This window comes from Aplidium turbinatum, chromosome 7 (genome assembly GCF_918807975.1).
Source record: "Aplidium turbinatum chromosome 7, kaAplTurb1.1, whole genome shotgun sequence".
NCBI lineage: Eukaryota > Metazoa > Chordata > Ascidiacea > Aplousobranchia > Polyclinidae > Aplidium > Aplidium turbinatum.
The window spans coordinates 18,791,358-19,065,430 of NC_137478.1; the positions used below are offsets into that span (position 1 = coordinate 18,791,358).

Genomic DNA, 274,073 nt, shown 5'->3' on the forward strand with positions numbered 1-274,073 from the left:
CATGCTTACACGCTTTTACTTGTTGAGAAGCGAAGTCGATCAGTTCATGGATAATCACGGAAACCATGTCGTCGAACTCACTGATAGCCAATGGTTGTGTGACCTAGCGTTTATGGTTGACATTAACAAGCACCTCTCCGAGATCAACGCCAAGTTGCAGGGAGCGAGTCCACTTTTGAACTCCTTGTTTGCAAAAGTGAAATCATTTGAAGCTAAACTACAACTTGAAAACAGTACAACTTGAAAACAGTACAACTGGAAAGTACAACTTGAAAACAATAACACCGCACATTTCCCTACCTTGCAAGAGCAAACGCCTTCTGCAACAGCCAAATGTAGCCTACCCATGTAGGCTACCGCATGTGTCAATTTTATGGAGACATTTAATGCAAGATTTTTGGACATAAAGAGTAAAGAAATGGAGTTAGATATTTTTGCCTCTCCTTTCAATGTAGTTGCAAGTTGCAACTGATGTTCCTAGTAACTTCCAACATGAAATAGTAGAGCTCCAGAGTGACGGTACGTTGAAAGTGATGTAGGTACCAAATCATTCCACTGCTCAACTTTTATCAACGCTACATAAATGCTGATGATTTTCCAGTCATGCGGAAACATGCTTTGAAATATGTGTCTCTGTTTGGAAGCAACTACCGTTGCGAGCAGTTTTTTTCCAAATTGAATCTAACAAAAATTCGGCTTCGCTCCAGACTGAATGATAAAAACGTCGAGATGCAGTTAAGAGTTGCAACATCTTCCGTGTCAGCAGACATCACACGACTCACCAAAAATAAAAACTTTCAGCCATCCCACTAGCTGTGAAAGTGAAATAAATCATTGTCTACTTCGCTGCATTTTTTATCTGTAAACAAAATTTCGAAAATTTTAGTGACCCGCCTGTGATATTTCTCATTTTATGTGGCCCGCAATACTACAAAGGTTCCCCACCCCTGTCCTAGATCAATATTGACTGTGAGTAAATAACTTCTTGAACTACGAAATGGGACAACTCTTAAGATTTTCGAAAAAAGTTTTTGAAATTTTGTTCTAGTTAGTTGAGCACCACTTATTTGTAAAAACAAAGTGTTTCATGTTAGTTATGGACGTAAAGCTATAAGCGGTCTTGCTAAGAAAAAGTTGATGCAGAAATTTCGAAAGTTGTAATAAATTTGTGGCAGAATACGGTGCGATACTGATGAGCCCAGCCTCATGGGCGAAACACGTGTCTGTCGCTGTCAATTCTTGCTACAAATCGGCTGCCGAGAAACATATTGTAAGAAGTATGTTGAGTCAAAGGCACATCGGTTGGTGACTTTCCAACCATTGTACTAAAACCACTTAAAGGTTGAGCAAAATGGTTGGAAAGTCATAAGAAAATGTTTTAGGTCTAGGCTACATTTGTTTGTTTTGTGTAAAGTTTTTAGTCCATGAGTGACGCCAAATCGGAGATATCTAAAGAAGGATATAAGAAGGTTTTCATTACGTCTGACAATAGAAGGGCTTCTGTTTACCATAAAATGACAATTGGCACCGATAGGGTAGTTTAATTAATCTTGCTATGATAACCTGTAGCCTATAGCGCTATTAGCATCACGCCTAGATATTCACTGCATGCTCATGGTTACGCCTACTTGTTAATTCAACTACCGTAGGCTACTCGTATACTTGCTTCAGACCGACTGGTAACTTTTCAACTGTCTTCATAAAAAAGTATTCGTTACGTAACATTTGCTAACTGTCTTCTGTAGCTAACCATACCAGCTGCACTACAAAACTTTCTGCAATTTAAAAAAGAACCGCATGTTTAAGACGCTACAAACTACCGCCCTGGTAGTGTTGTGAGAATAAGGCAATCGCTGCGAGCCTTCGTATCTCCTTCTTTAGATATCCCTGCGCCCGATTTTTACCTTTTTTTAAGTGTGTGACTGAACGGAAACGTAGCCACTTAAACATGTTAATTCCCAGTAAAATTCCAATTGCAACAATAACACTGCAAAACAATCAGAAGCTACGCCGTTCGTGACGTCATCAAGGTTGCGTTTCCGGGAAGAATAAATAAAAAACGCAAACATGTTTAAAAGTGGCTTCTTATTCCAAGAATGATAAAAAGTCAACAAGAATGTTAACAAGCAAAACATTGTCTTCAGTATGTTCTCAACCGTCACAATTGTTTCTTATCTCTTACACCTGAAGAGACTTTGGAAAGATTGATGACGTAGACCTACTCATTTTTTTAAATTAAAAATCTATAGCCTATAATAGGCTATTTCAAAATAAATTGACTTCCCCGTTAGCTATGGACTTGATTTTTCCTTTTTCCCTTGATGTTGGCTCATAAAAAGCCTGTGGGATATACAGTAGTTAAATAGGTTAAAAGTTAAACGGCAAACTTGTATGTGGTTTTTCGTCACAGCGTTTTACTAGCAAAGAAGTTACAGTAAAATAATATCACGCTGCAAAAAAATAGGTTAAGCCTTGAACGATATAAAAGATAAAAGCCGTGTGCTGCAGTAGCCTACAGTAAGCACATAAAAAGTCAAAAAATGGCACAGCGCCGTCAATTGGTAAAAATAAATCAATAAGCTAAAACCTTTTAAGCTTGTTTTAAAATAAATTAAATGAATAAGTTTGGAGATATTTCATCAAGATGAATCAAAATTATGAAAAAATACATTCATAAAAAAATTGGCGAAATAGTATAAGTAACCTATCATAGTTGCGATACCGCATATTTTGTTACAAACACAACAAAACAATAAAATGATGACAACAATATCAGTCATTGACTGGTTTCATAGGTCAACAAAAAACTAAGAACTGATTTAGCGAAATTTTGGGGTGTTGAATCTGAGCTCAGATTTTTTCTATCATATGATTTGAAGTGGGGTAATCAAGAGTGACTATTTTTGCTAAAAGTTACATAATATAGCCCATGACGTCGTATCCACCGACCTCTACATAAAGCCAGAGCAAAAGGAATATACTAAAAAGGCAAAAATAATTAAAATAAATTTAGATCTGGGAACAAGCCATGAAGTTGCTTGAAAATTTGCAATTTGATGCAAAACATTAGCAAACCTGGTGCTCAATTAGCCTAATCCTTTTAGATTATTACTATTGACATCGAAATTGTAGTCCGTGGGCACACTTTACCTATGTTTCCCCTTGGCACAGATTTCTCGATATATCACTGTTTGTAAACTCTATGTAAATGCAACACAAATTAAACCCATCTAGGAACTCTTCACGGCTACCGCAGTGTTTTTCCTATGAAAGAGCTTTAAAAATACACTGAAAAAAAAATCACTTGGTGTGAGCAAATTAAACACTAAACATTGGACGACTTTGTGTCGGCGATCGGAATCGTGGAGGCTCACGGTACCTGAAACCATCTCAGAGTTTGAAAAAACACGTGTCACAAAGCAAGAAGATAGACAGGTTTATATAAATACGTCAACGAAATTGTTTAGATACGTTGACATGCGCCACGACCACCATTGGTGGCAGGTTTTACTTATTACCGTTGCAGCTGCGTTTACCATTCACGTATTGATTGTATTGTCACGGACGAGCTTACAAATCACGTGATGCTAAATTATTCTTCGTAACGAAGGAATACCATAGACTACATATAAATCATGTAATTTTTGGAAAAATAACACTTTTAGTTGTCATACTTCAAAATCTTGACGTGGTAAAATTAATCTGATCTAAATTTATGATTAAGAAGGCTCCCACAAAATTATCCTAAATCAGTTTTCAAAATTAGTGCAGCAAAATAGTTTTGACCAGTGTTAACGTTAAAATCATGCAAATAATCTTGAACACTTCATTGATAAAATCCCCAAAACCACATCCTCACGGTTCCGTCTTTGCTGCAAGTGACGAGGTAGTCGTCTGTACACTAAAAACGTAAAGTCTGTAAATGATTGAAGCAATATTTTTTGAACACTTCTTAGGTTACCTAAGCCTTCGTTAAACTTATACATTCTCAATTTTTCCAATATACTGCAATGCAAAGTTTGTGGTTGAACTAGCCTACTATTAGCTCACTATGTAACACACACCATGGAACACAGTAGATATATATTTAGCTATGATTTGTGCGGTACAGTGATAGAAGAGCCTGATGGATGATCTTGGTTTAATATTACCTTACAGTATGTCGATACCTCACTGCCGTGTCTAGACGAGGCACAAACTGACAAGTGTTGATATGAGATAACAACATGATTTGGCAAGCCACTCAAGCCAAACAAATATGTTTCAAGATTGACACGCAAAAAGAATGTGTATGGTGTAGCATGCACTTATTCGGGTGGGCCGATTTTAAAATCAAGCGTACGCTGGTGTGAGAGCAGTTGCAGAAGAGTAAGTGAATTCCGAAAAAAAATTCTGTTACTGGCACTCGCTGGCAAGTTTTATTTAACAGCCACATTTAGAATATTATCGCTAAAAAAACCTTAGCCTCTGCAGAGCGACAGTCAATAAATTATTTCATTATTAAAAACGAACTGATTTACTGAACAACTGAAGAGTAAGAACAGACAACTTTTATCTATTTCATCGTTCTTCAGAAGTTTAGGCTTTGACATTAGGTAAACCATAGAGAAATAAAACAAAGTAACTTTAGCGGGTTGAACATGATGTATTACATACACAAATATAACATAATTAAAAATAAACTCTAACGTTTTCGACACGTACGTGTGTCCTCATCAGGAATTACATATCTGCAATATACATAAAATGAAATTAGTAAGGTAAATTTCACTTTGCACTATAACTGTAACTGTATACTAACGACACTCCAGACTGACAAGCACAAACAGAACAAGTGATACACGAATGATTACAAGTAAATTATATGGTGGGAAACAGATCACATGAGGTGTAAACTACAGGCATTTGACAAACAATTAAAACACACAAAAAAGGAACGATAAACCACAGGCGAATGACTGCCGGTTGAGAGACGGATTATTACGTTTGATTCTTAAGGCTTCCATGATCTTAGTCTGAAGTTCAGATCTGTCTCGAGAGATGATTTTAAATTGGTCGATCGAGACATTGTCAGTGCAAGTTTCACAAGAGGTGGTGTGCTCTTTAATTGCACTTTTGGTTGTTAAGTTTGGGTTTAAGTGCTCCCCGGCCCTTGTCAACAAATGTCTGGTTGACATTCCAATGTATGCCTGGTTTGCGTCATGCAAACAACTAAATTTATACACAACATTTGAAGAAAGAGCAAAGGGGGTAGGCGACTTCAGTTGAAAATATTGGTGCACTTTAAATATTTTATATACAGGATGAATGTCACATGAAAATTTCTTTTTTTATAAGTTTAGCTAGGTTTTTTGCAAAGCTTGTTGAATCTTTTCCTAAACAGGATATACTAATAAAATAACTCAAATCTACTTCTTCAGGCGTGTCTTTTGGTTCATCAGCCATGATTTGTATACAGTTACTGTTATAGTGCATAGTCAAATTTACCTTACAATTTTCATTTTATGTATATTGCAGATATGTAATTCCTGATGAGAACACACGTAAGCGTCGAAAACGTTAGAGTTTATATGTTATATTTGTGTATGTAATACATCATGTTAAACCCGCTAAAGTTACTTTGTTTTATTTCTCTATGGTTCAACAAAGCAAACTCTCTACCAAAGCTTTGACATTAGGTAAGAAAATAAATGTTTTTGACGAAAGAAAAAAAGGAGTACTGCTGCTAAGCCTATACAGTACACCAAATTTACTCTGGTTTTAAACGCATAACGCTTCCTTTGCAAACAAACAAAAATAAACCTGAATGTATTTGCCACCAGTGAAGAACTACAATCAGGTCCATGTATAGAAACTAAACTAATCACTGCAATTCAACGTTGGATTACCTTCAGCCCAGTCACAGCCATAGTGTGGCCTTGCAATATTCTGACGCATTGCCTCGACTTGATGTCCCATTCCTTCACAAGCTTATCGCTGAAAAAACAAAACAAAACCGAAACATCCAGTAAAGCTTTCAAACAGCAGTCGGCATTATTTTGTTTTGTGGCATATTTTGTCAACTTTGAGACCAGAAAATGTGGCGATTTAGAGATACAGATTGTTTATTCGCTTTTCAACATTGCAAGAGAAATACATAGGGAGAAAAAAACATATAGGCCTACTGTTGGCAAGAAGCACCAACAAACCATGCAGTTTTCTAGTCAACGTGCTTCTTTTATAAAAAAAAAAAAAACACACGAGATAACAGTGAAAAAAAAATAAACATATAATGCAGATACACACTAAAGTAATGGTTCTCAGCTGGAGGAGGGGGGGGGGGGGGGGGTGGGGCACGTCCCTCCTTGGGGGGCGTCAACCATTTTTTTATGGAAGCGCGAGCTTTCCAACAATGTATAATCTTTTTACAGTAGTTTTAATGTCCTGAAGTATTTTCTTGCCATTTAAATTTTTTAAGAACTAGAAATCACAGGCCGAGCAATAAGTTATGCAGACGGAGCTGTTGTTGCCCTTCTTCTGCAATCTGGTTTCGTCATACGCGAAAACAAAAAGAGTGAAATCGTTTAAGTGTTCACCCATTGCGTTATTTATCGAAGAGTCTTAGCATTCAAACCTCTGCCTCCAGTAAAGCAATGAAAGGTGTCCTGAACGTATGTATCAAGGCAGTCAACTTTGTAAGAGCAGAGTGCTTTATAAAAACTAGAATTCTTGTAGTCGTTTTTCAACACGAGTAAGGAGATACAACCTGATTGTTATCATCATCCGTTCAGTCAGATACAACTCTCAGTCACTCTATCGACCTTCTCCTCCACAACTCTCGAATCCTCACAACTCCCTTCAGCTCTTCTATGCCCATCCCGCTGTCATTCGTCACAGTATCGAGCCATCTTGTTTTTCGGGACGACCCTTCCCTCTTCCTCCTCTGACTAAACCAAGCATGACGTCTTTTTCCAGTGATGTGGTTCTCATTGTTGTAAATATATTTTTCTCAGTCCCTCAAAACTTTCTCAGTACAGTTGTTGACGAAATTATTGCCCAGTTATCTGTCCTTGTATTGTAACATAGATTGTGACGAAATCGTGACGTCATCATTGCGATGCACTGTCACGCTTAAACGACAATCTCTCATTATTCTGTATTTACTAACTCGTGTTTTCGCTACTTGGCGAAAACCTGTTTCGGCTTTATTGACGATGTGGGAATCCATCGGACGGACGTATTAAAGTGTGCAGTGACTATTCCACATCACAATTGAATCCGTCTCTTGTTGACAATATATAATCACTCATGTGGAACTTGATTAATTTGGGGTCGCTGATCACGAATATCAACTTGAAATTCGTTGATTAGCTCTAGTTTTTGAGATAATGATTTTGAGATGCCAAACTGTGCTTTACTTGCTGACGTGGAAAGCAGTGTGAGTTTTTCCGTTGTAGCTTGCATCGGTCAGATAGAGTTGGGCACTTAATATATTTGTTGGAAGATAGATGACGTGTCCATTCATACTATTTTTATTTTGACATATGTTTGAGTTGGGTTGTTTGCTTGCTTCTTTTGTAAAAACTTCATGTGTTTAGCCTTAACTGCTCTTTCTGCAGATGCCTCGAAAATGCATCAACAAAGCAGACAATTTCTCCTACATTTGTGGTGAAATAACTTTTTCTTCACAAAAACGAAGTATAACGGCTTTTACGGCTGTGGTCAGGAAAGCATATCACTTGCATTTTGGATGCAAAGTTGGTGATCAGGGCAAGAGTTGGGCCCCTCACACATGCTGTAACTCATGTGGTGCAAATCTTCGGCAATGGCTAAACGGAAACTGACAACATAAAGCAACTTCTAAGATGCATAAAGTATGACCAACATCAATGGCAGCTGTGTGGTGACTTCAAGGTAGTAGCTCTAGCTATGGGTCTGCAGCTAGGTTATACTAAGTACTGCTGTTTTCATTGTGAATGGGATAGTCGAGCTAAAGATTCCTACTACATCAAGAAAGACTGGCCTCTCCGTCAATCATTCACTCCAGGGGAGAAAAACGTTCTACATCCACCACTTGTTGAATCAAATAAGATTTTGTTGCCACCGTTGCACAGAAATCTGGGTTTAGTGAAGAGCTTCGTCAAGGCAATGGACAAAGCAGGAGCTGGTTTCATGCATCTCGACAAAAAATTTCCCCGAATGAGCGAAGCGAAAATAAAGGAAGGTGTGTTTATAGGTCCCCACATAAAGCACCTTCTCGAAGACGGTGAATTTGATCAAGTGTCATTTGGCAAAGAGAAACTTGCATGGGAAGTGTTTAAGTTGCTGGCCACAAAATTCCTGGGGAACAAAAGAGCTGACAACTACACGGAATTGGTGTCCAATCTCATTAAAGCAAACAGATATATACATGGGGTGCAATATGTCACTGAAGATACATCTTTTCGACTCGCACCTGGATTTTTTTTGCACCAAATTGTGGAAAAGTTAGTGATGAGCATGGCAATGGGAAAAAGGTACCAGGGAAAACAGAATCAATCAATGCTTGCTGACTTTTGCTGGATGATATCTAGAGATGCTCAATTAACCGTATACAAGCGACAGGAGAACAGATAAAATAGATTAGAAATTTATATTTGAAAAGTGACAGTTATTTGTTGCATGTGCTATGCTGAAATATAAACGCATGCAATTATTACACCGTTTGTAGATTGTTACTGTTGTGTTCAATAAAGTGCACCAAGGCTTGCCATATGTAAATCAACATACAAAAATGAAACAAGTTTTTATTTTTTAAAAATACATAAGAATAAATTGTTTTCTTATCAGAAGCAAAAAACTTTTGAAAAATTGTTGAACAGTGTAATGTACAATCTGAGGTATTTTATACACAAATGATTGATGATTATCCAAAAAAAATACATTCTAATTACAGTAGAAGTTTCATAGCCAAACTATACATCTTAAAAAGTCGAGGTGACAAGGAAATCCAGTGAGCTTAGGATGTTTAAGTAGGACGCTGCACTCGTAGATGGTAACTTTAAGTGGACTAATCAAGCAACAGCTCATTTAGATGCCTTGAAAACAAACAGCATAAAATAAGTTTCAGATACAAATGAAAACATGGACCAATCAATTTTTTTTGAAGAAGACTTATTTTCTACATAAGACTTTAACTATTTGTCTTCCTATTTGCTCGCTTGTCTGAACTCAAGATATTCAAAGACTATTAACAGTGCTCGAATCTATATCTTTGCACCTTTTTTTACTGCAGTTGTCAAGACCTAGGACAGGCTGAGAGTTGAAGGCTAAAGCAACGTTGCGTAATTTCTGAAATCAAGTTGCTTATAAAGTACGATACCTCACTATTATGTACCGTAATTAACGAAAACAAAAATACTTTTGGTGTTACCATAGTTCGCAACTGGAAAAGGGGGAGGGCGCAAAACATGCAATCATTGTTAAAGGGAGATGTGCCAAAAAAAGGTTCAGAACCACTGCACTGAAGCAACGTATAAGATACAAACAGTGAAGTATGACGTTCGTACGAGCAGTTTATTAACTTGTGTATCATTAAAAGCGGCATTGTTTAACAGATGTGCGTGTGCACATGATTTAATATGAACGTAACAACAAAATGTTCTGCAATGAGGTTATCTTAAGGTTATTTAAACAGGTAAATTAGCTTTATTCGAAATTTATCAGCATATTTTTGTAAAGCTTTTTGAACGCATTGGTTTGTTTTTGTTGATTGTTCTACAGTATTTCACTCCAGAGTTTCGTTTCTGTGTGTGTTGTTTGACTGTTTGCTACAGATATAGTGACTTGTGAAAGAAATAAAGCAATTTATCTACTTGCCGAGTGTCATGTAAGTGAATATTCTCTAGCTTAACGAAATAATCCTGAAATATGATGGGTAAATTACGAAGGGTTTATGCATAAATTTAGCAATTGCGTAGATAACGTTGATTAATTATTAAGTTGATGGAGCATGGCCTTTAGAGCTTGATAATACCACAAAAAATGGTAAAACTTCATACACAGCCAGCACCAACAGAGCACTGCACGCAGCCGGTACTCGGCAAACTAAAACAAATCTAGACACCTTTATGCAAAGCAGTAAATCTACCGTGCGTAATTAAACGTAAATTTCAAAACTTTTGGACATAAATTTCAATTTGTTTTGCCAGAGGTCTTAGAATATTCTGTTGTATCCTAAAACCAGTGCTGAAGTTGGATTTAAAAAAAGGCCGATTACTCCCCTACTGTAGTGCAGGTTCACTAAAAATTGATGTGGTTTCCAATTCATCATACTGATGTGGTATAGTCAGTTAAGTGATATATAACAAAACTAAAACGACTAAAGTTTCTCAAACAGTTAGTAACCTCAATAAACAGTACTGGTATACAGTTCTTTACTTCTGAAAAGATCAAAAAAAACAAAAGTAGGCCTTTTAGGAATTGATCACAAAACATGACATAGCAAGCTGTAACTCTACAGGCCACGGATAGATTAAGTTGATCATACTATGATCATACTCTCTTTGGTCATACTATGATGTGCCAATCGAGGTTGTCATGATGCATGAGATGCTAGATTTATAAAACATTCAAACTAAAAGTTTTTTTGTTAGAACCATCTACAGTAGCAGTCATTCGTATAAGATAGAAGTGAGGTTTTGTAGGCAACAATTCCATTGTGCGAAAGCAGTTGAATGAGAGGCTTGCATTGTTCTCTCACAATACGCCAAGATAACCAAAACAAAATTGAGAACTTACTCTGCAGCAGTGAAAAAACGAGACCGGTAAAAGGCGATTTCGTTGATTTGCGCATGATGTCCTTCCACTTCTGCTAAAGGGGTATCAGCGCCATCTACTTCCCACAACAGCACATTTCCTTCGAAATCTCCACTGATTATCAAATTTCCTTTTCGCTGTAACAAAATACGTCACGTCACAGTAAAAAGTTTAAAATCAGCGATTTTTCTTGAAGAAACCTAACGATACCCAGCTTCCAGTGTATGATACGCCAAGAGCTTGCCAAAGGAAAGAGAAACATGCTGGATAAAATGAACGATTTAAATCCCTTTTAAAAGTGATTAAGTCTTCAGGACAAACGTCTCGCATTATATTGATATGCGATAATATGCTGCCGTTGTGAAGTCCAAACCTATCCGAGCATTGACTAGCCTTTAAGATAGGTGTTAATATCGAATGTGACTTTGGAAGCCAAGTTTGTGGTGAAATGTACGTGAGCAAAAGTCACATTGTATAGAAGGTGTGTAACGTGGTTTAATTAAGTTTTTCTTTCTGGTCTTGCGTTTCTCCTGAGCCTTTCGCTTCCTGTTTTCTTTTATTTTAAACCCGGTGCCGTCCTTAATTTTTATGCTTCAGAATAATGTGCCACTAATAAGTTATTTCCATAATCCTAGGTCCATGTTGGCTTGTATAAGGAAACTTTAAATTGGTGTTATACCCCATTTTTTCGGGTCTTTTCTCTGTCTTCAGTTTCCCATAGAGCATTATTCGAGGAAGCTTTATTTGGTCCATCCGCAAAACATGTCCGGTCCAGCAAACACGATATTGTCAGATGGTGGCTTTTATACTGGGCAACATAGCACGATCGAATGTTACATCGTTGTTAAGACGATCGTCTAAACAAGTTGGCAGTATTTTCCTTAGTTTCTTTTGCTGGAAAAAGTCAATTTGTTTGATGTCACAACGGTATGATGTCCAGGTTTCACAAACATAGAGGAAGGTGAAGAGAACGACTGCAAAGAAGACAATAATTTTCGTGAGGATATAGTTTTCTATGAGCACAATGTGTTGCTTTTATGCAGTGTTATCTTTGAGCATGATGGTGTTGTATGCTACCGAGGTAGGAGAAACGGTCACTTCAGCCAGAGTCCTTTCGTTGATATTTATTTACGGAGAGGTAACCAGATGGTACTTGGTTAACCATCCTGGTTGTATCAATGATAACTCAAAATGCTCAGAAGAGTCGTTGAGAGTGATGGCTATCATTTGAAGATCTTCAGAAGGCAGAGCTGGCGTGGCATTTTCATCGGAAAATTGCAGCTCGTGGATTGTAGGCTATGGCAAAGGTTATCGACTTTACTTGAACGCAGGAAAAATGAAGAGTCCTCCACCCGTGGGGCAGCGCATGTTGATATCAGAAGATGTGCATTGTGCAATGTGCATGGGATCTCATTTAGCAGAGCAGTCACAAAAATGTAGATACAAGTACACATTTTTAAGATCATCTGTAACAGGGAATGAATCGAATAGAGGGTATTTGTCTGACAGACTCAAGCAGGGTTTTTTTTTAAGGTTTGGTTTGGGTGACCGCTAAGTAGTTTTAAGAGACCGCAAGTGTTTCATTTAAATACCAAAAAATAGCCATATTTGCTTAAGACATAGCGAGAAACAACCATTACTTTTCTACTGTAGTTGCAAGTCCAAATTTTGGGAAACCGCTTGAAAAATTTGGGGGACCGTTTCGGTCCCCCAAAACACCTTAAAAAAAACACTGGACTCAAGCATACCGGCATAGAGAGCACAAATCAGGTAATGTAGTCATCAGGGCATCCAAATCAAGCAAGAACAGTACGCATAGCAGGTCGGGAAACCATTAATTCGTCTCTTGAGGTACCAAAAGATTACTGAAAGAGGTTGTAGTTGTTTATGACACTTTTCTTGGGATTATTGAGCACAAAAGATCATGTTTGCAGTACCATGTCAACAACCAAAACCACATTGAGACTTTGGAAGTACATTCTCGTATAGCGTGATGAGACTGAATTAAAAAGAATGTGAGCTAATCTTGCTGATGATGCTAAGGAATGAGAAGCTACGATAGTCATTACAGTGTTTTCTTTCTCCATTCTTGAAAACTGTGCTTATATTTGCATCTCTGAAAAGTCGCTTGAGAGTGTTCTTGTTTCACATTTTGCTTTGATTTTTCTTGTGTTTATAACCGATTGTTTTCTTAACTGCAGCGGACATTGCATCTCTGAGTGTACTCCGGCGTTGTCTGGAAGGTTCAAATCATACAGGTTTCTACTCATTTCTTCTTGAGACAATAACAAGTTGTTTGGATCATAAAATTTGCTGCAGTGAAATCGGCGATAAAGAATGTTTGTTAAGATGCGTCTGGTTCGTTGGTCTATAAATTTTAATGTTAAGACGGCATATCAGAAGGCGGTGAATCGTCCAATTCTTACGTCTCCTCGGTCCGTTGTTCTTGTGAAGACATAATCGAGGGTGTTCCATTGTTTGGACAAAGGGCGTTTCCAGGTCATCTCAAAAAATTTCACAGTTTACGTTACCGTTTCCAATACCATGATGATCTACTGTATGACACCTTTCCACACATGATGGTTTTTGCCAACTCTAGCAAGATAGGATGCGTGAGCTGATAGTAAAATTAACTTTGTTTTATTTCCAAATGCGAGTGTTGGACCGTAGTCTGAAATCAGAGTGAGATAGCGTTTTCTGGTGAGTGGAATTCTTATCGTCATCATTCATTCATTGAATCATACGCGCCGACTTCCGGGGGGGCCGGGGGGCGGCGCCCCCCGTAAACTTATGGTTGAGGGGCAACAAAAATGGTTATTACAAGTGGTGTTTCAAAGATAAAACACTTCGCGAAAAAGATTTAGATAATTTAAACGGACTTAAAGAATGCCGAAAACGAAAATTGCCTACGTTGCTATTGCCCGCAAAACAGCAGCTGATCGCATGGCTTTCTCATACGGTATGGAAATTTCAAAGTAGATGGTAGAGTAACTTATGCTGCTGGAATACTCACGTAACTATTCACTGCAACATGAAGTAAAGTCAGCTAAATTAGACGCGCTATTTTCAACGAGGTCCTCTTTCTGTGAGATCAATTATGATTCAACAGAACGCATTGTTTTGTTCGCAATGTGTGAGAATTAATTCGAAAACCGTTAAAAGAAAAGGTGTTTAATGGTCTTGGTCGCAGATATTGTCTGCATCAACGACGTCTCTTACCGCTATTATCACCTAGCTAACCTGACATCATTGTTTTATGCGCCGCTAAGGTTTGACATCGACTTCAACGATCATGCAATGTTACGTAATAAGAACGATTATATCCTACACGCAAAAATAAAAAAATCGATCTCTTAAAAACAGCTCTCCGCTGTTTTGTCTCGTGAGCTTTGCATATTGCTCAACAAGTGCATAAAGTTGAGAATTGACAAGAAATCATTAAATTTGAAAATTAAGTTCGAATCACTGCAAATAAACGTATTCAAAACTTTTAATTCGGCCGACACCATTTCAAACTTCGTAATCTACGTCGGCAATAATTTTGCGGCAGTAAAAATGCGTTCATTTTGAAAACTGCCGAGCTGGAGACAACAGCTTGTCCCGTGTATAAGTTGAACCTGTCTTTTTGAGATGAAAATCACTTGCGAACATCGCGACCTATACTCGAGCATGTGGGGTATTCGATAAAAGACTATATAAACTGATAGCGGGTTTCCACTCTGTTTAAAATCATGATTTTTAGCGTTTTATTTCGATAACTTCGCTGTCTTGATCGTTGTTATTCACTCGCACGAAAAGGAAATGAATCGGCTTGTATTCCAACTGTTCCAATTATGAGCTAACAATATCAACATTTTTACGACTAGGGGCAGTGGCGTACGCAGGATTTTCTCAAGGGGGGGCCATTGAGAGAAGCGTAGCCAGGAATTTTGAAAGGAGGGGTTTTGACGACCGGCGGGCGAAGCCCGACGCGTTTTTGCTGAAAAAGACACCCAGCGGCGGGGGGTCTGGGGGCCTCCCCCAGAAAATTTTGAAAAATTACTTTCAGTTTGGTGCATTCTGAGAGCATTTTCAACAAAAATGTGGGTATGAATATTCCTGTAAAACGGTGCTGTCAGGTGGCATAGCAAAAGGATAAGATCATGTTTTCTTCGGCATTTTTCGGAAACAAAGCCAAGTCTCTATGTTTTCTTGTTGTTAATTTCTGGCTGAGATGTTTGAATGTTTGGTATTGGCAAAACTCGCTCTTTTAATGCAATTTTGTTTAAAATTAGGCAAGTTTTTTTTAGACTGAAAGCATCATTCCTAAGCATAAAGAGACTGAAAGCATCATTCTCAATATCGTGACGTCACACGCGTGCCAAAGTGGGGTTGTAACCCCCAACCAACCCCTTGGCTACGCCATGTATTTCGTGTTGGCTTAGTCTATAAAACAACATTGTTACAGTAATTGCTTTGACAGAGCAATGCAAAACATATTAAATGCCTTAATCTACGTCGTTAACTACTAAAACATTTTTAAGGGGGGGGGGGGGGGGGGGGGCATGGCCCAATGGCCCCCCCCCCCTGCGTACGCCACTGACTAGGGGTGATGCATGCGTAAATCTAATCGTTTCAAGCAGCGGTTCCAATAAATTCGGTTTGCGACCTAGGTGTCATTATAAACAAGACAGTAAGCTTAATCAAAGACCATTTTAATTGAGGAAAATGGCGTTATGGTTATGACGTCATCATCTTTCTCGCCCCCCAAGGTTTTTTGAAAAGTCGGCGCCTATGCATTGAATGATTATACTTGAGATAATGTTGTTTTAGTCAACAAGCTGGGAAAGGACGGCAAACCCTACACCGTGGATGCACGACCCGTTGGTGCTCTTTTCTTTCCAGACTGTGTACTTTGATCTATTTTCTTAGATCCTACCCTTTTCAGTAAATCTGATCTCGCTTGAAGCTGCTCCGTCGATGTTGAAGCGTAAAGTTGTTAACACAGAAGCTGTACGACGTTCTGGGCGGTTACTGTTTGCAATTTGTTTGTTTATCAAGACCGCCAGCCCATCAGGCACTGCCCTCTTCTTCCGAAACTAAAGATCGCTGTTAAACACTTTTTACGTGCCCATTCTCTACACCACGTTGAGGCATCTCCATAGAGATGGCTGAACAAAAACCAGCTTCCCGGAGACTCCAATTTTCGAAGAATATTATTTAATAAAGAAATGTTGAGTAACACATCACCAGCAACAACCATACCAAAAAACAATTTGATCTGACGGATATGTCTTTCAAAAGCATGTAAGCTATATCGTTGTAACACAAGCAACTTTAATACCTTAATAGCTGATACATAAGTTGAATGGCCTCGAAATGTCTTCATCAGTAAGCCTGTGTCCACGTTAGTCATGCGAATCAGCCTAAAAATTGAACAACATAATACGACAACAAAAGTTTTAGCAATTCCGAAAGTAAAAACTAAAATACACCGTACATTCTAATGATTAGGCTTAATTATCAACAGTTTCAATTACTTATGGTATCGTATTATCATTGGCCGGAGCCGGACTAAATCGACAATGATAAAATGGATTACATGATCGGACTCATTGCTTGCTCTTGCGATACTGAGCTTTAACCAATAACACTGGGGAACACAATTTTTGTTGGCTTTGATCTGACAGTTGTTTTTGGCTAATTTTAGGGAGTTGAACCCAAAAATGACATCAATTTTTTTGTATCACGTCAAATTTTTGAGTTTGCCACCCATCACTTTTTTCAGAACTCTCAGAGCACTTCATTCGAAGACAGCTGCGTTTATAATAGTAAAAACACTTCAAGAGTTGCAAGTCACCAAACTCTTTCCATGGTTTTTAAAATTTTAAACCATTTGTAGAAATAAACGGATTTCGCTTCTGTAGGCGAAAATGAGTGCGAAATTTAGGAATAAAATTTATCCTTGTAGCTTTTTTAGGCATGCTCAAGCTGTGAACAGTCTCGCTTAATACTCCAACAAAATTTCAGCCTCTATATTTAAATCCCACCCTTCCTGATATCTTTCCTTTATCAAGTGAGAAGTGGAAGGAGTCGCTTCAATGTAAAGGTATGCGTGTCAACATCAAAAAGGCAAAGGTTGTAATAAGTGGAACGAAAGGGGAAATCCCAATGAGCAAAATTGACCCATGTGGCGTATGTGGAAGATGAGTGATGGCAAATTCTGTTATGTGTACGAAATACAGGAAGTGGGTGCATAGAAGATGTGCAAAGATGAAAAGAGTGACATGCAGATCCGAAAATGGTTTTGAATGTGAAAGATGCAAGAAGATTGAAGGAGTGGCTGGTCCTGTTGAAAAGCTGAATGACGAAGTTGAATCAGTGAAAGCCTTTTGCTATCTAGGAGATAGATTGAATGCCAGTGGTGGTTGTGAAGCGGCAGTGGCTGCAAAAGTAAGGTTTGGTTGGGTGCAATTTAGAAGATTTCCGTTGAAAATGAGAGGGAGAATTTATACTAGTTGTGTGAGATCTACAATGCTGTACGGAAGTGAGACATAGTGCTTAAGGGAAAACGAATTGGCAATTTTAAGAAGAACTGAAAGAGCGATGAAGAAAGCAATGTGTGGTGTGAAGCTGATGGACAAATCGAATACCGAAGAACTTATAACTTGCTTGGGTTGAATGAGAATGTTGATAAGCTAGCTAAAGCGAATGGAATGAGGTGGTATACTGGTATGTGCATGTTTTGAGAAGGGATGAAGATGATGTTTTGAGAAGAGCGCTGGAGTTTCAAGTGGAGCATCGTAGAAAAAAAAGATCAAAGAAAACGTGGAAAGGGCAAGTAGAGAAGAAAAGCAGCAAGGTGGGCTTGACAAGTGAGGACGCGTTAGACAGATCGATGTGGAGGCAGGGTGTGAAGCCGATTGCGGCACTTGAAGGTGAATCCGTCTACCCTTGGTAACGGGTACATCACCGGATTAAAACTGGACTACTACTACATCACCAAAGCTTGATGGAATTGCTGACTGCACCAAGGTTTTTCGGATAACCAGCAAGATGGCTATGCAAAAATTAATTTTGACACTTATACAGTATTTTAGCGCAGAGCTAAACGTGACGTGATAAAAGAATAATGGAGGCAGTTTTGAAATGTTTTGTTTTGAAAAGCACACCGGATTAGCCTGAATCAGATCAAAAATCAAAGTCAACAATTATTTTTTTCAAAATTGTTACCCTGTGTAGTGTGCCGTCTATCGATGTGCTCACAAAGTACCAGCACCACATGCACAAAGTGAAACCTATTCGATGCAGCGTAACGGTGAACTCTCAACAAAAATTGTATGATTAAAAAAATACAACAATTTTAAAATGTATTTTATCAAAGATATGACTTTTCAAAAGACTTCTTCGTTACATTTTGGGTCAGCGTCATTTATTTTACCGAAAAAATTCCTACTGTAGCAAATTTGTCAAATTTACAACTTCCTACGTTCAGGCACATTGTAAAATCCTACTTGATGTTTGAGCAATGCCACCTAGCTGTATCAGTATCGGTTCGCCAACAAACTAATGAAGAATTTATTTTAAAAATCCATTAATTAATTAATAAATAGTAATCGGGGTGTTAAATATAAATAAAGCATAAACTCATGGTTATTCAAGAGTAGCAGTTTTCAAATTGATCTTTTATTCTACAAACTTAACTTGATTTCTGTTTATTTTTGGGAAATTTATTATCGCATAAGACTGCTTTACGATCGTATATTAAAAGTTGAGGACATGGCACATGTTGTAAGCTTAAGTTGCAAGAACACCTACTTGTCTGCGCCGCCAGTAATGATGGTTCGATTATCATAAGACATGCAGTGGATGGCCTTCATGCTGTTTTGGACTTGGAGGATTCGCAAGCACTGATGTGTGTGAATACACCATATACGTACGCTTCCGTCCAATGAGCAAGAAACACTAAAATAAGTTGAAGATTGAAATCAAAAGTTTAAGCACAAGAATTCAAGCAGTAGGTTATATACTGTATTACGAAATAAATAAACTAATAAAACTAAATAAATAAATATAAAAAACCGTTTCGAACTTCGACTACAACAGCAATGATCGTTTTGTGGTCTTACTAACATTTTATTTTCTTAAGTAAGAGTGGGATAATTTTAATTTCAACTTTAGCTGGTATAATTTTTTTGAAATTCTTGTTCAAAAACACCCCTCTACCCTGAAAATTACTTTTTGCATAAAATTACTTTGTATTAACGTCATTTTTTATTATTATTATTTATGTTGTCCGCTCACTATCTCGTCTCATGACCACACTCCCGCATAATTATGACAGATTGCTACCACCTTTTGTGTTTGTTCGTCAGTTGTTGCTTGTACGCAGGTCAGTGCAGTTTTATTGAATTTCAGTCATTTATTATTAACATTTCACGAATAACTGTTTTGTTTAGATGAATTAAGATATTTTCCTGAAGAGGGCAGAAAGTTTTGCCGAAAACGTTCGAAATTATGTATCTATTTCATTTCTGTATTAATTTTGAATTATGCAATTCAATGTTATTAAGTTGTTATCGATTGTCTGTCTATGGTTTTTAAAAAGTACCTCTCTACCAAAGCTATACTTTTTATTTATGGCATTTAAAGTTCAAATATACCGTAGTTTGCTACTGCACTAAAACATGTCAAAAATGTGGCAAGACAGACGTAAACAGTTTTTTGGTCTTGGTTTTATTGTGAAACACTGTACAGTGGTCAATTTAATTTGTGCGCATGACAATGCGCATGCGCAAAAGCGTACCAAAATACCGATATTCTGTACTCAGAAAATAGAGAGTAGGCTACCACATTAAATTGATCCAAGGGCATTACACAGCTTTTGCTACACAGCAATGACTTCGTCAGTACGTATCATTCTTACAAACCCATAACTTTAAACCTTCTTCTCTGATAAGATTGATGTATAGGCTTAGTTACTAACGAATAAGTTAAAATACATGGAAATATATCCACTAATGATACCCCTTTTAGGATGAAACAGGCTGTCAAGGGTTTAGAAAGCAATAACTATATTTGATTTAAATATAATCATATCCACTTAAAATCTATTTCAAAACTTTAACAGTTTTTTTGCTCTTTTGTGCAGTAAAGTGCAAGAATATTTCTGTATTATTTGCAATTTGCATGCGAATATATGTAAAACATACTCTAGGTCTAAGTCCCTGAAGGTAACATGTTATTGTTTGTAATATCTGTAGATCAAGCCACACTATTGACTCAGGACACTGAGGATAATTTTTCGGCAAAAAAAAGCGGGGACTGTAATAATTTTGTTGACGTAACAGCAGCCTATGACACCGTCTGGCACCGTGGCCTAGTCTATAAGCTACTCCGCGTACTCCCTGATAAACACATGGTCAAAATGATCATGGAGTTCATCATCCACAACAGGAGTTTTATCCTTACTGCTGAAAACAGAAAACCTAATACACTGCGACGTCTCAACAACGGTGTCCCATAGGGATCAGTCTTGGCACCCCTTCTTTTCAACGGGAATATGCATGACCTATCATCTACAATATCGGACAAATATGCATACGCTGATGACTTGGCAATCTTGCACTATGTGAAAGACTGAGATTCATTAAAAACGACGTTGAGCCAAGACATGACCATATAAGGATACCTCCATCTATGAAAACTAAAGCTCCGCGAAAGTAAAACGGTAACGGCAGCCTTCCATCTCAACAACAGGGAGGCTCAACGGGACGTGAAAGTGACTATCAATGGCAAGATCTTGCTGTCTTGCCCAGAACCAACATACCGTGAGGTTACGCTTGACAAGTTACTCATTTATCTTCACCATTTACAGTCACTACGCAACAAGCTAACGTCTCGCATCGCCTTTCTAAAACGCTTGACAGGCACAACGTGGGGTGCAGGCGCTGACCCTTGAGCACTGCAACTTTGGCTGTGGTTCACTCCACTGCTGAATACTGTGTCCCTGCTTGGTGCCGCAGTGCCCACTGCCCACACCCGCCTTATAGACCGGCCAATCAACGACGCATTGCGAACTGTAACTGGATGAAGGCGCCCAACTCCAACAGAGTACCTACCAATCCTTACAAGCATCCAACCTGCTGAGCTTCGCCGAAAGGGAGCCATTATACATCTGGCTCGCCGGGCACAAGACCCCAACTACTGTACCTGCTCCACTCAAAACTCAAGGTCCCACTTCAGGAACCTTCCCGGCGGCTAAAGTCAATACACCCCTCTGTACGAGCTGCCGCTGAATTATTACAACCATTCAGCGATCATACCATCAGTGAAGCACATTATATGGAAGGCACTTGGAATGCAGCTTATTTGTGTTAGTGAGCACCATTTAGTGTCACTGCGCAAGAAACTGACATCCCGCGCTGCGCTACTCAAGCGCCTGGCAGGCTCCAGCTGGGGGGCGAGGGCTGTCACTTTGCGTATAGCAGCCTTAGCCCTTGTCCACTCTTCAGCAGAGTACTGTGTTCCTGTTTGGTGCCGCAGTGCTCACTGCCATAACATCGACACTGCCATAAACAGCGCCCTCGCACTGTGACCGGATGCCTGCGACCCACACCATTGGACAATCTATCCATTGTCGCTGGCATCGAACCTGCTGGGCTTCGTCGCCTAGAAGCCACTCTGTCTCTCAGTCGACGGGCACTGAAGCCTAACTATCTTCACCACCGCAAGATTTCTGCTCTTCCAAACGAGCACGCCCGTCGACTGAAATCAAGACACCCATTCGTGCCAGCCACTCAACTTCTGATCAACGAAGCTAATGAACCTCAGCGGCTACTTGGGCCGACCATAAATGAAATTCTGAATGGAAGTCAAGTACCACCAGACTCCGTTCGTTCATCTCTGACGCCGTCACACGCCCCATCGGCCTGACACTATACAATTGCAGGCATGGGTGCGCCTCAACCGTCTTCGTACGGGCGTCGAGCGTTTCCGCTTAACCATGCACCAATGGGGAATAGTCTCTTTCTCCTCCTGTGAATGTGGTGTCGAGAACAGACCGCAGACCACATCATCAATTACTGTACCACCTAACTGAGTGGTGGTACAGTTCAAGCCACCTAACTGAGTGGAAGGCCTGCGGGTCATGGATAATGAAACCAAAGACTGGCTGCTCTCCAGTAGTTTTCCAGTGTAGTCCGGGAACATCGTGAATCTGGCATAGTAAAAGGATAGACCCTCGGCCCTAGAAGCTTACACGACGACGACGATTTGTATTAATAACAATATTTAGCGAAATTGTTCTTGAACTACACAAAACGGTAATTCTAGCTTTTATATCATGTAGTATTCTGTCGCAATCAAGTCCTACTCTCAATGAAAACAGTTCCCAGCGGAAATTTTTTGTAAATCATATCAACGACATTTAAGGGTGAAACAGATCTCCAAACGGTCAACTTTATCCCTTGCTTTGTGGCTGCAAAGCAACTGACCTTTGTCTTTTACTGGCAAACTTTAAACAAATCCTTATAAAATAGTAAAAAGAATACCACTTACATGTAGTGTCCATCTACTTCCAGCCCTGAGACAGAGTTCGTGTGTCCAGTAAGCATATCCACACGTTTGGAACTCAATGAATCGAACACAGACACACTGTAGTCCCAGGAACCAGCGTATAAGGTCTTACATTTGCTGTCGGCACCGATGGCAAGAGAGATAACACCGCCTGCAATTGATATCAGCATGTGAATAAAACATTACGATTTATCACTGATATGTTTTCCATTCTGTTTTATTAAAAACCCGCCATTAAAACATTCTACTGCCATCGTTTATTTCTAGTGAGTTGTGACATTTGAAAACAGACGTGATTTTTAAAGGGAAAAGTTAAACTCAACATAAGGGTAAGAATTAAAACAACAGGCAGCGTTAAATGGTTCAACTCGAGTTCTCTGTAGAGATCCAGCAAAGTATTATGTAGCATTGCAATCTTGTTTGTTTTGTCCCTTTAAAGCAGAGGTTCTTAACCTTTTTATGTTAAGTACCCTCTGGGGTCTTAACAATCAACCCGAACCCCCAATAAGCTAAAACCCAATCAATGGTTCTTTGTTTGAATTAAGACTTCATTATTAAGTGGTAAGAATATTAACTAACAGTAACTAACAAATTTTAATGGTATTGCAAAGCATATTGATAGAAACATTTACTTCAAGCACTTTATTTTGAATTGCGTAGAGTAAAGAGTAAACTGCTTGGACCTCCTGGACAATGCTAGAGCCTTGACAAGCGTCTGTGACATAACAATACCAGAAGGATTGCACCGCGAAGAGAAATTAGTGGGCAAATCGTTGCACACGTATCGTCGCACACTTACATATAAGCTTTCTGGCAAAGCCGTGGATATAACATTGTTGCATCACAATAACGCGAATTCAGACAAAATGTACGCACTATTTTCAATCAACACACATTTTTCTGTAATATAGAATGTAAAACAATAGCAACACATGAAAAATTAACTGCCATCCAAGTACCACTAGAAATTTCTTTGTGAACCCCTGGACGTTCGTGGACTCCAGGTTAAGAACCTTTGCTTTTAAGAGTCTAAAATATTAAAGTGTTCGTTAGGGTGTTGTACCCGACTTTGCAAATGCAAAAGCAAGAAAGGCCACCATCTTGAATTTTTGTAGGCTATAATGTAAGTGACTTGTAATTTGAAGTAGCATATTAATGTTACACTCTTTGTAATACTTTAATGGCTTATTTCGATGCAACATCTCTAGTACTAATGTTGTGTAAAAACTAACTGCTTGTCCGAATTCGCTAAACAGAGATAACTGTTAGTTTCATGAAGGCTACTGTGTGTTCAAGAGAGCAGTAGCCTACTTTGCCTTGGGTAAGAATTGAACTGAGTTTGGAATCACGAACGGAATTTGAACCAATTGCTAAACCTACGGCCATTCACATAATGGCGGCCGAATAGCTTGCTAGAGGTGTAGTTGAAGTACATTTAATACTCCCACCGAGAGTCAAAATAGGTCTTAGAAGTTTATATGCAAATAAAAATAGGCCCAAAGTAAGTGATTTAAACTTTAGGCTTATAGTACCCATAATCCGGTAACGCCTGCTACTGAGGAGTTGACGGTACAACTACAAAAATCTCAAAATCAAAGCAATTTTCCCTCCTCCTATTAGCCAGAGAATGCTTTACGAAAAAGGTCAGAGAAATGACACGAAATAGTTTTCTTCTGTCTCTTTCTTCATCATCATCCATTCGTGGATACCTTGACACCATCAACATAGTTTCCTCAGACATCCCAGTAATCATCAACTTTGATAGTTTATGCTTCTGCACTCCAGTGTCCTGTTCTAACTTACGAAGAAACGTTTTTGCCTGTCGACCCATTTTCCTAATACCATAGTTTGGTTCCCAAAGAAGAATATTACTAATTTCCTTTTGACTTCTCAAACAGTGACCTGCCATCTGTAGTGATCGTCTTCTAATTGTCTCAGTGAGAAATGGAAGGTCACCGTAAAGGTTTTTCTTTGGCTATAAACTGTTATCCCAGCATCGAGCGGCATTCATTGAGGTTTTATAGAACAATAACACACACTTTGAAACATATATGGCCAAATTCGATTGGCTAAACATCAGATGGAAATTAGTGTGTTGTGAATACCTGCAATAATTAAATAGTAATCAGAAGTGGGCAGTAGCGCGCTAATTTTGTAGTGCCGCTACTAGCGTGCTACATTTATTCTCCAGGTAGCAGAGACATTTCTTTCAGTTGTACTTTCGCTACTTTCCCATTGAAAGAATACATTTTTAGAGATTTTCAAAGTAGCAGATGCCCACCTTTGAAAGTAATATTAAGAAACTAATTATGAAGTATAATTTATTTATAAGCACAAACTCGCCTTTTATTTTATGGTCCATAGTGGCAAAACAATCACCGTTCAAACGCCACAATCTGATATTCTTATCAAGACCTCCACTGATCACTTTTTCGCCATGGCTCAGAACACTTAGTACCGCTCCCTTGTGGCCCTATCATTTAGCAATATTATTTAGCAACTGCATATCGCGCGATGTAAAAGTATGGTTTCCTATTAAGTATATACAGAAAAAATCCAAAGAGAAAAAATATACAGTGGCTAAGCGACAATTATTTAAAACACTCAGAAAGCTTTTCATAAGTCAGCACTGTTGACTTATACCAATGTCGGAGTCGCCCTTTTAACGACTCTAACATTACGCATATCAAGATCCTTCCTATGCCATTCTAAATTACAAAACTGTTTTTCGTACCTGCATCGCTATCACCCTCGATACAGGGAACACAGGAAAATCCAAATTCCTGCAAAACAATAAACAACTCTAGAAGGACACAGCCAATGGATGCCTTTGTTGGCAATGACTCAAGCGCTCTGTAATTAAGTAGCCTACTTAGCCATCAGACGTTATTGCCCAAATGAGTAGTTAAATGTATAGTGTAACTTTCAATCTACGGTTGGTGACGGAATCAGAAGCCGTGTGAGCTGCAACAGGAATCTTGGAAGTAGGTTCTTGTGTTGAATATTAGAAACTTCTAATTAAAGTACATCAGATAATAATCTACTTGGTTGGATAAATTAAATCAGGGCTTTAAAAGACATACAAACAGAATAGGCTACCTGTCATACACGCCTATTGATGCACATTATGATGTAACAAGTACGAACATCCAAGTGTAAAAAATGGTACTGGGCTGAATACAGGTACCGTAACTTTCCAGTTTGGTTGCTGCTTGGTTTAAAAGAAGAGGGTAGTTATTTTAGATGTGTTGATAGGTGCACTTATTCAGCCTAACCCTAGCCTAATCTATACTACTAAATTATTGTAATTGAAACATGAATACTGCTCAGTGCCGGCGATGTGTAAATGTGTGATGAATGTAAATCTAATTACGGTGTCACAGAAAAAAAGTTGCTTAGTGACTTCGTCACCGACCGGTCGATCACCAGTAATTAAGAAATTTTCAGGTCGATCACAATTGATGAGAAGTTGGCCACCAGCAAAGCAATGCTTTAACTCTTTCAGGCAACTTAGTGTAATAGGAGAGGTATAAAAAGATCAAATATAAGCAAAGGGAGAGATCGATAAAAAAAAAGATTGTGGACCACTGTACTTGGAATTAGTACAAATATAAAAAAGCTCACAAACAACATAGGAGACTAACTACAACAATTAAACTCCTGATTGTGTTTCATGTGTCCGAACACATATTAAAGAATACTTTAGAAAAGCCAAAGAAATCAACAAGACAAAGTATTAAACACATACAACTGACGCAGAGGAAAGCCTGTGTAGCCTACGTCGAGCTAAAACGGAAAATAGTATGAAAGAGACACACTACCAGCAAATTGCGGTAATTCATACTGGAAATCCAGTACGAATTCTTATCTACGAGATATTAATATAAATCAGGGTACTTGACAAACTAACACGTCAATCTCGTCATCCATGTGGTGATCCACAGCAAAGTAATCCTCCTTCCTCTTTGCCATGCTTTCAATTTGGCCATCCGAAAGAAGTTGCGTTAATATAATGTCGATTTCGAACTTGCGTGTAGCTGATCGGGGAGCAGATTGTTGAGGGGCTTCCATGACAACTGCATCACAGGAGAAAAAATATTAGATTAGTTTTGAATCACGATAGAAGACTTTCCATAGCGTATATATACATACCTATATAAAAGCTTGCCATACTATTATATGCGAAACTAGCCATTTCAAACAAGGCTGAAATGAAAAAAGGATATAAAAAAATGGAGGCTGCCAAAGGGTCTAGTTCGAAAATAGACCACTGATGCCGTATTCCAAGAGTTCTTGCCGAAAACGTTTGAGTTTATTCTGTTGTTATTTTATTAGTGTAGGTACATATTGTATTTTTTTGAATAATGCTAATCAATCCCATTAAGTTACTGTCAGTCATCTGTTTATGGTATTCCAACTTAACAGACAAACCAATTACAATAATACAGTGTGCTTAACACCATTGTATTGCTTCCTAGCGTGGCTAAGAATTAACATTCATGATAACTTTAAATTGTTTGCCAAAGCAACAACCACATTTAGAAATACAGTGCAGTGTACATAAAAGAGATGAACAGAACGTTACAGTTCGTTGTTTAACAACTTAATTTGATAGCCCATTAGCGGAAAACTTTGAATAAGCACACCTCTTCCATGCATTAAGACTGTATAAAGCGTTTTTCATTAAGTTCCACGGGCACCAGTGGTGTGAATAGGTAATGATAAGTTGTCACTTAACATCAAACGTGCATAACTTATGTTAAAAACAGGTTTCACGCAAATTCGCATGTTAAAAAGAATTTCGTGCAAATATAGTCCAACTCGTAACATCGTGATGCAAAGTTACATAGTGGAAAGAATGGTAAAAAAAACAAGGTGTCTTTTTGTCCATCCTTAGATAGTGAGTTTTTCGCAATAAAGTTTTATTTTTTTCATAAATCGTTATCAAGTAACAACTAATTGGAAGCAAACACTTTTTTTCTGTATTACTACTTTTGTTAGTAAAATGTAATATTTATTGTACAAAGCAAAGCATAGAATATATCGACAAACTGAAACCAGTTTACAAGGTAACTGTGTTACAGCATGGCCTACCAGAGCTTCTTCACAACGGCCAGATTCTCGCGCCCGGCAGCCAAAGTGAAAAATATTCTAAAAACTTGTGTTTTCAAAAATCCGCTAATTAATATCGTGTTTTTGCGTTCACTCAAGTTAGAACAACGCAAACAAGAGCCTTACAATTACATATTTGCAGCTGTATTCAAAAGCATTGCATCTCAAGTAGGTTTAGAGTTGGTCTTCAATTTTTTATAGGTCACCACTCTGACTTATTGTAAAATCTTTATCACCGATATTTCTCGTCGGCATTTCAGAGATTTTGGCTTTGTCTAGTTTGTGAAAAAAAGGTTGCGAATACGGGTAAAGAGAAAAAAGCTTCAAGAACAAACGCGAGTGGAAAAAAGTTTCAAATACCAACGGAGTGGAGGAATGTTGACTTGGGGAAGCCGGTGACCGAACATGGCCTACCGGCACGGTAGTTTCGGAGGCCATTCAACTTCTCGACGGCAATGGCAACCGGGAGCTTAGAGGCCTGGTGTTAGTATATATTGTAGTACAGTAGAGCAGTTGTTGCTTACAATTAATATAAACATACGTAGCGTTCTCCCATGCACGCATTTCATTGTTTATTTTCATTGCAAACTTTGAGTACTCTGGTAAATTAAATGCACAAACGCTACTAATACTCTATTGTGCTCACTTACAAAAATGGAAATTTTTTTCTTGCGAGTAAAAGGTTAAGGATAGCAACACTGAAGCAATAACAAGTGAATGTTAAGTATGAAACATCATCACTGCACTCCAACCGGTAAACCTTCAGTGATCGTTTTCCATATCTGTAAAAAGCCACTGCTTTTGCTTTTGAGGGGATTTTGACTGATTCCAGGCAGAATTTCAGCCTGGCTGGCTCTTTTGAAGTCTTTTAATGAATCTGTACGCGTTTTGCTTCTAATATCTTTAAAAATACAAACCACGAAAAAAAACTGATGGAACAAAATAATTGGTAATGATTAAAATATAGTAGTGCTGCTTTTAATGGTACTGGCACATTTGTAAGACTAAAACAAAATTTAGTGCAATGCCGGTATAAGGCAAAATATACACCATTTCATACATACAACGTAACAACAAAGCAGTGAAGTTACACGGTGAAAAATAAGCAGAAAAATATTAAACATTCCAGTTCTAATCTTTCTAAATCATACTTCTTATAAACAAGAGTAAATCATTGTGTCTTCTGACTTTTCGTTATATGTTCTTTCAAGACACAGCTGTGTAATATTGCTAAACCTGTGTGTCACACTGGCAATCATCAATCACCATAGTGTTGGTGAGACGTTTTCACGACCAATAGGAAAAATGAGAGAATCACCACAGAAGATCAATGTAGTTATTGCCCCACAAATATCTGCTCTGTGCAATATATTTCAACCTTACCTTTTACTAAACTTCTTGGATAAAGAGTATTCATTCACATGCTAATTTGATTTTTAAAGGATATTTAACCTCAAAACCTTAAAGATAACTGCTTCACACAAACTCTACCTATACGACATTCTACAATCTACATACACAGTGCTAGCTGGTAATGTTTCACAAACAGAGAAAGTGACGTTTCCTGAATATGTGCCACGATCGATAACAAAATTCGAACGAGGTAGACCTACCCTACATATAAACATTGCTTTCAACTGTAACAAAATGCAACTGATTTATAAAGTTATGATATAGTATTGTACATATAAGTTTATTTGCAGTAAATTAAGTATATAATTACGTGTCCAATATATATATATCACTAGGAAAAAAAATAAAGCTTTTCCTTAAGGAATATCAAAAACAATCAATTTAAACAGCTTGGTGAATACAAATAGGCCCTTGCCTTATAGAATTCAGCTAAAAATATTAGCCGGAAGTATACAGCATTAAGTTGAGTACCTGGGGTGACCTTTTTTTCTCTCACGGGTTTCGAAGGTTCAGGGTGAACTTTCTTGTGGCCTGGAAATTAGTTTGGTGATAAAAATGTACTTTAATGCAAATCATTCATATTAATTTACTTATCACAAACACTAAATTATTCCTCACTGGAATGGAAAAAATTTAAGACCTAATGCCACTGAGGGAGGTTTTGATAGGCTTGTCGCAACAACTAACAAACAGAAGATAGCCACATTCATATTCAAACGTGCTGCGCAATGACGAAAGTGGAAAAGCAAGGCTTGTTTCATTTAAAATCCATGCAAAAAACATAAATATGGTTAGCCTATTCAATTAGTTCATGGCGACAAATCTCTTGCACACACATTGTTATTCTGAGTACAACCGATTTGGTGTACACTGTACAGTATAATGCGATTATAATAAGTAAAAATAACGGGTATGGTAGACCTATAACAGATAATTGTACGGAATATATGCTTGGTGTTACTATTACTAAGCTACATAAAAAAAAATTCAAAAAGTAGCAGCTGCTCCTTTCTTTGATTCGAGTTATATTTTGTTTTGCCAATTGTGTGCGACTTGATTGCATACCCGGACAAGTGCTCTCCAGATTTTTAAACGTGAAACATGATGACATTAGTGAAATAAAGACTTTTCGAATAATATTAGCATTACAATAAATTATCAACTCTACATGGTCAATAAAACTAGAATTGATGAGATATATTGATCTAACATCAAAAGCAGCCTGCCTTAAAATCAAATTTCATTGATGAGAAATTGGGAAAAATGTAACATGCGGAGACTATCAGATGTGAATTGGTTCAGCTTTGTATCCATGAGTGGCCTGCGGATCCAGTAAAACCCACTCGATGAGACCAATGTCTCACTTTGTAGTTACCTCACTCTGAGTGGTTAGAGATTGTAGAAAGAATTGGGTGGTAGAATCAATTCCAAAAACCGAGAAACATCTCGAAAAAGCTGCAAAAACCTGGTAGACCCTGCTAGCAGCGGGAACAAACGCTAAGTAAGTGGAGTAAACAGAGTAGACTAAATGGTAAAATTAAAAAAAATGAGTAGCCTCGTCTCTGTTATTTTTTCTGTTGCTTGCAATGATGAAGAGCCGTTACAGAAATTAATATTTTTCTTACCTGTTTACAAAATCTTTTTGTGCAATATTAAAAGTAAGAACCTATTTTCTTGTCGGCTCAGCAATCAATCGTTCTACGTCCCAAAACAAATCATAGTTAAAGCTAATTTACAGAATAAGCGTCATCATACTCTTCACAAAACAAAGTAAGAGGAACAAGACATAAACTTGACATGAACAGGAGATTTCTCAAAAAAACATCACGCCAGGTGAGCATCGAAATGATTAGTTTCATGATTGATGCAAAAGAAATCAAGTGTGTGTCTCCAGAATCAAAACTAAGAGAGCCTAACTGCAAAAAAAGTATAGATTTCCCACTTACTCTTCACTGCAAGTTTAAAAGCCTTGCCATCTGTTTTGTCAGAAAATTCTTCGCCTTCTGAAGTATCGGACATCATCCCAGGCGCTGTGTATTTCCTTAAGGATTTATGCTTCTTTTTCACAGCAACAGTTTCCTCAGATTTGTTTACCTTCCAAAAAGGAACATATTGCTTAACAGCAGTTTGTTCTTCAATCAAAAACTCAAAGCTCCCTGAAAACGCTGCCAGTTCATGCGAAGCACTGTCAGTGCTGCTGAGGTTGTTTTTGAGTGCTCGACGTTTGGAAACCTGAGCTCTACCCTTCTTTCGCTTTTTACGATGCAATTTTTCAGATTCAGAAAGATCACTGCTATCGGTCATCACGTTTTCGTCTGGGCTCTCTGCAAATTCATAAAAACATGGCCATCAAAAACGCTCTCTAAACTAGAGTAATTGTGAAACACTTTTATTTAAATACAGAAACAATGCAGTTGCTTCATAAAACCAAAAATGCCTTTCGCTCTTGCCAGGTAAATGAATTAAAAGCATAGAGATTGCACACAATCATTACAGTCGTTTACATCAGACAGAGGGGGTTATTGATTGTAGATTTTGAGAGTATTTGCAATCATTAGCAAACAATGATATAATTCTACAAAATTACATTACAAAATATTTTAAAGCTTTACTTGGTAGAAGTTTTATTAACATAGTTATGGCCTAAAAAATTGAAATTCTTTAATAATCTTAAGAGTTGGTTGTTGAAGAATGTTGTGCATCATGCAAATTCAGGTCAACTCGCAATTTTTGGTCTTTTTGTTTCGATTTTCTTGTTTTTACACTTCCTTAAGACAGGGATTTATATTTTAAGATAATTCAGTTTAGAGTTATTGAGGCAGAAATGCTTTTGAGAATACCTACAATATTGTATTATTGTAATTTATTAGAAAATCTGTATATAACCTAGGGCACCAGTTCTCTTTTTCTTCTTTGATTTGGTCATATTTTCCTTGCGCAACTGCAGCCTCCTCCTCAACTCAAAGTAAACTTCCCTCCAATCGATCGCTTCATTCTCTGCTGCATTTTCTTCCATCTTCTCCACAAAGTCGTCCATACCAACCCGCAGCGCTTAAATTATATGACAAAAAGAGGTGAAGTGATAGCGGCACGAGTAACCCACCCTACAGTTGGAATAGCCCGTTTTGGAAAGTCCAATTCGGAAAAATCCCGATTCGGAGACAGTCTTTTTCGGGGAAGGCCCTTTTCGGAGATTTTTTGAAAATCCAACGACGCCTTCTGTAAATCCAACGACGCCTTCTGTTTCTAAACAATTCGCATTTTCAACTGCCACTTAGGTTTTAACTTAGTTGATTATGTCAAACGCTATTTGGCAACAGTCTTTCTTTCGTTGACACTTTTTCGCTGAGACTTTATCTCAACCTCTATTGTTAATCATGAAACGCTGTTGGAGCAAATCGGTGTAGCAATTGATCGGCGAAATTACCATTAGATTTACAAGCGCGCAGCGCCAGTCAGCAAAACAGTTTTTTTTTTTACATTGAATCAACCTGTTCAGACGTGAAATCAATGTAAAGAAAAACGATAGGCCAACTGAGTGATTTAGCTTATTCAGACATTGAATCAATGTAAATACGAACTGTTAGGCTAATCGGTTCTTTGAACAAATCGAATGGCTTTTGCAAAGCAAAAAAGCCATCACAATGAACATCTACCGAAGTATACTAATTTACAGTACTTTAGATAAGCACTAAAAATTAATAGACGGTATTGTTATTAATATCAATTCAATATGATTTCAGTGATTATAATACAATGTAATACAGTAGCACATCCAATTAATTAGCGACGACCTTCTAAAGTACACGTTAATTCGAACAGAAATAAGAATTTATCAAAAGTCTCAGTCATTTTAGAAGATTTCACCACCGGTTACAGGACCATCTTTGCTTGTTTTCTTGACAGAGTCAACTCTGATTGATCATATACGCCTTGGAGAGTAGCTAGTTGAGAAAATTCAGATAATATGAAACCAAGGAACTTTCAAAATAATTATTTAAACCACCATTCAACGTTTCCATCACGCATTGAAGCGGTGATCTGATAATTACATTTTCTACGGTTCGAGAAAAAGTTTTCACTGCCTATAAAACGTTGAATCATTAAAACGAACATCTAAAGTACTGTAAATTAGTATACTTCGGTAGATGTTCATTGTGATGGCTTTTTTGCTTTGAACATTAAGTTTGTTTTAACAAAAAAAAAACCTTAAGCGAGTAATGTCGGTCTGGAATTGCATGCGGGAAGTGATTTTCTGATGTCTCTGGATTTATTAATATTCAATTGAACACTGAGAATATGTCCTTATAATGTTTGTAATGTACTGTATTGAGTTTAAATTTAACCGTTGTTATTGCGTTCATAAACGTAGTTGCACTGATGAGAATTCAATATTCGAAAACGCGTTCTGCAACACTGTTTTTGCACTCTGCAATGCCTGATGCAGATTTATCTGTAGATTTCCATCACGCATTGAAGCGGTGATCTGATAATTACATTTTCTACGGTTCGAGAAAAAGTTTTCACTGCCTATAAAACGTTGAATGGTAGTTTAAATAATTATTTTGAAAGTTCCTTGGTTTCATATTATCTGAATTTTCTCAACTAGCTACTCTCCAAGGCGTATATGATCAATCAGAGTTGACTCTGTCAAGAAAACAAGCAAAGATGGTCCTGTAACCGGTGGTGAAATCTTCTAAAATGACTGAGACTTTTGATAAATTCTTATTTCTGTTCGAATTAACGTGTACTTTAGAAGGTCGTCGCTAATTAATTGGATGTGCTACTGTATTACATTGTATTATAATCACTGAAATCATATTGAATTGATATTAATAACAATACCGTCTATTAATTTTTAGTGCTTATCTAAAGTACTGTAAATTAGTATACTTCGGTAGATGTTCATTGTGATGGCTTTTTTGCTTTGAACATTAAGTTTGTTTTGCTCTTTGCTATGAGCTAAACGCATCAAGACGTGTTACCCTTACGACCATCAGCACTCTTGATAACGCACCATGGCCGATCTTCATAGCAACTGTCCATACAAATCTTCAATATATCAGCTAAAGTTATGTAGGCTAATAAAGTTATAGCCTATATATGTTTATTTGTTTTGTAACATTTTTTATTTTTTTTATTTTCCCTTTATATCTTAAATTTTTCTGAAGGTGTTGCGACCGTGCCAAATTTTTTTCAACTCAATAACTTACTTCGATCACAAGCACGTTTTAACGTTCGCGTTTTGTCGCTTCTACCTTTTTCTTGACCTTTGCTATGTTGATGTGTATTGTTTTGATATGATGGTCAGAAATAAAAAAACAACTGAACTGAACTGAAATGTTTTTCTCAGTTACAACCTATAACTAGTCAGCAAAAGTTCCTTTTGTAGCCAACACGATTTCAACGTCTGGCGACGTTGAAACGATGTAAAAAAGGCAATTTTTGAAGTTGAATTTGACCAATTAGGCGGTTGCAAACATAACATAACAACAATCCAATACATCAATGCATTACAAACATCAACAATCCAATCATTCATTTCATTTATTATCATTCATTTCTCTATTGCAAGCTAATTCCTTTCAATATAGATATGCCGCAGTGATTTTACAATTCTCCGATAAAAGCTGTCTCCGATATGGAATTCTCCGAATAGTAGCAGACCCCCCTACAACATAGTTCAGTAAGCAGTTATATTTCGTTGTGCAATATTAGTTTTGAAGAAAGGAATCCTTTGAACAAACATCTGTTTTTTTTCCGTACCCCCACAGTGTACTTTACTTACGGTACCGTATTTGAAGTTACACCGAAAGTCAACATCACTGAAAAAGCCTTTGTTAGCATGACGAAAGAAATGGATGAAGCCTTCAGTTCATTATCTTAATGTACAGCGATAGTGTTGCGGAAAACAAACAACGAAATTTTATTAACCAAAACGTTCCTGTAAGCAAGAAAACGAAGCAACAACATTTATCCTGTTAAAAGCCGTGGTGTTCCTTGATTTCGTTTGGTTATGGTTAAAAAAAATAGTCTCTCACCTAATTCTAAATGAAATGTTCTTGTGGCCCTCTAACCAGCACAACCCTCATAATGTAGCCTAGTCCTGAAATAGTACATGTACATGTCCTAGTACATGTCCTGTAGTACTAGTACATGTCCTGAATTAAAAGTTTAGAAAAAACAAGAAGTTAATTACCTCGAAGACTACTTTTAGTATGCATTCTATAGCGCATATACAAACGAGCGTTTGTTAAAGACTACTACAAAGAAAATTTAATTTTTTACCTAATTCATGGCATTTCTTTTTCCAGATGTTTTTTGATTCCGCAATGTCATGCCATGACTTACAGACTTGCCCCACAACCGTGATGTCATCACTATCAAGGTGTTCAAAAATTTCCATCCAGCAATTTTCTGGAAGAACCTGACCCAAATGCTCTTGTGCTGTGTCTAATAATCAACACAAACTTGAGTTTTTCAAAATATCTCGTAAATTGTTGACTAACCTTCATAGAACACGGTAACTTTTTCACTTGCTCGAAGGCTTCACGTGTCCGTCTTTGAATCGGTAGGCATATACTCAATCAATCACGTAGGCTATTACAATCCAATTCTGGGTTATAATTTAAGATTGAAGTCGTTTTTTTATCAGCACAAAAACAAAAAATAACAAAATATATAATATATATATACAAATACTAGTGATGCACCGGAGGCAACATTTTAGCAGGAGGCCGGATGTTCCGGCTATAGGATAGCAACTCCAGTCGTTACCCCTTTGAAAGGATCCATTCAAGAATAAGATTTTGGGTAGATTTCAACTTTGGCAATGTTTTCTATCGACCCGAGTAGAATTGCATTTAAGATTTTTGATTGATTTCCTTGATCAGTTTTCAATCTTACAGGCCTCGAAATTCGTTTTTGTTGACGGCAGACAAACGTGTCCGGTCTGAGCAGCTATCTCGGCGGACAAATTAAGTCTCACGGCGGACACCAGTTTTAACGTCGATCGTCATACTTAATTTTAATGACTTTATCTTGATAATTCTTCGCCATTTGAGAACTATAGCTACGGTTAAGGCTTTTTAAAATTTCAGCGAAGTCACTCTGAAGGCTTTCATAAGACCAATGACGTGCGCTTGCGCTTAAAGAGTGAAAGCGCCCTGTAGCTGCTTCGCCGCATAACTGATTAACTTCACCGAACGAGGTCGTGTGGCTTCTTGCGTCACAATGCTCTGGGCACGAGTCGGAAAACTTCTGTCACGCTTTCTATCTCTTACCAGGAAAAAGACTTGGAAAGGTTTAATGACGTAGTTTAATGGGTATAACCGAAAAGCAGTCAATTAAATGTCGAATAGTTCTACTAGTGAAATGATAATCTAACTTCTTGAAGGACTTTAACGAACGGCTTCTCAAATAACTCTCATTTCGAACACAATTTATATCAGCACCAATTCTCATCTATTTGTATTCGATTACTTCAACTCTCAATCAACAATGATTTCTGCACCAACTACCAATCCACAACTCATAACACAACTCTCATAATCAACTCATAATAATAATCATTACGCAAATTACACCACTATTTATAGAAGGTTTTTCGGTATAGTAACTTCGAGAAGATTACGTAATGTTACATCATAGGACTCATGGTTCTGTCAAGTTGCACTAAATCGTAAACAAGCCGAAGTTTTTAGATTGTTACGTAGGGAAAATGATTCTAGAAAATACATTGCATAATAATGATTTCGCAATCAGAGATCCATTGGTAAACATCCTTGTGACATCATGACAAACGATATTCGGCAATTGTGAAAAACAACAGAACATTCCAGATTTGTTCTGAATGAATGTCCCGAATTCTCTGGAAACACATTACATTATAGAGATCTCGCAATCAAAGGTTACTTAAGGTCAATAACCGATGATAATCTATAGCATAAGAAGTTTACGAGCAAAACAGCACGCTCGATCAAGATACAAAGCAGCCCGTCGCGAGACCTCGCACATTGATTGTGACATACACTAACGCTACTATTTTCTGCTGTGTAAAGTTTCACTAGGCTTTTATCTTTAGGTTTATTTTTGCGTGTAAAGTGAGCGAAAGTGACAAAAAGAATGAACAAAACATTAGAAAAAGCACACTTATTTTCCCCCTCTCCGTGATGCGGTGTGGTCTCCAAAATAGTACCAGTATTCCACGAGATCACGGCAGGCTTGGCGTTCAGCTTGGCTTGGGATCAGCGCAGTCAGGGCCATCCAGACATATGCGATAAGCCTGCGGATGAGAGCTTCAACAGTATCGATCTTTAAAGACGTGTGCCAAACTCCATGAGATCACTGCTTGTCGTTAAGATACGTAATACCGAGATCTACCACATGTCATTTCTCCAGACTGGCTAATTGAGGGAAAAGCGTAAATGCGAGCTCTTCTTTAACGATAAAATTCAAACAACCTCTTAATTTTGATTTTTTCGTTGTCACTCATATTGTCGAGGGCCTTGACGGTCGGAAATTGCTGGCTTGGAGTATTTCTCGGCAGTCGAGTGTAGCAAGAACTCAGCGGTAGACACGTGTTTCGCCCATGAGGCTGGGCGCATCAGTACCGTACTACCATGTATGTTCAACTGTTTTATTCGCATCAACAGCGCATGGGTACAAAGGATTGCACGGCGAGAGAGCATAGCCAGGTCGAAGACTTTAAGAAACCGGCCTGCCACACCCCGCGGCGGCGGGGAGCGGCATGATTTAGGGGTGACGATGCACCCGGAGGGGTAAGTCCACCAGCTTAGGTCGCGGGGGCCAGGCTGGGGAGTCGAGGTACCTGTGGAGGGAGAGTGTGGATCGAAAACGTTACATGACTCGTCCACAAATTTACAATGGCGAATCGAGCCAGGGAGACAGGCTCTTTCTGCATAGCCCAGAAAGATGACCTGCGACGGGCCGGGCGACCCGTCGCGTGTGGATGCTGGAGCCGGCAGTAATTGACCGCCGGGCGGCGCCCACGTCTCCTTCACGCGTCCTCGGCGCAGGTACTTTGACTCTTATATCCGGTCTTTTTTTTTTTTTTTTTTACTTAATTCATGGCATTTCTTTTTCCAGATGTTTTTTGATTCCGCAATGTCATGCCATGACTTACAGACTTGCCCCACAACCGTGATGTCATCACTATCAAGGTGTTCAAAAATTTCCAGTAGTCTGCCAGTAGGCAGAGCGGATAAAATTGCCACATAGTCCTCAACTGCTGCTTTTGCCAGTCAATTGAATTCTAACCTTTGTGGAAAGAAAACAACTAAACTAACTGTCGGTAACGATGCGTTGCGATCTTTGACAGAGCTCATGCTTACATTCGTTGTTCCTTTAACAAGTTTTGCTGCATCTTGCTGTAGTAGCCTACTCGTATAATCTAACTTTGTAACCAACCGTGCCTTATCAATATTACTCGGAGATCAAAGCCAAACATTGTGACGTAAGACTTGAACTAAGTTGCGTGTGATTAGTGTAGAAGTACCAGTACTCCCATCCACTCTTAGCGAAGAATTCACCTTTTTTACGCTGATTCAATGTCACCAGCAGTGCCGGATTAACCATTAGGCAAAGTAGGCACGTGCCTACAGGCCACTTTCTTGGATGAGTGTAGAGGGAATTTGACTGTTATGAGCAGCAGGCACGTGATCGCTGTGGCAGCAGCATCCTATAAATCTGAAAGTCGGCGAGCACCAAAGCGGCAGAAGCATGTCAGTGATGGAGCTGCTACAGATGATGTGGAAGGGATGTCGGGCCAGAAAAAATTTAAAATCAACACGTTTTATGTGATCATCGACCAACTGAAGAGTGCACTTCAGAAACGTATCGATGCATATTCCATGGTGCTGCAGAGGTTTGGGGTTTTGACTGAGTACGACTCCATGTCTGTTAAAGACATCTGATGTTGCTGTTGCAGGTCTGGTTAGTGTGTATTCAAAGGACCTGTCTTTCGACTTCCCATCAGAATTTCGTCAGTTTATGTGCTGGTATAAAGACTCTAAAGAGCAAAGACGCGATGAAACAACAGCAACAGGAAGTGCCCAGAAGGTGTTTAAAATGCTGCACACTACTGGTGTTTAAAATTCATTTCCGAACACTGAAGTAGCACTTAGAATATACTTGTCTGTAATGGCTACGAATTGCTCGGGGGAACGCTCGTTTTCACAGCTGAAACAAATTAAAGACGTCAAACGATCAACAATGTGTCAACAACGTCTTGGTACACTGGCACTTTTGTGTATTGAAAGCCATCTACTCCGTAAGATTGACCTCGAAAAACTAGTTAGCGAGTTTTCAATCGCAAAAACGCGCAAACTTGTTATTTAGTTAGGCATAAGAACAAGTTTTTGCACGGTACCCTGTGTTATAGTTGCAACAACGATCTTTGTGACAATGATTTGGCAACATTGATAATTCTAATTTTTTAGTTGGCGACCCTGATTTTCGGGCCACTTATAAAATGTGCCTACAGGCCAGCAGACCTTTAATCCGGCACTGGTCACCAGTCGTTGAAACAACGTAAAAATCGAAAGTTTTCCTGCTTGAACGGAAGCTAAGGAATACAGTATTAAGTTTTTCTAGAGGCGCGCTAGAATGCGCTGGAAATTATATTCTCGCAACAATTGTTCGTGCTATGCAATGACGAATTGACGATTTGTATCGCTAGTTCCTGCGTTATTTCTCGGCGGACAAATATGACCGTTATTGACCGATCTAGATGGTAGGCTACTTCCCGCGGACATCACATGCTGTGACGGCCGACGTAAATTTCGAGGCCTGATCTTATATTCCCCTTAGCGTCCTATGTTGCATAATGGAATAAAGATTTTTGGGAAAGTAGAATGATTATACATATTTGTAAAGAAAATGAACAAAAAAAAAACTTTCAATTGACCCTTTATCGTTTAATGTTGAAAATTTACAACACGTTGTACGGTTGTGTTGCATGTACTAACACGTTTTTTTGAATAGAAAATATGAAAATTTGACTTTGTTTCTTGGGCGCTACAAGGTTGACCAATGTTACAGGCAATATGTGAAACCTATTCTTGCATTGCTGCTGTACCACAATGATACAAAAAAAACTATATTTATCCAAGGCCATGAACCTGACCACAGCCACACACACACACAGCTTGTTGACTTGTTGATATTTATCTCTAAACCGGAAAGTTCTTCCCAAGAGTTCTTGACATGGCCTGTTTCACTTTCGATGGTTTGCTTAACTAAACCAAAAAAAGCTTCTAACATAGCTATTGGACTTGAGCAAGAGCATTCCACATTACGGGATGGGGCATCACGTATTGGTCTATCCAGGAAAACACAATTCAGACTTGAAATTATTTGAAAACTTTTATAGGCTAAATCATACTTTCATCTATTTTTCTCTTGATACAACTGGCAACAAAGTCCACCTCAGGTGTGGTTGAGAAGGATAATAAGTGAATTAGCAATCGAACTCTTTTGTATTCTTCCCAGTCTGAGAGCCACTGTAAACAAAACTTACATTATAAATGAAGTTTCATCAAATTAATCATAATTTGACGTAAAAGTATTACACTACGTTTTGCAAAAGTTTATAACTCAATGCCATCAACAACAAAAAATACCTAATTGTGCATTAAGCAGAACATGTTGGAGAACAATTGCTGGTCAAAACCCAGACAGTTAGAAATACGTAGGCTACAATTAGCCTTTCTACCCTGATGTGACACATTACTCACAGTAAGACTATAGTTGTCGGGATTTGCTGGTAAGGTTTGACCACCCTAATAACTCAATTGGTTAAGCACCCAACTTGGTCCATGAAGAAATAAGAATACGGAAGATCAAGCAGCGCTGGTTTGACATTGGGTTGTGTGCTTGAGCAATGCATTTTAAGGAGTGCTCTCAATTTAGCGGCACCTAGTCAGGGCTGCGATTTTTTCTTTTTTGTCGAAGGACTAAAAACTCTGCTTTTGTTTGTCGAATAGTAATATGACGTCACAAGAGTCAAATAAGAGTTTGGCTGCGAATTACCGCACAAGTTGTGTGGATGTACGTCAGAGTCACTTACTTGAGTTTTTAATCGCACGCTGGTTAAGTGATTACAAAGGAGTATCAAGCGCTTAGTTGTGTACCTACCGGACGTGTATATTATTTGTTTTGCTCCAGGAAGAGAACTGTTGTAAATGCGAAACTGAGGATCGCAAAAGAAAAAAGCGCTAAGGCTATACCACTAGCGTAATCTACTGCAAGATTTTTTTTCCTTTGGCATCTCTTTAGTTTCACGCACGCAAACACAGTTAGGAGCGAAATATGCAAGTTACCAAATGTTTGATGCCAGGTGTTAAAACTTCGATCAAAGCATTTTCCGCTGTGTTTAAAATGTTCTTCTGTTGGAGAACTTCTTTCCAAAAAAATAACGAGATTTTTCATCTGAACATCTGATTGGAAACTAGGCTGTTTTCTAGATGTGAAAAACTTTCGTAACAAGTATCCAACAGAGTCATTTTAACAGTGCAATATTGTTAATTGGCTCAAACGGCGAAATACAAACTAGAATAGACGACAGACGTTGACAACTAAACGTAGCCTAGGTTATTTCATCTACAAAAGACACCCGTTGTGTCGAAAAGCACGAAACGTACGTGGCGAAATGTTTGATGCCAGGCGTTAGAACTTCGATCAAAGTATTTTTCAGCAGTTTTCAAAATGGCGGCGGGGACGCCTTGGGAATTTCTCGCGTGAAGTGTCACGTTTAGGCCTTGCCTTGAAGTACCTGGCGCAAGAAAATTTACGTAAGTCGGCACTCTTATGATTTTCGGCACTCCAGCCGAGTCACGATTGTTCCTCGACCTGACTTGACGTCTTCTTTCAACTTTTTTTAATTTTTTTTTCGTACGGCACGGCGTTTGTCGAATAGTGACGACGCGTGGCGAGCGGCATTGCCGCCGAAAAAGGCAAAAATCGCAGCCGTGCACCTAGTAAATAAAATAATTTAAATACAAAAACAGTCAACAAGAGGAAGCTTCACTCTGTCGATCTCGGTGACCAGGCCTGTTAGTGATTCAAAACCTTCATATAAGTATCCAGGATTAAACTCTCGAAGAGGCTTTCTCAATCCAAAGATAAAGATTCCCTTAATCAATCTGTTTGGGTAGCACACAAATGGACTATCTCAAATGTGGTTGGAAAGATTGTAGATACAAAATTGCTTTTTATTCTAGAATAATTGAGGGAAAAATTAGCAAAAAGAGTAAAGGTGATAAATGATTCAAGCAGATGTCATGATCTAGCAGCATTATGGCGCAAGCAGTGAAGTATTAGAACGCTTATGTTGAAAAGTATGATATACTTGGAGGGAAACGAATTAAAAATATACATTTCAGCTTACTTCCCATATCTTAAAGATCTGGTGACGAAAAAGTTCTTTCAAGCGTATAGTTTTTGTCTTGACAATACGGTGTTGATCAGACCAAAACTTTTGATTCTTGTATAGTTGCTTGGAAGTCGGGCAAGGTACCTTATTTCTTTTAGCATCAAATCTACAACACAAAATAGTAGTAAACAATGATGATTTCTTATACATCACTACATAGGCAGAAAAGTCTCCTCATTCTTTTGTAACTTCACATTGTAAAAATCTTTCACAATGAACCTTACCATAAAAATAGGCTACTTTGGAAAATATTTTTTAGCACACTCGCACATTTTCAAAGAAAGATTTATGTTTGGAAGGAGGGGAATGCAACCAATTTTTCTCAAGAGTGATACAACATATAACTACGTAACACAAATTATAGATATAGACGAAACCAGTTAATGGCATAGCCCAAAAAATTTTCAAAGCTTTTTAAGCAATGCAAATGCCTGCTGGGCCAAACATGATTGTTATCAAACAATTATATATAACTTTCGCTGCAATAATTAAAACTCAGAAGTCTAAAAACAGCATTTGAGCAAAATAACGACACAAATAATCCAACCTCAGCAGTCTGATATTAATGCGGTGAAGATAAAGCATTGGCATTGCAATAAGGAAATAAACCTCCTAAAATATATTTTGCAAACCAACCTAAAAAAAATCAATAAAAACTATTATCAAAAGTGAAACATCAGAGCAATACAGGTTAGTAGAGCACATGCAACGCCTCAGTCGCCTCATGTTTTATCGACTGAAAGAATAACAATTAAAACTTAGCATAGTAATATGGTGACAAAAATAGAGCATTTTCAAACAATCAACCCGGTTGCACCAAATGAATTACATGAACAGTTTGAATAGCATACTTCACACCTTCTGTTTATGTGATTTATTTGATTAAATGTTTTCCCACCAAGTTTGTAGTAATGTGTTAACTATTGATGCTCAGATATTGAGAAAAAAATGTACATATATATGTATAGAATGTTTTGTTATGGTACGTTGCTCAGACTCTGAAAAGACCCTATATTAATATTATGCTAAAAGCTCATGTTTATTGAAAAACAAAATTTTATGATGTTGCTTGCTTGCAAACTGTTGTACAAAGATTGAAATGAACTCATAATACTAGAGTAGTAGCAGAGTAAGTAGGATAAGTGCTCTTGCACTGCCTAAAATGTTTGTGCAGTTTTTTCCCTGTTTGTGTGCTTTTCGTATTTTTTATATAACCCCTACGGTCTACATGGATGTGTTGTGTATTGTGTAACATGTAGGGCTGTAGGCATATCTGAAACAAACAAATAAATTAATGCTGATGGTAAGGGATTGAAACATCTTATGTCGTAAAATGATTTATAGGTATATCTGGATTGTGGAACAGTACATTCTGTCATGAGACGCTTGACAGCAGCTGACCTATTGCACAGACAAAGACATATTTAGCTTCAATTTTTTTTTGTTTCATGTAGGCTACATGTTGGATAACTTTTGCGTTGTAACAAGAGCATAGTGAAACAAACTGTGATAAAAAGTAAACAAAAGTATCTGTGAAAGGCAAGATATGCTCAATGGATAAAGTAGAATTCATGCTAGGTAGACTTGAGACAAAATGCCCCTGTGGCAGGTCAGCTGAGATCAGTTGTCTGGGGACAGGTCGGTCATGACAGAATGTCCTGATCCCTTTAAAATTCGATTTGAAAACCGATTTCCTCTAGACTTGAACAATCAAATGAACAGAAAAGTATATAACAATTCTTTCAAAATCTGAATTTAACCATACTGTACTGTAGCAGGCATATCGGTAATCGGTATCAATCAATAATGTGTTGAAAGCTAAAATTTAAAAATAGAGCAAGCACAAAACCATATATATATAAGAATTTAAATAGCCTAGAAAAGTACATTATACAGTAATATATAATACATAAGTTATTTTGACAGAAGCAAATAATTTATCTACCTTGTCATGAATTTGCTCAAAGCTGTTTTGCTTTTAGTTGTGCAAACTCTCCCTAAAAGCTTGGTTGTTTCTTTTGGTGGAAAAAAATCTTCCACTTCTACATCCACTTGTGAAATTCTACTCATAAATTCTGATTCTGCATCATCATTCACTGAAGCACAGTTTGCAAACGCGTACAAAGATGGTAGGGATGGGAATGAACTCACTTTCTTTATTTCAGCTTTGCTTCTGTGTTCTGGAGTTTCCAGTGAAGGATGCTGTTCTTCAAAAGTAGTAGGTCCATGTGGGCTGGAGTCTTTTGGGATAGTTGTTATTTCTTCATCCGATGAAGAGCTGTTTGACATTGTAATGGACTTGGAAGGTCGTGGTACTTCGTTTACTTCAATTGGAGGAAAAATGCCTTTATAAACAAATTCTTCAGAGTCATCTATATTGCCTTGTTCTGCAAGAGGTTTTTTCTTTCTAAATTTATTGATTTCTTTTCTTTGATGAGCAACATATTTACTCATCTGCTTATATACTTCTTGCTGTTCTGAGAGTTTGTCAAGTTTTCTCATTGGATATTCATTGTTAAGCCCAGTGATAAAATCACGATGAAACACTGATTCCACAGCTACACTTAAGCTCTTTAACTGTGATTTGCTGAAGCGATGAATTAAACCAGCATAAAACATTCTTTTCTGCCAGGACTCCCAACTGTCAAACAAGTTTCTTATAGACTGAACAACCTTTATGTGTGACTGTGACAACTTTATCTTTCCAAAACCAAAACAAATGTTTGGTTGAGATAAATTGCTTTCGTTTTTCACATTGTCATCAATCAGTGATACATAAGAAGTGAAGCTCCCAGATAAGTTTTGACTGACATAGTCCATTGAAACTGGCTCTGGTTCCAGCATATTGCCAGTATCAGCAAACACAAAAAAGCTTCACATATACAATACTTACTTTAAAAGCAGTAAGATTCTAAAACAATAATAGTGATCAGTACTACAGAAGGATTCTGCTAATTTTTTGTTCATTTGTAACATTATCAAAACACTTGATCCATCATCTAATTTATTAATGATACACTTGTTCATTTGAATTGAGTGTTTTAAAAGCAAATGGCATATATTCATTAACTCATAATTTACACTAGACAAAAACAAACCCTTTTTGGGAGCCAAACAATTTTTAATGGTTTTTTGGTAATTTTGAGCTGCTGAATCCTAAAATGACATTTTTTTTCAAATTGAGTAGCCTATATAGTTTTTGAGATACCATCGATATATATTTTTATTTATCACAAAAGAAACGGTACGTCAGGCCTCGAAATTCGTTCTTGCTGACGGCGGACAAACGTGTCCGATCTGAGCAGCTATCTCGGCAGACAAATTTAAGTCTCACGGCGGACACACCAGTTTTAGCATCGATCGTCATGCTTAACACTTTATCTTGATAATTCTTTGCCATTTGAGAACTATAGCTGCGGTTTAGAAGGCTTTTTTAAATTTCAGCAAAGTCACTTAAACAGCAAAGTCACTCAAACTTGTTGAGCTGTGGGATTGAAGATGCTACATGCAGTAGTGAAGATGAACCAGCAAATATGGCTTCCTCGCCTATAAGAAATAGAGATACCTAGGGATACTTCTCACGTTGTTGAAAGCATCCACTACATCTATTGAAAACGCCCTTGTTTGGTGGAAAGCAAACAAGAACCAATTGTCTTGTTTATATCAGTTAGTTTCAAAATATTTTTGTGTACCTGCCACATCTGTTTCTTTATAAAGGTGTTTTTAAAGTGCAGGTTTAATTGCCACCAAGTTGAGATCCCGTTTGACTAGTGAACATTTAGAAAGTCTAAATTTGTTGCACTGCAATAAGCAATTTTTGTGATGTTCCTTGTTTTTGTAAACGCGTAAAAATCATTAAAATATGTCGATAGTAAAAACTGTCAATTATTCTAGAATAGATATCTGTATTGTATATTCTGTTTCAGTATTCTAGAATATTCTAGAATAGCTAAATATTCTATTTTTCCCATCCCTACCGGTACCTTTGTTTGGTTTACTTAATGATGTTGTCACAATGCTTGGAATTACATATCTGCTATTCAGTGTATAGTATACTGCGAGAAAGTTACCAACCTGTGCCAGGGTTTGATGTTTATCTAACACATCTACTGATTTGATATATAATATCTCATAAACAGAGGTGGGCACTGGGCAGTACCGTAGCGTGCTACTTTTTTGGTAGTTGCAGTGACACTACAATTATGTTGGAGTAGCGGCGCTACTTTTTTTTCAACTTAGCAATAACAAAGAAGTGCTACATTTTGATTTATTCCAATCCTGCTACTTTCCAATTTAAAGTGTTTTCTATAACAACTTGTAAATGACAGTGTAAAAAGACAATATCAGTCGTTTTCAAGGTCATTTTGACATCACAAAGTGCTGCGTCTGCTTAATTCAATTCAATTTTACTTTTCATTGCTGGCGCGAACATGGACAGAACGATAAAGTAAACACACAAATTTTACACCAACAAATGGAAAAGATGACAAACCAAAAGGTTTAAAATATACAATTATACATCTATAAAATAGTGTTTGAAAAACATAATCTTAAAAATACACGGCCACCAAACCTAGAAAAGAAAGCAAAAAAAGAAAACTTTTATTTTGTCGATTGTAAAATAGACTAACAATTAACACTTGCAAGAGCAACAAGGGAGATTTAACAAAAAAAAATTCAAAAAGTGACAAGTTTCCCGAAGTTTTTACTTTGAGAGTCTCGCATTCAAAAACTTGGTTGTGATGTCAGGGTCTGCCACTATTCGGTGAGTTCGATTCGGTGAGTTCCTAACCTCTAACCCCCAACCCTAAAACAGCAATGATAATTAGGCTACGGTACCCGATAGTTTTAAAAAAAAATTGAAAAAAATCACCGAATAGGGATCGGACTTACCGAATCGGACTCACCGAAACGGGCCATTCCGTGATGTCATAAAAGACTCAGAAAAATAAAAATTGCAGGAAACCAGCTTAGTGTGACCATGTGGATTCAGAAAAAAGTAAATAAAACTAGAGATATTATTAAATATAATAAAATACAAACATACTACTTCAGTCCAAATAAACTTTGTTCAATCAATTTCACTTTCCAAAAGTTTTATAAAGTTACAAGTGAAATAATTTTATGGCGATATAAATGTAAGAATATTTTCATCAAAAAAGGTAGTGATAAAAATGCAAAAAAAATTGTAGTCAAATGCAAATTAAGGAGAAAGATTATAATTGGAACAATTTGTATAAAACATTAAAAATACAGAAGTAAAGTAGTTTTAATGATACAAATTTTAGTACAAAAAATAAAAAACGGTCTGGCAGCACTACTTCTAAAAATATAGTTAGGTTACCATTAGCGGACTATAGTTAGGCTACCAATAGTCCGCCCCGATAGCTCAATTGGTTAGCGCGTCACTTCTGGAACAAAAAAGCTTCAATCAATCAATCATTTTATTTTTTGTCATTAATGCGTCCGGGACTAAATGAAAAATTATATAGTACGCTATAGCCTATATCAGTAGTTAGCACGGCCACAAAACCCAAAAAAAAACAAATAGCAAAAAATAAAACAAAAACAGAGAGAAGCACACATGTAGTAATGAATGACAGCCTAATGAAAAGTGTCATGGATTGAATTTGCCAGTTCCAATATTGATGTGGATGAGCAGTCATAATAATAGGATGGAGAAAGAAAACCGGACAGAAAAGAAACCCATCCTCAGGCAAAAGCCCGTTTCGATGTGGCCCAGAAGAGCAGGTGTTGAGCTCTTTCTATGGTTAGACTGCACATCACACAGTAACCTAAGACGATTGAGGTTTGATATCAAGTTTAAGTTATTGTTTCTTGTCCTGGTGAGTGATGGAATGGATGAGCTTCAAGATCAAGCTGCGCTGTTTCGACTCTCAGGGTGTGCGCTTGAGCAACGCACGTTAAGAACTGCTCTCCATTCAGCAGCATCTAATCAGTGGAATAATTCCCCGGCAACAAGACTTCAACAATCAAAAACTTTACTCTGCCAATCTCGGTGACCGGGCCTACGTCAGTGATTCAAAGCCTCTACAAATATGCGCAACTGTCAGGATTAAGCTCTGCAAGAAGCTTTCCCAGTCCAAGGATAAAGATTCAATCAATCAATCAATTCAACATATAATTTAACGAGCAATTTGATGACAAATACAGTACAATATAACAAATTTGCACAATTTAAAGTTGTATTTTAAAGATAAATAATCACATAACAGGCAGCTTTTTTTGATATGACCTAATTTCCATTGAAAAGCCTACTTCTTGTCTTCTCTTTTTTTCACATTTTTCTGACATTCCACTTTGTAATTCCCTTGCAAACCTTTGAGAGAAAGCTTAAGCTTATGACCTTAAGTTCAAGAGAAAAGTAGCGTGCGCTACTTTTGCCAGAGTAGCGCACGCTACTTTTATCAATTGGTAGTAGTGGTAGAAAGTAATGGGAACATGTGGTACTTTAGCCCAAGTAGTAGTACTAGCACAATATGTTTAACGTAGCGGTAGGTGTAGCGTGTTACTTTTAAAGTAGAGGATGATCACTTCTGCTTATATAGAGATAAAAAGTCTTCCCGAGGTTAACAGAAGAAGTGTATTCAAAAGTGTCATAATTTAATTATACTAAATCGATTAAAGCAAAAATACCTTAGTAGTATTAGCAACTTTCCTAAATAAGCTGCAGATATATCTGCAGAAAAAAACTAGGCTGCGGCTATATTTACACTATATAGTGTAATAATAGCCTCAATAGTGTTGCCAGATAAGGAATTCTTTCCTAATTTGAGAAAAGTTTAAAGTTGTTGAAAATAAAAACTGGTATTTTGGAAATTTTTTGTAGTCCTGGGTAAAGATCAAAACCCTAATCTTATTCCTAACTTAACCTTTACCTTAACCCTTCCTAACTTTAATCCTAACTCTGGCAACACCTGATTGTAACCGTGGCATTAAGTGTGGAAAAATAGCCACTTCCAAAAAATATTGATACCTTTAAGCAACAGATACCAAGCAACAACAATAGACAATTTGTATAGATACCCATACAAATTGTCTATCATAAATCATTGCCACTACTGTACCGATACGTTCGCGCTTTGTTGACGCTTCTACCTTTTTCTAGACTCCTGTCATGTTTAAATTGTCTATCATAAATCATTGCCACTACTGTACCGATACGTTCGCGCTTTGTTGACGCTTCTACCTTTTTCTAGACTCCTGTCATGTTTAGCCTATATTGTTCTTCGTTGTGAAGACCAGAAAAAAACCTGAAACATCACGACTGGGGAATGTAAAAGATATAGAATTATATCATTTGTACAGAAAACAAGAAAACGCATAGCATGTTACCCTTGGACACCTGCAATAAGCTGTAGTTGTAGTTCCAACTTGGCGTCGACATAATTTAAGGCCACTTCATTTTTGTGTACCATGCCTGTTCCAGGCTTAGTCAAGTCAAGTCAATTTATTTTGTTTTAACTGCGCCATGTATTAATAAACAATCAAAGTAAATGTAATTGGCAAAAGAATACATTGTACAACTGTTGGTTAAATTATGGCGCAAGGTGTACATGCATGTTTCTTACCAGTTATTTCGGTATTTAACAGTATGTAGGGACCCGAATGAATTTCCATTGTTTTTAGCTCTCTACAAAATGTAATTCTCACATAACATTTACGTTTCTTAAAAACTCACTGAACCCAAAAGTGAGAATAAATCTAGGCTAGTTGCGTTTCTTAAGAAAACTCAGTTGTTGTGCACCGAGATAATATTGATGGATCATTTTTACTCAAATAACCTTTCCACGGCAGCTTTCCTCAAGTGATTCTGTTTAATGGCAAGTCATCGCTTTCAATCTTCTCTGCTTTAACAAAACGTTATACCCGCAGTTCACCTATGTAATGGAATCTCACCAGGAGTTCAACCGAGTTCGTAAACATTGTTGGAATTTGCCAATTTTAAATTATGTAACGCTTTGCTTTTCCCTTTTTCTGAAAGTGGTTTATATATGGATATACCTCTGCACAAAACAATTTTTAACTCAGATTCAAACAGAGACTCATAATATAAGACTCAGACTCATAAGATAACTTTTCAAAATCTAAATTCAATTCGAACTCACGAATAAAAGTACTTGAGAGTCATTTGCGTTACGTCTGTTGCCATTGAAGCTTTGTTACGCCAGCAGCGGTTCTGCTGTCATCAGGGGTCATAAACATTTTATAATCAACAAATAAAAACTTCGAACCCCTGCAAGTATTAAAAATTGTTGAGGTTGGAACGTGAAGATTATCCTTGAGATTATTTAGAAAAGTGAGGCGCTGTTTTGCACGAGCTCGTTTTCCCTTGATCTTCCACAAAAGCAGTGTATTCTAAATGTTCCTTGCTCATGACATGGACAAAAAACTTGTTTGTCGCAATGACGTTGGTTTGGTTTAAGTTAGTACGTCTTTATTCCTTTTTCGGATTGATTTATGATATTTGCTGCATTTTTTGAAGGAACCACATTTCACCGGCGTTTGAATATTTCGGTCTTTCTTTGCTTAACAAACACTTCTGCACAAGCAACATTCAAAAAGTACAGAAATGTACTTACTCATACCAAAGAGCAAACAAAAAAATGCTAAATGCATTAGGCTACAGGTTTCTTATTACGCAAAGCAAGCACAATAGGCTACTGGAAAAATATGGAAAACCATAAATGACATCATTAAGTACAAACATAAGCACACAGCTCACATACCAGAAGAAATAATTATCACTGACAATGAAAAAATATCTGACCCTGCACAAATAAGTAGGCCTAATTGTTTTAATGATTATTTCACAGAAATTGGTCCTTCCATGGCATCTAAAATCCCTCTACCGTCTCCTGGCTCATTACTGAAATTGCAAAGTGTCTCATTCTCCTTTTTCCTAAAACCTGTCAATCAAGAAGAAGTATTAAAACATCTCAATAATCTTTCTGTCTCTAAAAGTGCAGGACATGATAGAATTCCTATAAAATTTGTCAAACTATCCTCACCAATAATCGCCCCTTTCCTCACCAACTTATTCAATGAGTGCATCGATAAAGGTATATACCCTGACGTACTAAAGGCCCCTCAAGTTACCCCAATCTTCAAAACTGGCTCCAGGAAAATTTTTTCCAACTACAGGCCCATTTCACTATTGCCCCCTTTCACCAAAATATTCGAAAAATGCCTGTACGAACAAATGTACAATTATCTAACAAGAAAAGATTTGAACACACCACAACAGTAGCCTATGGATTTAGACCACAATATTCCACTTCTCGTTAGCTGTGTCAAACGTTTGTGATAACATTTTAACTAACCTAGATAATAAAAATACAACTTGCTCTGTATTAATTTCTTGATTTAGTTAAAGCCTTCGACAAAGTTGATCACACTATTCTCATACAGAAACTGCAAACATATGGTTTTCGGGGCCTTCCATTACAATTGTTAAAAAGCTATATCAGCAATCGTCTACAGCATATCAGCAATCGTCTACAGCACACGGCCGTCAATGGAATCTCTTCAAACTCAAGACAGGTTACCTGCGGTGTGCCCCAGGATCGACATTGGGACCCCTTCTTTTCTTACTTTATATAAATGACTTACCAAATTCAACAAACATGAATGTTAAACTATTTGCAGACGACACCAATCTTACGATGAGCGACAAATGTGAAATAAATTTGCAGAACAATGTGAATGCCGAAATGCAAAAAGTTTACAACTGGTTGAAGCTTTAATAGATTATCGTTAAATTTCTCAAAAATTGAATACATGCTAATAACAAATAAAAAACAAATAAAAAATTTTAACATTAACAATTGGTAACACAAGCATTCAACAAAAAGATAAAATAAAATACCTTGGCGTTTACATAGATAACAAATTAACATGGAAATATCACATAGACAAAATTTGCGGAAAAGTAGCAAAACGTTCATGGGCGTTGCTAAAACTTAGAAATTATGTCAACACAGACACTTTAAAAGATGTGTATCACGCTTTGATTTACTGCCATTTGCAATATTGTATATCAAGTTGGGGAAAGGCCTGTGACAGTGTACTGGATCCATCAATAAAATTACAAAAAAAGGTTATAAGAATAATTACGAAACAAAATTACTATGCTCACACTAATTCTTTATTTTTCAAAATGAACATCTTGAAACTAAAAGACATACATAACATTGAAATAAAAAAAACATATGTACAAAGTTCATATGAATCAGTATCCGTCTACGTATTGTGATTTACTTACAAATGCTTCATCCATTCATCAGCATGACCTCTGAGAGAAATTTTCACTAGGGGTACGAAGAGTCATTTCGGGCCCCCCTCTCACTCCGGGCCCCCTTTGTCTTTGGCAAAACGCCTGATATTTACTTAGGCGTGTTGCACACCCTACAAAATTTTACTGCGGAATTGGACATCTGTGCGCAATAATAGCATTAGGCTGCAATAAAACTATTATTTAGTGTTTTGTCTTGTGCATTTATCATGTGATCTGTCCCTCGCCAATTTGTGTAGGCTATCCTGCATTGAATTCGTGTGTCAGTTGTTGATGGTGCTGTTGAGACGTGTCGCTTGCAGGGATGGAGGAACCACGTGGGCCTCGTGGGCCTGGGCCTCGTGGGCCTGGGCCCACCTACTTTATTTTCTGGGTGGGCCTGGCCCACCCACTTTCAAACGCCAAATTTCTTTGAAAAGGTAGTGAAAACGGCACATCAGAGAGGGAGTTCCAAAAAAGGTCTTCACTCATTTGATACACAGTAGTTTGATTATTATCTTTGATAGCTCAATGATGAAATCCAATCTTTAAACTTTTCTGTTGAGTCCATTATTGATGTGCAGCACGTGTGGGTGTGGTTGCGTGTGACTGGTGGTCTGGAGCAATCTATCAATCAATTTAATTATTTTCTATGCTCTCTATGGTTAGAACAGTGATATCATTACATATGCACGTAGCCTGCTGTATAATGCTGCATATTATTACTCCCAGGTGGCATTATAACTGTGTGTATATTGTTGCCTTTTTATTTGTATGTACATCGCCATATTTTGTAAAGCGCTATAGAACAATTTAACAATTTTGTAATTTATTTGACCAAACCTGGTCCAAAATAGAAAGTTTTGCCTGCTGGCACGAAAGGCAATTATGAAAACGCAATGTATAAACCAGGGGTTATCAACGTTTTTCTAACAGCGGGCCAAAGCCAAACTTTACCTGGTCTTGGCGGACCGTAGCCTATTAATACCAGTTTTGATAAATTCAGAGGTATGATTTCAAGGCGTTGACGTAGCCTAATGCCTTCAGAATATCGGCTGGTAATATCTTTGACGGGAATCAGCTGAACAAATTCTTAAACGTCAAAATCTTTGTTTACTGCACGCACAAATACTGCCAGCTCAGCTGTAGGCTTATCTGTCGTGTCTGTGCTCTCATCTGTTGTCATCGCGAAGAACTGTAGATATACAATAACTTTTTGCTAGATGTTAAGCTACGTTTTCCGATATCTCTTCTTTTCGCTGAGTTCCGATTCTTGTTGAAAGACTTAGGCCTATATCTGAAAAGTAGGCTAGTTTTGTTTTTTTTTCTCTGGAAATATGTTTTCAATAACATCCATTTTACACCTTTTCCCAAATTCTCCGTCACCATACGATTTCTTGTCTTTTGCTATTGATTGTGCTACTTTGTAGCTAGCAGAAGAATTTTCTGATTCATTGGTTTTCCTTTCCTTTTGTAACAGTGAAATTTGCTGTTTTAAAGCTTTTTTTGAGTAGATTAACCTTGCCGTTCCTTGTTTGACACATTAACTTGAAAAAAATAATATGTTTTGCATCATAATGGCGCTTTATGTTGAGTTATTTGTTTGTTCAAACAGAAATGCTGCAAACCAAAGACGTGGGCCTACTAAAATGATTAATGAAAAGTACTTGTTCTTTCATTCGATTATAGCCTACTGTAATAAACCACTGGCCTGGCCACATATTATTATAATTTGGGAGCGGCGGGCCGGATGATTTTTCTTGGCGGGCCGTAGGTTGCCGACTCCTGGTGTAAACGATTTCAAATATTAATAATGCAACAACGTTATGGGGGGTCTGGGGGGCAAAGCCCACCAAAAGTAGGATTGACTTAGACTGCTTTTCTGGGCCCACCTACTTTTAAATGGTTCCTCCATCCCTGGTCGCTTGTACAGCTTTAATATAAAATTTCCAAATTCATTTATTTATTTCTCTTAGTAGCCTATAATTATTCCTAATGAGGACACTATGTTGTGTCGAAAACGTTGGATTTAGTAGTTTTTTCTTGTTTTTTTTTGTGTGTGTTTAATAAAAAATATTAAATCCGCTAGCGTTACTGAGTGGTATAGGCATAGCCTATGTATCTGGAACAACAAGTTAAGCTCTCTATACCAAAGCTGAACCCTGCTTTTACTACCTTATGCCCCCCCCCCCCGAATAGGAAAATAATCAAGTTTTAGGCTATCATTTAAGGTGTTTTCAACAGAACATTTTTGCACGTATAGCATTAGATAATCACTTGGGCCCCTAATTTGCGTGCAATGCACTCAATTATTTTTCCGGGCCCTTTTGCTACATTACGGGCCCCCCAGGGCTAAAGAATAACAATTTTTATGCTTGAATTTATTCGTTTAGGATGGTTTTAAATCAACATTTTTGCGCGTAAAGTGTAGAATCACAATTTCGGGCCCCCAACATTCACAGGCTTTGGCCCTCAAAGGTACGCCGTACCCTCCGTAACCCCCTCTCGTAGGCCCTGTTCATCAGCATAACACAAGATATCAAACAAGCAACAACTATTTTATAAATAGATCAAACACAGAATTTGGCAAAAAGTCTATGCAGGTATTGGGACCAATGGTCTGGTCAGAGGTTCCAAGTAGGCTAAAAAACTTATCATTTCATTGTTTCAAAAAAGAGATCAAAACGTTAATTTTACAAAGCTATAGTGCATCGTAAGTGATATATTATGGAAACCAACTTGCCAGTTTCATAATTATGCAATAGGCCTACAACATGTGTTCCAGACAATTGTTCACCTAATCAAACGTCATATAAAAACCGTTCAAGTCTACTGAATATTACGTCATGGAAGTTGCTAGAAAATGTGCCAAAATTGCACCATCGTTCATAAGACTTGTGTCAAACCTGTTTAAACCTGTTTAAACCTGTTTCAGTTTGAAACCTGTTTAAACATGAAACATTGGATCACCAGCTTTGAACACCTGTTTTGAATTGCGTGACAATGTCTTTCACTATTGCGTCACAGTACTGCATATGTGAGTTTGAGATATTGATATCTATCTGGTCATTTGTAAAATGGTTGCTTGAGAGTTAGTCGCACATTTAACTGTTTGCTTAGTGCTTGCTAGCTGGACAAAAATTCCGTCTTTATCTAAGTAGTTTGTATTGTAGTGACAGTTTTTAGAGGTGTACGGCGTTGCATCCCGATTTCGATAGCCGCGGGCTAATTTTACAGGAATACACTTTTTGAATAGACGTTTCAAAGAGATTTTCTTTTTCGGTCATTACATACAGACAAACGGATTCAGGAATCTTAAGTTACAATTTTCCCACGAAGAGATTATGGTTTACCGCTGTGACCATAAAAAATAAAGACGATTCTCTGGCTAGTGTTTGTACGGAAGCACAGGCAAGACATAAAAAAATAAAGACGATTTTCTGGCTAGTGTTTGTACGGAAGCACAGGCAAGACATAAAAAATAAAGACGAGGCTTGTTAGCTGGTAGGTCAAGAAGCACTTGAAGCACATAAAAAAATAAAGACGTTGTTGTCAGTCGGAACTTAGAAGCACAAAGAATAATAAAGAAGATCTTGTTGGTTGGTAGTCTGTAGAAGCAAAGAAAATTGGAGACATTTCTTCTCGGTTGGTAGGCTACTGAAGAACTTTAAGCTAAAAAGTAAAGACATTTCTTCTCAGTTTGGTACTGAAGAAAAATAACTTTGATACTCATTGGCAAGAAAGAAGATCAAAGACAATCCATCTGTGCTTGAAGATTCAAGTGGACGAATCCAAGCAAGTTTTGTGGACTTTTGGACTTCATATACTCGTACAGCTACGGTATCGTGCATTTAAATTCTTTTTTGTATTTTACGGTCTTTGCAGTTAAGTTTTTTATAACTTAATTTTGTGTGTTTGTGTAACTTAATTTTTTAATTGTTAAATTTAGCCCCAACATTTAATATGTCTACACTCGGTGGCGACAGGGACTCGGCCGCCGTCGACTCGACTGAGTTTAAGCCTGATGATGTTCTTTGCGGTCGGGCAGGCCATTCTGGGGAGGGACCCAGTAACGATGAGGCTAAGTCAGTTCGAGAGGCCCGGCATCTTAGAAGGGATATTTTGACTCAAATTGGGGAACTTTCTGTAGCGCTAGGTTCTTTGAGTGATAAGCAGGAACTGTTAATTTTTAGATCTAACTTATCTACTTTAGAAGAGGAATTACGGCATTTCCATGCTCTTTTGAGTAAAAATTTTAACTCTGCAATCTTGGCAGAACTTCGTGATAGGGTAGAATTTAACTCGTTAAAAAATAACTTTGAACAAAAGGTAAGTGAGTTCTCAGATATGTTGGATGCTGACATACATCCTGAGGATAGCGCCTCAAATGTAAACACTAGGATGTCTACGAGTTCGTCTCGGACAATTGCACAAATTAACCTACAGCTAAGACGAGAGGAGCTCCAGATCCAAGCTGAGGCCGAAGCGAGAGCTGCTGAGTTTGCACTCAAAGACGCTCAGTTGAGGGCTGAACAACGTAAAGAGGTAGTTTTAGCTGAATATCGTTCAGAGTTGGGCTCCCGGCGTAGTTCTAAGAAGGGCTCTTCTAGGCATTCCAGAAGTGAACATCAATCACAGTTTAATTTAGATAACCTTTTCCAGACACCTGTTCAATCCGTAAGTGGTCCAGTCCAATCCACACGGTTTCCAGCTGTTTCAGGAGGTCTCGGGGCCGCGGCTAAGGGTCTTCCGAAGGCTGTAGAGCCAAGGCCTGCGAATTACAACAGAACTCCTCCCCCAGAGCGTACAGGTCACGGGGCCGCCATTAGCAGTAATGCTTTGCTCCCTTCACAGTTTTCTGCGCCGCTAGTTTTTGATCGCCCAGCTACACGTAATTTGGGTGGTTGTGAGAGGCGTGTCGCGTCTGCTGATTTTAACGTTTGTGAGGATCTTGATCGTGCTGTGCACGTGACTGAGCCCCCTCAGCCCCTTAAGGGATATAGCTTGTCTTCTCCCGCTAAATCGAGTTCTCAACAGCAGGATTGCTTTTTTTAATACCAAAATAGTAGGACGTTTTTCGATAAGGCGGCCTTGATTGGTTACGATGGTAATTTTATGCCATTTGTCTTCTTTAAAAATCGTATTACGGCCTTGATGGCAGCTTCGCCCTTTAAAGGAACTCGTTTGACTTTGTTACAAGCAGCTTGTGTTAGAACAGCTGCGCAAACGATTGCTAATTTGGTTTCCGACACTCCTGGCTTGTCAGAGGAAGACAGGATAGAATTGTCATTAGCTCGCTTGTCTCAGCGTTTTGGAGTTCGTGGAGGTCTTTTCGCCGAACCGGAAATTAGAAAGTACCGCTATGGTAGCAAATTGACTTCGATCTTTTCCAGTGATTTGAAAGAGTTTAAAGATGAATTGTCGCAGTGTCTGCTTTACGCGCAAGCTTATGGTCAGCGTGACAAATTGGAAGGACGTTTTGTTTTGGATTTAGCTAAGCGACTTGCGTTTGACGCTAAGCAGCGTTATCTTGACTTTTTAGGTGATCAGTATGGTGGCACTGATGAGCCTACTTTTCAAAGTTTGTTTGATTTTGTAGTACGGGAGGAAACGCGCAAGTCGACTGATTTTAGCATTATGCTAATGGGCGATTCTGGTGAGTCGCAGCATTTTAAAAAGTTTGGCAAAGGAAAATTGCCTTCTTGTCCGGTTAGGCAGACGTCGGTAAAACCCCATGATGATGTGATGTCAGGGCGTTCGCAGTACTCGACTGCTGTTGGCGCACCGCGCGGTGGTGAAGCCAGACGTAAAAACCTACCGGCATGCATTTGTTGTTCGTCACGTGGTCAAGTTGAATATCATTTTTTGTCTAATTGTAAAGAATTTTTGCGCTTGACACCTAAAGATCGGAGAGATGTTATTGTGAAAGCTGGAAAATGCTTGAATTGTTTGCGCCAGCATATGGTTAGGGACTGTAATCATGCAAACAACTGTCGTAAGTGTGGCCCTAACAACGATAGAAAACACTATTTTCTTCTGCATGATTTTTATGTGACGTCACGTGATTCTCTGGATTCGGTCGGTAAAGATGATGCTGGTGCCAGAGTTCCTGTGCGTAATGTTAAGATTGGAAATGTTAAAGCAGCCTTTAACCGCGTTACTGCTGCTCGTGTTTTGAATCCAATGACGGGCAAATCGAAGTTGGTGTATTGTCAGCATGATCCTGGTTCGCAGTTGACGTTTGTTTCGAGTGATTTGGTCTGCGAACTTAACGTTAAACCTTATGACAAAGCGTCATTTAAAATGGATACTCTGGCTGGTCAGAAACCTACTTGTGCTAACCTTGTTAAACTCAAGATCCAGTCGTTAGAGACGAATGAACTGTTTTGTGATATAACTTCGGTGGTTAACCCAGCTTGGGCTGACGATGTTAAAATTTTACCACATAGGCCTAAGCAGGATTTAAGTAGTTTTCGTCATTTTCATGACGTGAATATGTTTCATTTGAATGATTGTAGTACTGTAGATGTACTGATTGGAAACGACAACGCTTATTTGATGTGTGCTAAAGAAGAGCGTGTTGGTGAGAATCGCAGTGAACCACATGCTTTGCTCACTCCTCTCGGTTGGTTGGCTTGTGGTGGTAAGTCACCCTTAGATGAAAGCGTTGCTAACGTGTGCAGAGTGCAAACGTCTTCAGAGTCGGATGTCATCTCTAGCTTTCAGCGTAAAATTGAGTCTCGTGATATGGAAATAGCAGACCTGAATAAAGTCATTCAGGATTTGACTTTGCAAAATGAAACCTGTGAATTGTCTCGCAATGATATTTTGGCTAGAGAACTTGTCGAACCGAATATTGAGTTGAAAGATGGTCGATTTGAGATACCTGTTCCGTTGAAGGAAGATATTAATCTACCTAACAAATTTGTGTTGGCGTCAGATAGAGCTGCTGCTTTAAGAAAGAAAGCTTTAAAACAACCTGAACTTCGTGATTTCCTTACTGACACCATGAAGGATCTTAAATCTAATGGCGATATCGAGCGTGCTGGTAAAGCAGGAAATGTCAAGGGATTTGAATGGTATTATCCATACTTTGTGACGTCACAATTAAAAAAGCGCATTGTTTACGATGGCAAGTCTGAATTTCGAGGAACTTGTGTTAATGATGTTATGTTTTCGTGTCCTGATTTGTTAAACCCTCTGGCAGATCTCTTGGCCAGATTTCGGCTGAGTAGATTTGGTTTCGTGGCCGATATGACCAAGTACTTTTTTCACATTTTGGACTCTTCAATACGTAAGCCCAATTTTATTGAATTGCTTACGTACACAGGCAGTGCCGTTCGGATCGTGAACGAACGCCCTTTGGTACCTTTGAGTGACGACCCTAGGGATTTTACTGTCATCACCCCTGCCTCACTTTTGACCCCATACTTAGACCCATACTGTGCTGTTGGGCAACCACATGATCGTGACCAATTAAGAAGGGATTATCGGTTCAACTTGTCACTTTCTCAGCAGTTTTGGAGCAAATGGATAGATTTTTACTTGCCAGGTCTTCAGGGCCGGAAAAAATGGCAAAAAATGGCCGAGAATTTGGAGCCTGGTCAACTTGTAGTGGTAGGTTCTCTCCAAGACATTGGTAAACGTGGGAAGTATCAACTTGGGAGGGTGCATGAGGTAGTTCCACAAATTAGGAAAGGGAAGCCTGTGGTTCGTAGAGCTAAAGTTGCCGTCTGCAACTATGATGAGAGTACGGGGAAAGTGAAAGTAGACTACGTGTTGAAAGATATTTCGTGCCTCGCCCCCGTAAAGAACACCTAAGTGTTAGGGTTTGAGCCTGGTTTTGTCTGCGGTGGCCGACACTTGTCTGAGCCCGGAACAGTCGGTTATTATCGCAACCATTGTATATAGCGTCATTTTAGCGTGTACCTATGGTACCAATTTCATGTATCGTCGTGTTTATTCTTAATGCTGTTCCTTCTTTGCATGCCCTTTGTATTTGCGTATTAACTTAAACGTGAGTGATTCAAACAATTTGTGTATCATGTGTTTTTATTCATTGGCTCACAATTGTCGTCAATTCTTTTTTAGTTATGCCATGTCAGACGGTCATAACTAGGTGCCGCAATGTTCCAGACAATTGTTCACCTAATCAAACGTCATATAAAAACCGTTCAAGTCTACTGAATATTACGTCATGGAAGTTGCTAGAAAATGTGCCAAAATTGCACCATCGTTCATAAGACTTGTGTCAAACCTGTTTAAACCTGTTTAAACCTGTTTCAGTTTGAAACCTGTTTAAACATGAAACATTGGATCACCAGCTTTGAACACCTGTTTTGAATTGCGTGACAATGTCTTTCACTATTGCGTCACAGTACTGCATATGTGAGTTTGAGATATTGATATCTATTCTGGTCATTCGTGAAATGGTTGCTTGAGAGTTAGTCGCACATTTAACTGTTTGCTTAGTGCTTGCTAGCTGGACAAAAATTCCGTCTTTATCTAAGTAGTTTGTATTGTAGTGACAGTTTTTAGAGGTGTACGGCGTTGCATCCCGATTTCGATAGCCGCGGGCTAATTTTACAGGAATACATTTTTGAATAGACGTTTCAAAGAGATTTTCTTTTTCGGTCATTACATACAGACAAACGGATTCAGGAATCTTACGTTGCAATTTTCCCACGAAGAGATTATGGTTTACCGCTGTGACCAACATGTTCAATCGGAAACTTGATTAATCTCTGTTTGCTTCTTTGAATTTTGTGTTTAGGCCTGCGTTATATTTTTTTTTTGTTTTTTTTTTTGGTGCGTAGGCCTATGTTGAAGCGCGGGAACGTTTTAACCAGGGAGTCGAACCGTTTGATTTTTCCGGTTCGGGTCCGGTTCTGGTTCAAAGATTGTTTCAAAATTTGGTTCAGTTCCGGTTCAGGTTCGAAGAAACTTAAAACCGGTTTTATAAGTTCCGGTTCGGGTCCGATAAAATTAGGCCTAGGCCTACTATTGCCCAACTACTAACTAGCCCAATTGGGCGTGAAAACCGCAAGGTTGGCAACACTGATCTCAACACTGCTTAGCTCAATTAACTTGCCTTTGTTGTTTGTTGCACAAGTTACAATCAAACTATATTGTCTATGATGTCACAGAACAGAAGTTGTTCACCCACCTCAAAAAATTCCTCTCCAAAGCATCGATGATAGTGGATCGTGTGTTACGGAATAGGCTATAATTCATCGGTACAATGTGGCCTCCAAGATAACAACATGCTACGTACAACTTCACTTACCACAATGCGAACAATGACGTAATGCTGGAGTGAACCGCTTTTTTCAACCGGTTCGGGTTCGGTTAGGGTTTAAGCTAACTCAAATGTTCGGTTCAGTTCCGGTTAAGGTTCAGACAAAATCGCACCAAAACCGGTTTACAAAAATCCGGTTCGGGTTCGGTTCGACTCCCTGGTTTAACGTTTTATTCTTTTTTTCTCTTGTAGCCTAAGCTTATTTTAAATGGCAAAATCGTCATTTCCGTAGGGTGGCAATTGACTAGTAGACCGTATGGTCGTCTCGTTGTCTCCCTGTCGGTATGGGAACTTGTGCATTGGTTTTATTAATTGCATATTTCAAACATGTACCTATGTTCCTGTTACTGACAAATAAAACATTGATTGATTGATTGATTAACGTCCAGGTTTCATATCCACACAGCAAAATAGGAAAGATATACCACGGCAACACACGCTTCCTTGTCGTAAATTGTAAATTTTTGTTTTGAAAAAAATATGCAGTGTTTTGGAAACCCTGTTTCGCTTTAAGCATAAACAATTCATGTTTTATTCTCTTTTATGCATTAACCCAATCTGTAGCGACACGGGGCTTCATGAGGACGCCCCACTTTAGTAGTGAAATATTTCACAGAAGTAAATATGCTAGAAATGTGAAATTTCTTGACTTTTCGTTTTTATTCTTTGCGAATTTTCTAAACCTAAATTGGTCATTTTTCTACCTTCCTGTCCTCAACAATAAGCATTTTGTCTCAGGAAGCTAGACATGTTCGTGCAATGCTACTGTAGTTAATGTTAGTGCAATATAAATGATAGTGCAATTACTTTGAAATGTAAAAAGCCCAAAAATGCCTTATATTTATAAGCAAAAGTAATTTTTTGTTTAGTTTAGCATTACTCTATGTTATAATTCAAAAATTTCAATTTTGAAGTTATTTTAGAGATTAGAGATTAGAATAAAAACCGACTTTCTGATGTTTTTTCATCTCAAACACTTTATTTCAATAAATTTGTTGGGTAAAAATTTAATTTCTATACGTACAATACACTTGGCTATTATCTTGTAAAATATTTTGGTTCTGTGATTTTCATAGCTCCCGTTATTAGCGATTAGGCTAATTAGCACGGGGCTAAGATATCCCGTGACGTAGCCTACTTTCCGCGTGCGAAAACAGCTCGTAGCCTAGGGTTACCGTATTTGAAAAAGCAAAATTTCGGACAGTGCATGACTATTTTCATGAGACCATATATGCGCTACCGAACTATTAGCCATTACTATTAGCCATTAGAGTTAGTCAAGGATTCGATACCAAAAATTCACTAGGCTTCCTCTTCTATGACATTTCAAGTAAATCTCTGATTATATGTGCGAAATCGCCTGCTTTTATAGACTGTTGGAATGTTCTAGTAATTTTCGCAGCATGTGATCTATATCTAACCAATTCTGATTCAGTACAACGGTCAATAAGTTCAAGAAAGTTCTAAGTGGTAAACATCATTGATAAGGAAAACGCTCTGTTACACCATAATTCTGTACAGCCTCGTAGTAAAAAAATGGCAGTGTTGCACAGTACGATTGCAGATGCAGTAAAATGAGCTGGCTGAGCGAATTTTCTAGAAAAAAATTCTAATTCCCCCAAAACGTTCATCATAAAATTCCGGACATTTGAGCATTTTTTTAAATTCCTCCCAGACGCAAAATTTAACACTAAATTCCGGACATGTCCGGAATTTTCCGGACGGTATGGCAACCCTATCGTAGCCTACTAAGATAGGGTAAAATTACTTTACAGTACAGTAGTAAATAGCATTTGAAAATAAACTATAGTTAAATTTTACACAACGCTAGTAGCCTACACTGACAGCTTAGGCTACGTTTTTATTTGCAAGTTTCGTACCAACTTCGCCATGTTGACCAGAAAAGTCAAGCTTGAATTGACATGGGTGGTCCAGTGAGTAGCCACTTTTAGACCTGGCACGGGATCATTTTAGATAGGCCTACCCAGAAACTTGTTGAAAATTTCAAGATGTCTTTATAACAGTCCTCGTTTATGCACTCTTTAGCCTATAGTTGAGGTGTCTTTCATACAGTACAACAAACACCTAATTTTTTTGGAAAAAATTCATTAGAGGCCTTAGTTTTTTTCAGAGGAGGTCCGGAATTAGGCTTGGTACCAGGCCTGACCTTTTCATTCGGCGCATCTCATCGTAGACTACCTACCGTAACCATCATCCAAACGTGGGTCGGGCTTAACCGCCTGCGAACTGGCGTCGGCCGCTTTCGTTCGGACATGCACAAGTGCGGCCTGGCTCCTTCATCAGAATGCGAGTGTGGTGCCACGGAACAGACCGCAGACCATGTCATCCACCACTGCCTAACCCACCGGCCTCCACACGGTGCGCATGGTCTGAGAATCCTGGACGACGAGACTGCTGAGTGGCTGAGGATTTCCTGCCCTCCAATCTAGCCTGGAAAGATCGCTCATACGCCATCATCATCATCCAAACAGCAAATCAATTCTTTTTTTTCACATCTACAGACGTTGAATCAGTTCAAAAAAGAATTGACTTGCTAACTAGGCAAGCCTATCCTATTAGGGACGGTACTATCCTATAGGTAAGTAAATCATTGTAGAGCGTAGCCTACAGCCATTTTGATGAGTTTCAGCTTTGATAAGTTTCACTTAGCGCTTGGCCGCTTGCCACATATATTGGAAGGGTCAGGGGATTATGCAAATCTATAAAGTATTTGGTAGGCCTATGTTATAAACTTATAAGTAAACCAATATAGGCTAGTTAAATCAATCAGGCTCGGAAACTAGTAGCCTATACCTTAATGCTTTCGCCATAGCATCTTTTCACAAATTGGGACTAAGTGGGCAAATTTTCAAAGAAGGGCACTTTTAGAGCAGGAGTTATGTTAAAAAGGGCTCTTTTCGCGCGTAAATGATGTTGAAAAGGGCATTTTTTTCCGGGCGTAACACATGTAAGCTTAAAAATGTAGATTTCTAAGGCAAATTGTGGGTAAAAAGGCATGTTATAGGCTACCTAGACTAAACTTTTGAGACCCATAATTAATTTCTATATTCATCCTTGCCCACAATATTTTATAAATAATAATGTAATAAAATTTAATCTAGCAACATTTAGTTACAGAGGTCTCTTGTAGGCTACTAAAGTAAAAAGAAACAACTATGATAATAGGGTAAACTCATTGCAATAGCGTCTCTTTCAACAAACTAACAGTCTCATAACTCGTAAACTTAATTCAAATCAGACAATATGTCTGGTATATTTTTTCATTGCAATTTTGTAGATCTCAAGTCTCAACACACGAGCCATAAAGAAATCTCATCGTCTCAAATAGTAGTAACAGTGTCCTATGGTTGGCACATCTCAAGTATTGTCTGTAGTTTGGTCCAGCCAGTTGTATGCAGTACCACACTCATGTAGCCTACAGTTTCGAAGCCACTTGGGATTTTGGTTGATGGGAATGTCAGGACCAGGTGGTCAGTGTTCTGTTTCTCTGCTTCACAAAGGCACTTTTGATCAGCACTCCACACCATTTCCAGAACAACGTTAAAGAGGTTGTTCCAGTTGATGTGCATTTGGTTCAAACTTGATGAAAATCACACAAGCGGTTGTCGGGTTATAAGTGAAATAACCTTAGCCACTAGGTAGCTTCATAGATAAGGAGCAATAGAAAAACAGCAATATCTCAGGAACCGCTAAACATATTCGGATAATGTTTAACTCTACTTTGGAGTGGGCTATTTGTTTATGAATATTAAAACAAGTTTTGGCTGCTACTTTTTGAGATAAAAAGAAATTAACCTCTTGTCGTTACGCACCGACAAACCATGATGCGTAACTTTAAAAACAAATTTTTTTTAATTGGGTAGAGGAAAGATTGGTGAAAAGTTTGGCAAAAGCAGTGTAGTGCTAAAGTCCCAACTTTTAGCCCCAATCACATTTAAATATAGTGAAAGATGGAAACATTTTAATGTTTTTTTTTATTTTCCCTGAAAAGGTTCAATACTCCTTTGTGATGTCATAGTCATGTTTGTTTTCCCTTAATCACGCCATTGTGCTGTCATAGACATGTTTAAAAGAAGTATGGTTGCACTTAATCCATCCAATTTGAACTAGTTTGCAGGACTTTGAGACTTTAGCACTTTCATGTTTTTGCCAAACGTTTCGTCAATCTTTCCTCTACCCAATAAGAAATATACATATATTTAAAGTTACGCATCATGGTTTTACCGGTGCGTAACGACAAGAGGTCAATTTCTTTTTATCTCAAAAAGTAGTAGGCCTAGTTCCCAAATAAAATAAGTTTTCATCTTTGATGTTTGTTTTGTATTTTTATCTTGCATTGCGGGGATTTTGCTTCTAACACCGCCGCCACCAGACTACTTGAGCGGCTGGACACAAAGAAGCTTGAGCGGTGGAACGAAGCTGTCCAAACCATCGACTTCTCACACTCAAGCCGCAAAGCATGGAGCATCATCAACAACCTCACTGGGCGCTCAGCAAACTCCCCTCGTCAGTGCCCCGTTTCTGCTAATGCCATCGCTTCCCAGCTAGTGCAGAACGGGGTGTACAAGACAAAGGACCGCAAGGCATCCCGCCTTGTTGCCAAGGAAGTATCTGCCCTATGGCAAGTGGAAACACCACCAGAAGAAACAATCTCTGGAGACTTCACTCCAGAGGAATTCTCCACCGCCCTCCGCCTAGTGAAACCACACAAGTCTCCAGGGCCCGATAAGATCTGCCCTGAGCTTGTGCTCCATGCTGGCCATGCCCTAAAGTCCTGGTTACGTAGATTCCTCTCTTCCTGCCTGCACCACCACACAATCCCAAAAATCTGGAGAAGAGCTTTAGTAGTTGCGATCCCTAAGCCTCACAAGCCACCAGAGGACCCAAGGAGTTATCGTCCGATATCCCTCCTCTGTGTTCCTTTCAAGATCCTCGAAAGACTGATCTATGCCCGCGTCAACCCAATCATCGACCCGCTCCTTCCAAAAGAGCAAGCTGGGTTTCGGCGCGGAAAATTCACTGTAGATCAGGTCACACTGTTGACCCAAGACATCGAGGACTGCTTTGAGGCAAAAAAGAAGGCCGGCGCTGTCTTTCTAGATCTCACAGCTGCCTATGATACTGTATGGCATCGCGGCCTTACTTACAAGCTGCTTCGCCTGCTTCCTGACCGACATATGGTCCATATGATTATGGAACTTGTCAGGAATCGAAGCTTCACCCTCACCACCGGCAACCCACGGCGAAGCAGACTGAGACGCCTGAAAAACGGCGTCCCACAGGGATCGGTCCTGGCTCCCCTTCTTTTCAACATCTACACCCACGACCTGCCAACCACGGTCTCCGCAAAATACGCTTATGCGGACGATCTGGCAATTCTCCACTCCACAAAGTCGTGGGAAAATCTAGAAGACACCTTGAGCCAGGACATGCAAACCATCTCAGCTTATCTCCAGAACTGGCGACTGAAACTCAGCGAAACCAAAACTGTGGCGGCAGCTTTCCACCTACACAATCGGGAAGCTGATCGTGAGCTACATGTCCACAACAACGGAAAACCTCTGTCCTTCTGCCCCGAGCCAAGGTATCTTGGGGTGACACTAGACAGATCGCTCACATACCGCCACCATTTGGTGTCACTGCGCAAGAAACTGACATCCCGCGCTGCATTACTGAAGCGCCTGGCAGGCTCTAGCTGGGGGGCGAGGGCTGACACTTTGCGAATAGCAGCCTTAGCCCTTGTCTACTCTTCAGCAGAGTACTGTGCACCTGTCTGGTGCCGCAGTGCTCACTGCCACAACATCGACACTGCCATAAACAGCGCCCTGCGTACAGTGACCGGATGCCTGCGTCCCACACCATTGGACAATCTCCCCATTCTCGCTGGCATCCAACCTGCTGAGCTTCGTCGCGAAGAAGCCACTCTGTCCCTCAGTCGACGGGCACTGGAGCCTAACCATCTTCTCCACCACAAGATCTCTGCCTTCCCAAACGGGCACCCCCGCCGACTGAAATCAAGACACCCATTCGTGCCAGCCGCTCGGCTTCTGATCAACGAAGCTGATGAACAAGACATCTCTGCGGCTACTTGGGCGGACCATAAATGGAATTCTGAATGGAAGTCAAGCACCACCAGACTCCATTCATTCATCCCCGACGCCGACACACGCCCCATCGGCCTGACACTACAGAGACAGGCATGGGTGCGCCTCAACCGTCTCCGTACGGGCGTCGGGCTTTTCCGCTCAACCATGCACCAATGGGAAATGGCTTCTTCCTCCTCCTGTGAATGTGGTGCCGAGGAACAGACCGCAGACCACATCATCAATGACTGTACCATCTTCAAACCACCTAACGGAGTGGAAGGTCTGCGCGTCATGGATGATGAAACTAAAGACTGGCTGCTCTCTAGCAGCCTTCCAGTGTAGTCCGGGAACATCGTGAATCTGGGGTGGTAAAAGGATAGACCCTCGGCCCCAGAAGCTCAGACGACGACGACGACGATTGCGGGGATATGGGTAAAACTTTATACTTGTCAGGAAAAGTATTATGAAGCATTTATTCACTATGTGAACACTGAGCAGTGCTGAAAAACTCCACTATAAAGGGAAAATTTCTTCATTCACGGTTGGTAGTTAGGCTACTAGCAATAGTCAACATGGGTGGTGGGCATTTGAATGGAACATTAACCTAAACCTTTTCTGACAAATGCACTTACTTTTGACAGCTAAAAATATCAGTGATAAGATTTCTTGCATTATGTCACAAATGATCTGTAAGAAGAATCAATGACAAAGTGTCTAAGACTTTACAACGCACGAAAGAAATACTTCTGTTTCAACATTTATAAAGCATAAACATCGTTGTTAAGCTATCAGTTAAAAAGCATGTTTGAACAAGCGATTGGCAATAGCTTGCATTAGTAAATTACTACAAACAAGGTAATGTGTGTTCTGAATACTGCCATCTTGGAGCAACGCATTCTGCGTTGGATACAGCGCTATATAAAAACTAACATTATTATTATTATCATGTTTTTGCCAAAATTTCGTCAACCCATTGAGTGTGTACAAGAATAACCAGTCCCGGTATACTAACATGGTTGTTCCCGACAATTTTCACCAAATCAAACGTCATATAAAAACCGTTATGGTCTACTTAACCTAGCTGGCATCTTACGTCATGAAAATTGCTAGAAAATGTCCAAATATTGCACCATCGTTCGTAATACCTGATGAAACATTGCATCACCACCTTTTACACCTGTTGAGAATTGCTTCACAATGTTTCACTATGACGTCACAGTTACTGTATACGTGAGTTTGAGATATCGCAAATTATTCTAGTCATTCGTAAAATGGTTGCTTGAAAGTTGGAGGCATATTTAACTGTTTGCTTAGTGCTTGCCAGCTGGACGAAAATTCCGTCTTTTATCTAAGTAATCTGTTCTGTAGTGACAAGTTTTAGTGGTGTACCGTGTTGCATTCCATTTTCGACAGCCAGGTGGCTAATTTTACAGAAATACAATTTTGAATAGACGTTTCAAAGGAGTGTTTCTTTTTCGGTCATTACATACAGACGAACGGATCTGGGAATCTTATGTTACAATTTTCCCACGAAGAGATTATGGTTTACCGCTGTGACCAATGGTAGGCTAACTTTCATAAAAGGGAAAAGAAACTAACTCATCTACATTATGTCATGTATCAAATTGCATCAATTCAATGTTTGTCGGGTCTACTGCCACAAACATGCCTGAGAATGAAGAAGAAAGCGAAACAACGTAGGACTATGCAAAAAGCATTTGCTGCCAAGCACAAACACTTAGGAATTTCAGCACACCAATAAAACCATTTTTACTAGTTTAATGTTGTTCAAGAGCACTATAATGAAACTAAGCTGCAAATTGTATAAAATTTGCAACTTTTCCAGAAAAGTATATAAAAAAAAAACTAGCGTGTTTTTTTGGGCCAAGCACAAAAATTGTTTGTGCTGTTTGCTTCCAGCTTAACTGAAGATGATCTAGCTTCTAGCTGATCGAAATCGATATTTAGCTATATGATTGAACTGACTCGTGTGAGAATAAATTTCTTTGCATTACAAGACATGTAACCGAGTCGTTCATATCAAGCATTGTTGTGGGTTTGACACCTGTCAGAAGATACTTCATTTTCTTGACACACAAACATAAGATTAATAGGTAGCCTATGGTAGCTTTTTATTCTTCACCTTGCTTAAGTGTCTGCCATAAACTTGTACTTAAGAGATCTACGAGAGTGAACTACAAAAGCATCATCGCGGTAATAGACCAGCAATAATGAGTTAGCATGGTAGCATCCCATCTCCCTTGATATTTGACTTCCATCTCACTAATGTCTTGATGAAATCGCTCCCCTTACTCGTCACACAAATCGCCAAGATTATCAGGAAAGTACAGTACGGTAGTCTAGATGATTGTGCAGAAAATGAAGTTTGATGCTCATGTTAACATAAAAATCCTGTAGTCTTCTGAGTAAGTTAGACACGACCTCTTTGTAATTGAATGCCTTTTTATTTAACAAAAAAATCTTAACAACTTTCACAACAACATCCAAGGCACTCAGTTCTTTTTCATTCATAGAAGATGGGAAGTTTGAATCATTGATTAATTTTTTGATTTGAGGCCCATCAAATATGCCGGCTTTTAACTTTTCGATTGTTAATCGTGGAAATTTTGTGCAAATATATCTGAAACAATTTCCATCTTTATCGAGTGCTTTTACAAATTGCTTCATTATACCCAATTTTGCTACGTAGTAAGTTATCATGAAGATGAAAAAGCATTACTGTGCTTGCAACACCACCATTATTATTATATTAATGTGAAGAGAAGGTAACACAATTTTTGATCGTTCCACCAGAGAATGAGCTTGAACATTTTTCTTTCCAGGAATCATTTTACTTCTCATAGGCCAATGTTTCCTTTTCCAATGCTGATCTCTTGCCCGGCTGTCCCACAAACAGAGAAAACAAAGAGACTTTACGTAGCCTATCCACCTTGCATTTCAAGCAGAAATCCAATCATTTTCAAATCAACGCAAAAGTCCAATTGTGTTCATAATATGAAATTTTTTTCCAAAACATATTTGACTTCGTTATACTTTTCTTTGAGAGTTGTTGAATTTCCAAGTGGTACAGATTCATAAACATTTCCATAATGCAGTAAAACACATTTTACACTTCGTGTACAGCTGTCAATAAAAAGTCGCCAATCTTGAAGATTGTATGCTGCTACACCAAATTTTTTAAGAAGACCTTCCACATCGGTAGGCTACAGCATACAATATCATTTTCCTGAGAAAATTAGGGCAAAAATTCGACATGGTGTTTCCGAAAGAAAGTGATTACATTACCTGGTTCAAAAATATTTTTTCTTTGAGTCTTGAAGCCAGTAACTCAGAAGATTGCTTTGGTAAATTTAAGTCCCTCGCAAAGTCATTGAGTTCTCCGTGAGAAAAAAGTTAACAAGGTAAAATAGCGGGAGGAAATTCAATTTCAGCAAGGGTGGAATCGCTGTCAGTGGAATCTTGCTCGTCTTCTCTGTCAGGAAGTAAATTTAACTGTGGCAACCCTTCAAAATCAGGAACAGGAAGTTTTTTTTTTCTGTGTAGCACTGGCCTGATTGCTGAAGCTAGGCTTGGATATTGCAAGGACGTTATATTTTTTATGTTTACTGCACAAAAATAGCAGTCGCTATTATAACGTTTTGATTCACGTCATACCATTGGAATAGCAAACCTTAATCCTTTTGTTCGTCCATTGACGTAAACGTTCTTTGCAAGTTTTGCAAACAATGTGGAGAGCCCAAGACTTATTTTGATCCCCTAACTTCACTTTAAAGTAAGCAAGATAAGCACGCTTTACAAAATCATCGATTGGTTTTCTGTTAGGCTCTAGTATGTAATCATCACAGATGTAGCAGAAAATATTTGTGTTATTGAGACAACGTCTTCTAGATGTTGTAGCCATAAGCGCGCTAGATCCCCCCCCCCAAAGCACCACTATGCTGTCTTGATTTGCACCTACAAGCATTTACCACAGAAAACAATTGTCTTGGCATTGTTTGTTTTCATTGTTTGTTTTAGAATGTTATGCAAAAGGTTATAATCCAACAATGACAGCATTAAAACTATTGTAGCCTATTTGTGGTACTTTGTAGGCTACGGCAATTGTAAAAAAGTCAAAATCACTGTAACTTAAGAAGTTGACCTGATGGAGGAAAACTGATTGCATTTTCGGAATCAGCGCCCCAAAGTTATTCTACATCAATTTAAAAACTGCCGGCACCAAAAATTGTGTCGGCCAGTGTAATCATTAAAGCATTGCAGAATGTATATATAGTGGAACTTTGCATTTACTGCACCAATAAGAAGTTGTTTTTTTTCTTTAGTTTTCTAGAAAGAGGCATACCAATTCTCTGCCACTAGAATATCAATAAAATAAGCATTTTTCAAGGGACCAGTAAATTTATATATATTCTGCTACAAAAACAAAGTTTCATATCGCGCATCAAATAGCATCATTTTAAAATGATGTTGGGCGCAAAAGAGAGTCCAAATATTTGATCCCTTCATAGTTTTGAGATGGCTACGCTACTGATTAGGTATTAAAAGCAATGTTATGATTTTAATTATTATCGCTCTGCAACTGCTATGATCTATTGGCGACAGGGCTCATTTTAAATATTGTATTAGGTTTACAATGTCATCACATTATTACCCGACTTATTCATACTACGTTGTGGAAGAAAACATACAATCGGTACCGTTTTTAAAGTTTTCGATTTGACCCAACCTGGAATTGATCTCAGATCTATCAGCACCAGAGCCGAAGGCGCTAACACTCGGCCACGGAGCTGGTTGGCTACTTCATAGCTTTGGCCAGTGGTTCCCAACCGGTGTGCCGCGGCACCATGGGTGCCATTTGCAATACTCTGGGGTGCTACGAGCTATTTCTCATATTCATCTTTAATCTGTCTTCTACACATTAACTAAGATCATCGTTGCTGATAAAAATTTTCATGCACAGTTTTGTTGCCTGTATTTTCGTACACTGGACCACCTACCGAAACCATATTAAAACTCTTGTAAGATTCCAACAACGCTGCCTGCGCAAAATTCTGAATATCAGCTGGAAAGAGAAAAGAACAAATTTGAGCGTGCTAGAAGAGGCTGAAACAACAAGCATTGAGTCCCGCATTATTCGAAATCAACTCAGATGGTGCGGGCATGTAGTGCGAATGCCAGATCAGCGTCTCCCTAAACAAATGTTCTACTCGGAATTGGCTAAGGGTAAGCGTTCGGTAGGTGGACAAAAGAAGCGGTATAAAGACTCACTGAAGAGTAATCTTAAAGTGTGTAACATCAATTATACAAACTGGGAGGAAACCGCAGAGGATAGGCTGCTCTGGAGATCTGCCACTCAGAAAGGTGTCGCCACGTTTGAGAAGAGCAGATCTAAAAGGTTAAAAGAAAAAAGAATGCAAAGAAAAGAACGGCAATCACACCCACAACCAACTCTCCCAAACGATCTTAAATGTACCAAATGTAACCAAACTTTTAAAGCCAAGATTGGACTAATTAGCCATTTAAGAACTCACCGTTAGCTTTTATTTTATTGCGAAAGCCATCATCCTCGAAGACGAGGGATAGCCATCACACTGTCAAGTTGATGACTGTGGAGTTATTGGATTAAGGGTCGAGAACCTATGGCTCGCAAGCTATATACGGCTTTTCGGGATGGCATTTCGCTCACAAAAAGTTTTATTTTTTATTAGGCCTACAATTTAAGCTAAAAAACGCTCAGAATGCACCAAAGTAAATGCGTTTTTCCCAAATTTTCTGAGGAAGGTCTCCCAGACCCCCGCTGTTTTTCTCATCTTCAGAAATCACATGGCCCCATTTCTACAACTCATCACCTGCCACTACATATTAGTTGTATTACAGTAAGTGTTAAAACATTATATAGTTTCCACGAAAAGACATTTCCAAAAATGTAGCTTTCATGGCTTTTTACCTAAAAAGGTTCCCGACTCTTGTATTAGACCAGGGGTTCTTAACCGGGGGTAAATTTACCCCCTGGGGGTAAATTTTACCTACCGAGGGGGTAAATTTACTGAATCATAAATTAAGGCTTCCAGACAAAATTAGATATGTGGAGTAGAAGAGTTCAAAAAGGAGTTTAGACAAATTTTCCAACATTTGATGATTGGAAAGTCAGTAGAAGTCGCAACGAGATTTCTGACCTCGAAGTCGAAATATGCCAGCACCTTGCCGCCTTAAAAAAGAACTTTGACGGTTACTTCGAAGGTGAAAGTTTTAACAGTAGCCTACGGCTCTTTGGATAACTCATCCCTTCGAAGCCAAGTTAGAAAGTATTGCTGACGATGATCTTTGCAAAGATGAATTGACTGATCTTCAATCAGTGCCGGTCTTTGGGGTGTGCAAACCGTGCGATCGCACAGGGCCGCAAATTAGGGGGCCCTTAATTTACTCAGAAAATGCTGTAATTTTTGTCATTTCCAATGGAAAAAATTCAATTCGATTCACAAGCAAGTACCGGTATCCTTGAAGTCAGTTGCGGCTTTAGGGTGAGGCAAGTGGCAAATTTTTGTAGAACATGCTCTCAGAATGCACCAAATTCAAAGTAATTTTTCAAAATTTTTTGGGGGAGCCCCCCAGACCCCACGCTACTTGGTGTCGCCTTCGGCGAACACGCCGTCAGGCTTCGCTTGCCTCCCTTTCAAAATACCTAGCTACACTACTAAATTTGATCATTGTCATTGGGGCCCGCAAAGCATATTCCGCACAGTGCCTGACATACCCTAAGACCGGCACTGCTTGAATGTTCAACAACGCTTTGTTCTAAATTCTTATCGTGCCATGTGTAGAAACGATTTATGAGACCCCTTTTTTATTTTTAATGTTCTTGTTCAATGTGAAGAAAGGCGTTCTTCCCGGAGCGTCACTGCAGCTCGCTGTGCTAGTGAGTAATCAGCCTTGTGCTGATAGCCGGGAAGAACGCCTTTCTTCACATTGACCTACCCCTGGCACCTGCTGGTTTTGTTGGCTCTTTCTTTCCACAAAGATAAGAGTTAAACTGACTGGTAAAGCGGCGGTCGATTACTCAAGTGGCAAGAATACGGTGCGATACTGATGAGCCCAGCCTCATGGGCGAAACACGTGTCTATCGCTGTCTATTCGATGCTACAATCGGCTGCCAAAATAACTTAAACGTTCTCTTCATTGTTGACTATTAAAACAAAACATCGATCTCGCTTAGTTCCCAAAGACGACATGCGAGTAGCTCTTTCAACGACTGTTCCAAGACATTATTGTTCACAATCACAGGACCCCGTCAAAAACAATCGTGTCTTCGGCAAATAAACAGCTTGTTTTCGATATTTGCCAAGGTAAATCCAGACAAAAAAGGATGTTTTGCATGTCTTCACATGGTTGACTGGACACGATCACATCACAAGGGGCCACTAAAACTGTGGGGGTAAATTTTACTTTTTTCATTCGGCAAGAGGTAAACGAGACAAAAAGTTTAGACTATACACCACCTCAGAGATTGTGTGTAATGTTAGGTTCTTGAAAGTATTTTTGCACAGACAAAATTTGCAAAAATTTTGTTTGCTCCCCCCTCCAAAAAAAACAACAACATATTACTCTCCTATGGCTATGCCTACATTCACTTCAGGACAGAAGAAAGAAGTACGCTTATGTCAGGTCACAAAACGTAGCTCTGCAATTCTGCTAATTGTATGGTCGAGTAAGCATTACTGACACTGACAGTACATTTTTCAATAAAAAATTATTAATTAAGTGGGCAATGCGATATAAATTACGAATGCAATGCACTGTGCAGAAGTAATGCACGCATTACGCAATACTTGGCCGTTCTTTGCTATGAAATAGACTACAGTACAAAGACGTTTTTTATGTAATTGCATTTCGTAGCAAAATGCTATTTGAATTAATCGTAGTGGTTTTCTTTTATCTTTCAGGAGAAAAAAAGGAGGTCAGAGATGATAAAAGTCCCTACAAATCCTGTGATTATGAAATGGAGCAATACACATAGTCTTGATTGAAATACTCATCAGTGAAAGTAGTCTGCTATAGGCTACCTTCAATAAGCGATTTTTTGAGATAAAAGAAGATAAAAAAAGTTTTCCGTTAAGATGAAACAAAATTTTGTTTTAAAAACGTTTCATCATAAAGCTAAAGTTGCTTATGTTAGCCAGTTGTCCCAACAAACCGTGGACGTATTTGTAAACTGTAGGTCGCTGCAGCAGATGGGGTACTTTTAACATCGGACAAATTTTTATGTAAACAAGTTGACTGCAGAGGTGTGAGTGTTCTAGCATTCAAACAGAGAGTTGTTTCTTGCTTTGAACTTTGTTTGGTTGGCTAATCACAGAAAAAACGAGTAGCCTAATGGCAAGGGTGGGAATCGAACCTACGTCATAGAAATAACTATTTCCTAGCCTTAACTTTTTAAGCCACGCTGGCGACGGTGAAACGTCCAATTAATTTATTTTGTAAAGTGCATGAGTTGCATGACTGCAATCAGCTGATTTAAATCTTTTCTTCTGATTGGTTAATAAACCTTATCTGCTGCGCGACCTATAGATTACAAATACGCAAACCGTGGTTACTGTTACCCACTAAAATATAGGATAGACATAAGCAAAAAATTCAAGCAGGCTGTTAGCCTGGGTCCACAATAACCTAAGCTTGATTCAACTAGCCTCATCAGGCTTACAAACAACAAAAGCATACCGCAAATAAACTAAAAGTTTAGAAAATTTGATGCCAGCTAATCAATTTTTTACTTTTTGTAAAAACTTTGAGCAAATCACAATAATATTTATACAATAAGACTTGCAAAACACATATATGATATTGACATTGAATTGTTCATACTCTCAAGAGAAGTTGAAAGCTACTAAAAGCAGGATATGTGTTAAAGGTAAATCAGTAGACCAACAGTAGGCTACTCTTGGCCAAATATTGACTATTCATGAACATGTAAATCAAACTGATGTATGTGTAATAACAACAGTTTGAAAGATGATGCTATTAAGCAATTAATTGATAAAAAAAATAACTAATAATTATATGCAGACAAAAGGTTATCTAATGTTTGTTCATGTTTCACTTGACTTCGATATTGCAGCCTAAGGGCAAGGCGCAAACATCGTGCCAGCCACTACCCTTTGAACGTGGTAACAAATGTCATGACAATCTCCAAATCATTGAGCCTGTCTCAAGATTATGCCGTAACAATTTTCAACAACCTTTACTAAATAATTTTAAAAGCAATCTTCTTGTTGGTCTGTTTGCTTTAACACTTTTGTATCGCAATTCAGATTATATAACAATGAAAATTTCTTCGAGTGCGTATTTAAGTGCTGTAAGTATAAGTTTGCCACGTGTTTTAAAACGGTTTAGAATACTCATTTAAAAAGCAAAATAATTTAAAACTTGTTTAATATTTGGACACTGTTCAGGAATAAAAAGTTATGTTAATTAAAATGCTGTAATAAAACCACAACATGTAAAATCCCACTGCAACAGCAATAGCCATCAGGAAAAAGCCACGCTTATACTGTAGCATGAAAATGTCAAATTTACTGTAGAAGACAATTGTAAAAAATATAGTTGTGAGAAAGTTCTCAGCAGTAATAATTTTTGTAAAATTTATATTTTTAAAATTTGTAAATTTTGTAAAATTTATATTTTTAAAATTGGTAATTTGCAAAATTTCCAAATATTTATACCAGTCTTGCCGCGTTTGCAATATTCCAATGCTCATTATCTAGTTAACACTTTAGTTTATATTGTTATTGTGCAGCAGGTATGACTATTGGGGACGTTATTGCATATTTACTACGTATAAAAAACGAAGAAAATACATAAGTACGTTACACAAGGCAAGAAGAAGCTTGCAGTTCATCTGCAATTAAAACACAATGGGTTTGTTCCCTAGTGTTATACTTGGGACAAGATTGTCTTTGTTTGCAAGCTGGGAACCGATTGCAAATCCTACACCATGAATGCGCGGCTCGTCAGTGCTCTTTCTATTCCAATAGATGGTATAGCCAGATCCATTTTCTCTTGTCCTGCCCTCTCCAGAAATTCTGGTCTCGCTGAAAGCTGCCACACCGATGTTGAAGCGTGTAAGTTTTTTACATACCAAAGCTGTGCGACGTTCTGGTCGTTCATTGTTGCTTTTGTCTTGTAGTGTGCGGACGTTCCAAGCACCCAATGTGAAGGGTAGCTTAGAATTCAGAGATATATGTGTAAGTCGACCGCTAAGTGGGTAATCCGACAGCCGCGGCAAGCTGGCCAAATGGAAATTGCGGTGTCCGAACCATCCCAAGGTAATACTGGCGCAACAACAAAGCGAGTATGCCAGCCGTAGTTTAAGATATTTTTTGAAAAGAAAAGCAACCCTTACACCAGTGGTTTTTAAACTGAGGGGCGCGCCCTCCATATGGGGCCTGAAAATTTTCCATGGGAGGGGAGAGGCGCAAAAGTTGTATGCTGTTGACCTGTTGTACCAGTATGCTACTGTGCTGTAGGCTATCGTCGTATACAAAAATGTTTGAAACGTCTTGTTTCACGATTATTGACTAGTAATGTGACGTAGTTTTAACTTTAGTTCCTATTGGTTATTCTTGTGGTTGTTGTACAGTCTATTCTTCAGTAATAATGCCTGTTTGTTATTCTGGGTGAAGGCGGCTTTTCTGCACTTTTAAATAGGAAAACACAAACTCGGAACAAATTTAACTGTAAATTTTTCATGCGATGTACATTGTCTTAACCTACCCGGTCTTAACACACCTGACTCAAAATCACGCGGCACTGGTTCGATTCTCGGAGTGTGCACTTGAACAACGCATTTCAGGACTGCTCTCCATTCAGCGCACCTAGTGAATGAAATAATTCCCAGGCAACAACACTTCAAGCGGAAAGCTTCACTCTGCCGATCTCGGTAACCGGCCCTGCGTCAAGAGCCTTTACAAGTATGCGAAACTACCAGGAATTACCTATCAAGACTTTGTCAGTCTGAGGATAAAGATAAAGAACCAAACCAACCTTAATACTAGGCCACGAATTCAACTTGGCGTCGAAAAGGCAAAAATATCTGTAATCCTCTTTGATGTGAGGAAAAGTAGATTGTGATTCACTTATTCTTTTTATTTGAACAAACAATAAAAGCTATTAATACTGCAAAAAGTGCTCAATGCCAAACAAAAACCCAAGCAGAGCAAATTACATCAAATTTACTTACTATTGTTAACCTCAGAGGTTACAATAACTAAGAGGCTATTAGAGAATAGTAACTAAATTTGATGTAAAATGTAAAGGTGGGTCCCATACTTGATTCAAGCTTTGGGGATGAGAAGATAAGATTCGCATTGTACTAAGCCTTCGGAACTAACGAGAGTAGGGTGGTCAGTTCCGTTCTCTCTGTCGCCTTTCCTTCAGCAAGTACGCCCACCCAATTTATTACACCCTGGTAGAGGTGAGCGTGTTTGTCAACAACCAGCATAAGCCGGGAGTCGAACCAGGTTTGTATAATTGGAAAGCCAACGCCTTATCCGTTTCGCCATCCCACCGCCACAAATTTGATGTAATCTTTTGATTTTATATTGGATCCAAAACATGTAAATTTGAGGTGGTTTGGCTTTGATTTAAAACTTAAACAAGAAAAAGTCACACAAAGTTTTGCAAATAACGTCAAGAGCCCAAAAAGTTTACAAACCTCTGAGGCCTATAGCCTATATTCATCCGCCACTGGCCGCAGTTCACGTTGTGATACTATATCGCTCAAACTAGTTTTTTGATTGGGTTTATTCTCTTTGTCAGAATAATCACAAAAAACAATTGTGAGCGTGTATTTTTTTATACGACTTGTCATCTTAACCACTTGAGCTGCTTTCCAATGTTTAGTATTTTCAAAAATACTTTAGAAATTTTTTAAACATCTAAATCTTGTTGAATTATGTCGTTTCTTTTGAAAACACAGCGTTTAGAGTTCAGACCTAAAAATATTTGTCCTCATTTTGTTTTAGAGTAGCCTATACATATTTGAAAATGATTGATTTTTGTTACAAAAAAGCTGTTTTGAACATTCCTTCAAGCAGCTGACTCCAAGTTTGTTCTCGCTACTTTCTGTCTACACTGCATAATAAAGTTTGTTTTTTCACATTGTTATGATCTTCACATTTAAATTCTGAGTAGATTAAAAAAGGATTTGATATCTTATCGGGTATAGGTTTAAACGAGCAGTGTGATTGACTTTGATTTCATACTGTTGCTGATACGTTTTGACGTGTAAAGCCGTGAGAACAGCTTATAACTACAATGGATTGAGCCACTTATGAAATATACACCATTTTCATGATTACAGTAGGCTATATTGTTGTTTTTGCACCATTTTCGCAACAATCTGAATAAAACATTTTTTTATGTTGTGGTGGACTACTTTTTATGAATTTTGTGGTCACGTATAAGCATTATGTTTGAGAAATCTGAATTAAACCGATTTTGTTCAGCTTAATCGCCTAAGGGCATTTGGAAAATCAAATCTTCCTTATGGATAAATTCCTGAAAAAGGAATTCAAAAAAAAACAACAAAGTAAAAATCAACAAAAAAAAAGTAAAAAAAAGAAGGCATTTTGAATATGAAATTGCAAGGTTTTAACCAGCAGTGAGATAAGGATAACTTACAAAAAGTTCAATTGTAAGTAGCAGATTTTTCAAATATTGATCTTGATGCTTACCTTAATATTGGATATCCATGTTTAATTACAACTCTGCATTCTAAGAATTAATTCTCCTTTACACAAAGCGTGATCTTGACCTTTGCTTTTCAACCATTACGCTTCAATACAAAACTTTTAAATACATGAATAGACAATTTTCATGCAAAAGGCTAAGCTATAAAAGAGTTTGTTATGAAAACAAGCAATTATATTTACTGATTTTATTCGCCTAGTTGTATCATAGAATGCATTGATCAGGGTAACACTTATGACCTGCAATTCTCTAACATTGAGAAGTCAAATTTATGTTTATTAGATTTATGCTTATTCTGATCATTTTTTTTTTTTGTTACGGCAATTAAAAATTTGGATGGTTAACTAATGATTTATACTAAATTGCTAAATAAATAGCTAAAATTTGCAGAAAAACTATATGTTAATATTTCGTACTATCATATCTCAGAGAACATTTGTGTAGCCATCGCATCAAATTGTGATAAAACGTGTAATTTGAGTTTAGCATTGTGACATCGCTGTTTGTGGGTTTGAAATTGGTCAACTCGAAATTGGTAAAATATCACAATTTCAAAGATATAAGACTGAAGCAGTGGATCGAAACACTGCAGCGTACCATTTTGTTACGAGTACGAATGCCTCAGGCCAAACAAAGAAAAAATATAGTTCATAAAAAATGATTTATCAATTTGTTGCCCCGCATTGATCAACAGTAGTGCTCATCAGAGTATTAAAACAGCGATGACAAATTTTTTAATTGTTTCATCAGTGTTTACTTTGCTGAGTGCCTTGTGCGTTGAAGCTCAAATTGGACTACTTGGCCAAGAAGGCATATGCGGTTTTCAACCATTCAATCCAACAGCCCAATTTTGTCGGTTTGGTAGAGGACTTCGTAGAAGAGATTGTATAAACAGGTAAGATATATTATTTTGATATAGCCGTCAATGTATTAAACTAAACACAAAAAGTTCGTACACGAAAGCTCTAGTCTATAGAATATTTGACTTTGTACATTAGCCTACTCTTTTGTATCATAAATCTGAATTTTGAAGCATGGTCAAACTTCAAAAAACTACTAGTTTTGCAACAACGAACGATTGACTATGGCAGGGCTTCCCAAACTGGGGGTCGCGACCCCGCAAGGGGTCGCGTAACAAACTTCAGGGGTCGCAGAGAGTGTGCCAATTTTACTCAAAGTACTTCATATTAACACTTCTGTGCAAGTTATTAATTGTAACCAAACACGCTGAGAGTAACTCAACCAGTAGCGTAAGCGTATTTTCGCAAATTGGTGTAGTAAAACGGAATCGGAATTCAAAACCCTTTTATTGCAATTTGAAGTAAAATGACTTTCAAAAGTTGAAGCTAAAAAGGTTATTAGTGTTGAAAATTGAAGTCGTAATTTTTCTAACGTAAAAATATGCAGACTTTCCCCACCATTTTCGCAATGACATCTGGTTCTTAAAATTAAGCTATTTATCAGATTTTCTTAAAAAACTGAACGAACTTAACTTGTCCCTCCATAGAGAAAACATCTATGTTTTTACATTTGTTTTACATTGAAATCTAAAACTAAAGCGTTCATCAACACATTAAACGTCTGGAATCAAGAAGTTGAAAATGATTCATTTCAAATGTTCTCATTTACTGAAAAGTTTTGGTTAACAAAATGATGTGAAATCAAATGTTAGTAAGCCTTTGGTTATTAAACGTTTGTCAAATCTGTTGACAATTTTAAAAGTATTTTTTTTCTAGAATTGGACAATACCAAGTTGTGTTGAAGCCAAAACCTATTTGCAACGCAAAAACAAAGTAGCTAGCCTACCGAGCGCTTCTCTCAGACGGAAATTGCTGATCTATCTTCTGACTGAAAAGTTTAATTATTGTAAAAATTTATAAATTTTATGCAAAAAACCTTCACACATTTTGGCTTAACGTTAGAGCGGAATATCTAATATGACATGATTCAGCAGTAGGCCTAACCGCACTCCTGTCGTTTGTTTTGACGTATTTGTCTAGAAAATCTCCAGCAGAGGAAACTGAGACAAATGCTGGGCATTCGTTGAGAGGATCGTCTCACCAATGACGCAATTACAAAGATCAGTTAAAGTCTCCCTCAACCCAGCAAACATTGATCTAGAATAGTGGAAAACAACTTGCTTATGATAAGTCAATCTGGAAGAAGAGAACATGGGAAGGCACGAAATTTAAAAAAAAGCAGGATACAAACGGTTCAGAAAAATATTAGAAAAAAGCTAACACAACCACGTTCCCAACTCTCCATACAATGTGACTTTTCCTACGTCTTTTCCGCTGTAGACTTGGCCTCCAAAGCCACATTCGACTAGAAAATAAAACCAATGCTCGGACACGAGCTGGAGTCTACGACGACAATTTGTGCGAGTCAGCGTTTTTAACGTTGTTGAACAAACACTGTCAAAACTAAGAAACATTGAAACCGCCTTGGGACCAGCATTAGCCAATTGAGCTACAGTTGGACTCGCTCTGTAGCAGAAAACGGTTGCATCCATCACATTCACATCCATCTAAATAAATAGGTTTGGTTCTTTGTTTTGTTTCCAGCCCTGCAAACATTGTACCTCGGTCCAACGTAGTGTGACAGTTGGTAAAATAGTGCTTCTCTGTTGACCCAACGTATCTTGGACCATTCGTGGCAGTTGGGCCAACTTATTTTAAAATCTTTGGGCCAACGAAAAAAAATTGAGGGGTTACCGTAGTTCGCCCGCAAATAATGACATTGGCCCAACGTTCTGTACAACTGCACACCAACATTGGCAAGAACGACTTCCTAATTCTAAGTTTTTTTGCATTTTCATTGTCCCATTACAATTGTAAAAGGAATATTATGAAGCAAACTTAAACAATTCTTGGAAGGTATCTTCAATTAAAATATTTCAAAAGTTGGCAAAATTGGCAAAACTACACTACCTTCAGCCAACTCGAACAACCGTCAGCCAACGTTGGGCCAAGAAAAAATGTTTACTAGGTAAGTTCGTTCAGTTTTTTAAGAAAATCTGATAAATAGCTTAATTTTAAGAACCAGATGTCATTGCGAAAATGGTGGGGAAAGTTTGCATATTTTTACGTTAGAAAAATTACGACTTCAATTTTCAACACTAATAACCTTTTTAGCTTCAACTTTTGAAAGCCATTTTACTTCACATTGCAATAAAAGGGTTTTGAATTCCGATTCCGTTTTACCACACCAATTTGCGAAAATACGCTTACGCTACTGGTTGAGTTACTCTCAGCGTGTTTGGTTACAATTAATAACTTGCACAGAAGTGTTAATATGAAGTACTTTGAGTAAAATTGGCACACTCTCTGCGACCCCTGAAGTTTGTTACGCGACCCCTTGCGGGGTCGCGACCCCCAGTTTGGGAAGCCCTGCGTTAACCAACTGAGCTATCGGAGACATCGGAGACATATTAGTAACGTATGATGTTTGAGGTGTATGAGTCACAATTTCTGTTTGTAGGTGTGTGACGTCACGACAATTGACTCTGCCCTAGGTTGAATGCAAAATTTAAGGTCAATTTGAGCAACTTCCATTTCTGTGCTCTACATTGACCACCATAATGTATAAAAATGCTTTCATTTTAATTCGAAATTAAATTTTGTATGATTTGATAAAGCTGGGCTTTGAGGTAACGGTTTATGATGGAGCAGCAACATTGCAACAATAAGTGAAGAATTCAAGAAAGCGCAAAGTCATGGCTGTACAAAAACAATAATATTAAATCTATCATGCCGCTTTTTGATTTAAGCCCAATTCAACTTTAAAATGTTTCAAATATTCAGATGCTTTAAAATTGTAGGCTACTATTTTTTTTTTGTGAAAATACATACTCCTTTTCCTATCTAATACCATGGCCACCTAAAGATACGGCCTGATTTGTTACATTTTGCAGAAATTTCCAGGTTTTTCTAACTTTGGGCGAACGTCTAAATAAATTTGTCTAAAAATTCTATTTTTACGCTATCTTTATTCTTTTCCCAGGTGACACAATAGGCTTTAACATCCTCACATGTTGAAAAACAAAGAAAATTTGATTTCGAAGATTTTAGTCAGACTGTTAATTTTCAATAACAGTCTGATTTTGCGTTTTTCAACTTACTTTTTCTCATTTACTACTGCTTCCCCAAGGCAACAAAAAAGTTTTTTGTCATTAGGAAACCGCAAAAAGCAAAAACATCTCAAAAAATGTCGGTCAAGCACTAGCAGTAGCTGTAATCAAAATCTGCAAAATGTGACAAATCAGGCCGCATCTCCAGGTGGCCATGCTAATACCTTCACAATAACAGCTTGTTGCCAAAACCATTCCTCGATAGAACAGAATGTAACACGAGGTGAAGTTTAATTTACTCTATCAAAAAAAGGTTTTAAAAACTCGAGGGGGTGTTGTAATTGTTTTATAAACTAAAATTCAGCAATTCACCCAATAAAGCTATTTCACGTAACTTATCGAAGATGTTGACGTTTTCAATTGAGATTATTAAACTAAAAAGTAACCGTATTTGATGAGTTTCCAACACCCTTTTAAAGATTTAAGATCGTTAAAAGAACAATTCGGGTTGCTAATGGGATGTCTTGCTAAAACAAGACACCTAAAACTGGCACTTTTTTAAGAGGATAATTGCAGCAAAGCTATTGAAAAAAGACGTAGTTTTCCCTCAAATAACAATTGTGTCAAAAAATATTACTGCTTTTTTGTTTCGTTAGTTTGCAATTTGAAAATGACATAGACTATAGCCTACAGTACTTTTACACGAAATGAGTTGTTTTTTTAAGATACATATCTTGCCGTTAGATCAGTGTGATTGGTCATTTGTTAGTGGTGAAAAATTATATTATTTTTTAAAAGTACGGTAGTCTATGTCATCGTAAACTTCTGACTTTGTCGAGTAAGTAATAAAACAAAATTGATATAAACACACAAGATGTTGATATCCCTTTTTGTGTTTGTCTGCCTTTTTGCTCAATAACACAAATTAAATACAAATCCAATACATTATTAGTCAAACTCAAATTTTTCTCTTTCTTTGATGACATTCGTTTAGTTTCATATAAAAGCATCTTTTCAGCTATTTATGCAAACCAAGTAGTCCATCTATATTTCGTTAGTAACTTACATTATTTTTAGTTTGCTTCTTGGTTTTCCTTAAAACAGATTCAAAATGTTTTATCTGCAGTAAAAAGATAGTAAAAACCTTGAGAAATGTCAAAATTTCTTTATCTTACAAGCATTGCAGTTAAAATACTTGAGAAAAGAGTTATGGTTAAATTGGTTTTATTCATTTTAGAGTGTTTCGTGTGAAAAAATGGTATTGCATTAAAAAAGAAAACATACAGTATTTTCATTTTAGGGGATGCTGTATTTCTCTCTATGGCAGGAGAGGTTGTTATGAAAGAGGAGGTAAGTATTGTGCACGCAGGGTTATTAATGTAGGTACAGTACGCCTGAAGATAAACACGTGGATGTGTTTTTTGCCTTCCCGTCCACTTAATTTAAATCTACAACCACCAGGTGTAAACGGGATAAAACAAAAAAGAATCCTGAAGATAAAGTCTTATGTAAAATAGATCATCATTTTGAGTAAATGTAGCCTAACCATTTTTTTTTTTCTTAACCTGATTTATGATTGGTAGTCCCAGCAGAATTAGATGAAATAGACAAGAAGGAAAGGACAACCATCCTTATGCTATGAGTAATGTATTTCAATGTATTTTATCCATTACCACCTGTGATGGTATTATTATTTTTACACTAAATAAAATAATGCAGCTTGACGTATGTGTTTAGATCGCAGACCTACACTGTCATTCAGGCCATCTCAAACCCCCCAAGTTGGCACGGGACAGGGTGGTGGAGGTCTCACTTCATGTATGCCAAATAATAATGGATTTTTGGGAGTTGTAAAAAATAGTTTTTTGTAGATAGTACCATTATGATAGCAAACTGACAAATTGTTGAATGGATTTGTTTTAATTTTATCTATGAACTTGTTCACAAGTGAAGTAATTTTCGACTGCGTGGTGTTGAAGTGTTGGGTTTTCTTCTATATCTTATTAAAGAACTGAGAATTATCAAAGTTTTTGCTGCTAATCTGCAAAACACTGCTTAGTTAAAAACTACGGTATATTGTATTTGTATGAGGTACGTTGTTGATATTGTATTGTATTAAATTGACGCCTTTGAGCTTGACGTCTTTTGTAGTTGGTCTAACGTTTGGTGGTCAACCTGGCTACCGGGGATCATCTATTCAAAAGTTTTGTGGTACTATTGGCCTTCCGTGTGGCCTCCTCCCTGCAATCCCATTTAGAGGATCTCGAAGGAATTTAATGTAAGCAATATGCGATATTTATTTTTAAGTCATTTAAAAAATGAGTTATTAATTTAGACGATATTGTTGTTTGTATAAGGTAGAAAAATTTAGCATAAAATTTTAAGCATTGTTTGATATATTTTAGTGCATTACGATCTGTGTGCTGGAGACATGGCTGCTGCTGGAATAGTGCACGAAAACAATGCTTCCGTTCAAGATATCATGGTACGATTATTCAACGTAGGCTTAAATACGTTGTAGAAATGTATGATTTGTGAATTTTTTGTTTTTTTGTTTTTGCGGTATGTCATTAATGATAGATTTTTTAAAGTTTAAAATAACAAAATTGTAATATCAGTTGGGATTATTCCTGCAATTGCAAACCGATTTCAGTTTTTACAAAAACCAAACTTCAACCAAATGAAAACTTGTTTTTTTTGCCATAACTTTATAATTGTTTGTTTTGAAGGATGATAACACGTTTCCGTCATAGCCTACATATCACCACTGTGACCACTTATTGCAAAACATACAACACGTGTTCTTTTTAGAGTCGTATGATCAAACTGTAATGTAGTGACGAATCTGCCCAATCGCAAAGCAAAACGCTTTCTCAAACTTGTTTATGCATTTAACCAAAGTATGTGAATAATACGATCAATTGTATAACCAACAAATGACTAGCAATGGTTTGAAATTTAACATTCAAGTGCAATGACAAGATAACTTTGATAAAGTGGTACACCAATAGCCAAATACGTTTGTTGAGCCATAACGCGCCACGTACTTCAATCTAAACATTGTTTGTAGTGACCTCCCTTCGAAGCGAATGCCCGCCAGGTTTTGAAAATCCTCCTGCATGTACAGGTAAGCCAGCAACGTTTTGCAAAAAATGTGTAACGCTAAACAATAATATTTGGTATCAATGTCTTAACTTTATGGATTAACTTTATTATAAAAGCATGTAGGGGAGGCTGGAGTAAGATGAGCATCTTTTCGCTCAAGTTGCTTTGTAATAAAATGATTTGCTTTAGAATTTTTTTAAAAGGGTGGAAGTGAATCACCAGTGCATTAGTTACATTTTAGATTGAGTTTGATCATTGTGTGATAAATATTTTTTTTATATTGTTCTGGTGGCTTGATTGCCCTCTTGATTTGCAATGCAATAATGTGCTGACGTTGAGTTTGCGTTGTTCTTCTCTGTCTACCATGACGTGGCTTTCCTGCGGACTCAGGCGTTTCATTTTTAATTGTCGCTTCTGCCCCGTGCCGGGAGCCGTTGTGTGTGGACAGACCACTTGACTTTTTGTGTTGAATTTTTCTTATGCTGAAATCAGTATTAGCGAAAAACAAGCGAGAGCGGATGCCAAGATCAGCTCAGTGACCAATTGGTTTTGCGTTTGGCTCTTGCGCTGGTAGATCTGAGATCGATTCCAGGTCAAGTCATACCGCAGACTTAGACAGTGAAAACGGTACCGATTGTGGTCTTTCCTGCATAAAGCAGAGAGGATAAGTCGGGCAATAGTGTGATAACATCTTAAACTCTGATACAAAAATTGAAAGAAAAAATAGATACAAAAATTAAAAGAAAAAATATGAGCCCTATCGTTAAAAAACCTTAGTTGTTGCAGAGCGACAATAAATAAAACAATAACATTAGGACGCCAGGAGGCCCTTACAATACGTGTGTACTTTAAATTTGAGTGTAACCGTTTTGAAGTTTAAAGTGTGTACAAAAATCAGATTTTTATCTCAATTACAGACTCAATAAATCAAAATAAATAAAAGGTTACAAGTTACGGCTGTAACAAGAAGAAAGAGGGATTTTGACCATACAAAGTAATGTTTGCTCTTGGTAGTTCGCCAATTGAGCAATTTGCTAGAAGACATCCTGTTGTTGCATTGTGCATAGCTCAACGCTCCGGTAGTTTGACCACTTCGGCAAGATGGGTGAAAATACCAAAATGTGGTTCCTTGCGTACCACAAATGGAAAAATCACCACCCTGCATCACCTATAGTAACAAGGCATTCCTATCTGGTAGGCTATACGATTTACTCAACTTACCCCGACAAAATTGTATGGGTGAGTTGAACAACTCTCCATTAAGTTGAAGAATTCTCTTGCCAGTCCATTTCATTATTGCTAGGCGTTGCTTTATAACATAACACTACATTTTTATTGCATCCAATGATGCTAAAAAACATAAATTCAACGGTTCAAAAATTAACGCTATTTCATTTGGTAGAAGTGGAGCAACTACTCCAACGTACCTACCTCAATTGCACACTTTACCCCATCCTAAGTTTCGTGACAAAATTGTAATATTTTAAAAAGTACAAAACCAACTAATCTAAAATTTTATTCAATATCCTTACCCATTATACTTAACAAAAAAACAAAAATTAATTTATATAGTGTAACAATAAAAATATTCATTTTTTGCAATAGAAAAAAAAGTTTGATTTTTCGACATGAACACAATAATTGCATGGCGTTGCAAAATAGAATTCTTTCTAGACATTATTATTAAATTGACTGAAGTAGCATTATGGGCTATATTCAGGACAAAAAAAAAAGGTTGCTGATCTTACGCCATTGCATACTTTACCTCAGTCTCCCCTAATATCAAAAGTTAATAACCTTCTAAACTGTTTTACGAACGTTAACTACTATACTAATGAACTAATATTAAAAATAAACGGAACTTCCGCACGTACAGTACAATAAGTTTTGTCTTCATTAGGCTAATTATTACAAAGACTCCTTCTACTAGCAAAACTCAGTAGCCTACAACGTGTTCATGTGGTCAATTAAGATTCTGTTAAATTAAACAGCTTTAGCCAAGCAGCAAAACACACTGCGTCATCCTTTTCTTTAATTTTTAGTTTTTGTAATAATCGACCCTCATACCTCCCGGGGGAGATGGTTGTTTAGGGGCCCACTCGTTCAAAGTTGTTTAATGTTTTTTTTTGGCTATTTGAAAAGAAAAAAATGTAAATGTTGCTACAGAAGCTCGATTTATAGCTTAAAATAAGCAAAGGCCTATTTCACCGCTTCCAAAACCCCAGTTAAGTGGACCACTTCTCTGTTTAGGGGCCCATCCTTATTCATATTTAGTTGGTGCAACGTTTTTCCGCATTTTAACGTAAACGATGTTACTATATCTACTGCTATAACAACTCGACATTTTATAGCTTAGGTTGCATTCGTTGTTGATCATTTGAAATGACTGTTATCAGCGAAACCAGTAAATATATGCTATTTTGTTGAATTTATAAAAGAAATAATAGACTACGGTAGGCTACTACGCTCTCGCTTTTTTGGAAAATATGCTTCAACGGTTGATAGCATAAGACTCGTGCAAAATTAAATGCTACCGAAACGACGAAGATGGCCAATAATGACATACGGAATCGTTGACAGGGTTATCCAGTGCATACTTGTGTATTCGAGATGATTTTTTTAAATATAAAAACATTTTAGAAGGAGGAGGGAAGGCATGCATACGGAAGGAAACTCCATCTCGCCAGATTTTTTTATAACTACCTTGTTTAAGTGGACTGTTTTGCATTCAACTAAGTCTTTTTTTTAAATAAACACTGTGTCATCTGTTTCTTTAGTTTTTGTATTTCAAGAGTGATACAATTACGTGTTTTGGACACGGCCTTTTTCACTGCCAAATTATCCTCTGAAAACGGTCCTGTAAAATCTTTTATTTATTTTAGTTAAACTCCATAGCCCTTTGCATTGTTATGTAGTCAAACAGGGAGTCCCACCAGATTGTGGAGTTAGTCTGGTGTTTTTGATCTGAATTCACAACCTATGGTTTGAAAAATGTTTCAGGCACCTCTACTAAAAAGTAAAGGCCTTCATTTGGAGGGAAGGGGAAAGGGTGAGATGCAGCTCACACGGCTTGTAGGATAGGCCTATATGCCTTCTTTTTTGTCATATATATTCAAAGTGCAATAATTCTTTGTTGAAAGTACTGTAATATTGCATTCAATATTTAAACTTTCACAGAGAAGTTCGATTTATACTTTAATCATTTGCTGTTAATCGAACTATTATAGTTTTTACTTCCCGATACCCGTTTAGGCTTTTACTATCATGCTTTTCATATTTACATGTCTAAACATTCAATCCAAAAGTACAGTTACATAATTATGCAAAGACCGTGAGAGTTTATATTTTCCCAACAAATAGTCTGGGCAATATTATGTCTTGGTCAGACTATGAAGTAAGTTATAGCATTTGACTACTCTTGATAAAAAATGGCACGTTGTAGGCTACCATACGCTCTACTTCCCCAGTAACCACTGAACATACCATCAACACGCGTGATTCGTTGGGTTGAGTAAGCTATCTACGTCGTCTACGAAAAACATTATAGGCTATGCAACGTCAAGAGTGTGATGTCACATTTTTTGTTTTCAATACAAAACTTAAAAAACTAGTTGCTGCAAACAAACAAAAAAATATTGTCAATGCAAGCTGAGAATGGTAGATTAATCTTACACAATATAACTTACTGGTCAATATGAGAAAATGGGTGTTTTCGTTTTCGTTTCGATTTGAAAAAAATTCGAATGCATTCACCCCTTTGAGAATATCCTGCGTATACGCCACTGGTAGGGCAAAACGGGATACTTAAGCCTAAACAGTCATAAAATTCTAGGGACTTAAGAAAAACGAACAATTTTTGTTTTATCAGAAAGGTCGGGCATCATGCTACACAAATCAAACAAAAACAATATCAAAAATGATAATGCTCATTTAATTATCAAATGAATCCCAGAGGTGCCTTTTTTCCCATTTTGCCCCATGGGTGGGGCAAAATGCAAAATACATGCAAAACAGCAGAAATAACATGCAAAATACACATGCAACATGCAAAATAGAAGAAATAACATTTGAACCACAATTAAGATCAGTTTTGTTCGTTTTTGATATTGTCATTTCCATTCTTATTCAATGCATAGACTCAATCACAAGTGTAAACAATAAGACTATTGTCATCCTGACCTCCTGCACAAGAACAATGTGCCCAATGCCCATTGCTCACAAGAACAACAACAAATCCACCCTTCATCAGATGTCGAATAGCTGTGCAGCTTTCTTGTATCCACATTCTTTATTCACAATGCACTCAGGGGCGCCGGAACGATTTTTGACTGGGGGGGGGGGGCAAAATTACAAAAAAAGGGAACTTTTGTTTGCTAAAAGGCTAATTTTTTTTCAAGTTTTAAGACATCGCCATAATGCTAATCTATTAGCTTACTATGTATTCAGAAATTTTAGCCTACATGTGTCCGGTATACAAAGAAGGGCATCATGCTATGTTATCATGATGTAACCGACTGTCAAGCCTTAAAGCAGCCTGCGGCCATGGCCGCTAAGTAGTGCTTGAATGACCGCCGGTGCTACCTCCTCAATCGGCCAAGTTTGGCCGCCGGTCTCTTTTAGCCAATTATTTAATTTCGCAATAGAATGATCGTGGATTAACTGTGGAAAATATGTAGTATCAAAGAGTGACGCAAAATTAGGTCAGCGCGTCATAATCGCCACTGTTGCATTGTGCGGGAATATTTGTTATTGATGGAATATATCCATCTGCGATCATCAGTCTTATTTGTAATTCCCGACGTTTATTTTAACAAAGTCTTAATACAAAGTGCTAATTTACATCGGCTGGCAATATTGTCGTTTTTATGTCGATTCGATGTTGTCGGACATTGAATCGTTGTTAAAAAGGAGAACTAGGTTTGTTGACATCCCAGGGGAAAACATTTTTGGATCATATTTTGCAAAAAGCATGCTTCTTTTAGTAATGTTCTTCACATCATTGAAATACTTATTTTATTACCTTGGCGTCATCGTCAACACATTTCGAACGTTGTTTTTCGTTGCTAAAAAGAATTCTAGGGGAGTGACGAACTTCTTTAAAATCAGCCACATTGGAGACACTCGTGCGAGTGTCGTTAGATAGTCCCGCAGTACTGGATTACAATCCCGATTAAGCAGTTATTGCGTGGTGCAACGATTCTATTTTCAGGACGTCGCCCAGGCCCAGACTTCAACATCGCTAAGTGATCATTTTAGCATTGTTGCAAGTTTAATTCTATTTACATGTGCTATCGTTATTTTTATTTTGTATTTCGGTCTCCAAGCACGCAGATTTGGCCGCCGAGAAGAAGCTCCCGGTAGGCCACGATGGCTGCCGGAAAAAAACGAGTTTTAAGGCCTGTACTGTGTTGCAAAATTTTGTGCCGTAAATATTATTTTGAGGCAAAAATGAAAGATTATAATTAGGCTAAAAGCGAATAGCAGAAATTGTTATGTTGCAAAATGTGCAGTAGCTTACATGACTTTAAAAAGGCACCATTGCCCCCCTGCCCCTCCATCTACAGAAAAATTGAGGGCAGGGGGCATCCGCCCCCCGCGCCCCCCCGCTTCCGACGCCCCTGAATGCACTTTATAGCGGCTTTCCTTGTGCCTTCATCCCAATTTTGCCGCGTTGTTTTTCGAATATAAGTTCTTACCATTTTACTTTTGTACCAAAAATATTAGCTAGGATATTCCTGAATGATAAGCTATAATTTAAGATCTATTAATAAACAAACAGTTTAATTCTGCTATGTCCTGTAGCATATAGCTTCCAGAAGTAAGCTTACAAAAACGAAGAAACCGTTTCACATGTAGTTTCATGCAATGATGTAACTATCCCATTATGCCCCATTGCACTACACAGAAAAAACTGGTTGTAAAACACTTGCAGTGAAAGGAAATTCAAATACTTTCCTTCTTATGCTATCACTACTTTCTAAAGTATTATGAAAAAAAGCAGCAACTGCAACAAATAATTATTTAGTATAAAAAAATCACGTGAACATTTGGCCGTTTTTTTGAACGAATTACCTGTCTTTTAAATTCTGCTGCACAAAACACCTCTGTACACTGAAATTACAGAATTGAACTAAAAACTGATTCAATTCCAAGCTGGCTACTTCCTACCAAAATTTCCGCTATGTGGCGTAAGTAGTATTTTTTTAAAAACGAGAACCTCGTTTTGCCCTACCACCTCATTTTTCCCTACTTTCCCATAAAAACACTGTGCGTTTTAATTTGTTGCTATGAAACGTTTTTGTTTGCATTGCAAAAAAGCGTTGTGTTTTGTTTTTCATCTGAGGGTTATTAAGAGTTTGCATTTACCAATAAAGTAAATCTTGTGCTGCTGCATTTTGTTGCTAATCTAAACTTAAAGTTTAACAACAAAGCACTTTATAAGTTGTCATGGTTGTCATCTCTTTATCTACACACGTTTATTAATTTTTATGTTATTTTGTGAACTAACTTCGGCTGACAGTCATCCTAGACTCCAAAGAGAAGAAACAACAATTATTTCAAGTTAATTCTAAGTTTTTAAAAATTGCAGATATAAATGATTGCGCTTCTACTCCGTGTGCCAATCAAGGAACTTGTCGAGATGGGATTGATTCATTTCAGTGCGAATGTGCTTCAGGAGTCAGCGGAACGACTTGCACAGAAGGTACGTACTGGTATTTTAGCTGAACAAATTGATTGAAAAATACAAATTACCTTTTATCTCCTATCAATAGATTTAAATCTCAACACGTGTTGGAAATAGCTTGCCACGTTTGTAGTGCAACAAGACGAACTCTCTACAAAATATCTTTTGCAGTATGATCTAAAATGTTCCTCTCTAACGCAGTGAAATCTCATTATCATGCGACAATATCTTTTTCTACTACATGCCTGAAACAGGGTTATTAGGCTTGCCGGCATGAAACATAGATTAAGTTTCAATTACTCTCTATTTGATGACAAGAAACTTTGTTTCAATATCTACGTGACTTCTGGACTTCTGGAACAAAGAATCTTCAAAATCAAACCATGCTGATTCGACTCTCAGGGTGTGCGCTTGAACAACGCACGTTGAAGACTGCTCTCCATTCAGCGGCATCTAATGGATGCAATAATTCCCCGGCAAGAACACTTCAACAATCGGAAGCTTCACTCTGTCAATCTCGGTGACCAAGCCGCGAATTTTTTTTCCCACGAACTTTTTGTTACTTTGCATCAGAGTTGGATCAATTACATTAATTTAGTACAATTACAATTACTCCTTTGAATGTTTCAATTACATTACAATTACAATTATTCAGTGCTAAAAATGTCAAATTACAATTACAATTTCAATGAAGGGATGCCTTTCGGCATGGCATAGACTACACATGCACACTACAGTCAAGCCAACGGCCACTTGTTTAAAAATCATTTAATAATTACAATTACTCGTAAACAATTGTGGGTAGAAAAATCAATAAATGAAAAAGGGGCGCCTTTCACCAGGTAAAATAATGCACAATAAACTAATTGGCGTTTCTTACAATAGAAGGGGTTTTGGAAAAAAAGGACTGGATAAGGTGGTAGCTGAGGCGCAACAATACTAAATGTAATTGAAAGTGTAATTGAGCCAAAATTTTAGCAAATTACAATTACAATTACACAGAATGAAAATGTCTCAATTACATTACAATTACATGAAAAACTGTAATTAATTACATCAGTTACAATTACCAATTACAATTGATCCAACTCTGCTTCGCATAGAGTTTGTAGTAATACCGTGTGAATGCATACAATTTTTCTTTGGCGTGTTTAGTTCAGTGGTTTCATCTTGTGCCTCATGTTCGTGAGAACAACGGTTCGACGCCCATTGAAGACTTTTTTTTTTAAATTAATTTTTGCGGTGTACAAAAGCTTTTCAAAAAAAGTAGGGTTTATGGGTTAGGGTTAATTCTTAATCAATGCGGAAAATCTTACTTTTAGAGTGACCAGAGTCAATTTTTTTTTTATCAACTTTTTTATACTTGACTAGACTAGATGTGTCTCCAAGCTACGTTTTTTTTCAAGTTCAATGTTTAGATTTGGACCTGGAGGACACAAAACTGACTTTGAAAACCGCGCGAAAAAAAATAATTTATAAAAACAGTTACGCGCGCCGCGCGGTAACCAGTAATGGCTACACTTACAGAAATATGGAAATGAGACAGAAAGTTCGTGGAAAAAAAATTCGTGACCGGGCCTGCGTCAGTGATTCAAGCCTCTACAAGTATGCGAAACTGCCAGGATTAAGCTCTGCAAGAAGCTTTCCCAGTCCGAGGATAAAGATTCAATCAACCAATCTCATTTATTTTTAATTTTTAGTTTGCTTTACTATTCCTTCTGGTTCTGGAGGGGCTACACCTAACCCAAGCTCAGGTCCTCTAAATACAAACGATAGGGTAACGTTTACATGTCCAAACAATTATCAGCTCATTGGAAGTGGCACTATAACCTGTCAAAGAGATGGAACGTTTTCACCCCAACCCCCAACTTGTGTTCAACGTAAGATTCAAATAATTTGGTTTTTCAATTTATTGTTAAGTGGTGTTAAAGTAATGTAATGCATTTTTAAGTTTGCTAGTCTCATACGTTATCAAACTACTTTTGTTAATATTGACGCCAGTTTGTGTTTGTAGCTGTTTGTTTGAAATAAAACAAAGAATCGAGATAAAGTTGTCATTTTTTAGGTTCTAATTTATTGAAATGGTACTAACCATTTATTTTCAGTAACAATGGCCGACTTTGTTTTGATTAGTACCTATAGCCAGGCGCGGATTTATGGGGGGGCCCAGGGGGCCCGGGCCCCCCCTGAAAAATTTTGTGAGGAATTGTTGAAATTGTATGTTTCCGCATCAAATGGTTTGATATGCTTCTATACAGCTGATGTTAGTCCCACGGCGGACTTAACTTATCCCGGGGGGGGGGGGGGGGGGGGAATAGATTTTTGTTGTTATGGTTGAAATTACCCATCGATCAGACTCCGTTATTTTCTTTCATACAACTTCAAATACACTTTAATAGCAACATTTGTTGGGGCTGAAACCAACGCTGATCCAAATGGCGTCAGTTGAAACAATCTGAAACATTGAATGGCTCAGTGGCGTAGCCAGGGGGGTTTGGGGGTTACAACCCTCCCCCTTGGCACGCATGTGACGTCACGATATTGAGAATGATGCTTTCAGTCTCTTTATGTCTCTAAAACAAAGTTTACTTAACTTTAAACGAAACTGCATTAAAAGAGCGAGTTTTGCCAATACCAAATATTCAAATATCTCAGCCAGGAATTAGCAACAAGAAAACATAGAGACTTAGCTTTATTTCCGAAAAATGCTGAAGAAAACATGATCTCATCTTTTTGCTATGCCACCTGACAGCACCATTTTATAGGAATTTTCATACCCACATTTTTGTTGAATATGCTCTCAGAATGCACCAAATTCAAAGTAAATTTTCAAAATTTTCTGGGGGAGGCCCCCAGACCCCCCGCTGCTGGGTGTCGTCTTAAGCGAACACTCCGGTGGCTTCGCCAGCCTGACGTCAAAAAAAAAACCCTTTCAAAATTTCTGGCTACGCCACTGGAATGGCTGTTTTCTAGTTTTTAGTCTTCATTATAATTTCAATCAATTACCGTATATGCCTGCAAACATAAAATAACTTATATCCAATTGGTCATGGATAGGCATGCAGGGTTTTAAACCAGATTTCAAGTTTACTTTGCATGCTTAGCAATTTTTATTGAAGCAAAATTTATTTTTTAAACATTCACAATTGATGAAAATGGCTGTTTTAATGTCTATTTTATATCATATCTAGGCTATATGTCGTAGTATCATTGTTCATATGTGTTCTATCTTTTTCTTTCTTTTTAATTGATTTTCAAATTTTCTGGCCCCCCCCGAAAAAAACTCCTAAATCCGCGCCTGCCTATAGCCTATTCTATTCATCGAAATTGGTATCTGTAATAAACCAATCACGCTGACAATGTCGAAATTCGGCGAAAGAAGTAGACTCGAATGTCGGTTATTGCACTTAGGCTACTGCATTATCTTGACAATATTTGTGATTAGCCAATAAGGCACTGCACTAAACAGCGTTAGACAGATCACATGAGGTACTATACACAGATAGGCAAAGTACGAAAAATAAATCAAATAAAAAATACGCAGAGCAAGAAATATGAGCCGCAAGCATATATTTGATGAGTCCTGTTAACGCCGTTTAATGCAGTTACCTTTTTTGCATTCTTGTATGTGATGTTGAATGTTGAGCTCGTCAGAAGTATTGATCACTACGCTTTTTTTTCTCTTTGATATATTTAATCTTAAACTGCTGTGTTTTGTTCATCAAATCTACTCGTGGATAAAATTACTGCATAATTGTTATTCCTGTCGAGAACATCATGTCATATCGAAAATGTTCGATATGAAATTTGTTTTAACCCAGTGCTTCCCAACTTTTTTCAGTTCGCGACCCACTTTTAATGCAAGTTTTATTGTGCGACCCGCAATGACATATGACATCTTTATTATGGCATCTTTACTACTTTCGTACATACTGAAATAGTTAATGCGACACAACACATCTAATTGTTACATGTTTGATACATTGTTGCATAATCGTTACGTAATCATAATGCAATAATTTCCCCATTTAATAGAAAACAGGGTGCACAATTCATGAAAATAGTAAGTCAACAAATGAAGTGAAGATAAGAGCAGCGATGGCCAAGGCGCAGTAATGTTCAAGACTAAACTGCGGCTTGTGAGATCCATAGTAATGCCTGTAATTTTTAGAAAATTTCAACATTCAATAACGTATAGAAATGCTTCGCGACCCACCGGTTGGGAAGCACTATTTTAACCCATACCCATCTGTGTCCGAGATCTTTGTTTACTTCTTTAAGGTAGCTTTAGATAGGTGTAACTTGAAAGAAAATGAATGTTTTTTTCAAGAGAATTATTTTTTGTGAATAAGTTTGGTGATTTTACTTTTGTCAGTTTAAACTGAGGAGCAGGAGAGTACAGGTAAAACAGTTGCCTAATAAAACTTTTCTGTTTTTTGTGAACCACCCAGCAAACTGTCCACTTGAAGCGGTTGACTGTCTCATAGCATTAGTCTCGTCCTGTTGCTCAACACAACAAACAGTGTACCAGCCTCATTACCAGCCTTATACAAAAATGAGGCTGGTACACTGTTTGTTGTGTTGAGCAACAGGACGAGACTACAGGTAAAACAATGCACAATTGCGTTACTTTAAGTGTGCTATATTTGAATACAAACTCTTTTTTGCCACTAATAAGCCTCAAAACAAAAATATCAATAGTTTAAATTCATATAAAAGCTAATAAAAAACTATCCTAAACAAAAATGTAACGTTAGTATATTTTCAGCAAAATTCTAGCCCAGTCTATGACTAAAAAAATCTCATGTCAAACTAAGTAACTTTATCGATTGCAAGTGGTAATTGACGATGAGTGTTGTATCTGCACCAGCTTTCAATATTACAAATAAACTACTGAAATGTTTGCGCATAATCAAAATTTACAGCTACTTTATGACGTCCTAATGCAAAAATGCAAGCATGCTCATGAAAGAAATCGTGTTTTAACCTAACTGTGCCCTCCTACTAATAGGTTTAGCTTACTGTAGTAAAATAATTACAAAATGTTGTAATTTATCTTTAATTTATTTTTCGCATAAAATTGTATCGACATAATATTTTGTAGTTGCGTGCAAGAATTTTTCAATTTTATTCTTATTCATAGTCGTTTGGTAGCAATTAATTTTTAAAACAATGCAAAAATTTATTCTACTGTAGTTATCGCGATTGCTGTTAACTCACAATTTAAAGGGATCAAATAATAAGCTGGATTCTCCATTACTAGATTTATCCTAATACAGGATTCCAATTGGCATCAGTATGCTTGGAACTATTTTTTAGGCCGTCATTTTAAACTGACGCTAGAACGATATGGATTAATATACAGAATTTTCTTTTCTGTGATTGTGATAAATAAACATAAGTAGGCTATGTTAAATCTGGTTGCTTTAGTCGGCTTTGTGTGTTTATGGAACAACAATACAAGCTACCGAAGCTCTATTATCATCATATGTATAACAACTAGCGTTCAAATGTTGTCTGCTTTCTTCATGTTTTCAATGATTTTTTCTTCTGTGTCTGCATAGTCTGTTCTCTCAGTTCTCGATCATTTTGTTCGGCTGATGATCTAGTCTATCATATAAATGTACAAGATTATCTATATTTTGCTTGTCTTTTGGATATCTTGCATAATAGAATAGTTGCGTCAGAAACTGAGCTTATTAAATGTCATACTCTAGGTGTCAACCATTTTCTTAAGAAAGCGAAAATTACAATATACCGAAAGAAATAAACACCTTTCGAAGCAACTCACTTTCTTCGTTCTTTTGACTATAGTTTGAAATACAAATTAATTACGTGTTGAAATGTCATTAAACCTTTGATTTTGATGTTTTTTTTCAGTTTGTGGAGATCCACCAGCAACTGATGCAGACTTGTCATGGGTAATAACGAACACTAACTCTAGCTACTTGGATGACATGTCTATAGTGTATTCTTGCCCTACAGGCCAAACACTTACTCCGACCATGGCCATTAATCAATGTGTTGACGGAAATTGGCTTAACCCTTCACCTAGTTGCTATAGTAAGTTGGGATTGTTTAAAATCTTATTGATCATATTTGATGTTTTGTCACCAAAGCAAGAAATAATTAAAACGTTTTTTTTAGTATTATTTAATGCAAAAGGGAACCATTTTTGTTTCATGTCATCAATTTGCGAATAAAAATAATTATGTGATAGGGCTGATAGTCATTAGGTTTAGCGCTTGTTTCATCAATCAATACATTTCGCAGTATTTCTAATATTAAAACTGTCTTGTTTATCATGTGATTGTTCATTGAAATTTGAAAAATAAAATATAGGGGAAATGTGGGACCAATGGAACATCGGATTATTTAGCTCCCTGTGAGGTGTAAAGATTTTTTTTCGATTGGGAAGCACTAATTCTATAACTATTTCAAATAAAAGCCAGAATAGTGATTTCTTTCGTTTTTGATAGTGAATAGCATTTGTGTGACTTCATAGGTGAATACAAGTTTGTTTTGCTTCCAATACTGTATGTAAGAAATTTTCTTTAGTCCGAGCAACACCCATAAGTTGTGGCGCATTGACAAGTAAAAGCGTTAGCCTAGGTTTAAAGGTGAAGAAAGGTTTAGCCTTCCCAAGCTGTGCTTACACAAGTTAAAATATCGTTTTTTTCATTTATTGACTACGTGGGACCAATCGAACCGACTATAATAAAGCGTTTTATCGGACCCTTGTCTTTTAGGTTAGGCCTATTTTTAAGCCAAACAAATCAAAATGATTTATTTTTTGAACAATAACTTCAGAAAATTAACTGATGTTTTTTAAATACAATGAGCTTAAGTCTGTGTTGTGCGTTTGTTTATTTCTTTTTGTATTTTATTTATTTATCTATTTTGCATTTTTTGCATTCTTATTTTAAAAGAGTCAAAAATAAGACTTGTTATGTGATTCTTCTGTTGTGTTTTGTTTGCTAAACATGTTTTGCGAATGATACAATAATTTAAAATGCCAGATTGCATGTTTTAAAGGAGTATTTAAATACTGTTCCAAACGTCTCTTTGGGTGTTCCATTTGTGACACATGGATGGGACCTTTGGAACAATTGACAGCTTTTTTAATTTTCTTGTCATACACTATTAAACTAAAGAAATTGAAACTTGATTAGTTATGAAGGTAGGTTAGTCCCACAACAATGTAGATAAAAAAAAGGAAAATTTAATTTAATTTGTAGACATGGTAGCCAATTATTAAACAAAAACTGTTTACTGGGTCCCAGACTTCTTCTATTAAGCCTACTGATCATTATTGGAGTTTTAAATAATGTGTTCATGGTTGGCAGTAGCAGAACATAAAAACAAAAGTAAGTTAGGCAACTTACAACACTTTTGCAGACAGCATTATTTGATCAATGCATTTACTTTTAGTTTTATTGCGATTATAACGAAAAACTAACATAAACCGTCCCTGTGGAATTTATTCAATGACTTGTAACTCATGATAACGATAAAGTGCTGTACGACTACTACGAAGAGAGTTTTTTTGTGCCAACAATTATATGGTTTCGTCGAACATATTTTTGCTGGCCGTGTATTTATTGATTTGTTGGTAACAATAACGCGGCTTGGATGTAGGTTTGAGTGATTTTAAGAAAAAATGGAAATTTTAGTGTATATTTATAACGCTTGTAGTTGTCTGAAAACGTTTAAAGTTTTTCTCAATTTTGACAGTAATAGCCTACCTATTGGCTATAGCCATAAAACATTAAAACAAAAATCTTAAAGATGCGTAGTAATGTTGAGTATGAACCATGATTTTATTTACTGCTTTGTAGCATTGATTACTACAGTATTTAGCATTGATTACTACACTACTCCATATTACGCAAAAGAAGTTGTAAATTACAAATTGAGCGAGCGTGGATGTAAAGTGCTTGGTCAAGATCTGTGAACTATTGAACTGTAGTTTCGCGTGAGATCGTTTCATGCAAACACGGTGTATTTCAAAAATTTGCTTTTTTTTTGTTGCTTAGTTCCTTGACATCGGTTTTCTTTTCGAGTTAAACTTCTCAAACGAAATAGTCCTTTGCGCGATTTTCTTCACACACCTCGTTTATAACAATTTAACGCGTTTCAGCTAAAGCAATCAAAATTTGTTTTCAACAATCTAGATTCTAGACCTATCATAAAGTTGTAGATCAGTGTAAATCTTAATCTGTGTAAATCCAATATCCAAATTAATTTTGTTCGTGGTTTTTGTTGATTTGTGTGCGAGCCAATGACGACGTTGGTTAAATTACTGACGTTAGATTTGTAATTGTTGGAAAGATTATCACAATGCTGGTTAATTATATGAAATGAACAATCAAAACGATCTATCAACAAGGGCATGAGACTGTAAGATATTTGCAAAAGTTAATATCACTACAGTATTGAACTACTTTGTTCTCGCCCACGGTAAAAATAGGCTAAATCACTACAACAAGTATTGTGATGTAGCTTACGGTAATCTTATCGTAATTCCCAGGAAAATTCTTTTTGTGGGCTACACTGTGTAAAAAAAACAGACAAAACAGCGCTTGCGTTGGTTCATTTGTGGACAGCGATTTGTATTCACAGCTCACAGCCAACATTTCTCATGAAACCAAAAAAGTTTACAAACATCTTAAGCAAAAAACGTATTGTAGCTTCGATTAGATTTACTAAACGATCTTGCAGCTCTAATGATGAGTAGACCATAGTTACCAGCCTACATGGAGCAAGCTAGGTTTCAGCGCGGAAAATCAACCGTAGATCAGGTCACACTTTTGACCAAAGACATCGATTACGTTGAAGCAAATAAGAAAGCTGGCGCTGTCTTATCTTACAGCTGCCTACGACACAGTATGGAACCGCGGCCTTACCTGCAAGCTAATTTACCTGCTTCCAGACCGACATATTATCCATGTGAACAACTGAACATAGAACTTGTCAGGAATCGAAGCTTCACCCTCACAACCGGTAAATCACGGCGAAGCAGACTGAGTCGCCTGAAAAATGGTGTTTCACGGGGATCGTTCTTGACTTCACTTCTTTTCAACATCTATACCCACGACCTGCCAAGAACGATCTCGGCAAAATATGCATAAGTGGACGACCTGTCAATTCTCCACTCCACAAAGTTGTTTAAAAACGTAGAGGACACCCTGAGACAGGACATAAAAACCATGTCAGCTTACCTCCAAAAATGATGACTGAAACTCAGCGAAACCAAAACTGTGGCAGCAGTTTTCCATCTACATAACCGGGAAGCTAATCGCGAGCTGCATTTCCTGAACAACAAAAAATCACCACCTTTTGCCCGAACTAAAGCATCTTGGGGTGACATTAGACAGATCGATTAAGTACCGTTATGGTTTGGTTTCACTGCGCAAGAAACTCTCATCGCGCGCTGCGCTACTCAAGCGACTGGTAAGCTCCAGCCATGGAACGAGGGCTGACAATTTGCGTATAACAGCCTTAGCCTTGGTCTACTCCTTAACAGAGTATTTGCTGTGCACTTCCTTGGTGCTCACTGCCACAACATCGACACGGCCATCAACAGCGCCCTACGCACAATAACTGGATGCCTGCGTCCCAGACCAATGGACAATCTTCCTGTTCTTGCTAGCATTCAACCTGCTGAGCTTTAAAGCAAAGAAGCCACCCAGTCTTTCGGTCGACGAGCATTAGAGCCCAACTATCTTTTCCATTCCAAGATCTCTGTTCCCACAAGAGAGCACCCTCGTCGATTGAAATCAAGACCAGCGGCTCAACTTCTAATCAACGAAGCGGATGGACAAAACATCTCTGCGTCTAATTGTGCGGAACATAAATGGAACTATCAATAGAAGTCAAGCACCTTCATTCGTTTATTCCAGATGCCGACACCTGTCCCATTAGCCTGTCACTGTATAGAGCTCCGTTCGGGCGTCGGGATTTTTCGCTCCAATCATGCGCCAAATGGAAATAGTTTCTACCTGTACTTGTGAATCTGGTGCAAAGGAACAGACCGCAGACCACATCATCAGCAATAACATCATTTTCAATCCACTTAATAAAATGGAAGGTCTGCGCGTCTTGGATGATATAACCAAAGACTGGCTGCTTTCTATAAATAGCCTTCTAAGTAAGTCCGGGAACATCGTAAATCTGAGATTGTAAAAAATAGACCCTCGGCCCAAGACGGCTCATACGACGACAAGCCTACATTTTTTAACCTTTCATAAGCCCCGATTTATTTCTACTTCAGAATAAAAAGTGGTTACCATGGTTCTGTTTAAAATAATATATTGTAACGGAATAATTCATTTTCAACTTTTTATTACCATTAAAAATGATGTGCAGCCTGCGCCACTGATTTAACACTAGAACGGCCGAGGTGTCGAAATCGACACTTTTAGAAATTTAGTTCACTATTTTGGGCATTAATTGTTATCGCAACGTTTTCAAACTTTCAGTAGCTTCCCAATTATGCTTACACTTTATAGTTCAGCATTGTTTTTATAAAAAATCTTTTTATGTTATCTACAATGTGCGGATATACCTCCAACGGCCGAGGTGTCGAAATCGACACCTCATACAAATTTAATAAGATTTGTATAATATAAAAAATTTTCTGTGTGAAAAAAGCTAATTCAATAGCTTTCACACTTACTTAAAGCGTTTCTCATGGTAATTATCCAACGCTCGGCTTGATGTGTGTTATCTCTCGGCTTGATTTTAGGCCATCCTACTGAATTTACAAATACCTTCCACAAATCTATCAACGATTTGCAACAGATAAGTTTATTCATATTCGAGAGCCAGTGGAAGGACTTGTTGCTAATTGCAACAGCAATTACACTCCGGATTGGAGCCTCCTAATTGATGAACAGCTTTTCCAATGAAAAACAGATGTCCTTTTATCGTGTTCATGCCAAACAAACCAGACAAGTTTGCAGGAAATTCCGGGTGTTAGCCGAGGTTCATTCCAAATACGTATGCAATACCGTACCGTACTTATCGTACCTCGGAGCTATTGAAGAAAAGCAATAAAATGGAAGACTTCTCCCCGAGGATGTAGTTATCAGGATCACCACCAATTTACACAGACAAAGCGGGTACGACGTCACAACAGTTAACTGTTTTTACTAGGATGAATCTTGCTGGTTTGCTACAGAAAAGAAATATAACCAATAACCAATGTTGGAACTGTTCGAGCTAACAGTAAAGGACTGACAAAAGAGATTACCAAGGGGGGAGGAGAAAAATTTTCCAGTAAATTCTTCTACAATTCAACGAACAGCTGCATGCTTGTAAACTATCAGTGCAAAAAAATGCAAATGTCCTTTCCACTATGCATGACAGCCCCAGTTTTAATGCAACAAAGAAAAAGAAACCCTTTGTGATCTATTTTTATAGCAAGAACAAAGTAGCAGTTGATGAGTTTGTCCAAATGGCAAGAAGATACACAACACATGCAGCAAGCAAAAGATGGCCTCTTGCAGTTTGGACAAATACAGTATGCTAGATATTGCAGCTTTGAACTTTTGGATTATTTTTAGAAAAGTTCCGGCAGCAACATCAACCGACGTGATTTTATCGTCCGGATTGAGCTTGAGAACTGCTCATGTGTTGAAACGAAAGCCGACACTGCAGAGAGAACAGTTACCATTTGGCGCCATACTGTTGAAAAGTGGGAAGTGTGGTAATGGTGACTGGAAAGTCATAGAGTGCAAAGGCTGCGCTGCGTAAAGTGTTTGTTGGTTTGGTTGATTTTTTTCCTGAATAAGAAAACTTTGTGCTATATTTATGATCATTATTGAGATAATTCGTACAGAACCAAGATACAGATTCAGTCAAGCTTCGAACTGATCAAAACCTGGTAGCCTACGTCATAATTTTTGTCTAAAACCAAAAAATGAACAGCGCAAATAGGTGATAAAAGTAATAAATGCTTCAGATAATTTTATCACTGTAAAATGAAACGAACTCTTACTGTTAGTTTAGCGGAAAAATAAAGTTTTTGTAAAAAGTGTCGATTTCGACCCTAGCGGCCGTTGGAGGTATACTTTTTTTTCGGCCGTTCTAGTGAATAATTGTTTTCCAAGATTTACGACATACATAAGCCTACTGACGAGTAGAATACTAAGTTATCTATCTTGATTAGTTTTGAATCTTATTGTAATCTTCATTCTCGGCTCTCGCACTGATAAAGCCTTTGATAGGTTATTTCTGGCAATTTCAAATATTTGTATAGGCTTTGAATCACTGACGCAGGCCTGGTTAACGAGATTGACACAATAAAGTTTTCTATTGTTGTTGAAGTAATTGATTTTTTAAAACCCGTTTGCCGAATACTAGAAAATCAAGAAACCCTGGCTGAGTTTTGCATATCCCATCATATTTGTCTATTATGAGCATTTTTTTCGTATTGTGAGTATTTCATAATTGCAAAATCGTCTATAGCCCAATATTATTGCAAATAAACCAAATTAGAAAAATAAAAATGGCTAAAAATTACTAACGCGTTTATTGGATAAAGAATAATATTTGGAATACAGCCAAAAATCGCCTGGTAAGGCTTAACTTTCGTTCATTTCTGGTCATAATTATAAATTAATTATTTTCTATTTTCACCTGAAAACAATTGTGAACATTTTATATCTCTCACTTTTAATTGACTGTTTTCCAACATTTGAACAACTTTTTCTTGTTTGGTTTTACTTTTGTTTTCCAGTTTTTCGCCTGACGATTGTTATTCATTATAACATGAATGCTTGGATAACGCATAACGTGTCTGTGTTAGTTTTTACTGTATATATAAGTTATATGTTTGCATATATGGATCCCGAAGATTGTACACGAGGAAAATATGGTGATTATTTTTACAATACTGTAAGTTTGACCAAGAATCTTTTTTCTTGCGATTGCTCTATTCAGCGTAAAGACAATTGAAATTGCTTGCCTGCATGCAGCCAGCAGAAAATATTTGTAAGAATGTATAGAGAAGTTTACTCCGTGGAAGTTTAAAGACATTTCAAACATCATTTCTTTCATTTGTATTGCGTTTGTTTTGTGATGAAATGATTGCCTCTAATGTCCCGTGAAATATTTTTAACAGTAGCCTATGTTGCTATTTCATGCTCACTGTTCCATTGACTTGCAGTAAAGTCAAAGGATAGAATCTTAATATGCTTGTACAGTACTTTACAGCGATAGTTGTAACAAGATTAGTTTGTCACTTTGTTACATGTGATTATGACCTCTTCTAGGTATAGTCAGGTTCACTATGTCAAAAAAAAGAGTTTCGTTCAAAATTGTTAGAGATTAGCAAACCTATACATTTTCGGAAAGCTTAGATCATGCGGAATCCAAAAAACGTTAATTACATTTGCAGAGACGTCTGCATGGCCGCCATTTTGAATTTTCAAAAAGGCTGCCGCAAAATATAGGCTATATTTTGATATATCTCGGCTCCTAATAAACTTAGAAACTTCATCAAACATGCTAATTCTAAGTTTTAAGGGTCCAGAAATCCATTAGAAGCATACTTAGATACCTAGCGTTAACCACTTTGCAATTATCCGCCATATTGGTTTTCAAAACGGCCGCCGAAATTATATTTTGTTACATTACTACTTACTACTTGAGATATTGCTCGTCGCACACTGGACCCCGACCACCTCCTCCACAGTAGCCTACACTTCAGCGCCTACCTGGAGGACAGCAGCGACTGAAATCAAGACGCCCATTTGTGCCCGCCGCACGACAGCTTCTGAACAATGTTGAAGATCTTGGAATAAGTGCGGCACACTGGACGAACTACACATGGAACATGGAGTGGCAAAACAACACCTTTCGAGTCCGTGATTTCCTACCGGACGTCGATCCCCACCCTCCGGGAATGTCCCTCGCAAGACTTGCGTGGATCCGCTTAACCGCCTACGAACCGGCGTCGGTCGCTTTCGTTCAGACATGTGCAGATGGGGCCTGGCTCTCTCACCGGGATGCGAGTGTGGCGCCACAGACCAGACAGTAAATCATGTCGTCCATGACTACCCAATCCATCAACCACCACATGGAACGCTTGGACTGAAGGCCCTGGATGATGAGACTGTCGAGTGGCTGATGACATCATGCCCAAACATATAGTCCGGAAAAACAGCTCATACGACGAAGAAGAAGAAGTTGAAATATAAACTTCATTCAACATGCTAGTGCTAAGTTATGTTGACTAAGAAATTCATTAGAAGCAAGCCTGCACGCCACTGTCATATTTTAGACAAACAAAAAACAATTTACAGTGTACTTTTCCAACAGCTATCGTGAGTCTTATTTCCAACATTACAGTCAACGTCATTTTAGCACTCTGTCCCACACAGACACAAGTCGGTGCAGGTCAAGTTGTTCCTTCGGCTCGAACATCTCTGGGTTGAGCAGTTGGTTTTGCATTGGCATCGGTCTAGCTGAATAATGGCTTGTGGTGTAGGTAATATCTTTGTGGTAATAGGTGATATCCCACTTTCATGCTGATGGTAGCCATGCCGAAGTGGATCAAGGAGCTGTTGCCACATGGCAGTGGCTTAGCACTATACACGACTCTGAACTCGCACGTGTTCAACGTGCTCCTCTAATGCACCAATTGTTGGAGGCAAGTTTTGATTTTCCGCCAAGTTCTTGCAAAACAGGTGCCATCTCAGTTCTGGAATGTTGTTTATGTGGACACCTTTCGGGCAGTACATCGTGCAGACAAAGCTGACAAGCCTTTCTTTCACATTTTGAGACCGTGTGCTGTCCTCAGGTAACTGCATTAGTGCACTAATTGTTTCCATTCCTGCCTTCAAGAATTGTTGGAACCACTTGGTTTCATCCAATCCTGAAAATCTGCCAACATTATCAGCTCCACTAAAAGTATGGAATACAGGTAACGCTTTCGCCTTCTCTTGTCCTACAGCTCTCTATATTGGTGCGATCACCAGTGTACCTGATAGCATAGAAATGGACGAGTGTTTGCAGAGTTGGTCGTTGTTTGCAACAGCAAGGACAAGAACGTTTGTGTTCAGACTGAAGAAAACTAACTATGCACCAGGACTCCGCTGTGATGCTGATGCTGCGACGCAGATCATCAAGGTGTCAGCTTCTTCGTGATTGTTCACTTCAAACGTGATGTTCCGATTGCTTCTGGTGTGGCCTGACGCTGAAGTTATCACCAGCTTTGGAGAATGCTTGTTGTATTCGATTACTTCTTCAGCAAGACACTGTGTCAAAACTGCTTTCGTTTGGTCATGGGACAGGAACCTACTCAGTGGCATGTGCTTGATTCTGGTGTCATCCATGATTTGGTATTAGACGGATCTTTGTTTTTCATCGTCTTGCTCTAGTTTTCTATTTCAAGAGTCAGACTTGTACGTGTCGAACACCAGAATAATCTCGTGGAACTCTGCTGTCAACGTCATGAGCTTGTCATCGAAGTGTTGGCTAAGATCTTTGACTGTCGTGATGGTCCCCGTATTCTTTGTCATCTTCTGGACGAGCACCATGCCATCGACAATGGCAATTTTCTGACTCATCAACGATGCCGATGGTACCAGTTCTGTATTAGCAGTGTCAACCTCTCTGTCCACCCGATGCTGGTTCATGCGCATCATGCTCTGTTCCATCAGTTTCAACCCGTTGCTGCAGGCAATGGATGAACTTTGATTTATCAGTGCATGGTAGAACTGATCGTACATGGTACGAAACCCACGTATTAGTACCAGTACGAACTTTCCAATATCCAAAATGTTCCTTTCACGTTTCTCGACATGCAACAGAAAGGAATTAATCAGTTATAATGGAATTTTATCAATCATGCCCGAACTGCCACCACTCATCATCGATGAAGCTATCAAAACACAACAAGTCCAAATTGCAAAAAAGCATGCAAACTGTTGATCATAAGATTTAGACTCTCCATGGAATGTACTATTTGGTAGTTACAGCATCGTTTACCAATGCAAAAGTATATTTGAAAACTGGATAAAAGACAACGAGCGTCAAGTGTGAAAGCACCACACGACACTACTAGCCTACTATTCAAAATATTATTCGTTTAATCGCCGAATGCCTGACGACCAAATTCATTGACGGTTGTTTAATCAATCTACACAATCTACAATTCTACATATATGGCGACACTTTGATGATTTGGATTAAATATTTAAAAAACCTTATAGGCTAGCCGTTTTGAGATGTGCGCTTACGACTCTACGCACTATATTGTTGATGACAAATATTGTACTTTTAACTCCATCTCTTTGTAGCCTACCACTGTTTTTATGTTTTTTTCATCCTCAAGGTGTACAAGATGTGACAGCTCAGTGTATTCATTTTCTGACCTGAAAAAATACAGGCTAAACAGAAAAGGAAAAAAGGACAAGTTCTTATAGCATTGTAAATCCAACAAATTGTCAGCAGTATAAAAAGTCAGGCTTACTTAGCTTAGGTGTAATTTTAAGAAATAGTATAACCGACACCGATTAGCCTGCACATCGCGCTGATGCAAGAAAAAACAAAACAAACTTGAAGCTCAACAAAAGCAAATATCTAAACGTTTCTTGATCTTATTTTACTTTTTAGCTTGTGATGTTCCTCCACTCCCAACTGGTGGAAATGGAGGATATCTTGCACGGCCACATACTTTTGTAACAATGTTTGATGCACTGACGACTGTTACTTATGCTTGCTATTCTGGAGCAACTTTATTTGGGAGTTTAACCACCCAGTGTCAAACGGATAGAAGCTGGAGTAATCCACCACCGGAATGCTCAACAGCGCGTACGTTTGACAGCATGCGAGCAAGCTTTAATCAATTCACGTAACATTATGTGAAGTACAAAAGTATAACACATAGCGTTGAGCGAATTTTAAATGATTTTGAACAAATATTTCACGTAACTACTTGATTGTGCGTAATAATGTTAAAGTTCAATGGTTATATCCTTCTTAATACTTTATTAAAAGTCAGGTTATTTTTTTTTATTTTGTTCCTTCTATGTTACTTGTTTATTTCATGTATTATATTGCTTACTATACTGAAATAGAAGTAAAATACCAATACTTCATCTGGTTTATCATTACTTAACATCACAAAAACATGTCCTATTTAAATATGTTTCTCTTTTACCAGTTTGCCCACCAGTTCCTCCAGTCAATGCTCCATCAACAGAAATTATCAGTATATCAAATGGAATAACGTCAACTGGTCAAGATCCAGCTCCTGTTGGAACTATTATTATATATCAATGTATGAATGGGTTAGTTCAACTCACATCAGAACAAGCCCAAAGTGTATGTACATCGTTCGCTAATGGACCGAGTTGGTCTTTAAATAATGGTCCATCATGTATACCAGGTAACAGTTATTTATAATTTTTAAATTATTAGCAGATATAAATTACTTGATAAAAAGTGAACACAAACAAATTTATTTTCTTGTGAGACAGTCCCACTCTGTTTAGCTAATAATCGTTTACAAATTGCTAAATCATTTTCAGTAAACTTAAAGCAAACAACATAGACATAAATGTTAAGACGATAAAGAGGAGTAAGATTAAATAGTAGGGCGTGTCAATTATAGCAATAAATCTTTTATTGTATTTTTTTTAGATGCTGGGGTCTAAAAACTTGTGTATGCTTGTAGTAAGATAGAATATGCAATTTTTTCAATAAATTTTAGTTGTTTAGCTTGGTAAATTGACAAAAAATTAAAATATTCTCAAAAAAACAATTTTTTTCAATTTATTTTAAGTTGATTCTTTCCCAGTTTAAAATATTCTTCGTCACTTTATTCTGTATTATATTTTTTGACATAAGCAACAATTATTTGTTCAATTTTTGTTCTTTCAAGTAAGAAAAACAAGTTTGTTTAGAAGAAATCTTGAAAATTTAGTGAAAAAATGCCTAAACCACCTATATTTGCCAAAAATTGTGTATATTTTTCAAACTTTGCACATAAGAGGAAACAATTTACACTTTGCAAAATTGTCTGAAATGCTGTTCACAAACACAAAAGTAGTTTTAAAAAGTTGCAGGCATTGTCATTTGAGCTAAATCCTGTTTCAATTCATTTTTACTCATAATTCGTCGACTCGCTTGTTGAACTCTAACAAAGCTATCTCTCTTTTCGTGGGTGTAAACTCGGCTTGCAGCTTCTGTCACCATCTTTACACATCTTTCTACAGCTTGGCCGTGGCAGGGCCATTCAGGGACTTTCATTGGCGTATCAACAAACTTTTTGATTTCTTCCAATGGTAGCATAACAGTTAAAGGAGGCTCATAGACTTCTGTTGACCAATCGATCAATTCAATCAAGGAAGTTGCATTAATGTTAATTGTGGGAGTCTTTCTAGGACGAACAGAGTCATCACCTAAACTGGATACTCTGTCTCCGCCTCTTATTGCTGTTATTTTTTTCCAGATCTATTTTCCTCTCTTCCATATTTTCTGAGTACAACATAGTTTGAATTATCATCTCGCTAAATGCATACCACGCTGATCGTTTGATTGTCGGCAAAACTGCTTGTATGACAGATTTGTTTTGCTGTTGAAGTAGACGAAGCTGAAACAAAATATGCCGTGGTCCTTCAATCCAATTGTGCTTGACTTAAATTTGAAACCAACAAGGGTAATAGACACCAACAATATATTCAACAATCAATTTCAAATTTTTGAGATTTTTTCCTTTTAGATTGTGCTTCAAAACCCATATTCGACAAAATCTGCTTGCTGTGGTCAACCACCTAAGCATGATTGACAAGGCCAATGTGTAAGAGAGCCAAATCCGAGGGAAGATTTCCAGTTTTGATTGCCTGTGTCATCATGTAACCATATGCTTGGTCAGTCGAAAGATTATTTACAACACTATCTTCAAGTTGAATAAGTGCTTCCCCAATAGATATCTTGGAAAAGGATTGATGTATTTCCAAGTCAGTTGTGTTCTCCAGCATTTTCCCTAGGTTTCCAGCCCATTTGTTGTTAGATAAAGTTTTTCCATCCAAGCAGGTTATTAAATGCCGGAGTGGCAATTCGTTTGTGTGAAGTGCACAAACTAACTAGTTTAGTAATCGACCAAGCTTAACTTCAACCCAGTGCATTGAACCCCCCTCCCAACCAGTATTGACATTTGTAGAGTCACCACCAACTGCTTGCAGGGTTTTGTCACTTCCAGTCTCCTTCAAAAAGTTAACCAGTTGATCAGCAATAACTTCGGCATGTTTTTTCGTAGAACTTTTTACTGGGGTAAAATGGCAGACATAGTTTCCACCAGGCTCACTGCATACCGTATAATGCTCTTCTTTGATCACACTGGGAAATTGTCGATTCGAGTTGTCGGCATGCAACATAATCTTTGTTATATCTTGTCTACCATCATAAAAAATGCATTCAATTGAGCGAACTGCCGATGCGTCATGAGGTGTCCGGCTCATGAAATCAGATACTCTTTCTTGAGCCCTTTTGACTTCATTATGATCCACAACAAAAGTGTGATCATTCCTAGAAACTAAACCAGCATCAATATATGCTGCTGTAGTAATAGCAGCTGTTGCGCGCAAGCCAACTCCGTACTGAATCCTTTGCATAGCAACGTGAGGAATTTCTAGTCGATTATACTGTAATCGTTGTGGTTGTTGAGCATCAGATGAAGACATTCTTGGTGCCTGCATTTCAATATCGTAGCTTGGATCTTTTTCAACGCATGCATCACTTTGAAAGTCTTCTGTGCTACTTTCATCACTGGAGATTGTGGTTTCAATCTTTATTTCTTGCTGTTTGCTAAACTTAAATAGATTATTTTTATCCTCCTCTTGTCGTTTTAGTTTTTTTTATAGTCTGCTATGTTCCGGATAATCTGGTAAGCCAATTTGATATAGTCCCAAAGATCCATTTTTTTCTCCTTGACTTTTGATAAATGCAAGTTCTTTGACAGGAATTTTCACATCTTTGTTACACTTGCAGTGTATGTGAATTTTTTTTTCGCAAATATCATTGACAGTGCACCCATAATCAAAGCATAACACAATTCGGCATTTGCAAGTAAGAATGTCAAACAGCTTGTCCAATTTGTTAATGAATGCATCTTTCTGATGTAGTTTTCCTCTCCCTAAAGATAGTTTTTGGCTTGCTCCCAATTTTCTTGAATCTTCCGTGTAATGTTTACCCTAGAGTTTACTACTGGGGGAATGAAACAACAGTTAGCAAGCTTCCATTTGTCAATCACTTTTGAGTAGATATCTTTAGCATAGCTTGTTGATGGATATTTTCTAACATCTTCACTACACTCTTCTCTCAGCAGAATGCCACATCTCAACAGTCAACACATCACGTAGAGTAGGCAACTCAGATGGCAGCAGCTCACTTCCAGTTCCAATCAGATGGTTTATATGTGTAAATGTACTACTCCTAGTTTTTCGCTTTAAATCCATATCAATCATCGTTTGAAATTACAGTAAATCAAATCACACAAAAGATTTTGATATCATAATTAGCTCTATAATATTGTTAATCTGTAACATGATAAAATATAGTTTGGCATGTAGTTAACTGCTTTAGGCTGCTGCTGAGTAGGAGTCTGCCTCACTTTCTGACCTAGTCTTGTTCTGCAACGATCCCTGGTCCATATCTCAAAGCTAAAACCTCAATTGCTAAGGCACCAGGGATCAGTTAACAGTAGATGTTAATCATAAAATATATTTCGCGCTTGCTAGTGCATCTTCAGTTCTGATCTGAAGATGCACTAGCAAGTGCGAAAAAGGTAGCAAATTATGACGTCACTGAACCTACAAGTTGTAAATGAAAATTTCTAAAGGTCGGTAAAATTTGAAAAATTGTCAAATATTTGAATTTTTAGGGAACGATTTACCAAGCAAGACGTCATTCATTTTTGAAAAAAAATATATTTAGCAAAGTTTCTAGTCCAACTACAAGTTTTTAACACCCGTCATTTTGAATTAAAATTTTTTGAGTAAATTGACACGCCCTATTAAATAGTTAACATAGTTAATATTTATTAAATACAGTAAAACAATAAATACTATAAATACTACAAAAAGTGCTCAATGCCAAGCAAAAATCCAAACAGAGCGAATTACATCAAATATAGTTATTACTCTCTAAAACCTCTACTACAGCCTGTTTCACGCTAAAAGGGCAATCCTCAAAAGGTCCTTATAAACTAAAATCTATTTTCCATTTGAATAAAGACCTTCTGATGATATTCCTTTTAGGGTGAAACAGGCTGTAGAGGTTTTAGAGAGAAATAACTATATTTAATATTAGATATACATGTGTATTGTGTAATATGATTGAAAGCAATGAAATGATAAAATTGTGCCTTTGTCGTCTTGATGTTTCTAGTCGTGTTGTTCAAGTTTAGCGTAACAAAAGATAATAATTGAACAAATCCAAACCATTTTTTAAATGATTAGGATTGAATTGATTGAAGTAAAAATAAACTTTTGTGTGTTACTTATGATTTTCTTGAATTTACAAGCAAACAAACAGCCGAAATAGAAAACAAGTTAAACTGGACTGCCCTAAACAACTTATAAATTAAAGAAGCAATTTGCGTAAAAGTACGAAACTGACATGAAGGTCTAGATCAGTGATGAACTACGTTATTCGAAGTGTGGACTATAATTTGTCTCTTAAATGTTTGTGGACTGTTAATAAACATGATCGGTACTTTAAACATGAGTGGTAAATGAAAAGAACCTTTACACACATATAAATAAAAAAAATAAATTATAACATGATTGGTTCTACTGTCTACGTGACTGTGTAAACTTGTGCAATAACGTCGTTTAAAAGTTACACAAAGCATGATTGTGTAGACCTAACACTGAAAAGGTAGACAGCCAGACAAATATACTGAAAAAAGCATCTTCTCTTGCATTGTCGGTAAATACTATGGAAACCGCAGGTTAGCTACTGGCTACTGCCTAGTGTCATCCTCAATGGAAACTAGGCTTTCCACACCGAATGGCAGTGACCAAAAGGTCAATTCACCCAATGACAAGGACCATTTCAGAACACTTTTAATAAAAAAGGAATTTTCAAGATGATGAATAAATAGTCAACCATGGATTTAACAGACAAATGCGTGCTGAAACAGTCTTTTGTTCCAAAATACCATAAACTCTTCGTCTATCCTTTTGCACAGTACCTGTAATGCAAAATATTGCATTACTGTAGCTATCAACCCAAGCTACAGAATATCAGTCACCGACACGCCAATGACACAACATTGAAGAGTATATTGTATAAGGACTAGAGCTGTTGTTCTTACCAGCCGCTCAACTTCTGATCAACGAAGCTGATGAACGGAACATCTCTGCGGCTACTTGGGCGGACCATGGCCATCTGGAGATGCGCCTGATTTGTCACATTTTGCAGATTTTGATTACAGCTACTGCTAGTGCTTGACTGACATTTTTTGAGATGTTTTTACTTTTTACGGTTTTCGGAAGCAGTAGAAAATGAGAAAAAGTAAGATGAAAAACGCAAAATCAGACTGTTATTGAAAATTAACAGTCTTGACTAAAATCTACAAAATCAAATTTTCTTTGTTTTTCAACATGTGAGGATGTTAAAACCTATTGTGTCATCTGGGGAAAAGAATAAAGAAAGCGTAAAAATTTAATTTTTAGAAAAAATTATTTAAACGTTCGCCCAAAGTTAGAAAAACCAGGAAATTTCTGCAAAATGTGACAAATCTTTAGGCGGCCATGGGCGGACCATGAATGAAATTCTTATTGAATGGAATTGAATTCCTGGTATTGTGGCCTTTGCGGCAAATATTGTGGCACTGCAGAAGTCCTATGCCTCCTCTACGTTACACGTTTTTGGTAATAGTAACTTAATAGACTAGTTGTTCAAGAGGCTGTATTCATTCCAATCGATTTTTTTGAAGTTCCATCGCTTCACCGGTTCACTCGGGACAAGTGCCACGAGTTTTAGGGCGCTAATGGATACGGCCGATGTTGAGACTGTGGATACTTTTCAAAGACACACATGTATGGAAGAGAGCAGTCGACACTCGCAAAGGCCAAGTCAGGGTTTGTCCCGGTTCCCAAGCGACCGAAGTGGGAGCTGGCTAGTTCCTTTGGATTGAAGAGGAGTGCAAGATGGTTTATAGAGGTTCAGTAAGCTAGCAATTCTACGTCACTGCTTGTGTTGTGGTTGCTCCAATCGTCTGCTGAAAGTTGAAAGCACCAGCGAAGAGTCTGGGGAGGGGAACGTTGAAAAGGATGATGGAAACAATCGCGAGAGTGGGGCTTTATTATGTTGACAATGTTGTAGTCTGTGATGTAGGCTACACTCGTGGTTTTAGACCTTGAACCGTGGCTTTAGACCTTCTCGCGGCACTGTAGATATGATCTTTTGTGCTCGACAACTCCAAGAAAAGTGTCAAGAACAACAACAACCTCTTTCATTTATCTTTTGGGACCTGAAGAAGGCATTTGATAAAGTTCCTCGACCTGCTATGTGGTCTGTTCTTGCTCGATTAGTATGCCCTGACGACTTTATTACCCTGATCCGTGCTCTTCATGATGGCCTGCTTGGCAGAGTCTGTTACCAAAACACCCTCTCCGACCCATTCCCCGTTACAGGTGGAGTCAAACAAGGATGCGTTCTTGCACCTACATGTTTTTCACTGTATGTGGCTGCAATGCTTAACGAGGTCCCACAAACCTCTCCTGGTATCAACATGCGCTGTCGCATGGACGGAGGACTCTTCAATCTTGCTCGCTTCCGCGCTAAGTCGAAAACCTCTGCTCATACAATCCATGAGTTACAGTTTGCCGATGACAATGCCACACCTGTTCGGACTCCTGATGACATCCAAACGATAGCCACCATCTACAACAACTTTTATGAGCATTTTGGAATGGAAGTTAACACTGATACAACTAGGATACTCAACCAAACGCCACCTGACCACACCTCCCCAGAGATCAATATCAACGAAAGACCTTTAGGTGAAGTAGACTACTTTTCTTACTTTGGTAGCATACTTTCAACAGCACCAACATGTGCAAAAGATATTGAACAACGTATAAAAGCAGCTCACTGTGCCTATGGAAGACTTAACCATCGTGTTTTCCACAACCATGTTATATCTATCCGCACCAAAATTATGGTGTTTCGGGCAGTCGTTCTATCTACCCTTCTCTATGCTTGTGAAACTTGGACATTATACCGCCGTGACATCAAACGTCTTGAAAATTTTCAGCAGAGAAAACTGAGGCAAATGCTAGGTACTCGTCGGGAAGATTATCTTACCAACGATGCAATCCTTGATCGCGCCAGTTTAGAAGCCACCATATTGCAACACGCCTTCGCTGGACAGGGCATGTCATACGAATGGACCCAACGAGGCTTCCACGAATAATGCTTTATGGTGAACTAGAGACAGGAAAGAGACCCCCGGGAAGAGCAAAAATGAGATACAATGATCAGCTGAAAGTCTCTCTCAACCATGCCAACATTGATCTGGATTCATGGGAACTACTTGCCAGTGACAGATCACTTTGGAGAAAAAGAATTAGGAAAGGTACGGAAATTTTTGAAAAAAACAGGATACAAAAAGCTCAAGAAAAACGAAACACTAGAAAAGAAAAGCTAAAACTACCACGTCCCCCACCCTCCATACAATGTGACTTTTGCCCACGTCTATTCCATCATAGACTGGGCCTCCAAAGCCACATACGACATCACCATCCAAAACCAAATTCAATTTGAAGACGAAACCAATGCTCGGACACGAGCTGGAGCCGACGACGACGACGAGGCTACACACATTCAATCTCAGCATCAGTTGGATATTAATCGAAAAAGGCTCATTTTAGGCCCTTATGCACAAACATGGCAATGTTGTGCTTCCTACTTAGGATAGACTCCGCTAGCATGTAGTTGGAAATAGCTAGCCTATCTATTGCTCTAGTTCATGTAACAATCATCTATCGTAAAATTTTTAAATAACGACCGATGTTTACTTTAAAATGAGAAATTAATGAAGTACATCGTAATTTTTTATAGGATGTTCATTGCCTACTACTTTTCCTGGAACTGGCGATCCTTCTATTCCTGGTGGAGTTTACCCGCCACCAACACAAATAACTCTGGTTTGCCCCAGCGGGACTTTTCCATCACCAATATCCACAGTTACTTGCAACGGAGGAACGTTACAATTTACAGATATCGATACGGTCAACTGCGTGTCAGGTTGGTTCCATTTTTTAAATATACTTTGATATTAATATTTTATTTCGTTTTTACGGATTTTATGCCGTTCTACACTTCCCAGTTGTGGAACAAGTTTTGATCTTCCAGTATGAAGCGGTTACGTGTTGCATGCAATGATTCTTTTAGGGCAGGGATGCCGTATTTCTTGGCGGGCTGCAGTAATTTTTCGCTCATTTTTGTCCTTAAAATCCAGCCTTAGCTGCAAGACTGTATTTTGTAGAGTCACAAAGCGTTTTCAGTTATACAATTAACTCCGCTTAATTGGCCCACGCTTAATCGGACTACCCACTTAAACGGACCATTTTAGTTGGTCCCAAATTCAAATTGATTTTTCTTTGCAATTTTCCTCACTTAACCAGACCATTACTTTTGTCAAACGGACTACCCTTGCACAAAAAACTGGCTTTGGAGTTAACGTTTTTTCCACAAGTGTTTGTTGACATTACATTTCTTTGAAAAAATAATCATTTTTCCACAGTACTTGAAATTTTCTACACTCACTTGCTATTTTTTGTTTCTTGAGTGCTGCCATTCTGGTGACTCGCGGTAAAAATTTTTTTTGGGTTATTTTGATTAATAGCGGTAATAGTTGTGATTTGTAAAGTACTGTTTCCATGGCTGGCGCTATTTAGTGTTGACACCGAGAAGTGCAACAGAATTGAGCTCAAGCTTCTTGTGCGGCCATATTTTATTATATTTTCAAATTTTGCCGTTGGCTAATGAAAACTGTACCGCAGGCCGTAGTTTGGACACTACTGTTTTAGAGCAGGGTTTCCCAAACTTTTTTGGGCCACGGACCACTATTTGTGAATCTGTTTATTCGCGGACCTCCAATTCCAATACAAAGGTAAAAATGAATAAAACGAAATTTTTTTATTTGAAAAAACTGACGACATCAATGGGACGGATGGGATTGCTTCTTATTGTATAAGTCATCAATTTTTGGAGTTATTTGTGAAAGGCAAACTCGTAAGTCAGGGCCCACAGAAAGTCTGAACCTGCATTTTGTCTTCATGGTGGGAAGAGCTGAAAATGCTGTCTCACACATGTAGGTCGTGGTAAAAGGCAATAAAGTTGTAGTTGCCTTTTGCGATAGCAATGGGTATTCCTCCACAACACTCAACCAGAAAGATGCAATAGCTGTTTGATTGAAACTAAGCATTAAAGTTCGATCAGATGATAATTCGGCTAATTCTTCTTCTTCGCGTCCTGACAGATCAGTCTTTGCAACAACAAAAGAGTTTAAAATCCAATCAAAATTCTCATATGTCTCTTTTAAAAAGTACTTCTTGAAATGTGCAGAAAGTAATTCCAAATGTTGTGTAACGTCAGAGAAAATAAACTCTGTATTAATTAAGAACTGCGGCAATTATCTTTGACAGGGTACGTACTGTGCAACGTATATGTGTGACTTTTTAATTTCTTGTCATATCGCCACGGACCACTTGTGCAGTCGTCGCGGGCCACAGTTTGGGAAATCCTGTTTTAGAGTATTGCACAATTTGTCTTGTTATGTCAGTGCCAGTGAATATCAACCAATAAATAACACTATGCTACATATTTCCAACTTTGAATAAATTGAAGAATTAGTAACGTTTCACTTTATAAATCCAAGAACGCTGATTCCATATGTTTTCTTTTTCGATCTGGGAAGAATTGAATGGTCATCACTGAAAACTGTAGATGTGATACATGCAAAACTCTTCTGGTACACATTAACGGATCCAAGAGGGGGCGGGCGCTCCTAAAAAAAACAAACAAAACGTGTATTTTTCTTGGTTTCAGTAAAACACTTTTTCGCTTGATGCGCTCGCGCAATTACATTTTATCTACCTAACCAGCGGGATAGGAATCACTTAATTTTAACAGTAGATAGGCTACTGTATAGCTTATAAAAGGTGTGAGTTTTTGTGCCTCTCAAAACAGTGGCGGATCCATCTCTCCTTCCCTAAACCACAGAAAAGTAAATATATTCACGGTGTATTTGCAAAGTCGGATTAATGTAGACCTACACATCATTTTTTTGAAGTCGCTCCCACCCACCCTTCTCAAGACGAGTTGCTGGATTCTCTCGTGCCACAAAAACTGGACATTGTTCACCCAACTAATCAACAGATAAATTAGTCTATGACAGAGTTAATAGAAGTACTGAAACAACTGAAGTACATCTGATGTCTTCCGATTGTTTTTTGATAGTTTTCAATACTTTCAACTTTCAACGCTCATGGTGAAATGCGCCTTGTGTATTAACAATTTATGGTAAGGTGAGGCAACCGTTGACGGATATCTGAAATTTTTCTGAAAGATTATGTGAAACCTACGATAGCCTACAAGATAAGACAAAATTTCTTTAAAAATTATTTTATTGTATTCTAATTCTTCTGTAGCCACAAAAAAAAGAAATTGAATACTTAACTTCAATTTTAAATCAAATATTGTGACAAATTTCTACAGAAATTTGCTTTTTAGTTGTATAGATTTAATCAAATTGGCTGCAAAAGTGACTTTTAAAAGAAAAAAATTAATGTTTGAGCACGACGACAAAATGAAGTGATAATAGATTATAACATTATTGAATGTAACATGCTACTACAAGCAAGCATGATAGACAAAACTCTCTGTTGTGTACAGCAACTTGTAACTTACTTCAAATGTTACATGATAGTGCCCGTTATAAAGCAAATAGGGCCTACATACATTCTTTCTAAAATTTGACATCAAAATTACAAAAATGGATCGTGATGCAGGCTCCGAAAATATCCAGAAACAACTTTCTTCTTTTTTTGAAATATTTTGGTGTGGCACAGAGTTATACATGGGCTTAGGAAAAAATTAGTTTTTAAGGGTGCAAAATTTTTTTTCTTCTAAATATAAATAAATGCGCCCAAATTTTTTTGCGACAAAGCACAGACCTCTGAATAAAAATTCTACAATGCTCCAGATAATCTGGTATAATTTTGATTATATGAACAACAAAATCGAAAAGTAAGTTCAATCTTAATGAAATTTTTGGAACATGCTCAATTTTTTTTGCACTCCTGGACACTTATGGTGGTATATAACAACTGTTTTATTTAGTGCTCAAATTGCTTTATATCAGACTTGATGTCATCCGATTGTTTTTTGATAGTTTTCAATACTTTCAACTTTCAACGCTCATTGTATTTGAATTTGTAACAGTAGATGTGCTCTGAGCTTTTAATTTCCTTTGTGATTTTTGTGCATTATGTTGTTGTTTTTGATATAGAAAGCTTTGTCTGATGGAAATGAAGAATAATAATAATTATTTTTTGTCTGCATGCCCAGCGTTTCAATTTTTTCCATAATAAAAAAAAAACTTCAAGTTTATTAAATATCAAGCTGCTTCGTTTCTGTACCGTTATAAAAGTTCTTTTTTATTGTGATATTTCAGGATGTGGGCCTCCTGATCAACTGATGTTTGGAATGGCTTTACTAGGGCCAAACTATGCTGTTGGGACGACTCTCACATACATATGCAATCCTGGCCTTGTGGTGGAGCCGGCTTTTTTAACGACGAGATGTGGCAGCCAGCTCACTTGGTCCTTGACCACTTTGGACCCGAATTTTCCAATATGCTGTAAGAGATCTACTGTCGATAACTCTATATTTTAGCAAAAAAAAACGTTTTGCGCTACCTAAGATTTCATGTTACTCAATCGATAGACGCAAATTAAAAACACTAAGTAAGTATAAACAAGAAAAAGCAGAATCGCTTTGACGGAAAGCAGTGAAATTCACAATAAATTTGAATTTGATATGCTTTCAAGTGATTCTATATATTTCTTTATCTCGAATTCATTTAAAAAATTTTCACCAGGCAGTTTGATAAAACAAAACTGAAACCAATTTGAAATTTCATATTCTTGAGCTGAAGGTGTTAAAAAATTCCTAATTTTTTTAAATTTATTAAAAAAAACAACTTATATTTGATAACACTATCTCTGGTTGAAACTTGCATTAGTCAATGTTAAATTCAATTAATGAAACATTAATGATGTTAAAGAAACATTAATGAAAACAGTAAGTATGGTATGGTAATCACCTTGAACACCATTTGAGGAGCAGTCAGTTTACACTCTTATCTATTTCATGTTATAAATCAGCTTACATTTTTTATTATGAAGTATAGTAACCTAACAGAAGCATTGTCAATGTAGCCTACTGCTATACAGAGATGTACGTATACGCACAAATTCTACGCCGTATACTTGCGGGTAGACTTTTTGTTTACGCTAACGCTTACGGCCACATTTTTTTGGATAGTTGTCGCTTGGGGCTACGCAGTAAAGTTTTCGCGGTTTTTTAGCGCATAGCGTCAACGCATACTTTTAATGTCTTTTTTTCGTTACGACACGCCAATACCTTCCAGCGCTGCAGTTGAAAGAATGTTTTCAATGGGCAAAGACATATTGAAACAAAACGCAGCAAAATGTCAGATGAACACTTTCAGATGCTTGTGTTTTTTCGTGGAAATTCAAAATATAACTTGTTTGTTTCGAGTGGTTTATACCGTGTGAATGTTTGGCACCTAGCAAACAAAATGAGTTTACGCTAGTGTATGCGCTGAGGCTGACGCCGCCAACTTTTTTTACAAGTTACGTTGACGCATACGGCGTATGGTTTTTCGAACGTTTGCGTTTACGCTGACGGCGTCAATATTTTTTGCATGTGCGTACATCACTGTTGCTATATTGTAATGCTATATTGATTGATCATGTGTAGTTTAAAAGTATGTAAACTGACAAGCGAAGCCCTAATATTACTGCTGTGTGCCTCTCTATGAAAAAAGCTGTAACAGACAGCGTTTTAAAATTGAAAGCCTATATCGACAAGTCTACAAACTGTTTACAACAAAGCATGTGCATGTCTGAAAAGATACCATGCAAAATCTTAGAGACAAAAGTTTCAAAAATGTCAGGCTTTTATAATTTGAAATGTTTTTTTTTAAATAGCTTAGCCATAGTTGTTTTATAGCAAGCACAATTATAAAAGAAATACAGATAACACTATGTGCTGCGTTTGAAAACGTATTCCAAAAGTCCAAACTGTTTTAACTGTTTCTGAATCAATTTTTTGTGCTGAATTCAAAAGTGCAATCAGTTTCTGTTTTCAATCAGGTCAATTTTCTTCTCCATCACTTTTTAAATAAAAAAATTATTTTCAAGCTGGTGTTTTGAAATTAGTTCTTAAAGTAGACTATTATGTTTTTGCAAATTTTAAAGCTTGTGTCCTCGTGTAATTTATATTTTTGAACCTTTACTTTATCCTTCTATTAATTATAGAAAAGTACCCAAAATGTTATTTCTTATTAATGCGTTGAGTAGTTTTTCTCCAAAATATGATGTTGTATTAAAAGTGTTTTTTTGATTTATTTCAAAGTGCTGTAGCCCCAAAACCCATCGTTAGAAAAAACTCATGAATTAGCCTTTCTTGATCCGATCACGGCGATCTATTAATTTATAGTGTCAAACTTTTTGTACTTAGGTGTAGTTGAACTCAGCTGTCATCTCTAACTAATCTGTCTATCAGTGTTACCGTATGTTGAAACATGCTGAAGCTTCAGCGCGTTTGCGCTTCATCCATCTTGAAAACAAAAGATTTAATTTGCATGTAGCCTAGCTTATGACAACCATAGTCTACTACTCTATCTCAAGGCTTCCCATAACTTTTTGCTCGGGAAGTTTTTAATCTACTAAAATTTTTCTCGACCCTTTACAAATAAAGTGATAAACTGTGTAAAATATATATTTGTTAGCAGTGGCATAGCCAAGAGGGGGGTTTTGGGGGTTACAACCCCCCTTTGGCACGCGTGTGACGTCACGATATTGAGAATGATGCTTTCAGTCTTTATGTCTCTAAAACAAAGTTTGCCTGATTTTAAACGAAACTGCATTAAAAGAGCGAGTTTTGCCATTACCAAACATTCAAGTATCTTAGCCAGGAATTAGCAACAAGAAAACATAGAGACTTAGCTTTATTACCGAAAAATGCCTAAGAAAACAAGATCTTATCCTTTTGCTATGCCGCCGGACAGCACCAGTTTACAGGAATATTTATACACACACTTTTTGAAAATGCTCTCAGAATGCATCAAATTCAAACTAAATTTTTAAATTTTTCTGGGGGAGGATGCCCAGACTCCCCTTCGCTGGGTGTCGCCTTCTCCGAAAAACGCCATCGGCCTTCGCCCGCCGGCAGTCAAAAAAAAAAACCTCTCAAAATTCCTGGCTACGCTACTGTTTGTTAGGCTTATTTTGAACGAAAACTAAAACAAGCTTCCAGTCCTCGAAGTCTGCTACTTTACGCGTAGCATATTGAAAACAAAACAGACAAGCAAACACATTATTTATTCTGTGTGATAGGTGCAACTGCTTTCTGCCACAAAGCAAGTGGTAGCCGTGACTCGTCGTTCGTATGAAGCAGAAAGTTTGTGGTCAGCCGAATGGAAGGACTTGGAGCCAAATTTTCGTCAGATCGTCAAGTGTGCGGAGGCCTGTTATTCCATTGGGAGGGGAATAGATGGGACACCCAAAGATGATGTGGTTAGCTGTTTGCTCCGTCGCACCGCGCTGACAAGCACCAGAGTCCCTTATGCCCCAACGTGTCAAGCAAGCATTGAAGCGGCCAACTCCCGTTCTTATTCGGTTCAGTGTCACCCACTCCCTTCTCTGAAGTTCAGAACCAAGTGGGAGTGAAGAGGCAGGAGAGACATCGAATAGAACAAGGCGAGACTTTATTTTTGGCACAGTGCTCAATTCCTCAGACCAGGCATCTGACGTGCTGAAATCAGCGAGCTGGAGTTTGCAGCATGCCTTACAAAAGGGCGCCGTGATGGTAGGCGTTGTATGATTGGGACATAGGGAGTGGATACGCAATCGTGTAGTATGTGGTTCGGATCAGCACAGGCTTTATTTACCAACGAAGACACCATCGCTTCTCTGCGTACATTAGCGGGTAGGATACCTGACAGCACTGGAAGGTATTGCTGTGGTGTTGGTTTTAAGCATCCAGTAATAATGCGCATTGTCTCGTTCAGGCAGGCGTCTAATTTTTTGGTGTGCTTGCTGCGACACCATGCCGGAGCTACGTATTCCGCGGCACTGTAGGCAAGCGCCAGGCCACCTACGCGGAGGGTAGATGGTTTTGCCCCCCATGTTGTGCCGGCCAAGCACCTCAAAAGTCCATTGCGTGACCATGCCGTGACTCAATGTTTATTAATGTTGGTCTCAACGCGGTTTCAATGTTGCTAAGGCTGAAACGGCAAGCCTAACTTTTTTTTTTATTGTCGGCAATGTTGAACACGCTGACTCGCACAGATAGCCTACGTCGATACAAATGGCAAGAGTTACTGCTGAGTCAGATCTTCTGGGTATGAACGTTCTTCATCACTCCAAGGGTCGAGGAGCTCTGCCTTTTAGCCTACACTCTTGAGCAGCGGCGACGATTCAATGAATTTCAATGATTTATTTTTTGAAAATTTGTATAGGCTACTAGGCTATGGTGTAGTCCAACGTGTTTTAACCTTTTTTGAGCCACGGAACACTTCATGTATTGAAATAATCTTGCAGAGCATCAAACACAATTTTATGATGATGCAATAAAATAAACAACACAACAACAACTAATTCACTTTCAATTTTTCTCAGTGCGATATCTGAGCCTGTTTAGATGAGCACAACGTTGATATTCGGTCAGGAATTGCAGAAAGACAAACGCAAAGATCTTGTGAATTCAATTGTCAACCGGTGTTCTATGAAACACTAGTCAAACTAATAAACTTTTTGCGGAACACTTGACGCCTTTTTACGGAACACCTGTTGAAAATCACTGGTGTAGTCTATCAGCAGGCTAAAACCTCGCAAAATCTATGTGAGGTATCCTAACTTTCGCTTTATCTGTAGTATTTTCGCCGCTCATTCAACTTTATAGCCTAAATCCATTAACACAGAAATTCATCAATTTATTTATTGTTAATTATCTAGGCTATTTGCGTGAGCAGTGTTTACTTTGCAATGTTACATTATTTTATTAGTTTTTTTGCGGGACACAGAAAACGTTGTACTATTTTATCCACTTCTGAAACTATGCATCTCCATTAGGGTGGGCCAAAATTGGGCGTTTTTCAAATTTATCTTTCAATCGCTTCAATAAATTGGTAAAAGTTGCCATTTTCTATATGGTTAACAATGGCAAAAAAATTTTTTTGAATAAAAAAGTTTTTAGGGTCCCGCAAACGCCCCAAAGTGATACAATTTTGTTAAATTTCGCAAAAAAAACGAATTAAAACGCCAATTATACCATTTAAATTGTCGCCGATCATTCTTATACTTGACAAATATATGGAGCAACTTGATACACAACATGTAAAAAAAAATTGATTAACATGGCTCAGATACTTAGTGAGATATTCATGTTTAAAGTTTTGAAAATTTTAACCACATGGTGGCGCTATAATTTTATATTTCTCTTAATAACTGGTGACACACTGAAGCCACCGACATATACAAGGTATCAATGGAAAGGTAATTAGCACGGCTAAGCGATTGTGTATTAAATTTGGTCATGATAATGTTTTATGACGTCATTATGACGTAATATATTGGAAATTGAGTTCATATGAACGATTCATTTGCCTTTTACAGTATATCGAATTCTTAAAGTACAACTTTTAATTAGTGATATTTTCGTACCAGTTTAAAGTAACATTTTCTTTTGGATGCTGGTAATCGGAAGTACGTGGTGTGTAATTATACACTTATACAGACAGTAATTGATACTAATGCACAACACTATAAGTCAAGAAATCAGCCAAAGTTTTTTTGGTTACTCGTTCAGATGCAGTAGCTGCAGATCGTTGGAATTTTCTAACTGCATCAATCACTTAATATGTTGCTTGTAGCTGTTTTTCATTTTTTGGCTTTGTAGGACCATGAAGAAATGTTGCCATGCCAAGTGCTATTTCGGCACAATCATTTACCACTGACAGATTCTTGACAACAGATACGGTATATTGATAGTCTGGTAATTCAGGCCATTTAAACGCTGACAGTTTTAGCAACTCTTCAAGGAAATGTAGAAGATCAAAAAGTCTATATGTGTCGGCCCCAACAAAATCTTTCAATTGCTTATTGGAGAATGAAGAGCATTGTGGCATCTCCTGACTTTTTTGAAGAGGTTTGCCTTTATATTTCAAGAAAGCTGAGCGCATTGCTTCTTTGATTGAATTATCCACTGATGCATCGAAAAGAGCAAGACCTACCAGCCGTTCACTCAAGTACCAAGTGTGATCTTGAATCTTATCTAGAGCAGGTTGGACAATCTTTAAAAACTCATAGGGCAATATTCCTTTAGCACTGCAGATTTCCTCTAGTGCTTTGATGAAAGCCAAGTCATTTGAGGGAGCTTTGGAAGCAAACATGCATGTTAGCCACGCTTTGGCATAGTAAACGCTGTAGAATGTTGTCAAACTCCGGAGTCTATGTCATGGGAAAAATATGGCTTAAGCATTGTTAACTTCATAACGTAAAGAACTTTAGACATCCATCTTGCATGATGGTAGGCAGACGGTGCCCGCCGCTTAAATGGCATATATTTTCGTGGAAGAATACCACCAAGATAGGCTACACGAAGCAAAGTTGGGTCGTTTCTAAATAATCATGCCTTAACACTGTGTCATTTTCCAACCAACTTTTCAAAAATTGTTTAGCTTCTTCAATGTGGCGGAATAAAGTGCGTGAAAGTTTCTTCTTATCCAAGAGTTCGAGATTTTGTGTATCTGTATTAATATCATTCCAAGCAGAACACAGCTTCTTAAAAAGTGGTTCATAAGGTGCTGTGGTCTTCTTCTTATCTCCAGTTGTAGACAATTTTCCGAGGACGGATTCACTTGCTGCACCACAAAGCAATTCGTAAACATGATGCCGGCAGGCTAATTCCAACAGTGCATGGGATAAGGAAGTTTCCAAGCGTTTCACAATGCCAAATTTTACACCAGTATTAACTGCGGTAGTGTCAAATACGCATGCGATTATTTTGTTTAGTTCTATGCCCTTTTCTATTAGCAGATTAAGAATTTTGGAGTGCTCTTCAGCTGCAGATCCATTTTTCACAGGTATTATTCCGAGTAATATCTCGTCTCCCTCAGAAGTGGTTGGTAGCACGGCCACTCGCTCCTCCTTGTCAGCACAGTGAGTGAGAGCTTTGAATATTTTCCCGTCCCAGTGAAGTGTGAAAAATTCAGTAGCTGCAGCAAGTTCATTAGCTAAGAGATTTCTTTCTGCTTCAGTAAAAAATTTCATCCGCTTTCAGCGTACAGTATTTTCAGAGAGAATTTCGCTATTAAGACTATTTTCTGCCGTCGCAGCACCTACCATTTCAAACACTTGCCTGTTCGACAAAGAATATTTGGCTGCCAGGCTGCAAACTTGGGGTGTAAGAACTTGCTTTTTCTTGGTTTCCGTTGTCTTGCTTGTTTTTGCCGACAAATCCCCCAAATAGGTTTGATCCAGATTTTCTCCACTTTCTTCTGAAGAAGTACTGGATTGCAACAAATCTTGCGGAAGTGGTGTATCTAAAGCATCTTTAAGTTTACGTTTTATACCTTGATCTTATCTCGTTTTCTTTCTTTTCATTTTTATTTGCTCTTGAATATCTAAAGAACCCAAAGTGGCTTTTCGATTTTTACCCCGGATTGCTTCAAAATAATTCCAGTCCTCCATTTTCTTAAGGTTAGTAGACGTTCTCAAATCGTCTTCTACGTTTTTCTTAACAACCCATAGCGTATCTTGCAGATCATCAAAAAAATTCTTTCTGTTTCTCTTTCTTCTCCTTCTCTGTGTTTGCATTTTTTCAAATTTTCATACCGGTCTGTCAACTTCTTGACCATGTAAGTTATAGCATCTGTGGTTTTAAGACCGATTCCTGTTTTCTTCCACCATTGTTTAATATCTTCGACAGCTAGAATTATTGCTTCTCGTTTCGGGGAAGTACCTTTAGATTTTTCTTGCTTAATTGTGTGATAACCATGGAACTGAAAAAAGACTTCTTTCCCACATGGAGGATACTTTCCAATAAATCCAAGTCTATGGACACCAGCGTTGAGATTTAGCATAGGAGATTCGTCAATTAGCCATAGTTTTTTTTGAATACATTTTATTTGATTAATTGCAGAATGGCAATTTTAAATAGTATGGCGTCATAATGACGTCATCAAATATTAGTTCGGCCAAGTTTAATACATGATCGCTTAGCCGTGCTAATTATCTTTCCATTGATACCTTGAATGTGTCGCTAGCTTCAGTGTGTCGCCAGTTACAAAAGTAAATATAAAACTACAGCGCCACCATGTGGTTGAAATTTTCAATATTCAAACATCTTCTCCACATGAATATCTCACAAGGTATTTGAGCCATGTTCATCAAATTTTTTTAATATGCTGCGCATCCAGTTGCTTCATACGCGTATCAAATATGAGGAAGATTGATGGTAATTTAGAAGGTCTTATTGGCGTTTTATGTCGTTTTTTTGCGAAATTTGACAAAACTGGCGCACTTTAGGGCGTTTGCGGGACCCTTAAAAGTTTTTTAATCAAAAAAATTTTTTTACCATCGCTAATCATATAGAAAATGGCAACTTTTTCCAATTTATTGGAACGAAATTCCAAAGTCGTTTTTTTTGGCCCACCCTAATCTCCATTGTCCAACATCTCTGATTAGGTGAATAAAATATGGCTAAGAGAGCTAGAACATTTTGAAAAAAATAGAAAAAAATCATATTAAATGTTACCGTAGGCGTAAGCCTACATGTGAAATTACAAACCAAAAAACTCTGCACAAACTAAATATGGTGGCCCCCAGCCGAGAGTTTGAGCAATAAATACGGCCTTGCGTGATTATGTTACTGAATATTGAGTTTCTGTAGCAACTTTTTTCTATTTCAAATAGTCAAAAAACATTATACATACTAAAATAAATGGGCCCTGGGGGAACCCTAAGCAACCGTGAGCCCCTCCGGCTGGAGGGAACGGGGGGGGGGGGTTTAACACAGTCCTAGATGCAGTTGCACATGGTGTGGACTGCGGTTTGCTCCTCCTTACCACACTCACAGATCGCGAATGAAGCCATTTCCCATTGATGAAAGTTGGAGCGGAATGGTCCGACGCCAGTTCGCAAGCGATTGAGCCGCACACAGGCTTTCCTTGGTAAAGGCATTCAGGTTGGGTGGGGGCTGGTGTCGAAGATAAAATTTTAGAGTCTTGAGGAGTTTTGCTTCCACTCCGAGCTCCATTGGTGGCCCACCCAGGTAGCCGCACTGATGGATTAATCTTCAGCAGTTTTCATCAAGAGTTGTGCGGCCTGTACAAATAGTTGTGTAGATTTTAGTCTCCAGGGTTGCTCGCCTACAGACTCGTAGAGACTAGGATGAAGCAAGTGGTTAATGATGGATATTCCACTCTAATGTTCATCTCAAACGTGTAAAGATTTTTTCCAGAAAGTTCAAGCAGCAACTTCGAGTAAAAAGATAGATCAGAAAGTTCTTCCTGAGGATTAAAAGAGAGTTGCTGGTGGACTTACTTTGTTTTTGCATTGCAAATAAGTTTTAGATCCAATCTAACTTGGTCACTAGGGTGGAGTGAAACATAGGTTAAAAATGAAAGTTGATAGAATCAATCTGTAATAGTTACTAAAAGTTGTGATGTGGTAAATGTATTCACATGCTGAAATATTTTTGATTTTGATCAACGTTTACGTCTGCCGCAAGTCCATTGAAGTTTTCACTGGTATTTTGGAGCTATGACGTCATCACAATTAGCAGATCGTCACTTTTATCTAACTTCTACCTTCGGTACTTCTATCTAACAATATCAGAGTTGTAAATTACACATAAATCGTTGCAATGCAGTGGAAAATACGTCTTTTAGAACGCTTGTTGCATGTATATGATCAACTGATAAGAAAAAACACGGATTTTAAGCTATTTTCTTCAAATTTCTGTTCCTTTCACAAGTTCATCAGCACAGTTTAAGCAAGTATGTGCAATGAAGGTAAAGCAAACTACAGTAGAAAAGTGTTTTTCTTAATATGACAATAGTGAGATTTCGGTTGCCTGTTTACTTTTGATCCCATATAAATATTGTAAACGCTTTTTAAATCATCAGCTTATACAGTACATGGGCGTTGGCAGAAATATTGCAGGGGGGGGGGGAGCAAACATCTTTTAAGCCAAATTTCATCTTGTGAGCTACAACGAGTGCAACGTAGCTAAGTGTATTGATGAAATGTAACGTAAATTTGGACGGCACGAGCGAAAACGTTACAATTAAAGATATTTCCAAGGCATACTTAGCGATAGTTTCCGAAAGCGCGAAAAAATAGTCCTGGAAAAATGTTGGTTTACTTCGAAGAAAATTGGATGAAAAAGATATTATCGCCCAAAGGTAAGAAACATTTTTGAAAGTATCGTTTTCATAAGGAAAGAAACGTTTATAAAACTCAAATCCAGGGAGACAAGTGCCCCTCTCTGCCGACTCCCATGAGTTTAAATCTCATTAAGCACTCCATTTGCCAAAAACTCTCGTTTTGTATTGAATACAGGCATTTCTAATTTTGACTGCAGTCTACTTCGAATGAATCCTTCCCGTTGTTTCTGCCCACACACCGCAGATGCTGCTTCAATAACGAGGCGCACGGCCCCTTCCATGGCTTGCGTGTGACACGGATAGCTAGGAAATTCAAGCTCTGGAGCTGCAGCATCTTGAATGAAGGACATTAACTGACTGTCCGGTATGTCTCAAGTTAGCGGTAGTTCATATCTCTCTGTATGCTGCCAATCAATCAGTTCAAAGTATTCGTTTGCTTCAAAGATCAAGAGTGGAACTTTAAAGAGACGAATGGAATCTCCATGACCTTGTTTTCTGGAAAGTATCCTTCTCAGTGCTAATTTTCTGTTGTACAGACGTTCATCTACCAACATCCACAGCAATAGGTTCTCTTGGTGAGCAAAAAAGGCATTTCGGTTGATACCAGGGACAACTATTGCTTTTAGTTCAGCGCTAAGACAGCGCGACTTTTTAACTACGTGAAACAAAGTGTTTAGCTCCTTTACAGTAAGTAGTACAGGAAGGTTGCGTTTTCACTGCAAACCACGTTGGAGCGTATAACTTGGCAATGTAGGCTACTCCACCAACGCTACTCCACCAAAAGTTTCCTTGCTTCAGTTGTCCCATTAGGTCATGACGATGTCGCCGCCAATGTGCGGGTTCAACTATGGCAGGAGAGACTGGCAGCCGGACCGACATTGGCCAATATGGAGCTCACACCCATGGAGAGCCTTCCTCCCGGAAAACGTGAACCGTGGAAGTATTGGCGATGCCTCAACCGCTTAAGAACTGGTATTGGCAGGTGTAAAACCTTGATGAGACACTGGGGGTATTCCATGGGGAGCACAAGTTGCAAATGCGGACAGGAGCAAACGATGCAACATCTACTCGAATGCCCTGACCTAAAAGCAAGGTGCTCTGCACAGGATTTGGCCGAGTTCAACGATAGAGCAAGAGCCTGCGTGATGCTCTGGGCTACGGCCGTGTGATACACGATGAAGAAGACCAATGCTCTCAGATTTTACAGGGATTGTTTCGTGAAACATAAAGCTTCAAAATGCGATTGGTTGTTGTCAGCCATCTGGAGTGATTCATCTTTCTTGGATTACAATAGGCAAGCTTGGCATCACAACGCCCTGAGCTAATTGCTTTACAGATGCCATACAAGTACAGTAGGCTACTGCTGGTCTGTGCTTAAGCTCACGTCAATTGAAGGCAGTTGAATATCAACAGCCTCAAACTCTGTGACTGGTAAACTGTCACAGTCTTCAAGTTTTTTACCAATGGAGCCAGAAAAACTTAGTGGACCAGATGTAACTCCATCAAGATAATGCATCAAGTGTCTCAGTGGTAATTCATTAAAATGCAACAGACATACAAACCGCTGCAATGGCTTTTTCAGGCCCTTTTTAAGAATTGCATATTTCCGATTATGTTGCTTAAATGGACTAATTGAATCGTAAGAAATATCCTCTATGACGTCACATGCGATGGTTTTGTTGCGGAAAAAATTCTGAAGCAAATTGTGATATTTAATCAGCACATCCCTTGTAATCTTGAACTTGCTTGCGGCAGACGAAAACTTTATTTTAAAACGCTGAAATTTTCAAAGCTTAATAGTCAAGCCACACTACAACTTTTAATCGCTATTACAGAGCAAAAATCAAAATTTTCTTTTTTCACTCCACCCTATTGGTCACGTTCAATTCTGAATATAAAATAGGGCTGGCCTACTTCTGAATCTGTTTCAACATATTTGAGAGGGATAGGCTAAATAGGCTAACAAGAAAGTTAATAACGTTTCATTTTACATCATTGTTAGAAAAAAACTTTTCAGTAAATAAAAACATTTTAAATACATCATTTCGAAATTTTTGTTTCCAGATATTTGATCTTTTGATGAACGCATCAATTTTGGATTTTAATGCAAAACATTGATGTTTTCTGTTAGGACCAATTAAACTCGTTCAGTTTTTCAAGCAAATATGGCATTTGGCATAATTTCAGAGCCCAATGTCATTGCAAAAATGATGGACCAAATCTGAATTTTAGTCCTTTAGAAAAATCACAACTTTATTTTTCAACATTGATAGGCTAGCCGATTTAGACTCGGAGATTTGAATTTTGAAAGCCATTTCACTTCACAATGCAATTTTATTTTTTATCCCTAGCCCAGTGGTTCTCAACCTTTTTTCTTTCTTGGCCCATTTTCATTGCACAAAAATTCGTATGGCCCATTAATTGTTTCTGCAAGAAAAAAACTGCAAAATGGATTTAAAAACAAAAAAACAGCAGAAAATATTCAAAACAGATTATTTATTGAACCGTGCATCAATGAGATGCGTTATTGATCCTGAACGTTATTGACCAACTTGTAGTTACAGTGGTTCTCAACATTAATGCCGTATTCCTCCTTTGAGAGACACAAGTATTAACAATACTGTAATGTCAATTTCTCCCCACAATAATTCACAAAAAAATACTAAAAACAGATCCGCACAAATTTCAGTAGGCTCCGCTTTCAGTTAGGCCAGGGGCGGGTAACTTCTCCAGTCGGCGGGCCTAAATGGGAAAATGAAGTACTTCGCCGGATTCATGAATGGCTAAATTAATCGCGTATTTAACTACCTAGACAAGGACTAAATCGTATTTAATGTAATGTAAACTTTAAGTTTAAACTTTTAAGCATTTCAATAGCTGCTGAAGTCAATGAGACAATGTGGTCTATGAAAGTTGTCAACAAGTTCTTTGAACTCTGGCTGCATGTCGGACGTACAAACCCTCAGTAAAGACTGCACGTGAACATCAGTGAGATTTTTTAGCTAAACAAGTTTCACGTCTGGATTTCACGTTCAATAGATATTTAGATAAATTTACATTTCTTCCTAATTCCTTTCAACACGATCATTCCCCCCTTTAAGTTAAAAAATTATCCTTACGGAGCCAAGTGGCTCCCTATAAGAATTAAGAACCAGTGAACCACACTGTTGCAGTTGCTTAAAATCAACGTTCGTATATTATGCAACAGACGGCATTGATTAAATCACGCCACCAAAATTATTATTTCAATATTTAGAATGGAAATTACCACAACTTACAGCAGTACCATTCATTGTTGCTACAATCAAAACAACTAAACAAAACACACAAGTGTAAAATTAACTATAGTAACGCAAATGAAACTAAATTTTTCACTAACTCTTGCAAATTTTTAAATAGGTCTGTGGCCCACCTCAAAATCTTTCCATGGCCCACTTAGTGAGCCATGGCCCACCGGTTGAGAACCGCTGCCCTAGCCTATTTTATCTACTGGCCTGAAAGTGGACACGAAGATTGGCTTACTTGCGTTCCCGTCCACTTAATCTAAATCTTCAACCACTGAGTGTAAGCCTGGATACGACAATGCAATGAAAGGGTTTTAAACTCTGATTCCATTTTACCACATAAATTTTTAAAAGTACTGGCAGCCTGTTGAGTCTGTAACTCTAAATAAAGTTAATAACTTACACAGCATCTTGCACAGAAGTGTTAATATGTAGTAGGCTACTTTGGGTAAAAAATGATATACTCTCTGCGACCCTTTGCGGGGTTGCGACCCCCAGTTTGGGAAGCCCTGGTCTAGCAGATACGACGACTTGAAATGTTCTCAAACCTTTTGGAACACCGTGTATAGTATACAAATTGAACTGATTGACAATCAGCTTTGCTTTTAGAAAAACCTTCACTTTCCATCTCAATTGGTTTATTATAAAATGCTTTGTATTAAATTTAATTTCAAGTGTCTGAAATGGTACAGAGAAACGTAGTAAAATGTTGAAAATAATTTTTTTGTTTTCTTTAGATTGTCCCACCCCAGTACCAACCGCTGCTGTTCAGGCTGCTACCCCGTCTTCAAACTCCCAAATTCGACCATTGACTGATGTTTCGTATCAATGCGCTGTAGGCCTTGTCACACCCCCTGGCATTTCAAACCAATGCAGTCCATCTGGATCATGGGCTCTTCCTTCTGGTGATGTAAATTTGCCAACTTGCAATGCGGGTATGTCAACTAAGTTACGATATAACTACTAATTAGTTGTATTACTACACTTGGCACTACTAAGTTTTGTTAAGAAACGTGTTGTTCCGATGTGTGGTATTGCTTTTCTGAGATTAAATTCTATTTGTTTGATTCTAACTTTTTGTGATTTAAGATATGTTTTTTAAATATTTCCTTAATTTTCGATGAAGCAGTTCTCTTAGGTCAGGTGTTTGTTTAAAGCATTAAGGTAGCTCTCGTTAATTCAATTTCGGTACAATAGCTTTTGTAGAAATTACAGCAAGACAACTTAAACTACATTTATTTTAGTGCCAGCGTGATGCTTTGAACTTCCAAAGTTTTAACGTTTTACAGTAGCCTACACACAAAGCCAGCAAGGCAGAATTTGACACATCTCAACATGGCAGGAGTCAAAATGATGAATCTTATTTATCCCTTCTTTCATTTTTGCTTCTCTACATATTATATTTATTAAATAATTTCTCCAGTCTTTCGGGACACTTTTATTACCATTCTTTCTTTCCTTTCCAGATTCAGTCTGCATCTCTTACGACGAACTACGCTTCAGTCATGTCAAATCAATTGTAACCTACTGCAAACACAGTTGCTACGTCACCAGCATAATTCGTGAACGTGAAAAGAAAGTTCCGGTGTAATTTATTTTTGTACATTCTTATTTATTCAGCGTGCACTCCAGCTCAACCTCCTAATGCCCCGACAATGAACAATGCTGGAACAACAGGTTTAAATACAAGACCCACCTCTTCACTCACTGGTCGTACCACGGGATTTGCAGTTGGCGATACTGTGACTTACACTTGCATAGATCCTGAACAAACTATCGCTGACGCAGAATCTACGTGCCAGGCGGGGGCAAACGGTTGGGATCTTGACTTTAACAGCATTGGAATTTGCCAAACCACAAGTACGTCATTAACACAATATGATAAGAATTATTTTGTAACGCTTCAAAGACGTAAACAAAAATTAATGAGCTCCAATACATACCATATATATTTGTTGGTGAATACAAAGTATTAGCAGAAAAAAAGAAGAAACAAAACGCAACAAGGGTTTACTGTGCAAAAAAGTATTCCTTGTCAATCAGTAACGTCTGATGGTTTTCAGTTGAAAGGCGTGGTAAACTTCAAGTAGGCTAACTATCACTATTCGATATTTAATTTGATTACAGTCATATACTAAGCGCACTGGATTGGAAAGTTTTTAATTAAAAAGCAATATTTTGCAATTTAAAACATTAATTAAAAAAATTATCGTGACTCTTTGGTATCGACGGTTTCATATCGAAATCGCTCCATACTGGAACAAATTTGCAGGTTTTAAACGTGCAGGCAGTAGGCCTACAGTATGTAGTTAAATTGAAGTTTTGGAGTACAAATTTACAACTTCGTAGGCTATGCTGTATGAGCCTAATATTGTCCCAAAATCATCCTTTTTGTTTGTTCATGAATCCTGTTTTACGTCATGATAATAACAAACATGAGGCCATATTTATTGACTATAAAAGAATTCCATTTCATTTTTTTATGATGAGTTTATAAAATGTCATGGATTGAATGTAACTGCACAGTATTGATATATATATATAACTGCAGTCGGTGGGACATTTTTTTTATTCTTTTATGACACACTTTTTTGTTTTTACTGGTTTATCTGTGCAGTAGGTACACTGGTTATGACCACGAAACTATAAATCCCGTGTGGCAATGTTCCAATTTGTAGTCTCTATAGAGGCCACAAAAATTTGTACTTTTGCCAGCCTTGCTAAAGTGCTCAAACTTCAAGCAGTGAGCGATGCACACTTGCACAGTGCAAGCAGCAAGATGTTTCCAGCAAAAAGGCTCCAGCAAAGTGCTCAACCGGCATAAATCAATAGCGTCCATAACTGTATTTATCGTGACATGCTTAGAGATGTTGAGGAAGTCCACTCTAATTTGTTTAACCGTCTTTCGTTTTTCAACTTCCAATTTTTCAATTTGAAAAAGTCTCAATCATCTTTCGTAGGTCAACGTTTAGTTAAAACTGCAAAAAAAACACAGTAGTCTGCATGATACTTCTTTGTCTGATATTTTGTTTCGGATGCGCAGAGTAAAGCATGTCTGTAGATTTGAAAGATATTTGGCATGTTTATAACATCAGCAGGCAGTCTTTTAACTTTCCTTAAATTTTATAACTGTTTGGATTGTTATACGGTTGAAGCCAGTATTATTTTTTAAATAATTTGTAGCCTAGTGTAAAAGTCGAGTGTATTCGATCGGACTTCACAAACCTTGTCCAAAACACAACAAAAGTGCGATGAATACAACTCTTAACAGCGGACTCTTACGTGAATTGCAATATTGTATGTATCTTAGTCATCTTTTCCGAGAAGATGTAATAAAGCAGGTCAAGTTTATTGCTTGCTACAATTAATGAAAGGAAAATCGTTTGTGCTCACTTAAGTTTAAATAGTTTGCAGCATTAGCCCAATACTTTTATGGTCCACTTTTGAACATGTCCATGATTTAAAAGAACACTATTGAACTATTTTCGTTGCTTTCTAAAATAGGTTTTACCATTGAATGCTTATTGGGAGACAGAGAGATGGTGCTTACACGGCACTGCTGCGATGTGTTCTTTCTTTCGTGGTTACAATAATTTTTATTCCTTTTTTTGTGAGATTTTACCTCCTTTACTTTGTAATATTGTTTTCTTTGCAGGATGTGGTCCACCTGTTATACCTCAGAATTCAGGAGTTCAGCTGGTTCTTAGTGATCCACCAGTGGCTTCGATGGACGATGCTTTCGACGTCAACACAATGCTCACCTATTTCTGCCTCCCAACATATCGTTCTGAACTTTCCGCTTCGCTCCGTGTGACAATGTGCCAATCGTCTGGCCTTACTTGGTCTCGTGATGGTGAAATTGCTACTACTCTCAATTGTAGAAGAGGTACTATATGTTTGTTTTTTGTATTTACATATTATCTCATTGACCAACCAATCCCTAAGCATTAAAGCAACGACAACAACTGGAAAACTGTGAGACATGATATAAGTTGTTGCATGTACCCTTTTAATAACAAATTTGAAAAAAATTGACGATCTGCAATTGCGTTTTTCAAAGTTAATGCAACAAAGGTCGTGATTGGTTGCTTGTTACGTACTTTTACATTGTTTAATCAACATTGTACTTTTGCTTCTATGTAATTTTCACGATATAAAATGTAATCACAACATATAAAAAACAATGCAGATAATCTTGTGATGTCAAAGGTGATGAAAATCAAACTTTACAGAAAAACGATAGTTTTGTTTCTTAAAATCCACACAAATCACAAAATTGTCAATAGTAGGCTTAAAAAAGATAACTTCAAGCAAATATACAACTACTTGAAGTTTTCTTTTCTAAGTTTTATTTTTTTCCAGCATTGTATTATATCGACTGCCTATCCATACTAATATCAATCTTGCAAAATCATTTTTACATTCGAAGCTCAGCACCTACCATTGTTTAAGTGATTTCATCTTTTTTGTTGGCTGACCATTCGGCTCTGTAGTGAAGTGGTGAAAGCCCTAGCTCGGCGTTCGAAAGGGTGCTGGTTCGACACCGCACAAGAGCATGTGGCTGTGTCTTTGGTAGGACACTTAAAGCTTCCTTCAAGTCCACAATCTAAATATTCAACAACTGGGCGTAATTAAACCTGGATACGACTAACTAATTTTTTTTTGTTTTTTTGAAGTTCTGCTTATCATATTAGCAAACATAATTTTGTGTATACTACCACGTTCAAGACAAGAAAACAATAATAAGAACACCACATGATGCAGTATACCTACATTGATACATTTTTATATTTTTAATACCCACTCTGTTGTGTTTTTATGCTGCGCTAGTAGTCACACTAATAAAAAGTAGGCATAACAGTAGCTTACGTACTGTATGTAATATACAGTCTATGAACACCATCAGTATCCATAGTGGGGTGAAAGAAGAACTACGCAAGTCCACAAGACTTCAAACTATTGTCCTCTACTCTGTTCTTTAAGTCAAATTGAATTGTTTTTCCAAAAAAAGCTTGAGTACGACTCAATCACCTGAGCATTGGTGTCGGGTTGCATTGCTCTAATATGCACAAATGGAGACTACACCATCAACGGAACCATCTATTGCTAGCCAAACGGTGATCATGATCTTCACGAACTGAATGACCAATCAATGCAAATGCTGCTTCACACAAGCCAGAACACCTAACCCAAGTCACCGATAGGACATTGTACTTAATTGTGGTAAGAGGCAAAAATCATCGATTTTCGAACTGGCAAAGTAAAGATTCACACGCAAAACGTGCATACCAAAAAACTGCAAGAGGCCATACGTTATTGAACACCGGCTACGTCTCAAGTAATTGGTTGGGGTTTAGTTTCTTTGTATACATTTTGTTTGATATTTAGAGGTAGTGTGGGGCAAGAAAGGTCACATTTTGGTATTATCGTTTATATCTTTATGAAAGGTTAAAAACATCCAAGTTTTCAGCGTTAAAATTCCCACTTAAAACATAGTACAATAATCGTGGCATCGTTTAAAAAAATGATTTGATTAAAGTTTTTTTTTACTGTAATACTTAGTTTAGGCTTAACTTCTTTCATTCTAGGACTTGATTCCAAGCATTGACTGCTTCTTGTATGAAAAGTTTCCAAGACTCTCCTTTTTTGCTGTGTGTATTAGATGTATGTTGGAGTGCTCACTCGCTATCTTCTCATGCACTCTAGCATCTTAATGGACACAATAAGAGGCAGTAACACAAGTTTGTGGCAAGCAAACTGGTTTAATTAGCAACTCCATGAACACTGACACGTGCTGTATTATTCTCAAAATTTCAATTTCTAACACATTTCAGATATGTTTGTTTTTATGCACCGTTCTGAATTCGGTTTCGGCAAGAGGCTGTTTTGTTTTTCACGGAGGTCTTTCACCACCTCATAGAGAAATTGTTTTTGATCTTGTGATTTCGTTACCGCAGACTGATGGTAGTCTGTGATAAGCCCAAGAGCTCGTTTTGAAGAGTCATTTACAACCTTAAGATGAGAAAGTCGTCCTTTGACGCGGTTATAATCCTCATCTTTTTACCAGAGAAAAGTCCGTTTGAACAGAAAAATAGGCTCCTTATTAATGCCATTGAAAAGCAACCAAGACTGTGGGCCAAATAAGACTTTCAGCTGCGTGGAAAATGTAATAACAGGCATCTGCTGCTCAGCACTTTTCAAAGAAGATTCTTTGCTGTATCTCTTCATGACCCTAGCCATACTTTGCTTTTGTTGCACACCAGCGTCACTGAAAAGAAATGATGACCAAACGCTCTGTCAGATACCAAAAGTGGTTTTCAAATTTGCCAGCCATGGCTTGGCTGAATTGTCGAAATCTGTCAGATTTATGTTCTTTTACATAGGTGAGCGCAACATTTCGTATAAATTCGAATCCTCAAGAGGAGCTTGAAAGGATAAAGTTGCTCTTGACCATGCCTTGGCATAGAACAGGCATAGCAACTTAGCAAGGTCCACAAGACCACAATTTTCAACAGTTGAGACTGAGGAATATCTTTCAACTGGTGCTGCAGAATGGCAATCTTGATGGTGTAGAACATCCAGCGTGCATGATACCTTGCACCAGGTGCCTTCATTCTAAGTACCTTTCCTTCTGGAAACACTCCTCCTGAAATACCAATTATCATCAGTGAGCTAATTATCACAGAAACGTGATATTTCTGCAATAAGGTAGAGGCTACAAAGTAAAAACACGATACTTACCAAGAAAGATGAGAGTCAGCTCCAAAATTTCTTGATGATCTTTTCTAGAAGTATCATCAAGTAATGCAGCTTGACAAAAAGAAATGGTGTTTTCACATTCAGTCTTTACCTTCCTTCGTTTTACTTTATACACTTGGAAGTCATGTTTTTCAAGGGAAGGCCAGCGACCGAGAAGAACTTTAAAAGCTGCCTCATTTGGTCATTTTGTGGTGCTATACACCAAAGCAGCAGCCACTCCACACAAAAGTTCCAGCACATGAAATCAACAAGCTAGTTGCAATAGACTACTTACAAAAGCTCTTTCCAGGCACACAGTTACTCCTTTATGAATTCCTATGTTAACTGATGTTGTATCAAACACGAAACCGATGATTACATGTCTATCAATAGTAAACTTGTCCAAAGTGTCCAGAAGTACAGTATCTCAGTTAGCTCTGCAGCTGTGCTATGACCATTATCTACCTTTTGAATGCGCAAAATTTCGCTGTTATCATGCGTTGCAGTCAAGAGAATGGCAATGACTTTTTGGGGTGTCATTGATGTGATGTCTACAGCCTCTCACGAAATCGATTTGCAATAGAATATTAAGACTGTTGACCGATCCTTTGGTGCTGATACATTGCAGAAAGACTTCAAGCTTTTCAATACTTATAATGATTGGTTTCTTTTTCCAGTTTTGTATTTGAAAATAAAACGGCTGTCTTGTGTCATTTTCTGGACAAAACGTCCCAACAGATAGCCTAAATATAATGTGTCTTTTCCTCAAGACAGATCAACTAAGTCCACAAATTTCTTATTCACCTAACCCGCAGAACTATTATCTACCACCTTGTGACTAGCTACTAACTCTTCGTACAAAACCACAATACTTCACTGGCCGCGAAAAGGCTGTAACATCAACTAAAATGACACTAAAAGCATGCACTATTAGTGACTCTCAGACTTGGAGCAGGGTGAAGATGTTCCACGTAGAAGTTAACAGAGGAAGTGACATCAAAATCACGTGGTCAAACTTTGAGAAATCCTCTGATCAAATACTGCTAAACCACTTTGAAATCGACTAATTTTTTGGAAAAATTCAGAATTTCTCGTTAGCTGAACCAGGGTCAAACGTCAAAAACAAACAAAAATTTTTGGTTCAAATATCAGTGAGCAAAATGGAACATTATTCCAAACTGACAAAATTTTTAAAGAACATCAAAGAAAATGAGCCACCCAAATGTTGGTGTTAATTTTGTCTGTTTGTTGGTTAAGTAAGTTAATCTATGACTGTCTTGGGCACGTTTCCCTTCGATTTTGCCTATGAGTGAGAAAGAGAGAGATGTTCTACAGTAATGTTTTTTGCAACACTTGTCCTGGAAATTGAAGTTGTTTTTCTTTGATATTTTTTAGTAGATTCTTTGTTTGATTAACTTGATTTAAAACACTTTGGTTGGTTTCCCTGGCAGTCCGGGAAATCCTTTGCATTTTTCGAAATGCCCACATTTCAAATCCTTTTGTTCTTTTAGTCATTTTTGTTGTTGATTGTCCAAGATTCTAAAATATATTTTAAAATTGGATAACTGTAACACTTTAATACTTTGTAGCTACTTGAAAAAGATATACACTTGTTGCACAATATTGACTACATTTGCTAAAAAGCAGCTTTTGCTTGAGCTATACATGTATTAAACTTCTTGACGTCTTTTGCGTCACGGTTTATTGTTGTCCCAAGATACCAAAAACTCTTACTTTGTTTTATTGTTAATTCATTCATTTTAATTTGACAAATTAGAATTTTACTTTCTTTTTTTTTTGTGATTATCATTGCTTCCGTTTTCTTTTCATTCATTTTCATTTCAAATTCTTTATTTTTTTCATTTACTTTGTTTAACAAATTTTGCAGTTTTGGTTCCGAATCAGCTCTTAAAACAGCGTCTTCACCATACCTTAGACTATCAAAATTAATTCCCCCAACATTTACGCCTGCTTCATCTTCATGACATCAGAGAATGATCTCACTATACAATGAAAAAAGGCTTGGGAGAGCACACATTCTTGTCTAACGCTTCTCTTGATCGATGTCCAATCGCTATGTTGTGATTGACCTTTATTGCTGCAATTTGATTAAAGTAAACATTTTGAATATTACAGTACGTAGATCTTTATTATCAATTCCAATGTTATCTAGCATCTTCAGTAATTTGGTATGTTTCACTCGGTTGAAAGGTTTCTTATAATCAGTTAAAGTGATGTACAAATCTTTCTTTATTTCAACTGATCTTTGTACATTATTCTTTAAAACAAGAACAACATTTCTGCTACCGTGGTCTGGCATGAATTCGTATTGTTCTTTAGCAATTTCATTATTGATTTTATTCTTCATTCAATTAATTTTGTTCTTGATTCGGTTCATGATAATGCGCAGCAGAATTTTTGTAATATGTGTTGTCAAGCTGATTGTGCTGTGGTTTTCATATTTCTTTGTTACCGATTTTAGAGGTAATGCTATAAAAATTGACTTGTTCATATTGGTAGGCATCTCTACGGAATCATATGTTACTGAAGGCTTAACTGCAAAAAAATTAGTCAAGAAAATGAAAATAAAATTTTACTTCACTTGAAGGTTTGAAGCTTAAACCAATACAGCTAGCAGAAAATTTGCTGTAGGTATTTTCTATTGTCACGTCATTTGTACCATACACCACCCGGTACACTCAAGCATTTTTTATCAACATTAAATTGACTAGTTTTATCTGCTGAGCTGTTTTACCCGAACTAATTTATTTTTTTACTATTTATCAAGTCTTGATTTTTCTTACACACATACAAATAAAAAAAACTAAGCTTTAAAATTATTTTGAAAAATGCTTTAGTCTATACACTTACTGCTATGCCAAAACTTTATGAAGTTATAACATTAATAAACATTGAATGCATAACTTTCAAATCGTTGATTTGAAATGGTGGCACATGTTTCTTATGTCGATTTTTAACGCTGTTTAGTCACCTATGTTAAAATATACACAATGTGTTTTTGGCTTTGTTTTGCTCTGCTGGAACTGATCTCACATTTGTTTTGCAGCGTAGTTAGATTAAGCAAATAAAACAATATTAGAATATGCAGGAATTGGGGGACTAGAATAAAGGGGTGTTTTGTAAAGTGCTACCTTGTTCACCGACACAATCGTTGTTTAAACCTATGCTATAAACTTACAATTGCTCTCAACTTAAATTTTCCACAATTTCACATTTTTTCACTCACAAGTTGTAAATGCGTTTTAAGTTACCTAATGGTCTATAAGTTTCTTATTAAGATCTATCGTAAATTATATTTTTGTAAACCAAATAATGTTTTGTGTTTGCACCAACTTGTTTAAAATGGTTGTTTGTTTTCTTTGGCAGCTTGTGGAGAGCCACAGACACGTTCACCTGCCACTGCAGTATCTCTGGGAATGAATGGTGGACCGAATTATTTCTACTTAGCGACTGCTGAAGCTGACCTTAGAACTAGAGTTAATTATGAATGCCCTTTTCCTTTAGTGCGTGTGCCATCTGACATTGAGAATATTTGCGAAATGGATGGCACTTGGAGTATAACAGACATTTCAGGATTGCCCTCATGTGGTATGTTTGGAAGTTTTTTCTTTTTAAAAAGGCAGAGTTTACTAATACAGTAAATAGTGGTAAGATCCAACAACTACATAACGTTTTTTACCTTTTTGGGATTTAACCGTTGGGGATTATGGGCCACATGGGTGTAGGTGGCACAAATCCCAAACCACCTCAGAAGTTGGTTTGAAGTTCATACGCCACTTTTACATTTAATTTTTTATTTTAAAAAAATTACTTTACCTTAATAATATAGCCCTTACAGTAACACATTCTAATGCACTGTTTTAAGATTTTAACTTTTAAATCATTATAATATTGAATCGACGTACATTGCGGATGTAGCTGGAGACAATGTTGTAGGTTATGATGCTAGTAAACCTAATTGCGATAAACGAGTACAAAACAGAGGGTATAAAGTATGAATAGCGTAAGCTTGAAGAAATCATGTAAATTTTTATAGATCAAATATTTTCACATTCTGTCTAGAAATCCGGTTTCTTGGTTTTATAATCCAACTTTCGGGTAGCAAAAAAATAGTCAAAAAAACACGCATTTCGGTTCGGATAAACCCGGTTAAACACTATTATCAATATCACATAATGTTCACGCTACTATCAGCAAAAGATATAAAAAACTGCTTACAATATTTTTTTATATAAATATCTTTTTCAATGTTTAGTTTTTAATCTAAAGTGGTACCTACAGCGTATGCTAGGTAGGCTAAGTTAGTTTCACTACTTGGGTCAATTTCTATGTAGGGTGCAAAGCGTTTTATGTAATTCCCAATCTATCTTCTAAATTTTGTAAAGTAAAACAACAATACCAAATAGAATCAACTCAACGTCTGTGGATTATTTCGGCTAAATTTATTTTACTCAGAAAAGGAAAAATCTGGTTTCTACTAAAAGCTTTTTTAAGCCTATAACACAAGATTAAGACAAGATTAAGACTTTTAAATTTATTTTTTATAAATTTTTCTAAAATTAATTTTAAAATCACAATAAATGTATGTGTATATTTTTTGTTGTGCGTAATGATTTTATGAAATATTACTGCAACGTTTATTTTCTTAGATTAAGTTTGTTGTTATGTGATCTTGGGTTTCGTTTGAGGGTCAAAAGTTTTGTTGAAATCAGTGAACGAAAATTATTAAACAGGCCTACCAACAAAATTTTTGTTAAATGATACTTTTTATTGCAGTTTGTTCTCCACCACTTCCTTCTTTCGCGAACATAGATCAGACTTTGATTCCTGCGATGAATGACGGGTACCTTCCAGATACGACCGTGAATTACGCATGTGAAACAGGTTTCAGAATAGTTCCAGAAAATTCTGTAAACATGTGTACATCATCTGGCTGGTCAGATCCTACTGCAAGTAATATTGCATGTGTAAGAGGTAAGCAATATTTTATTTTGTGATACACAAGGTTTAGTTTTTAAATTGCGCTCAACTTACTAACAAGTAGTTTTGAAATTCTAAACCACGGTAACTTACTCACCACTGGGACAGTTGTTTGTTTCATAACTACCCAGTAGACCAGAGAATAAGCAACTGCGTTAAAAACAGTTTATGCTTTCTGCATTTACAGTATAAATATCTAAGAGCTAAAGTAAACTAACTTTCCATAAACGATTGGCAGTTCATAGCAATTTTTTGCATTTAGAGGTAGGAATTTTGTTTCATAATATTTATTAACTAGTTGGTTAGGGTTGTAATTTCTCATAAACGAGCAGAATAATATCCCAAATGCAAAAACAGTTATTACAAGTTTGGCATGGTGCAGCCTATTTAACAATTTTTCTTTTCCGTATAATGTGATGATACAGCAACAAATGCTTGTTCTTTTGCATGCGCTATTCCTGTTTCAGGCTAAGGTGTTTATGCGCAGTTCTTTTCATTTATTCCTGCATGATTTGACTTTATTGAAAATTGATTTGGAAGTGGCATGAAAATTATACTTGAAGTCATTGAGAAAAGTGAGACGCTGCTTTCCAGATGTTTATTTGCTGTTGATTTTTCTCCAATAACAAAGTGTTTAATTTTTCTTTTCTTACAACCTGGCTAAAACAACTTGTCGATTTTTAGATGATGTTGCTTAAGAAAGTTCTAATTTGATTGGTTTAACTCAGCACAGTTTATTAGTTTTGTGGACAAGGTAAGATATTAGTTGTATTTACGCAAAAAAAACACACACACACATTTCAACAGGCCATAACACTTTTATGTTTTTTTAGCGTCCAGGTTTTGCATCCTTATAACAAATCAGAAAAGATGTAATAAGTTAGCAAACACTTTCTTGTCTGAAATTGTAATTTTTTTTCCTAGGACCGCATGCGGTGTTGTAAAAGGCTTGTTTTGTTTTATACAATTTTTATTTTAAATGTTATTTTTCTCATTTATCATTATTTGCAACAATCGAACCAACAAAGTTGAAAAAGTTTTTCTTCTTTAGTGATTAGTGAAAGTACAGTTTATTTGTATATCTATTGATGTTAAATACTAGAATGGCCAGAAAACGTGTATTTGTTAACTACGGAAGGTGTCGACATTGACACCTACACTAATAATCACCTATAAAACGTTTATTTGAGCAGACATGTGAAGTTTTTTGCATTTCAAATTAAGTCAGAAGAAAAAATTCTGTTCTTAAAACTAAAATTGTAGTTTTGTTGATAATGTTTTGCAAGGTATTATTGCTGCGAGGCAAATTCCTTGCATTCAGTAGCCTAAGTTTCCCATATACCACATATTCCACAGGTTGCCTTTCGGCAGCACTAGTAAATAGTTACAGTGTTATTGTTGCCCAGCTCTGCCGTGATTTGGCAAAACCTAATATCCGCCATTTTCAAGTTTTCGAGACAAACGCCTTTTTGTGTTTATAGCTGTAAAATTACCAAGGTAAAACATTTGAAGTTGACTTTTGTAAGGCTGGAACGGACAACCAAACAAAGTTTTTTAGAATAAAATTTGAACCAGGTTTTTGTTTGTTTATTAAAACATGGCGTATATTTGATTTTGCCAGATAACTAGTTATGAAACATGTATTAGGTTTGTATGATAAAACCTAATATATACTCTCGATGTTGACTTTAACCGCCTTATTGGCTTATTTAATGTCATGCGTTCGTATGATAAAGCCTAATATAAGCTAAATGTTGGCTTTGACCACGCTATGTTGGCTTTGTAAGCATAAATCAAACCTAAAGTACGGTAAGCCTCTGGATTTCTCCCAGAACTGTGTATCATTTCGTCACTGTAATCTGTAGATAACTTTGCCGATATCACAGAACCTTGCTAGGTTAAAGACTATCGCCGATTTAATATCAGTTGCTGGTAGCCTACTTGATAACCAATAACCATGCCTTCATTTAAGGCTACCGTAGCCTACTACATTGGCTACATAGCATCTGGTACGGTTGATTAGAAATGACCAAACACACTGAGTAGCGTACTCCGGGGCCTCTGCTTTAAAATCTTAATAACCGTATTCAAGCTAAGTCATTTAGCGTACCGTAAAGTCAACTAATCCATCAGTACACCAGTAGGCTACGAAAAGTCAAACTGATCGACGAGACGTAAATGATACGGCATTTAATGAAAAGAAAAGCTAGTGTGTTCGGACGGACATTTTTAGGCTAGCCTACATAATTAAGCATACTTAGTGCTTAACATGATTTTAGCCCAATCTACTTTATCGAACGCTTTTAAATCAACTTCATGCAACTCAAGAGATCCTAAGATGTGGTGAAGTATCTTGTTTGCATGGCTGCTGAAATTTTGCCTGTCACGTGACGATATCCTGTTACGTGATTGGAGTAGATGAATATGTTAGGTTTCAGAAAGTTATTTTTGCACAGATTAGAATATGTTAGGTTTTACACACCAATTATATCGAAAATCATACTACATTGTGGCATAAATTTTTGTCAGGAGATGCATGAATTTTTTTTTTTAAACTTTAAGTCTTTAAACGTAGAAAAATGCAAAAAGTAATTTTCAGCAAAATGGCGGATATTAGGTTTACCAAAATCACGGCAGAGCTGCTCAGTACATTTTCGTCGCCTTCTGAAAATCTGTGGAGTTCTTCCTCTGTTATGTCTAATTCTTGCATGTGTCTCTGCGAAGGTACAACTCAGCTCATCAACCGGTTAGAACATAAACTAAGCTAACTTAAATAACTAAATAAACTCGTATAATTTTGTTGCCTAAGGCAAACAATTGCAGACGTACTTAGATCTGACTTATGCTAAAATCCAAAATTGTATGCCAAATTTGCCTGGCTCAGTTAGCATAAAAGGAAGAAATAGGCATCTGTATTTCGTCGTCTAACCCTAACCACAGATTTAATTTTTGATTTAAAAAGCAGCAACAGCTTTTTTATTAAACTTGTTCTCTGTTTGTTTTGCTGTTTTTTTTTCCTTTTCGTTTGTTTTGATATGATCCAGACCATTCTGCTGGACGTTTGTCTCGCTTATTTCGTTTCAGACACTTTATTTCATTGGAATTTTTGCTAGCTAACATGCATAACCGATACTACGATAAATCTTCTTCTAGAATCACTACAAGATTTAACATAACACTAGAAAGGCTGAAGCCTAGGGCCTCAAGATGTAGCGACATCAAAATGTAAGATGTACCATTGTACCGGTAGGCTACCACGGATATTCAAAATCATTTAAAAACATATTTGTAGAAACTTTCACCAGGTAATAACGTGAAACTTTTCTGGCAACCAGTTCCAATGCAAATTAAATTTCTGTGTTTTTTACTGAAAGGAAAATTGGCTACAACACAGCTTAACTAACAAAAAAACAGAACAAACTCAATGATTGGATGAAAGACTGTCTTCCATCCAATCATGAAAATCTTGCATCCCATTCCATCTTTAACATTTTCCATCTTCCATTGCAAAATATGCCTTCCATTCCATTTTCTATCTCATTCCCTGACAGTGGGTATGCTAGGAGAAGGTCAGGTTAGTTGACTCAGCGGAATAGTTGACTCACCCCTAATATCTAACCAGTCATGCATAAAAGCGCAAAAGTTATTCCATTGTTTCATTGGTAACATGATTTAATATCAGCATTAAAAAAATTATATGTCTGAATGCAACAATTGACGAGTTATGCGAGAAAGTATGTTTTTGACAAAAAAAAATAAAATTTGATGTCGGAAGTACGTAAGGTAGTATATCTTAAAGTAGATGAATGTATGAAACAATATTTTTTACAGGTTATAACTAAAGTATGATGCACATTCTGTATAATTTTGGTTGGTCTCTTCTCTGGAGAAAATTAGTGGCAGACATTTTTTCTGATTAAGCACCGAAAGCTTAATTGACTCACTGGCAATCATCCTAGTTGACTCAATTAGTCAATTTACTCTACAGCTAGGCAATATCAGAACATGGCATGTTTTTTATGAAAATTAAATGATAAATAGCTTTTATTTATTTGTAATAGCAGATCGAAATGTTAAATTTGCAGAAAACTTCTTTTAAGGTACCGTAGATAAAATCTAAATTCTAATAGCCTACTGTAAATCTATTGCATGCTACTCAACTATGGGCAAAAAGTCACCCGAAACTAATAACCTAGGAGAAATTCCAATACATGTGTTTGAGCAAGCTGCAAACGCCATGTATGCTGGTAGGCTACATCTGGGCGGAGTGCTTCAAAGCAGTTTGGAAAAGATTAAACAACGTATCAATGGTGCAGTATTTAAGTTAGGGATTCTAAAGGCTCATCAGGCAGCGTAAAAATGGAATATGCAAAACACAGAAAATTTTTCACGCATGAAATGGAGAAAGGTTTGGCGGGACACTGCATGAATTTGGTGAAGCAACATCATGGCCTATTTATAGAAAAAGTAAAACTGCTAGCTTTCGAGTTTGCTAAGCAAAACCAAGTTACTTTCCCAAAAACTGGTCTGACAACAGGAAAGCCGGAAGAGTGTGGTTGTGGTCGTTTATGACAGGGGTCCGCAAATACTGGGTCGCGACCCAAATTTGGGTCGCGAGATCATTCACAGTGGGTCGCAAAACGGTTTAAAATTACCATAAATATAACTTGTATGGCAAAAATAAATACAATCATATAGTCTTTGATGTGCTGAGTTTCGTACAATTTGGTAGGCTACAAGAAAATTTATACTTTCGATTGTAGTACAGTAGTTAAGCCCACGGTTATATATATAGCCTGAAAGACAGCTTGAGCCAGGGCATGAAAACTCTCTCAGCTTAGGCTATCTCCAGAACTGGCGACTGAAACTTAGCGAAAACAAAACTTTGGCGGCAGCTTTCCACCTATAGCCGACAGTCGGGAAGTTGATCGTGAGCTACATGTTCAGAACAATGGAAAACCTCTGACCTTCTGCCCCGAACCAGAATATCTTGGGGTGACACTAGACAGATCGTACACATACCGCCACCATTTGGTGTCACTGCGCAAGAAAATGACATCCCACGCTGCACTACTCAAGCGCCTGGCAGGCCACAGCTGGGGGGCGAGGGCTGACACTTTGCGTGTATCAGCCTTAGCCCTTGTCTACTCTTCAGCAGAGTACTGTGCACCTGTTTTGTGCTGCAGTGCACACTGCCATAAACAGAGCCCTGCGCACAGTTACCGGATGCATGCGTACCACGCCATTGGATAATTTTGCCATTCTCGCTGGCATCCAACTTTCTGAGCTTCGTCACGAAGAAGCCACTCTGTTTCTTAGCCGACGGGCACTAAAGCCTAACCATCTTCTCCATCACACGATCTCTGCTTCCCCAAACCAACACCCCAGTCGACTGAAATCAAGATAACCATTCGTGCCAGCCGCTCAACTTCTGATCAACGCAGCAGATGAACTTCATCTCTGCGGCTACTTGGGCGGACTATAAATGGAATTCTGAAAGGAAGTCAAGTACCACCGGACTTCATTCGTTCATCCCCAACGCCGACACATGCCCCATCGGCCTGACACTACAAAGACAAGCATGGGTGCGCCTCAACCGTCTTCGTACGGGCGTCGGGCTTTTCCGGTCAACCATGCGCCATTGTGGAATTGGCCTCTTCCTCCTCCTGTGAATGTGGTGCCGAGGAACAGACTGCAGACCACATCATCAATAACTGTACCATCTTCAAGCCACCTAACGGAGTGGAAGGTCTGCGTGCCATGGATGATGAAACTGAATACTGGCTGCTCTCTAATAGCCTTCCAGTGTAGTCCGGGAACATCTTGAGTCTGGGCTGGTAAAAGGATAGTGTAGACCCTCAGCCCCAAAGGCTTGCACGATGACGAAGCGCACGGTTAATAGGTCCACCCGCTTATTAAGCCCAAGTTGGTCCATTCCGGAATTACTGAAGGTATAGGAGTGGTAGAAAATTGTCTCCCGCAGCCAAAATCGTCCGGTCCCGATGTGGCCTTAATAAGTGGGGACGACCGTATTGGAATTGATATTAATTTGCAAAGGGTTTTGCGCAAATTATATGCTTCCGAAACGTTTGGGTTGCGAAGACTTCGAACGTTTGCTTTTTGGGTCGCACCAAAAAGTATTTGCGGACCCCTGATTTATGAAACGCCATAATTTGCCATTATACGTAGCCTGTTTGTCCTTAACACTAGAAGTGCTATATGCATTTTCTTTAATGTTTACACGAATTGTGCAACAATATACGCATTTATGATGTAGCTACCTGTCCACCTGTTCAGCAATCAGCATGAGTCAACTATTCCACAGGATGAGTCAATTAATCCTCAGCATTGAGTTACAGTAGTTGACTCAATCTAATACAAATTTTAATGCTTCTAAAAATTATACTTGAAAACTCGTTATCGCTCTGAAACAAGTCCTGGAGTTAAGGTAAAGCGTTCTCCATATTTGATGAAATTTTCAGCTTGGTAGAAAAAAGCTGTTTGAAATTAGATGCATTTAACTAAAAAATGAGTCAACTAACCTGACCTCCCCCTACTATGGATCTATGTTAATTCCCATCATACAATAATTGGTCACAGCGGTAAACCATAATCTCTTCTTTGGAAAATTTTATCATAAAGTTCCCGAATCCGTTCGTCTGTATATAATGACCGAAGAAACACACACTTGAACTTCTTTTCAAACAGTGTATTTCTGTAAAATTAGCCCGAGGCTATCGAAAACGAGGGGGGTGCAACGCCGTACACCACTGAAAACTGTCACTACAGAACAGATTACTTGGATAAAAGACGGAACTTTTGTCCAGCTAGCAAGCACTAAGCCAACAGTTAAATGTGCGACTAACTCTCAAGCAACCATTTCACGAATGACCAGAATAGATATCAATATCTCAAATTCACGTAGAAAGTAACTGTGACGCAATAAATGAAGACATTGTCACGCAATTCAAAACAGGTGTCCAAAGCTAGTAATCCAATGTATTCATGTTTAAACAGGTTTCAAACCGAAACAGGCCCAAACAGGTCCAAACAGGTTTGACACAAGTCTTATTAACGATGGTGCAATTTTGGCACATTTTCTAGCAACTTCCATGACGTAATATTCAGTAGACTTGAACGGTTTTTATATGACGTTTGAATAGGTGAACCATTGTCTGGAACAATAATACAAATTTTAGGCTTTATTTGCAGTTACTTTTTAGTATCCCACATAGCTAGTAAATGAGCAGCACATATATAATGTTTTGCGCTCTAATTTGATCAGTGGTCAAGTTCTGAGCTACTTTTTAGACATGGACGTTTGAAATAACAGCTGCCAGGTGTAACCTGTTTGGACCTGAACTAAAATGTCACTTGTCAATCCATTTTTCTAGCATAGGTAATTTTCTAATCAATTACAAAAAAATCTGTTGACAGACGGAAATTAAACTTTTTTTTACGGGAAAATTAAGTCCAAATGATCTGATGACGTTATCAACGTAAAAAAGCTATAGAAAAATAATTCAGGGCTGTGGAAACGGGCGAAAAGTAGACGACTCCGATTCCAGCCTCAGTGTTGCCAAATTTTGAAAGGTTGCCAGATTTTACTGAGTTATTGTTCTTTTTCATTGATCTAAATATTAATTTAACTGAATTGTAATCAACATTCAAACGATCACTTTCACAAAAGCTGATGAGAACCAGCACTTCTTTTTTCTGGTAAAGTTTTGAAGCGCAATACGTAGAAGAATAAAAACTATTTTAAGAAAATCTAAAGCAAACAAAAATTTTGTTGCTCATCATTTTGTATCAAACCCGAGTCGTAGTCGACTGTTTTTTTTTAACTATTCTGACTCCGGACACGCCAAAACTCCTCCTCCGATTCCACGACTTCGATTGCACAGTTCTGAAAAACATATTTTTAAATTGCAGGAAAACTTAATGTGATAGAGAAAAACTGATTTCATTTTTGGAATCAACGATCTCTAATTAACCCAAAACGTTTTTTACAGTAAAATCAATTAAGAAAAAGTATTCTTTTTTATACCAGTGAAATACTACAGGTCTTAGATTTTGTTATTAATGTATTTAATTTAGACTTTAAAGAATAATAATTGAGAAATGAAACACGACCATACTGGTCCAATAATATCAATCAATACAGGTCAGACAGTTATACAGTAACTGTTTGACCAGATTTACGGAACAATTGTTAAAATTTGACAAAAATTGCACCAAAAACTTGCCTCATAGGCTACAGCAGTGCTATACGCTTAGAAAAATGGATAGTTTTAAGCTATAAAAGCTTATTTGTTAAATTTGTATTTTTCAGGCTGGAGCCAAGTTGCTTCGAACAGTTTCTATTTCCAAATTATGTAGAAGTGAGGAGTTGATAAATTAAAGTTGTTAAATTTTGTAAACTTTATCGGTTTACATCTGAGAAATCCATGAAAGGCATTTTTGCTGAATAAACGCTTGACAACTCTTTATTTAACGCACCCAGGGATTCATAGCATAACGCACCCTACTCTGAGAATATAGTTAGGCACCTCATAGGCCTACTTCTAAAAATCCCTAAAATGTGCTATCTATTCAGTTATAGTACAAGTCTTGTTTTTTGTTTTGTTCATTCTTACCCCGATGATTGAAGTTTCAAAATAAGTAGACGAGAAGGCAAGAAAAATAATTTTTGTGTCCACCTTTAAGCATAGGTTTTAAAAAAAACACAAATGCTCTTTGGAATGAAGGGTTCTCCTTTGAATTTATTATGTGACTACTTAACAAATCGTTTTCAATATGTTCAAGTTTTTAAGTTTAGTTGTTTTTATTTCTGACTATCACAGCGAAAACATTATAGGCTATACATCAACATGGCAAAGGTCTAGAAAAACATAAAAGCGACAAAACGCGAAGGTTAGGCTAAAACGTGCTTGAGAGTTGAGACCGAAATAAGTGATGACGTTGATAAGGTAAAAACAAAATTGGGACGGTCGCAAAACCTTCAGAAAAAATTTAAGACAAAAGGAGAATAAGAAAATTACCAGCAAAAAAAAAACATATAGGCTACTCAGGCTATTATTTTATTATTCCATATAGCAGATATTTTCAAAAGATAAAGCTTTGGTAAAGAGTTTGCTTTGGTGAACCATAGAGAAATAAAACAGAGTAACCTTAGCGGGTTTAACATACTTTTTTTTACACAAAAAATATAACTTAATTAAAATAAACTCAAACGTTTTCGACACGTATGTGTGTCCTCATCAGGAATTAAATCTGCAATATAGATAAAAGGAAAATTCGTAAGATAAATTTGACTTTGCACTATAACTGTAATGACACTCTGGACTGAAAAGCACAAACTGAACAAATGACACAAAAATGATTACGAATAAATTATGCGGTGGTAAACAGATCACATGAGGTGTAAACTGCAGGCATTGGACAAACAATTAGAATACACACAAAAGGAACGATAAGCCACAGGCGAATACGTTTGACGTAACAATCCATCTCTCAACCAGCAGTTAATCGCCTGTCGCTTATCGTTGTATATTGCAGATTTAATTCCTTATGAAAATACACGTACGTATCGAAAACGTTTGAGTTTATTTTAATTATGTTATATTTTTTGTGTGAAAAAAAGTATGTTGAACCCGCTAAGGTTACTCTGTTTTATTTCTATATTTTCAAAAGAGTTGTGTAATTTGTACTGTAGCCTAAATAGACACTTGCTATGACAATTGGCCATGGTGCGTTATCAAGAGTACTAATGGTCGTGAGGGGAACACATTTTTAAACAACATTATAAAAAACTTTTTACTTGACTTTTATAAATAGTCCTTTTGTTTCCAAGCAGAAAAAGATGCGTGTGTAACATTTGTTTCGCCCCTACATCCCACAAAGGAGTAGGCTGTGTATGGCTATAAAAATTCTATATGTTGTTTACTCTAACTAAACCACAAATGTCGCTAACTGTTGAATTTCCTAAGATTAAAGTTGAATTTTCTAAGATTAAAGTAGCTTCAAACTAAAGTTAAGCTACCGTATCAATTACTTTAATGACGTTACTCGATTGTACTTTAACAACGACCGTCTGTTATTAGATGACAGGCAGCACCTGGACTAGGAAACCGCAAGGTTCTTTGGTGCTTCCAGTCTTTTCTGCGTTATACAGTACAGTAGGCCTACATGTGCTGCATTTGTGTGATTATGCAATTTTTTTTCGTGCTGGAAGGGCAAATAAAAAAATGAATCTCTCTCTCTTATCAGAAGTCTCCGACAGACGCATTTAGGCGTCGAGTCAGGCGTTTCGTTACATGATGACGATTGTACAACTGACATTAAATGTTAGTGACCTTGCTGCTACAATTATGTTTCAAAGTGCAAAGTGCAGCTCTGATAATTCTGAATTTAAAAAATGATTTAAATATGAAAACCAGCTGAACATCCATTCAACCTGGAGGGCATATGTTGTACTCTGTAAATTACTTGTGGAGGAGAAACATTCCTATCTCTGATGCGCTTTGAACAACAGCTTTTTAGAATAAATCTGTTAGTCTACTTTTTGCTAATGACAGGTCACTAACCATTGATGACTACGTTGCATTCTGCTTAGGTCTTGAAAGCAACTTCTACACTCCTGAATACTAAAGCTAGCTTTTTCAATCCTGCAGATTTTCCACTACAATATAAAATAATTTAATTTTACCAAGTACAAAGACATACTTTTTGTATCTCAATTATTACTTTTTTTTAGGTCTGCTTTTTTAGGGGAAAAATGACGTTTTGTTATTTCGTACAAATAATTAACGTGTAGGTTGCAGCACTGCAGCGAGTGCAGCCTTGCTTTCACAAAGTAGGCTAATTTTTTTTAAAGCTGAACAGTTGAGTTTCCATGCTGTTATTTATTTAAACTGCAAAGCCTACTGCATGTTTATTGAATTCTCTTTCACATTTCATAATAAGTTTGAGTTTATGATATGGCCACCTGGCTTGCCAACTTCATGATGCTTGTTGCTTAAAAAGCAGACATCGTGTCGAAAAATTAGCTAGTAGACTTAGACTAGTAAGAGTAGGCTACATATAACATACGGTAGTCTACCGGATAAAAGCACTTATTTGATACTCAAGTGAGTGAAGCAAATCATTGCTTTGCAGTCAATGCTCTCATAGCTTTTTCAGATTGCAGAAACTAATGATACGGTAGTGGAGTTAAATTTTAAACGTAGTATGTTAGTTAAAGTTAGTCGTAAGTGAAATGTTTCCACTTTGATCAGCTGGTATGTTGAATTTCAGAAATTGATCACAAAGTTGCAATTGCAAAGTTTCACAATAAAGAAACATAGCGCTCCATTGCTTCCAGCGCTCGACAAGCGGAAAGAACTTAATAATGATGATGTTGATTTTATATTTTATTTTCAGAATGTGGTGACGTTCCTGTGGTGACTAATGGACCATTTACTTTTACTTCAAGTCCCACGCCTGGTAATGCGCCGTATGTTGAAGGCACAGAGGGTATGTATGTGTGCAACAGTGGAACAACAATCGACGATCCAAACTTGGCTATGAACAGTTGCGGGTCATCTGGAGATTGGAGCAGATCGACTTCACTTCCAAACCTCCCGACATGTCGACCAAGTAAGCCAGTATTGATTCGTTTAACAATGTTGCATAATAGTTTAATATTACTGAAATATATAATTAAGAATTATTTCCTGGCTGTGTCAAAGGCTAATGTAGGCTACCCATTAGAAATGTTCAAAGCAGCAAAACATTAACATTTAAAATTATTTACACTGGATCGTAGAGTATGTCTGGCACTTTCTCGAACAGTCTTAAATGCCTCGAAAGAGCCACAACGGTCGGTTTGGTTGGTATTGAATCTTTATCCCGGGACTGACAAAGCCTTTGATAGGCTATTCCTGGTAGTTTCACATAACTTACTTGTAGAAGCTTTTAATGAAGGGCCGGTTACTGTGGTCTTATTGGCAGGCGCAGATAAAGTGTTTTACAGAATGTTCACTACACAACTTTGGTTGTGTGCAGTAAAATGTGTGTCGTAAAATGATAAACATGCCTATCTTACACAACAGCGTAGACTACAAAGTTACGTCTTTAACAACAAATAGCCTAATTCACTTTTTTTAAATTTTACTTCTGTCCAGCTCATTTTATCGATATATAATGTTATAGTGTCAGGTTAGTTCTTGATATAAACTACACGCGACCACGAGATTAACTATTTTCTTAACTTGAAACCGTTCGTTTTGTCTTTTTTCGTACTGCACACTTTGCAAAAGAACTTTGAAAGCCGATTTTTATGCTGGTATTTTTCAAATTTATGTAGGTTACACCTCAAGATTCAACTTTACCTAAAACAATTCATTGAAACCGTAATTTGCAATGTAAGCACCTCTCCTGACAAGATCAAAATAAGTAAATTGCTCATTTTCAAGATAAGTTAACAAGTGGGTCTAATTAACTCAGTTAACTACTCAGTGCCGTCACTAATCTTGTATGTTGCATTTTTAGACGATCCGGATGTTAACATGATCGTACTCTTGGATGCGTCAAGTGCAATGGTGGAACCAGCGCAGTGCAATATTTTTGCGAGTCCTCCTTTTCTGGCTACCCCACCAGAAGACTATCCAACTTTTGTACAAGGAAGAGCTGTCGTAGAGGAGTGAGTAATGTTATACTGTTATATTAAGATGAAGATCGTTTTTTTAAATGTTAAAAATAAAAAATATAAAAATAATATAAACAATAACATAATAAACAAATTGACTATTGCAGCCTATCAGACAGTTTTCATAAAGGATTCTAGTTTGGTCTCCACCAGTAGAGTAGACTACACAAGAGGGAAGGTTGGATATCAAACTACTCATTGAGTTTGATATCTGATTTTTGTTATTATTTGGTTGTTGACTATGACTCTATTTAATACATTAACATTTGTTTTTTTCATCATCGCAACTTATTTATGGTTTTGTATGGGACTTGAGTTTTGTGGACACATATTTTTGTTATGATATAGCAATTGAAAGCTGATTACAAAAATCGTACCTAATAAGTTACATTTTGTCCAAAACTGAGTTATCGCCAGTGTTGTACGCTGACGACGTCAACTTTTTGTTGACGCTGAGGCTAGGGCCGTCAGTTTATTTTTTAATTGACGAAAGTGATAGAGCCGTGAACTATTTTGCCGATTTTAAGCGTCACGCGATATGCGTCATTTTTTGTTTTCATGGAAAATCTCGTTTCACAATGAGAGTTTCACAATGTATTCTGGCCAGCGCTACTCATCCGAATTACCGGCTTTCGCATTGGTTGGAATGGCTACCAGAAATACAAGCGGAAGAAGTTTGCCAAATCGTGATCACTCATATCGTGAGCAGTATCGAGAACGAGGTGTCAGAGAGAGAAAGCGAAAAATCAATGAATGTCCAAGGTTAAAGATACTTTAGAAGCCTACTTTACGCCGTGATATTTTTAGGCAATTTGCGCTGACGCCGTCAATTTATTTCATTGACGCGTACAACACTGGTTATCGCTTATTTTGGACTTTCTTTGCAGTCCAAAGTCATATACAAAAATTTCTTTGCTGAAAGTTCTATCTAATTTCCTCTATGGCAAACCAGCATCTTTCAACCTCACGGATATTTTTTGCTAAAAGGGATTAAAGTGCAACTGCACAATCGAATTAACATTGGCTAGAATCCATTGCCAAAACATCCGGTACTGGTTGAAAAACTCACTTCCTTACAATTGAGGCCCACAGCCAAGAAACCGCCCTTTTTCCCACGCTCTCTAGCGCTTCTCTCTCACGCTACTTGGAAGTGGCAAACTCGTCTACGCCACCTAGTTATATGACGTCACTTATAGTCGAACTTCGTGGAGACTAAACTAGACGAGATAGGCTTGGTAGCTAGTGAATGCGCAAATGCATAAGGCATCTATATCTATAATGAAGACGCATCTTTCAGCCAGCATATTATACAAATTTAGTTGTTGAAGCCTGTGTGCCAAGAGTGGTCTGCGATGCCCATCGCCGAAGGCTAGTTTCGTAGATTGGAACAGGCAAACTTGGTTATATCGAAAAAATTTTGTATTGTAAAATAATGAGCTGATAACGCTTCAACATTCATTGGGGCTGTTTTCTGAACCCAGCATAATCTCCATCGTCGCTAGCAGTGGCGGCTCGTGCCATGAAAAAAAGAGAAGAGAGAAAATATGTTTTCCTCTGTGCTTGTCCGACCCGGTTACTTTTTTCACTTAAGAATTGCGGATCGAAAATTAAAATCTTCAAAGTTTCGTTTGGCAACACCGATTATGGACAAACTTGTTTGTTGCTCGAGATTCTGGATTTCAAGTGTTCTAATTGGCTAAAATAATGAGTGAAACTCAAACCTTTTTCATAACTTTGCAAAAATGGCATAAATTTAAGTTTGCCATTTTTTTATACACAAAGTTTTGTTTGTTCAATAAAACTACAAGTTAAAGTAAAAAAAAGTTTTAAAAACTGAAAATCATAAAATAAAAATTTGTTCTTCTTGAAAGTCAAAACCCAGCATCAGGTAAAACTTGTTAATCTACAAAGTCAACTAAGTAAAACTTACAAACTTTTTTTTTACGAAATAGCAAACCAATATTTAAATAAAAGTATTACAAACAGAAACTCATAAAAATTTGTAAACTAAAAACCTCATTGTTACAAATATTATGACTTTGTTTTATGACTTTACAAATCAAAAGTAGTTTCATCAAATTGCAAACTTCACGTTTCTTTTTTTTTGCTTGATAGATTTACTAACTAAAAAAATAGTTTTAACAAATTACAAACTTTGTGTTTCTCAAACCTAAACTCATAAAGTAAAACTTTTTTGTTCTGCAAATTTTAAAAACTAATATTGATTAAAAAATAAGCTAATAATATTTTTTCTTAGAGTTTTTTGGCTTGTTCTTATTTTGTGAGGATAAGATTTTGCAAAGTTTGTGCGATTTTTTTTTTAGTATTGTTTCATGATTGTCCTACAGGAATACAATGTGTTGTTGTAAATTTGTCCTCGGTGTTGCAAACATTTCTTGCAGGAGTTCATTTATTCCTTTACCGGGTCGTGTTGTTATCATGTGATTGTTTAGTAATTAAAACAACATGAAAATTATTTCTACAAATAAAACAATGGCAAACTTAAACAAACAAACCATACTTATCGCAACCAACAGTAAAAGCTCTATTCCTATTAGATCTTACAAAAAAATAGCTTGGTGCGACAAATTGAAATGACCTATACAAGCAATCGAGAAACAGAACAAAACGCTTATAAAATTAACTTAATTGATCTCCAATATTATTTGATTTTTCTATCTTATCAAAGTTATTATATTGTTTCTACAAACAAAATATGACAAACTTACATTTACATCATTTCGACAAAATCGTCAAAGTTAAAGGTATATCATGTCAACAAAATTACTTTTTCAGGCTTGGTATACATTTATAAAAATGTTTTAAAGATTTAGACTAATTTTAATGCGCTCTAATCTTCACGTTGCGAAAATATGTGTTGTGAAAATTTACGATGTAGGCGTTGATTTACGTGTCATCATCGCAGAAATCAAATTGCAAAATATGTGAATGTATATCGCACATATAGTAAACTTATCCTAACAGCTCACATCACGGTGACGGCTCAAATTACGTAGCGTCAGCATGAATTCATTTCCTTTTACCAGAACCTCAGCGCTATGGCGCAGAAATTTCAGATACCTATTTAACCACAAAACATTCATTATATTACGTATGAAGTCAGGTAGCAAATTTGTGAAGTCACAGATTTGTAAGATTTATATATTAACTTTCAATCTGTGGCTAAAACTGTTTGTTACACTGATCATCATGAAGTGGAGATTTAGCAAAAGAAAGGTTTCATAAACCAAATCGATTGCCTACCGAAACAAAGAGGAAAGAATGCATCACCCGTTATGTCTTCTGTTAAGTGGCCTGGAAACGAACGAAAAGCTTAAGACATAAAGCATTTAATACAACAACAACAACCTGATAAGCAATTAAGAAACACTTAAATCTATTGATTACAATAAGCTAATCCACTCATTGATTAAAATACTTATTCATAAGAAAACCTTCTAGTCTATACGATACGAATTCATTGATTTCACAATAAAAGCCACCAAATAAACTGAAAAAACCACTGATCCACTGCTTTATAGCCTACCAATGGATAAACAAATGAAACCCCACATAGCCTACCTACCGAGATTTAGAATGAAAAGTATAATCAGTATTTGAAATGATCTGGAATCGAACCGGTACGTATCATAACAAACACCCAACCACTCATCTCACAGGAATAAAATTAAGAAACATAACTATTTTTTTTTAACAGAGAGGAACATAAACCACAACTTTAAAACACGTTTTAAACATTATATACTTGCGTATTTTCTGTAGAATACTGAATAGGTTTGAGCTGTTCAATATCTTATTTGAAACTCCCTGATTCAAATGAAACGTGAAAGCAACATCAAATCAACACTACTTTTAGTTCTGAAAACAACATTAAATCTCCCGTTAAAATGTGCGATGCGCTCACAATGTGCAGAAAGTTCAAATGTCCAATGTGTGAGTGCTTGAAAAATACGCTAACAGTATTGTCCCAGGAAAATATTCTCACAATATATAGAAAGAAAAATTTATCACATCATTTTCGCTCTAGCTATCGTCACTACATTTACCGTTAGTACTTATTATCAATGTTGCATTTGGGTCTAAAAAACAAGCGTTTTGCAGAAGTAGGAGTTGCAATTTGAGATCGTACAGATTAAGGTCGTCATGCTACCACTCGGCTGCCTTCACAATGTTGGCTATGGCATTTTTCGTCCGCAATCGTCTTGGAGTTAAATATCTTAGTTCGCGTAGCACAAATGAACTTGCATGATTAAATCGTGATATATCGTTTGCTGAATGATATCAAGAACCTGAAATATAATAATGCTCGGTGAATACAAAGAACTGAGAGCAACTTCGCCGAGTAATTTTTCAGAAAAGCTTACGAAATATAAAATTTGCTTGAGCGAAACGTGTGCCACATTACATATATCGACTGCTATCAAACAAACCTGAAAGTAAAACTGCACGCGGAAGCGAGCTTTTCCAGTAAAGTTAGCGACAGTGTGACGATTTTCGTCAAATCGTTTTGGAATGTTTCTCTTTCATGGGCTACCAGAGCTGTCAGCATCCATCGGAAAATCGCTAATGGTATACCTGGCAACACTGCTACGGCTTTATTAAAAGATTCCACAAATTTCTCGTCGTGCATGAAATCTTCATATACACTAAGAAGAAATATTAAGAACAAAAAGTCATTCAACACCGGTGGAGCATTATTGCAGTTTTAATAGAATGAACTTTAACTAATTTTAACAGAACTACAACATACCAATCTGTAGAAAACTCGACAGGGAAAGCAAAATGCGGCATCCTTAGCTTCTGAATACTCCGGCCAGAGATAGTCATCAAACCACTGTAAGCAAAATTTTCTACCTTTAACTTTCGGATCTTCTTCGTCGTATAAGCTTTCTTCCGGACTATATGTTAGGGCATGAGGTCATCAGCCACTCGACAGTCTCATCATCCAGGGCCTTCAGTCCAAGCATTCCATGTGGTGGTTGATGGATTGGGCAGTCATGGACGACATAGTCTACTGTTTGATTTGTGGCACCACACTCGCATCCCGGTGAGGGAGCCAGGCCCCATCTGCACATGTCTGAACGAAAGCAACCGACGCCGGTTCGTAGGCGGTTAAGCCGGACCCACGCAAGTCTTGCGAGGGGCATTCCCGGAGGGATAGGGATTACTTTCGGATAGTTGGCAAAGTGCTGTTGGATAGTTGGCAGTTGGCATGTGCAAAGTGCTGCTGCCGATAAGAAGCCAGTTACTGTTAGTTGCAACTCTCGAATACGTTCGCCAAAGCTTACGATATATGCCCCAGCAACTTTCAGTGAGAAAAGACACGCGCAAGAAGCAGGCAAGTATTGGCCACTCAATAATTCAAGCAGTTCGCCCAAGAACAGTCATAGCTTCTTTACAGTTGGACTTGCTGCATAGATGCATCAGCATTATCGCTCCAAGTTCCTCACTGGCAGCCTATCTGCCATGGGTTATTGCTCTTCCTATTCTGAAGTCCAACGCTTTGAGGAAAATGCAGCATCCGCAGTTGCTCCGGATGTCCTTGGTGGACAGGAAACCATAGGAGATGCAATGCTCTTGTTTGCTGCTGACAATGTTGACCACAACATAGTGACTTTAGATAAAAAGGAAACTTTGCATGGAATGGGAATGATTGCTGCTGTTACCCCTGGCAGGCAGGTCTGCTATATAATTGATAGACGAAAAATGGGTGATTGCAAAGTCATATATGAGACAAAAGTACCAATTAAAGACTACCGTTTCGCCCCGTAATCATTTTATTATTAGTATTTCTCATACAGGCCCTATACAGTTAGTAAGTTCAATAATTTTTTGAAGAACACAAAATTATAACAATAAAGTAAAATAATTCTCTATGTCGTCAGTGGTTATTTGAAAAACTCATCTCAATAGCTGTAAGAGTAGAGGCTCCCACTCCCCGAAAGGAAAATAATCTAAGGCCTTTCTTTACCTAAATCCGGTCCTGCTTGCACCACAAACAATTTGAAATAAAACATATTAATTCAGTAAATTAGTCACTTCCGTGACAACATAGTTTCATACTACCGTGACTATGTTGTTAGATGATCTGAAACTGTGCTTATCAAAAACTTTTTATTTTATCGAAGCGCATTGGCTAAGCAAAGGCCGTAGGCTCAGACAATTTTGTGATTTGAAGGTAGAAGTCCAACATTTATTGAACATTGAAGAGCAAGTAGTTCATGAAACTGAAAACGACATTGATTGTACGATAGGGTGGCTCGTTTTTAAACTTTTTTTTTAAATTCTCTCGGCGTAGTGGGGAAATGGTGCCAATGAGTGAGAAAACAATCATGACAAAATTTGAGATTCGTAACAAATTGTCTTCAGCCTCCTCATGGGGCCCAAAAATCGAAACATGGGGTCAAAAACAAACTTTTTTCAAAAATATTTTTAGTTTGAGTAGATACAATATTGTTTAGATATATCTAATTAAGCTAAAAAAAAATTTGAAGTCATTTGAACTATTCCTTCAGCTTCCTCACAGTTTCTGAAAATTTCCATTTTGCTGAAAATTTCGCATTTTTGTTTGTGGTTCATGTGGTTCTTCTCATGTTTCACTCTTTGTTGAACTGTTTGAGTTGGTGCTACGCCGTAGTAATTTCTTGCAACAGTGACAGCACAATTATCGTTCCATCTGGCACAAATTACAGTGCCGTCTGATCGGTAATCGAATTCTCCTCTAGGCTTTTTCTAGAAGTTTTTTTTACTGGAGCGAGGACAGGTACCGGCCCTGTTCTCTCTAATTTTACCACATGCTCTAATGTTTTTTTAGCAAGATCAGTACGGTAAGTAGTTGATGGCTTGTGAAAAAATTGTCTAAGAATATAATATGTTGGTCTTTAATTGTTGGCAACACATGACAGCATTGTCTCAACTACGTGTGCTCCCAAAGGTTTAGTTTTTCTTTTATCTTTACCGCAGTAGATTTCAAAGTTGTAGGGATAACCATCGGAGCTACACAACATCCATAACTTGTAACCAAACTTTACTGGCTTTCCTTTTATTATTGTTTTGCACTGTGTAGTCCTCGATAAGGAATCATTGATTCGTCAATGCTTAGTAACCGGTAAAATGTACCAAATTGTTGACAATTTGACCTTAGCAGATCTAACAGCGGCAGTACCTTGGCCATTATAGACTGAGCTAGATTATGAATGTCAGCAAGGTGCAAGTACGTTTTTATATTGCGGAAACGGTCTCTGCTCATGGGCTTATAAAATATTGGTGCCTCCATGTCATCTGCTGTGCACCAATAATCATTTTCTGATGGAAGACTGTTGTAACCACTGATACTTTGTAAACCAATAAATTTTCTTATATCAACCACATCCACTTTGAAGTTTATCCTATTCTTGTCTCTCCTTGCATATAAGTTTGTTTGCTCTACGAGTAAGGAGAACATGTCATCAGTAAAGAAAAGAGAAAATATCTCAAACATGCTTTTCCCTCCATGAGCTTGAACCTTATCGGATGGCTGCAGTTCTTTCTGGTCGCTCAGTGATGCTTTGTCTTTTTTCGCCATCTGCAAGCTCTTTCCGTTCCTTGGATATACGGTAAGTGATAGAAGTGTTTTCTGCAGATCAAGCTGTGAAAACATCAAGCTGTGACAGCATCAAGCTGTGAAAATGTTCTCTTGGTAAAAGCAGTCAAAACTTTTTTGAGATAAACTCGGTTATTTGTGTATCACATGTTGCCAACGTTCCCATTTTGGGAACAACGTATACATTTAATTATGTGAAGAAAAATGTTAAATATAACGAAACAAATGGTAAGAGAAACCAGCTATTAGTAATATTCTCCCATAAAAAACCCAAATATTTCAAAAAAAGTTTAATTTAATGTTTTCAAGAAGCACTCTTTTTCGAAAGATGAAAAATATGATTTTTGACTAAATCCATCGCTTTTGTAAGGGAAAAATTTTGCAAATACTATTTTTTCAACAAATGTATCTGAAACAATAATCATTCAACAACAATATCCAAAACAATTTTTTTTAAATGAGGTCTGTGTAAAGCTGTGCGCGACTTCAAACCCATGTTCCCATTTTGGGGACGTTGGCGTGTAAAGGGTTAAACCATTTTCAAACTCTAAAAGATGCTGGACTGTTTCCTGAAAAGAAAACAGAGTTCACAGACCATATTCAAAATCTGTTGAATTGCTTCAAAGACTTAAAATTTTAATAAAGTTCATTTGAAAAAAAATTCTTTTTATGCACACAGACGTTGACAAAGCAGTAACTGATATTCAAGTGAAACTGATTAAACTCCAAGCGAGAGCTAATCTTAGGGCAAGGTAGGTGTGCATGCAAACAAATCTTGGCATTGTAGGCTAGCTTAGCCTATGTCACAAGCCATCTGGAATTCAAATAAAAATAAGTCTTTACATCTGAGAAAATATCTGGCCTCAAAAATAACATTGTTTGATTACACGTGTGTGAGCAATTTTTATATCAAACCAAGGTTCATGAAATCCCTTTGTCCATCAGCAGCTTACTGACTAAAGAACACCTGAAAAATGAACTTCGGATGGTCAGCATTTCATCATCATTCAAATTCAGTTTTGTCTTTAATCCAAGCCAGCAATGACAACTGAGTCTAATCTGGGTACCAAATGAACAAAGTTTTTGGCCCCAACCGGCTACCCAGTTAGGTACCAGTTAAACTTGTCCGCGGGCTTTAGTCTCCACGCAACTGGGCAGCTTAGTGATTTACGTGTGAGCAACCCAGAGGTCTGTGTATGGGCAGCCCAGTAGTCTGTGTATGGGTAGCCCAGTGGTGTGCTTTATGGGCAATCTACTATTCCGTTCAGATGATATTACAACTGGGTTAACCATATTCAACCCAAATATAACTCATATTCTTCGCTTTATTTTTCAAACTAAAACAAAATAATAGGAAAGTAAAATCAAGAGATACATTTCGTTTTGCATCAACTCATTAAACAAACTGGAGTGCTAAGCTATGAATGAATCAAACAAACTTGAAACATTCTACTTGTGTAATAATAAATTTGTGATCCATAAATAGCTCACATGATCTGCCAACAAGCTCAAGCGTCAATTTAAATTTTAACTGGACCTAGTTGGGCTTGCTAGCTGGGATAGTGGGAGTGGCAATTTTCTCTTTACAGCGATTTCGATTTAAGTGAATCTACAGTAGATAAAGAGGATGAAAATGCCAGGCAGCTTTAAAACTCATATTAAATAAGTGGTTCTTAGCCTGAAGGCGCAATCCCAATAGTGAGTGTCAACCGTTTCTCATGGGAGGCACGAGCTTCACAGCAATGTCTAATTTTTGCAGTGATTTTAATTTCTTGCATTGTCTGTCCGATATATGGCCTAATAGGCTGATATTTTTTATGTTGTGTCAATTTTTTTGAAGACAATGAACTTTTTTGGTAACGGAATCAGTGTAAGAGCATTAACAGATTTAGCTTCTTCTTTAATTGGTCTACAATCTGGCATTCTTATAATAATTAAAGAACAATTTAGTGTAAGTAGGCTTACTCATTGCGTTATATATCGCGAAGCCTTAACATTCAGACCTTTGCCTTCTGTAAAGCAATGTGTGTCCTGAACTTGATTATCGAGATAGTCAACTTTACAAAAACTGGTGCCTAACAATCGTCCTTTAAACTTTTACTGTTTTAACGGTCTGGACCAACTATTTTATTATCCACGTGTCTAAATTCAAATGCAAATAAACTTCGATTCCATAATCTTTGTAAAGCTGCAGTTTTCGTTGCAGTTCCTATCAAAACCAGGGGCAAGCTCAGAGCTGAAGACTACGACTAGGTTGAAAATTTTCTGGATTTAACCCCAATTAAATATCTAGTTGCTAAGAAATAGTGTCAAGCCTCTCACTGATTTCCAGTGATAAATGATTACCTTTATCTGTTGATGATGATGATGATGTTCGCCCTTTGTTTCCGAAGATGGCCAATGAGACTGAGATCAAGTTTCTTTTTTCTTTTTTTAGTGTTGACTTTGGTCAGTGTAGGCTACATGAGTGCGGAGATGGCTGATGAGGCCTATCTGTGCGGTGAAACTTCTGCTGCAGGATGGACCTTGGAAGGATGGTTGGCTAGGGCCAGGGTTGTTTGAGGCTCGGGCCTTGCGATGTTCTCGTTTTCTGACAGCAGATAGCGTACGGTGTTTCTCAGCTGATTCTGCGCCTTTATAAATAAGACTGCGCCATGTTGGTCGTTCTGCGGCTAAGTCTTCCCACGAATCTACGTCGATGGCGAATTCTTTCATGGAAGCTTTTAAAGTGTCCTTAAAGCGTTTTCTTTGACCACCTACATGACGTTTGCCGTTAGTCAGTTCTCCGTAGATCAGTTGTTTAGGAATGCGATGGTTCGGCATCCGGTGGACATGGCCAGCCCATCTTATTTGTGACTTTTTTACGAGGGTAAGAGTGCTGGGCATGTTTGCTTTACTGAGAACTTCGGTGTCTGGGACTTTGTTCTGCCATCGAATCTTGAGGAGCTTTCGGAGGCAGGAGAGGTGGAAGTGGTTCACCTGCCTTTCGTGTCTCCTATAAAGAGTCGAGGCCTCACATGCATACAGAAGGGTCGTCAGAATATCTGTTGATAATCTTATGCAAGCTGCCTCAGTTAAAATCAGTGTTGTGACAAAAACAAGGAACAATAATAAACTAAACTATCGGGCAGACGCTGCATCTAATTGTCAATTTTTATTTATAAGTGACTATGCGAACTCTTTCTTCATTGGTTCACTGGCAAATCTCCAAATAACCACGGTCAGAGTTATGCTAAATCATGCTGATTTATAATTTTACGATATGTCTATTTTGGTGAAAACAAAGTTTGATTGCTTTTTTTGAAACGTGGTCAAATCACTATAAACCAAAGGTGTTTGAGACAAATCAGGCAATAAACTTTTTGCGTTTATGACGTTTAACTCAAAAAGAAGTCAAGACAAATAATTACGGCTTGCGACAAAAAGCAAAGTTTTTGAATACACTGTATTTTGCATGAAACACACGAAACTGTAGTTCATATATCTTGGCTAAGCACTTTGCATGCCAGCTCTCTCATTTTAACACTTAGAAGGTTGGGCTCCTGGAGTCTTGCTCAGTTTTGGGGAGGGCTGTCGATTCTTCTTATGCTTTAGGAGTGATATCTCTGTTATTTTTTAAGGCACGGTTTCAAAATTTGGGATTCACTTTGTAAAATTATTCACGCTGAGCATATCCGAAAATTAAAACCATGTGAATTTTAGAACTGCTCATATACGTTGAAATGTTGAGGTGACTTATAACTTTTGGATTATTTTGCGATTAAAGCAACTATAGCGTGAGTTTACACATTATTTTTTGGTACAGTAATGAAGAACATGCATTGCAATGTTGTGATTAAATTTTTTTTACATAATCTCAATTTGAATCTATATTTTTCATGCAAAATAATAACTTTTTCCACGCTCAAACATAAGCTCGCTGCTTGACCAAAAAACAATCCTTCATCAATTATGCAGTAATGAGATTTCTGAACGCGCGTCACACCAATTTGGACTACAATCTTGTGACCTCGGTTCATACAACAGCAACTCCTACGCTTTATTAACAAATGTAGACCAGCTGAACAAGCAGGGTGGCGTTTATCAAATACTATTATGCATTGTGGAATTCAAAATTTCACATCCAGTTCTGACCCACACCCAACCGGAATACTTTTGCCAAGAAAGACCTAGAAACCACCCATTCGACTGAAATCAAGACACCCATTCCTGCGCGCCAGTCGTTCTCAACCTCTGCTTAACGAAGCTGACGAACAAGTTATATCTGCGGCTAATTGGGTGAACAATAAATGGAATTCTGAATGGAAGGCAAACATCCCCGACGCCGACACCCGTCCCATCGGCCTGACTCTACAGAGACCGGCGTGTTTGCGCCTCAACCAACGAGGAATAACCTCTTTCTCTTCTTGTGAGTGTGGTGCTGAGGAACAAACCGCAGACCACATCATCAATGACTGCAACATCTTCATCCCGCTTAATGGAATGGAAGGTCTACGTGCCTTGGATGATAAAACCAAAGACTGGCTGCTCTCTAGCGGCCTTGCAATGTAGTCTAGGAAGGTAAAAGGTGGTAAAGAGGTAGACCCTCAGTTCTAGGAGTGTTAAAAGAAACTCAAAGTTGAAACAAAGAAGTGGAGCTTAATTCGTTTATAGCTGAGCAGCTGGGAACCATTAAGCTAAGAAATGGTCGAATGATTGATCCTACGTTTGGAAAGGCCACCTGAATTGCTTTTCTTACATATAATTTGATAAACGTCCGTAGCCTATGAAACAAAACGTGCTCTTTTGTATGTTAGACCTATAGTTTTGTCTCATGAAAGCTACAACGTGCGAATTTGTTTACAACTAGCAGAGGAGTAGAAGTTTTTTAAAAGTAACAGTTCGTTAAAAATTAGAAGATAATTTTTTGAATGACTATTTGCAGCTAAGCCATTTGCACATTAACAGTTAAAAATGTAACTTTCAAGCTGTGTTGTAGTAAATTTCTTTTGCGTAAAAAATAAACACAGAATTTTAATTTGCATTGGAAATGGTTGTCATAAAATTTTACGTTATTAACAGATGGATATAGTTTAAATCTATGAATATGGATGAATATATGTGGTACCAGTATATCTTACATTCTGAGGCCCTTAAATCATAGGCTTAGGCTTAAACCCTAGGCTTCAGCTTACTGCAGTGCTTGTTTACAGGTGGGTCTATGATTTTCATCAATTTGGATTGGTCTCGATCAAAATCCGTTTAAAAACGGATTGACTGGACTTTCGAACACTTCTCTGACTTTTCAATCAAGCATGCAATTTTGATACTTAAACGTTTTTCTGATTTTTTTTTTTTCTGAATCTTTATTCAAGATTTTTTGACTTCATAATCAGTTCAGTTTGTTTTTATTTCTGACCTTCTCCGTGAAAACAATACATGACAACGTGGCAGATGTCCAGAAAAATGGAAAAGCGACAATTGGCGTTGAGACCAAAATAATGTTAAAACGTTTAAAGCCTCTTTTGCAATAAGAAGTCTTACAAAACGTTTATAGCAGTAGGCTACCATTTTTAAGATGGAATCCAGTATTTAAATATCGGAACTGTTTAGGATCATAAGAGAATACGTGGCATTCACCTCGGAACGATCGTCGATCTCGGTTGCATTTTTGTCAAATGCGCTCCCACCTTCAGATGCATCTTGTACAAGCGTCGTTGCACCGTCGACCAGCACCACTCAAAACAGGCTCACAGAAGTAAGCGCTACGTATGTATGTAAAAAATATATGTTAAAGGAGGTAGTCTAATGTAAAATATGCAAAAGAAAGTACGTATGTGGTTCGCTTTTGTAAGCACCGGCCACTGGACAATTGCTTTGCTTATCTGAGCCTTGGCAGCACGTATTGGCCGCGTAGTGTTAACTTGTAGTGTTTACAGCTAAATTGATTAAGGTAACTTCACAATGTACTTGACTTCGTCATAGCACATGACTACGAAACTGTGTTTCGAAAGATAGTGCAAACCGCTATTACTACAGAAAACTCGGTGCATCAGGCTAAAACAGGTTGTTAGTACACATTGTGAAGTATTAAGTAAGCAACGATCATTCTGCTAAAAGCGAAACTCTATCTATTGAATGTAAGATGGGATGTTATCACACTGTATATGTAATTTTATTTCTAGTACCTTGGTTTTGTGTTGTATGATTGGACAAGATTGACATTCTGTGAAAAAAGCAATAAAAGAAGATATCATGGTAGCCATTTAAACTAGATTAGCTATACACAACATGAATTTTAAATCAGAGCCTAAAAACGCCCATTAAAGGTTTATTTGGTTTTGTGCAGTTTCATTTATATATCTATTTAAACTTGAAAAGTACAGGAGGTCATACGTGTCATCGTGTATAAATTTTTCATTACAATAAAAGTAGCCTATGATTAATTTATTGCCTTGCTAACACTCTCAAGGTCATAAAAGGATTGCACGTGTTCAAGTTTCTATCGTTTCTATGTTATTGATAAATCATCATCTCAAATTCCCCCCCTTGCTTTGCATAAAAGCATGCAATCGGTGTCTTTGGATATCTGATATAGCTTGACCTGGGATCGAAGCGAGGTCAACCACAAATGAAGGGACAAACCTGGTGTTTTTTTAATGATTTATGTACCCTACTGGAATCATAGACTCCTTAAAGTAAAGGACTGGAATGTTGCGATCTCGGGGTTTGTAACTTGAGTCTGAATGATTAACTTGAGTTCTGGGCTGAAATGACTTCTAGAGAAGCTAGAAACACTATCTTGGATTCCATATTAGGGTTTTTGAGGATGGCGAGTTCAATAGTGTTACTTTCAAAACCATCTGAGGTCATTTTCAAGGTCAGAATATTATATTTTAAGATCAAATTACAGAATTTTGGTCATTTTTGCCCATTTTGCGTCTAAATCGTAAAGCAAAACTGTTTGAAAGAAGTCTGTGACGAAATATGCTATTACATAGGCTAAACATTATATGTATTTTTCAACACTAGGGCTATTATCTAATTTTAAAGGATTCTATGATTACAATATAATACACAAATTGACAATACATAACAAGATGACACCATAATAGACAATGTTTATCACTAGTTGGAAAGCTTTTCTTGCCTCCTGAGGCATCCCAAAGACTTTTCTTTGTCACTTACATTGAGGACATAAGCTTTCAATGGAATGATAGCTAAGGTAGCCTAGTACAAGCAGCATTATTACTAGCTAAAGGTGCATCTACAAAGGATAATAACTCAGCAAAATGAAGCCGGCAACGCATTTCAGTCTTGTCATGCAAATTACAGGCATTAGGCTATGTACAAAAGCTTTGTAGGCTACTGGCTACAAAGCAAAAAAAGTACAATAGCAAGTAAGCTTTGTACTCTTGCCATTTACGACGAATGAGAGTGTCTGACCACCAACAGTAATCCAGTTGTTGCGAATATTTTTGAAGATGTGCACGTAATCGTAAACTAAAAACATAGATTGCCCTTGAACTGACAATACATTGACAACTTCCTGGTCCGCCAAGTTTTGAATATACACTGCGGTTGGTACTGCAATTGTCACATACCAAAGAAATTATAGTACCGCCAGGACCAACTACAGCTAAGGCAGCTTCGATAAGGAGTTCCTTCAGCTGATCGGCAGTTAACTTTTTGCAGAGCAAAACGCGTAGAACAGAGGTCACCAAATGGCGGCCCGCGGGCCGCATGCGGCCCGCCACGCTGTATCGCTGCGGCCCGCGGAAGGTATCAGCGTACAAGTATAACCAAAAATACTTTTCTTGGGGAGTTAAAGAGAACGAAGGCAAAAAATACCTTCCGGAAAGCATATTTTCGCATTGCATACGATTCCACCGACCGACCAATCAGATTGTTGTTCTAGGTGGGGGTTGCTTAAAGTTATTCCAATGCGATGTACAGCCACACTGTCACTGTCCCAGTGGTTGATTAAAACGTCTGTTTTCGAATTTCAAAATCGTCTGTGAGCATAGGGTTGCTTATTTTAAGTTTGCAAATGTCATGCAAACACTAGTCCGAGTTTCACCGTTATTGTGTTTCACGAGCAGTGTTCTCTTTATGCAAGTTTTTGTGGGCAAAATAGGTCGGTGTGCCAACTCAATTTATAATAAATTGGCAAAATATTATATATAAATTTAGAGACTTTTTCTGATTGTATTATGAACAAATTTAGCTTAGTACTGCAACACGTTTTTTTTTTTTAAGAAAAATGAAACGCTTCACGATTCAAATTCTTGCCACGCTGATAAGCACCGCAAGTGACAGTTGTCTATAATATAAGAAAGACGGTTTTATAGACTCTCACAAAAAGGATGAAAAACCAACTCATTGCTTTTTTAGAGGGAAGACTGTTCATGAATTACGATAGAATTACGATTTTTCGGTGATTTCCCCAAGCGTTTGTTTCATGGTACCTGGTTTCTTTTTCCCTGTTATTGGAGCCTATTTTTCGCTGATATGTTTACAGGTTACTATTGTTGCCTGTATTGCGATGTGTCAAACATTTCCTTGTTTACTGAAACTGTTAATTGCAAGATATCTTTTGCGAAGCGAAGTAACAACACCACTCTTGCTTGGCGATGAATATTCTGATGAAACCGCTCGCCTCGCTATAAGTGCACAAAACAAGTGGCCTCGTTTATTAGGCATTGTTAAAAAAGTCAAAAATGTTGTAAAAGGAGCTTGGCCTGGCAGTAGCGTTGTTCGATTAATTTTGTTGCTGCGGTAGGCTATTCTAACATAAATATGAACAACATGTAACGCTGGATACTGGGTACGAAATGCGTTGTTTTCTAGCATAAGAGTCAACCTACTTAACATTTTATTAGTGCGGCCCGCCACAGCTCTCCTTAATGCCAAAGTGGCCCGCATGCAAAAAAGGTTGGTGACCCCTGGCGTAGAATATAGCGAGGACCACTGAAATGACAAGCAACCTCAACAACCATAGCATGTGAAGCAAGCATTTCATCCTCACCACCCGCTGCTGCATTTTCAGCAAATCCTAGAACATGCCCTCCAGAAAATCGCAATGTCTCGATCAGCTGTAGCTAGGCCTACTTCATCAAACATTACATTGACCAATCGCTGCTGTGGCGCTGGTCGACTAAGGTTTTGAAGTTGAAGTTTTGCACACCACTAGCAAGCATCTGTTTTACCTGTTTTGTTGATGGTAGAATGATTAAGCCGGATCGACGAATCATTTTGTAAGCACTGGGTGATATGTTGTGAAGCTGAATTGCGAAAATCACAGTGTCGGTATCAAATCGGCGACAAGTGAGAAGCTGCAACATAAGACGCAGCTTAAACTAAATCCTTAGGGGCTATGATTTCAGTGAATTGTTACGTCACAAAAGCTTGGAACCGCAATGTTTTGCAAGGGCATATGAAATCACCAAAATATTTTCCAAAATAAATAAAAAGAACTTCAAAGAACTTAGGCAGTGTAGAGAAAATATCTTACACAATAGATGCAGTAGGTGCACAATATCATTTCGTCACAGACTTCTTTCAAACAGTTTTGCTTTACGATTTAGATGCAAAAATGACCAAAATTTTGTAATTTGATCTTAAAATATGATATTTTAACCTTGAAAATGACCTCAGATGGTGTTGAAAGTAACACTATTGAACTCTCCATCCTCAAAAACCCTAATGTGGAATCCAAGATTGTGTTTCTAGCTTCTCTAGAAGTCATTTCAGCCCAGGACTCAAGTTAATCATTCAGACTCAATTTACAAACCCCGAGCATGGGAGGTTCCAGTCCTTTACTTAAGGAGTCTATGACTGGAATAAACAGCAATATAGTGGCGCAGTGAATAAGACACTTTCTAACCATATCTTGGTTCGACACTTGGCTTAATGATTGTTGAAAAACACTGTTTACCTTTACTCTGTGTATATTAAGTTGGGTACCTATAAAAAGCTGTCAAGAGAAAAGAGCTGGCCACCGTAATCTCGTTAGTGCCGATGCAGGGCCGTTGACAGGATTTCTCGGGCCCGGAACCAGTTTATTTTCGGGCCCCCTTCATCGACAAAGTTATGAATATAAAGGTTGTGTACAAACTTTCATTGATGTCGTTTAAGCATGATCATTTAACAAATCTTGCGCAATCTGAAAATTTCTTGAACCGCAAAACTTACTATCTCTATCTAGCGGTTGCTTTTTTGTACTTTTATTTGTCACATGGCGCTAGAGTATTACTTTCCGATATCATTGATGTTTCACTGGTCATTCTAAGCTCACCAGAAGAGAATTTACAGCACTGCAAAAAGTCAGAAAGTTTTCAATTTGATTTGGGAAAGGTGTTTGGACCTAGGTCAAACATTGGCTGATTACTGCAATCGGAAAAGCGGTTTTGGTCTAATTTTTAGTGCAGAAATAGGGATAGTAATCTTATTACCTGTACCATTTCAGTTTTTGAGTTTGAACTAATATTAGCCTGTTTATTTTGAAATTCGCGTTTCGGGTAATATAGGCTACGTGGTTAGGGAAATCACTATTCTAGACTAAATTCTTATTTAGCTGTTTAGTGGCAGAAGCGGCTATTTTACCACCATAAAGCTGAAGTGGGCCCGGTACCCAGAAGGGGGCCCGGTACTTTACCATCTGACAGCTGAAAGGGCTGTTTTCACCTCTGATGACAATTCCTTTAGAACTGATTATATTAAGATCTTGATAATGTTTGAAGTCGTGGGAATTTTTTTAATCTGGGCCCCTTAAATATTCCGGGCCCGGGTCCAAAAGTACCACCTAGACCCCCCCTGTCAACGCCCCTGTGCCGATGGCTTAGTATAGGAAACTTTTAATATTTGTAATCAAGTAGGTTATGTGTAGGCCTACCATCTTTGATTGGAATCACTTTATACTAAAGCCAGTACTGAAAACCCTTCTACAAATTAAGTGGGATAATTATTGGCGCCAAAGTATGACTGTTTTATCAAACAGTTGATTTGTGAGATTTGCAAAATGCAAGGCTATTGTAAAAGTTGCTTGGAATATAAATTAATATTGAAAAATACTATTTCCAATTAACTCCACTTGCATACATTACAGTTAATGGGCGGTGAAATTCAATGTGGAAGTGTATCATCGGTCCCTGGGCTTTTATGCGCTGAACAAGAATTTACATCAGCTTCTGGTTTCTTACCGAATATTCCTCTAATCTGTCTTATTATTAGACCTTACCTTTCCGATGCTGACATTATGAGTAAGTATTATTCTTTTACTTGCATCTGTGTTTTTCTAAAGAATTTTAGCACTAGAAGCTTTAAAATATTTTCTATTTAGAAACACGCTCACACAGTTTTGAATGATTGTGGATATTTTTGCTCTCGGACTCGGAAAGGTTTTTTAAGAGCCTGATCCTGACAGTTTTGTGTACTTGTGTAATCTTTGAACCACTGACGCAGGTCCAGTCACCAAATTGACAGAGTGAAGTTTCCTCTTGTTGAAGTGCATGTCTAGAATGTTTGCAATCATAGGAGAGATGCAGGAGCCTATCGATGTACCATGAATTTAACAATGCACCACATCTTTACAACAACAAAAATTGCTAATTGAAAACACTCTTTTAAAGCTAGAGAATAATGGAGTTTGATTAACAACATCAACCTCAAAAATTTAATATATTTCGGACACATAGCAAGAAGCAACTCGTTAAAGAATTGAATGTTGTTTGGGATAATGCAAGGCAAGCGAACAAAAAGACAAAAAATGAAATTTGTTGACAATATCAAGCAAATTACGGAAATGAAAAGCATGCCTAAATTACACTGGTCAACAGCAAATTTTAATCGAGCTCGTGATTGATTGATTCTAGAAGCATTTTGTGCGCTGATTTCAAAAATGTCTTTACTTTTTTCCTAGCACATCATGTTTTCTAGATATTCCAATTTTAAAATTTTGAAGACATGCCACATTTACAGGCAAGTAAAGCAGTTTTTTTATTCGCAAATTAAATGTAACGTCATAATAAAACAATGATATAAACAATAAAACAATGATCAAGCAAAGGGACAAAATAACTTATCCAAACTTGGAATCTGCTCGCCGGCCGGTTCCTCATGATGAAACCATGTCGCCACCTTTACCTCCACAGGGAGGCCTAGATTCCATTGAAAATGATGGTGATGACGTTGCTTCATTAAGCGAACTCTCATCAACAAGTTCTGAGTATCAAGAAGAAGAAGAAGAAGGCAGGCCACAGTTATTTTCCCAGGAGCACCTCAATGATTTGATTAGAGACCTTGGCCTTTCAAAGCAAAAGTCAGAAATCCTTGCGTCAAGATTAAAAGACCTCGCTGCGTCTTAAAAGACCTCGCTGCATCAAAGACCTCGCTGCTTTGTTTAAAGTTGATGGCCCCTGTGCTTTTGTCATGATATTGAAGAACTTTTTCACAAATTGGAAGAAGTTCACAATCCTCATGAGTGGCGAGTTTTCATTGATTTCTCGAAAAGAAGCCTGAAAGCTGTTCTTTTACATAACGGAAATGAAAAGCCATCCATTCCCATAGCACACTCGGTGCACCTAAAGGAATCTTATGAAAACATCGAAATTCTTCTCAATGCTATTAATTACAGGGATTATGAGTGGAGTATTTGTGGAGACCTGAAAATGATTGGAATCTTAATGGGGATGCAAGGGGGATTTACAAAGTACTGTTGTTTCTTGTGTCTGTGGGATAGTCGCGCTACTACTGAGCAGTGAGCACTACCAGAAAAAGGATTGGCCAACAAGAAGCTCCTACAATCCTGGATGAGAAAGTGTCCAAAATGTCCCGCTAGTTAATCCTGACAAAATTCTTTTGCCGCCGTTACATATCAAACTCGGCTTGATGAAGAATTTTGTGAAAGCAATGGGCAAATTAAATTCAAACGGTTTTCTGTACCTCTGTAAGAAATTTCCAAAACTAAGTCATGCATAGCTTAAAGAAGGAATATTTGTTGGTCCACAGATTCGAGAAGTTTTAAAAGATACTGACTTTGAAAAATCACTCACTTCATCAGAATGTCGAGCATGGCAATCCTTTAAATGGTTATGCTTTAACTTTTTGGGAAATTTCAAGGCTGCTTCCTTCAGAAAAGGTCTTGAAAGGTTGCTCTCAACTTACAATGACATGGGCTGCCGCATGTCCCTCAAGATTCATTTTCTTCATTCTCACCTGGACTTTTTCCCTGAGAACCTTGGTGCAGTAAGTGATGAACAAGGTGAAAGGTTTCACCAAGATATCCAAAGCATGAAAGCACGCTATCAAGGGTTCTGGAACGAAAGGATGATGGGTGATTACTGTTGGATGCTGTATCGCGATGATCCAACATGTACACCTATGCCCAGCGATTTTAATGCAGCAATGTCTAAGTGTCATTGCAACATTTTAAACACTATCTTTGGTATCATGCTGAACGTTTTTCTTGTGTTTTTGTAATATAATACAGGGAGCTTAAAAACCTGACACTTCAGTATTGTGCTAGCTCAAGTATTTAGTACCTCAGACAAGGTTTAAGAGGCATTTTTTGCACTCTAGTGTCTAGTATGCATACATAATTACATATGCAACTAAATAGTGTTGAATCTGTGAAAGCAATGCACAAATCTGAAACACTCTGTTCTCTGAAGCTAATCTAAATTTGAAAATTGTAGCGACAAAATCGGTATTTGAACGCAATATTGACGTTTCTGGTCAAAAATTTTCAGACCAATAACTTTAAAACCTGATGTGCTAGAGCGAAACTAGCGCCAGATTTGAAATCAGCAGCAAATTGTGGTCTAAGAAAAGTTACTCCCATTCTCGATTAAAATTTTTTTTCAAATTTTGTTAACCTGTGTTATTAGTAAAATAAAAAATGGAACAAAATGGAGAAAATTCATATGAGAGATTGCAGCTGATCAAGCATAATTAATCTGTTGAAGAAGAAAAAGTTATAAATCTTGAATCATGTCATCTGAAGAGAAGTTTAACAGATTTACAAGAGAATCATCTGACAACAATAAATTTGAATTATGATCCAAGGCTTAAGCGAGAGGCATAAAAGTAAAAAAATTTCAAGATCCAACGAAACGAGGCAATACATCTTTGGTTATTTTGACAAACTCTATTGAATTTTTAATGCAATGCTAACAATACTGTAAATATCTAGTTAAAATTTTGGTGAGCTAATAAAAGAAACAACGAGGCAACAAAATTTTTACTTTTATGAATCATAAATAATAAACCATCAATTTAGGGACAAACAACTTTATCACATGTAATACTGTGATAAACAACCCAGTTAAAACTTTAGGTTCAGTAGTGAATCACCGAACTAGTTTGGTGACCGGTTTAGGTACATTTGCTACAAGAACATGTAAGTAAAATCTTGTCAGTATTGCTGTCACAAAAGAGTCTATAATTTAGAATCATAGTTCTTACTTACATTTGTATTTCTTTTATCGGTTTTAAAAAATTTGATTGAATTATTCGATTGCGAGAACTTGCTGCTGGTGTAGAATTAAAGTGAGGGAGAAGAATTTTTAGCTGTTATTTTAATTTGGGTGACGTTGATCTGGTCATATCAATCGCTGATGTGTCATGGACGCATTTTAAATCTTATTTGATTGCAACAGTGTCCAGTCGTGAGATTGGTTTTGGAGACAGCTCAAAATTTACAATTTTTGTAAAACTTGTAGGCCTAGTTCATTTTAGGAGAATGATGTTTGACTAAGGTTTTTAACACTAAAACGACGAGAGAATGTTTATACCTTTAACGACGGAAGGTGTGTAAAAATAGCAGGGTTCGTTATAACGATAGCATAGGGAAGCAGGGTATGCCATAGTGACAAGATGGCGTCATGGTAATCAAAGTTGCTATTGTTAACGATTGGCAGAGGAATATAATGGAACTTGATGCTGTCTTCTGCTGTTTAACTACTGGGGATGATGGAAGTCGGGAATCATTCTAGCTGACTGATTACATTAACGAGATGCTCTTGGTGAATATCAGATGAATTTATTTATTTTGCATTCAACAAACGTGATGATCGACTTAGACATTCAAACGACAGCAATGTTCTGCTAACATGATAAGTTCAAAGGAAACAAACTAACTGATGTGTAGAATTCTATGCAAACATGCTGTTGTGTGCGACGCGAACACAACAGGTGCGGTATTTAATTGCGCCGGTGACGTCACGATTTTCCTAATCCACCCGGCAGGACTGAGCAACTGTTAAAGCACGCCAACTTGAAGAAATCACTCGGTTTCCAATGACTGCTTCGCAGCAATGAAGTTTATACGGTTTTTCTGTCAAGAAATAACACAACATAAGACACTAGTCACAATTCAGCAAGCACAACAGTCGAACTGATAAACGTACCAAATTTGTTGACAAACAGTTCTCAATCCACTGTACGGTACACAAGTTCCACAGGTTGGCCAACGACGCACTGAATAAATAAATTCGCGATGTTACCTTTCACAATTATTACGTAGGCTACCGTACAACCATTACGCTAGACCAACATTAAAAAGAAAGAAACGTGGCAGTTCACATGGCCTAGTTAAGATCGGTTTACGAGAATTAAATTCCATTAGGCTGACAAATTATTAAGTCAATAATTCAGTAGTAAACATAAATCCACAATTCACGACACAAATCAATCAATCATACAATTCAGAATAATGAACGTACCGGTAGTATAACCGGGATCAGTAAACCAAATGATGCACTTGTACGCGAAGGATTCTATAGTGATTGACTCTGCAATATTTAAGTTTGAAGTATTAGCCTAACAACAATTTACGCACATCAGAGATACGTTACGTTTGTTTACGGTAGACAGTCAACATTCAGTTATACAAAACATTATTACATCACAAGTACGCTCACCAGTAAGTTGAACTTTGAGATGGCAAGCTGCAAATATGGAATTCAGCCTACACGCAAATAAGTATTACCATAGCAGTTGTCAAACTTAAGTCCTGTAGAAGTACATAACAGAGAAGCAGCTAACAAAGCATAAACATCAATCAATCAACTTTCAGTCACAAACTACAGTAACTAACAAGTTCGGCTAGCTGGCAAACTAGCAGCAAAAACGAAAACGTCTCGAAAGTTCCATAGACAATCTCGTGGTGAGTGTTGCCATTTGCAAACAGCGATAACAATGAAGGGGAAACGACGCTAGGTGGCGAATACACAAATCAACGGGAGTAATGCAGTAAAACGAAAGGCAGGCCTTTCAAGGACCTGTTGAAAATCTAACACTCCCGGGCCAAAGAAGGGCCAAACTGGGTCATTCTTTTCATGAATAAAAGTTTTTCAACAGTCTATTGTCATGTAACAGTTCAGTCTTTAGTCTCTTCCTCATCGCTCTGATCTTCCAGCAAAATCTCAACGGTGTCTATTGGTGTCTCATCTTCATCTGGATCATCTTCTTCCCTTTGGACAATTACACAAAGCTTGGATATTGGTCTCTTCAGAGATCCGGTTGCAGTCTTCACTTCTACGGAACGAACAACGTCGTGACGATCAGGAAATGTTTCAATTACTCTGCCTAGTGGCCATCGTTGTCTGGGAGCAGAGTCATCAATCAAAAGGACGATGTCTCCTCTTCGGATATTCTCCTTTCTGTGAAGCCATTTTGCTCTTGACATCACAGATCGTGGGTATTCTTTAACCCACTGCTTCCAAAAGGTGTCTGCCAGAAACTGCACATGGCGGTATCGATCACGTGGTCGGTAGCCATCTCTGTCGCAGCTTAACATTGGCGGTAAATTCGCTGAAGAATTCAACTTCAACAAGTGGTTAGGTGTAAGAGGTAAGTCGCCATCAACTTCCAGCTTCACATCGGTGAGTGGTCTTGAATTGACGATGTCTTCCACTTCAAGAAGTAACGTGTGCAATGTGTCATCATCAAGTGGTTGTTTTGGTAAGATGTTCATAAGAATTTGACGTACTGTGCGAATCATTCTCTCCCAGGCTCCACCCATATGGCTGGCTGTTGGGGGGTTGAATGACCATTCTACACCTTGTTGTCGAAGGCTCTGGTGGATCTGGTTCTGATTCCACTCATCGATGGCTTGCTTCAAGATTCTTTCACAACCCACAAAGTTGGTTCCATTGTCAGAGAAGATTTTCTTGATGGGGCCTCTGCGAGCTATGAAGCGCCGCAAGGCATTTATGAATGCGCCAGTTGTCAGGTCTGGTGCCACCTCCAAGTGAATGGCTCTAGTTGTGAGACATGTGAAAAGGCAGCCGTATCTCTTAATGTCACTTCGTCTGTTTCGGACATTTAGCGGCCCAAAAAAGTCAACGCCAGTCTGTGAGAATGGTGGCTGTGACATTTGTAACCTTGCTTCTGGCAGTTCTGCCATGAGCTGTTGTCTAGGTTTTGCGGTCCTTCGTCGGCAAGGCAGACATCTTGCAAGTACCCTTTTAACCGCAACTTTGGCATTAACTATCCAGTATTTTCGGTTAATATTGTTCAGTGTATGGCTTTCACCCATGTGCTTCGATTCGTTAGTATGACAATGTTCAATTATCAAGTCCGTTAAGTGGCGCTCTGGAGCTATGATAGCAGGATGTCGCGTTTCGAACGGTAAGTCGGCTCTGTCGATTCGTCCGCCAACACGTAGAACATCTTTCATTAGGACAGGGCTGAGTTTTTCGAGTGGGATTCTCTTGGATTTGGGCATGTTTGGGTGTTCTCCTTTGGATAGAGATTTGATCCAGGCAGGAAAACTCTGACGCTGCTCGTATTTGATTAACTCAATTTCTGCCTCATCAAGTTCTGGCACACTGATTGGTCCTTTCAGTGTAATCTGGGTTTCTTTCTTCATGCGCATCAGTAAGTACGATTTGAATCTCAGGAACCAAGCTACTGATAGTTTCAGTCGGCGCAGAGATGAGAAGTAGGAGACTAACTTGTTGGTTCCTTGGCTTTCAGTCGTAGAAGCAGTGAAGGTTTCGATTTCTCTCTTTGGTTTGTAAGCAGCAAAGATATCTTCAGATTGTGGTTGCTGAGCGGTTTGATTGGGCCATTCTTCTGGGGGTTTCCTCAGAAAATCTGGGCCATTGAGCCACATCCCAGAATGCATCAAGGCTTTGGCCGTCATGCCCCTTGATGCTTGGTCAGCAGGGTTCTGCTTCGTGTCGACATGGTGCCAATCATACACTTTGGTATGGTTCAAGATTTTTTGCAATCGGTTTCGTGAAAAGGTAGGGAACCTTTTGCTGTCAGCCAGCAGGCTCTGCAGCACAATCATAGAGTCTGTCCAGTATAGACATGGACAATCAGGTAACTCTAACTCTTGCTTCACAACACGGGAGAGATTAACAGCATCCAATGCCGCTTCCAGTTCAAGGCGTGGAATCGTGTGTCTGCCCGGACCTGGAAGAAGTGATTTCCCCATCACAAGACTACAGATTACACTCGAGTCAGGTAGTATGGATCGCAGGTAGCAAACTGCACCCCGGGCAACAGAAGAGGCGTCAGAAAAGAAGTGCAGCTGCACTTGAGGAGGCGGGCCGCTGACTTTCAGCTTGTAGCAACGAGGAATCCTGATGTCTCTCAGGTGGAGCAAACTGTTCCTCCAGGCAATCCATCTCTTCACATTAGATTCGTCGACCGCCTCATCCCATCCCAGCTTCTTCTGGCAAACATCGCTGTAAATGAGCCTTGCCTCAAGTATGACAGGTGAGACAAATCCAAGTGGGTCATAGAGGGAGTTGGTTATGGACAGCATCTTCCTCTTTGTAGGTGGATCTTCTGGTAAGTCAACTGTGAACTGGAACTCATCGCTTGTAACGTCCCAGTTTATACCCAAGACGCGCTCTCTTGGGCTTTCTGAGGGCAACAAGTTAAGCATTGCCTTTGATTTTTCTTCATCGGGGAGCATCTTCATTAGCTTCTCACTGGTGGATAACCACTTTGTTAGTCTGAAGCCACCCATACCGAGAAGCTTTCGTAAATCATGGACCAATTTGATTCCTGCTTCTTCGCTTTCAACGGTCACCAAGCAGTCATCAACGTAGAAATTTTTCATCACCACTTCAGCAATATGCGGGTCGAAGTACTTCCCGTGCTCTCTAGCAGTTTCGCGCAAGCAAAATGTTGCACAACTGGGGGACGACTTTGCACCGAAAATGTGCACTTTCATCCGATAAGCCGAAGGATCTTTGGATAGGTCTCCGTTTGGCCACCAAAAGAATCTCATGGCATCGCGGTCACGCGGTGAGATCCTGACTTGGTAAAACATTGCCTCCACGTCTGAAATTATGGCTATACGTCCTTTGCGGAATCTCAGCAGGACGCCAACAAGAGAGTTCATGAGATCTGGGCCTTTCATCAGAAAGTCGTTTAGTGACTTTCCGCATGACGTTGCAGCGCAGTCGTAGACTATACGAAGTTTGTCTGGTTTCTTTGGGTTAAGTACAGGATGGTGAGGTATGTACCACTTGCGGCAGTCATTGTTGACTTCGTCTTGAGGAATGATCTCAGCATAGCCCTTGTCCAAGGTGATTTGCATTTGTGTTGCATACCTTTCATGAAGAGCGCTGTCACGTTGTAGGCGTTTCTTCAGGCTATCTAGTCGTCGTAAAGCCATGTCACAGCTGTCTGGAAGCTCGACGGTGTCATTACGCCATAGCAATGGTAAGCGATAATGGCTGTCTACATGTTCGAGATGACGAGACATCATGTCATAAGCTATGGGATCTTCCCTCGAGAAATTAAACCCAAATTCTAGCAGTTCCTTGTGGGTTCGTAGCAGATTCATTAGACCTTCCTTATCATAAAGGTCGGTGTCAGCTGTTGGAGAAAACGTTTCTCCTTCATCAGTAATTATTAAATCGGACAAGTCTTCTACATCGGTAGGCCACTTCATGCCACGGACAAGAAAATTTGAAATGTCGGATTCAGTATCGAAATTGCCTAAGCCTTTCTCCTTCGGACGAGTACCTCTAAGCAACCAGCCTAAGGGTGTCCTGACTGCATCAGGTCCTTGCTTCGGGTTAGGTGCAAAGCGGCTTTCAATGCATCGGTGGGCGACAGCATGATCATTTCCGATCAACAGTGTAACTGTACCATGGTCCAGTTGCTTCAAGTCAATGCCTTGGAGGTGCTTGTGCGTTTGCAGATACTCCGGAGAAGGCGCTGGAGTTGGCTTGGTAGGTATCTTGTCAACGACGATCACATCTGTCAGTTCTTGCACTTCGCCGCCAACTACTGGTAGAACTTTCAACGCTACAGTTGAAGAACTGAAGGAATATGGTCCACTCGAAGACAGTGTTTGCACCTGGAAGTCACCAGATGGCTCAGGTTTCAGTTCAAGCATCTCTACAAGTTTTTGTTCACAAAAGGTGCGGTTTGAACCAGAATCTAGGAGAGCATAAGTATGTATTACCTTTCCTTCTCCTGTCACACGTACGGGAACGATGTCCAAGTAAGTTGCCGAGTTGCTTGTTCTGGAATGGAAGGTTTCTACAACTTCATTTGTGTTCCTTGCTGATGGTCTTCTTCCGGAATCATCTGGCTGGCTATCATTTCTATTAGCAATGGGGTTAGGGTGTCGTCTCTGGACGTGTTCTCCAGTTGTGACCAGATACCGATGTAACAGAGAATGATGTGATGAGCTTCCGCATTCAGTGCATTTACCTCGGCTTCTGCAGTCGGCACGTATGTGATCTGGTCCAAGACAGTTTAAGCACAGTTTGTTCTTCCTTACAAATTGCTCCCGTTCAGTGACGGATTTGGCTTTGAACTCTTTGCAGTGTTGCAAATAATGTGTATTATCGCACAGGATACATTGTATGAGTCGCTTGTTGCCAATTTGGAGCTGTCCGGATCGTTCAGTAGGTTTTGTCACTACGTTAAACAGTGAAGCCTTTTGTTTCCCTTTGGTGTCAGGCTTGTTAAGTTTGTCGACATTTGATGAAAAGAGTTTCACGCCATAGATTGAATTGGCAATCCTAGATTCGTTCGTTATGAAGTCAGCAAAATGTTGGAATCCAGCCACTTTTCCAGTGTCATCATTGATTTTCAGAGCTTCAATTACCCACTTTTCTTTCAGAGACGCTGGCAGCTTATTTGCAAGGCAGGTGATAAACTGCACGGTATCCAAGTTCGAAGCTTCGGTGTTTGAGCTCAATGATGAACAACATCTTTTCAACAGGACGGACAACTTCTCCAATTGTTCTGGTTCGTGGTGAGAAATTCTGGTAACAGCTCTCAAGCGTTCCTCGCAAGCATGCGCAATAACGTGTGGTTGGCCATACCTCCGTTTCAATTCTTCCCACGCTTCATCATAGCAGTTGTGACCTTCGCTGCTATCGGCAAGGTGCCTTATTTGTTCACAGACTGCATCACAGCAGTGCTGCATGAGGTAAGACATCTTCCTGTCGGGTGTCAACCAATCAGAAATATGGGACTTAAAACGGTGCCAGAAAGCCCAGAAATCGAGTGGGTCACCAAAGAATTTCTTAACATCTGGTTTAGGTAGAAGTCGTTCTGAAAGATCAGGTTGTCGGCTAGTATAATAACAAGGGTAATTTACCTTTTGGTCTGGCATTCCTGCAGATGTTGCAGTTGGTTCTTGTTTGTGCCGCTCATCACCGTGACGCAGAGGTTCCAGGTGTGTGTCTTTGTGAGTGAAGGTTTGCTGTGGCAATCGTACGGGTGTCATTGATCCAATATTGATAACCGAAGAAGAATCATCTTGCCAGAGTGCGGCTTCAGTTTCAGCAGCTTTAATTTGACGCAGGTCTTCAGCTTCGGCTCTCTCACGTTCAAAGCGAGCTTTATCCTGCTCCAACCGAGCTTTCTCTTGTTCCATGCGAACTAGTTCTTCTTCCTCTCGTCGCCTGGCATCATTCTGTTCTTTTGTCAAACGAGCTAGTTCCAATTTGGCATGTGCTTCACGTTGACGCAAACTATACATTGTACTCGATGACCGAATGCTTCCGGATTTGGAGCGATGGGAATGAGTACGCAAGGACGAGTGATGTGAGCGTAGTGGAGGAGTTTTAGTGTCTGTCCTCTCGCATTCCGAGAACCACTGTTTGACTCTATCAGCAAATTCTTCTTTACCTTGAATGTAATCTCGTTTAGTTGAAAGGCCTCCTGGAATTTGTTCATTCTCAGGGACATCGACACAAAGCGCCATTAAAGAGGCATAATTTTTGTCAATTTCTAACAGGATAGTCTGCACTTCTGTGAGGTTTTCACGTTTGCTCATCAGTTGTTCACCACGCTTGTAGCTGTCTCTCAAAGTATCAGCTGCTTGTTGAATAGCTTCGGCTTTGGAATCCATAGCTGTGTATGCAAATCCGCTTCGTAACAGCATAAGCTAACTTCAGCAAATGAGAGATGTCACGTAACACTGATGGGAACTAGGTAAGTAAACGCAAATTTGATCGTCAGGTTGGTGAAGATCAGCAGTTCGGTTCGATTGACGAAATCAGCTTCAGTTCAAAGATGGTCAAGCTTTGATGCCAAATTTGAAAAACGATGTTGTGTGCGACGCGAACACAACAGGTGCGGTAGTTAATTGCGCCGGTGACGTCACGATTTTCCTAATCCACCCGGCAGGACTGAGCAACTGTTAAAGCACGCCAACTTGAAGAAATCACTCGGTTTCCAATGACTGCTTCGCAGCAATGAAGTTTATACGGTTTTTCTGTCAAGAAATAACACAACATAAGACACTAGTCACAATTCAGCAAGCACAACAGTCGAACTGATAAACGTACCAAATTTGTTGACAAACAGTTCTCAATCCACTGTACGGTACACAAGTTCCACAGGTTGGCCAATGACGCACTGAATAAATAAATTCGCGATGTTACCTTTCACAATTATTACGTAGGCTACCGTACAACCATTACGCTAGACCAACATTAAAAACAAAGAAACGTGGCAGTTTACATGGCCTAGTTAAGATCGGTTTACGAGAATTAATTTCCATTAGGCTGACAAATTATTAAGTCAATAATTCAGTAGTAAACATAAATCCACAATTCACGACACAAATCAATCAATCATACAATTCAGAATAATGAACGTACCGGTAGTATAACCGGGATCAGTAAACCAAATGATGCACTTGTACGCGAAGGATTCTATAGTGATTGACTCTGCAATATTTAAGTTTGAAGTATTAGCCTAACAACAATTTACGCACATCAGAGATACGTTACGTTTGTTTACGGTAGACAGTCAACATTCAGTTATACAAAACATTATTACATCACAAGTACGCTCACCAGTAAGTTGAACTTTGAGATGGCAAGCTGCAAATATGGAATTCAGCCTACACGCAAATAAGTATTACCATAGCAGTTGTCAAACTTAAGTCCTGTAGAAGTACATAACAGAGAAGCAGCTAACAAAGCATAAACATCAATCAATCAACTTTCAGTCACAAACTACAGTAACTAACAAGTTCGGCTAGCTGGCAAACTAGCAGCAAAAACGAAAACGTCTCGAAAGTTCCATAGACAATCTCGTGGTGAGTGTTGCCATTTGCAAACAGCGATAACAATGAAGGGGAAACGACGCTAGGTGGCGAATACACAAATCAACGGGAGTAATGCAGTAAAACGAAAGGCAGGCCTTTCAAGGACCTGTTGAAAATCTAACACATGCAAATATGTGAAAATGCAAAGTCACAGTCGATACAGGTGTCGAAATTCACAGTTACATTACCAGTGAAACAACATCACTCAGTAAAACAGTCATTTGAGCAGACATATTGAGTTTGTTGTGTTTCAATCTAAGTCAGGACAACTTATAAATTTTTAAAACTAAAAATGTAGTTGCGTTGATAGTGTCTTGACAACTTCTCAAACATCTTGACAGAATCTTGACACCTGCCCAAACATCCTGACCGAGTCACCGCCACTGCTCAAGGGTGATAAAAGACAGAACCCCTTGATTCTTGGAGTGTTAAAAGAAACTCAACGTTGAAACAAAGAAGTGGATCTTAATTCGTTTACAATTCGTTTAAGTCTTAAAAAGGGTCCCTTTACTGAGCAGCTGGCAACTCTCAACCTAACAAATATTTGAATGATTGATCTTACGTTTGAGAAGGCCATCGTTCAATTTAGTAAGTTTCCCATGACCACTACCACATTTTCTGCAAGTTGTTATTCGACTGTGCTGGCAAATCGCTTCAGTATTATTGTTACCTAGTTGCCCATCATATTTTTGTCGCTTTCTGGAAGATCTGGAGATTTCTTCCTCTGTTTTGTTATGTGTGATATTTGCATTTTTTTTAAAGGCACTACTCAGCTTGTCAACCAGTGGCAAGACAAACTCAAGAAAGCTAATTTTGTTATCTAAGGCAAACAATTGCAAACGTACGGTACTTGAATTTGACTTTTGCGGAAATCCAAAGTTGCATAGGTTTACCAGGCTTGTATGGTTCATTTTACACAAAATTCATAAATGGGCATTAGTTTTTTGTTAGGAACAATTAGCTGTTTGTCAATGGTTAGGCTCCATCGTGGTGTGCAGTAGTAGAAGATGTTGGGTGTAAAGACTTCAAAAGTTTTTCAAATAAGTACGAACTTGTCAGTTGCCAATCGCTGACTTTGTTTGTGGATGACTTCAGAATTTTATTTTATTTCCACAAAAAAAATAAAAAAAAAACCTCAACTTTGTGTCAAAAATATTTTCTGACCTGTAGAAACCCTGCCTACTGAAACTATTTAAAATTGAACAAGCAAACTTGTATAAAAATGCAGTGTATGAATGGGCAGTTAGCAAATATGAGCAACACAAGCAAACAATATGTCACTCAGATGGTACATGGCCAAGAAGCATAACCGGAAGAAAGTACACAAACAAAAATTAACTAAAGAAGAATTCAAACCTAGGAAAATACTAATCACTAGAGGCAACCAAACAACCTATCAGTAAACAATAACCTTCAGTGGCGTTTATGACAAAATTACGACAATTTATGACAATCATTGGAATGGCGCAGCTGATAAGGCGCTTGCTTTCCGATCATGCAATCCTGGTTTGACTCCCAGCTTCAGCTAGTTGTTGAAATACACTGCTCACCTTTATCCATGATGTAATAAATTGGGTTGGGGTAGTTGATGATGAAAAGGCGGCCGAGAGATAGGAGACCTGGCCACCCTGCTCGCGTTAGTGCAGAAGGCTTAGTACGGTGGTTCCCAACGGGAGTGCTATTTATAATACTCTAAGGGTTCCGCGAACTATTTCTCGTTTTTTTTTATCTGTTTCAAAATTTCCGAAACAAAAAACAAGTAATCCTTTCATTGATTACTTAGAATCTCAAATCATATGTAGGGTAAAAGTTCCCTTTTCACCACCAGCACCATGTTATTTTGACCCTCAAAGAGGAAGAACGAGGAAGAACTAACAGACATGCCTAACGACGGAAATATAAAGCTGTTACACAGGAAAGTGCCACTCGATAATTTCTGGATAAAAATTCAAAATAAATATCATTGGAGAAAGGGCATTGATGATTTTATTACAGTTTTTCTCATACCTGTACGAGATTGGATTTTAAGTTTTGACCAACGTCAAAACAAAAAAAAATGAAAGGCTACTTATAGTCGAGACAGAAATGAGGGCAGCTTTATCGAATGTGCACCCATATGTGAAGGGGATTTGAACGAAAAAACAAAGAACAAGTTTCAGACTGACTTTGAAATTATTAACCCATGGCCTTTATATATAGGTAGAAGTGTGGAACCCATAGAACGGTTTTTGTTAATTGGCCATTATGTCTACAAATTAAATTAAAATTTTCCACTTTTTATTTTCTACTTATTTGTGGGACTAACCTACCTCCACAGTTAATCAATTTTTATTTTATTGTTGCCTAATAGTGTATGATAAAAATCTTTAAAAAAATTGTCAATTGGTTCAAAGGTCTCATCCATCTCTAACCAATAAAATACCTCATGGGACCTTTGGAACAGTATTTAAACATTCCTGTTGAACATGCAATCTGGCATTTTAAATGTTTGTACAATTCAAAACTCATATTCACCTTTAAGCCTAATACTTTTACTTTTACTTGTTACAACTTATGGGTATTGATTTACTCAGACTAAAGAAAATTCCTTACATACAGGAAGCAAAAAGCTTGTTTTCACATGAAATTACACCAATGTTATTCACTGTCAAAAAAGAAAGAAATCTCTACTATTCTGTGCTTCATTTGAAACAGTAATATAGAATTGGTGTTTCCCAACCGAAAAAAAAAATATTTACATTATACAGGGGACTAAGTAATCCGATTTTCTTTTAGAGTGCTATCCAATCTTCAAGAAGTAAAACTGCTGTTTTATAATATTTATATTGATTTGTGAAGTTGTTATTATTAATAATTGACTTTCTTAAAGGAACAACAAGCGAACGTGCCCACTTTTCTCCGCACTGCATTAGAGCTGAAAGTTAAACAGAGAAGCTATGAATACCATTTTTAGAGTCATTTGTATGAAACGGTTAAGGTTTATTCAACAACAATATGCTACATTTGAGATGAAAGATCCTTGATTTGCCACGGGGTAGCCTACCACATTTTCTCCTTTGTAAAGTGCCGTAAGCCCAAAAATGTTGGGAACCACTGGCTGGTATTATGAGAACCTTATTTTCTTATCCCGATGCATGGATCAAGTATGGGTCCCTCACCTTTATCTACGACAAAATAACTGTGTCTTTCCATGTGATCAAGCACTGATCCAAGTTTAACAATGCTCCAGCGCTGAAACACAAAAACAGTATTAACTTTGAGAGAAAACACACACTTATTTACAGTGCTCTTTTCCATGGCGGATGTAGCGGGGGTTGTATAAAATAAATTATTCGCTCATACAGGGCCATCCCCATCCAGTAGGATGACAACACCTATGGGCACTGTAGTGGCAAGAGGTGATCTGAACACATTTTCGTTTAATCATTGAATTTTACTCAAGTAACGCAAGGATGCAGTTAGAACTGATAATAAACGAAATGCAAACGATCAGCAACTTAATCAAAACGAGAACGACAAGTCTGTCTTCAACTGGTTTGGTTGATTTGGTTTTGAATTTTTATCCTTGGACTGACAATGCCTTGATAGATAATTTCTGGTAGTTTTGCATACTTGTAAAGGATTTTGATGCAAGGTCAGTTACCTAGATCGTTGTCGTGTGAGCCTCTGGAGCCGAGGGTCTATCCTTTTACCACTCCAGATTCACGATGTTCCCGGACTACACTGGAAGGCTACTAGAGAGCAGCCAGTCTTTGGTTTCATCATCCATGACACGCAGACCTTCCACTCCGTTAGGTGGCTTGAAGATGGAACAGTCATTGATGATATGGTGTGCGGTCTGTTCCTCGGCACCACATTCACAGGAGGAGAAAGAGGCTATTCCCCATTGGTAAATGGTTGAGCAGAAAAGCCCGACGCCCGAACGGAGACGGTTGAGGCGCACCCATGCCCGTCTTGGTAGTGTTAGGCCGATTGGGCGTGTGTCGGCGTCGGGGATGAACGAATAAAGTCTGGTGGGGCTTGACTTCCATTCAGAACTTCATTTATGGTCCGCCCAAGTAGCCGCAGAGATGTCTTGTACATCAGCTTCGTTGATAAGAAGTTGAGCGGCTGGCACGAGTGGGTGTCTTGATTTCAGTCGACTGGGGTGCTCGTTTTGGAGAGCAGAGATCTTGTGGTGGAGAAGGTGGTTAGGCTCCAGTGCCCGTCGACCGAGAGACAGAGTGGCTTCTTCGCGACGAAGCTCAGCTGGTTGGATGCCAGCGAGAATGGGGAGATTGTCCAATGGTGTGGGACGCAGGCATCCGGTCACTGTGCGCAGGGCGCTGTTTATGGCAGTGTCGATGTTATGGCAGTGAGCACTGAGACACCAAACAGGTGCACAGTACTCTGCTGAAGAGTAGACAAGGGCTAAGGCTGCTATACGCAAAGTGTCAGCCCTCGCTCCCCAGCCAGAACCTGCCAGGCGCTTGAGTAGCGCAGCGCGGGATGTGAGTTTTTTGCGCAGTGATACCAAATGGTGGCGTTATGTTAGCGTTCTGTCCAGTGTTACCCCAAGATATCTTGGTTCCGGCCAGAAAGACAGATATTTTCCGTTGTTCTGGACGTGTAGCTCACGATCAGCTTCCCGATTGTGCAAGTGGAAAGCTGCTGCCACAGTTTTGGTTTCGCTGAGTTCAGTCGCCAGTTCTGCAGATACGCTGAGAGAGTTTTCATGTCCTGGCTCAAGGTGTCTTCTAGATTTTCCCACGACTTTGTGGAGTGGAGAATTGCCAGGTCGTCCGCATAAGCGTATTTTGCGGTGACCGTAGTTGGCAGGTCGTGGGTGTAGTTGTTGAAAATAAGTGGAGCCAGGACCGATCCCTGTGGTCAGGGGCGCCAGAAGCGGGGGGGCAGGAGGGGCGGATGCCCCCTGCCCTCAATTTTTCTGCAGATGGAAGGGCAGGGGGGCAATGGTGCCCTTTTAAAGTCTTGTAAGCTACTGCACATTTTGCAATATAACAATTTCTGCTATTTGCTTTTAGCTTAATTATAATCTTTCATTTTTGCCTCAGAATAATATTTACGGCAAAAAATTTTGCGACACAGTACAAGCCTTAAAACTCGTTTTTTTTCGGCAGCCATCGTGCAGCTCCTTCTCGGCGGCCAAATCTGCGTGCTTGGAGGCCAAAACACAAAATAAAATTAACGATAGCACAAGTAAATAGAACTAAACTTGCAACAATGCTAAAATGACCACTTAGCGTTGTTGAAGTCTGGGCCTGGGCGACGTCCTACAATAGAATCGTTGCACCACACAATAACTGCTTTATCGTGATTGTAATCCAATACTGCGGACCATCTATAACGACACTTGCACGAGTGTCTCCAATGTGGCTGATTTTAAAGAAGTTCGCCACTCCCCTAGAATTCTGTTTAGCAACGAATAACAACGTTCGACATGTGTTGACGATGACGCCAAGGTAATAAAATAAGTATTTCAATGATGTGGACATTACTAAAAAAAGCATACTTTTTTGCAAAATATGATCAAAAAATGTTTTCCCCTCGGATGTCAACTAACCTAGTTCTCCTTTTTAACAACCATTCAATGTCCGACAACATCAAATCGACATAACATCGACAATATTGCCAGCCGAGGTAAATTAGCACTTCGGATTAAGACTTTGTTAAAACAAACGTCGGGAATTACAAACAAGACTTACAGCGCTGGTGATCACAGATAGATATATTCCATCAATTACAAATATTCCTGCACAATGCAACAGTGGCGATTGTGACGCGCCGACCTAATTTTGCGTCACTCTTTGATACTACATATTTTCGACAGTTGATCCACGATCATTCTATTGCGAAATTAAATAATTGGCCAGAAGAGACGGCGGCCAAACTTGGCCGATTGAGGAGGTAGCGCCGGCGGTCATTCAAGCACTACTCAAGCGGCCATGGCCGCAGGCTGCTTTAAGGCTTGACAGTAGTAAAACATAGCATGATGCCCTTCTTTGTATAACGGACACTTGTAGGCTATCATTACTCAATACATAGTGAGCTGATAAATTAGCATTGTCGCTATATCTTATTTTAAAACTTGAAAAAAATTGGCCTTTTAGTAAACAAAAGTGCCCTTGTTTCGTAATCTTGCCCCCCCAGTCAAAAATCGTTCCGGCGCCCCTGCCTGTGGGACGCCGTTTTTCAGGCGTGACGGTTCATGACAAGTTTCATGATCATATGAACCATATGTCGGTCAGGAAGCAGGCGAAGCAGCTTGCAAGTAAGGCCACGATGCCATACGGTGTCGTAGGCAGCTGTGAGATCTACAAAGACAGCGCCGGCCTTCTTTTTTGCCTCAAAGCAATCCTCGATGTCTTGGATTAAGAGTGTGACCTGATCTACGGTGGATTTTCCGCGCCGAAACCCAGCTTGCTTTTTTGGAAGGAGCGGGTCGATGATTGGGTTGACGCGGGCATAAATCAGTTTTTCGAGGATCTTAAAAGGAACACAGAGGAGGGATATCGGACGATAACTCCTTGGGTCCTCTGGTGGCTTGTGAGGCTTAGGGATCGCAGCTACTAAAGCTCTTCTCCAGATTTTTGGGATTGTGAGGTGGTGCAGGCAGGAAGAGAGGAATTTTACGTAACCAACACTTTAGGGCATGGTCAGCATAGAGTACAAGCTCAGGGCAGATCTTATCCGGCCCTGGAGACTTGTGTGGTTTCACTAGGCGGAGGGAGGTGGCGAATTCCTCTGGAGTGAAGTCTCCAGAGATTGTTTCTTCTTGTGGTGTTTCCACTCGCCACAGGGCAGACACTTCCCTGGCAACAAGGCGGTCCTTTGTCTTGTAGACCCCGTTCTGCACTAGCTCGGAAGCGATGGCATTAGCAGAAACGGGGCACTGACGAGGGGAGTTTGCTGAGCGCCCAGTGAGGTTGTTGATGATGCTCCATGCTTTGCGGCTTGAGTGTGAGAAGTCGATGGTTTGGACTGCTTCATTCCATCGCTCAAGCTTCTTTGTGTCCAGCAGCTCAAGTAGTCTAGTGGCGGCGGTGTTGGAGCAGCACCACTTGTGGCGGCTAGGTATGAGCGATAGAGAGCTTCACACTCAGAGTCCCAGATGGTTCGATGGCCACGTTGTATTGTGGTCTTTTCCACAGTTAGTAGGCTATGGCATTGCAGAAGTCCTGGTATGCCTCGTCTGCGTTGCATGTTTCAGGTGATGGTAACTTTGCAGCAGACTCATTGATCAGGAGGCTGTATTGATTCCAATCGGATTTTTTGAAGTTCCATCGCTTCACCGGTGAACTCGGGACAGGAGCCACAAGTTTTAGGGCAAGGATGAGGGACGGCCGGTGTTGGAACCGCGGGAACTTCTCAAGCACACGTCTGTCTGGAAGAGAGCTGTCAACGCTTGCGAAGGCCAAGTCAGGGTTTGTCCCTGTTCCCCAGCGGCCGGAGTGGAAACTGGCTGGTTCCTTTGGATTGAATAGGAGGGAAAGATGGTTTGTAAAGGCCCGGTCAGCCAGCAATTCTCCGTTGCTGCTTGTGTTGCTGTAGCCCCAGTCGATGTGCTGGCAGTTGAAATTACCAGCATAGAGACTGGGTGAGGGGAACGTTGGAAGGAATGGTGGCAACATTCGCGAGGGTGGGGGCTTGTAGATGTTTACGATGTTGTAGTCTGAGATACAAATGCACACCCACTCAATCTCGGCATCAGTTGGAGATTGGTCGACAAAGGTCCACTTCAGGCTCTCATGCACAAACATGGCAATGCCGTGCTTCCTGCTTAAGGTAGACCCGGCTAGCGTGTAGTTGGGAATAGCCAGCCTATCTGCAGAGGTGCAGTGGGTCTCTTGGAGGAGGATGACGAGTGTCCGGTTGGTATGGGCAAGCTGCTCCACAACTTTGATCTTGCTTGTTGTGTAGCCTTCTTTGTTGAGCTGCAGAATGGTGGGGAGTCTGTCAATTGCCCCTTGCAGCTGTGCCGTCCGGGTGGAGGCTCTTGGTTGACAAGTTTCGTTTGGCGTCTGCTTGGGTGCAGATGTTACTCACAGGATGGGGCACGAAGAGCCACTTGTCGTCCATCCCTGGATGACAAGTGGCTCCGCGTAGTGGCTCCCATCTCGTTACCTAGATGGGAATAGTGAAGTTTCTGATTGTTAAAATGTTGTTGCCGGGAAAAGTTCCATCTACTACTGTAGGTGCCACTAAATGGAGAGCAGTCCTGAAATGGGTTGCTCAAACGCACACCCGGAAAGCCGAACCAGCGCCGCGTGCTCTTGAGTGGGGCGTTCAACCACTGAGTTAACGGGGCGGACATGACGGAATGAGAAATAAGAAACATGCAACCGTTTTCAACACAACTAAAATAAAAATGATTGCCACCGTCATCGACTGAGTCAATAGTAAGAATAAAACGAATCGTGTAGAAGCAGCCACTAAACTGAAAGGGCTTGACCAGGGCTGTGGAGTGGGCTAAAATTAAATGACTTCGATTCATCGATATATAAATGGCTAACTCCGACTCCGGCTTTAGTGTTGCCAGATTTTCTTAAGCTTGTATCGTTTTTCATTTTTGTAAAATTAAATTTCACTTAAGTTACAATCAAAATTAAAACGTCGTGTTTTTCAAAAACTGGCAAAAACAAACACCTTTATTTTTTGAAAAAGTTTAAGAGCGCAATACAGAAAGCAAGAAAACTATTTTGAAAACAGGTTACAAACAAAAATCTTTTGTAGTCGTTTTGTGTCAAGCTGGAGTCGGATTGGGCCTTTTTTTAACGATTCCTACTCTGGACATGCCAAAATCCTTCTAACTCTACAATTTCGATTCCACAGCCCTAGGCTTGACGCCGAAAGCGTTCAGCTCTTTTGTTTGGAATTCAACGTACGTTTCAATTAAGTAATCCGAGCAACATACTCGCGCAACACCACATAAGCAACGCAATTCAAATGTTAAAAATCCTCTAGTAGACAAAAAAATAAATTCATTGAAGTCTCCAAGATATGTCTGGCTCAATAGCGGTAGAGAGCAGCAACGAAACGAAAAGAAGCAACTAAAACTGGCCACTACATCTACCGCAGTGTAACTATATCATCGCAGGGTTATATCTAAGCAAGACCACGCACACAAAAGTATAGTAAATAAAAAAAGGATTACCAGGAAACGAAAATCAACATAAGATGAAAAAATGAATGCTCTTGTGTCACTGCACAACTCAGTGGAGACACACACCAGCAAGATAAAAGCAAGCAAAACAATAATATATACACATAAAAAACAACGGCAACGACAAACAGGATTCCTGGTACAATATCTTCTCACTCCAGGGCGTCCAAGAAGCAGAGTTTTTGCACATCTCGACAGAATGACGAACTAGTAGTTTTGATTTTTACCGTTCGCACCTTAGCCTACCATACACAATACTCATCGGGAAAAACTTCAATTACACGCACTTTGGGCCACAATTCTCTCTTCAACGACTCGTCTATCACCATGGCTAGACCACCTTTGCAAAAATGTTTAGCTTGTTGAGGCATTGCTGTGAGACTTGCAGAGTTGGTAAATAACTTTTCACTCAATGAATCTAAAATTGACTGGCGAGGTAGTTCATCAGTCGCCATGATCTTTTGTAGCCATCAGACAGCTTGGAACAAAGTATGTAGAAAAACGAAAGCAAGAAGGAATCGTAAAGACACGTGGTAGTGCGATGAAGAGGTGAAGCATGCTTTTTGAATAAGACGGAAACATAGGCTTTTAAAAGTGGTGCAAACACAAGTCAGAAGAGAATAGAAAGAAAAACAAGATTTAAAAAAAAATGCACAAAGGACGGGCTGCAAAAGCAATGAAAAAGAATGCTGAAGAACTTCTTAACAAATTGGAGAAAAGCCAAAACAGTGTGGTCAAGCTCATAAAACAAATGAAAAATGATGACAAAGATAACGAAAGCCATCGGTTCATCAGATGTAAATGCAGAGATGATAAATTCAAGTGAAGAGCTGAGGATTGAAGTGATGATGCGACTTTGCCAAAAACGTAGTGGATGATGAGGGAATGCCACAAGAATGGAAACAAAGCATCGTTGTGCCCCTGTTTAAGGGAAAGGAGGATGTGAGAAGTTGCAGTAACCTACATATAACAGGAGAATAAAATTGTTGGATCATGGAATGAAAGTTGTAGAACAAGTTTTAGAGAAGCGGTTGAGAAAGGTAGTAGAGTTGAATAACATGCAACTGGGATGCGCACAGGAAAGAGGAAGACCAGATGCTTTGCTCATTTTGAGAAAAGCGTAAGAAGCTCACAAGGAAAAGAAGAAAAAACTTTAGCATGTGCTTTGTTGATTTGGAGAAAGCATTTGACAGAGTCCCGAGGAAAGTAAGGAATTGGGAAATGAGAAAAACATAGATACCTGAGTTGATGTCGATGTATGAAGTTGCGAGAATAGAAGTAAAAGTTAGTTCAAGTCACCACTCAGATGATTTTTTTTTTTTTCGGAAGTCAGAATACACTATTGATCAGTGTTGCCACCTCTGATATTTGCTATTGTGGTTAATGTTGTGACTGAAGTGTTAGACTAAAAGAGGGTTTTCTGAGTGAAATTTTATGCGGATGACCTGGTCTTGACCAATAATAGTATGGAGAGTTTGGAAGAAAAGTTAGCGAAATGGAAGGAAGCATTTGAGACAAAGGGTATAAAGGTAAACCTAGAAAAAAAGAAAGTGATAGTGAGGGGGAGAAAAGGTTTAAGCGGTAAAGAGTAAAGTCGATTCATGTGCGATATGTGGAAAGAGAGTGATGAGAAATTCGATGCAACGGTGTACTAAGTGGGTAGGCTACTTGCAAGATGTTTCAATACGAGTAGAACTTCGGCAAGATTGGCAAAGCGTTTTATTTGTGGGAAATGTGGTACCGGTAAAGGAAAAGATTTATTTGAGAATTACGAAAAGAGTTTCTCTCATGGAATTTAAACAATGACAAATTTTTGGTATTCGGGTGACCAAATAAATGGGAGCGGTGGATATAAAACAGCTGTGACTAGAAGGGCAAGGCTGGGTTGGGCAAAGTTAAGGAAATGTGGGGAAATGTTATACGAAAAACGTTTTTGATATAAGAAAAAGACTATCGGAGATGTGTGCGGTCTGCAATATTGTACGGCAGCAAGATATGGGTGGAATGGCAATTCTAAGAAGAAAGGAAAGGGCAGTGGTGAGAGCAATGTGTGGGGTAAAAACCGAGGTCGAGAAAAACACTGAAAAACTGATTGAAATGCTAATTAGAGATGAAGGAGATTAGTAAACGAATTGCTAGGACACATGGAGTAAGATGGTATGTACATGTACTAAGAAGCGGAAAAGAAATTTTTCTTCGAAAGGCATTGACTTTGAAGGTAGATGGGAAGAGGAATCGGGACGTCCAAAAGAACATAGAAAGAACAGGTGAATAAAGACGCAGACAAAGTCGGACGGAAGGAAAAAGATGCGATGGATGAATGAAATGGAGAATAAGAGTCAAAGCAATCGCTTCAAAAAAGAATCGGCCACGCCCACTAATGGAGATAAAACCAAACTTGGACGATGATGATGATGATGTCTGGCGGTACAGAGTTGTCTCTCTTTCCAAGCAAACAAAAAAACAGAAAACTCATTAAAATGATATGTACCATATAACATGCTTATGTTTGGACCAATTGAGATTTTTTTTTAATTTTGCCTTGGCAAATTGTCTGGATTTTACTGACTTTGAAACGAAATCGGGATTTCATCCAGGGTTTGAAAGGTGGCTACATTTCTACAATTTTTCTATAGGACCCCTCCAACTACTTCTACAAAACCGTTCCACTCAGTATTTCAGTATAGGCTGACTAAACTACTTTCAGCCTGGAACCAATGTAGGTCAAACTTGAATGGTGAAAATGGCCAAGTTCTACTACAAATGCGTTCATTACTTTAAGGTAAAATTTCGAATTTTTCTAATTTTCATGTCAAATTACAGTAAACACTTGTATTTCTGGTATACCCCCCAATCAAATGAGTCACGCTACGTCACTGTAAACCACATAATTATTGTTATCATTATTCAGGGCGTAGTCATCACTCATCAGCGTATACAAACGACGGTTTTGGACACTTTGGTGATTGCTTTTACACTAGAATTACCAAGGTGTCCTATAGGACAACGGTCAGTGTTGTTTTTGTTGTAATTCTTTCAATGTTTGTACTTGTGCCTTCATACTTCTTGACTTTTCCTAAATATTATTCGAGATGCTTTATCATGAAAAAGTTTTTTACAGTATATTTTATTTTTTGTTTATTTGTATTAAAGGGTTTTGATCACGTGCCACCATTTTTACAGTGGTGTCCTATTGGTTTCAGTGCCAAGAAAGGATATTTGTGAAGTGTGAGATTCGCAGTTTATTTTTATAAAAAGTGTCTTTTAAGCTTTCTTTGTTTGATGGTTCAAATTATAAACCAGGTCACCAAATATTTTTTTAATCCGACTGTAACACGCAAAGCCTATAAGACTAACAACTGTTTTATGTAATCTGATGGCCTAGACTGCAAATAGGTAATCCGGTTGGTGAAGTAGATCTAAAAGCAGTTGAATATTTTGTTTTTGACACCAACTGCATTTGTATAGACGGAGCATTTAGTTGAAGAATATTTTCAGTCAATTGTCGTGTCATGATTTTGCGCTTTTTTTTAGAAAATTGTTATGTCGTTCAAATGAAACTTGTAAAGTAAGTACTGCTACAAGCCGTGCAATTGCGAGTCAAATAATAAGATTTTGTAAAGCAGTTTCCAGGGGGGAATTCGGTTTTAGGATTGTAAACCTTTTTAAGCCTAGTAAGTTGGCCTCCAATAGAGCGTTAAAGAGGAAATTATTATTTGATTAGCTCCCGATTATTTAAGCAACTATGTGCATCGACATGGATGCAAACCATCATGTAGGCCTACTTCTGTTTTATTCAAATACTCGATGGTTTTCAAGAGGAAACGTAACCAAGCGAGTGTTAGAGCTCAGAGCTTAAATTATTTTTTGACCTTTCAATAAAATTGGAATTTGTTGCATTGCTGAATAATGACATGTGGATTAGATTCCTTGCTTATTTGTTTGATTTGTTGGTCCATTGAATAAACTAAATCTGAAAATGCAAGTGAAAAACACCAATATACGGCATATATCCAATCGCTAGCTCTATTTAAAGCAGATTGCGCATCAACATGGGTTATCTGTATCTATTAGCCATTGACATATTGATACCACATGAATTTAAAAACTGTACTGCTTCCATGACGGCTCAAGGCAGGTTGGAGGAGAGTGATTGATTTATGTCACTGTTATTAGAAAATTGTCTTAAGGTACTAGAAGGCCTGCTGTCCTGGTCAAGGGGGACTATACGTTTTGTCTGACCTCTACTTTTCGACCAGCCTGGCTTGGGTGGCCCTTCAAGAAGCAGATGCCAGTACCGCTCAGCATTTAAAGATGCTTTGGAAGCTTTCACCAGCAAGCTTGATAATTGAAAAAGAAAAGTTAGAATGAACAATTGAACATGCTACCATGCTTAAAGAATTATCATCGGTGTTGGTTGCTGACGGCAAAGAACAAGTTCTTCAAAAGTTGAAAAAAAAAATTGAATTTGCAACATCTCACAGCATTAGAACTAGAATTCATGCGATATTTTTCTGAAGTTTATGACGATGAGCTTGATTTAATGCGAAATTCATTCACATTGTTGATGGAAAACCTTTCCGATAAATTGCAAGATGAATTTTTAGAATTCAAAACGGATTCTTGCGCAAGAGACTTATTCAAAGAAAAATCAATCACTAGATTTTGGCCATTAACGTGTAATTCCTATCTCAAAGTGGCAGAGAAAGCTATTCGAAGTATTCTCCCGTTTGCTTTCACTTAATCACTTATGTCTATGCGAATCAGGTTTTTCAACTGGTTGGAAATGAAAACAAAACAGAGAAACAGATTAGACGTGGAGAATGATATTCGTTGTGCTCTTTCCAATATTCTTCCACCACATTCATGAGTTGTTGAAACATAAAATCACAAGCTTCACACAGACTGTTAAATGCATTGACTCTTATATTTTGAGTTTATTTTTTGAATAAAATACGTTTCAGCACAGTTCTTTATTAATTATATTATATTAGTAGAAAAGGAATATTAGGCGTAGACTACAGGCTAAAAAGCTTATCACTAGCTAAAGTTTAGACTATTTTCCAAGACTTTGATTAAAATATTAATGTAAACTAGTTTTTAACAAACTAAATTTATAGGGGAGAATTTAGATTTGAATATCGACTAAAAGGGTCCACCGGATAAAAAAGGTTGGGAACCACTCCGTTAGAGACTAAAAGCAAACTAACCGTTGTTGGCACAATGAGGTTATACCAGGATGAGGATGTATGGGGAAGCATGTTTGATATAGCTGCCACCAACGCTCACGTATTGTTTGTGAACAACTGGGACAAAAATAGAAAAATGCAAATTCATTTTGCAGTTGATTGAATGCCTACGTGGTCAGGAGCAAATTTGTAATTATGATAATGTAGTCGTGGCGCATGTATGCACAAATAAAATATGTTCAAGAAAAAAAAAACAATTTCATATTAGCCATTGTAACAATGCTACTGTCTTTATTTGTTTATGTTGTAAAATTCTACTTGTGGAAAGTGCTCTGCAGATAATTCAAAAGTGCAGTAATTATATTAAGCGCATTACTGCGTTCATTGTTGATGTAAATGTTAAATAAATCCACGTTTTGTACAAATGACATTTGTGCAAATTTTATGAAAGGATGAGTGACGTGAAATAATAATCTAGTAGTGATGGAAAGCAAAAATTAAGCAAAAAGTGAAAAGTGTTTATTGGACACTGCGGTAAAAATCGGTTGTGACAAAACCTGGTAATTCTTGTGTTAAAACTTTTCAAGTTAAATAGCTTTGCATCATAACTACAGCAAATTGAAACACCATTGCAGTAATCACCACTGAAAGCATTTGCTAGCACAGCTTAAAGCTTCATGTTAACAAAGTGGGTGCCCAGACACAACTTTGTTTCACGCCATTTGTGACAGGAAAGGCTTCAGAGAATTCATCGTCATCAACAAAGGGGGTATCATTTGATCATAAAATTCTCACAATGGAGATGTGTGGTTAGTTTCCAGCAACCGTTTGTTGTCATACAGAAATATTGCCAATTTCCAGTGAAAGGAATAAACCTTTTAAAAAACTCAAACGACGACCGTGATCATCTTTAAGATAAATTACGACAAGACTTTATCGTTAAGTGGTTTTGTACCAATCACCAAATAGGAATAGGTTAATGAGCACTATTTTAATTCCTCTTAGTTTGCTGTACATGCCACAAGTTTTATTTAATCGTATCTTATATTTTCACTCTTAATACATGCTAGCCTATTCTCTTGGAAAAACGTTTCGACAATAGGAATAAATTGTTACACATTTCCTTTTTCACACAGCATAATTTTTAAAATACATTAATGCTTTTTTCAGGAGACGATGGTTTCCTTGCACAACCAGAAACGACATTTCAATGTAATCGAATATGTTACATAATGGTCAGCGACACTCCACCTTCACCAGCCTATATGACTAGTAAGTCATCTGCTTTGTTGTGATAGCCTTCCTGTTCAGTTTGAGAGCGTTTCATTTAGATATTATAGTTATTATAGATAACACTGGTAAATATCACCTAGATTCAAATGGATAACAAAACAAAACAAACAATGAGAGAAAACAAAGGATCACTTAAAGGATTTTAAAATGTTCTCATCAAAACATAGAGTAGCCTAAGCGCATTTCAAGAAGGACGTGAAGTATGGTTTCATTTGCATAAAAGATTAAAATGAAGCACTAAAGAACTGAACGCTCACGTTAATTGTAGGGTATTAAAAAGGATTTTTTTAAGGACTCAAAAATATGACTTGCACTCAAATATTTTGCTTTTTCAAGTAAAAACTTGACTAATCTAGAATTAGACATTTAAACTCTAGAATTAGGTTAATTTTATAAAGTTGTCAAATCTGTCTTAACGTCCATCGATTTAATTTTTTTTCTGTATTTTTTCAGTGATTAACAATTTCCTCGCTGAAGGAGCTGAAACAGGAGCGTTTTTGGGCCGAGTGGCAGCGACTTCGGGGGGTAGTGGAGATAGTGTAGCACAAATTCTCCAAAGTTTGAGGGCAATATTATAACCAAATTGATTTTATTTAATCTTTACGGTTGTATCGCAATGCAGTCAAACCAACAAAACAATGTCGTTTCTTAACTTACCAAACAGTCGGTTTTTGTATTAATTCAACGTCTGCAAACGTTATGAATATCAATAATAAATTTGCTGACTGGGTTCTTCCATGGCCACCTGGAGATGCGGCCTGATTTGTCACATTTTGCAGATTTTGATTACAGCTACTGCTAGTATTTGACTGACATTTTTTGAGATGTTTTTACTTTTTGCGGTTCCCTAATGACATAAAACTTTTTGTTGCCTTGGGGAAGCAGTAGCAAATGAGAAAAAGTAAGTTAAAAATTGCAAAATCAGACTGTTATTGAAAATTAATAGTCTTACTAAAAGCATTGAAATCGAATTTTCTTTGTTTTTCAACATGTGAGAATGTTAAAACCTATTGTGACGTCTGGGGAAAAGAATAAAGAAAGCGTAAAAATCTAATTTTTAGAAAAATTTATTTAAACGTTCGCCCAAAGTTAGAAAAACCTGGAAATTTCTGCAAAATGTGACAAATCAGGCCGTATCTTTAGGTGGCCATGGTTCTTCTAATCTGTAATCTGAGCGTTGCATGTCACGACTGTTTGTTATTGTCAAAGATTTAAAAAGTTAGGCTTGATATAAAATGTTTACACCTTTTGTTAAATATATGTAATGCATTAATACTTGTACATACTTTTTTTTGGATGTGCTTTTACTCTTACTAAAACATTTAATGATAAGACTTCATTGAGAACAAACTATACATAATTTCAAAGTTGGGTTGCAAATAAAAGGAATATACTGTAACGTTGCTTTTGTAATGGAATTCGTCTGAAAGGCTTTATATTCAGATTTGGTTCTTGCATTAATCAGCGATTATTTCATTTACCTAGCGGTGGAAGCAAAGGGCGTGCATTAAAAGCTGCAATGAACTTGCCGTTTTGCTATATTTATTGCAGGCATAATGTTTCTCAATTAGTAGGGTATTAGCGTCACCTCCGAGATAGCAATGATACAGCAATTCAATTCATTTTGTTTTTGTCGGAAAACATTTTGCTGAAAAAAATTGTCCCCTGGCTAAATTCTTAGAGGGAACACTGGTAGGCAGTATAAAATCAGATACTTAATTTGTATTTTTTTGAATTGTGTTTAATATCGATTAGCCTATTGTTTATTCTCTACTTTTTTGGAGGCTATCGAAATCGGATATTTCTCTACTTTTTTGTTTGACTATCGATTTATCCCCTACTTTTTTCAATATCGATTTGCAACCCTGCATCTGGACAACACTTACACTGCACACAATGAACTCCAACTAGATTTAAGTAATGACATCCATAAGCAGAAAATAGAAAGGGTTTAGCCTACATTTTTTAATCTTGGTTGGACACCTTTCACTTTTTCAGACATGTTGAATCCATGATTATATGTTTGGCCAATGCAGTTTTTCAAGTCTGAGTTCAGTTGGTTAAACAAAAATAACAAGGATGGTAAGGTATGCGCATAGCTAAACCAACACCAGTTTTCAAGTTAAAATTACAAAAACCGTTCAGTGATACAGAAATGAGCAGGGTTAACAGCATCAGATTTTACGCCTGGAAGCAATTTAACATAGGCTATACCTTAATACGAGAATAATTTGTTTTTGATTAGAAACATTTGAAGTAGCATTTAATAATGATAGAAAAATACTTGGAACCAGGTTTTTTTTTAAGGTTTGGTTTGGGTGACCGCTAAGTAGTTTTAAGAGACCGCAAGTGTTTCATTTAAATACCAAAAAATAGCCATAACTACATACAATCAACGCAACATAAAATGAATTATTTGACAAGGCACAGCTTAAATGATTGTGACAACGACCAAACAGCCTGCCCAACACGGCTGCCAAACAAGTTTGCTGCACAATCAAACAAAGTGTGCTTGTTGGTGTGCTTGTTGGCTTGTTGGCAAAGTGTGCTTGTTGGCTTCTGCTTGTTATGTTTCCACACGTAAAAACTGATCATCATGCGCCATAAATCAGAAATAAACATTGACGAGTATCAAAGGTGCACTTCTTTTGTGAATAACTCTTTGATTCAGCTGTTAGCTGTACCTCCACTTATTCTTTTTTCCGGACGTGAACTATTGATCGTAGGCTATATTTGTATTATCGACAAGACATAGCGAGAAACAACCATTACTTTTCTACTGTAGTTGCAAGTCCAAATTTTGGGAAACCGCTGGAGAAATTTGGGGGACCGTTTCGGTCCCCCAAAACACCTTAAAAAAAACACTGCTTGGAACTACCGATTTCATTCAAAAAATGATTTATTGTTAAGTTGGTAGCCTACATTTTTATTTTGGTAGTAAAAATGGGCCCCTCGAAAAAGTAAAAAAAAAACTACTCGTTTTTCCTTTACAACGTTAAGCCAAGGGGAAAAGTTGCCCGACTTACCCCCTCCCTCGGAACCCTTAGTTCTGCATATCGTATGAGTTTGTATGTAGGCCAAATTGAAAAAGTTTTTATCGGTTTTATAACAGATGCGTTTATTGGATGTTGGGTAAAATTTCAAGTTGTGTAGAGTAAAAATTGCTTATAAACGCTAAACTTTCATGTCAACTTAAATATTGGTGCATTTGGAGTGCCACCCTAATGAAATGAGTCAAGACCTTCGCTACACAACTACTATCAATATTTTTCACATAAAAGATCAAAAGTGTATTAGACTGCGCAAACAACAGCTCTAAAAACAAAGCGGTAAACCTGCTTAAATATAGTTCTGTAGAATTTTGTTGAAATTATAAAGTTGAAATGTTCTATGTATTTATTTTATTTTGAAATGGAATTGTCAACCGAACAAAGACGGTTATTTTTTTTAAATGTGTTAACAAAAGAAAAATGATCGAATCGCAACTTCTGCAATAAAATACACAACGTAAGATTGTTAAACTCAACATTAGAACTAGAACAAAAGAAGCTGTTGTTCACTAGCCTGCCAGAATGAAATGATACGAATAGAACAGAGTACTGCCTCGCGGAGTGCACGTGACAAAAGGAGTGCAAAAGTAATCAAGGAAGCATGCTAACTGCAGGCATTTATGCATCAACTAGGGCAAATGATAGGCCTATAATACACCTTGTGCTTAAGCACACATGCTATACAAGAAAATTAAATTTGCAATTGTGATCATAACACAGAGTGTTTAATTCAAGAAATGTGCCATCACTGGAAAACTGCTCTGTTCTGTTTGGCAAGCATTTTGTTGTCAAAATTTAAGATGCAAAGGTTGAATGAAAAAGTTACCTAATTGCATAGACACAGCATCAAGCTGATAAAAATAAACCCTGTTCAAAACTTTAGGGCGCTTGAGTACAATATAAGATTGTTAGGATATCAATTAATTTAACAATCCGGATAATTATGTCTTGATATTCATATTTCAAACTAACCGGATAATAAAAGGTAATACAATTTTGGTAAAGAAGTGACTTTCTTCAACCATAAACAGATAAAACCAAGCAACCACATGGCATTTAACATAATACATTAAACTGAACATAAACTACGAACGTTTTCGGCCATGCACATGTTAGTCCTTGTCAAGTAACGAAAAAATAACTGATTTTACATCTACACTAAAATAAATAACTGATCTATACAACGAATCGAAAACGATCATATGATAATCATCATATGATCATATCATCATTATTATGCCTCGCGGAATTAACCGCCATGTGATGTGCCTTTCTTCTCTGCTTTGCCGTTTCATTCTTACGCATTTCGTTTTCAATTGATCGTATGGATCAGTTATTTATTTCAATGTAGATGTAAAATCAGTTATTTTTTCGTTACTTGAAAAGGGCTAACATGTATATGGCCGAAAACGTTCGCAGTTTATAGTTTATATTCAGTTTAATATATTATTTCAGTGACAATATATTATGTTAAACGCCGTGTGGTTGCTTGGTTTTATCTATTTAATAAGAGGTAATTATCTGAATCGTTTTTGAATTTATAGAAATGCAGTAGTCGACTATGAAATCATTTGTCTATCACGTAGTGTACTGTAAATTTCCATACATTCCATGTAAGTTGCTTCCCGATGGAGTTAAATACTTAGGCTAAAAACCGTAAAAGATGTGAAAAATGGTTCAACTAAGCAACCTCAACAAAAATCAGTCGCCACTTCTATTGTTGCAAGTTAATTTCGAGAGTCAGTAGACCAATGAGCATGCCATAGTCGCTCGTATCTAGAAACAAATAAAGTAAAAAAAAACTTGCGAAAAGGTGTAAAAAACGCAGTAGTGAAGTTAGTTTAGTGCTTTTCGTTCAACCGACAAATTTATATTCAAATATCAGGTGGTATAAATAATTTGATTAAATGGTCCATAGGCCTATATTCATATAGTTTAACCTTTGTGTAGTGGGCTACCGTTATTCATGATTGTATAACAAGCTTATTACTTAATTATTTATCAAACTGTTGGTCTCTGTTACGTGTGCATTCAAAATGATAAACAGAAAAAGAATGATACTTGTGGCTTTTATATCAAGTCTTGTATAAATATTTTGATATTTCAAACACTATACTAGCCAGTTAGCTGCGATGCCGTATTGCACACTTGCGATAACCTTCAGCTGATCATTGAGACTCCTCTGTTCTGGCCCAATGGCCAGGGCATTAATTGTATAATTCAATTAACAAATAAAATTAGCATGAAAATGTTGTCAATGTTACATGCACTATAATATTTGTATTTTTCCACATGTTCGTGTAGTTGTTCTTCCTTATCACTTTGTGCTGTTCATAGGAACTTTGCAGAAGGTGAAGGTCTGTAACAAAACATTTTATAATTTGTAAAATTTGAAACGCTGGAATGGCATTGCAGTTGAAGATATACAATACAAGATTTAAATAAACTTTTTAGGACGTATCAGAGTTTCAACGAAGCAAAACTTGTAAAAAAAAAACAATGTAAAAAATGAAGTTTAAAAAAGGAGTAGCCGAAAAGAGACTTGTCAAATTTTATGTTGTATCAGTAATTTTTTGTGTATTTTGAGGCACTACTTGTTATTTTGTGATCTTTGTCATAAATTCTGTAACAACTTTAAAAACAGTTGATCATTTATACTGAGACAAAACTGAAACCAATAATACTATCAGCAAATTACTGAAACAATACCTATAGCCTAGTGTGCTTGCATGGCATGTTTATTTCTTTCTGAAACACTTGTCATGAACATGTGTGTAAAATTCAGAAAATTTATTTTCTTTAAAAATACTAGCCGTGTCTCTGAGTACTACAAAAATATAGCTTACTATCAGGACTGTGTCAGCGCCATATTGGGCTCCCCAGAAATTCACTAGTGGGTCCCCATGTTGAGTGATTGTTCGTTAAGTTCACCTAACACTTCAAACTAAGGTTCATGCAAACCTTCAATAAAAAAACACAGAAAAATTTCAATAATCTATTTCTTGAAAGTTTATATATCCTATGGTATGGCGTAGTCTTACAACAGGCTAGAATTTTGAAAATCTATCTGAGGTGTCCTCACTATTTTAAAGGCAGAATTTACTTTATAGCCTATCTCCATCAACACTAGAATTCATCAATTTAATTAACTAAATTATTTGAGTGAGCAGTGTTTACATCGGAATATTACATCATGTTGTTAGTTTTTTGTGGGACACAAAAAACGTTTTCCTTTCTTAATCCACTTCTGAAACTACTTACATCCCCGACATTGATGGGTAAACAAAATGTGGTTGAACAAGAAAAGCGAGCAAGAAAATTTGCAAAAATGGAAAATAAATACATAATAAATGTTACATGCACATTGCACAACTACAAGTCGAAAAGCGCTGCACAAACTAAATAGGCTATGCGTGGGCCCACCTAGACGGAAGTGGGCCACCAGGCTGGGGTTTGGGAAACAATAAATGCGCCTTGCATGATTTAAGCTATTGATTATTGAGCTTCTAGAGTAGCTTATTTCTTTTTTAAGCAAATAAACAACGTTAAACAGACCAAAATGAGTGAACCTCTAAGTAGCCGTGCCCCTCTGCCAAAGGGAACGGGTGGTTATCACGGCCCTGCTTACTGTTCGTTACCGCTATTGTTCGCACTAAAACCTAAAGATACTTCGGAAAAATAGATGACGTAGTTTAATAAAATATTATACGCCAAGCAGTCAATTAAATTACCAAACAGTTATAGCTTTGAGACTGTTGATAAAAACCTTTGAAGAACGGATAAATTGGTTAGCACCTTCAACAGGTAAAAATAATCATATTTAGTAGAGGATCCAAAGGAGGGCACTTAGTCACGTTCTACTTCAAACACCGAAAAATAAATGTATTTTTTTACTTTTTGTTAAATTGTCTTTGCTCGATCACATTTACAATTGCATAAGACATTTGTGTTTTTAGCAACAAATTTAAAAGACTGAGAGTTTCTAGATGGCCTAATTCAAAAACCGAAAAAAATACCATATTCTAAAGTAAACACATTGTTCTTTCAATTATTATAACAATTAAATCATAGATGTAAGAACTGGAGGTAGACCACATCTTCAAACGTTTTAATTCGTTGAAAATTTGGACGTGTTTGAAAAAAGTTTTCATCTTTTAAGGTAGCCTATTCTACAATTCTCAATAACATTGAACTTTTGGTTTGATTTCTTGCTTATAACATTGTGAGATGAAAGATTGCCATTGTTGAAGGAAGAATGAAAGCTTTTATAAAAAGTATATTTATTTCCAGATGTGTTACAATATTGAAAGTGACACTCGAAGCTGCAGTACTTTCACTTTTTTCAAGAACTTTAATATAATAATACAATTGTTATAGAATATTTATTGTCTCTTTGCATTGATGTAGTGTAGAGTCTACCACATCTAAGGTCTTTTTGCGACAGCACTAACTTTTAATCTTGCATCATACTTGGGATATCTTCATATTATTACCCGACTTACTTTTAATACGTTGTGCAAGAAAGAACACAGTTAGGCTAGTCCCGTTTTTAAAATTCTTGTTTTAAACTAAGGCTCGTGATCTAAGGATCCATAGTGTCACAATTAATATGCGTAGCTCAGGCGACAGGCTACATTTTTTGTTCTAGAATAAGTGAATAATTTTAATGTGGAATTCTGTTGTGATATTTCAACGATTACTGACCGAAAGTAACCTTAAGTTACACAATCTTCTATTGTGAATTCTGCTTCTGCAAAGTTTCTACTTTTGGAGCTCAGGGCAGTAATGAAAAAATGGTTTGCAAGATAAAAAAATCAGTTTTTTATTTATTTTTGTTTTCGAGATTTTCATCATGATAAACACATCCACAGTCGATGAATTACATGATAATGCAATAGGGTACTGAATTGTTAAGCTGTAGACATATTTTAAAGATATCGTTTTGATTAGGCACAATTATATAAACACGACGACAACTTGCTAAACCAATAATTACTAAAAGTACCCTTATCCTCCCAATGTTGCCATATGGCAACAAACCGGTGTAACGTTACTACTTGGAAACTGTAAAATTGAAAATTATTTTGGTTTTTAAATTCATTGCAAAGCACCTAAGAACCGTATGGTAGAGCCATGGACTTCTAAATAGTAGCATCTGGACTAGAAACGCAGTGGGCAACAGTAGGCCAAACAGTTGGTACAGCAGTTGACCAACAGTGAGCCAACAGGGTTAGTTACTTGGGTGTTGGGCCACTGTTGTACCAACTGTTTGGCCTATTGTTGCCCACTGCGTTTCCAGTCCAGATTCTACTCCATGGTAGAGCTCTCTCTGCGTAGTTTTGGTGGGACGATGCTAGCTTCCTGAAGTCAGTCGTGTCTGATTGATAAAACGTCGGAATAAAAGCAGATTGTCGCTTTATACATTTTGTGATAGTTTAGCTTAATTTGCACCAGTACAACGCATCATGTTATTTAACTAAATGTCTGGTGAATAGCCTCATTCAATTTTCGGACTAATTATAGACTTATGATATGAAATGCATTTTTTGTTGCACAGAAAAAAAAAACTATAGGCTCATTGCCATAAAACACATGTTGTCAAAAATTGTAAACCTTACAACAATATGATTCGACGACAACCAAAATGTTTTTTCATAACATGCTTTACTTTAGCTCTGACCTTTCGGCTTTCACCTTAAGCTACTGAGTAAACCAGCTTGTTGCAGTAAGCGATTACATCCCGGATTGGTGAATTCAACTTGGTCAAAGCAAAGAAGCGATATGGCCACGTGGGGGATGATGAAGCGCTCGAGGACTTTGTATCATAACGAACTTGAGCGCATTCACTCAGCTCTGTGCTAGAACAAAATTAATTGCTTTATTTACTTTAGTATTAGTTGTTTTACCGACACTACTCATAATAGGCTATTTTAATTTCAAAAAATATCTGCACAAAATGAACGTTGGTTATAGAGATCGAGAAAATGAAATATCTTCTGACAGGTGTCAAACCCACAACAATGCTTGATATGAACGACTCGCAGAGATGGACAAGATCACCAGTATTGGTGATTTTGTGAGATTTTGTGATTTGGTGAGAAAATGAAATATCTTCTGACAGGTGTCAAACCCACAACAATGCTTGATATGAACAACTCGCAGAGATGGGCAAGATCACCAGTATTGGCGATGTATTGGTGATTTATCCCTAAAGTGTCACTATAAGCGAAGTGTCACTATAGACGAATGATGACGTCGTTGATAACTTCACTTGTGCAATATCTGCGCATGCGCATCTCATGTTGGTTTAATTCAAACCCAGTCAGCAAATCAATCCTTTATGGTTCAACCTCTGCATACGTTAAATCAGTGTAAAAAGATGGATTTGCTGGCTGGGAACTGGCGAATGCTGATAAGGACAAAATATGATTCCAACTTAAACTGGAAATACACCGTAAAGGATCCTTATACGGAAATTTTTGAGCCCGAGGGACAGAAATGTGGTGTCACTGTAAGCAAAGTGTTCTTATACACGAAGTCACTATAGGCGAAGTCATTTCTATGCAAAACATATGGTTTGCAAACGGGACTTTGCAACAGGTGTCACTATAGGCGAAGTGTCACTATAGCCAAAGTCACTATAGGCGAATTCTACTGTATGAGCAACCTGGGTAAAGGTATATAGTTGATATTGCTAACTTTTACCTTTAACTACTCGATCGCTGGCCTAAGAATTGTAATAAGTTAGTGACTGTTGCTATTAGGCCTATCAATTGTTGACGTAGTTTGCGTAGAATCGCAACGTCACACTCAAGGCCTAGGTTAATTACAGTATAATACAGAAAAAGTCGCAAAATTTGCAATTAGTTTTATACTTTTTATTTATAATAAATAAATAAAAATAATCTTTGAACTGCATCATTTTTTACCGAATTTTTGTCTGGTTCGTATGCGAGTTTTTATTCGTGTTACTAAGTAGTTTTAATTTTCGCTGTATTATGTCAATATTTATTGCACCATTTACCCATCTAGCAACCTTGATACTGTTGTCTGCTATCAAAAAAGTTCAGAGGTTTGCGGTCAAACAAGCCGCTCCATACTCAGACTTTAAACAAGTCTTGGTCTGGTTGATTTGCTGCAATAAACCACTTTACATGACCAAAGTCGGCTAGAGTCCAGATTAATTAACACCGCCATTCTAGACTTTTGAAACATCTAAAATTGGGTCAAAAAAAGCAAACATTTTTTTAAAGTTCACACATGGAAATTTTGAACAAAGTTAAATCATTTTTTATTATGCATCAACATAAATTACACGGAAGTTGACTTCTTTATTATGACTAAAACAGAAAACTTTTTCAATTTTGAAATGGCGACACTGACCAGATTAGATGGAGACTTTAAATCGTCTTTTGCTTGACACATATCATATTAACAGTGGCTTAATGTTAGTAGTTGCCACTAACTACTTTGTACAGTACGAGCTCTAAAAAAATGCCTCTATCTAGTAAGTAAACTTCAATTTTAAAGTGATCTTGATCTTATTGTTCGTCAAGATCAAGATCACACAAAAAAAGTGATCTTAGATCAAGATCAAGATCACCAAAAAAAAGTGATCTTGAAGATCAAGATGAAGATCACGATCTTGATCTTCAAGATCACTTGTGATTTTCAAGATCAAGATCACGCCCATCTCTGACGACTCGGTTGCATGTCCTGTAGAATGCAAAGGAATTTATTCTCACACGAGTCAGTTCCATCATAAATAGCTAAAAATCAATTTCGATCAGCCAGTAGTTAGATCGTCTTCAGTTAAGCTGAAAGCAAACAGCACAAAAAATCAAATTATGAAAGTGCAAAGAAATGAAAAACGTTTTACTTTTGCTACGTCAAAGAATTGATGAAAAAACTAACAATCAAAGGCGAAATAAAAAGAAATGGAACGAAGGAGTATGGTATAGAGTAGTACCATCATAAGCTTAACCAGGAACACATCAACAATACGAAAATATTGGTTAAAAGGATAAAAGTATGGTATAAATCTGAGCTTTAACTGATAAGGCGTCTATACCAGCAAATATACTATAGCGACCAAAAGAATTAACTGGATCAAACGATATCCATGAGGTAACCTGACAACTGCCTGCACAAAAAAAAAATTCTCACTAAAATTGCAAAATGTAAAAGTAGATATTATCCTACACGTCCTACAACTTCTTCTTCTTGCGTTTGAGGCCGCCACAGATCACATTGTTACATCCAGGCGCAGAAACCCATGGAATGTGTATTCTTCGAGCGTTGTTAGGTCCACATGTCTATCTTGTGGTCGGTATACAGGACATTGATAGATAATGTGGTGTGCAGTTTGAAAATCTGAGCCACACGCATAAGATGGTGAATCGGCGAGGCCCCACTGGAACATGTTGCTGCTGAAACGCCCCACTCCAGTCCGCAGGCGATTGAGCTTCACCCATTCTTTCCGGGGTAGTTCTGCTCCAGGTGGGGTGTTGGTATTGGGAAGGACTGTGAATTGGGTTGATTTCACAACTTCTCTCCATTCACGGTTCTAAACTTCAGAAATGTGAAAATTCGATTTGCAGATAGCTGCAGCATGTCGGGAGAACGGGCGTCGAGATTTCAAGCGCTGGAGCTTTTGGGAGTGCGAGTTTAGGACAATCTGGTTGAGGAGGTGATCATCCCTTGACATAGCTTGTAGGACCAGACTACGTACGTGGTTTTTCCTACAAAGTCTACTTGGGGCGATGCCTGATAGTACCGGCAGAAAGTCAGTGAGAGTTGGAAGCAGGCAACCGGTGATTATTCTCATGGTGGTGTTGAGGGCAGTGTCAATTTTGGAAGTGTGTACGCTGCGGCACCACATGGGGAAAGCATATTCGGAGGTGCTGTAAACAAGTGCAAGAGCACTTGTACGGAGTGTGGATGTACTAGCTCCCCAGGATGTTCCAGCTAGGCATCTCAGCAAGTTGTTGCGTGCTGATAGCTTACCATGGAGGGCTCCAGCATGGTGTTTGTAGGTTAATTGTCGGTCGAGCTTCACTTCTAGGTAGGTGGGACACGGGTTGTGTGGGAGTGGGTTTCCGTTGAGAGAAACTGACAATTGGCGCGTAGCTTTCATGTTGCAAAGGTGAAAAGGTGTGACGGTGGTCTTTGCCAGGCTCAGTTTCAGCATCCACAGCTTCAGGTAGTCTGAGATTCGGGCCATGTCATCTGTCAGTGCTTCCTCTACCACATGCCAGGACTTGTCAGAATTGAGTAGTGCCAGATCATCAGCATAGCCGTACTGGCGTGACGTAGTCTTTGGCATGTGACTAATGTAGATGTTAAATAGTGTCCTACAACTATACCTATAGGATAAATTCAAATGGTAAAAAACAATAATTGTTACGTCATAAGTAATTGAATAGACTACAACTAAGCAGTCTCCATAAGAGTTGAAAAAGGAGGGGATGACAAGGTTTATTTAACAAAAGGTGCGATCATTTTTTGAATATTAATTTTTCGTTTCGAGTTTAATCTATTTCGTTTCGTTATGCGTTTGAACCGCACAAGCATCCATTCATCGCACATGAAGATATCAAGGCCTACGGTGAAATAGCTACAGTCAAACTCAGGAATTTGTGAGAACAAGTAAATTTGACATTTTTTAAAAGAAACAATTTCAATTTGGTTCAACAAAAAAGCTTGAAAAATTTAAAACATGGTATAGAAAATAAAGTAGGCTAATTGTAATTTGTCAGTCTGATAAAGATGGTAAAATTATTCTATTTGATTGGGAGGACTATGACCAAATCAGTGACGATCGGTGAGGGAAAGCAAGGAAAGCAGTGCTTACCTGAGCAAAAACTATGCAAAATATAATGACTGAATTCTAGGTTTAACTTCTTATTATTTTTATCACGTCTATTTTAACTTGAAAATTACTGTATTCGTGACTAGAATTACTCGTAACGCTTGTGAGTAGTCTAAGTCCTCGCCAAACCGCATGTCTTGCCTATAAATGCCAATTAACGCAAACGCTTCTGTCAGAAACAACTACTGAAGCTCCAGGGAAGCAACTATCAAAGTTGCTTTCCCAGGTTTAAAAAATGTCAAAAAACGCCTTCGTTTTATCCAATCCTGACCCGTTTTGCAAAACGTCACCAGCTGCTTAGCCAATCAGATGTGTTACGGTTAGACTTGCTTACCCAGTGATGTCAATGCGTATATTCGCTAGAGCAGTGGTTCTTAACCGGGGGGGCGCGCCCCCCCAGGGGGACGTGGAGCATCTTTCAGGGGGGGGCGCGAGCTCTACAATACTTTCAATTTTTTAATTATTTTAATGTCCCAGAACCTATGCTGTTCGTCATATTTTGTATTTTATCTTATTTTGTGTTGTATTCAGTAATTTTTGCTTTGTTAGTTAGACCAGAACTTTTCAAAAAGTCGCAATATTTTTGGAATCACGGCAGAAGGCGAAACTTTTGGCCAAGTTTCAATCCGAAGGCTTTCAAGTAGCACTAGCGTACCTCGTGGACATCTTCGAAGCATTGAATACTCTCAACCTTAAGCTTCAAGGGAAAAACATCAACATCATTAAACATCATGACATTATTCGAACTTTTATAGCCAAACTCGACCTCTGGAAGAGTCGAATTGAACAAGGAAATCCAGCGAGCTTCAGTAACTTGGATTCTGCTCTCAAAAATGGCATCTTTGATTCTGAGTTGAAGAAACAAATAGAAACCCACCTTAATGAATTGAAAGCGGAGTTCATCAAATACTTTCCAGATCTGGATGAGAAGCGTGAAACCTGAAAGTTCGTCAGAAACCCGTTTCAATGCGAAGTACAGTAGTTGATATTTTCGAAGAAGGACAAGAGGAGTTTCTTGAGATGAAGTTCGACTCCACAGCTAAAGAAGACTTCAAATAACTGGAACTTGAGACGTTCTGGGCCAATTACCTTCCTGTTTACCCTTTTATCGCAGCTCGTGCTCTTCGAATTCCAACAATGTTTGGATCCACGTATCTTTGTGAAGCTGCATTTTCTGCTCTCGTTGCTATCAAGACCAAATAAACTCTCTCTGGAGTTAAACCTCGCATTAAAAATCTAGTCGCTAAGCAGCAATGTCAAGTATCTCACCGATGTGTACAATAAACGGACAAAAATGCAATTTTTTTGTTATGATATTTATTTAAAATCTAGGGGGGCACGAGGCACATGACCATTATTGAAGGAGGGCTTGATAGAAAGAAGGTTAAGAACCACTGCGCTAGAGCGACTAGACTAACTCGTTAGAATGGTCTCTCGTCACGGTACACATCATAATGCCAAAAAGCTTGTTGCTGTTTTTTGATGTCTCCTCGCCATGTACTTTAGCCTACTAGCTTTCATAGTCATGCCTTTGCCGTTTTTACAGCGTTGATATAACGTTACTTCGCCAATGAACGTTCAGGTGCGGATGCAATATTTAGTTCGTTAAGCTTCTATACGCAGGAGGCAAACCTATCCAGCTTTTTGTACAAATTGCTTGCGGTTGTAATGTTTAGGCCTAAGTGTTAGTTTTTGTAGTGTAGGCCTAACTGAATATCTGAGAATGAACATTCATGACGAATTAAACATTTAGACAACTATTATTCCATGTCTAACACAGGATTTTGGTCCTGCAACGTTAAAATTAAGATTGTTGATGACTTCTAAACATTAAATGGATGTATGATCACGACATAGGCGAAGCACAATTTAACAGATTTTTATTTTTGATTTGTTTTGGAAATGCTCTCAGAGCGCACCAAATTGGAAGTGTTTTTCAAAAATTTCTGGGGGAGGCCCCTCAAACCCCCCGCTGGAAGTGTTGCCTTCGGCAACACGCCTTCGGGCTTCGCCCGACGGTTACGCCCTTCGTGCCTACTACCTTGCTGGGGCATATTTCCAAGTTGCTTTTCCAACGGTTTAAGCCACCGAACGTCACTGGACCAAATTATAAAAGCTCAGCTGATGAAATTCGACCAATTCCGCTCAGTTCTAAACAAATAAATTCATCTCTTAATCAAATTAGATACACTTGTGAGGAGAAAATGAAAGTCCTGCATAAAAATGGCGTTGTAGACGACAGCTTATTGTTTTTAGCCACCAGTATAAAGAGTGAAAGTCAACTGTACTACAAAATAACAGGACCTAACGCCAAATACTTTGCAAATAACCAACTTGCCTACGCTTATCCACTCTTTAAAACTCATAAACTTACACCACAACAAGTCAAAACAGCACATCCACTAAACATTCTTGTACATCTCCTCCAATCAGCTGGCAACATCACGACATCCAGAATTACAGCCTTTTTAGAACACTTACTACAACCCATCAGCACATCATTCTGTAAAACTGGAATAAATGAATATTGCAAAGACAGCAAACATTACTTAAAAATGCTCGTCGAATGGGAAAGTCAACTAACCCATAAAAACACAACCAAGGATCCGTTATATTTAGTAGTTGCTGATGTAAACGCTCTTTATCCCAGCGTAAAAAGACAACTTGTAAAAAGTGCTTTGACCTACGCCATTGATCAACATGCCCAATTTCCCAAATCTGCCACACAAACACTTGTAGATCTTATTTTATATTGTTTAAACAATGCCATCGTCCAATATCAAACCAAATTCTATCGTCAAAATGAAGGAATTGTGACAGGAGATAACCACTCAGTCTCTCTAGCAAACATCACATTACACTATGGCCTTTTGCCCATCGCTGAAACACTTCAACAAGCTGAAACTTTCAAACGTTTCATTGATGACATCATCTTTTTTTCATTCGGCGATCAAAACACAAATCCAATTGAATCGGCACTGAAATAAATATTCGAACAGAACAACTTGGAACTAACATTTCGTAGAAAAAATACTTCTCAAACAAACATGGAAATTGAAGTTTTAGACGTAAACCATGTCATTTCAAGCCACTCCCTAAAAGGATTTATCACCACTAATTATGTCAAGCCCACTGCTTTGGATCGAAATTTTATCAATGGAACTTCTCACCACCCCCCCATCCATTTACAAAGGCATTGTATTTGGAGAAGCAACAAGACTACGTAGGATAAATGAAAACAAACTTTTGTACGAAATGGAATTGCAAAAATTAAAAGAAAAATGCATTAATTCAGGATGCCACAAAGGTATGACCACCAAAATAATTCAATTGCCCAAAACATGGACAGAGTGATTTGGCCCAAGTCAACCACAGAAAACATGGACAATAAATTCAACGACAAAATTGTATAGGCTACATTTTTCCCTGATAAACTGAAACTTACTGATAAAAAACGTGAACTAAATCATACTACTAGGATTGTATACAAAAAAACTACCACATTGACTCAGATACTTACAAATTTTAAAAGCCTTTCACTGAACACAAACTCTAAGGTTAGATCATCCGAACCCTAGGAAATTGCTCCCTTAGCGGCAATCATGGTAAACACGGTAGTATGATCTCTTTTACAAACCATCTCATCACCGAATCAGGAAAGATTGTACCACTTAAACAAAACTTAAACTGCGAAAACTTTGGCATATATGTTGCCACATGCAAACTATGTAAAGAACAATATGTTGGTCAAACTATTAAGTCCTTTTCAAAAAGATTGGACAGGTCACCGAACAATGTGGAAAAACTACTCTAAAAACTTGAACAACACAAAAAGCATCCTTACTACAACACTACTCCAAATTCCACAACAACATTTTACAAACCAGACCCAAGCTAGAACATTGCTTCGATGTCACCTTCACAGAACAACCATCCACCGATTTACTCGACCTACATGAAAACAAACGGCAAACAATTACCAAAGCAAAAATTAATATTCAAAAAATAATCACACCTTTTGTTAAGTAAACCTTGTCACCCCCTCCTTTTTCAACTCTTATCATCATCATCATTTTGTTCCTTCCTCGTATGGAGGGTTGGATACAATGCGCCATTGTTCTCGACCATGAGCTGTGCGTACTGCACATTCATAAGTTAATTTTGTCCGTTTTGTGATGTTTGTTGTCCAAATCATTCTTGGTCTGCCTTTACTTCTTTTACCGTTTATCTTCCCTTCTATTAATGATCTTTGTAATGAATTTTGCCTTATTGTGTGTCCGAAATACTTCAATTTTCTTCTTTTGACTGTTTGTAAGAGCATTTTGCTTGAATTGAATTTGGAGAGTAGGCTACTTCATCGTTACTCTTATGGAGACAACTCTTATGGAGACTGCTTAGTTGTAGCCTATTCAATTACTTATGACGTAACAAATATTGTTTTTTACCTTTTTACCATTTGAATTTATCTTATAGGTACAATTGTAGGACGTGTAGGATAATATCTACTTTTACAGCTTGCAATTTTAGTGAGAATTTTTTTTTTACGCAGGCAGTTGTCAGGTTACCTCATGGATATCGTTTGATCCGGTTAATTCTTTTCGTCTCTATAGTAGGCTATATTTTCTAGTATAGACGCCTTATCAGTTAAAGCGCAGATTTATCAGTTAAAGCGCAGATCGCCTTTGATTGTTAGTTTTTCCATCAATTCTTTGACGTAGCAAAAGTAAAACGATTTTTCATTTCTTCACACTTTCATAATTTGATTTTTTGTGTTGTTTGCTTTCAGCTTAACTGAAGATGATCTAGCTACTAGCTGATCGAAATCGATTTTTAGCTATTTATGATGGAACTGAATCGTGTGAGAATAAATTCCTTTGCATTTGTTATAGAAACTAATACTGTACAATGTACAATTGTACATTCAATAAATATTTTACAAGGAATCAAATTTCCGAAAATTTGTTGTTTGGTTTCATTTTTTGATTGTATCCAAATAATTTTAAAGTGTTGATTTCAAAATTGCAACTGTTTTTTTTCGATCATCGATCGACGATCGTTTTGAAGATATAACTATTTTCAGATACCACGATTTTTGTTTACTTTATCTTTCTTTTTTTATGCAGGTATGCATCCTGTGGTCTCTTTTTGTTATCATTATCGTATTTATTCTTTCATCAAAATGGTCAAAATACTGAAATCTAACTCAATCTCTCTAAACACTAGAATAAGAATTTTACATGTATACTGTACATTTGGTCAGTTCTACTACATGGCTGTGAATCCTGGACTTGTGCCAGCAGATACAAAGGAAGATCTACAGTACTGAAATTTATGTTCATAAGGAGAGTGATGGGAATTAACTGGATGGATAAGATCACTAACGAAGAAGTGTGGAGACGCTCTGGGTGTACCCCTGGCGTCCTCATCACAACTATCAAAAAAAGGCAAATGACATTTATCGAGCATGTCTTCCGCAAACGCGGAGTTGAACATTCAGCAATGATTGGGCGACTTCCTGGTCAGAGGCACGGAGGCGTCCACGTTTGGTAATCTTTAAGAAGCTTAAGTCCTTATATTAATATGATGCTACACTAAAACAGCTAAGTGTTCAAAAACTGACCTGATTAAGCAAGTTATTAAATAGGCTATGTGTTAAACATCTCACATCTCAATGACATTACCTCTGCCACTCAGAACTGCACGGTTCACCATACCAGAATATGAAATAAATAGTTTATCAAGTTTTGCTAGACTTATCATGGACTTAAGAATATATCAAGCAGTGGTGTTGGTGTACATCAAACTTGAGGTGTTGCAAGCCCATCGCATTTTGAACTGATTGTTCTGTTTTGGCGTCATGCACGTTATGACGTCAGCGTTCTATTACTTCTACCTTTTTCTAGACCTCTGCTATGCTTGGCATATAGTGTTTTTCGTTATGATGGTTAGATATAAAAACAAACTAAGCTGAAACGGGAAAATGTCTGCTTGTGTTATTAAAATACCGCTTTTATGTTCAAAATTAGAATACTAGAATTTTTCCAAGGCTGAACTTTTAAGATTCAACTAAGGTGAAAACCTTTCCACTTGATAGCTTTAAAGTCTCTAGTCTTTAAAGTCTTTATAGCCTTATAGTCTCTAGAACAGGTGTTCTTAAATATTTGGGCTGGCCCCCTTGAAGTCACTTGTAAAACTTTGTGTTCTTCTTTTCTCGTTTAAGTTATAAATCAAACTCAAACTAGGTAAATTTAACGTGTTTTAGATTTTAAAATAAACAAGTTTTTTTTTCTATGTTTCATCATACATAAACCAAAAGATTAAGTGAAACACGATTTACTTTTTCATGCGTTAATGTGAAAGATGTAGCTGCTATCTCGAAGCCAGCATTTCAAATCGAGGCTTAAAGCCAATGAACTTCGCACGTCAGGTTTACAGTTAAGTTTATTCTGAGCTTGTGTCTTTATCCGACTTGCAAGTGCAGAAACGCCACTTTCACATAAAATTACGTCACAAAACAATCAACTAGACAAAAACTGCAAGAATAAGCGTTTGGAAGTAAATTTAAAACTAGGTCACTTCACCAGTCAATAATCGTGACACAAGGTAAGGTGTTACCAACTTTTCAGTTCACGACTTCTACAATGCAGTAGCATGCTATTGCAACACCTTCTCAACAAAGTTACGTTATAAGCTATATGTTGGCACGCAAGATCAAAAATCAGTAATGCTAATTTAATGTTTTCTATAATTTTATCGAAACTTAAAAAAGTTTTTGCATTCTTTACAGTCTGTAGAATTTCTTTTTTCTTTTTATTTGTAATAATCAACATATCGTTATAAACACAGTAAAGGTAAAATTATGAGTAATAATAAACTGCTGACTAACGTTTGCATTTCTGAATTAAGCATTGAGCATATAAAAAAAAAATTAGCTAGGAAAATGAACCTTTGTGCAACGTTTTTTGAAACTAAAAATTCAAATGACGCACCAAGGCGTTGCGACGCACAGTTTAAGAGTACTATAAATAATACACAAAATAAGGCAAAACTAGTTTCTTAATGTCGTAATTGATCAATCATGCAGAAAATTCGAAAGCCTTCACGGACTCCCTGAAAACGCTTTGCGGACATTTTAGGTGTCCACGGACACCGGTTGGGAACCGCTGTGCTAGATCAACCGTATCATTTGAGCTAGGCTGACAAAGGTCTTTGTCTGAGCTAAATCTTACTCTACCGTTGGACAATTAATTCTATTGCAAACGCAATATGTTATTTTACAAGGTTACGTACAATACATACCTACACTCTGTGTGCTCTGCGATAAACTTTAGCAAAGATGAATAATAATGCAGTTGAGGAAAGTTCTTTATCTGGCTTGACCAGTACGAGTAGCAATATGTGTATTGATTTACTTCAAACGAACTTGTATCATATACTTCATTTTTGTTGTCGAGGTTGTTTTGGACAGGAGTGTCTGAAACAATATAGCCTAGTTTAAAAAGAAAGCGACAGATTTTTGTTATAGTTTATGTTTGCTTACAAGAAAGTAAAAAAAAAACAATTTATATCAAAAGTGAAGTATCCAAAATGCAGAAAAAAAACACTTTCAAATTTGTTTTATAAGCTACTTGTTTGTGACTTCTTTACAAAATAATTTAAATAACTTATTTATAGATTTCTGTGATTGCATGGAGCGATAAATTGTGAAAACACGAGTCATAGAGTCGATTGCACAGCGCACAATATCACGGAGCACGTAATTGGGTTCGTTTTTATAAAGTTACAGTTGGCGGAAGGGTTTGATGGCTAGCTTCTCATTTGATGTCGATGTGTTTTCTCATGGTATATAGTGTTTTTAGTTAAGTTACTCTAAAGCGATTGTAATTTCAGTTTAGGTGTTTTGAGAGTTGAAAGTGCTAGCTCCTGGAATTTAGAAACACCACGTCATAATCTTTTTTTATCCCATTTCACAAGAGCAAATAAGAATTTCACTGAACTTTTTACAAACATACAGGCTATTCTGTTGCTTTAATGAAGCACCATGGCCACCAGGAGATGCGGCCTAATTTGTCACATTTTGCAGATTTGGATTACAGCTACTGCTAGTGTTTGACTGACATTTTCTGAGATGATTTTACTTTTTGCTGTCTCTTAATGATATAACAGATGTTTGTTGCCTTGGAGAAGCAATAGCAAATGAGAAAAAATAAGTTAAAAACGCTCAATCAAACTGTTATTGAAAAATTAACAGTCTGACTAAAATCTTCGAAATCAAATTGTTTTTGTTTTTCAACATCTGATGATGGCAAAACCTGTTGTGTCATCTGGGGAAAACAGTAACGAAGGCAAAATAATTTAATTTAAAAAAAATCATTTAAACAGTCGTCCAAAGTTGGCAAAATCTGGAAATTTCTGCATAATGTGACAAATCAGGCCGTATCTTTAGGTAGCCATGGAAGCACCAACACACAAATGAATAATTTAGTTATTGATAATAAGCTACTTTTGTGTTTTTAAGAAGTAGAAATGAAATATAGCACCTGCATTGTGGTGCACTATGACTTACAAGAATGAATAAAAAGCTATGCACTGAAACTACATGTTTTCGATGTAGCCTAGCTTAGCCTAATAGAGAAACCACGTGAAATGAAGGCTGATTTTTTTTGTGGGAAAAGGAACCTGGTTTTATAATTTTCATATTTTAAATGCACCACTATAACTCACCAACAGACGATATTGAAAAGTACCGTGGATATAAGGATGAACTATAGGCAGCTAAAATAAGAAAAGGAATATATTTATAATGTAAAGTTGATATATAATACTACTGTAAAAATACAAAAATTAAACGGAAAATTGGCTGCGAAGACAGTTCAAATTACATAAAATAAACTTCTTAAAAATTTGTAAAACTACATACTATTCAAATCACACTGCACAAACGATTTGGTGTAACTGTGCATTTGCCCAGTTGCGTACAGTTTTATTATACATTTAGGCTGAAATTACTCTCAAAATGAGCAATTTTATGGGTTTTTTAATGTTCTAGGGAAGGTCCTCCCACACTCCCCTGTGAGTGCTTTATCTTCTGTGACTAGTTAGCAGGCTCAACTGACATGTGCATTGTGCAATAATACAAATTTTGTGCTGACTGCCCCCCTGCCTGTGGCAGCTCATGTGATTTATTGTGACACAAAGTATTGTCGATGAATAATTTTACCCGAAATGGGCTGTTGGGCATAGTTTGTGAGATGAACACTAAAGTTTTTTTTTTTTTTTCGAAATAAAAGATCTAACAACGTTTTTTAAAAAACGGTTTGATGAAAGTCATCCGCTCTTGATTTCTAAATTCCTGGCTAAATTCAATCACATCAAGACGGATGATTTATCGCACTACAGAAAATTTTTGTCATATCTTGCAATTTATCAATTAAGCAACATGTTGCAAATTTAGAAGTTTTCGCGAGCCCATGTAAGGAACACTGAAGTGAAATGTACATAGTTTATAGTAAGTTTATCAGCAATTTAATAACTAATAGATTTCTATTAATTTCATTCTGGTTTGTTTTTCGTCAAAAGGTTCAGTTTATTTTAACTACACTACAATTTACGAATGGTTGGGATAGTAACATCAAAGTATAACTGGTAAAATTGCACCAAAATATTGCTCTTCAAGGTAATGACGTAGAAAGAATGTTCAGCTCAGTTTTTGTGTATCTTTGAATATTTCTTGAAAATTCAACATAAATGATTCATAAATAAACACAATTTTCCTGCATTTAATCTTTGGAAACAAACGTTTTTTACCTATGCCTTTGGACGAATGAGCAGCATACCGGTTGATACATTCTTGTACAGGCTTTGTGAAACTAGAAGTATTCTTCAAATAAGCCGGTAAACGATAAATCCAGCATGAAGCCACATCTCTGCCATGTTTTGAGCTGTTGAAAAAAAAATAGTGCTTTAGATTGGAAAAAAATGAAGTTGTGTGATTTACGAAATGTTATCTATTTTGTTTGCAAGCCTTTTCTTTATTTCTTGTTTATCTTGTTTGTTTTTTATTGTTTTTGTTATTCTGTTTCTTACTTATCTTTGAAACATTATCATAAGTCAAGTCGAAGACTTTCGAAGTGGCAGCACTAGCAGTGCTATCATATGGACCAAGACAACGAAGCCTTTCAAACAAGTATGAACCCTTTAAAACTAAAAGGGTTAATTACTTTAAAATCAGTCTCATCTTTGAAATAGGTTATTTTTTAAACACTTTTAGAAATTTTTAATTTTAAAAGAATTACACTCGTACAACTTTCAGAATGATTGTTACCCATTAAAATAAGGAAGGGGCGTATTTGGTAAAAACTATTGAATTTCAATTGAAGCAATAGATTTCAGGATACAACAGGATATTCTAAGACTTCTGGAAGTTTCTTTTTTGAAATTTCTATCCAACTTTAAAGTAGCATTCCGGCTGCTTCATCAAATAGGTTAGCATACATAACTGCAAACAGTGCACACAGTTTCGGCCTTTCCGCCTCCTCAGTGCAATAGGTACACTGGGTATGGCCACGGAGATTAATCCCTCCGTGTGACTTTTTTCCATTTGTGGAACCTAAGCTCCGAAAATGATAGGCCTACTAGTCCGGTTCTGCGTTCTAATTGTTTGAATAAAACTCTTCCTGCTTTAGAAAACGTCATGAAACAAAAAACGCCCCAGAACGTAATACAGGTCTAAAAAAGATTGTAGTGACAAATCACAAACATTTGAGCGAGCTTGAGGTCTTGAGGCAAAAAAGATACTAAGTAAAACAATTAGCAAGGTCCAACACTTAAACCATAAAAACACTTAAAATTGTTTGCTGTTGGTATGCTTATTTGAAAGGATTTCTATCTTTCTATTTTTTCTTATGCTCTTTCTTATTGTTAAAACCACGGTTTTCTCAAACTGTAAAGAACAATTGATACGCAATAAGTATCAAATGAAATCAATATAGTGCGAACACGTGAGATTGGCCTAAAGATTGGTCAAACTTAATGTTAATTTATGAAACTTTTTTACTGTAACAACATAGCCTATAATGAAAAAAAACGTTTTGCCTGTTTCTTAAAGGAAATATCAGTTTTTGATAAATCTAATGTCTATTGCCTGGTCTTGCTTCCTCTTTACTTGGTTTTGCATCAAGTTATTGTTTAAATTTACTGCACACGTCTCATACCAAAGTACACCTTACCTGCAAGCGAGTTGATCATTGTATTGATACCACCAGCTATCCAAGACTGCGTTGTTAACTATACTTCGCCAATCCCAATGTTTTCCAGCCTAAAAGTTAACAATTCTAAGAAAAAGAAGTGGTATGCCTACAAACGTCTGTTAGATTGGTCCATGATACAAGAGAAGGATCACTAAAAGATACAAACTAATAAATCACAAGTGAAAATAAACAATATCAGCAACCTCTCAAGAACATAAAGCTCCACACTCAGTGAACATTTCACGAATTTAACAGTCTAAAAAATGCCTGAAAAATTATTATTAGGCTAACTGTAAGAAGAGGCCAACTGTGTCGATCTTAGTGACGTCTTCAGCGCACTTTGTGAGGAGCTGCATGTTTTTGAGATGTTGCTGATATTGTTTATTTTCACTCAAAAGTTAATAACTTCTGTATTTATTGTAAGACAAGAATTTAAGCAAAAAAACGCCAAAAATAACGTGCTTATATTGTATTTTTTAGACATTGAAAAAAACAAACAATGAAACGTCATAGGCTACTACTGTAGGCTATAGTCTATGTACCATCCGAAATATAGCTTAACCCTGTAATGCAGTGACGCAGGTGCACCAATTGCCGCCCTTGGCATTTGAGAAAATGCCTGTATTTATTGGTGGCAGAGAAAGCACTTAGCAATGGAACATGCAAAGGAGTGAAAGTCTAGCCAATTATGTATCAGCACATCTAAACTATTAGAATTGATCGCAAAAGTTAACCTAGCAGGCATAACAGGTTGCCGTGAAACTATGGCAATTTATAATTGCGAATTTGGTATGTTCAAACTTCCTTTTAATAGGCTAGTGATGGTTTACAACTTAATGATCTTAACTAAAAAAATCCTAAAACAACCACAAGCAATTGGCTTTTATATCATTGCTGCAAATTGCACATTGATAAAATAAGAATGACGGTGATCGTAAAACGCTGACAAAGAGCTAACAATAGTAGCTCAGTCACTCTTTTGGTTAATTACTGTCAGAAACTACTGTTACACGATGTACTAAAAAAGGTTGGGTGTTCATCAGGGCAGTTATCGTTTCTAGCACTAGTTCCAACGTTCATCCGATGAAAGTGAAAGTAAAAGCAACAACAAACAGGTTGATTTACTGCTTTACTAACGTTTCGCGCACCATGACAATGCGCATGCTTAGAGCGAATATCATAGGCCTACCAAGTAAATTTACAAAGTGATTCAATGCGGTTGAAGGCAAGAAAAAATGAAACACACATTATTTTAAAGGTTGGCCAAAAGATGCGTGAGCGTATTACACAATATAATCATTGCAAACCTAACTCTGGAGAATTATTTTTAGGAAAACAAGAAGTTTTAAGGACGAGCACAGTTGAGTTTGATTTTATTTGTCAACACCAAAACGAAACAAACATAGTAACACTACAGCAAATGTTGAGAAATTTGAAAAAAGAGGTAAATGACAATACCTAATATAGAAATGTATTTTTGCAAGATTACTTTTATAACAAAAAAAAAACGGTAGTGAGATAGAACTTTATTAGCAAAACTTGCATAAGAATTTGCAGTTGCTGTAATATGCTGCAAAAGAATCTATTTTGCAAAAAAAACATGTAGCCTACAAAATAAGTTGTTTGTTTACACTTTACAAGAACGACGATGGCATTTGAACTATTGCCAGATTGGTTGGCTGACCGTAGAGCATTTGAAGAAATGTTTGCTTCTTTTTGTATTGATGTAAACAAGTGATTTTCACAAGCCTTTCTAAAATATTTTTTCTGCTGTTAAACTTTGCCAAATTTTAAAAGTATTATTTTTAAAAGTATTATTGCACCTCATTTAACTAAACTTTTTAATGCATGCTTGAACCAAGGAATATTTCCTGACAATTCCTGTTTTCAAGAAAAACGCAAAAACAGATCCACATAATTATCGTCCTATTTCCTTGCTTTCAAATATCAGCAAACTTCTAGAAAAAAATCATTTACAAACGCTTGATAAGCTTTCTTGACAAATTCAATGTGATCAATGATCAACAATTTGGATTTAGGGAAGGTCATTCTACAACGTTAGCAATAAGTAATCTTTATGAAAGACTAATTGAACTCAAAGAAAAAAATCATTACGTTTATCTGTTGTTTCTTGACTTAGCAAAAGCATTTGACACCGTTAACCACCAAATACTTCTAAAAAAGCTGGAGTGTTACGGCTTGAGAGGCTTAATTGGAGACTTTATAAAATCTTACTTACACAACCGTAAACAATATGTTTTTGTTGATGGCTTCAAATCAAAACATGAAAATATCACATGTGGTGTTTCGCAAGGATCTGTACTTGGACCATTGTTTTTTCTGCTTTACATAAATGATTTGCCTCTTATAACAACTTTCGATTCTCAGCTATTTGCTGATGACACTGTTTTATTTATTTCAGCAACATCTATTTTACAATTGCAACAAAACATTGAAATTGAGATGCAGCGTATCACTAATTGGTTCAATGCAAACAAATTATGCATCAACCACTCCAAGACGTTTTACATGTTACTTGAACGAAAAGGGAGATCCACTTCTAAACTAAATGTAGTCTTAAACAATACAAAAATTCAAAAAACAAACAACATCAAATATCTTGGCATATTTCTTGATGACAAACTAAGTTGGAATTATCACATTGAAGATCTATCTGGGAGATTGGCGAAAATATCTGGAATATTTTATAAAATTAGAAACTACACAAACAAACAAAGCATGTTAACGCTGTACTATGCTCTTGCACGCTCAATAATACAATATGGCATTTTATGTTGGGGTTCAAGCACACAAAAACTGCTCAAGAAAATTTCAACAATGCAAAATCGAATCATTCGCACAATAACCTTTAGCAACAGAAGAGCAAAACTTTCACCACTGTACCAAGATCTCGACATACTTCCTATCAGTAATTTGCATAAACTAGAGATTTTTAAATTTGTCTTTAAATTTAAAAATATGCTATTACCTGGCTACTTTGAACCTTACTTTCAGGAAATTACAGAGGTGCATTGCCATGGCACAAGAGCTTCTCAAAAAAATAACTTTCACTTACGTAGTGTCAGCTCAAGAAAGGATCAAGGCAGTTTGAAATTCTTAGGCCCAAAAATATGGAATGATTTACCTTCAGAAATAGCTGGGGCTACGAGTATTAAAACTTTCACGAAAAAACTAAAAATTTATTATATGAATGAACTTGGTCTGTGACTGTTTTTATTGTCACAACATTGACAATTATTTCGGACTGAACATTGTTAGTAGCCTACTATATGTATAGGCTTACTACTCACGAACTTGTGCTACGTGCTACTTATTAACGACTGCAATCTTACTAACTGTACTCAAGTCGGCCTATAAACTGACTGATTTTGTTAAAGTATGAATTTATAAAGATAGGCCTACTTTTAGTGTTTTTGCTTCGTCCTTTATGCTAGTAGTTAACAGTTGTTGTTTTTGCATAGGTGTTTTTTTTCTCATACTATCTTACTTTTGTAGGGCAGGATATTTTTTGGTGTTACAATGAAACCACAGGAATCCACTTTTTTGTTTACATTTTTGCGGAACTTATGCTAATCTTGTTTGCAACGTAATGCCGATGCTTTACATTTGTCACGTTAAAAACACGGGAAGCAGCTGACTCGATGACTAATATAGTCTTTCGCTGCTTCCTGTCTGTTGTTGAATATATTTGTACCGGTTTATATTTGTACCGTATACTATTTTTCGCAGCAGACAAAATAAAAGGTTTCTCTCTCCCTCTCAAAAAAAAAAAAAAAAATTCTAAGCACTGCAACCTAATCCCATATTTTAAATAATAATAAAATAGTTAAGTCGTAAAATAAATGAAAAAATTTTGCTAAAAACTTAGTAAAAATCTTTAATTATTTAAATTTCGGTTTTTTAACATTAAACAATTTCAATACTTGTGGCATGTCACGTATCGTTTTACTACATGACGACCATTCGTAAGTCGTTTATCATTTTTTTTTTGCTGTGGTTTTGCCGTAATAGCTTAAATGTGTTGTTGCAAGTTGAACAGTGACAGATAAACATGTAACATTTCATTGTATATTTCGCTCCATGACATCAAAGGTTTGGTATAGAAAAGAGAGCTGTAACAAAAGCAATAAAGGTGGCAGCAGTTACAAAGAACCACTTCTCATTTTTATGAGTACAGTATGTGCACTGCACATTGTGTAGTGTGCATGCGGGACTGTGCGTATTTTTACTACACATACAAACACAAGTAGTTTTACTAACTAATTTATAATATATTTCAGTAAAAGGATTGAGCAATTTGAAGTACAATACATTATATGCTGTTACTTTTCTTTATTGCACAATGCGTTCACAAACTTTCATTTTAATGACTAGCCTACATGATTTCAAAACAACGCTGAAACACATGCCAACCTTTATCTCTTAGTGAAGAAGAAATAGATTGTAGGTTGCAGTTGTTCATTTGATTACTAAACTTAAATAGGCTACAATTATGGAAATAATAGGATTTAACTCTACCGATGGTAATCTGTACTCGACTTGCATGGTGGATAAAACGCAAAATCACAATTACTATTAAGGCAAAATCACAGCAAAAAAATGAAAAATGACTTACGAATGATCGCCATTTGGTGAAACGATAGGTCACATGCCATGATGCCACAAGTAATGAAATGGTTTAAGTTAGAGAAACAAAGTTCAAATAAAAACTATTTCACAACAATTACTAATATTACAGCGTAAAGTGCACAGACATTAATTGAAACTAGTTGTATAGTAAACTAAGATATTTAAATTACCCTATTTAAATTCGATAGATACAATTTAATTAACTCTTGTTACAGCTTGCCACATTTACATGACGCTCATACGCCATTTGCGTGAATACAACTATACAGCCGAACATTCCTAGCCAACAAGCACGTTTATAGCTAGCCTAACATCAAACTTTAGTATATGATTAATTTCAACATCCTTTCTTTAGTCTACAACGCATAAATTTAAATATACTAATTTTGTTCAAAAAGAAACAAAAGCATATCCTGTAGCTTGTGTGCCGGAGGATGACAAGAGCTCGGTTTTTATGAGCGAGCTGCTCGATTACATCAATCTTGCTGAGTGTGATGCCCTCAGCGTTCAGTTGTAAGTTGGTGGCACGATGGTACTTGTCGACAGTGGAACTGCGGCGCTCTAAAAAGAGCGGTTCCCATTGGGTCTTGTGCTGAGCGTTCCGCGTCGAGGTTCGGTTTTGACAGTTTTCGTTTCGCATTTTTATAATGCTACTTACATGGGGGACTGAGTGAAGGTGACTGTGTGCAATAGATGTGAACAACAAGTTTATCACTTTAAATTATATTTGTAGCCTACTGCTACATTTTGTCACAGGAATTGCTCCGCTCAATGGTTGCGAGACTGTTAAAACCCTTACTTGCAACAATAGTAGTGGTGCTTTGTTTGTTAATTCCTATAGCTACAGTTGCAAAACGTGTACGATGATATCAGTTTTTACATCTTGCAATTATAGTCAGCAAATAAAAAAATTGTGTAGGTGGTTGTCAGGTTATCTTATGGATAGTTTTTGATGTAGATATTTTTTTTGTAGCTATATTGCAAGAAGACGTGCCTTATTGATTAAAGCGCAGACTGTCCTTTTGGTCAATTTAACCAATATTTTATTATTTATTAATGTTTCCTGGTTAGGCTTATGATGGTACAATTTGATACCATACTCTTTCGTGCCATTTTTCATTTTATTTTTGCTTTAGCTGTTAGTCATTTCATCAATTCATTTTCATCGTCGTAGTAAGAGTAAAACGTCTTTCATTCTTTCGCACCTTTATCATTTTATTATATATTTTGTTTGCTTTCACCTTAGCTGAATATGATTTAGTTACTAGCTGATCGAAATCGATTTTTCGCTGTTTATAATTGAACTGACTCGTGTGAGAATAAATTCCTTTGCATTCTACAGGACATGTAACCAAGTTGTTCATATCAAGCATTGATGTGGGTTTGACACCTGTCAGAAGATATTTCATTTTCTTGATCATTAAGAAGAATTTTCAAAGTTTCATGGACTGAACGCTGTAGCCTGCTTCAACAAGTTGGTAGTCGTCAACTTTTTTGGTTGCGACTTGCGACATAGAATACAACATCCAACAAGCTCAGTTTATAATGAAACTCTTCTATTATCAAAACTAATTATAGGCAAACGAAATCAAGGAAAACCAGCAGAAGCATTCATGCGTAGGGTTCGATCCCTCACAAAGCACAGCCCGGAAGAACTACAACAGTTAGCTGAAAATCACCAATTATGGAGACTTTTTATTGACGCTTTTCAATTAAAAAAATTTCTGAAGTCTAGCTGGTATCGAAATATAAATGTTTTGCTTTCTATACGCTATGCTTTTGTTACTCCTAATACTAGTTCACATTTAAGACAAGCAAAGCAAGACAAGGCTACTTGATCACATGCAAATATGAGACCCATTGAATATAACGAAGCTACAACCAAATTAGAAAAAGGAAAATTTACAAGATTTATTACAAATGCGTTTATTGGATAAACAGTAAAACTTGAATGCTATAAACGAAAATTTTCCCATGGCTGAATTTGTATGTCAAGTTAAAAATTTGTGCTTTTTGAGTGCGCCCCCAATCAAATGAGTCACGTTACGCCACTGGTCAGAAAGATACCACTGCTCAACGGCTGAAGAAACATGTATTTTCATATTGGACAATTACTCAAAGCAAAGCCGAAGTACATATGTCAGCCTTCAAAAATAATTTAGTTTTAACAAGAAAACTTTATCTTCAATGCGGATATGACAGAAAAACGTATGAGACCATTTTGCAATACTTTGAAAACCAGCGGCTTAAATTATTTTTAAAGGGAGAAAACTTACAACTAGAGATGTAAATGCAAAAAAAACGAACCGTTTTTTTTAAAAAAAAACGTGTTTTTTTTCAAAAAAAACTTGAGCCAAAAAAAACACTCGTTTTTTGGTTTTTTTTGTTTTTTTTGTTTTTTTTCATATTTTTCTGAAAAAGTTGCAATTTTTTTGCAATTTACAGCTTAGTTTCATTATAGTGCTCTTGAAAAACATTAAATTACTAAAAATAGTTTTATTGGTGTGCTGAAATTCCTAAGTGTTTGTGTTTGGCAGCATATGTTCTTGCATAGTCCTATGAGGACCTATGTTGTTTCGCTTTCTTCTTCATTCTCTGGCATGTTTGTGGCAGTAGACCTGACAAACATTGAATTAATGAAATTTGATACATGACATAATGTAGATGAGTTAATTTCTTTTTCCTTTTATGGAAGTTAGCCTATGATGTTAGTATACTGTGGTACTGGTTATTCTTGCACACACACAATGGGTTGACGAAATTTTGACAAAACAAGGTGGCAATATTCAGTACACACATTTACCTTGTTTGTGGACGTGGTAATTTACTAATGCAAGCTATTGCCAATAGCTTGTTTAAACATGTTTTGTAACTGATAGCTTGCCAACGATGTATATGCTTTATAAATGTTGAAACAGAAGTATTCTTTTCGTGTGTTGTAAGATCTTGGCTTGGACACTTCGTCATTGATGCTTCTTGCAGATTATTTGGGACATATAATGCAAGAGACCTTATCACTGATATTTTTAGCTGTCAAAAGTTAGTGCATTTGTCAGAAAAGGTTTAGGTTAATGTTCCTTTCAAATGCCCACCACCCATGTTGACTATTGCTAGTAACTACCATTCTACCAACCTTGAATGAAGAAATTTTTCCTTTAAAGTGGAGTTTTTCAGCACTGCTCAGTGCTCAGTGTTCACATAGTGAATAAATGCTTTATAATGCTTTTCCTGACAAGAATAAAGTTTTACCCATATTCCCACAATGCAGGATAAAGATACAAAACAAACATCAAAGATGAAAACTTATTTTATTTGAGAACTAGGCCTACTGTTTTTTGAGATAAAAAGAAATTTACCTCTTGTCGTTACGCACCAATAAACCATGATGCAAACTTTAATTTTTTTTATTGGGCAGAGGAAAGATTGACGAAAAGTTAGGCAAAAAACAAAAAAAGTGCTAAAGTCTCAAAGTTCTGCAAACTAGTTCAAATTGGATGGATTAAGTGCAACCAATAACCATACTTCTTTTAAACATGTCTATGACAGCACAATGGTGTGATTAAGGGAAAACAAACATGACTATGACGTCACAAAGGATTATTGAATCTCTTCAGGGAAAATAAAAAAACATCAAAACGTTTCCATCTTTCACTACATTTAAATGTGATTTGGGCTAAAAGTTGGGACTTTAGCACTACACTGCTTTTGCCAAACTTGTCATCAATCTTTCTTCTACCCAATTATTTTTTTTTTAATTTACGCACCATGGTTTTATTGGTGCGTAACGACAAGAGGTTAATTTCTTTTTAGCTCAAAAAGTAGTAGCCAAAACTTGTTTTAATATTCATAAACAGATAGCCCACCCCATAAAACATGGGGGTAGAGCTAAAACTTATGTAAATATGTTGAGCGGTTCTTGAGATATGGCCGTTTTTCTATTGCTCCTTATCTATAAAGCCACTTAGTGGCTAAGGTTATTTCACTTATAACTCGAGAACCGCTTGTGTGATTTTCATCACGTTTGCACCAAATGCACATCAACTGGAACAATCTCTTGACGTTGTACTGGTAATGGTGTGGTGTGCTGGTGAAAAGTGCCTTTGTGAAGTAGAGAAACAGGACCCTGACCACCTGGTCCTAACGTAACATGCCCATTAACCAAAATCCCAGGTGGCTTCGAAACTGTACACGAGTGTGGTACTGCATTTAACAACTGGCTGAACCAAATTACAGACAATACTTGAGATGTGCCAACCATAGGACACTGTGTTACTATTTGAGATGATGAGAAACCTTTATGGCTCGTGTGTTGAGACTTGAGAGACATATTGTCTCATTTGAAAGATGTTATACGAGTTATGAGACTATTTTTTTGTTGAAAGAGACGCTATTGCAATGAGTTTACCCTAATTGCTGCATATTGTGACATTTAATAAAAAAATAGGTAAAAAAAACAAAAAAAACAAAAAAAACGAATAAAAAACAAAAAAAAACGATAAAAAACAAAAAAAACGAGCTCGTTTTTTTTAAAAACAAAAAAAAACGTTTTTTTACATCTCTACTTACAACATTCTTAACAGTAAATGAAAGTTCTGTTTGTACGCTTGTGACAAGTGTTTTTTTTAAGGTGTTTTGGGGGACCGAAACGGTCCCCCAAATTTCTCCAGCGGTTTTCACAAAATTTGGACTTGCAACTACAGTAGAAAAGTAATGGTTATTTTTCGCTATGTCTTAAGCAAATATGGCTATTTTTTGGTATTTAAATGAAACACTTTCGGTCTTCTAAAACTACTTAGCGGTCACCCAAACCAAACCTTAAAAAAAAACCTGCACTTGTCTAACAATGGTGATACAGTTAAACCAAAAGTTAAAATCATTCTATAGTATAAACAAAATGAATGCAAAATCTACAGTCAAGCTTTATAATTCTGATTGTTTGTATTGGTTACGATATCTTTATTATACATACTGTATAAGGTTTCTTAATCAGAAGGAACAGAAATTGTTTTGAAAAAAAAAACATTTTTAGGTTTTCTGGAATCTAGACAGGAAGGTTTTTAAAAAAATTTCAAATACACCGATTGTTTAGATTCTAACGTTTAGCCTGTTTCTTAGAATATCTTCTTTTTCTGTGCTATGTTCTGCTGCTCAAGCCTGTCTGAAATAGAATAACGCACTTACATTAATCCACTTTACCCTTCGGCCTCTCATTCCATCGGTGCTATAGAGATTAAATTTAGATAGAAGGCAGAAACTGAACTGACAAACCTTTTGTCAATCACTTCGTGCAATATTTTCACAAATGACAAGTCAATCTATTTATTATATCTAACATTTTTGTGATGTACCGCAGGCAAAGCATTATAAAATAGAAATGCATCGTGTGAAAAATATTTATCATAATTACCAAATTTATCAGGCAATTGGTAAAGTAATCTCGAAGAACATAAGTTAGTTTGACCATTTCCTCTTCTGTAACTTGTCGCTTACGTCTTCCATGATTTGCCACGTGACAGGCTGAAACATTAAGTAGTTTAATGAACGTATCGAATAATAGCTAAATCGAAAAATTTATTTAATACTTTGTCATAGCTTGTTTTTGAGTGTGCATTAGGGTGTCTCAGCATCCCCTGACTTGTTTCAAACAACTCCTGTCATTATTGCATTTGTGTAAAAATTTATAAACTTTAATTTAATTTTTATATTTAATCGATGTCTGATTGTGCAACGGGGCCCATTAAAATTTGACTTGGTGGATCAAGCTCGTAAAAAAAGTGGGAAAAAAGGTGTGATCAAGCTAGTTCAAATTATAGTATTCAATAGTTGCGTTTTTTGCCAAAACAATGAAGAAAAGGAAGAAATAAAGAAAAGAATACTATGGAGGTCATGAACATTCTTATCTCATTAATACCGTATGTAATTTTTCGTTTGTTTTGGTCCAGTTGTGCTGACATCTATTTATATTGTAGGATATTTTTTGTTTCGATTCAGTGGTCTTGACAAATTCTAATGAATGAAAACCGGTTTCACAACATAAATTAAATTCTATTGAAATACTATTGTGAGTGTTAGCCTGATCAAAGTTTTTAAGGTTCAGGCTTGAGAAAAAAGCTAGGCTATTGATTTGTTTTCCAAGCTGGAAAAATTGACCATAACGTAGTATCTATTTGATGTAAACCATTGTTTTGCTATGCAACCCCACTAAATTATATACCAGCTACTCAATAAAGCCATCCGTTTACGACATTACACTTTGAAAGCAACAAAATACCAGAAAAGGGTTATTCAGAAAAACTGTGCGATTTCATCTACTGTAAAAAGACGCTGTTTTAAGATAAAAACATACGCAGGCTATGTACTCACGTTGTAGATACAAATTATAACTTACTTATATTGATTGTATTATAACTAGTTATGATTTTAAAGATGTACTTGTGTTTGATAGTTTAATTGTAATAAATTTACAAGCCATTGACAAATCACGATTTGCAGTTGTGGTGCATCAGCTATTTGAGTGGTCTAAATCAGCTTGTTTTCTGAATAGGCCTAAGTTAGATTGGATGACTGGATTTTATTTAAAGCCGAAGAAAATATGACATAATTGGAAGACGAAGTTTTCAGTAGTCGAAATATTTTTTAACTTGCAGGTAAATAAAACCTTTTTATTGGATAAACAGTAAAACCTTTCTACAAAGTCAACACGCCAGTACAAGTAGTTTTTCCAATTTTTACGAGATTTCGATTAAATGCATTATCTTTTGAAAGATCGAAACTGTGAAGTTTTCATTTTTAACTGATTTCAGAAAATGAACAGTTGAATTTATTTCTAAACTTCCGGAAAAGTACATATTATAAAGGTTTGGATACTTCGATTAAAAGCACTGAACACATAGGCTACATGCGAAAGCAAAATCTCACCTGTATGGTGACGACATCTTGATTACCGTAGTGTACAAAATGCTGCATTGTGATACAAGTTGCTGTTGTTCGGTTCGAATTGTTTGCAAAATTATTAATACATTCCTGTGTTAACTACAGTATATTGAATTTATGCGCCCCATTCATTCAGCAAGCCTGTCTGAAATAATTTTATCACTTTTGAGGTCAGTTTCTAGGACATATTCAGAAACATGAAGTAAGTCTACTGTGACTCAATGGAAAATACGAATTACCATTGTTAGCAGTTTCTCATATACCTTTTAAATACAATATTACATTGAGGCATAATCTCCACTGACATGTGTTAACATCGCCTCACTAATACGTAAGCTACGTAATAAATCAAATACAGTTATTACTATCTAAACACTTGACACTTTGACAGCCTGTTTCACCTAAAAGGAGGATCATCAGAAGGTCCTTATTCAAATAGAACTGATTCTATTGGAATAAGGACTTTACGATGATTCTCCTTTTAGGTGAAACATGCTATCAAGGGTTTAGAATTTAGATAGTAATAACTATATTTGATTTAATTCGCTCTGCTTGGCTTTTTGCTGGCATTGAGTACTTTTTGTAGTATTAATAGTGTTCATTGTTTGTTCCGATGTTCCGATATACGGAATAAATGTTCCGGAATAGCCTACGGCATAAAAGAATAAATGTTACGATGTACGGAAAACCTTATCTTCAAAATTTACTTTAGCTTGATTATTTCACAATTTGCTGGTGTTAAAATTTACTCTGCCATCCAACCAGTCTTGATTTATTAAGAACACTGCCCAATATACACCACCGAATCAACAAAACACAAGACCTTCAAACCATGACGTGTCAATGGCTTGTAAATTTATTGCAATCAGACTATCAAAGACCACAACATGTCTACAATTTTAAAAAATTGTTATTACTGTACCGTAGTTATAGTTTCATTTAATATTAATTTGCCATGTGAGCACAATAGCATGTGTATGTTTTTACCTTAAAACAACGTTTTCAGCATCAAATTATAAATTTATACTAAAATTAACTTTTTTTATATCTTTTAGATTTTAATGTGATGATGATTTAACACTGATTACTTTAGCGAATAGCTGGTATTGATATACTAGCAGTTTGATAAAGTTATCGTCGATACAAATGATATTTAATGGGTTTGACACCACAGTCTTATTCCATGTAGCCAAGTAGTTACCGAGTTTTGGAAAATGATTAATATTTTATTGTTTTTAAGTTTCACCTCCCCGGTTTAGGGGGTTCAATTATACCGTTAGACATTGATCGATAGACTTTTAAAACATTACAAGACTTATTCATATAAATCCAACATTTTAAATTTAAATTCATTTAGGCCTACTTTCTAACATTAGGTTTATCTTACCTTCCATTATCAAGCAGCTCCACCCTAAAACTACAAAAAGATAGAAAAGTTTCTTCATGAAGCAATGTCAAGGTCCACCTGGTTTACATGTCCAATTTAAATCCGTTTTTGCTAAATCTCCGTTTTGCTAAACCGTTTTTCAAACATTAGAATACCCAAATCAATATTTAAAGTGCAAGTAACAACGCCTTTACGCCTGAAGGCATCACATTGTAATTGGTGCATGTGACTGTTTATTGAAAGTTTGCTATTCAAGTCCTAATTTTAAGGTTTTCTTTTATTTCAAAATATTTTTAAATGATGCTTAATTTGCATAGTGATTTACAAAATAAATGTAGCGAGTAGCGTTGGCAAGAGGGTCCAAGGGAACTTTTCTACCCGGACCCGGAATGATTTTAGGGCCCCGTAATCTTTCCAAGGGCTCGGGAACTTGAAGAAACTGCCACTTAGTCTTTACAAATGGAGCGTTTTCTTAAAAGTAACTAGGTTTGGTGTCCGCGGATGTCATTGGCATCGGACCCCAACTATCATCTCAACGGTTTGGTATATACAGTAGCTCACTGTTAGTTTTCACTTGCATACATTTAACATGTATTTTAACAGAGTTAGCTTATGATGGTAGTGTATCTATGAAGTGGATAAAGCTAATGAGGTGTATATTGTATAAAGCTATATGACATTAAGCAACAATACAAAATTTAATTTCTCCTTTCAGGCTCAATGCATTAAATATGCACGCAAAGAAATAATGTACATGGAAATTCTAGCACCCATCAAGAAAATTGGACAGGCAATGTAATAAAGTGGCAATGCTTGACAATTTTCAAACCGAGACAAAACTTTAGTATTATTTCTTCATTATTATTATTGTTATTTTTTAAAAGATTTTATGTTGATAGAAACCTGTCTGGCTTAAATAATTCTGTATAGAAACTATAAAAGTGTATCAAATACAAAATAATAATAATAATAACAACATTTACTGTGTATAGCGCCGCAACCACAGTGCAAACTATGATCCTGGGAGCTACACAAAATAAGCAAGGAAACCGGATGAAAATATCTAGCATTGTTAGACTCGTCTTGCAAAAAATGTCAGTCAGTATGAACAACTCAGTAGTTTACTACAAAAACATGATATGCACAAAACACGTCACGCTCTCACAAGATGGCCAAGATATAAGTTAGTGGAAAATAATCCTACATTTCAAATTTCCTTTTCTCATGTCAGAAACGTTTCTTTCAAATATTAGCTCATTCCATAAAGAAAAGTCTTGACATAATCTTGAAATTTTTAAGCATCTAAATCAAAACATCGAATGAAACTATTCACCAGGTCTTTAATTTTAAAACATAGCGCGCTGTTTTAAATAGGCTAAATTGCTGTATCACAAAGTATTGCAAAAGATATACCGGATTTATTCCGACGTTTCATCATCAGACACGGCTAACATCTTTAGGGGACTAAATCAGGCAATCACTATTCATTTTTGTATTTGTTTTGTCGCTTGCAATGTTTACTGAATATCAATTGTATTTCTTGTTTGTTCTTTTCAGTGAATAATGATAAATCAATGGAAACAAAAAGAAATGTATTACCAACAGGGCCTCCAAGAGAAATCAGGACTGGTCAGAAAACAATAAGAAAAATGGGCCCTAAGAAAATATTTTTAAGCAAAAATAAAAGCAAAAAAAAAATTATTATGCTTTGCATGTTCGTCTCAATAAACTTAGCCTCTTTTTATTTGCGTGAAATTGAATGCCCTCTCTGGATCCGCTAATGTTTGTACGATCAGTTGAACAACATGGCTGCTAGAAATAAGATTGAAATAAGTCTAGCTTCACAGGAGAACATTGCAGTAGAAATGACATAAAACTATGTATACGAAAAAACAATGACGAAACAACGAAGGGAAAAGTGAATGGCGGACAGGCGTTGTAGAACCACTGGCCTAGTGGCCTAGGCTATAGGCAACGTGAGTAGCTCAACAAAGCATGCATGCAATTCATTCTTTTCCAGACCTCCTACAATGCAAAGTTACGAATCATAGCATCAAATAATAAAGGTTTTGCAAGGCCTGAGTTGATGCACAACATGCATATGCTGTTCAATCGGTTTTGAGTCACGGTGAAGGGCAAACAATTTTTTACAAGTTTTAGTGTGCTAAAACCACGTTCTCCACAAGTTGTTGGCAAGAACTAGGTTATTTAGCTTACAATAGGGTAAGTCAAAGTATTTTACAATTATGTACAGTTTACTGTATATTAGGAGAAAATGAAAGAGCACTTGCTTCATTTATTTATATTATTATAAAGTTGGTAGCCTACATTTTTATTTTAGTATTAAAAATGGGCCCCCTTCAAAAGTAAAAACACAAAAAACTACTCGTTGTTACTTTACAATGTTGTACTAGGGGGAAAGTTGCCCGACTTTCCGCCCCCCCCTCTCGGAGCTCCTGAATATGAATGAAAACCACCGTGTGGACTATTTTAGAAAAGATGTATAAAAGTAGCAAGGTGTACGATCGTATGACAATAGAAATTTATATAACATGTTACAAACTAATCACGTATGCTTAATACCCTTCTGTTAAACAAATCCTAAAAGATGGCAGTTTAAGAAATTAAGTACAATGCCAGGAGCAAAAACACAGCTTCAAGAGATAAATTAGACAAAGGTAGTATTTGGGTATGCAGGCGACAGGTGACAATTATTCGTTTCAAAATTTTCGAGTCACTTAGAGAAATTAAAAGTAAGTTACACAAATGTCTATACAACAGTTTATATTTTAAGAAAAACTTATTTTACGAAGTTTCTTTCTCAGGATAGTTCATTGAACTACAGCAACAAAATCCATTGTATAAATGGTGGTTAACATCGGCTGAACCCATACAATTGCAGTCATTTACTTTTTTCCAAACTTTCGAAAGGTACCATTTAACTTTGTGTTTTTAAATTGTTACACGTTCACTTTCATTAGATGTTGTAAAATTTTATATTTTTGCTATCACACTGCATGTTTTTATTAAATTATAATACATTTTAAACAGTAGGTTAAACTGTTAACATATGAGTGTAGACTACAAAGCATTCTCTATGGGAGACATGCTGCTAACCGATATAATTGCGGCTAACCGGTCTGGAATCACAATCTGTTTACTGCAGTGACGAATCAAGAAAAAAAAATCTTGGGGGTAAAGGAAAATGTTGAAGGGCAAACGTCATCCAACATGAATTATAATGATTTTAAAACGTTGAAACATGGTTGTTCGGAGGACAAAATAGCACTTTGGTATCGCGATTGTCTCTCCAGCCCCCTCTCCCTTTCCTCAGGCTACTTTCCTGATTTACTGTAAATTGTAAATAACAAGTAGACTAACAGTGGCAGACAGATTTTTTTATTTTGCTTAATAGGGAATGAGATGGGATGGACTGAAAAGCAGATTTTGAGGTGGAAGATTACGGGATGGAAAACAGTTTTCCATCATTCCATCCTAATTCCATCATAAACTTTTTAAAATCAAATGAAAATGTGAAAAGTTGTAAAACAGATTGAGTAAAAATTTTCGTTTGATTACATTTCTTTTATTGAACAAGCAACTGTTGCCCGGACGAATGTTCGAGAACAAGAAGTGGACAACATTCAGACTTCGTCAGTCGGTGGCATGGTTTCACTTTACTTCAGTTATTTAAATGCCCTAGATTGCTCTTGAATGATTTTATTTGTGTGAATACTTAAACAATTAATCAAAAAGTCTGAGAAACAATCACATTATGTATGTGGCAGCATGCAAAGTGATTTGAAAACGAAAGCGTTAAAGTGTATTAACTGATAATACAATCAACCAAGCTAGTTTATTTCGGTACAGCTGCAGGTACCGGTGCAGTACTATAGGTGCATTGTACAAAATGCATATATCAAACACATAACTTTTATTCATATTGGAAGCTAGACTGTTGAAGCACCGAAAGAACTCATGCGGTTATTTACCGTAAGTCAAGGTGCCGCCAGAACATTAAATAAAACTTAAACGATAAAAGAGATAGCAAGCTTGCCCTGCTACAAATTTCAAACACACACGGGACAAAAATCACCGCGAAAACAGCACACAAAAGCAGTCGATCTAATACTCCACCAACCCAAAAACTTGTTGACGAAAGATCTGGAGCAGGGATTAATTTGGAGGCATAAAAAAACTATCTAAGTGAAATACCCCTGATGTTTTACACGAATTGACAAAACACGAAAAATAGCCGCTCTAACGCATTTCATCTCACTGCGTTCCCTACACACCAAAGTTGGATCAAATACTATTGTACAATCGTATTTGAATGTAATTACACACTTTCATGAAATTCTAATTGAGAGTTTTTGTTGCTGTATAATGTAGGCTGATGTTTATTTCAAAAATTTTTGGTCCAAATTACAATTACACTTGGTAAGTTGCGCGTATGATATACTGTAGCTTCCTGTTGTATATCATAATAAAGGAACTTTCTGCACCTTACTGAATGCAGACAATTTTTGTAACTTGATCTGTATCCTATATTTAAAAAATACAATAAAAATTAAGCTGGAAGGAGAACAATTGGAACAGGTCACATTCAACACATACCTAGGGTCCCATATTACACAATAGGGTGGGCCGTTTTTGACTTTTTTTCGAAATTCAAAAACGGCTAATCATAAAAAGTGGCACATGCATGAAAAAATTACGTGTGCAAAATTTCATCAGTTTGGGGGTGCATTTTCTGCCCCCGCAGGGGGGTCAAACTTTCAATTTTTTGAAAAACAAGGGAAAATTTCACTTTCCGTTTTAACATACTTTTTTTATAATTTTTCTACTGGCTAGTTATAAATTGTAAGTGGGATGTACCCAGAACTTTCCTATGTAAAGGCATGTTCGAAGCTTAAGGTTTACTGCCCCCGCATCGACGACCAAAATGCTGAATTTTCACCAATTTGAAATGTTATTTTGTCATTGCTCAATAAACAAACTTGTCGCAAAAGGGCGAGATGGTGTTAACGCTGTACGCTCATTTGTGTTTTGTCCACTAACTTTGTAGGATGATACGAACTGACAAACTGTAAGACGTAGTCTTGCTTAAATTAAAAGCAATAGTAGGCTACGTTTGATCAGTTGCAGCTATAAAACGCAACCTATAATGTACTTTAAAATAAAAGCAATATGATGTGCAGGTTCCGTAAATGGAATGTACTGTACAGTTCCACGTGATTTGTTATCATGATCTTGTTTACACAAATTTGTCATTTACAAACCATTAAACGTTCACTTGATAGGCTACTACAGAACCTCATATAAGAGTAAACTTTGTTTGACAGCAATGTAACGATAAAAAAGAACTTGTGTTAACAAAAAAAGACGAGTGTTAAAAATACAACAAACAACAAGGTCTTTTAGCCAGTTTCCCAGATTATTGCTCAAATTTAGTTCTGGCTGAAGTCTAATGACTCATAAAACCTTGTTTCGACTGGAACCACTGGATCCTAGGAAATTTTTTCCTTGATTGTAATATTGCTTTAATGTAGGCTACCCATCTCTTTCAATGCTGTCCACCACATGTGATGAGCATCTGTTGTGTGTGGCAGAGAAAACGTAGAAAACAACTGTTGTGAAGGCATCTTTGTTTTGATGTGCTCTTTTATCACATTGCTGTCAACACCACGCATCGCTGGGGGTTCCGTAACTGGAATATTTTGCCAGTCTATCATCTCAAAGTAACGTTCGGAACAGAACTGCAATATTGACAAGGTGAATTTTTGCTGACGAGTGCTGTGAGATGATAATATTCTTGAATTGAAAATTCTTCTCCATCCTAGTTCCTTACATACTCTTTGGTATAACATATGATTGTAATCAAAATGTTTTCAGGATGGGCATAAAACGCATTCCTCTATACTACTTTGTTGAGGATATTGCGACCTTTATTCGATAGCTTCTGAGCAGAGTGTAGAATTTTAAAGAAATGTTTTCGGCCAATAGTGAAATTGCTTTCCTTTATAATGGCAAACCATACTGGAATATAAACATTCATAATATAGTCCACACGTTCCACCAATACAGCTGACGCGTTAGATGCAACATATAAACGTAGAATTCTATTGGCTGTGTTCAACCATCTTGAGTGGTTCATCATACCTGGACTCCTATATGCGAAATGAATTGATATATCTCCACTTTTCACTGTTCTGTGCATGTGTAGAAGATATTTTTGGTCAGTGCTGAGGTCATTTTCATCAATTTCAATCTCTGGTGCCGAAACTGCTTTATATTTTACAGCATCTAGTTGTGTGACAGTGGCTAGCTGCTTTATAATGGGCCCAGTCAGTGAAGCTATCAGGTCTGTTAGTATTGCCATATCTTTTATAAGATGCCTAAGAGACAATTCATTACTATGGAGTAGGCATTAACCATTGAAGTGGCTTTTGGAATGATCTTCCAGGAGCTTTATCACGACGCCTTTTTGACCTGTGTTTATTGCGGTTCCATCGCATCCAATTACCACTACATTATCGTAGCTAATTTTATTGGATCCAAGATATTCAAGAATCCCGGTAGCTATTGACACACTAGATCTGTTGGCTGCAGTAAAATGACCAATGAAATGAGAACTAGGCTCCTCAAGTAAAGTAATGTGCTCTTTAACTGCGAAACGTTTTCGAAGTTGCCCACCAATTTCATCTTGTTTGATGGTTTAATCTTTTCGGCCACCAAAAGATATGCTTTGCAAATTTATGCACATGATAAGCCTACTTTCCATTTGTGTTGTAAACCTCATTTCTTTTCTCGCTCTTCTCACTTTGCTTTTATCTATGGCTGATTGACAACTCCCGCATCTTGTAGAAATGATGAAGCAATAAGTGCTGCCGACCTATCTGAAATACCAGTACGATCGCATGATTCAGCAAATACTACTAAACTGGAAGTAACCTTGCTTTTCTGGGGTTCTGGGTGTTGGCTGCGTAGCCGAGTGGTGAGAACGTCTGCGCGTCGTTCGAAAGGACGTGGGTTCGACACCGCTCCAGAGCACGCGGCTGTGTCTCGGCGAAAGACACTTAAAGGCAAGCCAAAATAAGGAAGCAGCTGACTCGAAGACTATATGTCACTTCGCTGCTTCCTGTCGTTTGTTGTATCGCATCTGTGATCGCAGTGTACTGTATGTTATCGCAATGGGCGCAAATAAAAGCATGATTATTATTATTATTATTTTCGGAGGCAAAACTGGGTTGATAATCAAAATCTTTGCAGCGTTCTTCATTGGATGACAAAGTTTCTGAGCTTGAATAAGAAGTTAAGGGTGTTTTAGCCAGAGCGCTACTTGTGCCTGCTCCTGGGTCTTCACGTAAAGAACAGAAGTGTTCTGATCTTGCGAGTCTCCTCGGAAAACGTTTAAAATTAGATTTTGTTGCCGATTTATCATGTTTATCAATCACCATTATGCGAGTTGTTCTTTGATCAAGAAGGAACTGTTGTTCTGTAACAGGGACACGATTTTCCTGCGGGCAAGTGCATTGCAGAAAATTGGAACACTTAGGCTACAACAACCAATTTCAAATATTTTTGTTTTGCAGATTCTTTCATTTGGTCCAAAATTTGTTGAAATTTAGGCCCACCTCTAGAATTTGACTTCAAAAGATTATTTAATTTTGTAACTCTTTATGATAAATATGTACTGACCCAGTCAGCAAGCCTATATGGGCCCCACATGGGGACCCATATGGGCTGATGTACGGCCCCATGTGATCTGCCCATATGGGGCCCATACACATTGTGTCCGCGAGCATCACATTGCCCCCATATAGGCTGCCCATATTCATTTATGGGTTTCATGTGGGTTGCTCACACTCAACCCACAAATCTAATATGGGCTGCCCATATGTAACCCATAAATCTAATACAGGCTGCCCATATGTATATCAGGTATACATATAACTGCAGACAGATGCCAAAGTGCTCAAACTGCAAGCAGTGAACTTTGCGCAATGCATAGCAAGGTGCTCCCAGTAAAGTGCTCAATCGGCGTAAGCCAAGAGCGTCAACAGACAGTGACCACAGCTCCACGTGACATGTTCCTATTTGTGGTACGTAAGCACCAAAAATAGTATTACTGGCAACCTTGCCAAAGTGCTCCAACTGCAAGCAGTGAGTTTTGCGCAATGCATAGCAAGGTGCCCCCAGTAATTTTGCTTGTTCAATTTCATTTTGTGTTTGTTTAAAAGATCAATAAAAGTCGTTTGAGACAACTAAAAAATCTCAAAGTCTAGACAAATGCTGATCGAGGTGTATATCATATTAGTATGGGTTGCCCCCAAACCTTTGAATCACTGTGTGGGTAGCCCATGGTCTGCCCATAAAAAATGTGGGCAGCCCATGGTCTGCCCATAAAAAATGTGGGCAGTCCATGGTCTGCCCATAAAAAATGTGGGCAGCCCATGGCCTGTCCATGAAAAATGTGGGTAGCCCATGGTCTTCCCATAAAAAATTTGGGCAGCCCATGGTCTGCCCATAAAAAATGTGGGCAGCCCATGTTCTGCCCATAAAAAATGTGGGCAGCCCATGTTCTGCCCATAAAAAATGTGGGCAGCCCATGGCCTGTCCATGAAAAATGTGGGTAGCCCATGGTCTTCCCATAAAAAATTTGGGCAGCCCATGGTCTGCCCATAAAAAATGTGGGCAGCCCATGTTCTGCCCATAAAAAATGTGGGCAGCCCATGTTCTGCCCATAAAAAATGTGGGCAGCCCATGGCCTGTCCATGAAAAATGTGGGCAGCCCATGGTCTTCCCATAAAAAATTTGGGCAGCCCATGGTCTGCCCATAAAAAATGTGGGCAGCCCATGTTCTGCCCATAAAAAATGTGGGCAGCCCATGTTCTGCCCATAAAAAATGTGGGCAGCCCATGGTCTGCCCATAAACAAAGTGGGAAGCCCATCAATATTTCATGCTTAGCCCATGATCAATAATTTTATGTGGCTAAATTTATTAAAATGCATTTATATGATCACGCATTTGAAGACTGGAAGTTTTATATTCCACCTTGTCATTTAGCAACACATTCTGCAAGAAAGCCCATGTTGGGCACATATGGCAAAAACACACACAAGCCCATTAAAATAGTATATGGGGCCCATATGGGCTTGCTGGCTGGGGATGTTCGTACTTCAGTCGTATCATCCTAAACCGGCTCGGTGGCTTAGTGGTTAGTGCGCCCGCCTCTGAATCGGTAGGCATGGGTTCGATACCTTGTCGGGTCATTCCAAACACATTTTAAAAATGGTACTGAATCTAATTTCTGCTTGGCACTGAGTAATGGAGTGGATTCGGGTAATAATGTACTCAGTTGCGCCTCTATACGGCTGCATTGACACTGTCTGCTTTGTAAAGCGCTGAGGAGCAACGCATTCTGCGATGGATACAGCGCTATATAAAAACTAACATTATTATTATTATTATTATAATCCTACAAAGTTAGTGGACAAAACACAAATGAGCGTACAGCGTTAACACCATCTCGCTCTTTTGCGACAAGTTTGTTTATTGAGCAATGACAAAATAGCATCTCAAATTGGTGAAAATTCAGCATTTTGGTCGTCGATGCGGGGGCAGTAAACCTTAAGCCTGGTCTACACTACAAGCCCGAAAAGCGCAAACGCCTGCCTTGTCCAGCCTCGACTGACTAAAAACTGTCTACACCAGCAAATTTGATCTTGCGACCGTGTGCATTCAAGCGCTAACAACTTCGCTTTCTGCTTGGTTACGTCAACTGGCTGGAAATTCACCTTCAATTGATTCAAACTTATCAATCAAACGCATCCATCATTGTACTGACACAGTGTAATAGGACAACTGAAAATAATCTAGAATAGTATTGTAGACCTAGAGCTATCCTATAACTTGTAGAGTTGAACACTGCAATCAATGCAAGGCTAGCAGGTAGGCCAACCCAAGTTTGACCAAAAGCCTGGTGAAGTGCTACTTGAACCTGACCAACAGCTAAAGATAGTTTGAATCCGTCTAAGCGGTAGGACCACCATACTAGCTGGAAGGCCAACTTTAATCATACCAAAAGCCAAGTGAAGTGCCACCTTAACCAAACTAACAGCTAAGTAGGCCTATGTAAAACTTTTTTAAACCTAACCTTTTAATTTTTATCTACACACACCAACTAATTACCTATTAACTGAAACAGAGTACCATTTTTCTAGAAAACTGAAACTGCCTTTCCACCAAAGTCCCACAACATGCCAAGACCTGAGCTCAAACTAAATTCTGCGCCAGAACCTTGGTCAAGCGAATCTCTCCAGAGCGTAAAAAAAGCTCGCGATGACCAGACATTTTCAAGCCGAAGGCGGCGCTGTTGCCGAGAGAAGCTTTGTGTTAAATAAACAAAGAATGCCCCACGCTCAGCTCAAAATATTTTGTAGTGTAGACCAGGCTTTAAGCTTCGAACATGCCTTTACATAGGAAAGTTCTGGGTACATCCCACTTACAATTTATAACTAGCCATTAGAAAATTATAAAAAAAAGTATGTTAAAACGGAAAGTGAAATTTTCCCTTGTTTTTCAAAAAATTGAAAGTTTGACCCCCCTGCGGGGGCAGAAAATGCACCCCCAAACTGATGAAATGTTGCACACGTAATTTTTTCATGCATGTGCCACTTTTTATGATTAGCCGTTTTTGAATTTCGAAAAAAAGTCAAAAACGGCCCACCCTATTACACAATGTGGATGATGCACCAATGATACAGAAAAAGAATCGGTCATACAAAAGCGTCACATTTCATAATAATTTTATCTTTTACTTAAAGCAAAGTGTATGCGCCACGCCATACCAAAATACTAGATAGAAATTCTCAGCAGTATTTTTCATGTGATTGCTACGTTACTAGAAACAGTTTGGGTGGTGTTAAAATAACAAATAAACTAAGAGCTCTGTTGTGTAGAAACAATCAAAGAAATTGTAGCCTACTGTTGGCTACTCGACATTACAACCTTAAAGTTAAGACGAAATTCAATGACAAAACTATTGAACTTTTAGGGCGCTCGTTGTTGCTTCAAACAATATCTTGTAATTTTTAACATTCTGAAAATAAATGTAAGGTAAGCGTGAACAACAAAACTTAAGTAGCAGTAAGTTATTTACGCAGAATTGAACAGACTATTATAAAGTGTGGTAATATTAAATTTCATATGGTACTACTTTGGAACGAAGATAATAGGTAACAATAAATAGCACAAAGTAGTCAGTTACTTCCAAATCTGTGAAGAGGTCCTATTTGCAGGAAGCGCCGGAGTGTAGCCTATTGGCACTTGCTTAGGCCTACCATATTTTCATCACCCAAAAAAGAGGGCATATCACTTTTTCCGCAATAGCCTATTTACTGTAAACTGTTTTTGTCTCCAGCAAATAAACCATTGATTGATTGATTGGTTAATTGTTTGATTGATTGACTAATGAAAAAAGGATTGTGTCTGCTGACTTTTCTTTCTTAGATTTATCAAAAACGCAATTTTGGTAAAGAGGTGACTTTCTTCAACCATAAACAGATGAAACCAAGCAACCACACGGCATTTAACATAATACGGTATATATTAAGCTGAACATAAACTATCTACGAACGTTTTCGGCCATAGGCTACACATATTAGCTGTTTTCAAGTAACGAAAAAATAACTGATTTTACATCTAGGCTACATTAAAATAAATAAGTGATCTTCACACTAAATTGAAAACGAAATGCATAAGAATGAAACGGAATTTATCAAAAACAGTAACTCAGTTTGTTCTTTAACGTTAGAGCAGTGGTTCCCTTTACTAATCTGCCGAACCCTTACGCTAATCTGCAAGCTTTCGTTGAACCCCAAATTTTCGCTGAGTCACATAAACAAAAATCTACCACATTTAATTGTAATACATGAGTTTATCAATGAGACTTATTTTGTTGTTTTTCTGTGACCAATAGTGAGATTCGAGGCTTTATCTCGAAAACAGCAATCCTCATGTCATTTTCGCATGCAAGCCGGTTTCGTTTTTTTTTTTTTGCTTTGACATCCACCAGAATAGAAAACGCATGCTCGCATAAATAGGCTAAGTGGTTACGAGTGGCATGGGAACTTCAATGAGCAACTTTTGTAATAAGAGGATAACTTTCCATTTGTTGGCACCAAAACGCTTGAAGATTTGTTGTGTTGAAGTTTCATTTTTGCATCTCGCTTTCTTGAAGCTCGATAATGTCATCCAAGTATGGACTGTTAATATCTGCCGTTGTACTATCATAAGCAAATGGTTGATATCCATGCTGGGTATTGCGTTTGTTCAGGCAAGTAGTTTTGAAATAAATTTTGCAACTTTTGCAAATGCTCAGTAAATACTGCAACTTCGCCCTTAATTATTGTATCGGAACTATTTAATAGTCCAGATAATAGTTATAGTCCTCGTCCAGACGTGGAAAGTTAGCGAAGTTGTTATTGCCAATCGCTGCCACCACAACTCCAATTTCCTCTGAAAAGCACTCAATTGCTCTTTTGCTTCTAAGTTATTACATTTTTACCATTCAAACACATTTTTATCGTCAAACACACAGATGTTTATTTACCATCACGTAAGCCGCAATCAAGTTTCGGCTGGACAATATTTTCCAAAAATATTTGCTGATATAGCCTACCATTCAGTAGGCGTGTGTTAATGTTTCAGAGGACGTTCGCGCCAAACCCCTGAAACAGCTTCGTCGAACCCCAGGGGTTTCATCGAACCCTGGTTAAGAACCACTGCGTTAGAGGCACAGTAAATTTGCCTGTGCCCAGTTCCAGTTCGCCCCAGTTCGCTTGTGCGTCACCTAGCGATCATTTTTTTGCCAAGTTTAATTGCAAAATATGGTGTTTGCCAAATGCAAATTCAAGTTGTGGCAAAAGTTTTCAATGTGAGAAAAAAAATTGACATTTATCATTTTAGCAAAGAGTAGGCTAAAAAACTTTTTTTGGATTTTTTAGAAAAAAATAGTTAATAGGCTATGCCGACACTGCAGTAGCGGATCTAGAAAAAAGTTGGGAAAGAACCAAAGTTTTAACAAAGCAAAGTTTATAACAGAACTAAATAATGTAAAAAAAAAATAAAATTGAAAAGAGATGTGGGAGCCTTGCTCCCAGACAATTTTGATAAATATAAATTAATAATCTTGTTTTGCTAACTTTTTAGGCATTTTTAGAAGCAATATGTTCTTTTTATCAAGATGCACACTTTTTATGAAGACCAAATTCGTCAAATCAAAATTGGATCAAGGTGGAAGTTTTGATTAAAATTTTAAGTTAGCCTTTTACCTTTACCAGTATTTCAAACAAAAATCATTCAACAACCACAGGAGGATTTCAATAATTTATTTCTTAAAAGTTTGTAGGCTACCTATAGCTTAGTGTGGTGCAGTCTTTTAGCAGGCTAGAACTTTGAAATTTATCTGAGGAGTCCTTAAATATCAATAGCATTTCCTCTTTATAACTTCTCTCGATTAACATTGAAATTTATCAATTTAGTTGTTAAATAACTAAAGTAGACTATTTAAGTTTCACTCCCTTAATCCCCACGTATGCATGCCAAATATCGCCAAGGTGAATAAAATGTGATTGAGCAAGCAATTTTTTTACAGAAATAGAAAAAATACCTATTAAATGTAACCAGTATACAAGTAAAATTACAAACGGACAAACGCTGCACGAACTAAATATGAGTGGGCCCCTAGGTAGAGGTAGTTCCCTAATCGGAAGTTTAAAAAGCAGTGAATATGGCCTTGCATGATTTAAGCTTTGGAGAACTTGAGCATTACATCAGTGCAATAGGCATAGCTTTATATTTGTAAAGTCATGATGATATACATTTTCAACTGGGACTAGTCTAGAATGTTGGCTGCTTTTTAAGACTGAGCACAAAGAGTTATTGTCAATGTCATCTGTAATCATTTGAGACATGCATTGGACTGGTGCACTAGTAAAGAGCAAATAATTAGCCAATAAATTAAGCTCGTCCATTCTTGAAGAACACAAGTATATTATTGGCTCTGAACTTGTGATGTCAGTCTATTGACCCAAAACAAATTTGAAAATACTTGTGCTGTTTCAGTAACTTAGTGGTTAATGTGCCCTTTGGAATTGCATGTTTTATTGTAGAATCTATGTTTATTTTTTTTGGTAGAAGAACCAGCTTTATTTTCACCGTACTCAGTAACCTAGTTAGTAGTTACAGGCGCGAAAATCACTCATGCGTAGAGGCTGTATTCCTTTCGCCCGAACCAAAAGCAGCCGCAATGAGATGGCATGTGAACAAAACCTTTTTCACGCCGCTGTGAGATTTCATTTCGGTCATTTTCATTTCGCCTATCATGTAAACGTAGCCTAAATCATGGAAACTTATTGCACAAAAATGCGAATCTTTGAAATTGGTCTTCACCAGCTGTAACAAAGTTCTTTATTAAGGCCAATTTTATATTAAAATTAGTGGCAATAATAGCCTACATCGTTCGTCGTAACTAAAGGGACACTTTTGATGTAAATAAGCGTTTACTGGTATAAACCATTCTCAAATGGCATGCAAGCTATACGTTTACTGCTTACTCGTATGTATGAGTCTCTTGCTGGACAGTCTCTTCTGACATAGTGTTCTGCAGTAGCACTATCCCATAAACAGAGAAAGCAACAATATTTGGCGAACATTTCTTGCATTTCCATTAAAATGCCGATGACCTTAAGATCTCCACAAATGTTCCATTTGTATTCACAGTACTGAATCGCACTTGAGGAATATTTCATTATTTCTGTAAGATTCCTTAAATGCGCAGAGTGTGCCACAGAAACAGATGTTTTTTTAATCATCCTCCTCCGACTGACAAAGCCTTTGATAGGTTATTCCTTGTAGTTTTGCATACTTGTAAAGGCTTTTGACGCAGGGCCCATTACCGAGATTGGCATGGTAAAGTTTCCGGTTGTTGAAATATTTTTGCCGTGGAATTATTCCATCCCCTAAGTGCCACTAACTGGAGAACAGAAACAGGAGAACATCCCCTAAGTGCCGCTAAACTATTGCGTTTTCAAGGCATTATAATTTAGTTACAATTGGTTGGTTTAATTGATACTTTGTGTTTTTTAGTGTAACATTGTTAGTTAGTTAGTTGGTTAGTTGGTTGGTTAGTTAGTTTGTAAGAAAATTAGGAAATACATTTAAGAAAATTATGGAATTTACGGAAAAAACTTTAATGCACTTTTCGATGGAAGAAATTGTCCGGGGGGGAATTGTCCTAGATCCCTACACAAACCATCGCTCAAAGAACATTCGAGAAAACAGCATGAAAATTGCTCCAACCTCATTATAAACAATTAAAAGTTTTCGAAGTGAAAGGCGCAGATCCAAAATAGTCTTGAGTAAGCTTATTTGAGTCATGTAAAAACAATAATTAAAGTATTTTTACAATTTTTCCGACTTCAATATAATGTAGTTACCAGTGAGATGTTGAGAATTTTGAAGTTGACGTAGAAGAAGATTTTAACAACGTTAAGTTGTCAACCCATAGCTGGATTTGGTCTAGCCTTTCCTCAAGGATTCAAAAGAAAAGAATTTTCAAATAGGCTACGTTAACTACCATGAAACGATTGCATTAAAAGGCTGTAGGTTTTTCAAATTTCTAACGGAAATACTGGTTTAAAGTGGTGGTTGTCTAAATCTTGTCCATTCAAAACTAGTCCAAAATTTATATTCAAACAAAATTGTAAAATTTTATCCTGCAATGATATTATTTCTAAGTTTAGTTAACCTAGAAAGAAACTACGAGTTTAAAAAGACATTTGAAAATAAAGCAAAATCAGAAAATAAAAAATTCTAATGAATGTAAATTATTATCGTAAGTCAAGTGATAGATTTTGTAAATTCTTTTAAATTAAATTTGAAGCAATGTTATGCTTGCAAGAGTTTAATTGAGATCATAAAATGTTGCTTTGCATTACTTTTGAAATCAATTTCAATAGGCAAAGCTTAGGCTACAGTTGCTAAGTTATATAATAACACTTTACCAGAACAGCATGAACAACATCTGGAAACATTAACATTTAGTACACCCAGCAACAACATAATATCAGGGGGAGACAGAAAAGTTTTGGCGAAAAGTCATGCTCTAATAAGATGAAAATATGAAACATGATATGACAATTCCAACAAGCCCAAATTTATGCCTCTGGACCGTCGTTTACCCCTTTAAACATACCCTTGAAGATGCCCACTTCGTGATTACAAATATTTTTCATGCAGTGTTGCCACATAAAACAACATTATCACTATGAAACCTTTTTGTCTTAAAAAATTCAATAATTTGTAGATATGAAAATCTTTCTTGGATTAACCAGGACATAACATTATATTTGAGTTGTGGAATGACAGGTGTTATTGAATTGAGCTTAAAATAATTACCGGTAACCAGTTGTTGATTAGCTGCATTTTTTTCCTGTTTGCAATTTATTTCTTTGTTTTAAAATTGAATTATTTTGCAAGATTTTACAAAAACAAAAATATTGGACAGTTTTAAAAGAGTTTGAGAACCCTGGTGGGAGCGTTAAATAGAATGTCACCAGACACCACCTTCATTTTCATTTATTATTATCACTTTGATCAAAGTGGCATTGTTGCAACATTTTTGAAAACCAAAGGCTTCTATACATTTTATACATGTTCTTCACCAGAGGACCTTTCTACTTTTCGTCTTCTTGATCTGTCATAGTCGCTGTTGTCGTAATCTCGATAACGGGACTGTTTGTATCTTTTTTTGCTACCATCATAATTACGAAAGTTGCTATGGTAACGACTATCACGATCACAGTTACTATGAGCAAGAGAATCTTTTTCTCGGACGCGAAGAACATTTAGATCTGAAGGGAGAAATTTCTCAGCTTCTTTGTTTGTAGAAATATTGGTCGTCTTTAGGTTCCTTGCAATGTTACTAACGTCCTTATTTAGCGCACTTGAGTTAATAAACAAAGTAAAAAATCTTTTTTTCGCTTTTTTCCAGCAGCCTTCAGTTTCGACTTCTTCCACCTTCTTAAATCTTCGATTTTTAAACCATTTGAAAATCGAGTAAATGAAGAAAATGAGTAAAACAGTGGCGATAATCCCAGCAACAAAGCACATCGCAATGTAGACAACTATAGGTCCGCAACAAGAATAACCTGACAAATAAATTTAGAAACACAGGTGAGCACTGTAGAGTATAGAATTTTCTTAACACTTTTAGTTTTCTGAAAATAGTGGTTAGTGCTAGCGTCGAGTACGCAAAAATTGAAAAAAATTGCATGAGGCTACGTCAAACTATGACAATCTACGTTTACATAGCAGAAACAATCAGGGCTGTACAGCAGAGTAAGCTTCCCCAATATTCTGCTGTTTCTGTTTAACGTAGGTGTTTTGGTTAAGGCAGGGGTGGGCAAACTTTTTTATCTCGAAGGCCGCATTAAGAGTTTGAATTTGTGCGAGGGCCACACGATACTGTAGTATAATTAAGATTATAAGCCAAAACATAAAATCTAAAATAGTTAAAATATAAACTTCTTTTAAAGTGACCAAAGAAATGGAGATTTTATACATTACATAAAAAATATACAAAACGTTTGTCTCAATTATTTATATACAACTCACATATATCAGAAGCATCAATCAGATTTGTGCAGTTGATTATCCTACTTGTAGAAAAACTATAATTTATTTTTATCAAAATGAAATATATGCAGAAAAAGTTTAAATTAAGTCCTTGTAGTAATTAAGCTTTTCAAGCAATTTTATTATTATTTTTTATATAATTGCTTCAGGCTTTCCCGGGCCGCACAGAAAATTGTCTCGGGCCACAGTTTGCCCACCTCTGGGTTGACAATGCAATGTAATTAAGTTATAAATGCAATCCACTGTCCAGAAATACTGTACGTGGTATTTGCTTGATATTTTCTGTATAGTACGAAGACATTTTTCAAGGAAGCTACGGGTTGCACCTCACGGTCGAAACAACAAAGTTAAAGCACAGACTCCTCTTTATTGCGTGTGTTCTGTGCCTAGTCATCATATCTTGCACTGTCAAACACACACGCGAAACTGCATACAATGAACGATTTTTATTTTATTGGCTAATCAACATGATGTTGGTGGAAGCCGTTAATGTTTTCGTTCGTTATAAATTTTAGTTGATCGTTAAGTTTTAGTATTCTTAATTAAACTAATTATGCAAACAAGTATGTTGTGAATACATAAATAATTTGAAAGTTTACGTTTCTAAAAGTAGAACAAGATGACAGTGGAAATAGCCTAGATGCAGCAGATTTAGATTGTTTATTCTTTAACACTGGTACCTCTTATACTTGTATAATCTTCATGAAACACTTACCTATAAATGTGATGGTAACCGACCCATCACCTTGGTGAAGTGAAACGGCTTGAGGTCGCTCTCCATTTGATATGGAACCTCCTCCACCACCCCATCCATTCCACGGCCCTCCCCCTCCACCAGAGTAACCCCCACCACCTCCGGCGCCTCCATCAAAACTTCCTGAACCCCCACCACCAAAACCTCCATTATTTTGAACAGTTTTTGCATCAAAAAACATGAAAAAACCTCCGACTCCTGGTGCATTATCAGATACTCCTCTGGAAGAATAAGAAATTGAAGGACTTGGACTTTCAACCTCAAGAAGCTTTCCTGTCTCTACATAGCTGTAGTTTCCATTGCTATAGAAACCAGCGCCTCCACCGGAAGTGCTAATTTGATTTGCTAGTGGAAAGCCTCTAAATCCTCCATTGCCTTGAATTCCACCTAGTCCAAAATTTCCATTAGTTTGGGATGCGTTTTTTCCGTTTAATTCTCTACTTGCATCAGCATTGTTTCTTGTGTTTCCGGCTGGATTGTTTCCAGCACTTGTACTTCCACCTCCAGCCACCATGAGGACGTAGCCGTCACTAACCCGAGAAATAAATGTGCCACCGGAGCCACCTGGACCCCTGTTTTGTCCAGCTGTTTGGTCATAATCACTTTTTTGACCTAAACATGAATTAAAACTGATGAAACTTCAATCACTTTAGTAAGCACAAATTTTCTGTACAGTAACCTACGGTAGGCCCATATTAGATTTATTTGGACAAATGCTACATGACTAACACACAACAGGTCGTGTATGAAAGTCTTCAATGGAACTTCTTGGTTGTAGCCTATCATTCGAAAGGTATTGCCGACATGAAAATTTGATAAGCTCCGTGACTGAGAGGTTCTAGATAGCATACAAACATTAGGCTTGGGCCTAACGATTTAAATTTTATTTCATGCTAAATTTCATGTGTTTGCTTGGCTTTGTTTGCTTATTGTTAAAAAAGGTCACCTCTAGAACTAAATTAGATTTATAAATACCGATTAAAATGTCCAGCTCCTCTCCTTGTTTTAAACGAAAGTCACCCGTAGATACTGCCCCTTTCCCACCAGGCTTTCCGTCCACACTTAATCCTGATGCACCCCAGGCTGAAACATACAAATAGAGTTTAGGGGAGATTCACACCGAACATGCAAATCTGTTTTCACCATACAAAAAACGTCAAGAATACAATTTCTGGTGTGAATAGTAAAAGGAAACAAACATGCGCCAATTTTCGTGCGATGTCTTTGTGTGCTAAAGACAATTTTGTATGTTTTCTTTGAATCTTGCCTTACTGTACAAAAATTGGTTACTTGTCATGAAGGCTAGGCATATACTCCCAACTTGAAGATTTCTGGAAAAGTTGTTTTGTCAAAAATTGTCGATCTCGTTAACCTAGCAACATTCGTATATATTTTGGTTGGGATACTTACGCAGATTTGCATGTCTCACTGTTACTTAATCGTTCATGAAGACCGTTTGTGGTGTGAGAGATGCAAAAATGTTGGAATAGACGACTACACTTCAAAGACAAGTGAATTCTTCAATCTGCCAATCTCGGTAACCGAGTTTGTGTCAATGATTCAAAATGTGAAACGTCCATGACAAGCCTGCAAGAGTCTTTTTGAGTTCTCGAACAAAGATTTCCACTATCTATCTAAATAATTCAAGAAATTTTTACTATGAACGAAGATAGTCATTTGTTGGATGAAACATAGAAAGCTCAGGTACAACCGTGCGCGGACATTTTTCCGAAAGGACATTTTGCCGAAAAACATTTTGCCGAAAGACATTTTGCCGAAAGGATATTTTGCCGAAAGACATTTTGCCGAATGGATAAATTGCCGAAAGAACTAAGGTTGTGAACGATAGACTAAAACACATTGTGGAGAATATCGATACATATGCAACAAAAATGAGTTTCGGCAAAATGTTCATTCAGCAAAATGTCTTTCGGCAGAATGTGTTTTCGGCAAAATATCTTTCGGCAAAATGTCCGGGTACCGGTATAGCATTTGTACGGTAATTTTCCTTGAATACAAATTAATTTTTGCGGAACATTTTAAGCTTTTCCATAGTAGATTTCCGGTTATTTTCTACTGTGATATTACTAGTGACGTTCGACTTTCTGAGCGGCCTGTGAATGCGGTGAGAAGAAACAAACTGCTGGCCATGTAATTTTTGAATGTCTCATGTAGCTACCCTAACCAGTGACCACTCTGACCAGGCTTTTCATCACCTTTCGTAAAATTAAAAGACTCTGTTTCAAGCAATACAAGAAAACACATTGAGTGCTTTGACCAATCTGCAATCTGATTGTTGTTTGATTTACTGAAAACTGTGCCTATTCTATTAAATCTAAAAGAGTTCTTGTATAATATGTGTTTAACGTTCATGTCCAACGCCGTTGAACCATTTGGATAGTTTAGTTCTATTTTTCTTACAATTAGAAATATTTGCAGTAGGCCTACATAAATTGATCAATGATAAGTGATAAATTATCTTGCTTGAGAAATCCATCTCTAGCCTGAAATTCAAACAATCTGAAAAGTGAATTGTTTTTTTTTTTTACATACAATCACCACAATTAAATGCATAGGTGTAGTCGATCCAAGTTTAAGGTTTTTACAATGCACTAGTGTCTTTAGTATCTTCAGCAGGAAAAGGATTTTAATTTTTTTGTTTGAATACCTACTGATCCAGTGATTCTTTACCAACTAATATGTAAAATATTCTGCCTCAGTTTCGTATAGTTGTTGGACAAACAAACTCAGTGATTGATCAAGGCACAACGCTTTTCCAAAAACTAATAGCCTAGAGAAATAACTATTAAAATAAAGAATGGAACTAATAAGATGTTGCGACCATGCCATAGCCATACTTTAAACTGGGTATCTTGTTTTGGCATCAAGCACGTTATAACGTCCGTGTTTCGTCACTTCTGCTTTTTTCCAGACCTCTGCTATGTTATGGTTAGCATATATTGTCTTTCGTTGTGGAAGTCAAAAATAAAAACAAACTAAACCGCACTGAATTAAAATATAGAACACAATAGAACACTGGATAAAAGTTTAGAACATTAGAATAGTCCACCTGAAATTAAATAAAGTCCAGATATCGGAACCGTCCACTTCTGTATACCATACATCACTACATTCTTCCCATCCAGATTAGTATCTTGATAAGCGTCATTGCAATTTTCCTGGAAACCAAGAAAAACAAAGTTTGCACAACATTTTTGGTACTCGGAGTGGTAAGGTTCATCACAAGCATACCTAATGTCACAAAGATCCCAGAGAAGCATATTGTTCTTTACAGGATGTCAGACAAAACCGAAAATTATTAAAAAACCTGTGAAAGCCTTTAGTTAATTCATATATTAGTTTACTTTTAAAACATGCCTATTGATATTATTATAAAGGTTGTCAAATGATTGTAATAATTTTTGGCTTAACAGAAAATTGGTTGTAATTTCTGAAGTTGAAAAAAAGATTGTGTAGTTTGCATAAACCAACATGGATGAGCAAAATTGACAATATGATTATCACGAGAGCATTGAAACCTGTGTTGGGCCAAGTCTTCCTTTAACTCCACAACTTGAAAAATCCCAACGCATTTCCACGGGTGGTTCGATTTCCAAGTCACATAACGACAAAGATATTAAACCAAGAATGATTGCATTACATAAATATATTGACATATTCATAACCTACAGTGTAATTTGTATTGCAAATTGGTGCTAAAAAAAATGCTAGCCTATGTATCAGGGATGCTTGTTTACAAGCTCAGAAATATGTTTTTGTAAGATGGACGATGGTAATATGAATAAGTGGACTTCCTTGATCCTTTGGAGAAAATGGTTCCCACCAAATAGTTCAAAATGTTCGATTCTTTCAATGACCAGAAAATGTTCAATATCATAGACTGAAAACTTCCTCCCACAGGCATTATTTATTGCGTGTTTAATTTTGTAGCTGCGAGCAGGGTATGAAATGGAATTGGAACACGTTTTTCCATCTTTCATCCTAAAATTTTCTTCCGTCTTGTTTCCATTTCATCGTAGAAATCTTCCATTTCACCTCAAAAATTTCTTCGATCTTCCATTCAATCTTTCATTCGAAAATTTTGTGATTTTTGCATAGTTTGTAGCCTACCACAAGTTAGTCCACCGACCATGGGTTAAATTTGAGCTAAAATGTAACAGCATTATTTTTGTAAAGATTACGTACAGTCTGGTGTCAGAAGTAACAACTAGAAGATCTACAGTATATATGGTCTTGGAAGTGGTCTTACTTCGGTACAACTTGTTTAGGGAGAGCAGCGAGATTGAATGCGTTGGAATGGCTATTTTCCGTGTTCTGTCAATTTATATGAAACATCAAGAGTATCACTTTGATGAATGTTTTTTCTATGATTTTTTGACAATAAGACTGCAATTAACAACAGCTTCATTGTCTTGAAACGTGACTGAGTAGTTAAGAACTGCATACTGGACATACGGTTGCCAGATTTTTTTTCTCAAAATAGTGAACATTTTGAAAGCGCGCAACCGAACCCTCAAAGTTCTCAAACACATGCCAAAATACACGCAACCGCACCCTCTAACGCACGCCATGCGCCTAAATGTGTGCAACCACGCCCAAATATGCAAAAGATTTATTGCATAATATGCAAAAATTGTTGCAAATCTATGTGTGATACTGTCTAACACAACAATTTGGTTTGTAAGTGATATGGATATCCAGTAGCGTAGCCATAATTTTGAAAGGGGGGGTTTGACAACCCAGCGGCAGGGGGTCTGGGGGGGCCTCCCCAAGAAAATTTTGAAAAATTACGTTGAATTTGGTGCATTCTGAGAGCATTTTTAACAAAAATGTGGGTATGAATATTCCTGTAAAATGGTGCTGTCCGGTGGCATAGCAATAGGATAAGATCATGTTTTCTTCGGCATTTTTCGGAAATAAAGCTAAGTCTCTGTGTTTTCTTGTTGCTAATTCTTGGCTGAGATGTTTGGTATTGGCAAAACTCGCTCTTTTAATGCAGTTTTGTTTAAAATTAGGCAATTTGTTTTAGACTGAAAGCATCATTCTCAATATCGTGACGTCACACGCGTGTCAAAAGGGGGGTTGTAACCCCCACCCCCCCCCCCCCCCCCCCCCCCCTTGGCTACGCCACTGCGGATACCACAGATGAAAATTAATAAAATTTTACTTTCTTGATCTTCTTTAGCAAGTATAGTGCTCGACTGATCCCTGGTTGAATCCAGGTAGGCCTAATGGGCTAGCTAGTAGGCTAGGCTTATCTAATAATATCCAGGCCTGGATTAACCATTGTGCTAGGGTGTGCTAAAGCACAGGGGCCCCGCAGACAGAGGGCCCCACTTTTCCTAAAAATGAAATAAATATAATAAAGTCACAAATTTTCCCTGAAAAAAATTTTCAAGAAAAATAATTAAGAAAAGTTGGGCCCCGCTGTCTAAAAAAAGTAACACATTTATCAATATATCTCCCCCTTCACGTGAAATAAAAATATGGTTTTAGTATTTTTTCCTTTGCAGCAAAGAAAGCCAGACAAAAGTCGTTCGACTGAATTTCATGTTAGTTTTCTAAATCCTATTGGTAGTTAGTAGTGAATGAAAGAGCAGTTTAAAATAGAAATTCAGAATAACCTTTCATTGCAATTTGCAGTGGAGTGTGCAGTACTAACAGTGGTCCCTTGCTACAATGTTTTCCCTTGCACGGTTTCGTTGATTTAATGTGTGTGATTTTGCATCCATTATAACGTAAACATTGTTGACTTAATTTGCACATGCTTATTTAATCATCGATCACGTGCTATTTCAAAGTTATCTAACTTACCTAAGCAACGCTCGGTTTCCTCTGCCAGCGAAACCAGCTCATTTCCATTACGCTCCACGTAAGCTGGTAAGGGCCTCCATAAAATTCATTAGCACAGGGGCCCCATTTGACCTTAATCCGGGCCTGATAATATCTAATAACTAGGGCAACCAATTTTTTGACCTAAAAACTTGAAATTTTGATTTTATAATTTACAAATTTTGACCTAATTTTGACCAATAACTTTCTGCGTTTGCAACCCAAATGCGAAATACAAAGCATATCAGAAATCAAACCGTTAGGTAAGGATATCTTCTTTTTCTAATAAGATAAAGAAAAATATGGAAGACTCAACGACACCACAGCTAACGAACAGGTAATGAAAGTAACTCGAAAAAGTGCAAAAGATAAATATGGAGTGTCTTTAAATATCCCGAAATTACTGAGAGGGTTCTGCAGTATTATACTTCAACATCAAGTAACGTTTCACATTATCGCCTTTGAAGTTCCGGTCTTTTGTCATTCACCTTTGGGTGTTGAGGTAAACTCAGAAGCGTAATCAAGCAGTGTACTACGAACTTTAGAAGAATTTGATTGTTTAACCTTAGGCATAATCATAGGCTAGCTAAAGACAAATTTGAGAACATCAGGAAGCTAAAACTCAATACTATAATATATGTATAATGGTTTGTGAGCATTTATCTAACCAAGAACAAACCGACCACGTTACCTGCCTTCCACGCCTAGTCTACTTAATATTCAATGGTCATTGGTCAGTAGCGGGCGAAGCAAGATTATTACCTCAGAAATTGCAACAAATGGATCATTACGTCAGAATAGCAACAGGAATAGCAACAAAAAATCAAAATCTGTATAGCTTTAATAAAATATCAATAGAGAGAAGAAAAACTATGTTAAAAGATAATTTTGACCTAACCATGAATTTTGACTTTTTTTTTACTTAATAACTTAAAAACCTCTCTTCGTGTCAGCCTGAAATTTAGTTTATGAACTTTTTATAAACTTTGAACAACGCAGAAAAATTTTGACTTTATTGACTTTTGGTTGCCCTACTAATAACCTACGATTAGAAGTGCTAACTAGAACACTCCTACTTGCTTATGTAGTTTACTTAACATACTTTTCATGCGACTGTGCTTCCTTCAATAAAACTTTGTTTGCAGAAATTTGTTCTTTAAATTCTAAGCAGCTAAAACAGTGGTTCCCAAACTATGGGTCGCGACCCAAACATGGGTCGCAAAGGGTCAGAAAATGGGTCCTGTAGGGGCGATCTAAATCTACCAAAATCGGACTGTTGTAAATTAATTTATAAACTTTTTTTTCTTCTGTTGAGTTGTTTTAATTCCAACATCGACAATTATTGCATCATACGCTTTTATTTGGCTTCTCTTATCAAAATCAATTATGGTAAGCAGTTTTACCGGCATTCAAGTCACTTCCTTCAATAAATCACAGTAAACGTAAATTATTTTTTAAGTTGTAAATAACGAAAACGTAAATAATTCAAGATTTCTAAACTTTTTTTTTTAATCTGAAGTTCCTTTTTATCTGCGACCCTGGTGCTGGCAAGAGGCTATCTAGGCTGTGTTTTAAAATGTTGTCAACCAAATCTTTAATGGAGAACAAGTTAAAGAGACATCCGACGCAAGCAAGACGAGCTACAAGACCACCCTACAACTGGTTGCCTGTGTCTTGTTTAGGATATAGCAGGCAAAGATTGCAAAAACAGTGAAGTGGTAAACTTGTTTATACAGGTTGCCTGTGTCTTGGGTCGCGAGATGTTTACCAAACTCAGATTTGGGTCGTGCTCAAAAAAGTTTGGGAACCACTGAGCTAAAAGGTATGTTGAAGAGTAGGCTACACACAGTTCACTTTTAACAGCATAAACAGCTAAACGGTTTCGCTCATCTGTCCATATGTTACCCATAACACTGAAAATTCTCTCAACATTGGCATTAGATACAGGGATAGACATTGCATACTGGACAACTTTTAACAAGTTAGTTGCAGTTTTTTTTCTGAAAGAAGTTAGTCCACTTTTCCAGCGATGATCTTAACTTATTAGCCACATCACACACATGATTGAGTAGCTGGCCTACATAGTCTATAAACTAACAGTTAAACGGCCAAACTTATAGGCTATTAGTTGCTCGGGCTAGTGGCTTTCAGTTTGTCAGCTACCTAGGCTGTACACTCCACTGTTGGACTTCGTGCTGGCGAAGCCTGGCTTTGGCAAAATTACAATGGGGTAACATAATAGGGGTTTTCCCCGAAGCACCAGACATGTGCTTTTAGTCTCTATATAAGCAGAAGAAGTGGATGGTTACTGGTTAATCCATGATTATTGGCTAAAATATATTGACAGAATTGTTGACAGAAATTAATTGTTGACAGAATTGTTAAGAATAGCAGATAGTGAACATGTTCACTATCACTATTAGCAAAATAGTTTACAGTGAACATTTTCTTAAAATAGTGATTTGTTCACTAAAATAGTGAACATCTGGCAACCCTAACTGGACACCGCAGTACAATCTCGACGGAGGTTCGATTCTCACTCAAGTCGGAGACGTCTACAATTCCAATCAAGTTAGAAGTTTTATTCCCGCTCAAAACACATCGACATGCACCTGGTGATCTCAAACAAGGGTGAAACTCATGAATATTCTTACGGACTTTGTGAAGCAATTTTTGCTTCAAGTTTTATTGTGGCCTTGAGTACGTTTTTACGTGGAGTTTTGTTGCCTTTAAATATATTTTAAACTGGTCGGCAAATGTCGTCACAGAAACAAATTTAAACTCAAGTACTTCAAAATAAAATAAATTTCTTTTGATTTTCACAAGTTTTTTTTTTTTTAATTTCATTTGATTTTTACAGGCTATAAATCTCATTTAATTTTTACAGGTTTAAAGACAGATTTTATTTCATTTGTTCAGTTCACTACAGGTTACATCATCACAATTCCTTGGGATTTTCACAGGTTATAATTTTAAAAAAACTAAATTTCATTTGATTTTTACAGGTTATAAATCTCATTTAATTTTTACAGGTTTAAAAACAATTTTCATTCATTTTATTCAGGTTACTACAGGTTGCGCTGATCATCACAAATGCATTTTGCTTCTTTGTGATGTCACAAATGTTGCCATCATCGTTGCTTGGTTTCCATTTGGACAAATTGATTGAAACTTTGTCGTAACGGATGAAGGTAGCCCTCAGTAATTCTGAGGGTTTTTTCTGCAGATTGGATTACGGATATAATATTTAATATCTTTTCAGGAATTCAGGTTTAGAGGAATTACAGGTTTAGAGATTTTTTTTGCAGATTAAATTACAGTTGTAATATTTAATATCTTTTCAGAATTATCGATTCATTACTGTTTGCATGTTTTTTCAGACCTTCTGATGATCCGTTAGGTGAAACAATTTGTAAAGGCTTCAGATAATAATAACTATGTTTGATTTAATTTGCTCTGCTTTGCCTTTTTGCTTAGCATTGAGCACTTTTTGTAGTATTAATAGTTTTCATTGTTTTAAATATATTTTATATATACTTTTAGCCTTTCGTTATGCTTGGAATGCATTTGAATTTTAGATATGTTTTGGTTCCTAACACTGACTTTGTAGTAGGTTTTGGGTTATAGTCTAGGTTTTTGGTATTTTTGTTATATTAGATTACGTTTGGTTCTTTGTCGTACTTCATTGCAAGGCCTATGAGAGGAGGGTACGGAGGGTACGGCGTAGCCTTCAGGGCCCTGGTCTGTGCTTGTTGGGGGGCACGAAATGGTGATTTTATAGTTTAAGCGCAAAAATGTTTGGTTAAAACCATCTTAAACGACTAAATTCAAGCATAAAAGTTGTTATTTTTTGGTCCTGGAGGGTCCGTAATGTAGCAAAGGGGCCCGGAAAGGTAATTGAGTGCATTGCAAGCAAATTAGGAACCCCGAGTGGTGATATAATGCTTTACTTGCAAAAATATTTTGTTAAAAGCACCCTAAATCAAATCAAAAGTTGGTTATTCTCCTGTCTTGGGGGGCGGAAGGGGGGGCGGGGGTGTATAGTGAAGCAGTTTTGAGAAAAGCAATTCAGAGTTGAAGCAGGAGCCGGAGTCAACACTTTCGGAGCAGAAGCGGAGCCGGAGTAAAAATAGCTGATTTCGTTCACCTCTGCTGGGCATGTAGTGAAAGCAAAAGTTAATAAAGAAAAGTTATTGGTGAGATGATTAATTTGATTATGTTTTAACAAGATGTTATGTTTGAGCCTTGGAGAGAGCTTGACTTGTACCAGACAGTGATGTACGCGCATAAAAAAAATACTGACGCCGTCAGCGTTAACGCAAACGTTCGAAAAACTATACGTCGTATGCGTCAACGCAACTTGTAAAAAAAATTGGCGGCGTCAGCGTCAGCCCATACGCTGGCGTAAACTAATTTTGTTTGCTAGGTGCCAAACATTCACGCGGTATAAACCACTCGAAACAAACAAGTTTTATTTTGAATTTCCACGAAAAAACACAAGCATCTGAAAGTGTTCATCTGACCTTTTGCTGTGTTTTGGTTCCGATATGTCTTTCCCATTGAAAACATTCTTTCAACTGCAGCGCTGGAAGGTATTGGCGTGTTGTAGCGAAAAAAAGACATTAAAAAGTATGCGTTGACGCTATGCACTAAAAAACGCGAAAACTTTACGGCGTAGCCTCAAGCGCAAACTATCCAAAAAAATGTGGCCGCAAGCGTTAGCGTAAACAAAAAGTCTACGCCGCAAGTATGCGGCGTATACGTACATCTCTGGT

At 37.4% G+C, this 274,073-nt stretch overlaps 4 protein-coding genes and 1 long non-coding RNA gene across 6 annotated transcripts; 1 reads left to right on the top strand and 4 right to left on the bottom strand.

Annotated features, from left to right (window-relative positions):
- Positions 1 to 2,075: 2,075 nt before the first annotated feature.
- Positions 2,076 to 45,216, bottom strand: LOC145774753 (uncharacterized). Of its 2 annotated transcripts, XM_082586057.1 has the most exons (17): positions 44,256 to 45,216; positions 42,266 to 42,416; positions 40,262 to 40,379; positions 35,146 to 35,310; positions 31,744 to 31,908; positions 30,804 to 31,181; positions 29,329 to 29,388; positions 28,205 to 28,345; positions 26,243 to 26,408; positions 25,067 to 25,115; positions 24,676 to 24,805; positions 22,315 to 22,483; positions 18,574 to 18,720; positions 16,100 to 16,181; positions 10,759 to 10,913; positions 5,889 to 5,976; positions 2,076 to 3,901 (listed from the first exon to the last, which is right to left on the bottom strand). In XM_082586057.1, the coding sequence occupies exons 1-17, from the start codon at positions 45,152 to 45,154 to the stop codon at positions 3,827 to 3,829; spliced, it is 3,138 nt and encodes a 1,045-aa protein (XP_082442183.1). In that variant the 5' UTR covers positions 45,155 to 45,216; the 3' UTR covers positions 2,076 to 3,826. The 2 variants fall into 2 exon arrangements, with proteins under 2 accessions (XP_082442183.1, XP_082442184.1); XM_082586058.1 differs by lacking the exon at positions 28,205 to 28,345.
- A 36,255-nt stretch (positions 45,217 to 81,471) lies between these two features.
- LOC145773980 (sushi, von Willebrand factor type A, EGF and pentraxin domain-containing protein 1-like) lies at positions 81,472 to 209,245 on the top strand. The gene is made up of 24 exons (XM_082585108.1): positions 81,472 to 81,669; positions 86,144 to 86,193; positions 86,581 to 86,661; positions 86,995 to 87,121; positions 87,249 to 87,328; positions 87,914 to 87,970; positions 94,538 to 94,651; positions 96,334 to 96,513; positions 100,514 to 100,696; positions 111,257 to 111,454; positions 111,807 to 112,031; positions 119,717 to 119,902; positions 123,336 to 123,521; positions 137,383 to 137,580; positions 138,266 to 138,505; positions 140,301 to 140,531; positions 146,771 to 146,992; positions 148,181 to 148,378; positions 159,806 to 160,021; positions 160,916 to 161,066; positions 174,268 to 174,412; positions 179,762 to 179,915; positions 207,725 to 207,826; positions 208,301 to 209,245. The coding sequence occupies exons 1-24, from the start codon at positions 81,497 to 81,499 to the stop codon at positions 208,423 to 208,425; spliced, it is 3,822 nt and encodes a 1,273-aa protein (XP_082441234.1). The 5' UTR covers positions 81,472 to 81,496; the 3' UTR covers positions 208,426 to 209,245.
- On the bottom strand, positions 185,033 to 190,996 carry LOC145774420 (uncharacterized). Its single transcript, XM_082585670.1, has one exon. The coding sequence runs from the start codon at positions 190,994 to 190,996 to the stop codon at positions 185,033 to 185,035; it is 5,964 nt and encodes a 1,987-aa protein (XP_082441796.1).
- A 3,904-nt stretch (positions 209,246 to 213,149) lies between the features above and the next one.
- On the bottom strand, positions 213,150 to 224,828 carry LOC145773984 (uncharacterized). The gene is made up of 3 exons (XR_014289986.1): positions 224,784 to 224,828; positions 216,578 to 216,750; positions 213,150 to 213,256 (listed from the first exon to the last, which is right to left on the bottom strand). It is a non-coding gene; the product is annotated as an uncharacterized LOC145773984 (long non-coding RNA).
- Positions 224,829 to 260,892: 36,064 nt separating this feature from the next.
- On the bottom strand, positions 260,893 to 267,351 carry LOC145774674 (uncharacterized). Its single transcript, XM_082585967.1, has 5 exons — positions 266,985 to 267,351; positions 266,516 to 266,624; positions 264,421 to 264,528; positions 263,407 to 264,057; positions 260,893 to 262,204 (listed from the first exon to the last, which is right to left on the bottom strand). Exons 1-5 carry the CDS (start codon positions 267,126 to 267,128, stop codon positions 261,702 to 261,704), a joined length of 1,515 nt encoding a protein of 504 aa, XP_082442093.1. The 5' UTR covers positions 267,129 to 267,351; the 3' UTR covers positions 260,893 to 261,701.
- Between the last annotated feature and the right edge of the window lie 6,722 nt (positions 267,352 to 274,073).

Coding starts and splice junctions, on each gene's coding strand:
- LOC145774753 (XM_082586057.1), bottom strand. CDS start 45,154: ATGCTGGAACCAGAGCCAGTTTCAATGGACTATGTCAGTCAAAACTTA. Junction 42,417..44,255: donor TTGAGCAAATTCATGACAAG/GTAGATAAATTA, acceptor TTTGTGTTGTAG/ATTTGATGCTAAAAGAAATA. Junction 5,977..10,758: donor CGTTTTTTCACTGCTGCAGA/GTAAGTTCTCAA, acceptor TTGTTTTTTCAG/CGATAAGCTTGTGAAGGAAT.
- LOC145773980 (XM_082585108.1), top strand. CDS start 81,497: ATGACAAATTTTTTAATTGTTTCATCAGTGTTTACTTTGCTGAGTGCC. Junction 96,514..100,513: donor ACCCCCAACTTGTGTTCAAC/GTAAGATTCAAA, acceptor GTTTTTTTTCAG/TTTGTGGAGATCCACCAGCA. Junction 112,032..119,716: donor TGGTCCATCATGTATACCAG/GTAACAGTTATT, acceptor AATTTTTTATAG/GATGTTCATTGCCTACTACT.
- LOC145774420 (XM_082585670.1), bottom strand. CDS start 190,996: ATGGATTCCAAAGCCGAAGCTATTCAACAAGCAGCTGATACTTTGAGA.
- LOC145774674 (XM_082585967.1), bottom strand. CDS start 267,128: ATGAATATGTCAATATATTTATGTAATGCAATCATTCTTGGTTTAATA. Junction 264,529..266,515: donor TGGACTTTATTTAATTTCAG/GTGGACTATTCT, acceptor TGTATGTTTCAG/CCTGGGGTGCATCAGGATTA. Junction 264,058..264,420: donor GGAGCTGGACATTTTAATCG/GTATTTATAAAT, acceptor ATTCATGTTTAG/GTCAAAAAAGTGATTATGAC.